Below are 288,358 nucleotides of genomic sequence, written 5' to 3'. Positions count from 1 at the left end.
GTAGTTAGCACCCTCTGAGAGAATTCAGGTCTCCAGCCGTGCCCCTACTCAGGCACCTGGAACTTCACACACTGCACTTCATGATTTTGTCACCCTAATAGTGTGGGTTGGTGAGTCCCAGGCCTGTCTCTTATCTCACCTAAGGGCCCAGACCCTCACCTGTCTTTGCCCAGGTGACACTCACCTTGGGGGCAGATGAATCCAGGTGGGCAGGGCTGGCAAGTCAGGGTATCCAGAGCAGGGCTGCGGTAGGTACCTGCCACACACAGGCGGCAGGAAGTCTCTGCAGAGACCCTAAGGCCACTCTTGTTCTGGGCCTCAGAGCCCCCAGGGCACCCAAGGGGATGAGTGCTGCCTTGAGGGCAGTAATAGGGGAACATGCACCTGCCCAGAAATAAGGCCCCAGACTCAGTCCACCTTGCCAACAAAGCCTCCAGCCCAGTTCCAGCATCCCCAGCCCCCACCCCCAAGACATGGGGTGGTCTGTGTCTGCTGGGCCTCTGCAGGCTGAATTACATTTGTGGAGAAGGCTGAGCCTAGGCAGGCAGGCCCAGAGCAATCTTTCTATACCTAGGTGGAGGGACATGTAATACAGCTGGGATAGCACTCCTAGACAGGAAGTTGGGATGATCTGATATGTGTTAACTGAAGTTTCCAGAAAAAAAAAAGTCACACCTATGTTAAAGACGGACTGATTTAAAAAAAACTCTGTGATTAAGGAGAGTTGGAATGTTGCAGAGCCAGAAGCAAATTATTTGGAGCTATCTTTTGCTCTCTTGCCATTCACTGGCCATCTCTGTGTCTCACCTGACGTACTTGTGACTGTTACATGAAACTGTTTGGTCCATGTTAACTTGACTTACATTAACACGGAAGCTGAGACTGTCGTTAGACAGGCTGCAGCGGATCCTGCATTGACATCGCCTGCCTGCCTCAGGTCTGCACCGACAAACTAAGTGCCTCGAGTTAGGACTTCCTTCTTGCTGGGACTCTAAAAACTCAATGAAACCATTTTACTTGAGACGTAGTATCTGGGGTAAGCTGAATCCATGTTTCCAGGCCCCCCAATAACCCACCCTTCTTATTCTTCTTCTCATGAGGAGAGCTGTACTTTTCAATGCTAGTTCTCAGGATTGATGATGAACACTAAGAATATTTTTGTTGTGGGTGTATCCTAGATTATCTCCCAGGCCATGTTTATAAGAAAAAAAAATGTTTTTCATCTAAAATTGAAATGCAACCAAGTGTCTCATATGTGGCTGCCCCACATAGGATGTTGCTGGAGGCTAAGAAGAGTGCCCTGATGGCATCTCTTGCTCACTGCTACCTTCCCAGAAGGGCTGGGTCCTACCTGGGAACCCAATTCCAAGGGTCACAAAATGCATGCCCATGGACCCTGTCACTTGAGAAGCTGAGAAACTGGGGACTGATTTGTACAATCTGGTCACTGAACAGTGGCTTTGACTTATAGGATGGAGGAGGCAATCCCTGGGGGTTCAGCTTCACAGGAGAGAGGGGCTCCCTGAGGGGGGCTCAGACTGATAAAGATGAGGAGAGACTTACCGCTGCCCAGGGCCAGTGTAGGTAGAAGAACCTGCAGGGCAGGCAAAGCCCCCGGGGCAAAGTGGAGGTACTCCAGTCCGGGGCCCACAGTAAGAACCGGCCCTGCAGGGAACCATGTCTACAGCACCTGAAGGAGATAATGCTGGAATGCAGGCAAGGAGAGCCCTGATGGGCCAGGTTTAGAGACATACTGAGTTTCTGTTGCCAGCTCATGGGATTCTGGGAAGGCCCTAGGCTGGGAGGAGAGCCAGGACGTCCCCAGGATCCCTAGTAGAGGTCTGAGTGGGAATACAGCTGTAGGGTGGGACATTGAGGCTTGTGAAGACTAGGGAGAGAGGAGAGGGCTCTGGCAATCATCACTGTGTGTAGTCAGAGAGGGAGACTCAAAGGGTTGGATCCCAGAAACAGAGAAAATCAAAGCAGAAGTGGGTCCCACCATGCTTTTGGATCTGGTTGGGGTATGTGCCCTGTGTGGAGGGTGATGGAGTGTCAACAGAGGAACCACTGAAGGACATTTTCCTTGCGCTCCAGACCCACACCCATGCTGACTCCTTCCTGTCTACCCAAGTAGCAGAGATCCCAGAGGATCTCGAGTGTGGGACACAAAACACCCTGCGTTCGACTTGCCGAGTCTAGCAAACTGCTAGTCAGACCCTCCCTGACCTAGTTAAATCAGGGACTCTACAGCATCTTGGTCTTGGGGAGAGGCTGGTGGAGTTTGGGTGGGTCTGGGGAGTTAGGGGGAGGTCCTGGAGTGAGTGGGTACCGCAGCTTGAGCTCAGTAAAGGGCTCTTTCCGTCTCCAGCCTGAGCCCCAAAGGTGAGAGCATGAAGGGCCGGTGACTCCAAAGGAAAGAGCCAGGCCAGGCTCGAAGGTCCTAGGGGCTCACCTGCTGGGCACTCTGACCCCGGCTGGCAGGGGATGGCAAACACATTGGCACGACCAGTCACCTGTGTGTCAGGGCAGTAGTAGCCAGAGGGGCAGAGCTCACAGTCTTGTGGTGAGGATGCCCCTGGCTCTGAACGGAAGGTGCCAGGTGGGCAGAGAAAAACACCCTGTGCACCTGGACACCAGTGGCCAGGGGGGCATGGGTGGTCTTCAAAAGAAGAGAGGCCTGGAGGGAAAACACCATGAAAAATAGGGTCTCCCTGAGGCCTTCCCGTGGCCTGTCCCCACTCATCCTCCAGATGTCCGTGTTAGCCTGAGAAAGGGCTCTTACCTGGCCATGGGCAGTGGTACCCAGTGGGGCAGGTGAGGCACTCAGCTGGGCTCTGGCCTCCTTCTGTGGCCAGGTAGGTATGCTCAGGACATGCCTGGGGGGCTCCTGGGTGGGATTCGCTCATTCCCGGGCAGTAGTGGCCAGCAGGGCAGGGTTTCCTGGCTTGGGTTTCTGCAGGGTGAGGGCTACACTCACCTTTCTGCCCAAGCGTGCCCTCCCAGGCCCTCTCCAGGTACAAACATCTTCTAGACTGTGACCTGTGTCACCTTGCCCTAAGACCTCACCTGCTCTGCACCACTGTCCTGCGGGACAGGGCCCACAGTCTTCTTTTTTCTGGGCTCCAGGGGTAGCCGCCAAGGTGTGAGGGGGACATGGGATGGGTTCTCCACTGCCCTCAGGGCAGTAAAATCCTAAAGTACAGAGTTTGCACTGTGTCTGATAGATAGTGGGAGCCAGGATAGAATGAGTCCAGAGGGCCCGAGTGATCATGCTGGTCAATATGGAAGGTATGGACATTCATCCTGTTACCCCCACAAGTGTGGTAGTCATACCTACCAGGCGCCATGTGCACTGCCTGGGACACATTTTCATATTCTATGCACATACGTGTTATATAGACAACTGGGTGGGTCCTGAACATCTCATACCTGCAGGCCAGAGGCAGGGTCTGTTACCTGGTGGGCACTGTTCTGCACACAGTTGTTTCTGGGTACACGGGGCCTGAGGTTTGCTGGGGTCTAACGTTATTTCAGAGGTTCCAGCTGAACAGAAGTAGCCAGCGGGACATCTTCCCCACACCTGTCCACGTCTAGTGGTCAAAGAGAGGGGTACAACAGTAAGAAGCAAGTGATGGAGGGTCTGCTCTGAGGCAGGAGGGAGAGCGCCCTCGCTAGAAGCTTTCTCTGGGAATCGCGGTGCGGTGGTCCTTCTTTGGAGCCCCCCGCAGATTGGATCAATGTGCCGCAGGCAAAGATAACACAGCGCAGCAGCATCATTAAGAGAGAGGAGGGTGGGGCTCACGCCCAGTGCAAGGTAGGCAGCTTCTCCTGCATGACCAGCAAGTGAGAGACCTGCACTAAATTGTGGGGCACAGTGGCTCAGGAGCAGGACTCAGGCTGCCATCAGCCCATGTCCTCCAGACAGCTCAGTCACCCTGAAACAGTTGCCTCTGGAAATGGGCACAGATGGAGCAAGCAAGTATTCTATCTGCTTCCTGTACTGACTGGGGTGCTTGCTGGGTCCCTGAGGGCTTGGGCCTGGACTCTGAGACATCCATCCATCTGATCCCTAGTTCTGCCACAGGGGAAGGCAGGCTCAACAAAAGGAAAGCCTTCTCAAACAGTGGGAGGGGGACAGTCCTCCCCCTAGAGCCTGAGGAATCTCAGCTGTTGCGTTTGAAGTGGGGAAAGATTTTCCTAGAAGCAGCGTCAAGTCTGCAGAGAGCCCGAGTGCTTGTGTCTTATCTGTATCCGTGGGGACACCAGGCCCGGGGGCCACCTAGAGAGAGACTTGAGCCTGGGCAGCAGGGCTCTCCACCCATGAAGACTGGACAGAGCAGGCAAAGAGCTGGGGATCACCGTAGTTGGACGGACCTGCAGTAGTGACCAGGGGGACAGATGGAGCAGTCGTTCTCTTCCTGAAGACCTGACACATCCTGAGGCGTGAAGGTCCCTGGGGGACACAGGCTTGGGGACCAAGTTCCTGGGAAAAAGAGAGAGAGAGAGAGAAGAAGTAGAGGAGGCACCCCACAGGGGCCAGGGCCACATCAGTTCAATGGGGCCCATAGCCTCCTCCCCTGAATTAACTCATGGCATGGGTATATCTGTTCTTCAGTTTTCCCTCTAGGAAGAGGACAAGCCAAATGACCGCCACCGTGGAATAACCCTGGAGGCTGCAAGATGGCTCCGTGGCCAAGAAGCTTGCTGCCAAGCCTGACAACTTGATTTCTAGGACCCATGCAGTGGAAGGAGAAAATGGGTTCCTCCCAACTTGTCCTCTGTTCTAGCACACATGTTCACACACACACACACACACACACACACACACACACACACACACACACACATGTAATAAAAATAAAAATGAAAAACAGAACAATACTGTTACAGGGTCTTTAAACAGTAGTGAAAAGTTGGGGTACGAGGCCGTGCCTCTAGCAAATGTTAGATGCCTTGAAATCCATTTTCCCCCTGCTTAAAACACAACAGCTGGGGGTAAGTCTGAACCTTTTCCACACCTGTGTGAGGATGGGGAGAGCATCCTCTCACCCTTTCTCCTCCTCTGTGGGGAGCAGGAGGTAACGGGACAGCAAGTGCCTTGGTGAGTTGCTAGGTCCCAAGCACACCAACTTCTGATCACAGCCATGGCCCTGGTTGACAGAGCGCTGACTCTGGCTCGGTCATCTCGGTACACAGGCGCTGTGTTTTAACATGTGCCAGAGTCAGCCTCCTCTACACAGGGATGCCCTTAATGCCCAGTAGACCCAGGTTGATGGTTTTGTACTGTGTGCCAGGTGATCACAAGGACCCTTTGGGAAGAGGTATAGGTACAGCATGGGATCGGAGGAAGAGAAGACCAGCAGAAGAATGGGAAAACAGACAGGAAGCTGGCCAGGGCAAGAAAGCAGGAGGCTGGATGTGCTCACGTCGGATCCTGGTACAGGTCGGCATGCTTGGGGGCTGGAATGAATGAGTGAAGGAAGGCAGGCAGATTGTGGGAGAATAGGACCTGTAAGGGTGTGAAGATGAGGTTCCTACACATACCAGCTTGGCAGTAAGCATGGGCTGGACAGGGCCTGGGTGTCTGAGTGCCAGGATATGGACAGTAGGAGCCTGGTGGACATGAAAGGCAGGTGTCTGAGCCCAGGGAGGACTGGTAGTGACCACGGTGGCACAGGACAGGCCATGCAGCTCCTGGCTGGCAGAAGTGACCCTGGAAGGTAGATTACAAACAGACATTTCTAAGTCTAGGACAGGAGTGGTTGAGTCGTCTCCATGGGTTGGCATGGTGTCTTTCTTTCCTTGGGTTTAGACCACAGTAAACTGCAGGGGAGAAGAGGCCAGGAGAAGTTGGGAAAAACTAAAGCTTGGAAGATGAAGGTATCAGAGTTCATCCCTTGTGACCCACTGCATTATATTGATGCCCACAGTCTGAGGGCAAAGCTTCACCACAAGCCAAGGCCGTATCTTCTGCCTCCTGGATCAGCAGACTGAGCTCCTTCCCATAAGGAGCTTGGGAGGTACCTGAGGGCATGGGACAGGTGTAGAGGTAGAGGCTCTGGTATCTAAGGAGCAGTCAGAGTCAACTGTGCAGGATCCATTAGCTGAGCCGAGGTCTAGGCTAGGACAGAAATATCCAGCTGGGCAGGGCCTGCAGCTCCCTTTAGAGGTGCCACCTGCAGAGAGGAGGTCATGAGACGGGGCTTTGTTATTCTGTGGGCTCAGCCATTCCACAGAGCCACAGTGGAGCCTGGTCCAAACTCTTCAATGGAACTGCCATTGGTTGAGTTTCCCAGGGCAACTTATGATGGGCTAGCCAATGGCACTGCCCGCATTGCCAGGATGTAGCCCGAGGGGTAGAAGAGTTAGGGAGCCTTAGCTGCATCTGATCATGGCATGGCACCCAGACACCCAGCCAGTAAGTTTCCTTTCCACTGCATTGCTGTTCACAGGGAGACCCATGCTCAGCTCTGATCTCCAAAGGGGAGAGTCCCTTTTGGTCCCCTGGGAGTAGAGGAGAGGACACAGGAAAGATGCTCACCCATGAGGTTCCTCGTTGTCCCCAAAGGGCAGGGCACTGGGAACACAGAACCCTGTGGGCAGTAGTGGCCTCGGGGGCAGGGTCCATTGAGAGGAGAGGTGATGTTTTCCTGTGGTGTGGGGCTGGCAGCACCCCCCTTACAGTAGTAACCAGCTGAGCACGGTCCTTGGGTAGAGAAATAAGTGGAATTTTAGCAGAGCTACAAAAGCTTAACAGCTTGTTTGAACCCTGTCTGTATTAAGAGAGGTCCCTATCATGCTCCTACCTGGTCCAACCACCAGCTGCTACTGTCCCTAACCCTAGAGCACCATGGAAAACAAAGTAAGAAGAAAAATGCTAAGGACACTGTACACCACTGAGCAACAGTGATGTCCTTCCAATGGGGTCTCTCATCAGTGCTAGAAAGGACCCCAGCCACATAAGGAGAAGTGTGTGAGTGTCAGGGAGTGCTGGGCTATCTCTAGCTGGGGAAAATCCCATTCTCCATAGCAGCCATGCAAGATGGTCCTCTTGTCATCCTCTGTCCCATGGAGAAGACAGCCCGATCGGTCAGCGATCTGTCCAGCATCACACTTGTATAAGGCACAGAGTCCGTTGATATCTGCCTGTAGCTACAAAGGCTGCTCTTGGCAGCAGACAGACCTCACAGAAAGAAAGAAAGGAAAAGGAAGTGGCAAGTATGATCCAGGCTGCACTCATGCCTGCTGAGGAGTGAACCTTAGGGCCCGAGAGCTTGGGGCAGGCACAAGCCTTGATTTTGGTTTTGGTTTTGATTTGGTTTTATATATATTAAAGAACCAGACAAGGAGTCACAGAAGTTGTGCCCAGTCTGTCTACTGTGAGAAGCCTGTGTAGCAGGGATACCCTTAGGCTGCCTATCTCTGCTGGCATGTCCATACCTACCTTCTGGCCATGTGTTGCCTTCCCCAGGGCAATAGCTCCCTGCAGGGCAGAGCTGGCAGGCCCTGGGAGATACAGCACTTTCCTGTGGGTTCAGGGTTCCTTTTGGGCAGGGATGAGCTGAGGGTGTCCCTGCTGGGCAGTAGTGACCTACAGGCAAAGCCAAAGTGATCAGGGGCTGTCCAGGAACCTGGCTATCCTCTAACATGTGGCTTCCCATTACAGTGACAGAGAAGTCAGAACAGCCTTGAGGGTTAGATGTCAGCCAGAGGGGAGGGCATGAGGGATACTAGGCAAGAAATGAGGCTTGTACAGCTAGACTTTAGACATAGACCTGTGTGTCATGGCAGGGAGATATGAGCACATGCTTGAGAGTATGTGAACCTAAGTGTGTAAAAGAAGCATGACTCTTAGTATATGTATGAACTTGTGTGTGTGTGAGAGAGAGAAAGAGAGAGTGAGAGGGAGACAGAGACACAGAGAGAGAGACAGAGAAGGGGGCTGAGTGTATGCATGAATGTGTGTGGTTTTGCTTTGTGTGTGTGTGTTGTGTTTGTGTGTGTGTGTGTGTGTGTGTGTGTGTGTGTGTGTGTGTGTGCGCGCGCGCGCACATGCACATGCATGAAGGAGGCTGAAAGCGTGCATGCCTACACAGGACCATCAGCCTCAGGATAGGGTTATCCTAGCGACAAGAATACCTGATGTAGGTAGCTCTGGCTTGTCAGACTGAAAAGGAAGAATTACTGATGTTGAAGACAGTACCCAGGTGTCATTAACCTAGGATTTTCCTAGAGTTCACAAGGGCCACAACAGGCAACCAGGTGATTGGGTGACTGAGTAGGGGAAACCTAGTCTTAAGGCAAGTATACAGCAGTGCCTTCTCTGAGACATTTTCTGAGAGGAGTCAGCCCAGAGCTCAAGGGTCCCCAAGACAACTTGAGACAAAGCAAATGCCCCATGTCCCAGGCTTGAGCTCTTTGTCAACTCATTCCTGGTTCCCAGGGGAGGGGCCTGGATGAACAGAACAGCGTGGCACAGGAGACCACCCACCACCGTAATATCTTTCTATTGGAGGAGGGTAGCATCCCCAAGGATTATAAAGGTGGGGAAGGTTCAAGAAGGGGTACAGACAGCTCTGGTTTAGTGAGAGGTGTCCCCTGAGGCCTCAGACCAGCAGTGGAGGGCTGTCTAGGCTCCCTTCATGATCTTTACCTCACACCCTCCCTCTGAAGTATAACCAGCCCACTGTATGGGTAGGTCTAGTCAGGGAAGCTGAGGTCCCATTGGACACCGGGTATGGAGGCCCTGGACATAACCAAGATGGCATCCAATTGCCCTACTGTGGAGAAGGAAGGCAAAGTCAGTCCCAGAGTTACCTTTTGGGCATGTGATAGGTTCCACAGTGGCTGCCTTGGGACAGTAGGTGCCTTGTGGGCAGGATAGGCAGGTGTCAGCCCCAGAGAGTGGGCTAAAGGTACCAGGCCTACAGGGTAGTTCATGGTGGGCCCCTGGAGGACAGTAGAATCCTGGAGGACATCTGTATCCATGGGTCCCATCAGTGGGTGAGGGGACAGTGCTTCCTCCAAGGCAGATGTATCTGAGGACACAGAAAGCCGTGGCTGAACCTCCTCCATCCTGCTGAGACAGGAATTCCCAGGTAGCCTTGGGAGCCCTGAGTCTCAGGTTTGCTCTGGAGCCAGAGCAATGTGACAGCCATGGCTGATGGCTCAGCTGGGTTCCTGGGACCAGAGCAGGTCACATACATAGGAGGAATTCCTCAACTCAAAACATGCCCTATGATGGAAACCAGAAGAAGAGCTCAGGGAGATGGCTCTTCAAAGGGTCGGCATCTTCCAGGTAAACTCCACTCCCTGCAAATACCCCTCCCAGTCCTCAGTGCCCCTAGGCAGATAGGGCCATTCATCCTTCAACATCTGAATGAAGCTCCTGGGGGCCATGATGTCTCTAGCCTGTTGAACAGTGAATAGAAAAAACACACTGTAGGTATCTCACACGCATATTGCTAGTGGCAGCTGACCAAGTCGGGAAAGACTCAGGCCTGCAAGTGTTAGGAAGTGCCTTGAACCTCACAAGGTTATCACTGGGAGGCCATGGGGGTATATACAGCAGTATCTAAAGGGTAGGATATCCCCAGCCCACATGCTTGGGGAAACAGTCCTTCGCCTGTGCTTTTCAGTGGAGTCAAGGAGAGAGGATGAGGATTAAGGATTAGTCTGTGTTTGGAGTTCTTTGCAGGCTCAGGTTGGGACTTAGACTCACTCCTCCTCTTCTCGAGGGTTCACTTACCCTGCATGGCAGAGATTAACCTCCAGGACTTGGGATAGTCCAGGCTGACCACAGTAGTGTCCTAAAGGACATGGCTGGCATTGATCCTTGCTGTTCAGACCATGAGCAGAAGAATAAAACCCAGGAGGGCATGGAATTGGAAAGCCTGTTCCCATGGGGCAAAAGAAGCCAGGGGGGCAGATGTCATTCCCAGAGAACCCTGGGCCCTCCACCTGTGTAGAGGAGAGAAGAAAGAGAAGATGTCCTGTTAGAGCTGGTGCACCTGCTACCCACACCACAGCTAGAGCTAAGTGTCAGGACTGGCGCCAGGGCTATCGCAGGATGCTGCACATTCCACTGTATCTTTCTCTCCTTTCTGCTTCCTGTTGTACTGAGCCCATGAGGCCTCTGGAGAGGAGTCACCAGGACCGCCATAAGGATTCTGAACTCTCAGATCTTAGGGTCTGCTAGCTGTCTCCTTCCTCACTCCTTCTGTTTCTCCTCCCCCCCTCCCCGCCCCCGCCGCCTCACTTGTATCCTGTACTATTTCCTTTCAAGTGCATTGATGTACAGTTCCCAGAAGAGTGGGCCCCTCCATTCTAAAAGGAAAATCTGCCCAAGAGAAGGCCAGGACCACACAAGTTACATGGCAGGTCAGTGATAAATCAGTAATTACTATCCACCTCTGTCTGCCCAGCCATCCTTAGTCTGTACCCATCACTCTATCCAACTCTTCTTACATTAGGTATAAGGATCTCCGTATGCATATGTCTGTTCCTATTGCCACATGTTATCAATCTAAGATGCTATCTAGTGGAAGACTCTTGTCATGACTGCCAGACACCTTAGCTGCTATTATGTTGCTAATTTATTCGTATTAAATATGAAACAGATGCACATCTTACAATCATGTGAGAAATGGTGGGCTCTGTACCCTGAGAGCCAGAAGGTCAGGGGGATCTGGCTTTCAGGGAGTTGCAGCCATGTAGGGAAGGAAAGGCTTCCTAGAAGTTTGGTGGCCCCAAGCCCATACACCCTGGACTTCTGAGGTCCAGTGTTACCTACTTTGTGTTGGATGGGAGTTGGGGACACAGCACCCCCTGTGCAGTAGTGGCCAGAGTGACAGAGTCCAGATGGCTGAGTCAGCCCTTGTGACACACAGAACATCCCTGGAAGGCGCAGAAAAAGCGTGTGACAGAGAGATTTATCTTCACCGCCCACATGTTCCAGCAGAGACCCTGCTCTTTCTGGTTGTGCCCGTCTGTACCTTGCCCTCCATCTGCACTCCCCCACTTCAGTCCTTCCCCCATCCTTCCTGGTCCTGCCCAGACAAGCACAAGATGAGATAGCAAGCAGAAAAGGGGGTGCAGTCCAGGAGGAGCTGGAGATTTGAGACTGCCCAGTCTCACTCCAGGAGTTCTGATCTCAGATGGGCACTCAAAGTTGTTCTTATCCCAAGTCTCAAAGGTAAACACGGGGGCAGGCAGGGTACAGGGGCTGAGGAAGCTCTAAGTACCCAGAGTGGGAGCTGCATGAGAGCCTACACTTCTCCTGCCCCCTCTTCCCTTCTCTTTCCACACTTCCCTCCCAGGCCACCTGACTGTCCGTAGTTGATGGAGAGTTCACAGACCTGCTGGACATGGCTCACAGTCCAGCTCTGTAGTAGCTCCTGGCCTGGGCCCAAATGTCCCCTGAGGGCACGGGCGGGCAGTGGCTGAGTGAGAGCCTGGGGAAAAGAAATAGTCTTGGATGCATAGGCTGGAGCCGTGGTTACAAGGTCTAGGAGGCAACGGCAGAGCCAGCTTGACTCAAAGTGAAACTCCTATGCTGATCTGCCTGGGTCAGAGACCAAGGACCCTAGCCCCTTGATCCAGGTGCTGACAGGGAGGGCCCCGCAGGGTTGATCATCTGGAGTGGAAGAACACGCACGCTCCAGGAAATCTGCCTTCCTTGAGAGGCCCGGGCCATTGAGCCTAACCATTGAGCCAGCCACCCTTTTCCACACCAGGCTATCACCCTTGGCACAGACTCAGTCTGGGTGCCACAGCCACTTGGGGAACTGAGTTAGACTTGACCAGCTAGGTCCTGGGGCTCAGGCTGTCCTTCCCTGTCTTTCACCTGTGTCTCCACTGTGCTCAGACCAAGGCTGGGCACTGCGGAGACGCAAAGCTATGAGTGACAGAGATTCTACCCTAGTTTAAGTCCCCAATACATTCCTGTTGCAACCTTGCCAGTTACAGCCCTTCCCACGCCAACTTCAGTTGTCAGAGCAGCTCACAGTGGCTGTGAGTCACAAAGTGGTCTGTACCTATAAAAACAGATCCATCAAGTCTCTGGGGATCAGCATACTGAGAGGTCACCTGCTAGCTCCTGGAACCTACCTGTGCTGGAGACCTCACAGTAGAACCCCATGGGGCAGAGCTCACAAGAGCCCTGAGCCTCCTGAGGCTGGAAGGTTCCATTTCCACAGGCCTTTGGCTGGGGTGACCCCTCAGGACAGTAGAAGCCTTGAGGGCACCGGAAGGACGTGGGGGTGGCTGAGGTCTGGCCAGGGGGACAGTAATATCCTGCTAAGCATGGCCCATCAGGGAAGCGTTTCCCAGTCCCTGTAGAGAGGGGTGGAGACAGTGTGGCTGGTTTCAAACAACAACAGGTGCCTGGGCCCAGCCTATGCTTGAAGGAGTCTATGCATGTCATGGAGTCTAAGACATGAGGCGTGGCAGCCATTTCTTTGTCTCTCTTCCTGGCTCCATGTTCCCTCCTGAATGTGTGACCTTTTCTGGAACTGTGTCTCCTTCTGGCTCTGGAACCTCTTGGAGTTCTGAGACCTCTCCTAGCTCCTAGCTTCTAGCACCCAGCTCTGCAGGCCCTCTTAGCTCTGCAGTCTCTCCCAGCCCTGTAGCTCAGTCCCTCTGTGCTTCCTCTCCTCCTCTCCTCCATGGGACTGTACCCAGCATAGGGAGTGAGCACTGCTATCAGAACTTGGATGTACAGGCCAGGCAATGGGGTTGCAGTGAACAGAGGTAGTGGGGGTGGGGGGGCTAGATGTAGGGGAAGGTTGGCATTCCATGTCCCTAGCCTAATTCTGGCATCACTCACCAGTGTTCTTTGGGGCTCCCTTCTTTTTGGGCTGCATCCACCTGCTACTTACCTTCTGACAGTACCTTGTGCCATGAAGTTTATTATATAGATGAGACAGACATCTAAGTGACAAATGCCCCTCTCAGACATCACCTTCCCTTCCACATGGCCACTACTGTGGCCTCCTGGCTTCAGGCTCATCCTAATCTGCGCTTCCTACACAGGCCACACCTCTGCTTCCTGCACTTTGGTGCCTTGCCTTTCCCAGTCCTACTTGTGAATTCCCTGGGTCACCTTTGAGTCCAGAGCAAATCCTCCACCAAGCCTTCCCCAATAGAGTAAGGTCAAAGTCACCTTTCTCAGAACACTGGAGTAGCCTTGCCCTGTCCACACCCTGCTGAAAGTGTTAGACTGAGCTCAGTACATGCCTCACCTTGGTCAAGATGTGGCCTCTTTTTCCTTTCAGTTCCTTCTCAGTCTAAGATCTCCTTACCTACTGCTAGTTTATCTAGGTCTCAAGAAGTGCTTGCTGTAGGGAGTAGAGAACATAGGACGCCCCCTGTAGGCAGGCCTGGGGCAACCGAAACAAGCAGATTGGATAATAACATGGCTAGCTCCCAGAGTGAGATGGATCACCCGAGTCAGCGCAGAATTGGCCTGCAGGGCAGGGTCTGCAGTCCTTGCTGCTTTGTGCTCCAGGCCTCTCTCGGAAAGTTCCCCCGGGACACGGGTGCTGGGCGGGGTGCTGGGTACCCAAAGGACAGTAGTAGCCAGCAGGACAGTCCACTGGTGTCACAGTTCTAGTTCCTGGCTCCAAAATCCCTGAAGGACAGAACCTGTAGAACACAATTGGTGTCGGGCATTAAAAAGTTGGTGTCATCTACATCACCAGGCTTTCTCAGAACTGGGGTTCTCCCAGGAGGAACCTGCTGGGACACAGAGGATGTGGGAAGACATAAAGTCACCATCAGCCCATCTAAAGACAGAGGTAACAAACACCAGATGGACAGCAGGCTTGTTTCTTGAGCTTTGTCCTTGGACCTGCAGCTTTCCAAGGCCATGCATGGCTTTGGGGTGTTTGGTGGTCATGGGGCTGCGGTCTTACGATTAATGGTCACTCTATGATATGGATTAGTCCCTCTATCCTCACGGAGTGTGTGGTAAGTCAGATGTAAACAGACAGAAAAGAAAGGTCCTGGGTGACAGCTCTTACTTCCCAGCAGGGCACATCTTGCAGAAGCTCTGTCCGGGTTCATCCTGATATTGCCCAGGGGGACAGGCTCGAGGCTCTAGGCTGCCAGCGGGGCAAGAGTGCCCCAGAGGGCAAATGGTATCTGGAAAAGCAAAGGGAGAGGGCTGTTCCTCTTGCAGGCTTCCACTTCATTCTAGCCACAGCTGTTCTTGCTCCCTCCATATCAGTGTGACTGTGTGGGCTGGGTAGGCATCTGAATTCCTCTTCCTGGACGAGGCTCCTTCATGGTCCTTCAAATTTGTTTAATTAATGACTACACCTTGGAATGCAGAACCAGTGTCTTCCAATGATGCATGTGGCCTTGGCTTCTGAGCCTTCTCAGCCTGTCTTCCCACTTTGTGTTGGCCTTATGTGGAGGACGCACCCTAACAGTTCTCAGGCTGCACCACACAGGTCCCGGGAACCACTGTGACCTTACTCCTTTCTCCTTTGTCGCGGGAGAGCAGGTCAGAGGGAGACTGAACAATATAGATAGGCCCAACTTTCAACTCATTCTCATTAAAAACAAAAACAAAAGGAACGCTAAAGAATTCTGTCATAATTATAGTCCTAATAGCTGATAACAGCCATTTCAAGTGAATAGAAGATGGAAGCCTACTAGCCCATGATCCTCCAGAACATCTGATTCTGCTGACTGCCCAATTTATGAATTAAATATCATCAAATAATCTTCACTAAACTTAATTTGTCTGGACTTTTCCTTTGAACAGTCCCCAGGAGACAGAATTGTGCAGACCTTGGAATCACATCTCTTCCCTTCTCTGCCTCGCTCATGTCTCACTAGAGCTGTTTTGTGTGATCCTAGGGTACTTTTATCCCCTTCCCTGAAGCACAGAATTCTCCATCTTTAACTGATTTTCTTTTAAGTACTTCTAGGATCCTCCATTTCCTTCCCTCATTCCAGGAATCCTCACCTCCATTTCCAAGCAGGGGCTACTGGGCTCTGAGGTTAGGAGCCTTGCTCACAAATGATCTTTTACAGTCCAGGAGCTGAGCTCAGGGGTACCCATAACACATCTCCCTCTAGAGCTCCATAGTATTCTTCCTTTTGAGAATAAGGAGGGTCTGCCCTTACCTGGACTGTGTCCAGAGACAGAGGCCTGAGGGCAGTACCAGCCCCCTTCACACAGGGCCTCTGGGGAGCTCAGGCCAGCCTGGGAGCAGAACCAGCCAGCTGGGCATGGTTGGCAGTCCTTCACAGAAGTAGCACCTGGCATGGTCAGGAGGAAGCCTGCAGGTGCACACTGGGAGTTGGAATGGGTGGTTTCCCAGATAGAGACCCACGATGGTCTATCTCATGACAGCTTTTCAGCTTCATTCACTCAGTCTCACAGAGAGTGCTCATGAACTTGAAAGCCATCACTCAGACTCAGATGATACCCTCCCTCATTCTCAGCAGTGTCTCTGTCTCACCTCTCTCTACCACCTTCATTCAGATGCTGGACCACGCTTTGGATCGCTTGAGGTATCCTTACAAACCACGTATTCCTCACTAGTCCTGTGTTGTCTAGATCCTGATTCCTAACGAGTTTCTTCTGTGTCCTTCCCCAGGAGACCTCCCAAGGCTGGGCCCCAGCTCCTCTTGTCTCAAAGGCCTAGAGCAGACCTCACTCATTGGAGACCTACCAGAGGCACATGGAACAGGATGGGGGCTTCCCTGGGGACAGAAGTGGCCTGCAGGACAGAGGTCTCCTGTAATCCCATCAGTGGGATTCGGGACAGATGCTCCACGATTGCAGTAGAACCCAGCACTACAGAGCCCTGATGGGGTAACCAACCCAGGCAGGAGACAGTAGGACCCTAGAGAGAACAACAGGATGGCCCTGAGATGGAGCTGAAGGGTTTGGGTATTTCCCTTCAGGGCCAATTTCCTAAGACACTCTTGGGCCTCATTGGAACCAGACCTGAGGCACAGACTCACTGGATAAGGGAGGGCATGGCTAAATGTGGTCAGGATAGCAAAGACAGACCTCTCGGAGTCTCTGACCCTTACCTGGTTCACAGGGGCTGCAGTCTGACCGATGGACTCCCCCTCTCTGTGGCTTGTACATGCCCTGGGGACAAGGGAACTGAGAGGCAAAAGTGGTGGAGGCTGGGCAGTAATGGCCAGCAGGACACTCATTCCCTGCCACAGAAGAGGTGTTGGCTGGGCAGAAGAAACTGCAGAGAGAAGGGAGGAAGGGTCAGAGGGCTGGGTGGCCCCTGCATCCTGATGGCAGCTGGAGGTCACCTGAGTCCTACACTATGGCCTTCCTGAGTCTGCATAGCCCATTGCTAAGGGTGTGGGGCTAGGGGGGAAAATGGCATAAATAAATGGCAAATAAACAGACTCGGATTTAAAGTGTGGGATAATGCATCGATGCTCAACAAAGTTATCAAAAGACACAGAGACTGATGGGGAGGGAGAGCACTGGGCTCGTCGGTGACTTCTTCCAGTTACAGAAGCCTCAAGTCGAAGGCCTAAGTACCAGCCCCAGCTTGGCCGCCTCCTGAAGCAGGGATGTAAATTGTATGTGCAGAGACTAGAAGGGCAGGGAACTGTCTCCAAACTCACCCCTGCGGGCAGGGTTCACAGTGGCCTTGAGCAACCAGGGCATTGCGGGTCCCAGCTGGGCATGGCTTTGGTGAGACAGTGCCTGATGGGCAAAAGTGTCCTGCATGGGAAGGAAATAGCACAGGTTAGAGCTCAGGACAGCCTGAGGCCCTGATCAGAGCAGCCTTAGTCATAACTCAGGCCTTGAAGTTGCCAGACACTGGTGTTATTGCCTAAGGCCTTGACCTCTGCTGGGTGACAGGCAGAGGGGGTGAACTCACATTTGACTTTGGAGAGTTCTCATTCCAACTTCCCCAGGTTTTTCCATTACCCATAGAGAGTACCTGCAGGACATGGGCCACTGGTCCCATCCTCCAGCGAGTTGTTGGGGACAAGGGCTCCCTGGAGGCAGAAGAAGCCTTCACTGCAGGGCCCAGAAGGGTGGGCCAGGCCCGCAGAGGCACAGTAATGGCCAGGCAGACATGGAGAGCAAGCAGCCTGCAGGAGAAGTTAGAAGTGATCCACTGATAACCAACAAAGATATCCAAAGACCGCAGATTCAGTAGAGTGGTGGACATTCTTCTGTGTCTTCTTCCAATCACGGAAGCCTCAGGGTGAAGGAGACTCATGACTCAATTTCTGCAGGACAGGGAACTAGAATCTCTTCAGGAAGGGTCTTAAGAATGCTTGTTGAGAGACCCAAGACCATCCTCCTTGCGTTCCTGCTCCTCACAGCCAACCTGCCTCCCAACAGATGTTCACAGCTCTCTGCCAGTACACTCTCAGGACAGATGCCCACCCCATCTCTGTGAGACCTCAACTGTCTACCTAACAAGCTCTTGGGTGGCCCAGAACGTACTCACTTACCCTCCAAACTGTTCAGTCAGCATTGTCCTTTCTCCCTCTCTCCCTTCCTTCTTCTTTACTTCCATGCCATTTTGTACTCTGACCAATAAGCATCAGGGGGTGCCCAGCTCCTCCTGTATCTCTGATGGCCTCCAGGACCCCCCACCCTCCCAAATCTCCTTGAAGGTTTCAGTCTCCAGCTCATAGCTGTGCCAAGTCAGGTACACACATGTTTTTTGGGGGGGTCACTCTGTGACTACAGCAGTGTGCAAGTCAGGCTCCCTGGATCTGTGGCCCTTACATTGTAGACAAGAAACAGGGTAACAGTCAGTAGAGGGGTAAATGAGGCTGCCGTGTGTTTACGGAGCCAGGACAAACTTCCTTGGGCAGTGACTTTGGTAATGAACCAAAGAAGGAAGGCGTCTTGCCACATGACTCAGAACTCCAGTGCCAGCTCTAATCTTTGGTTTGGGGGTCAGTGTGGTCTGATCAAACAGAGCCCACCCCACACCTGCCCTCTTGGCCCAGGTTATGGTTTCCCTACCTCCGAGCCAAGCTTAGTCCACGGTCCAAAGGTGCCAGGTGGGCAGGGCTGAGGCAGGGCTGAACCTCTAGGGCAGTAGTGTCCAGGGGGACAAGGACCAGCATTTTCTGGAACCAAGATGTGGGTTTAGCTATTGGGAAGGATATAAGAAGGCAGCCTAGTAGCTCCCCTGAGTTCCTGGTGGGAATGCTAGCCTATGGGATTGAGCTGCTGTTTCTGAGCACACTGAAGCACCCCTCCCCTAGGCTCCACCTTCTGCCTCCTGCACCACTTAAACTTCTGGCCACCTCAGGGAGGTCGGAGCTTACTTAATGATGGCCGAATTCTCTGCAAGGGACATTGTGAGTGGGACAGGGCTTTTCCTGGGAGGTTCAACTCTGGGAGCCTGGAGGCTTCACAGTGTCTGGTACTGATGCAGGAGCTCACTAGGTAACTGTCCATTCTTTTACCTGCTGTAGGGTCTGGGTAGGTATCCTGTGTAGGTCTGTATTCTACATTTCCCAGGGACTCTGGCAGAGCAGGACAGTTTCTAGCTACCTGGCTGCAATTTCTCCCTTGTCTTTCCTCCCCTTGCATGCGCCACGTGCCAAGAGGCCAGTGGGTGACTGATCTGAGGAACTGGCTACTTCTCAGCTTGTTCCTGCAGACCTTGCCTTCAGAGCTGGGGGATGAGCTATGCATGGAGAGAATGCCCCAGTGCTGCTACTGTCAGAAGTTTGGTGTGACCCTTGCAGGGGGAGGGGGGGTAAGTGGACCTTTGGAGTGACAGAAAGTTGCCCCAATTGGCCTATTTATCCAGCCTTGTATCTGCTTGTGTGCCACTGGGCATGGAGCTCTTTCTTTCTGGACCTCAGCCTCCTTGTCTGCAGAGAGCAGTTTAATGGGATAGAAGAGTTTGTCCTTTCTTCACCGAACCCCCGGGAAACTGAGTGTCTCACTGTGTTTTCTAGACACATGTCACATGGATTTCAAAGGACATGACCCCAGGAGATTCTGACTACTGCAGTGGTCCCTTGACTACACATGAGAAACACCTAAAGGCCCATCACAGTGACTGTCGCTCCAATTTAATGCCCTGTCCTGTTCTGAGCATGTGATTCAGAGTTCCTGGTGACTGAAGGTACAGTCTGGCTGAGAACTTCTAACCAACAACTCCCAAGGTAAGCTTCCTTTGGCCAGCCTTAGTTTACAACATAGAAGATCTTTGTAGCTCTGCCCAGGATTAGGCAGTTGGTGGCATGGCTACAAGCAAGACCCCTGTTCATCTCTGAGCCACAGTTTCATACCATCATGAAATGAGAATCTAAAAGCATCTCCTAGGACAACTAGACAGCTACACGGGAAAGAACAGAAGATTCAGTCTCTCTGAGTCAACCCAGCAGAAGGTAGGAGAATCTGAACACCCCAACTTCCTAATTGGGGTCTAGGAAGTCAGAATGTGTGGGATACCTTCAGTGCCAGCCTCTGGGTTTGGTCGTGTTGAGCCTCTGGTGCAGAAGAAGCCCTCCCAGCACTGCCCTCCAGCCTCTGTGGCATTGGCCCTGGGACAAAACCTGCCCCCATCGCAAGCCCGGCACTCTGCCAGGCTGTTCAGCCCTGGTTCATAGCCATAGGTGCCAGCGGGACAGGGTTGCCAATCCAGACCAGTGCCTTCAGAACAGTAGAAGCCTGTGGGTGGAGCAGAGGTAAAGGGTAGGCCCAGAAAGTTGCGGAGGGGAGGGGGGTGGGGGGGGAGAGGAAGGGATGCCCTGGTCGGGGAGGGGAGGCATGGACAGCAGGGGGGCTTGGTCTGTTATGAGTTTCTGCACAAGGCATGAGAGCACCTCAACTGCAGGGAACATGTGCTGTGATGGGAGCACACAGCCAAGCCCGTGGGTACCTTGAGACTCAAAGAAGGACTGATGGAAGTGAGTGGCCTAATGGGTGGGTAGCAATAGCCCATGGCCCCATCCTCTAGCCGAAAGACCCATGGACCAATTAGTAGGGCTGCGGGATGCTCACTAACCTCTGGGACACAGCTGTGGCCTCATCCCTGGAACACAGTAGCGACCACTTGGACAGATGAGACATTCTGTTGCAGCAGCATGGGAAGTGTAAGAGCCAGGAGGGCATGGAGGGATGTCTACCATTCCCCAAGGACAGAAGTGCCCAGGAAGGCAAGATCTTCCAGAAAGACTCTCCATGAGAATAGCAGGGGCAGTTCCCCCAGTGCAGGGGACACTGGACAAACGTGAGAAAATAAAAAGGCTTTAGTTAAAGGTACCACCTGAGCAACATGCAGCCTGAGGCAGAGGGTTGACTTTGAGTAGCGCTTAAGGGCCCAGATCAGGTCAGTAACTGGGACCTTCCTTTCTTGCTCTCTCTCTCTCTCTCTCTCTCTCTCTCTCTCTCTCTCTCTCTCTCTCTCTCTCTCTCTCTCTTTAAGAGCAAAGGATACTTTATTTTGGTTCACAGTTCAAGGTCACAGTCCATCATGGCAGAGAAATACAGCAGCAGAAGCTTGAGGCAACAGGCCATATTGCACACACAGTCAAGAAGCAGAGAGTGAGGAATGCTTGCACTTAGCTCAATTTCTCCTTTTCACGCAATCTAGTATCACGGGCCAGGATCTTAGGGAATGGTGCCACCCACAGTGGGCAAGTCTTCTCACTTCAATTAATCTAATCACCTTTCTTGCTCTCCTGTCCATCTCCCTGTCACGGTCTCTGACCTCAGACTGGCCTTACTGAGTCTGAAAGGAGGCAGCAATGTGGTCTGGGACCACAGTCTGTTCCCTGAAACCCTCAGTGACCTTGTCTGCAAGGCTTTGGGTCCTGGCATGGCTTAGGCAGTGGACAGCCTTCCTCAGATACACTGCATGGGGTTCTTCTTGCTCTCTGGCTGTCCCCAGGTGGAACAGACCCCTGCATATCTATAGATAACCCTCTCTAGACCTGGGAAGAGATGAGTATTGTGCCTACCCTAGGTAGCAGGGTGCTGGCCAGGTTGGTAGGAGGCCCCCAGGGCAGAGTTGTCCTACAGAGCATTGCTGGCATCCTTCTGGGGCTCTGGTTCCTTCTGAAGACCAAGTTCCAGGTGGGCACGGGGCTGGGACTGGAGCCCCTGCAGGATCAGGGACTCAGAGAAGTAGCCATGTTGCCCGCCAGGCTCCTGTGCCCTGGGATCTTCCCTCCCCACAAAAAAGGACAAGAATTCTTTCTCAGCAGCCAGAGGGGGGACACTTGAGTTGTGGAGTTTCTATTCACCATCCTTGAAGGAAAGTGGACAGTGAGAGGGCAGAAAAATGATATTCTATTCTATGGACTTGGTACAGGGAACTAAAAGGCTACATGCCATTTGCTGTCCAGACCAGAAGAGAAGGGACACCCAGACCTGGATAGTCCTCCTGGGTGGGAAGCAGCTGACACATGAGGAGACTGCTGAGGAGTAGTGTCACAGGGATGTTAATCCTTAGACAGGTTTCCTAAGTTTATTTCTGCAAGGGTTTGAGGCTGGCAGGGGTAGGTTTGGTGAGGGGTGGAGCTTGTGGCAAAATTCTATGCTCAACCGTTTAGCTCAGTCATGGCTACAAAGCAGAACTATTATAGCCTGTGTGAGGAGCAAGAAACAGCATCTGAGGGGAGCAGGGGGCTGACAATACAGGAACCTTCTCACCCTCCCAGAATAACTATGGTGCCCTTGGGGTGGGAGGTACCCTCAAGACAGTAGTGCCCTGGTGGGCAGCGGAGGCCGCCAGCTCCATCCGTGGGGTCCTTTCTGGAAGCTCCTGCTTTGCACCAGTGCCCTGCCGCGCAGACTCCTGGGAGAGAGGGTGTCTGGTCAGCATGGTCATCAAGCTCCTTGCTGGAGACCATGTTGGGATTAAGCTCAGCCTAAGTTTTCCCTGCAGCAAGGCCATGGGATATGGTGTCTCTGACCCGAGGTCAGTGTGGCATGGGCTTTGGGGATCCAGGCCTTCAAAGACCTTCTTCCTGAATTTGTTAGCACAGAAGTCCCATGGAAGCTATCCGGAGTCAGGTCCCAGTTTGAGAGGTGTCAGAGATGATCAGTGGCCAAGCCTGTGCTTCTCTCGTGGATCTGTTTTATACAGAAGCCACCTGCCTCCCAAATCAGCACACGAGGAGCGTGTGACAAAGAGTCTAAGGTCCTCAAGAAGAACGTGAAAGGGGGTGGAGAGTCCTCTGCAAGTGGACAGCTAGACGCTGCTCTGCCTCAGCGAAGGGCACCATGATGAGAACTTCCCAGTCTGGGTGATGTCAGAGCCCCTGAGAATCTTTCCAGAACCAGGCAGCGGCCTGAGCCCTGGGATGAGGATGGGACATTGTGCTGGCATCAGTCATTCCCAGTGTCTCTGGAAGAAGAGCATATAGACCCTCTCTGCCCCACACACCCTAGCTGCTCTGACTCAGCCAAATAGTTTATCTAAGAGACATGTTCTTACCACTTGTCCCCACTCAGGTCCACTTCTTCCCATGGCCTTCTGTGCCTACCTCCCCCCCCAAAAAAAACCCTGCTTTGTACCCGTGGGAGCTGTGATCCCAGCCAGTGAGCAGAATTTCCCAGCAGGACACAGCTGGCACTCGGTGATGCTTGTTAGACCTTTTTGGGGACCGTATGTGCCCACTGGGCAGCTGTGGTGCATGGCCTTGGCTGTGCCCACAGGGCAGTAATATCCTCGAGGACATGGGTACAAGTTGAAGTCCTGGACAGATCCAGAGCTGGAGTCACAGTAATAGCCTGGAAGAAGTGAGGACGGCTGATGAAGCACGGCCCCTCCCTCTATCTGAGACTCTCGGCCCTGGAGGTGTCTTCTACTGCCAGAAGCCCCTGGACCCATACCCAGAGAGTGGCCCTGGGCTCTCCCTGGCTTTTCTTTTCCCACTTGTCATTTCCCCTCTCCCCTTACCTGCTGGGCACCACCCACTGGGGGCGTGGAGACCTGCCTCCTTGCAGTAGAAGCCTGATGGACAGTTCCGGCATGTGGAGGATGCAGTCTGCTCTGGGAGGCTGGAGAAGGTGCCCGCAGGACAGGGTATAGGCTTGTGTGAGGCTGCAGCTGAGGGCACAGGGAAAATATGGGTCCAGGAACAAAGACTCCTCACAGGACCTCAGAGCATGGAATGACCTGTGACCCCACAGAGCTGCAGGACCTGCCACTGACCAATCTCTACCGGCCCAGCTCTCTGACCCCTCAGCAGCACATAGATATACCCAGGGCATTCCCCTATGGGCTACAGAACACTCACTAGTACTCACGCCACTGAGATCTGACCAGGGAGGGTCTAAGTGCAAGCTGGCCACTGTCATTGTTCTTAGCACTTCACACCAAATCACTCAAATCATACAGCACAGCCTCATGTGTCCTTTAAACATACCTCTCCATGACTTCTCCACCCTGGCCCAACCCCTGTTGAGAGCCTCTCTTCCTCTGGCTTCCTCCTCACATTCAGACAAACCCAATAATCAGGTTTATCAGCAGCCAAGGGATAGGGTCCTCGCTAGGGTCAAAATGGGGCCCCAGAGGACACTCACGGCAAAAGAATCCTGGGGGGCAAGGGCCCCCTGTCACCTCATCCTCTGGAGCTGGGGACTCAGAGCCTCCTATGCAGAAGTAGCCAGCCTGGCAGGACCCAGTGGGTGTAGAGAGACCTGGGGATGAGAAGAAGCTGGTATTGATTGGGCATCCTAAAAATGAAATTAGGAGCTAGTATAGTGGTGCATGTCTTAATCCTAGCACTCAAGAGTGGAGGATTGCATGTTTGAGGCTAACCAGGGTTGCACAGTGGGATCACACCTCAAAAATCAAACCAAACAATAAAACAAAACAAAATGAGGTTGGCCCAGGGGAGCCTACTAGAGTCCTTTGGGATTCAATCAGAGGACTGAAGACCTCAAGGCATATCTAAAATTCCCACCTGAGACTGACCATCACCCCACACTCTAAGATAAAACTACAGTCTTTGATGAATCTGAAGGGATCTGGTGCAAAGTCTGTGAATAGCTAGTATTATGGTTTGGATATGAAATGTTCCCCCGCCCACTGGTTTATCTGCTTGAATACTTGGTCCCTAGCTGGTGGCACTCTTGGGGGGTTCTGAAAACTTTACCTTTACAAGGTAAAGCCTACTAGCTGGAGGAAGTAGTTGGAAGAAGGACAGCCTCGAAGGCTACAGCCCAGACCTATGGCTTCAGCATCCCTTTATTTCCTGTTTGCTGATGTCATGGAATCAGCTGTCTGCTTTCACTAAATAGCTGTGATCTGGTCCTGATGCTATAATGGACAGTAGCTTCAGTGAGCCCAAATAAATCTCCCCTTGAGCCACTTTAGAAATCACAAATCACACACCTGTTTATTTCACTTATATCTATGCTTCAAATTAGCATACACATACAACCAGCACTGTAACTGTTAGGACACAAAATGATGTGGTCCCAATTTCCCAGCTTTCAGTGTTATTTTCTGACTGATTCTTGTCTTTGTAATTTAATATGAACTTCACAAAATCTGAGTGGCTAACTGAGAAATAGTAAAAAGTTTCGTATGAAAATTAGCTCAAGCCAGGCGGTGGTGGCGCATGCCTTTAATCCCAGCACTTGGGAGGCAGAGCCAGGCAGATCTCGGTGAGTTTGAGGCCAGCCTGGTCTACAGAGTGAGTTCCAGGAAAGGTGCAAAGCTACACAGAAAAACCCTGTCTCAAAAAACAAAAAAAAAGAAGGAAAATTAGCTCATTCTTAGAAGGTTTTGCTTTTGTTTTATTTTGGTTGACTTCAGGGATGGCGGTTGAGTCTCACTATGTAGCCCAGACTGGTCTATAGCTTAAAATCTTCTTGAGTGCTGGCATTAAGATAGCTGGTCATATCCAACCTATGTTTTTATATTCTTGAGAGATAAAACCCAATAATACAGATTTTCATCAGTGGTGAACACTGACTCCATATATCTGAGGATCCATCCATTGAAGTGGTTTTTTTCTTCACTTATTGTTACTCATTACCAGGTTCCATATTCAATATCTGCCCAGCCACCATCCTGCATCTTCATGCTATAAAAATGCTGTTTATAAGAATCAGTCATTTGGCAAATCTGAATTATCATCTCAAACATACATTAAGAATTCCATAACAACAGACATGGAAGAAATTCAGAGATTCCCAAGGACATACTTTAAAAACCTGTATTCCACCAAAGTGGATAATCCAAAATAAATGGACAATTTTCTCAATACATATCATTTACCAAAGTTAAATCAACATCAGATAAACAATTTAAATAGACTTATAACCCCTAGTGAAATAGCAGTTTCATTAAAAGTCTTCCAACCAAAAGAAGCCTAGGGCCAGATGGTTTTGGCACAGAATTCTGCCAGACTTTCAAAGAAGAGTTAATGCCAATACTCTTCAAATTATTCCACAAAATAGAAACAGAAGTAACATTGCCCAATTCATTTTATGAGGCCACAGTTACCCAAACCACATAAAGACTCAGCAAAGAGAGAGAATTACAGACCAATTTGCTTCATGAACATTGGTACAAAAATACTCAACACAATACGTGCAAACCAAATCCAATAATATATCAAAAATATCATCCACCATGATCAAGTAGGTTTCATCCCAGAAATGCAGGGGTGGTTCAATAAAGGAAAACCAGTAAATGTAATCCACCATATAAATAAATTGAAAGAAAAAAAAAACACATGATGATCTCATTAGATGCAGAAAAGCCCCTTGACAAAAATCCAACACCCCTTCATGATAAAAGTCCTGGAGAGATTGGAGATATAAGGGATATTCCTAAACATAACACAGACAGTTTACAGCAAGACTATAGCCACAATCAAATTAAATGGTGATAAACTCAAGGCAGTCCCACTAAAATCAGGAACAAGACAAAGCTGTCCACTTCATATCTATTCAATTTAGTACTTGAAGTTTTAGCTAAATCAATAAGACAATTGAAGGAGATAAAGGGGAAACAAATTGGAAAGGAAGAAGTCAAAGTTATTTGCAGGTGATATGATAGTATATATAAGTGACCTAAAAAATTCCATGAGGGAACTCCTACATCTGGTAAACACTTTTAGCAAAGTAGCTGGATAGAAGATCAGCTTACAAAAAAAATCAGTAGCCTCTGTGGTGGTTTGAAAGAAAATGGCCTCCAAAAAGAATGGCACTACTAAGTGGCTTTGTTGTTGGAGTAGATATATATGGCTTTTTGGAGGAAGTATGTCACTGTAGAGGTGGGATTTGAGGTCTAATATATGCTCAAGATACTGCCCAGTGTCTCAGGCCACTTCCTGATAACTGCCTCGCAAGATAAAGACTCTCAGCTCCAGCTCCATGTCTGCCTGCATGCAACATGTCACACCCTGATGATAATGGACTAAACTGAAAATGTAAACCACCCCAATTAAATGTTTTTCCTTTATAAGAGTTGCTATGGTCATGGTGTCTCTTCACAGCAAGAGAAACCCTAACTAAGACACCCTCCTATATACAAGTGACAAATGGACTAAGAAAGATATTAGAGAAATAACACCTTTCACAATACCATGTAATCATATAAAATATGTTGGAATAACTCTAACCAAGCAAGTAAAAGACTTGTATGATTAAAAACTTCAAGTCTTTGAAGAAAAAAATTGAATATTTCCCATGCTCATGGGTCGGTAGAATTAACATAGTAAAAATGACTATCCTACCAAAAGCAATGTACAGATTCAATGAAATCCCCATCAAAATTCCAACACAATTTTTTACAGACATTGAAAGGACAATTCTCACCTTTATATGGAAAAACAACAAGTCAGGATAGCTAAAATAATCTTGAACAATAAAAGAACTGCTGGAAGTCTTACCATTCCTGATTCTAAGTTGTACTACAGAGCTATAGTAATAAAAACATCATGGTATTGGCATAAAAGCAGACATGTTGATCAATAGAATTGAATTGAAGACCTAGAGATAAATCCACACACTTATGGACACCTGGTTCTGATAAAGAAGCCAGAAATACATAATGGGGAAAAAACAGCATCTTTGGCAAATGGTAATTATCAGACTGGATGTCTGTCTGTAGAAGAATGAAAATAGATCCATATTTATCACCCTGCACAAAACTCAACTCCAAATCGATCAAAGATCTCAACATAAAACCAGATACAGTGAATCTGATAAAAGAGAAAGTGGGAAATATGCTGAACTCATTGACACAGGAGGGGACTTTTTGAACAGAACATCATTATCACAGGCACTAAGATCAACAATTAATAAATGGGACTTCATGAAACTGAAAAGCTTCTGTAAGGCAAAGGGCGCCATCAATTGGACAAAGTAGCAGACTACAGAAAAGGAAAAGATGTTTATCAACCTTACATCTGACAGAGGACTAATTGTAGTGGGTATCCAAAATATATAAAGAACTCAAGAAAGTAGATATCAAAAAACCCACAAATAATCAAATTTAAAAACAGGGTACAGATCTAAACAGAATTCTCAAGTGAGGAATCTCGAATAGTTAAGTGAACAGGAAGTAGATCTGAGCTACAAAATGGCAAGGCCTGCGTCTAATGACCCACTTCCTCAAAAGACTCCATCTCCTAAAGGTTCTACAACCCTCCCAAACAGCACAACCCAGCTGCAAACCAAGAATTCAAACACGTAAGCCTTATGGGAGACATTTCGCATTCAAATAATTACTCCCAGAGAGTCTCAGTCTTGTGAATCCTCTCAGTCATGGAAGTGTGATCCTGTGAGTCACCGAGCTCACACTATATTTCATTGATTTATTTTAAATTTTATTTTATGAGTTTTCCTTGCAGCCAAGTTCAGCCTGATCACTTTGCTACTACTATGTGTGTGTGTGTGTGCGTGTGTGTGTGTGTGCGTGCGTGTATGTGTGCGCACGTGCGTGTGTGTGCGTGCGTGTATGTGTGCGCACGTGCGTGTGTGTGCGCGTGTGTGTGTGTGTGCATGCGTGTGTGTGTGCGTGTGTGCTTGCTCTGGAGAATGCTAGTAAGTTCCTCCAATATGCTCCTGTGTGAACTCCATGGTATACATCAACATGAGAGCCTTACCAAAAGGCCATCTACAATTACCGTATTTAAAGGGTTCTGTCCATCGTGGATTCTAAGTGTTTTTTCTCAGGTATTCAGTCACCATAATGAGAAAAGTAACTAACACACTTGACTTCAGCCCTGCTCTAAGTCTGCTGTGTTCCAGACTCCCTTCTTCTCATGGCAGAGCCTATGACATGGCTACTTGTTGTGGAATATTCCTTTACACTGTGTGAAGATATGTCACTGTGATCCGTTTAATAAAAAGCTAAAGAGTCGAAATCTAGGCAGGATTTTCAGGGCAGAAAAAATTGCTGGGAAGAAGAAGGGCAGAGAAGTCAGACAAATACAGAACAAGTCAGACACACAAAACGAGACTGAGGTAAAAGCCACGTGGTAGAATGTAGATTAATAAAAATACAGGTTAATTTAAGTTATAAGAGCTAGTTAGGAACAAGCCTAAGCTATAGGTCGAGCTTTCATAATAAATAAGAAGTCTCTGTGTGGTTATTTGAGAGCTGGCAGGCAGGACAGAAAAATCCACCTACAACTATTCTTCTGAGGCACACAGGGTCTGGGGTTCATGTCTAGTTAGTCACAGGGCTGAAACTGGGGATTAAGTTCAGTAGACTGAGGATGGAGTCTTGCCTCACTATGTCCTTGGGCCCCTCAGATGAGCTGAGACTCCCCCGGGTTAGGACAAGGTAACACACAACTGAGTCCTGTTGACAGGAAGTCTTCATCTAGCCATCCCATGAGTTCAGAGCTGGGAAAGGGGACTGTGGCACTTCTCTTACAGACAGTCTGGGCGGAGCATGATTGGTTCTTACCTGAGGTGGCACAGAAGGAGCCTGGTGGGCAAGGTGTGGGCTCTGGGCTGCCCTCAGGGCAGTAGGAGCCAGCTGGACACTTCCCCCCTGTGGCAGTGGCTGGGCATAGGCAGTTCGTGCTGGTGTAGTTGTCCAAGTCAAAGGGGCGAGCAGTCCATGCTGCTGACACGCAGTACCAGCCTAGGTGGCATTGGCAGAGTGGAGTGAACACTGTTCTGAGGGGGTCAAGGTCAACCTCAGCAAGTCGCAGGCTCCACCATCCCAATTGCTAATCTGGGTACTGGTTCTGGTGACCCCAAGCCTGGGGCACAGGCGTGAAGTACGGAGATGAAGAGGGGTTTATCAGGACCCACATGGGAAACACACCTGCATCACAGGCCCCTGACGGCTTTGTCAGATTCTCTTGACCACAGTAATGGCCCGGCGGGCAGGGCAAGCAGCTGTCCAAGCTGTGGGTTAGTGAGTCAGGGTTGTAGTAGCCCCGGGGGCAGGGGAATTGAGCGGCGTGCTTGGTACCTGAGAAGCAGAATTTAGGAATAGGGAGTGTCTCTGGGCTCCTGAAGGCACCCTACCCACAAGGCACTGGGGCAGAAAGTGCAGTGCTGTGAGCTGAGCCTAGAGGCCCTTTGCGGCCTCTCGCTGGCAGTCTGTTCCAGGGATCTGTGTCCTGTGCACCTACCTCGGGGGCAGTAGAAACCAGCAGGACATGGGTATCCACTGTAGCTGGTGATGTTCTCAGGGCAGTAATAGCCAGCCGGGCAGGGGAAGCAGGAAGCCTGGCCAGGCAGGGAGCTGTAGGAGCCAGCACGACAGGGCTGTGGAAGGCTGGTCCCACGGGGGCAGAAGTGCCCTTGGGGACAGGGCCCCCCATACCCCGAGAGGCCTGTTGGAGAAGGAGTATGTATGAGAGGTACAAGCCTTGATCACAACAGAACCTGAGGTGACTGTGTGGCACCAGGTCCCAGGGTAGACTCGGGTTCAGGTTAGAGGGCCTGAGGGTGGTTTTGAGGATAATAATACTAATAACCTGTATCTCTAAACCTCCTCACAGATCAAACAGCACATGTTCTCTGACACATTGTGTGTGAGAACCTCAGAGCATCTCTCCACGGCAGAGGCATGAGATAGTGATGGCCTTCCTTAGGATAGACGATGCCAGTCGGGCGCTAGCATCCCCTGAGCCCATCCGTGGCTCAGAGCCACGCTGAGTTTTCTCTGAGGTCACTTTTGGAGCTCTTCTTCACTTCTAGATACAGTCCAGAAGGACACCACCCTCACTTCGCATTCAGTTGTGCTGAACTGGGAGGCTGGTCCTGTTTTGGTTATCTTCCCGGGTCTGCAGCCTCACTGGGGACCAGCACTGCCCTCCTCCAGCTCCCTGCCCATGACTCCCAGAACTGTATTTTCTATCTGGAGCTGGAATTGCATCTTGAATGTTTTCTGACAATGGGCAAGTCAGATAGAAGGGCTCTGGCCCAGGTCCAGCTGCTCTCCCAAAGCTTAAGCTCAGCAATGTGTGCTCTGCCATGTTCTGAGGCTCCCCCTGCCACCTTCCCAAAGGAGACACTGTCAAAATCCGCTGCTTACCACCAAGGCTCAGGAAACACCACAGAGAAGGAGAGAGAGAGAGAGAAAGTAAGAGCTGGAGGATGGGAAAGAGTCCTGTGGGATGCTGCCTTCTGGACACAGGGTGGCTAATGCTACCCAGGATTGCATTAACTCACAGCTGTGGTTACTTGCACACGATCAAGTCATCCAAATTCCCAGCACAAACAGGGTAGATGACCCCAGGCCCCAGCCCCTGCTGGGGAGTTATTGGCAGTGCATAGTTGCTGAAGCAGGAAGAATCATTCTTTGTTGAGGATGCGGCCAGAGGTAGGTTTCTCATGCTACAATGAATGGCCCCACACCCACGTATGCATATATGGGCAACACTAACTAGATTTAGTGATCAAAAAAAAGGCATAAAGTTGGGAAGGCCTGTGTTAGAGAGATATGGGTAGATGAAGGAGGTTTGAGGAGGAAATGTGGGGCAAATATAAATATGTTTTATTGTGTGCATGTGTGAGATACTAAAAAATAAAGGGAAAAAAAGGAACCTTCTTCCAGAGTGGATTAACCTCTACTATGGGGAACCAGATAACTGGACATAGCCCTAGAGACCTGACCTTTTAACATACGCTGTACTTGGCAGGGACTTGTGGATGGTATGTGTCTGAATCTATGCCTTGGGTCCCATCTGCTCTCAAGGTACCCTCTGTGACCCCAATGTGGGTGGGGATGAATGTTCAGCTCAGCCTCTTACGTGCTCCACAGCTCGTCACCATGGTACTCACTGACCCGAAGACACCAGTTCTCTCTGCCTATCTTACAGTAAGTCTATAACTGAGCTGGTGGATCTGGGTGGGATGGGAGGAAGGGGGTGCTAGTGTGATGGGTGCAGAAAACATGAGCTATGCTGCTGATGCTGGATCTGGGTGGGGAGGGAAGAAGGGGGTCTCCAAGGATGCTAGTGTGATGAGTGCAGAGGAACAAGAGCCAGGCTGCTGTTGCTGGGGGCTAGGAAAGGTTATCCCCACTCATATCCCTTCTTTCCTCAAATTATCCAACATGCAGTTACCCCAATCTTGAGCCTCCCCCAGGGTTCTCCCACCATGAGGTGTCTTCTGTGTCAGAGCCACTTTAGACCCAAGGGGTTTCATACCTGTTGGGGTTGGGGAGGAGACTCCCGCTAAACAGAAGTAACCAGGGGCACAGGGTCCTGAGGGAGCAGAGAGGCCAGAGGCAGAACAGAAATGGCCAGGGGGGCACGGCAGACACTCAGAGGACATGGAGAGAAACATCCTAAGAGACAGAAAGAAACACAGGGGCAGAGAGGCATTAGGTATGGGAAAGTGGGCAACGGGGCCTGGTAGCCCTAAGGGTGAGTAGGTGCCATCCTGACAGGATAGGCTGTCTGGTTGGCCCCACTTCATCAGATCCCCTGGGATTCTGTTCCCTCCTCCAGTGGTGGATGGAGGTAATATCAGGAAGATGTCCAGGGAAGAAGGTTCATTGATTTCTCTGTCTCTCTCTCTGTCTGCCTCTCTATCTGTCTCTCTGTCTGTCTCTCTGTCTCTCTGTGTCTCTCTCTCTCTCTCTCTCTCTCTCTCTCTCTCTCTCTCTCTCTTAGATATGTAGTTGTCTTTTTTCTCTTAGTTCTCAATTCAAACTCAGATGATCGGTGGCCTCAGAATTCACTAGCATCTACAGTCAGAATGTCTATCAGCCACAGGCTACTAACTGCCCTTCTGCTTTGGGATGTCTACTCTTGGGGGCTAGAGTTTCCTACAGATGTAGATGTAGGGGGTCTGCTTTTGAATAAGGCACTGGCAAGGCATACAAATACTTTATGACTTTCTCTCTTGGGCATGGTATATCTCAAGCCCCTAAGAACCCATGGGATCCACGCTAGTCCGGCCAGTTCAATATCCACAACCTACCCAGGACATTTTTGGTCTCCTAGGCCAAGAGGAGCTGAGCTATCTGAGGCCAATACTCTTGGTTTCTGGAACAGATTGATTATCTGTGGGAAGCAGGGCTTAGAGGAAACCTGGGCCCACCCCAGGCCCAGGCAGTGGTACTCACCGATCTGAGAAGGTGCCTACAGGGCAGGGGAGGGGTATCCCCAGGCCCACTGGACAAAAGTGACCTACAGGGCAGGGAGCCCCTGCTGTCACGTGGACACCTTTATCAGGATGATCAGGATAAGCAGTCCCAGATCCTGCACGGAGAGAGAGGGATTGGTGAGAACAGAAAGCAGTCTCCCCTAACACCCCCTCTGTCACCTGTACCTCCCACAGCTCTGCATCTGTGTGTATCTGAAGGGAATCCAGTGCAGAGGTTAGAGTGACTGAACTCTTCAAGGCAAGGGTGTTGTGGGATGGTCTGTATGTCAAATGTGTTGCTGATTGGTCAATGAATAAATCACTGATTGGCCCGTGGCCAGGCAGGAAGTATAGGCGGGACAAGGAGGAGAATAGAGCTGGGAAGTGGAAGGCTGAGTCAGAGAGACACTGCCAGCCGCCATCAGGATAAGGAAGATGTAAAGTACCAGTAAGCCACAAGCCACGTGGCAAGGTATAGATTAATAGAAATGGATTAATTTAAGCTGTAAGAACAGTTAGCAAGAAGCCTGCCACGGCCATACAGTTTGTAACCAATATAAGTCTCTGTGTTTACTTGATTGGGTTTGAGCGGCTTGGGACTGGCGGGTGAGAGAGATTTGCCCTGACTGTGGGCCAGGCAGGAAAACTCTAGCTACAAATGGCGTCCAACGTGGTGGCAAGAGTTTCCACCTAAAACCTGAGAAAAAAGACTCTAAAACGGAGCTAAAAACAGCTTCCTAATTGTCTCTCTCAAATGAGCGACAGCTGCCGGTTTGAGCTACTGGCGGGTTGCTAGCTTGTGCGCTCGACCTGCCACCATATGGCGGGAATGAGGCCTCTGCAAGTGGCACATTAAGCTGCATTGTGGATTTAGCCTTTGCTAGTACAAAACAAAAAAAGAGGTTTCTGGGCTACACGCTGCTTGGATAAAAGCATAGACCCACGATAACTCCCAGAGCTGGCGGTAAGCATACTGCCGCCATGTTGGGAAGCTGAGGTGGGCGGAGCCAGCAGCCACAGCTGCTGCAGTTTAAAGCAACAGATTCACAATAAGACAGATTCAGATGTAATAGTTTAAAATGTGTGTAAAATATACGTAGGCTTGAAAGAGATTAAAAAGGTGAAATATACAGTTACAGAAACAAATACATAGTTTTAAAAAATAAAGTCTTTAAACAGACAGTAAAATTAATATAAAAAATAAGCCCCGTAAAGATGGATATCACACAGAGAATCTGGATTGTGTTGTCTTTGGGATTCTTAACTACAGAGAGATATTTGATTGTAAAGGAAGCTGAGTTAAACCAATATGCATATTTTAAAGGTACCTTGACTTCAAAATTTGGATATAAGGATATGTTACTTTGGAAAAGAGACTCTGCTTTTGTTTCCACAGAAAGCCATAGGCTATGGATTTGTTCCAGATTAAGACACATCAGGTTTGACCAGCCAAGACCACCTGAAAGGTCTCCGATGACACCATGGCCCAGATGATCCAACATCCAGAACCGTTTCAAGGCAACTGGCTCAGATGATACAGCCTCACAGACTACTCCATGATCCTAAAATTTTCTTTGTTTCCCCAGAAGATACAGCGCCCCCCTCCAGCAGGAAGTAGTAAGAGAAGCTACGCCCAAATTCCCAAATATACCAAGCTGACTTTGGAGATGTGTAAAGGTTAAAACCTTCCTTTTTAAGAAAAGAAAAGGGGAGGTGCTGTGGGATGGTCTGTATGTCAAATGTGTTGCTGATTGGTCAATGAATAAATCACTGATTGGCAGTGGCCAGGCAGGAAGTATAGGCGGGACAAGGAGGAGAATAGAGCTGGGAAGTGGAAGGCTGAGTCAGAGAGACATTGCCAGCCGCCATCAGGATAAGGAAGATGTAAAGTACCGGTAAGCCACAAGCCACGTGGCAAGGTATAGATTAATAGAAATGGATTAATTTAAGCTGTAAGAACAGTTAGCAAGAAGCCTGCCACGGCCATACAGTTTGTAGCCAATATAAGTCTCTGTGTTTACTTGATTGGGTTTGAGCGGCTTGGGACTGGCGGGTGAGAGAGATTTGTCCTAACTGTGGGCCAGGCAGGAAAACTCTAGCTACACAAGGGTGGACCTCGCATCAGGGAATCCTAGCCCACAGGAATAGGGCGTAGGAGCTCAGATGTGCCCCCTTCTTAGGAAGTTACTGACTCTGCCTGTTTGCCATGAAATTGGTGGAAGACAAGAATATTCCAGAATCTGCATTTCTTGGGAAGGGTATTTTAGGTGCTTTTGGCTATCTCAGGGCAGAGGGCAACTGGAAGGCCATATCTAGCTACAAAAGGCAGCATTGACTGAATTTGGCTTCTGGGCATGTTTGAAATCTGCTCTCATTTAATGATGTTCTATATCATCAGCTCATGCCCTGAAGGTTCACTCAGACCCTTTTGGACAGAGGGGAATCCACATAATTATTCTAACTCTTTTTTAATAAATAAATTTGTTTGTTTGTTTTTTTACATCCCGGCCACAGTTTCCTCTCCTTCCTCTCCTCCCAGTCCCTCCCTCTACTTCCCCTGTGTTCCCACCCTCTAATTCACTCCTCCTCCATTTCTGTTTAGAAAAAGACAGGTCTCCCATGAGTATCAACAAAACACGGCCTATCAAGCTGCAGTAAGACTAAGAACCTCCCCATGTATTAAGGCTGGACAAGGAGACCCAGTATGAGGAATAGGATCCCAAAAGCCAGTAAAAGAGTAGGAGACAGCCCCTGTTCCCACTGTTAGGAGTCCCACAAGAGGACTAAGCTACACAACTGTAACATCTATGCAGAGTGCCTAGGTCAGTCCCATGTAGGCTCCCTAGTTGTCAGTTCAGTCTCTGTGAGCCCCTATGAGCCCAGGTTAGTTGATTTTGTGATTTTTCTTGTGGTGTCCTTGACCCCTCTAGCTCCTACAATCCTTTCTCCCTTTCTTCTTCGGGATTCCCTGAGCTCTGTCTAATGTTTGACTGTGGGTCTGCATATGTTTCCATCAGTGGCTGGATGAAAACTCTCTGATGACAACTGAGCCACACCATTCTGATCACAGGAGATGGCCAGTTCAGGTTATGTATCTGCTATTGCTAGGAGTCTTAGCTGGGGTCATCCTTGTAGATTCCTGGGAGATTCCCCTGCACCAGTTTTTCTCTGACCCTGAAATGCCCCCCCCTTTCCGGTAGTCTCTTTCAGTGCCTCCCCTCCACAACCCCCCAACCTGATCACTCATATTCCCATCCCCACCCACCCTTAGTCCACTCACAAAGTCTCTTCTTTTTCCCCTTTCCAGGGAGATTCAGGCACCCCACTCCCATGAACCTTCCTTAAAAAAAAAAATCTCTAAGGTGAAAGGAGCTTTTGCATTTATAGGGAAAGATGGAGTCATATGATCCCACTTTTCTGACTGTCCCCAATGAAAGAAGAGTAAGTTTCTGTGTGTGTGTGTGTGTGTGTGTGTGTGTGTGTGTGTGTGTGTGTGTGTGTGTTGCAAATCAGTTCGTACAAGGTCACACTCCAGCATGGTAGGCTGAAATGCAGAGAAAATACAGTGAAGCACCTCCTCCTGCAACCTACAGCAAGCAGTCCTGCTTCATGAGCTCCACTGGGACAGGAATGGATGGACTGAGGTCAGGGGGTGGGGGAGATGGCAATCTTCTTCCTAGGTTATCCTTGGACCCTGATCCAGTACCACTTTCTAAGACAGAAACACTAGATGTCAGGGATCACAGGGCATCATCTGTCCCACAGTACAGTCCTCAGAGCTCCTATATGAACTTGTGGCGGCTCTGTTGACCCAGTTCAGTTTCAGATGGTACTGAGGTCATGCAGTCAGCTGAATTTGTATACCCATTCTGGGACCCTTCCAGAGCAAAAGGCCAGGACATCACAAAAGTGTCACAGGGACCTAGCTGGACTCCTCAGCTTTAGATATGCTCACACTGAAGTCTTGGTAAGTACTGACTTGAGCCTAGAGGGACATGAGTGTTCTGGCTGGAAGGGCCTTAATGAAGAGGACTGCCTGGATGTGGCCCTTGAAGAGGTCCTCCAAGGGATGTTGGGGCGAGTATCTCTCCTGACTGGTGAAATCTTAAAGGTGGGAGAAGCTACAGGCTGGGAATTTGGGGCCTGGAATCTCATTTTCCTCCCTGCTCAGGCTGGATGGTATCAAGCTGCAGGTCTCTCCCCAAAGAAAATCCTCACACATTTTCTTATCTGTGTGTGGCCATGGGAGGCCGAAGTGTGGGCAGCAGGACAATGGAGGTCCCACTGAGCCTATGGCCAACTACAGTGCCCGGGACCTCTGCCCTGGAGGCCCTTGGGGACCCTCGGGATATTCATCAGCATCTGGTTCAAGTGTGGTACTGGAACAGATTAGGGTCCCCTGCTTCAGCCTTGCTGGTGTCCCCATCCTCTTTTCATGAAGTGAAAGGCCTGGAGGCTGGGATATGCAAATGGATTGAGAAGTGACTGCAATACAAGACCCCATCCACACCCCAAACATCCCCCAGACTCCCTCCCCACCGTTTCTCAGCAGTCCAAGTCTGGCCAAGCTGATCTGGTCATACTGGATCTGGTTCTATCTAACATGCCTGTCCCTTAGGTCTTGAGGTCCCCAAGGCTGCTAGATCATTTTCTAAGTGCCCTCACCCGCACATGGGGCCTTGGGGGTGGCTTGGCCCACTACAGAACAGAACATCCCAGGTGGACAGGACAGGTACCAGCTCTGTTCCCAATACCTCTTCTCCACACTCCAGGTTTCAGCAGAGCAGAAGGGGCCTGGGCAACAGAGGTCACCAAAACGGACTCCCTCCTGGAAGAAGACAAAAGTTCATGGCTTTTAAAATCAGAGAGTAGAGGGTTTATCCTCACCAGATTCCTCCTGACTTCCCCTATATCCTTCTCAAAGTAAAAGAGGTGCTGCCTGCCCTGCCCATCCATCCTGGCTACCCCACTCATCTTTACCCAAGTGTACCTCTGGAAGCCATTCATGGATCTTAACTTTGAGAAAAATGTCCCATTATAGTACAAAATTTTCACTGTCAAATTGTTAAATAGCCTAAGTAATTCCTTCTCTACCTATTTGCTAACAGTACTGGCACATGGTTTTAATTGTGATGCGTTATATCTCTCTGCCTATCATTCATTTATTCTCTCTCATTAATTAAGCTGCCCACCTATCTCCTATCTTTATTTTATCATTAAATTTGTCAATATAACACCTATATTTTTTTAGTAGTAATCTATCACCTGCCAATATTTTAAAATCAGTCTATTATCTATCATCATCTACCTACCTACCTACCTACCTACCTACCTACCTATCTATCATCACCTGTTTGCCAGGGAAGAAAATCAATGTGGAGGCTCTTTGCTGCTGGACAATTAAGACTCAACAAGTGCCGTGTACACCAGACATCAAGCATATGCTCAGCTATACTTTCAAAGGGACTCGTCTGTACGTAGCCACACATCCATGGACAAATGCTGACTTGTGAAACTGCTGAACTGCAACTTTCTGGAGTGAAATTTTGTAACAACTTTGAAAACAGGTCCCTTTACCATCATCCACTCCCCCCCTCACCCGCCCGCCCCGACTATCAGGTGACTGAGACTGTGACCACCCCTTTCTTACAATTTCTATTGTACCAGTCATAATTCTTAATGAACAAGCGATGCAGTTAACACACACACACACACACACACACACACACACACACACACACACACACACCCTTGTAGTTTAAGCTGTGAAAGCAGCCAACAGTTTGTAAAACCTCAGACACAAAGCCATAGCAGCTTGAAATTGGCATCTGCAGGACAGGGCTATTAGTAGGATAGGATCCTAATAACTTCAAATAAATATGATTCTGCTCTGCTAGCCACTTGGGTTCTGGTTCACTTTGCTGTTGCTGTGATAAATCCATGAGCAAAAGCAATGTAGGAAGGGAAGGGTTTAGTGTGTTTTCTAGGTCATACTTCATCATGAAGGGAAGCCGGGGCAGGGGCTCAAGCAGGAAACTGGAGGCAGGGACTGAAGCAGATCCTGTGCAGAGACCCTGCTTCCTGACTTGCTCTCCATAGTTTTCTCCGCTTGTTTCATGCTACCACCACGGTCACCTGTCCAGGGAGGCACGGTCCACAGTGGGCTGGGCCCTCCCATATCAACAATCAATCAAGAAAACGCCCTCACAGGGCTCATAGGCCAATCTGACGGAGGTAGTTCTTCAGTTGAGGTTCCCTCTTCCAAGCTGACTCTAGTTTGTGTCAAGTTCACCAAAACTGACCAGCATAGCTTGGTTGACTTTGATCTCCATAGACAATATCTACCATTTACTTATATCACGTAATCAATGTATCTATCAATCATCTATAGCCACTTGTCAGTTAGCAAATCTATAGATCTACATATTTATCAGATAATCTGTACCACCTATCAAGCATCTGTTCATCAATATACCACCTATCATATACCAACAGCAGCCCCCCCACTTATTAAACAGTGCATTTATCTGTTATTACTAATAGTTTCCTATTAGGCTTCTACTGATTCGTCTAGGTATTTTCCTCTTCCTGTGATGTTCTGTTATTGTTTCAGCTTTGCTGTTATAATTTGTGGCACTTTGAATATGTTGACACATTGCTTTTCCTCCTTTCCATGTATTCCCCACATTGGGATTAATAGATCCAGGGCAGAAATTGCCTACAGACTTCCTTTCATATGTCTGGGAATTGAGCAAAGGGCCTAAGGAATGCCAGGAGACACTCTGCGCTACCTCTGACTCCTAATGTGAAGGAGCATCTTGCCTTGCCTGGGCTCTTCCTCCCCACTGGCTATGAAAGTTAATTACAGTCAGGAAGTCAGGAAGTGGGGATAACCATGTCTGCATGTCTAAGTAGAACTCTCTTAAGGTACCAAAGGCATGCTGTCACATTCTACGTGGAGCTTGTGTTTTGCATTCCTCTCCAGTAAGTGCATAGTTCTATAATAAAGTATTTTTCTTTTTAAAAAATCATGTGCATCTTTGTCTGTTTTGTGAGTATATGCCCCGTGTGTTGGGGTGCCTGTGGAGGTCAGAAGAGGGTATCCAGTCCTCAGGAGCTGGGGTCCCAGGTGGGTGGGAATGAATAGAAATAAACGCAGGTCCTCTCGAATAGCAGAAAGCCCTCTCAGCTACTGAGCCATTTCTCTAACTCCATAAAATATCTCTTTAATGCTCTTTAAGCTGCCGCAGTTCAGACAAAACACTCCCTTTATGCCTTTAAGAGCTTTGATTGCATATGCTCTTAGCTTACTATGACACGATTCTCGTTGTGGTGCTCTGCTGCTCTCCAGTTAATAGCTCTGTTCTTTGGAAACCCACTCTGAGTATTATTCAGATTGTGTTCTGAGTGTCCTGCCCGGCCACAGGTTGTTAGTGCCCGGATGATGAGACCTGGCCTGGTGGGGCCTGGAGTCCTTGGGGAGGACCCTATGTGAGTCAGAAGAGGTATTTTTATTATTATTATTATTATTATTATTATTATTATTATTATTTTATTTTTTGGTGGCTGGGACCATGGATAGGTTCCATGATAGGCTCTGCTTTCCCAGTCCTGAACATCTCCTCCTTCCGGTGTATGTGTGTGTGTGTGTGTGTGTGTGTGTGTGTGTGTGTGTGTGTGTGTCTGTGTGTCTGTGTGTGTGTCTGTGTGTGTTTGTGTCTGTGTGTGTCTATGTGTGTTTGTGTCTGTGTGTGTCTGTGTGTGTTTGTGTCTGTGTGTGTCTGTGTGTGTTTGTGTCTGTGTGTGTGTCTGTGTGTGTCTGTGTGTGTCTGTGTCTGTGTGTGTTTGTGTCTGTGTGTGTCTGTGTGTGTTTGTGTCTGTGTGTGTCTGTGTGTGTTTGTGTCTGTGTGTGTGTCTGTGTGTCTGTGTCTGTGTCTGTGTGTCTGTGTTTGTGTGTGTGTCTGTGTCTGTGTGTGTGTCTGTGTGTGTCTGTGTGGTGTGTGAGAGACCGTCCTGAGACAGCAGACATAGGAATGGGTAGGCCCTGGTACTGGTGCCCTGCTGGGTTTGCATCCCTGCTCTGTCGTCTATAGATCCGCTCATTCTGTGATCTAGAGAGTTCTCTTGGGCTTCTTCTACACATTGGAGTCTAAGGATTGCAAAGCATCAGCTACATAGGAGAGGTGAGGGTGGGGGCTTGGTGAGCACCTGGGGAAGATACTGTCTGCAATATCACAATCCAGATTCTGTGGGCAGCCAGGATTCCTGTTACCCTGCATGGAACCCTTGGCCACACTGGCTGAAGGGCACAGCCCACAACTTGTTCTTCATTTCCCTAGTGTCATTGACTACATGAGCTTAGGTCACTTCCTTGAATGATCCCACTCAGGAGACTTTACAGAGATGGCCATGTCTGACCAGGAGGGGTCTATCCAGTGCCAGCTTCTTCTCCACATGGATTTGTGATCATTGTCACCAGAATTATGCATGGCATATGAGTCCTCTGGTCTGGAAAGGAGCCAATAGGCTCTTGCTTATTGCTAATTTATGAGTGCACGGAGGACAGATGCCCTCAGCAGATGTAGTCTCTTGCCTTCTCTCCCTTCCTTTCCTTTCATTGGAATGCCGTATTTATCCACTGCTGATGTATGTCCCCTTCACAAAAGACAGAAAGCACCATGCTGGCCCAGGGATGAGAGCCCATGCCTGTCTCCTCTACTTCTCTTTTGCTCTAAAGAAAGAGGGTAGGTCCCACACAGCTAAGCTCGTGCACCAGTGTCTCCCTGGAACTGAGCCTGGGAGGTCCGTAGACAGGAGTGTTGCCAGGCTGCTTCTGAAACTAGCATCTGCCTTGCAGTCACTTACAGAGAAACTGCCAGCATCACAGTGCTGAGACCTGATGGTACCCCACTCAGGACAGTGGTAGCCTGCAGAGCATGAGACATGGGTCACCCACCACCTGCTTAGCACCTGAAACTGAAAGGCAGGTTCCTTCACAGGAGAGAATGCACTGAGGGCCCCAACCTTCTAGGAAGATCCCTGTTGCTTGACACCTCTGCTTTACAAGGAGAAATGCCTCCAGCCCTCCAGCTCTCCAGCCCTCCAGCTCCCCAGCCCTCCAGCTCTCACCATGAAGAGCCAGGGGAAGCCCTGGACCACCTCAACCCTCCAAATCAGGCTGCTTCTCAAAGTTCCTCCTTCTCTACTTGAGAAATCTCCCTGCTGCTTCTCTGCTTCTGTTTTGGTGTCTGTTTCTCTAGTTTTCATTGACCTGTAAAGGCTCATTATAAAACAAGGCAGTGAACAGAGGAATGCTTGGCCCACCTACCAGCACGGAAATATCCCTCCTTGGTTACCGGTTTTGTACTTTATTAGTGAAATGCTGTTTAGGCCCTTAGACTCCAGCCTGCTTTAGACCAGGCAGAGTGTGTTGTTTTTCTCCCCATCTCTTCCAGCTCAGAATGAATTATCTCTGGTTCCATGGCCCGGCCCTGGTCATGCTGCTTCCTGTGTCCTTGTGTCCTTGGCAGCTGAATCCTGTGACAGGCCTAGTCTGTCCTCCATGGAGACCTTAGCACCCAGCACAGCTCTGGGCTCTGGCAGGGATGTGATGCACAGTGGTAATGTGGTTTCTACATCACTGGCTCAGCCTCCTTTGGAAAGGGCATAGGCTTGGGAGCTCCTCTGAGGCAAAGGGACCTTGGGGGGCAAAATTCACATCTCTCCAGCTGGATTGTGGCTATCTGGGAGCTATGTATGCCCCTGGGCAGGGGAACTGGTTACCTCATTTGGTGTCTAGTTCAGAGAAGGAATGGGTGTGGGTTAGAGGAGGGAACGGGGACAGATCTGTGTCATCTTGTACAACAATTCCTCAGGTCCTCCTGGAATTTGGTCTCAATCCTCAGAGGCCTCTTCTGTCATGTCTGTCCTACAGATGACAAGCTGGCCCACAGAATTCCTTTCTAGAGTCCTTGACCAGTAGTGAACCAGAACCTGGCCAAATAGAGGCTGGTCCCCTTACCTGTGGGCAGTCATGCCTAGGCCTGAGTGCTCCTGAGGATTCCTGGGTTCTGCTGACACAGAACTGGCCTCGGGGACAAGGCACACAATCATCATTTATAGCCAGTGTGATCTAATTACTCCAGGTGCCTGGGGAGCACCAGAACTAAAGGGGTCACTTGGTGCCCAGAGGACAGTAATAGCCAGCTGGGCAGGGAGTAGAGGAGTAAACACAATCCTGGATGGAAGTGGGTGGGGGTGGGGAGTTACTACCCCTCTTTAGCTATGGCCTCTGGCAGAAGAAGAGGACAGACTGGGACCTGACATTAAGGTGTGAACTTTGTCAGTTAGCAACCTCCCAGGTGATCTTACCTGAGGCAGCGGGCTGAGCCCATCCTGTGGGTTCCATGTAGTTAGATGGACATTTTGTTTTGTGAGGAATGAATGGGTCCTGGGCCAGCATCTGCACTGCTGTCTTGTTGCCCTGAGTGGGGCTGGATCTTCCCCCCAAGACAGAGTTCTACAGATTTTGCCCCCTCTTCACTGACTCCCCGAAGAGGCTTCCTTGCCAGGCAAGGATCAGGCAGGTATTTGAGACTGTTGAAGGTCCCCAGATGGGCAAGCTCAGGATCACAGGGACTCTAGGAGTCCGACAACATACATGTGTCCAGGACAGCTATGGATAGGGGCTTGGTGCTCACCAGTTGGAGCCCAGTCTTCTGAGCATCACCGTGAGATATCACCACACTCTGGCCCTGCTGCACAACATTTCACAGACACCTGGTCTCCTTTCATCCATGTTCAAAGCCAGGGTATAGCTTTTGGCCATCTCCTAAGTGTGGAGATCTGAGGCATGGGTCAGCTCAGTGCTCTGGGAACAGGTCCTACATCCCCAGGCTAAATGAGGCCAAATCTTAATCTAGAGGTAGGGCCTTCACTGGTTTAGAAATGGGATGAGGTTTGGGGAAGTCTTGCCTTCACCTAGACCTCTGGCTCCCATGAGGTTTGGTCCATGAGAAATGGTAGCACTCACCCAGGTATGTCCTCTGCATCTGGTCGTGTCAGCCAAGCCTGGGTACTGGTCCTGCTTGCCAGAAGTGGAGTACAGCTTTTGGCTTCGTCTGGGTCTGAGTAGGGGCCAAACGTGCCTGACTGTTGCAGGATGGGGTGGGTGGCTTTGTGGAGTTGGAGGAGTCTGGCAGGGCACCACAGACACAGGCAGAACACTGGGGAGAGAGCAGTTATGTATCTGAAGAAAAGCAGCATGAAAAAGCAAGAGAGGATCCAGGCCCCAGCCCCTCATGATACTGCCTTGGACCTGAGGGACAAGGAGATGTATTTTCATCATCTACTAGGAAGGGCCTGAAGCACTAAACAGGCTTGACCTTGTGTTGTAAAACTACTGACTGTGCTATCTGGTCTTTCTACTCTGGGCTTGGTGGCCATGGCCTTCAGACTAGCCCCATGGCCTCCCTCAGTGCATAGCATGAGCAGTTATGACTAGAAATCCCTCCCACAACTTCTAACTGCTCCTTGGGTCTTCCCCTCTTTGAAATAAAGGTCCTGATGAAAGTCACTCCTAAAGGTGCTGCATTCAATATGCATGTCTCTGTACAGCACTGGGCACACTGCCTATCTCAGTGAGTAGCTCCGTCACCACCACTACACCTTAGGAGAGGGGCAACCTGGGCCTCCTGGGCCCACACCAGACCCATATTTCCCTTCCCTGAAGATCTGCACTTTGCCATTCATGCTGTGACCATGATGTCACAAGCAAGCAATGAGACAGTAGAGCCATGTTCAGGGGCTCGGGAAACAGCTGCTTTCCCCGGCCCTCCAGCAGTAGCCCTCAGTCCTTCATGGGGACTTACTATCTGACCTCCAGAGGGGCTACCAAGCCTAGGGACCCTTATTCTGAATGGACCCTCTACTCCTGCCAACTCAGCATTGTCCTTTCTGAGAGGCCCTGCCTCCAGGAACCGTCCTGGGTTCTTAGATAACAAACCTAAAATGTCCACAGCCTGATAGGCTACATGACTGCTCCCTTAGGAAATGTCTCCTGTGTACCTGGCAACACTCTCCTTCTTCACTCTAAACTGTTGGCTTCATTTACTCCCATCCTCCTCAACACTCGTGGTTCCCAGCCACATCACCCTTCTGTCTTTACCAACACCGTGTGTAAGCCAGGGCTGCCTTAGCCTTCTATGTAGAGTCCCCCACTCTTCCCAGCTGTGGCTAGAGAACCAAGTTCCCAGAGCTGAGCTTGAAGGGGTCTGGCTACACACCTAGACATGACTTTTATTTTCGTCTTTACCCCTCAGGGGTACCTGGCCAAGCTGTTGTCCTGTGGTTGGCACCCCAATGTCAGTCTCTGGAGCTATGCTGCCCTCTGGGCAGGTAGAAGGCAGAACCCAGCCCAGCCTCTCTGAGCAGGACCTGATGCTTCTCCCCTGTGCCCTAGGAGCTCCCAGACAGGTACAACCCAGAGGAAATATCTGGCCAAACAGAAGTAGCCTGTAAAGAAGACTCCAGGGCTTGGAGTCCTCAATCCTGAAAGAGCCTGCAGGCTGATGGAACATGGGCACTGATTCTAGGACCGGGGAGGGCCTTCTGAGGTGGTCTGCACCACCCAGGGTATGACAGGGACCCCTAAAGACCAAAAATGGCATCACAAAAGAGAAAAGGAGGTGGGTGATTCTCTGTTCTCTACATCTGCAAAAGCTGCTTCCTCTGCTTGGGGCTCCTTCAGCCTTGTGATGGCTGATGTCATCCCCACATCCACTCCTCCTAGAAGTCTCTTGGGTCCCTGGCTGAAGAGGTGTCCAGTGGTACCTTGGTCTGAGGTTCAAGGCCGGTCTTTACCTTAATTCAAGGTTTTGCACATGGCAGCTTGGGGACAGCTTCTCCCCTAGGCAGGGCACTCCAGGACTCTCAGTGTTCCTCTAGTCCCCAGCACACGATGAGATGTGCTTGGTGAGACTGTATCTCGGGAAGCACAGGTGCAGAGGGGCTGGCAGCGATGCCAGGCGTTGATTCCTGCTCCACACAGGCAGCGTTCCCCTGCCACTGCAGTAGGAATTGTAATACCCACAGAGGCAGCTGCACTTGGCTGAAGGTTTGCCTGCCTCCAGACACTTCTTACTGACGAGCACAGCCACTAAGACTCAACTGTCCCTCTTCTGTGGCTCCCTAACCCAGCCCTGTTCTCTGTTCAAGTCAAATCTTCCTTATAGCCTTGATGTCTGGTGCCGCCATCACACACCAAAGGGTGTGTAGTGGTTCGAATGAAAATGGTCCCCATAGGCCCAGAGGGAGGGAGTGGCACTGTTAGGTGGTGTGGCCTTTCTTGGAGTAGGTGTGGCCTTGTTGAAGGAAGTGTGTCACTGGGGATGGGCTTCGAGGTTTCAGATGCTCAAGCCAGGCCCAGTGTCGTGCTCTCTTCCTGTTGTCTGTGGATCTAGATGTAGAACTCTCAGCTACCTCTCCAGCACCATGTCTGCATGCATAACACCACGCTTCCTGCCATGATGATAATGGACTAAACCTCTGAACTGTAAGCCACCCCAATTAAATGTTTCCCTTTATAAGAGTTGCCGTGGTCATGCACAGCAGTAGAAACTAAGACAAGGTGTGTGGAAAAATGAGGAGCTGAGTGTCCTGAAGAAGAGGCAGTAATGTCTTGCAGAGGCAGAGGGAATGATAGAGGCAATACTTCTGCTTCCCTAAATAAGGACAAATTAAAACTAAAAATAGATGAAAGAAAGAACATAAACACCCAGAGAAATAGAAAAATAACTGAGAACCCATGAAACCAAAAGTTGTTCTTTGAAAACAGAAGCATCATTGATAATACTCCATGCAGACTGGCCAAGAAATAGAGAATGTGAAGTACCCCTGGCAGAGTGGGAGAGCAGGAGAATAATCCCACTTCAGCATCAAGCGTGCAAGATGAGCAGCTCTGTGGCCATCTGTCTCCACGCCTGAGATGATGTGGACAGATTTCTTAAGGCACAGACAGTAGCACATTAGCACAGTAGCAAACTGCTACAGGCGAATAAAAAATATGGAGAGCCTTAAATGTTTCAGTGTCTTACAGAAGCTGAATTTGTACTTAAGGACCTTCCCACCAGTACCCTGTGGCTCTATTGAGGTCTATGCCCTACTGGAGAGAACTCACATCAGATCATCATGAGCTCAGCTACAAATACAGATGTGGACACTACCGTGTAATTGATTTCGTGAGCCTAGCATTACTTTGGTACCAAAACCAGAGAAGAAAACTATATACAACTATTTCTCATAAAGGCAAATCCAAACATTCTTACAAATTAGTAAAAAAAAATAAAAAGATAATAGCAAATCAAATTCAATGTGTGGAAATGACAAAACATGACTGTACAGAGCCACAAAGTTGGCTTAACATCTAAAACATGATGCCCAGTGTCTTATCAGAATGAGAATGATTGTATCTGTATGCTAATCTCAATAGATACAGAAGACCCAGGAGAAATTCTCATCCATGATAAGAGCTCTCAGCAAGGCAGAAATAGGAGGGAACTTCTTCCACCTGACTAGACCTTCTGTAACAAACTGCACTAAACATCGCAAACTGTGACAGCTGACAAAACATTCTGCTAGAATCAAACAGGGTTGTCTGCAGTTGAGAGTCGTGCTAGAGGTTGTAACAGTGTAGTGAGCAAGAAAAAGTAATGAGAAATATGTGATTGAAGTGGTGCAAACTATACCATATTTATCCACAGATAATGTGATTGCGTGCAATGAAATCTACACAAAATTATTATTTAAAAAAATCAATAAAGAAGGCAGGGATGATAGCCATAGATCAATACTAGTACTGAGTCATTGGGAGTTGAAATAGAATGTACAACTCCATTTGCATCAACTCATGTGATACTCGAGGGTAGAATTTAATAAGACCAATGCAGAGGTTACACACTGAGAATTGAGAGCTGCCATGCTCTGCCAAGGTCACACAGGCGGAAAAGATCAGAAGAAACAGCATTCAGGGTCTCACTCACCCTTGAGGCAGAGGCAGGGCTGATGGCTTCTGTCCATTGAGAAGTAGTCCAGAAGGCAGGTGGCACAGCTGGGCCGCTTGACCCTTGACTCCTGTTCAGATAAGCACTTCTGGGGGATGAGAAGCCCCAGGATGAAGGGCACAGCTGGGCCATGCCCATCATGTACACCCTGCTGCTACTGCTGCTGCTGCTGCTGCTGCTGCTGCTGCTGCTGCTGCTGCTGCTGCTGCTGCTATGACTTGGAGCCTCAGCTCAAGCCCTCCACTGTGCTGAACATCTTTGACAGTCCCTAAACTTTGTGTTCCTTAGTTTCCTCATTCATAGAATACAACCTTTGTGCATCAAGGAAGGTAGAATTCATTCCTGTGATCTACTAAGGGGACAAAGGGAAGTTTTCCCTTCATTCTTAGTTGCTATAGGGATCTACAGGTCCAGCCTTTGTAGGTGTTGCCAGACTCCATCTTTGAGAGAGGGCCGGACCCAGGGGTCACAGGCCTGACTACCCCTGCTGTGTACATAGCACTCTACAACAGTGTGGGGGCAAGCTGTGGGTCTGTGAGAGCACAGCTTCACTATGCGGTGGCCTCCCTGAATGCTGGCATCTCTGTTTCCCTAGACTTGGTGGCTTCTCCATTCACTGTGTCATATTGGAACAGAGGCCCTGAACCTCTCAACACCTGCATGGACATCGTCTCATTGATTGCGCAACAGCCCTTCAGGTGAGTTAGACTGGCTTCAGCATCATTGTGACTGAGCACTCCATGGGGACCGAGGGGTAGGGTGGGAAGGGCATTCATAACAAGGAAGGGTTTGTGAGCTGTTCCCTAAGAAGACTGTCAGCTTATGTGAATCGGAGAGGATGTGGCTTGGACGTGATCCCTGGATGTTTATCTGTTCTGGGTTCTTCCCAACACCCACCTCCCCTAAGAAGCAATGAGAGAAACAGTCGGCCTCTGTTGTCTGTATGTGCTGATCTGGGCAGTTTTGATTTGGGGATGGCTGTGGAGCTGCTCTGCTGTTTCGGCAACTGCAAGGCCCAAGGAAGCCAATAGACTAAACCATCAAGGCTGCTAGCTGGTGGTGGCTGTGCCTTGACTGGAGTACTGAGTGAGATGTCACCTGGCCCACTTCCTGCTGTCCCTGCTGGGATGAGTGGCTAACTCAGAGATGACGATCGTTACAAAGAGGCCTGGGAACAGGGTGGTCCCACTTAGGCTATAAGGCAGTCCTGCTTTGGAGTGTGTGTTTGTTGGTTTGTTTGTTGGTTGGTTGGTTGGTTGGTTGGTTGGTTGAGAAAGGGTCTTACTATATAGCACTGGCTAGCCTGGAACTTACTTTGTATACTAGACTGGCCTTGAACTCAAAGAGATCCACCTCTTTCTGCCTCCTGAGTACTGGGATTAATAGTGTGTGATGCCACTTTAGAATGTTGATAAAGGTTCTCTATATCAGACTATCTATTTGGAGCTCATCTTAGGGATCCAGGGAGAAGGGGTTGGAGCTGTGGATGTCCTAGGCTGGGATGTGGTCTGATATGAGGAGGGACCCCAGTAGCAGGAGTCCATGTTTGTGAGTATGGCAAAGGAATCCCTTGGGAGGAGTATATCTGATGACCAGGCCCACTTTCCAGGTAGAGGACTCAGTTAGGCCACAGGGCAGGTGAGAGATAAAGCATCGTTTCTTGATGTTACCCTCCCCTAATTCTGTCCAGCCTGAACTTACAGGGGCTGTGTCCTGGATCACTGTGGCCTCAGGGCACCAGACTCTTGGCATTTAGGGCTGCTCTGATGGCACTCATCTCCCTGGGAGCCCACCACACTTGAAACTATCAATGAGAGCACCCCAGGCTCTCCAAGCATTCCCCTCTGCCTTTCTGGGTCCAGGTGTCTGTTCCTTATTACAAGCCTACAGGGCTGTAGGCAGACCATGGCCACAGTGTTTAGGCCTCGTGGGAAAAGAGAAAGGAGATATGGAAGCAGTCTGCCATACTGCAAGTGGAGAAGATGGTGAGCTTTGCAGAGAGCAAAGGATTAGCATGAATGCCCCGCTTTCTCTTTCTCTGCAGAGGCCTATAAGCTGGTTACTGTATTAGAAACTGGAGTCGCACAAGTCTCCACTGAAGACGTGGGCTGTGGGAGAAATGCTGTGGATGGCTCTTCTGGACACAGTGCCACTAGACAGAGGAAGGAGAAATGCTCAGAGTTCATGTAATCAGGGCCAGCATCAGCTGAGAGGCCCAGAACCCTGGGAACCTGAGACTGAGGAAGTCACAATGGCCTTGCCTCCCCACCCCCACCCCACCACTTCTAGAATTTCTAAAAGCTCAAAGTCTTGCAGTCAGCACCAAGGAGGACCTCAGCTGACATCTCATCGAATGGCTTGTCAGTCTTCTCATTTTACAAGTGGCAGAGCTGAGGCCAGAGAGGTCACAGGACAGGCAAAGCCACCCAGAGCTCCCCAGTGAGAAGGGTGCACAGTGGGGTGTAAGGTCCATCAGCCCAGGTGCTCTGTAGTTCAGGAGCCCTGAAGTGTGTCCTCTCCTGCTACAATCCCCGTTGTGAGTGACTGTCCTCCGAGCCAAGCAAGGGGAGTTCAACTGTTCTCCTTGCAAAAGAATTATCCCAGCTGGGCTTGTTGACTGTCTACATCCGCTCACAGATGGGAGTCGGGGGGACATGAGATCCTAACATGAGTATTCTGCCCTCACTCTGTACCACATTTATATACAACTCTGCCTTAATCACGTATGGTCTCATGGAGGGGCTAGATTATAGAGGGCAGGGAAGACTGGTGAGGAAGGCTCCCTTTATATAGCTGCAAGGAAGCCCTCATCTCTGCTGGGCAAACGTTTTCCAGGTATGGCCTGTTGAGGAGGAATACCCATAACCCCATAGTAACCTCTCGTCCATGCTCTGTTAGGAAGCCCAATAAACATCAGTTCCTCAGAGTGAACTTGATCAGAATTGTACCTCTGTTTGTCACTGGAAACTTAGGAAAAGGGGTAGACATTGCTTATGGGAAGGAATTCCCTAGGAAGGAATTTTAGCTACAACTAATACAGTTTATAGCCTACTCTTGGGCAGGAAGTCAAGAACGAGTGACTGGGCATTGCCCTCAAAGCTCTCAGCAAGTTCCCACAGTGCCTAGGGATCTCCTGATCCCAGTGGGGAGGCAGCAGGCTTTAGGGCAGTGGATCTCAACCAGTGGGTCATGACCCCTATAGGAGTCATGTATCAGATAATCTGCATATCAGATATTTACATTACAATTCATAACAGCAGCAAAATTATAGTTACGAAGTAGCAACAGAATAAGTTTATGGTTGGGGGGTCACCACAACGTGATGAACTGTATTAAAGGGTCTCAGCATCAGGTAAGTTGAGAACCACCGCTTTAGGGGCAGACACACTTGGCTCATGTGCACCCTCTTCCAGTGTTTTGAGGGTAGCCTGGGGCACATTAGTGACTCTTTTCATCTCCATCTTATCAAGTATAAACAGTTTCCCTGCTGAAAATATTTTGCTAATGACAATTTTCAGGGGAATCTTAACCTTCATTGACTACGGTACCTTCAAAGATCAACTGTGACTCTGGCCCCCAGAGAAGGTGCAGAACAGAAGAAAGTGTGGCTGGATGTGGGGTGGGGGGATGATAGGAATGGAGATTGGGGAGGAACAGGGACCTGGAGAGGGAGGAGGAAGCCTGTGTCTGAGGGGTGTGAGATGCCTATAGAACAGGAACACAGTATGCATTAGAGAAATCCAGAACAGATGATCAGGGCTGCCCTTCCCCTTGCCTGGAGTACCACCTGGTAGCCCTGAAGGTCACAGCTACTTCTTACCCAGCCCTTACACTTGTTGCCAACATGCCTTTGAACATGTAATTTACAGCTTCAGACAGAGGAATGCACAGAGCTGACCAGAAATTGGTAGAAGCTGTTCGGTCTACAATGGGACTGTATCCCTCTCCTGCAATGATGCATACGTCCAGATGCGGAGGCAGGAATTCCACTGACCTTATCTTTGACTCACCTGTGCTGATGGTTACAAGAAGTAGGACCAAGGACACCCAGAACCCAGGCTGTGACATGCTGGGGTGGCTGCAAGGAAAGGCTGAGCCAGAGAATGTGCCAGATCCTTGACCTGTTGATAAAGGAGCTTACAATACATGCTGTGTAACCTGAACCAGACTTTCTATTCCCCTCTCCTGCTGCGGGGGAGGGAGGATGTGGCCTCCCAGAGAGCATCACAGCAGGAGGAGCAGGGCCTGATCTGTCCTCCTAGAAGAACGGGCTAGCATCCAGGCTCCATCCCCTGGGGATGTGTTGGCTGGGGGATTCTAGGGAAGTCTTTCTCTTTTCTATATAAATTTCCTGTATGAGAAGAGAGGTGAGGGAAGAGCCAACTCAACAGACTGTGGGAGAGTTCTGCAGAGCAAGTACCTGCTTTCTCAAGAGAAACCCACATTCATTCTTCATCGCCTTGTATACCAACTTCAAAAGTTAAACAGAAACATCTGTAGCAAATGGAGACCATTACAGAGATCAAAGCACAGAGAACAACTGGCCGCAGGGCGTCCATCCCCACATGATATCTACAATGCAACCCCTACACCCAAGACTCAGGGAACATTGTGGAAGAAGGGGAGGAAAGATTGTGTAAGGGGTCAGCCAGGACATCTGCTGTAAGATGGTGTCTTCTGGGACAGGTCCAGATGGGCAAGGTCCAGCAGCTAGTGTGGTCTTGGTCTTTCTTTGACTTCTAAGGAGCCCGGGGTGGGTGTGTTAATCCTATTCCTGAGTTGGAAGGGTCCAAAAGAGGACTACTTAAGTCACATTTTTTTGGGGTGTCACTTTTATTGTCAGGCTAAGAGGAAATGAGTTGAAGTAATTGTTGAGGGGATTTCAAGGAGGCCGAGTAGAGACAGCCAATACTGACTTCTTCCAGAAAGAAGCAGCCAAGCAACAGATGAATGCTACGGAGTGAGGCAATGCCCACTGTGAGCAATGCCCACTGTGAGGTAATGTCCAAGGCAGAACACTGGAAATCAGTAGGAGACAAGGGAACCCCTGGGAGAGTCAGGGCCCTACAACAATAGTGTAAGAAAACATCTGCAATCCCAGTTCACATCTGGGAGAGAAGGGGTAAGGGAAAGGGGAAAGTCCCAGCAAAGCCTGTCAGGGTGAAAGCTGGTGGTCCTGGCTGTTGGAAAGTTCCACAGCTCTGGTCACAGACTTACAGTCTCCATGTGTGACTAGCCAGATCTCTGCATGGTAGAAAGGCTTTAGCAAGAGAGTTCGCATCACTCTCCAGGGCTCCCACTGGGTGTGTAGCCATCTTGAGAAGGGAGCCGTTGTCTGAACTGCACAGCTCCTGGAGTCAGGAACTTGCACCTTGTGATTACTAAGGTCCACAGACGACTCACTGTACCGGCTCAACAGGGAGCTGCCTCCTGAACCAAACTTGGTAGAAGAGTGAGTCTGACTCACTCTGCTAGGTTCCTTGCACTGTATGGGATGGGCCTTGTGACCAAGGGAACTATAGTGTGAAACCTTCAAAAACAGGGCAATCTGAAGCCTTCCCTTCATGACCTGACTGTGACCGGTATTGTGTGGATGCATATCCGGGCCTGCTGGTGCAGATAGAGGCAAAACTTCAAACTAACACTATCACTAGATACAGTCTCATTAGTGGACTCTTTTTTTTTTTTTTTGTAGTTGTACCTAACATCCACCTGACCTTGCAGTTGTCTCCATATGAATATTTACCTTATTTTAGGAAACTAGTGAGTGGTCTGGAATGTTTATCTGTCTGAAGTCTGTCCTTAGAATTGAAAATTATCTCAAATAAAATGCTTTTGTCTGGAGATGGCCCTGGCACTGGATGCTTGCTAATGAACATAATTACAGAAGGCAGATATCTGACTCTAATGCTAAAAAGGGAGGACAAAAGCCTGGAATAAGGAAGTCTTGCCTGTGTGACTGTTGTCAATACAGTTGGGGGAAGTATCAAAATACCTTAATTGTATGGGGAAAAATTTGAGAAACTATAATAGCACACATGAAATTCATTACAGGAAACAGCTGATATATATAAAAACCAAATAATACCAAGACTCCTCTGGAAAAACATCCTTGATTCTTCCAGGTAATAGCTTTGTCATAGTCAGCTGAATTTCTACTTCATATTTCTGTGGCTCGAAACAGAGTTAGATATGAAGAAAGAAATTCTTTTTTAAAAAAGATTTATTTATTATGTATACAGTGTTCTGTCTGCATATACACCTGCAGGTCAGAAGAGAGCACCAGATCTCATTATAGATGGTTGTGAGCCACCATGTGGTTGCTGGGAATTGAACTCAGGACCTCTGGAAGAGCAATCAGTGCTCTTAACTTCTGAGCCGTCTCTCCAGCCTGAAAGAAATTCTTTATTGGGTATGCATGTCAGTTATTGCTGTGTCTGTGCATCTTTCCTATATGACAATAAAGGCAGAATATCTAAAGAGCATATATGAGGTTGTATACCCAAATATTTTCATTTTTAATACATGTGAGATTGAGGGGTCCCACAGAGACTCCATAGTGTGGCCTTATTCCATCTTAACTCAAGGTCAGAGAGTCTGAGCTTACTTTGCCCTACAGGCTGCATAATAGGATGTTTTGGCCAAAGGTGTGGTTACCAGGTGCCTTATACTTCAAGGCTTAATTACAGGATGTTTTGCCATAAAGCGTGGCTACTAGATGTTTTGAGATTCAAGGGAGTGTTTACACTTGTCTGACTTTGTACCTTGAACCATAGTGTCCTTGAGAGGGGGAGGTCTTTTACCTCTCCCCTTGTTAGTGTATAAAAAGCCCATGAGAAATAAGCTTGGGGTAACTGTGGTGTTGACCCAGAGCCCTCCCAATGCTATTCTGTGTCTCTGTCTTTTTCTTTTACATCTACATCTCTATTTTTCATATCTGTTATTTCTTAATCCTCACTCCTCCATTCAAGACTGTTCAATAGTCAGGCAGGACCCAGCATGAGAGGGTTGGTTTTAAACATTAACTTGCCACAACTGAGAATCATGTGAAAAGGGAACTTCAGCTGAGGAATTATGTATATCAAGTTGGACCATTGGTGGGGTATTCTCTTAACTGCCTTAACTGACATGGGAAAGCCTACCCTAAATGTGGGTGGCACCTTTTAGTAAAAGCCCAGATGACAAAAGATATGCGAGAAGGAAGAGTATTTGCTGTTTGTTTGGCTTTTCCTCTTGCTTCAGAATTCATTTACACTGTTGCTGTAATAAACCAGCCTGCCTCCATCTTAGGCTTGAAAGCCATCTTATAGTAAAGACAAACTAGGGTCATTCCTGTTTATAATTAAATTTGTTTCTCAAGGATTGGATTTTGTCCCACATATAATCTTAACTACAAATGGTTCGCTAGTGTCTGCTCCAGGAAACAGCAACTATGTCCTTGTTTCAAAAGGTTATTTTGACCACCTATGACCACCTTGTTACGACGATCTGTTATTATGACTACCTTGCGACCACATCTTGTTTCAAGAGGTCTTTATGACTAACTTGCTACGTTACGTTTTGCTCCAGTAACCCTGCCTATTTTGCCCACCCAATCCCCCATTTGGAAACCCCTTATACTTGAGCTATAAAAAACTTGTCTACCTTACATCCAATCCTGACCTCCCTTACTCCACCTTAAGGGAGGCAGCCCATGTACATGAATAAAAAGGTTTGCTTTAATTAATTGCTCACTTTAATTAATTTGGCCATGAATATTTGAGTCTGTCATCTTTCTCCTTGGGTCTTTGGGATTAATACCTACCATACCAGTAAGGTTGGCAGGGAAGAAAGACAGACAAGGGATCAAGCCTTTATTGCAGGGGACTGTTGTTAGGGGGACTGGCAGAGGCAGTTTCTGGTGTAAGAATAAGAGCCTGTTGTCTGCTTATTGACTGGGGTAGTTATAGGGCAGAAAAATTAAGGGAGGAAGAAGAGAAAAGTTTATTTTTTCAGTCCACAGTTGGCTGTTGCTAAGGGTAACCAATGAACACTCAGTTAAAGAATGTCAGGTGATCAATAGTCATCCTGACTGGGCATTGACAGGGTGGGCCAGGACAAGAATCTAGAAAAACAAGTTCCTTTAGTTCTAGGAACCAAAGTGCTTTTAGTAATTGTTACTGTTTAGTCAAAATGCAGGAGTTTTACAGATGGTGTGGCATGGCTGGCAATATCATTTCTCAATGAGCCTGAATGAAAGTTCTTGGAAAGGAGCTGCAGCTTCCACTGAAGATTCTACAAGGCTGATTAACCTACTAGAACCCCAGTGACTGTGGAGTTTGAAATGTTATAAGTCCAGAAACAAATTCTTTTGGGTGGTCTTTAGACCTTTTACTAGTCCCCTCTGCATGTGAGCTAACATCAATTGTTAATCCTTTGGAACATACAAACACCTAGCCTTCACCAGTGAACAAAAGAGACCCCAAAGCCCACTCCCACAGTAACACACTTCCTCTAACAAGGCCATACCTCCTAATAGTGCCACTCCTGTTGGGGGGCATTTTCTTTCAAACTACCACAGGGTCCTGTGACTCTTCTTTCTCTTCTATTGAGGAGAGACAACAGCATCATCATGGTTACCGTAGACCTAGCTACCTCTGTATTATTCTGCTCAATTAGTTGCCATGGTTAACAGGTAAGAGCATCATCAGATAGCATCTGAGACCTATAGAGATTTCCTCTCTGTTTTACCCACCTACCTAATGTTTCTACCAATGTATTATACATGTCTTCATTTATGACTTTCTTTGTTGTCACAATAAAAGTGCCACTAAACTGCTTTCACATTGGAACATAGAATTTAGGATGACCTGAATCTGTGTTCCTGGGCCATGGTCAGTCAGGCTTGAGTCCTGAATAAGCCAGCTCTTTATTCCATTGAGGTGAGAGTTCTTTCTTTTGTCCATAGTTCTCACATTCATTTTTCCTGGTAAATTAAGAACAAATGCTTATTTATCTCAGGGAATCAACTATAGACCAAAGTAATGATTGTAGTGCAATCTTAACTTAGTTAATCAGTGAATTTATTAGTCTTACTTATAGAACATGGTGAAAGTTTACTTACATGGCCATGGTTGATCCCAGAAGAGCTGCATCTCCATGTAGGCTCATCATCGAGGATGATGACTTCATGGAAACCACATCAAGGACTCCTTCAGTTGGCTGTCCATTAAGTTGAACAGGCGTTCTGCCTGACCTTCAGGAGCCAAAAAATTAGGCCAATTATTCCCGAAGTTTCCCAAAAGTCCACTCTCCAACTTTAGGGGGCTTTCCGAATCGGGTTGGGAAAGCATCCCAGGGTCTGGGAGCTGCAAGGTAACTGTACCTCATAGCGCCTGCCATGGGCACTTGCAGGACTCCACAAGCTCCTGAGGCACCCTGTCTGCCTTTCCTGGCTCTGTGGAGGTTGCTTGGGGGCGGTGATTCCGGCTGCTTTGAAATCAGGTCTCCCCTCCACCAGTGCCTGTGTTCTACACCAGGGCCCTGCTCTATCCCTGCATCCGGGTTCAACCCTTGCTCCACAGCAGGGGTTCTCAACCTTGCTAATGCTGCGACCCTTTAATACAGTCCCTCGTGTTGTTGTGTCCACAACCATAAAGTTATTTTCGTTGCTACTTCATAACTGTAATTTTACTACTGTTGTGAATCATAATGGAAGTATCTGTGTTTTCCGATGGTCTTAGGTGACCCCTTGTGAAAGGGTCGTTCTACCCCTCCCCCCAAAGGGGGTCACCATAGGTTGAGAACCGCTGCTCTACAGCTAGTTGGGTGATGGAAGCATTGCTTTCCCCCATCCCTTGCGCCATGCCTCTCACCCACTCTTAGAGTAGGCCATGCTCCTCCACGCTAGGTTCTGGTGCCTGAGTCCTGTGCCTGCATCCTTCCCTGCACCTGCATCCCTCCCTGCACCTGCATCCCTCCCTGCACTGCCCGCACCAGCTAGCTCCTGTTCTTGCGGCCACTCCTATCCATGAGCATTGTGGGACAGGAATCGAAGGACCCTGAAAACAGGGACTGGGTGCGCCGACCCGCTGAGCTCTGTCTGTTGTAGGCTGAGTCCCTGTGCAGCCACCTGGGATGCATAGCCCTGCTCTGAGATGCCCTGGCCAGAGTCCAGGCTCCGCCTGGTGGGCCAGGACAGGGAGCCAGCAGGAGAGCCCAGGAGAGGACCACCATAAGCATCAGGCTAACAGATAGCAGCCCCTTCTGTTACACACAGCTTGGCATTAGGATTCATGTTTGTTTTCAAATAACTTGTTCTAATGCATTTGAGACCTGACCTGACCTGAAGCAACAGAAATTGTTTCCCTGAGGAACCACTAGTTGGGGACCAGAAGGCAGAGGGCATTTAATAAATAATGGTTGGCTGAAGTTTTGGTCTTCAGTCATTTTGCCGTCCCCATGGAGAAGCTTCCCTTGTCTTATTATAGTTTGGGTCTACTTGGATTAGCAGTCTGCTCGCCCCCCAAAAAAGAATTCACTTCTGTTCAGGTCTGAATTTAACTCATTCCCAAGAGAAAGCAAGTTGTAAAGACACACGAAGCATCTCTCCTCTGGAGGTCGGAGCTGCACATATGCACTCCGTCCTGGTTGTGTAAACTTGAAGTTTCTGTCTTTTTGTTTAAGGCAGTCTCACGGGTCCCAGTCTGGCTTTGATGTCCGGATCCTCCCCGTCCACATCCCCTGGGTGTTGTGATTACAGGCCTGTACCACCCTGTCTGACGTAGTTCTCAAGTTGAGAAATGTTACTCTGGAAGGTTTTAAGGACTTTAGTGTCTTTCTGTAGTTTTTATTCTCCTAAATAAAACTCGGGAATAGTTTCTGCTTCTTCATCACAGAATCACTGAACTGTGGTTTCTGGGACAAACTCCATTATTGCATTCTATTGGTAAAATGGAAATACATCATAACATAGCATGATGGTTAACAACTTTTTGTTAACAGTAGATTTAAAACATGTAATGCCAACGAATGTTTGTGCACTCATCATGCTTACTGCATTTTTTAATGACCAAAGGTGGAAGCAAGGCGTCCCTGGATGCAAACAGATGGACAAAAATGCAATCCATACGTACAACGGAATATTATTTGGCTTTAAAAAGGAACAAAAATGTCCAAAGAGGAGATGCTGAGTGAAATAAGGCAGATGAGACAATAACAAACACCACATGATTCAAATTATTAGCAGTGCTTGAAATTGTCAAATTAAAGGCAGATACCGTGGTGCGTGTCTGTAAAAACAGCACTTGAGGAGCAGAGGCAGAAGGACTGCTGAGATTTGGAGGCAATTTGGGGCTCCACCGTAAGACTATGAGTAAGGGAAGAAAAAAAGAAAGAGAGAGAGAGAAAGAAAGAAAGAAAGAGAGAGAGAAAGAAAGAAAGGAAGGAAGGGAGAGAGAGAGAGAGAGAGAGAGAGAGAGAGAGAGAGAAAGAAAGAAAGAAAGAAAGAAAGAAAGAAAGAAAGAAAGAAAGAAAGAAAGAAAGAAAGCAAGCAGGGCAGGGGGTGACCTGAACCAGCAGGTCATTCTTCAATGACAGGGTCCTAAGTGGGAGATGGCCAGGAGATGAGAAAGATAAAAGTTTTATCCTCTGCTGATAGAGAGGATTAAAATTGGTGTGGGGGTGGGGCTAGGGGTCAGAAGGTCTTGTACACACTTATGCCAAGCAAACTTATTAAGGACAGCGTCTCATATACTATTTCCAGGGGATCAATGGGACAGAGTCAGTGGAATTTGTCATACAATGGGACAAAGTCCACAGGAGGCTAGTCAAGCAATGTCACACTGATGGAACACAGGACATCTCAAGAACACTACAGACTGAGCGCACAGTAGCCTTGGACTTAACTATAACCCTCATATAGTGGGAAGAGTCGGTTTCCCAGGATCAGAAGCCACAACTCCCCCAGGCCATCCCCTGTTCTGCCAAAGCATATTTCTGATTTTAGAAAAGAAGCCATATTCTTTCTCCATACTTTAGGGCCTCAGAGAGCCTTGAATCAGCCCATGCCTGGTACATGCCTGTAATCCCATTTGGGAAATGGAGGCAGGAAGATTAGGAGTTCAAGGCCAGCCTGGGCTACCAGAGACCTTGTCTTAAAAAAACAAACAGAGCCGGGCGGTGGTGGCGCACGCCTTTAATCCCAGCACTCGGGAGGCAGAGGCAGGCGGATCTCTGTGAGTTCGAGGCCAGCCTGGTCTCCAAAGCGAGTTCCAGGAAAGGCGCAAGCTACACAGAGAAACCCTGTCTCGAAAAACCAAAAAAAAAAAAAAAAAAAAAAAAAAAAAAAAAAAAAAAAAAAAAAACAGAAAAAAGAAGTTAAATTCATAGAAACAGAAAATAAATTTTTGTTGCCAGTGTCTGAGGGAGTTGAGAAGGGGGAGCTATTAGTGTTACAGAATTTCAGTTTGGGAACAAGAATTCTAGAAACTGATGCAGTGGCAGGGATACAGCAGTGTGGATGTACGGAAGGCTACAGGAGCTGTGTTCTTGAGATGATTAAAATGATTGTGTTACATATATTTTATACTGTAGACATTAATAATGATATTATGCAAAGAACAGCACGACTAAGGGGACAATGGCTCCTTACACCTGTCATAGTATACATTTGCTAAGTGACAACTGTGCTGGGTAGTTTTATGTCAACTTGACAGAAGCTATAGTCACGGGAGAGGAGGGAACCTCAACTGAGAAAATGCCTCCAACAATCTGTTTGCGGGTAAGCAAGTCGGTTACACATTTCTTAATTAGTGATTGATATGGGAGAGCACAGTCCATTGTGAGTAGGGTCATCTCTGGGCTGGTAGTTCTAGGTTCTATAAGAAAGCAGGCTGAGCAAGCCATTAGGAGAAGGCCAGTAAGCAGCACCCCTCCATAACCTCTGCATCAGCTCCTGCCTCCGGGTTCCTGTTTGTGTTCCTGTCATGACTTCCTTCCATGCTCAACAGTGATACAGAAGTATAAGCCAAATAAACCCTTTCCTCCCCACATTGCATCGGTCATCACGGTGTTTCATCACAGCGATAATGATCCTAACTAGTACAACAACTAAGACAGTAACCATGTGGTTTAATTTTTAGTTGTAAAAGTTTGGTTCTCATTTGATTTTAAGAAAAGTTGTATTTAGACAGAAGAGTAAATAGATACGTATGCACACAAACCCAGAAACCAAACGGACTAGACAGGAATTCACAGTTGGGTCACATTTCTACATTCTAGTAACATTTCCAGTACAGGAGCTGTGCAGTGAAGAAGCACGGTGAGGCTGAGAACCACTTCTGGAAGAAGGCTCCCCAACCCAACAAAGAGCACTGAGCAGGCCCTGCGAAGCCTTCCCAGGCTTTCCTTCCTCATTCTCCCTTTCCCATGGGGCTGGTTTCCAACCGTGGCTCAAGTTTGTCACCAGAGTATGAGACAGAAGTCAAGTAAGGAAAAATAAATCACTCATGGCCCCAGGGCAGCTGCATACCTGGACTGTAGGAAAAAGTTTGAAAATGGATATTTAGGCATGTGACAGAAAATGCATGTTTATTCTCAAACAGCAGAAAGCCAGGCACCAGACTTGTCTGACTATAAAATAAAGAGTTTTAGTTGAGGCAAATCCAGCTGATATGTGTGAAAATATGCTTCAAGAAATACTATTTTATGAACTAGAATCTTCCTTCCTTTTTTGCTGGGCTGGAGAATTGGATCAAAGGCCTCTCTACCACTGAGCTGTACCCCTAGCCCATAAAGCAGAAATTTTAAGATTTTCTGTATATATAATAAAGAGTAATATAAAGGTATTAATCATAATAATGGCATCTAAGAAATGAATAAAACCCAGACGTTCTCCTGTGGAAGACTATTTTCATCACTTTCTACTGGACGATTATTCCAGGGAGTAAAAATCCAACTCTAAACTTAGCCACTCCCTATTTCTCACCCTTGTAGGATTTCAGTACATATGTATCATCTGTAATATATATGTGTGCTGTGGGATGTTCTGTATGGCAAATGTGTTGCTGATTAGTCAATAAAACACTGATTGGCCATTGGCTAGGCAGGAAGTATAAACGGGACAAGGAGGAGAATAAAGCTGGGAAGTGGAAGGCTGAGTCAGAGAGACACTGCCAGCCGCCATGATGACAAACAGCATGTGAAGATGCCGGTAAGCCACGAGCCATGTGGCAAGGTATAGATTAATGGAAATGGATTAATTTAAGCTGTAAGAACAGTTAGCAAGAAGCCTGCCACGGCCATACAGTTTGTAACCAATATAACTCTCTGTGTTTACTTGGTTGAGTTTGAGCGGCTGTGGGACTGGCAGGTGAGAGAGATTTGTCCTGACTGTGGGCCAGGCAGGAAAACTTTAGCTACATATGTGTGTGCTGCATGTATAAAAATCTATACAGTAGCCAGGTGGTGGTGGCACACACCTTTAATCTCAGCACTCGGGAGGCAGAGGTAGGTGGATCTCTGTAAGTTTGATGCCACCTGGTCTACAGAGTGAGTTCCAAGACAGCCAGGACTGTTTCACAGAGAAACCCTGTCTCAAAAAACCAAAAAAAAAAAAAATCTATAGAGTAAATCACATCTTTGTCTGTATGTCTTACTTTGCTGATTGACTCTTACCCAGATCATATATATATACCAGTAATTCTTTTTTAAAAATGTTTATAATCTAAACATTTCAGGAGACTTTGACCTACAAAATGGCAGATCTCACATTTATAAACTGTTTCTCTTCCCCCTGGTGCCTTAAATACAGGCAGGACATTATGTCGGCATTCATTAGGAGCAAAGAAGAGAAGCAGCAACCTGGCTTGCTAAGGTGGGGACTGGGATTGGAATGGCCTTTTCCAGAAGAGGATAGTACCTCATCAAGCTGAGGTTTCTGCCCTCAAAGAGCAAGGCCATCAAGATCCAAGGAAGATGTAGTTTGGTACCTTTTCCCAAAGCACACAAATACCATGTCATCCTTTGTCATCCTTACCTGAAATACAGCTGGGCTCCCATAGTGCTTGGGATAAATTAAAACCCCAGGTTTTCAAAGGAAAATGAAGGTTGGCTTCGTATTTACAATGAACTGCTCCCATAGAATTCTACATGATCATATATTGTCCCAGAAAAAAAAAAACAGAAGAGCATTTATAAATTTTTTTATCTCCACATGTTTTAAGAATTTTGACTATTTCATAAAGAGAGATGGGTTTGTAAGTAAGAAAGAATGGTGAGGACCTCGATTGACCAGGGTGTGGATGTGGACAAAGTGGGTTTCCAGGAAGTTTAGTTTACCACTTAGCACCATCTACAGAAATATTTCAGAGTGAGATGAGTAAAATATGTGTTACTTTTTGTCTAGCAATTTCAGAATTCTTGGAGGAAAAGACAAATAAGAAATATGAAAGAAGTATGATAATACGTTAATGATAATATAATCCTAGGCATGACAGCTCATTTCTCTTAAATGCCTCTCTTTGGCATAGTTGACTTTTTGAGCGCATTTTAATAATGCTGATAATTCAGTATTGTTTTGTTTGTTTTGTTGTGAATTGCCTGGGGGTGGCTGGGGGAAGGCTAATGATTCTAATTGCATTGTCACATAGGTTAGCCAGTCAGCCCAGTCTTCTAGGACATTTACAAAGCAATTTCAATATTTACAGCAGATCTAATTGGTTGTAGAGTAAACATAGTGAGTAATAGTTTATTCTGATAGCAGTGCGTGTGCTGAAGACAGCGTTTGAGTTTGGAGCTACCCAGCAACCCTCAAGTTTGCCCTGCTTTGTGTTTGTCCTTCTTCAAGCTCTGAAAATAGGTGTGATAAGCCCAGGAGGGAAACAGAAGAATTTGTCTAAAGTATATTATCTTAAACCTCTCCCTGGAGAGAAGGGTTTTCCCAATTATTAGAGGAACTTTGTATACTCAAAATGCATTTGTTCTTGTTGCATTTATTTTGAAACGTTATAAACAATTACATGAAAGCCAACTGTGTATTAGCCAAATATTCTTTATATTCTGAATTGAGGAGGATGGTTATGATTCTGATTTTGACTGTCGAAGCCAACATGGTCTTTGTAGGGTGTGAGTCTAATGTAGGTTGTGAATTCTTAATTTCCCATGTCCTCAGGGAAAGGGTTAAGAAAATAAATCATTCCCAGGCATTGCTGCTTGGGGAGAATGCAGTAGGATCTGCTTCTCTCCACTTACTGCAGATCAGTTCTTCTGTTCTCTGTCTGTCTGTCTGTCTCTCCATCTCTGTCTCTCTCTGTCTCTCTGTCTCTCCATCTCTCTCTCTGTCTCTCTCTGTCTCTGTCTCTCTGTCTCTCCATCTCTCTCTCTCTCTCTCTCTCTCTCTCTCTCTCTCTCTCTCTCTCTCTCTCACACACACACACACACACACACACACACACACACACACACACACCTTACTATAAATTAGCATCTATCTCCAAGCTGTCTATTTTCCTCAAGCTGTTAGTCTTTAGGGTAACACTGAATATCAATATAATTTCAATAGAAAGCTGACTCACAAGAACATGGGAGCAATTATTCCATAGGACAACCCCATCTGTTGAGTCAAGATCATTGGTCACATTTATTGTGTACTTAGGAATCTTCTTTTAAAAGTCTTACACCTTGTATTCTCATCAGATCCCAGATGTTGGTATTACTTGTTTTATGTGTAAGTAGTGAGTTACAGGACAGTTAAGTGGTATGTACCTAGTCAAGCATCATGGAAATCCCTGAGGGAAGGCTGACCCTCAGTGAACTACTTCTGAAGCCCCCATCATCACCAGAAGAGTTGGTCAATTCCCCTTGGAACACACTCTATGAAACCAAACAGCCAAAAAGCCGTATCACTCAACACACTTTACGTTATTCTTTAGATATACAGAAAAGGTATTTATTGGATATTGCTTAAAGTCGTGTTTCTCCTTTAGGTTGATGCCTAAAATTCCACAGTTGCAACTTGGGTCCTTAAGGGTTGTATGATGAAAGAAAAGATATCTCTGAAAAGGGTTAACATTTCTAGTTCAGTTTTTGCATAATTTTGCAAAAGGCTTACCTGTTGGTGCTGATAGGGGCAGTGAGTACCTGGGAACCATGAGCCTTTCAGAATGATGACGGTGAGGTGTTAGGTAGAGGCTGAGGACCAGAACACATGTGACAGCATCTTTGCCTTATCCTTCTACCCCAACCCACATAGAAACTATGCAGATTGTCTTCTCAGTCCTTGAAACAAGTGACTCAGCCTCCCACTGTCTTCTCCCCTTATTCAGCTAGTGTTTTCTACATGGTCCTGAACAGACAGAGTCCCATCCCACCATTGAGAAGATTGCAAACTGACTGAGGAGGACAAGCAACACGGTAGCTTAGAAATCCCTTTTTATAGACTGATTTCATTCCTTTCAGATGAATACTCAAATGTAAGATTATTAAACCATCTGTCTTAAGGGAAAAAAAACTTTCATATTGTTTTGCATAATGCTTTGAATACTTAACCTCATCCAATCATTTCAAAATTCTGCAAACTATTCATTAATGTAATGTCAGCATAATGGATTATATTCTGTTGATAGACAATCATAATTCACAATTACTAAAGGTTCCTACCACACTATACTTACTACATTAAAATATTATAAACATATTGCAGAGTTGTTCTCATTAAAGTTTGGGGTGATAGAACTTTTAGACTGACCTGTTACTTCAAATCCATTAAGCAGATCAACTCAAAACCAGCCTTGCTTCAGGTGGTGGAAATATTAATATACTGAAGAACTGTGGGGGAAGAGCAAGAAAGGAAGAATACACTGACCCTGCTTTGAATTTATTGTTTTAATGTGTGTATATATGCTTGTATGTGTTTGCACATGTGTGTTCACGAATGTGTGTGCAGACCGACACACAAATGACTGCTGTGTGGTTGTACGTGGCATGTCACATGTATGGAGGTCAGAGTACAATGTTGTGGAGTTGGTCCATTCCTCTCCTTCATGCTATGTGGGTTCCTCTGGGGATCAAACTCAGGTCTCTGGGCCTGCACAGCTAGTGCTTTAACTGCTGAGCCTTTTTACTGATGACCACTTACCTTGCAGACACAAAATCTTGAGCAATATCAAGATTAATTTATTGGAAACAGGAAATGGATTAATAACAGAAAAGCCATGTCAGTTTTTCAGATTGTGTATGCATGTGTGTGTTTGTGTGTGTATGTGTGTGTGTGTGTGTGTGTGTGTGTGTGTGTAAACTCTGAAACTTCCCTGTGTCTTTATTAAAACTTCCACTGAAAACGCATAGATAATTTTGTAAATTTGCAAATTTTCATAATGAGCTGAATATGTGACTATATGTGGAAGCCTTTCAAATGGGCAGACTGCGTGGATTGGTTAACTTCGGGCAAGGTATTGACTGTGTGAAAGATAAACTCTACGTTCCTTTCAACTTGAATTCTATCATTATAATGAACTTCAAAGCGAAGCCTGAAAATATTTTCTCTCCCAGGTCGGAAAACAGGGTGGGATACAGACATCAGAAGAGTCTGCTGTTGCCCTTGCCCCCAATTTCAATGCTGTTCCCAATCTTTGGCAGATAAAGGCATAAGATTCACAGGCAAAACGCAGCCCCTTCTTCAAAATGGTAGTGAAGAGGCAATCAAAGTGTCTCTGTTGCATTTAAGACAATTTGGTCATTTTATTATCAATTTGTATATTTTTATTGTCTGTCTAAAGCAGTAGATACAGAAGGAAGAGGAGGGGAGGAGTGGGAAAGAGGAGGAGAAAATATCTGAGACCTGTGAGTGATCCCTCTCAACCCCTTACCAGAAATTACAGTGGAGACAAGACTGTTTGGACACGCATTTCCTAAAGCAGTCTTCAAGGGTGCTTTCCCACGTCTCTTACACCCAAAGATTCTTCTGGGATCCTCCCTGTCTTCACTGAGTATTCCATTCTAAGCTTTAAGCATTGAACGCTACAAGGGTAAAATCGCAGGCAGCAAACTGTATGGTGGAGGCTGAGGAGGTTTCTTTGCATTAATACCCTCAGTCCCATCCACAAGAAGGAACGGCAAATACCTTTCCTGTTATAAAGACTAGCACTACTGTGTCCTTGCTCTGAACCCAGTCATCAGTGAGTGAGTTAAACAAAATAATCTTAGAGTCTCTCTCCTCATTTCTATTTTATTTGTATTTCATTCATGGGAAAAGAAATACTGAGACTTTTGTTTGTGTGTGTGTGTGTGTGTGTGTGTGTGTGTGTGTGTGTGTGTGTGTGTGTACTTTGCCATGGGCAACAGAATAGTTAACAAATATGTATAATTTATTATTGATCAGAAAATTCCATAATGCTGATTTTCTTACCATAACCTATTTGTATATTTTTTATGTTCTAATATTTTTAGTTAGCCTCTAAAACATGTAATATTAGCAACATTTCAAAGAAATACAAAACATGCCGAAGACTTAAGTCCTGGCACTGAAGTCACAGCTGAGATGGGAACGGTGCAGAATTCATGTTCTTCTCGGCAGCAAGCTCTCTCTTCAGAAGGTTGCATTGTGAACTTAAAAGGAGAGCACCACTGTGGTTCCACTTTAGAAGGCAGAAGTAACCAAGGAAAGCGGGACCAACATGGGGAAGGTCTGTAGGAATAAAGGTCTCCCTTTGAAATTGCTGCTCCAAGACCACACAGGTGGCACACACACATCCTTCTTAAATTGCAGCTAGTCCCTGGAAAGGCTGTGACCCCAGTTCCATGTTTCTGAGTTCTTCTACGTTTTCTGAATTCTCGTCGAGTGTAGTAAGGCAGTGGAAACGTCAGAAACAAGGAAAGTAATGAGCTTAATAAAGAAGTAATTATCAGAAGGCAGTGGCTGGGGTTTTGCCCTTCACCTGGTTCTAGAGCCATGGAATATCCTACCTGAGGCTCGTGCTAATCCACAGCCAGAAGGTTTTCTATTTTATCTTTGATTGAAGAGATTCTAAAACCCTTTTGGAAAATCAATTTTCTCAGAGGATTCCCTGACAGCACCACATTTTTTAAGCCTACAGAGCCAAGCAGTCCCTTTCTGAAAAGATGTTCCTTTTGAACATATTCTGGTTATGAGTAGCCTCTCTGGATTGAAACTCACAGTCTGCTCCCTGAACCTGGGTCCCCTGGAAACTTGCATGGAGCTCTACTGCCATCATCTGGTAAGGTGAAGTTAAAGGCCCCTGACTGCCTGCTGCCTCAATTAGGAATTCTTAGAAAGAGGGGCTGGGGCTTAGTAAAGACAGGAGAGTACAGATCAGCATGTGACTGGAAGAAAGGATTCTACTATGAGGGACGTGAAAGATTTGACAGTGTGGGAAACAAGTCACATGAGTTATACTGCCTGGTTTTGGGTCAACTTGACACAAGCTGGAGTCATCAGAGGAAAGAGACTTGGTTGAGGAAATACCTTCATCAGATTCAGCTGTAAGGCATTTTCCTAACTAGTGATTGATGGGGGAGGGCCCAGCTCATGGTGAGTGGTGCTATCCCTGGACTGGGGGTCCTGGGTTCTGTAAAAAAGAAGGCTGAGCAAGACAGGGGAGGCAAGCCAGTAAGCAGTACTCCTCCATGGCCTCTGCATCAGCTCCTGTCTCCAGGATCCTGCCCTGTTTGAGTTCCTGTCCTGACTTCCTTCAGTGGTGATCAGCAATGTGGAAAAGTAAGTCAAATAAACCCTTTCCTCCGCAACTTGCTTTTGGTCATGGTGTTTCCTTGAAGCAATAGAAACCCTAACTAAAACATGAGTCTATCAAGTTTTGCAAATGAAGACCATTTCAATATACAAGAAGGCAATTCCCCCTATGAAGAGGAAGCAGTGTGGGACCAGCAGCTATTCCTTCATCTTCTTGGAGTGACAGGTAGACATTAGAATAAAATGAGGACATAAAGTAGTGGGAGGGCTGGCATGGAGCTTAGGCAGTAGAGTGCTTGCCTGGCATGCAGGGAGCCCTGGCTTCCGTTCCCAGCACCACATAAACTGAGTGTGGTGGTCCTCTCCTGTAGTTCCCAGCACCTGGGCAGTGGAGACAGGAGGATCAGAAATTAGAGGTCATCCTTGCCTATACAGTAACATCAAGGCCAGGCTGGGCTATGTGAAACCCTGCCTCAAAATTAAAAGAAAAATAAAGGTAATGGGAGTTGGTATTAGATAGGATTAAGCCTGAGGAGAGAGAGAGAGTCGAGTCCTGTGTTGGTTGTTTGTGCCACAGGCCCAATGGTAAGGAAGCCATAGGAAGGGGAGAGAAGATGTGTATACATTTCCTGAGAAAGTCACTGGCCTTGGTACATCTTCTGAATAACAATGAGGAAGCCGTTCCACGGGGAACTGACTCCACAGACCAAGACCTGTGGTGCAGGTCCAAGACGCAGAGAAACAGGAGTGGAAGCCACATATCAAATTGCTGGAGACAAGCTGAAGCCATCAGCGGAGGGCAGGAGGCTTAGGTGAGCCGTGATCTGGAACTCGGAGAGGAGTGAAGACATCAGCAGGCTCTGGAGGAGCAACTGAAAGGCAACCTGAGCAAGGCTGTGCATGTATCTGTTGCTAGCTGCTTGGAAAGCTCAGGCAGGAGAGTCACTGGGGCCCAGGAATCTGACCGACACAATGAAACCCTCTTTCATTTATTTATTTTTAAAGAAGAAACCAGAAATTCCAAAAGAAAACAATGGACAACAGTTCACATGTGCCAGAGAAGAAAAATAATAATTGTATTAAAATATCATTTAGAGTCACAGTGAATTTTCTATTTTGAGACAAGGTAGCCCTGGCTGGCCAGGGACTTGCTCATGAGACAGGCTGCCAGAGGTCAATGTGTCTGTTGCTTCCTCCAGAGTCTTGCAATGAAGGTGTTCACCGCCACACCTGGTAACAATGCTGAGCAAGATGAAATTCGAAAAAGTAGTGGAAATATTCAACTTAATTATGCAAAGAAATAACTCATGTCAACACACAGGGTTCACAATAAAGAAGAAACAAATAATACACCGCCCAGTATCAAACACAGGAAAAAGCATATAGTGTGGCTTCAGGCATGTGCAGAGTGCTGGATATTTAGATTCCCCAGGACAGCCTGCTCACAGATAGACCAGTGATGAGTATTTGCAACTGCAGCCTCTTCCTGCCCCAAGAGGTCAGTGACTACAGAGATTCCAACCACCGCTGCACAGTTATTTTCCAGTCCCACCCCAAATGACTTACAATGCAGGCTTCATATGCAGCCTATGGCCATCTTATCTGGGTCATGCTCCATCACTGTGCCCACAGAGGTGGCCTGTTACTAAAACACTGCCAGAGAGATAGACATTTGGGGTAGATAAAAGTAACAGCCACTGCAAGTAATTGTTTAAAACATAGTATAAAGATGGTGTTTCAAATCATGGGCATTATTGACAGAATGTATGTGCTTTTCCTAAATTTGCAGGTTGACGTCCTAAATGCTAATGAGATGCCACCCAACACAGGAGATAAAGTAGAAATTAGGACCACATGAAATCATAGTTCAAGGCCCTAGATCAGCAGTAGTGCTTGCCTTATAAAAGGGGCTAGTGGGGCTTTCTACCTCATTAATACAATGGAAAGGCCATATGAAGACACAGCTAAATAGTGTCTGCCTGAACCCAGAAAGGAGTTAGCAAAACCAGACTTTACTTGTGTCTTTGTCTTGGATTTCCCACATCAAACTGGGGTGCAGCTAAGTGTTAGATCATGGTCTGATGTATGCAAAGCCGTAGGATCAAGTCCCACCACTATTAAGACAATTAAAGCCTGGCATGGCAACAATGCCTAAAACATCAGAACTTGAGAGGCAGAGGCAGTGGGGTCAAGATCAGCCACAGCTACACAGAGAGTTCTAGGCTAGCCTACAGATGCTGCTACATGAGACCCTGTGTCCAAAAAAAAGCTGATAAAAATTGATCTAAGCCATGTAGATTGGATATATCACTCTGTTTCCTACTAATCATGTAACACCACAGACTAGTTTCATTATAAGGAGTTTACTTTAACCCATAGTTCTGGGGTTGCAAGATTCAGGAGGTAAATCTAGCAGTGGCCTTCTTGCTGGCAGACTAGGGTAGGACAGCACATTATATGATTCAGGGAGTGTGTGTGTGTGTGTGTGTGTGTGTGTGTGTGTGTGTGTGTGTGATGATTTCTCTCCATCTTCCTAATAAGTTACTATGATTCAATCATCTAATTGTAATCACTTCCCAAAGGCCCTACCCAGTATCATAATATATCAAATGACGATAAGTTCAGGTCATCAAATCTTGGGTTGTGCAACCAAACTGTATCCTAATTATACCACAATGGTATTTTGTTATGGAGGAATGAGCAAAACAAGAGAATGTGTGAGGAGAAAACCACACCATGTTATATTACAAAAGAATTATATTTCATTATATTAAGAAAGTGGCCGTGGATGACAGCAAGGTCCTCCACCCACACAGAATGCAGCTGAGCAACACCAGGCAGATTTTGGTGAACATCTCAACCACGTACACTTTAAATGGGTTAAATGTCAGGAAGATAAGAAAGGATGCTATGCTAGGTCATAGAAGAACAATGTCCTATGTGTATTGAAAGTATCGCTATACAAAGTAATCACACTGGTTTTGAACATCAGTATAACTACTTCTAGTGTTTGGAGATCCCTAGTGTGCAATTATTGCCATCCTTGCAGAAAGATATGAAAAGAAGTAATGCCACCTTGCACATACTATGTAGTATTTCTGAAGTGAATAAACTTTATAAAATTAACATTATTTTGGCCCCTGAGATTTGGCCTTGATCAGCAGAATATGGGACAGGTGCAGTCTTGTGACTCAATCACGTAGTTATTTAGGGTAATCTTAGAACAATGGAGGGAGACCCTGTACCGCAGACAATTCGGAAGAAGGAACCAGTTGTATCTGCCTCTGCAGAAAGGATATCCTGAGCAGCCACCTGTTGTGGGGGAAGATGTGTTACATTTGTTTATGATGCAGAATATTATTTGAACTGTGTTAAGGTATATTGCTTTTTTGTTTATGCTGTTTTGTTAGTGATGTAAGGATGTGTGCTTAACTATGTACAGGTATGTTGCATATGTTTCACCTTGCCTGCCTAAGGCACCTGATTGGTCTAATGAAAAGCTGAATGGCCAATAGCTAGGCAGGAGAAGGATAGGTGGGGCTGCCAGGCAGAAAGAATAAATAGGAAGAGAAATCTGGGCTCCAAAAGGAAGAATGAGAGAAGGAGGAAAGACTGGGGGACAGACCTGGGGCAAGAAGCCAGATAGATATAGAAAAGCAGTGAAAGGCCAGGCAGTGGTGGTGCACACCTTTAATCCCAGCACTCAGGAGGCAGAGGCAGGCAGATCTCTGTGAGTTCGAGGCCAGCCTGGTCTACAGAGTGAGATCCAGGACAGGCTTCAAAGCTACACAGAGAAACACTGTCTCAAAAAAAGAAAGAAAAGTTAAAAAAAAAAAAAAAGCAGTGAAAGTAAGATATACAGAAAAAAACAAAGTAAAAAAAACTGAGGCAAAAGATAGATGAAGAGAAACAGTTCAGACAATCTGCAGGACACACACACACACAAAAAAACAACTGCTGAACTTAGTCAAAATGAGGCAAGACAGTCCTCATTCTTGCTTCATAGAAAAGTCTGCCAGATATTCTAGACCTGTAGGCTGAAGATGGATGCCCCAACGTTCTAGAGGAGTCTTGGGTGACTGTCCAGGAAGCCAGGTGTCTTGTCATTTCTATAGTTTTAGAAGTGGCTTTGCACTGCACTTCCTGTTTACTCAGGTAATAAGTTCTTCTGATGGTGTTTGATGTAGTTGAAGACTAGATAGCTACAGTTTTCCTTGGTTATGATAGAAGGTAAATTAGGTACAAAACTTTGGACTCACCACGATAGGGTTAATAATAGTGATTTCTCCAAGTTTGCCAAATGTAAATGGACTGGATGTTGTAAATGTAAATCTTACTTGATAATTGTTCTTGTTATGTATAGTCTTACTATGTTAAATTAAAACTTTTCATTTATACAAAAAAGGGGGAAATGATGTGGAATATTATTTTAAATGGGCGAAGATGTGTTACCCTTGTTTATGCTGCAGAATATTACCTGAACTGTGTAAAGTTGTGTTACTTTTGTTTATGCTGCATCTGTCAAACAATGTAAGGATGTGTGTCTAATTATGTAAAGATGTGTTGCATCTGTTTCACCTTGCCTGCCTAAGGCACCTGATTGGTCTAATCAAAAACTGAATGGCCGATAGCGAGGCAGGAGAGGGATGGGCAGGACTGCCAGGCAGAGAAAATAAATAGGAGAAATCTAGGCTCAAGAAAGAAGAATGGGAGGAATGAGAGAAGGAGGAGGAGAGAATGATGGAGACACCAGGGGCCAGCCATGGAATAAGAAAGACAAATAGAATAAAAAGAAAGATAAAAAGCCCAGAGACAAAATGTAGAAGAGAATCCGGATAATTTAAGTTAAAAGAGCTAGCCATAAATAAGCTAAACTAAAGTCAGGCATTTGTAACTAAGAATAAGTCTCATCCATGTCTTTATTTGGGAGCTGGATGGAACCCCGCCCCCCCCTCCAAAAAAAAGTAAAAGAAAGTCTAGTACAGTGGCCAACCAAAAGCCAGAAACAAACAAAACCCCAGCTGGTTCAGCCAAGCATTCTGAAGGGGAAGAAAACCTTCTGGACCAAATGTAAGTCAAATTGCTAAACAGTCTTATAAATAAAAGGCCCAGAGCCAGATATTGGGGTAAAATCTGAGAGATCAGAAAAGCAGAAAGAAGAAGCCAGCCATGTTCTTACCACTTGGAAATCCTCTGCCAAAGAGACCTACTTCCTGAATACTCATGCCTATATGCCTTTCTGTTCTGTATCTCACTTCCTCTCTCTGCCCAGCTACATCATTTCCTGTCTGTCTGTACAGACCTCCAGATCTCTATGGTTAGTGCTGGGATTAAAGGTGTGTCTCACCATGCCTGGCTCTGTTCCCCAGTGTGGCCTTGAACTCACAGAGATCAGATGGATCTCCGCCTCCTGAATGCTGGGATTAAAGGCCTATGCTACCATTGCCTGACTTCTATGTTTAATATAGTAGGTGGCTTTTTCCTCTGATCTTCAGATAAGCTTTATTGGGGTGCACAAATAAAATATCACCACAACCAAATGATTTTAAAAGCTGTGTTCCCTACTGAGCTTTCAAATGAGAACAACCCAGGCTGACCCTTCCATGCAACCTTCTGGGCATTTTGATCAGAGGACCCAACCAAGCCATTCCAGACGCTGGACCTTCAGGTATTAATACAGTCGATACATTTTATTATCAGCTGGTAGGTTGGTGGCTATTTATTGTAAAACACTAGAAACCTAATAACTCACAGAAAATATCTCCAAGGAAGAGCAACACCTGGGTGGGCCAGTTTATTTGTTCTTTATATCATCCTTCATATATCCTTCTGGCCTGCTGCTCTCAGGCTCTATATCTGGAAGTCACAATATGAAATTGCAGGACATGTCAACAAGTTCCAGTATCCTCCAATAGAAGGAGCATCTTTCCAGTTCTGGTTTTCTTTATGAAGACTTTCTCAGGTATGCCATGGAACCCTATTATATTCCTGAACAGAGAACTGCTGAAGAGAGTATTGGCCAAACTAATCCCAAAATTCTCAACCAAAATAAATCCTTGAGGGGAGTGTGTGTGTGTGTCTGTGTGTGTGTGCTAGAGTACTTGCCTAGTGTGTACAAGGCCCAGAGTTCAATACACTACATTGCAAGACTTGAATAAACATTGTCCTGGTGCAGGTCTCAACAAAACAAATCCTTGGATCACTCTATATAGAGGTAGATTTAACAACACCCACCCCCTAAAAAAAGAAGAAAGAAAATAAAAGAAATTAATGGGTTGCGAGTTTAGCTCAGTGGCCGATAACTTGCCTAATCGAAAGAAGAAGAAAAAGAAACATAATTACAAAAAAAATTTAATTTGTAAAAAAACAAAAAACAAAACAAAACAAAAAACAAACCTTAAAGATAGCTGTTGTGATGTGAAGCCTGGCAGTGGTGGTGCATGCCTTTAATCCCAGCACTCTGGAGTCAAAGACAGGTGGATCTCTGAATTCAAGGCCAGCCTGGTCTACAGAGTGAGTTCTGGGACAGCCAGAGCTACACAGAAAAACCCTATCTTGAAACAAACAAACAAAAAGGATGGTTGTTAAGTAAGGTTGCTTGAGACTCTCTTCCAAGTCTATACTTCTGTCACTCATGTCATTCGGCCACTATCCCCATTGTGACTACAGACTACATGATATTTTCTTTTTGAGACAGGGTTAAAAGAAGGAGGGAGGAAGGGAAGGAGAAAAGATACGGAAGCTCCAAGATGCTGAAGGAGAAAAGCTATGTACACAACTCATTTTGTGAGGTTTGAACATACAGCCCATATCGCCTTGTTGGAAGCAAACCTTGGTTTCATATTCAAAACACTGCTTCTCAGTTTGATCTTGTCATCGTGACACCTGTGCATTATTCTTCCACAATACGACAGTCATCAGGGTTCTCTCCAGTCTAAGTCCCATCAGGCTCACAGGAGAGACATGTATCCCAGCACATATTAAACTCCTGGAGTTTCATTCCTGAATGATACCCATTATTTATAATCAAATTTAAACCGTAGTTTGAGCTCAAACAAAACTTTCCTAATTCCACACAGTCTTTAGTTAATATGATGACGGTAGTGAACACAGCGCATCACAAGTGTCTGTCTTCACTTGGCTCACACTGGTGTCAATTATGTCCTCCCTGATGTCTAAATAGAGTGGCAAAAGCTGTATCTACAAGCCGCTGCTTATGGGATGCTTACCAATATGCAAGCAAAGTTCTTCCTACCCTAACTGTCTACAATTTCATAAAAATCATGAGTGTTTGTAGGTAACATGATTTTTCTTCTACCAAAAAGATTATAAATAATACAACTTTCTAGTATTGAATTGCTTTTTTTCTTGTTCCTCTAACTTACAATTCCATGAAAACAAATGACTTGGAGTAGTAACCTTATCAGCATTCATTGATATTCCAATAAATATCTTGATGGATATAAAACAAAATCCTAAAGTGAACTACAAAGTATTTATGGAGTAGTAAAAGACTCATAATTGCCAATGCTTGGGGCTAAAGTGATGGTTCAGCAGTTAAGGGCACTGGCTGCTCTTCCAGAGGACCCAGGTTCAATTCCCATCACCCACATCATGGCTCATAACCATCTGCAACTCCAGTCCCAGGGATTATGATGCCCTCTTCAGACCTCCAATGGCACTAGGCATGTATGAGGTGCATTAACATACAGGCAGTCAAAATCCCCATACACATATTTTTTTTAATTGCCAAAGCTTCTATTTTCAGTAGATGGCAATTAAAACAGGGTCACAACTGGTCAAGACACAGAGAAAAGAGACTGTGGAATTCTCAGTCTGAAATAGGACATCTATCTCATACCCCTTCTCCCAAGGCTCAGGGCTCATTGCAGAAGAGGGGATGGAAAGAGTGTAAGAAGAGCCAGAGGCAGTTGATGACTGCAAGGAAACCCTGTGTTCTGGGCACAGCGAGGCAGCTGCGCGTGTGAACCCACAGTCAATGTGACAGCATGCACAAGACCTGTGCAAGCTCAAGCCAGATCGAATCCCATCCTGGGGAGAGGAAATGGGCACAAAGTCCCACCCCTAGCTGAAGAGGCCATGTGATATCTGTGGTCCATGTTACCACTGAAGGCCATGTTAATGTCGATAGAAGCTGCAGTGTGACACAATAAGTCACGCAGTAAACATCTTTGTTCACATATCTTTACTTGCAAGTGTTCATTGCAAAGAGTCATTGGTCAGGTTCTAGGCCTCCGGTTTCTACTACACTATTGATGCTGGGGCCCCCACTAGGACTTTTCTTAGATATCCTATTGTTGCCCTGTGTTGTGGAGATCTTGCAACTTTGGGTCTGTGGGTCAGGTTCCTTCATGTGCTCTAGCAGATCATAGATGGGATGGATGTTGGGGTGGGTTAAGTCATAACCCTGGGTCTGTGCCTGGGCAGCTGTAAGAAGGTTGATCTGCCAGATGATAAATGGGGACAGCTTTCCCATGCTTACAACTTCAGGGCTGGCTCACCCACACTTGCACTAACAGGGTTGGCTCTCCTGCTCTTATGACCACAGGGCCAGCTCTCCCAACTGCCCCAAGTGTTGATGGGTATGTGTGTGTGTAGGGGGGGAGCTCTCTCTACCACTCATGCCACCACAAGACAGAGTACTCTTAATATGGACTCCTCTGTACAGGCTTTTTCTTTTTGGCCACCAACCAGCTCCCAAATAATGACACAGAGACTTAATAGTTTTGAATGCTTGGCCTAGCTTAGGCACGTTTCTGGCTAGCTCCTTTAACTTAAATTAACCTGTTTCTCTTTATCTACCTTTTGCCTTGGGGCTCATTACCTTTCTTCTGTGTATCTTACTTTCACTGCTTCTCTATGTCTATCTGTCTGACATCTGTCTGGCTTCTTGCCCTGGGTGTGTCCCTCATTCTTTCTTCCTTCTCTCATTCTTTTTCTTCTTTTCTTGCCTAGATTTCTCCTCCTATTTATTTTCTCTGCCCGCCAGCTCCACCTATCCTTTCTCCTGCCTAGCTATTGCCCATATTCAGCCCTTTATTAGACCAACCAGGTGCCTTAGGCAGGCAAGGTGAAACAAGTGCAACACATCTTTTCATAATCAAGCAAATGCATCATAAACAAAAGTAGCACACCTTTACACAGTTAAATTTACATTCTGCAGCAAAAACAAATGTAACACGTCTTTACATAGTTACAATAATATCCTACAACACCCTTCCCTGTGAAATATCCCCAAATTGAAGGAGAAGTTAACATTCCCTAAATGCCAAAGTTAGATAATGGTTCACCCAAAGTACAAACACCCAGTAAACTAGGAATGGATGGGAACAGCCTCAATAAATGTGACACCCAAAATGTCCATAGCTAACATTACACTCAGTGGTGAAACTAACTTTCCTCTGTGGTGGAGAACAAAATGAGGATGCCTGCCCTTAGCAGTTCTGTTTAGCATAGTACTGGATGTCCAGGTAGAGCAATTAGAGGAGAAAAGAATCCACAGGAAGTCATGAAAGAAAGCCATAAAATCACTATGTTCAAAGTCTAAGGCAGGCAAAAACCCTAAGCATTCAACAAAACATAAATGACTGAACACGAGATACACAGATTCAGAAGAACATAGAGCTAACTGGCAAATTTTTGAAATAACTGATATTTACAACATTTAATGTAGAGCATTTGCCAATATTGATCACATTTTGAGCCACAGAGCAGCTTGAAAACATAAACTTCATAAAATATGTTCTTTGGCCGGGCGGTGGTGGTGCACGCCTTTAATCCCAGCACTCGGAAGGCAGAGGCAGGCGGATCTCTGTGAGTTCGAGGCCAGCCTGGTCTACAGAGTGAGTTCCAGAAAAGGCGCAAAGCTACAAAGAAACCCTGTCTTGAAAAACCAAAAAAAAAAAAAAAATGTTCTTTGAACAGAAAGCCATTTAAGAAAGAAAAACAGGGGCTGGAGAGATGGCTCAGAGGTTAAGAGTTCTTCCAAAGGTCCTGAGTTCAATTCCCAGCAACCACATGGTGGCTCACAACCATCTGTGATGAGATCTGGTGCCCTCTTCTGGCCTGCAGGGATACGTGCAGACAGAACACTGTATACATAATAAATAAATAAATCTTTAAAAAAAAAAAAAAGAAAGAAAGAAAAACAAAAGTACAAACAGGAGTTTAGAAAACCTCTGTCCTTGAAAATTAAATTCTATGCTTTGAAATAACTTGTTAGTCACAAAGGAAACTGGAATGTGTCTTCACAAGTAACAATGGTGTTCTGGAAGATTATATGGGACTGCAACTTCTTTCCAATTCCTTCCTTTGTGTTGGAACCTTCCTTTGTGTTGGAAAATAACTCCTTGTGGAACTTGCCCAGCTTGAGTGGCATATTATCCAACAGAATATGACAAAGGTGCACTTAGGATCCTCAGAGGTGCAGCTGTAAGAGGTAATGCAGCTTTCCTAGTATCTTCTGTGGTAGTCTAAATTAGAGTTGCCCCGCCCCCAATAGCTTTATAAATAATTTCTGGAGCCACCCTCCTAGATTCTTGTGACCTTGATTTACTTTTCCTGATTCAGGGTGGGGATCATATGGAATCTTAAGACCTTCCTTTTAGCCAAGTCCCAAAGCTTGATCAGGTCTGCACTGGGGTGGAGAATAATTTTAGAGCTCAGAACAAACTTTCCAACATATTTTGATCATGATAGGAATACGTTTATTTTGAGTCCCAGGAAAGATACTAACTAAGGCACAAACGAAATAAGTTTCACAACACAACTTTTGCTACATGTGATATGCTGACATTCTGTGTTCTGTTATTACCTATTCAGTTGCATGAAAGAAAAAGTGACATTGCATGATGTCACGGTCTAGTAATGGGCAGAGGCCACACGGGAACCTTGCAGGATGAGCTTCATCTCAGGGACCCTGTAACAGAGAGAATAGTGATGGCCCTCTCTCACCATGTCCACACCTGGGAGTATGCGTCAGTTATAAGAAGGCATGAGGTTAATAGCCATTTTCTAAAATATGCAGAAGAAAGCTCAAAGGAGAGGCCTTTGTTTCTGTATCTATGATATTCTACAATCATCTGGAAGGTTCCTCACAGTGACCTTTTCTAGGCAGCACAGGGCTGTCCCTCTAAGAGGAGAATCCCAAGGATGTCTTGTGAGTGCTCCCAAATGCTTTGCGTCATTCCCAGGACTTCAGTGGGCATTCTTGGAGAAGGAAGATGATGAATTGGTTCTGTGATAAAATGGGGAAAGAAAATGCTGAGTGTAGCATTTTCTCAGCATCTGATTGGGCTGTCCTGTGACAGGTAGTGGTGATGCAGGGCTACTGAATGTACCATATTTCACCACAGAGCCCTTGTGTTAATAAGCCCTGAAGTTCTGGAGAAGTCAGCTGCCGGAGATACTTTCCTAAGAGACGGCTCTCTGCTTCCTCACTAGCTGGAAGCAGACACAGGCGATGCAGTGCTTCATACCAGCATGTGCTAAGCCCGGGGCCAGGGAGGGAGGGAAGCTTACCTCTGTTAATATGATGAAAAAGTAATGGAACCTACCATCTCAAGACCCCACTAGCTTAACTGTCCTTTACAGTTGTAACTGTTCAAAAGGAGCCACAGTGGTCTATGGTATGAAGTCATTTAGACCCCCGCTGAGGCTGCCTAAACTTTGACCTGGGAGCAGAGCCACTGAATCAATGAGCGACCTGAGCTATCTCTCCAGTTCTGAATCCTTCTGTAGGGCGCCATTCACACACAATCCCTGTGTGGGCCAGGCCAGAGGACCTCTACAAATATGTTTATGTTGTAAAGCATACACTTTTAAAGATGTATTTTCATTTTAGTGTGTGTATGTGTGTGTGTACAGGTGCCAAGGAGGTTACAAATGGGAGTAGGCATTAGATCCCCTAGTGCCAGAATTACAGGCTGTTAGCTGCTCCATGTGGGTGCTGGGGCCAGCTTTAGAATTCTTAACCACAACTCTGAAAATCACTTTAAAATGTGACTTACACGGCTGGAGAAATGGCCTAGTGAATAAATGTACATACTGTTCTTTCAAAGGACCCAAGCTGGGATCCCAGCACCCAGTGCCCCAAGTTTGAGCCCTGGATCTCACACAATGGAAGAACAACAACTCAAGATGTCCTCTGCCTCCACATACAGGCTGAGGCATAGGTGCACTCTCCCTAGCAGTGAATTGAAAACATACATTCAAAAAGAATTTTCAATGCATTGCTTTTCATCCACTGACTTTTACTTTGCAGTAAGCACTGGACCTCAGTGGGCAAGAAAATCAGAACCAGACTCAAATCGAGCCACAGAGCTCCTGTGTGGTAAGTCCAAGACCCAGCTCCATCACCAGTGAGACAGCTTGGGTTTGGAAAGGTGAGCTGCCATACACTATGAAGAGTAGTTCTAAAACGTTGCGCCTAAACTATCTGATTCACTTCCAAGCTAGAGAAAGGCAAGACCCCTGAACATGGGCACCTAGCTGGAAATTGTAGTTGCTTCTAAAAATGTCTGCACCCTTATATGGGAATGAAATTAATTTACAGGACCCAGATGCATCGTTTTCTTGCCTTCTATCATATACTACATTTATATCCCAAATAATAAAAATACACCCTCCCCGGTCTCAGAGGTGATGGCTTTTAAACAGCATCTCTCTGTGACAGACACTTAACTACAAAAGGAGCAACCAAGTTCCTAGAGAAGAGAGAACAAATGAGGAACTACTAGATGTTCCTGCCGCCCCAACACGCTGAGTGAGGTGGAATCCCAGAATGCGAAAGTGAGCATAGATGAGGGAAACAAACTAAAAAGACTGATCATTGCTCTTCATACCTTGTTTTAAACACACAACAAAACGTGCTGGCCATTTCTTCACCAACTTGTAAAATTTCAAACACTCATTGTGCAGTTCTTCTTAACACCACCTCCGTCATCTTCAGATCTTCAGTTTTCTTATAGACCTGTGTCTGTCAAGTCCCAGAACTGCTTTTGTGTGATGGTGAGGGCATCGTCTTTGGGGAGCCAGCAGTATCCTCCGGATTCCTCCCTGTGTTTCCACTTCTAATCCTCCACCCCGGCTCCCCAGCCTGAGCTGTCTTGCCAGAAGCTGTTTCCAGATAGCTGTTCTGTACTTCTTGGAAATGAGATTGGAGAGGATGGGGTTGTTGAATGCGCTCAGAGAGAAAAGCTACAGAGCGACAATAGTAACGTATTGAGAGAAGCGCATCATCCGGGACTCTTCAGTGTTCATGTAAGTGATTCTGCCAATATGGAAAGGCAACTAGCAAGCTATGAACCACCGCCACTGTAAAACAAGACACAGGCACCGGACTTGGCAAACTCATTCAAATAAAATAAAGCCCCACTCGTCCCCTGCACCTGTAACAACAAAATGAGTTAGAATCTTTACTTAAACAGATCCTCATGCTAGCCACTCCCTTCCCCCGGAAAAAAAAAAATCAGGTCGTGAATTGCAATGATGTTTGCTTTCTAACTACACTAGGATCACAATTCCACACCAGAAGGGGCCCCACTCCAAACAAGTGGTTTTGGCTTCTGCTTCTGCTTCAGAAATACGTTCTGGTTTTCGCTGGAAATGATTTGCAACAGGTCTGCAGAGTTTTAGTTATTTAACTTGGTTCGCTTTAGCCTCTAGACTAACTTAAAAGAATAGACTCTTCAGCGATCAACTTCATCTTCTTCTCAAGGGAACTGGGAGTATCGCCAATTACGAACCTAACAGAGACTGAGCGAGCTCCCAGTTACCCATCCTGGATCTCAGCGACTTTGGAAAACCTTCGCTGTCTCCGGGTCGTCCCCCTCCCGCCTCCCCGGGGGCTCAACGTGACCCCCTACTTGTATTGGGAAACAAATTTACAGGTGGACATGAGCAGAGCTGCTGGGCCCAACACGGAGTTTGGAGAGGGAGCTGTATCACTTACTCAGGACAAGGACCCTTTTCCTTCGCGCCTTAGTCCGGCCTCCCCCAGCCCCCGGGGTGGGAAGGGGGGACTCGGTTTTTCCACAGCTCGCATCCAATGAGCCCTTAGAGGATGCTGAGGCACAGGAAAGGCACGAAGAAGTTGGCAGTGGTGACCCACAACATGATGCTCAGCGCCTCGAGCTGCGCGGGGCTTGGATCGCACTCACAGCTGAACAGCGCTGCAGCCTCCTTTCCGAAAGATGGCAGGGACCGCACTGGTGTCCACGAGGACCCGAGGGCCGGCGGGACCCGGATCGAGGGGTTGACCTGCGGAGAGGCCGGGGAGGACATCTTGCTGGACGCCCACCAGAAAGAAGAAGGGCCCTGCTGAGACGAATGCCACTACCCAAAGCGCGGCGATGAGCGGCTCTGGGTGACAAGGACCCGCGCTTGCAGCAGGCGGCTGATTGCCAGGTAGCACTCATCACTGAGTGCCTGTCGCGTGCAGCAGCGTGGCGTAGGTGCAGCCCTCGCCCAAGTAGAGAGACAGGCGCCAGAGAAGAGTCCCGAACACCCAGGGCCTCGAGCGCCACAGATGGCACAGGTTGAAAGGGGGCCCAAGCAGGATGAGCAGATAGGACACCGCCGTGCCGCCCAGGTACAGGTTAGTGGTGGTCCGCACGTCGCGGTAGCGCCCAATCAGCAAGCAGCACGGTCACCAAGTTGCCGCTCACACCCAGGACGAACAGGTTGAGGCACAGCGAGGTCACTGGCACCCGCGCCCCCAGGGGGAATGCCAAGCAGCAGCGGCGCTCATCACAAGACTGCTGCGCGCCCCACAGCGGTTCCCCCGCGCCCTAGGACGGTCGCTGACATTTCAGGGCATGGCTGTGGGTTGCCTAAGAGGAGACCCCACGCTCAGCAGCAGCAAATGCGCCTGGACGTCTGATGGTGCATTCATGGCCCTCACCACAACGCCGGGTCCCTGGGAGTGCAGTGAGATGCGGGGAGCCTCCGCCTCCGCACGTGGCCAGCCCCCAGCTCCAGCCTGGACACTGTCTCCCAGTCCCTAGGTTTTGCAGGCGTTCCCTCGCGACGCTGACCGCATCTCAGGAGCCCTGAATGGTCTTCTGGGGGGCTAAGCCCAGGTACTACGTCCTAAAGGTGGGAGAGGGCACCTGCTATCAGGAAGCCGCCATCCTAACTAGAAAGAGAGCAGTCCAGGCAGGCATTGGAGCCCTTTCTGGGTCTAGTATTGGTTCTGTGACAGTGCTGCTGCCTGACCTTGAAATCATATTGTCTCACATCTGGTCCCTGCACAGTCCTTACACCTCTGTAAGTTTACAAGTGAAGGTAGAGGGCGTGGTGCATCAAATTACGGATCCCTCAAATCTACAAACAAGATCATTAAAAACAACAACAACAACAATCAACAACAAAAACTTATCCCTAAGAAGCTGGGTTTGTGTACACTTACATGCTTTCACACTCTATGTGTTTTTAAATTAAAAAAAAAAAAAGCAAAAGACTATGCCAAACATTTGAAAGAACAAAAATTTAGGAAAAGGTGAAAAACCGATGTGTTATGAGTCCGCTTCTTGTAGTCTCTGACTATAGCTGAGGCTTCCGACTCATCCGGCTCTGTGTTTTCAACCTAGTCCTTGTGCGCATGTACCAAGCAGTGTTCAAATATTTAAGGTCCACTAGAACTTGGATGGCCCACTCAACTCCACTCCCTATCTCCCTCTCCATCACCCTCTCCTAACCCTGGCCTTTCTCAACAGCCCTTCCGCCAAAGCCTTTATCTTCTGTGAACAAACTGGAGTCTAGCAAAGCTTTTCATTCATTCTGTTGTGATTTAAATTTTCAATCTTGGACTGGTGAGATGCTCAGGGAGTAAGGACCTTTGCTGCCAGGCGTGGAGATCTGAGTTCCATCCCCCACGCAGAAGAAGAGAACACTCTTGCAAGTTGTCTTCTGGCATCCACATGCATTGTTGTGACACACAGGTGTGTACATATTCAAAAGTCAATGTAAGAAAGGTTAAAAAAAAGTTAAGTCACTGTTTCCTCAATAAATAAAAAAAAATAAAATAAAAAAATTCAACCTCTCATCCCTAAGTTCTTTCTTCTCTTTTAGACCTGAAATTCGGGACAAATGCCTTCTGCCCTTGCTTGCCTTGTATATTCAAGAAGCATGGGCCTTATGAGGGGTGCTTTCCATCATTGCTTTCTTGCTGTTCTAAAGCCTGCCTCCACCAAACTGCACCAGAACACCCTTCTCCAGCCCTCATTGCTCACTTTTGTTCCCTGAGGCTCAGCTGCCTCCCTATCTCCAGGAAGCAAAGCAACGGGACAAATCACACCTCCCCAATGACCTTGGCCTCTTGGACTGCTGACTTCATTTCTATCAATGGCCAACCATGTCCCTTACCCCAACTCCAGTGGACTGAACTTATTCCTATCCTAAGGATTCGGGAGCCCACCTCTACCTTGCCAACTGTTCATCCCTGTTTTTGCCTGGCTCTTTGCAGCTCACTTTCCCTCATGGGTATTCCAGTAATTCTTTACCCTGTTTGGGTCTTCTGTCTTTTCCTTATCTTTCACCTGCCTCAGGTCTTCACTTTCTTCCCTTTCCCAACTTAAATTCCATGAGCAGTGACACCCTCAGTGTCCTTGCCTTTATCTGCATCATCACACAATTCCATCCAGAGCACAGCCACCTCTCTGGTTAAGCTGCGCTCTGCCTACGCCATGCATGCTCCCACTTTCCTGCCATTCACTGAAAATGCATAGCTTAAGCAGGACTTAGCTCAGTGGTTCTAAACTTGTGAGCTGTGACCCCTTTGGGGGTGGGATTAAACAATCCTTTCACAGGGATCATATGTTTACATTACAATTCATTCACTCTTTTTTTTTTTTTTTTTTTTTTTTCGAGACAGGGTTTCTCTGTGTAGCTTCGCGCCTTTCCTGGAACTCCAGGCTAGCCTGGAACTCACAGAGATCCACCTGCCTCTGCCTCCCGAGTGCTGGGATTAAAGGCATGTGCCACCACTGCCCAGCTACATTATAATTCATCACAGCAGCAATCTTAGTTATGAAGTAGCAATGAAATAATTTCATGGTTGGGGATCACCACAACGTGAGGAACTGTATTAAGGGGTCCCAGCACTAGGAAGGTTGAGAAACACCGCCTTAGCTTCTCCCCAGCATTCACCACCGGAATACTTACCCTTCCCTACCTCATTTACTCCCTCACTCTTCAGACTCCTGCCCTGCATCTTCCTCTCCATTAACCCTCAATTCCTCTCCCTCTCACTCTGGGATGGTGGTCTTGCATCCAATTTCTCTGACAAAACAGAAGTGATGGGAAGGAAATGTCTATATTGTCCCACCACCACACCACCCTGCCCTCCTTCCTCCGCTAGACAAATGAATAAGCCTTGTAGCTGGAGTCAGCTTGACCTCTTCTTTAAGCATCCCATCACCTCCTGGACATCACTTAATCAATTCCCTTCCTCTCCTACATCGTATTTTTTTTTCTTCTGAATCATTTCCACATCTTCAATAAAGTTCAAGAGTTTATTTTCAAGTCTCCACTCCCCTCCCTCCTTCCCAGGCTTTCGAAGAGACAATGTAGTGTCTTCATCTATAATTGATGTTTTCCCCTGAGCTTTCAGCGGCAGGGCAGCAAGATGAAGCAGCTAGAGCACTGCAAGGTGCAGCTTGGGCAAATGAACAGAAGGTCCGGTAAGTGTTGTTTTCTTGGGTTGCCTTTGAGTATCCAGGCGTTGCGGGGTAGGACAGGTGGCTAAAGGTCTTTGTGTAGTTAGAAGACAAGGGTACCTAACTTATTCTTGGTGGCATGGACTGGCACTTGCTAGACTGTATTTCCATGTCCCCTTCTCCCTTGTCATGAATTGTCTCTGGCCTTTCCTGGACTCAGAACACTTGGGCTGCATGGACTGCCAGTCTCTGAGTCTCTCATTTCTTCCACTCTGCTCTGCAGCTTGGAAGGCTAGCCCTGCTTCTGCTGAACTCAAGACAGTCAGGGATTTTATTCCTCCTGGGCATATTTTTTATTTTCTTTAGAGAGTCTTGCTATGTTGCCCAGTGTGGCATTTAACTCCTAGGCTGAGATGATCCTCCTGCCTCAGCCTCTCAAGTAGATGGGATTAGAATTTTCCTTTTTCTTTCCAATGAGTTTATACCAGAGTCAGCTTTTATTTTTTATGTAAAGCATAGAAGACATGTAAGGAATCGTACAAGGTGAATTCATTAGGACAAAGCTTCTAAACTTTTCTTTTGAGGCAGGGTCTCACTACTTAGCCCTGGCTGGTCTGGATCTCACAGACCCACTTGCATCTGCCTCCTGAGCACTGGGGTAAAGCTTCTAATGTCATTCTTGAGTCTACTGGACTCTTACTTGAATAATTAGTCTGTGTCCCCTCAGGCTGAAGCTCAGATACTATGGGGAAAACTGTTGGAAGTCCCTCGGAGGGAGGAGATATTTCACTTTCTTACACAGGCAACAAATGATGAACTGTGTATGAACACAAAAACATATCTCAAAAAAGAATGATACAACTTTTATTTTCCATGGATTTTACAGATACTTTTGCTACATATTTATGTATTCTTATGAGATTATATTTTCCACTTGTATGAAGCTCAACCTTATACAATTTTCAGGTGATATGTTTGGTAGTGTGTTCTAGTCTTTAAAAAGTTGAGTTTTTGGAATGTATAGTGTGTGAGGTAAAATCAAGATTACATTAAAAACTGTTCTCTCCCCTGCACCAGCTTTGCAGCGAGGCTCAAATGGCGAGGACACCATTAAATGACATTTACTATCAAAAATAGGAGTTCATTTGAATTACTATGAAAAACATAAGCCACTGTGTGGCACATTTTACCATTTCAGACAGTCAACTATATAGAAATCTCTGGGCTCTTACACTCAAGACTCATTTGTACTGCCAAATGTGGCACTTTGAAGAAGTTTCTAGAAAACAATCGTAATCGCAGTTGTTTGGGGGACAAGTCATCACCCTATTCATAAGAGATTAAATAAAATGTAAACATATAGTATATTATAATGACAGAGTTTTCTTACCACTTGGAGAGGCCAAGTTTATCCATTTCTTTTTTTGAACAAAGGTTAATGTTTTTTCTACAGCGCAGATCATTTGACATAAAACAATTACAATACATGCCCATTCTATTACAAGGGAAATTCTTCAGAGATCTTCAAAGCACAAAACATACATTTCTTTTTGACAGACAGAAGTGCTTAATAATCATTAAAATGCAAACCTCAGCAACTAAAAATTAGTGATTCTCTATTCTAAAATTCAAATAATAAATTAAAGAAGCTAGTTACAGGTTTCTACAGATAACAGATGCGATAAAACAAAAATTTCATATAAATTCACTGCAGACTGTATTATTACTGGCAGTCATTGACATCGAGGCGAGATGTACAATGTGATACAACAAAATTCAATCTGATCATCCAACAACTCACAAATGCAAGCTCACAAGACATTAATGAACTATGCAATTTGCAAAGTGCTCTAATGCAACGGTACCCACATGCAATCAACAATTTGGAACAGTATCCAAAACAGACATTATACATTAAACATTAGTTTCTCAAGAAAGCAGCTTGAAGTTTACTGGTGCAAATTAATTTTGTCTTCAGATTTGGTACCCCAAACAAAAAGGTTGAGTTTGATTAGAAATTCTGATGGCAACGGCAGTAGTTATAGGAGATGCTGCAAAAACCATTGGGAGTCCTTCAAAGTCAGCCTCCACCAGGTGATGAGTGTGGACACGTGTCTCCTTACCTGACAGTCTGCACACAGCCCTTATGGACATGTATGCACTTATACACATACACAGTTTAAAGGCCCAGAAAACAGTAAGTTACTATTTAAAAGTTCTCTGTTCTTAAATCCCAAGAAGAGGTACTGTTTAAGTAAAGATCAATATTTCTGGGTCTGTGCTTTCTTGGACTCACTTGTGAATCACGTGTATGTGTAAGGAGAACTCCACACTCACCAAACAGGAGGCTTCTTTTTCTCACTCAGATTCCTTCATCCAGTTCTTGTTTGCAAAGCCCTCCAGTTATTCATCAAAATCTCACTTACCAAACAATTAAGACAAATGAGGAGGTAGAAATATAGCACTAGATTGCTTTCACAGCATCGGACTTGAACAAGTTTCGTAGAGCATGTGAGTGTAAATTCTGGTCAATTTGAAATTTTCACATGGCAATCATTATCGGACCAAAAAGATGTGGTTATCACTGTTACACTCATGCTAACTGGTCAAAACAATCATAAATGCTGCCTTTTAGAAAGTTTGTCCTACTACAAGGCATATTCAAGGGGGGCGGGGAGGATTAAAAAAAGGAAAAAGGGGGGTAAAAAAAGTCCCAACCAAAGAACAAAACAAAAAGCCCTCCCCAGACTGATGTTCCTGTGGCTGAATTCTCATGAAGTGCCAGCCTTTGCCTAAGAACATAAGCACTGAAAATGCCAAAACCATGTTTCAATATATAGTCTCAATGCCAGTGCTAAATGCCACCATTTTGTAAAAGCAATACAGAAATAATTTTAGTACATGACAAAATAAAATGTAATACAGTGTTAAAAATAAAGATATATTTTCACTTGATTACAAAGTACTGAATGATAAAGGCAATCAGAATGGAGAAGAAAGCAAACAACACCAGAATGACGGCGGCACACTGCTCGTCACTGAGAGTGCGCCGGGTCCGCACGCTGCCGTCCACGGCGTCTTTGTTGGCGCTGGCCAGCGGCTCTGTCCTCTGGGAGATGAAGAGCACTGTGGTGCTGTAGGGACCTACCAGGTCCTGGTGCCCCACAGGGTCTTGGCATTGGCGAATGGCACACACTCGAAATCGATATTCACAGTTCAGCTGAAGGCTGGAATACCGGAATGAAGTATCAGGGCCCTTGTAAATCTATTAAGGAAATATTGGAAAAAGAATGGAGGATGAAGCCTGATCAGAAAATATTAGCACAGCCATGTTCTAGAATTATTTTAGATGCCGAAAGCTTCTGGGTATCACTGATTTCATCTTTGTGGATGTGTGGTGTGTGGACACTTGCATATGCAGACCAGCAGGCAACACTGTGTCTTACCGTCTTCAGTCACTCCCTACTTATTCATTAACATTTTTGAGAGTCTCTCAGTGAACTTGTAGCTAGCTTGGTGGTTCTCCTGTGTCCACCTCCCAAGCACCGGGATTTCAGGCACATGCTGCTGCACCTGGCTGAAATGTGGAAGCTAGGGCTCACACTCAAGGCCTCAGCTTGCATGGTAAGCACTTCCCCAACCGAGCCACCTTTTAGCCTCATTCTGTCTTTTAAATGACATTTTAAAACACCCATCCATTAAAGTACTTGCCTGTGTGCTGCAAACGTGAGGATGTGAGATCTGTCCTCACAGTTTACAAGTTACAGAGTAATCAAATACAGAAATAAATTCCTGCTGGAGTGTCAATTAATTAATTAATTCTTTTTACTTTGCCCCACCCCCGCCCCCATTTTATCTTCAACTGAGTATGATAATATGGCTAGAGAAGAAAAATCCTCAACAAATGGCTTGAGGGTGACAAGTGACAAGGAGTAGCAGAGAGAGAGAGAGAGAGAGAGAGAGAGAGAGAGAGAGAGAGAGGAGAATGAGAATAAGAATACATACATTAATTGAACTAATTAGAAACTTTTTTTTTGTTTTTTCGAGACAGGGTTTCTCTAGTGTAGCCCTAGCTGTCCTGGAACTCAGAGATCTGCCTGCCTCTGTCTCCCAGTGTCAGGATTAAAGGCAATGCACCACCATGACTGACCCTAAATTTAGGTATTTTTAACTCAAAGAGTCCACCTTAGTAGCTGTGGCATTAAAAGTGTTTAAGGAATTCTCGCCATGAAATTGTGTAAAGGACTGTAAAAGGAGTTGGGCTCTTGCTGTAAAATAGGGTTGCACATGTTTCTTAATTAGAAAGTAAATACAGTCAAATCTTCTACTGAAAATAAAAACTAGAGGTTAAAACTATGTACATATAAAATGGTATCTTGACACATACCTGTTTGAATTCCGAATCTTTTCCCACCATAACTTGAAGATTATAAATAACTGGGTCACCTTTCATTGGCTGTAAATATTCCCATGTAATTTCACAAACGTGATCATTTATTTTCTCTATTTTGGGCGCTAGATGGAACAAACATAAGACCAGCTTCATTTGATTAATTTGGCACATTACACAGATACTTGTTTTGTTCAAAATCAACAAATTTCTAAAACCAAGTTATAAACTTAGTCAATTTTTACAACAGGCATATGAAGTAATTTAAAAGAACAACGACAATCTTTATGACTTCATGAGACACTAATTTGGATAAGGGAGAGTAGACAAATTTCTAAACGGTATTATTAAATAAAAAACATGGAGCCAGATAGAGGGGTTAAAGCCTGAGAGCAATCAGAGGAATAGAAACAGCCACGAGCTAACCTCACCTCACTAACTCTGCGGCTTCCGGCTTCCAAATGAGAGTTACTTCCTGTCTACCCATGCCTATATGCCTTGCTGTTCTGCCATCTGATTTGCTCTCTCTGTTCAGCTACATCACTTCCTCTTCCTGCCAGCTCTGTCACTTCCTGTATGTCTGTACAGACCTCCAGACCTCCATGGTTAACTAGTGTTGGAATTTAAGGCGTGTACCACCACACCTGGCTCTGTTTCCAGTGTGGCCTTGAACTCACAAAGATCCAGACTGATCCCTGCCTGCCAAGTGATAGGATTAAAAGTGTGTGCTAACATTGCATGGCTTCTGTGTTGTGGCTGGCCTTTTCCTCTGACCTCCAGTCAAGCTTTAATTTACTACAGCATAAATAAAACATCACCACATTTCAGTACAGATAAAGTATCACCCCAAGGGAGCACGTGAACAGTGCAGTGAAACTCATCAACACCAGACAGGCTGGCTCCAAACAGTTGTGCTAGCCGGTCTGCTTAACAGACCACTCCCAGTGCCTGCTGCAGGACACTGTCCCAGCGGGCTCTATCACTGGTTCTCAGACTGCAATGACTTTTCATCTCTTTAGATAAAACACAAAGTACAATAATTTTAAAACGAGAGCTACTGCAAAGTTAAAATATGTGTACAGTGTGTATGTACATGAGTACATGCTTCTGTGTGTGAAGCCAAGCTATATAAACATTTGTCTTTCTTAGAGGGAGACCTGGCTCCCACAATCTGAAACATTTAAATGACCAGCAATTGTGATATTTATTCTTTAAATAACAAAAGAAGAAATGGCAAATGAACCTAATTAGAAACACAACTTATTTATTCAATTTAGTATTTTATGCCAGATCATTAAAAAGATCAGGGACTTTTCTGACTGTCAGTGTAACACATAAAACAGTTTGGATGACTGAGTGGAACTCTTGGCATGTGCTTTGTCTATGCTTTTATATAACTGACGGGGAGACACTGGATGCTAAACTTTAATCAGAATAAAGCACTTCATTAAAGAAGGTAACTTCAGGGGATATAAATTACCTTTCAAGGCATAGGGGACAGATTTTGGTGTGGTGAAAACATACTCTTGGGAGAGAGGGCCTTCCCCAGCTTCATTACAAGCTTGTATGCAGAACTTGTAGGATGTGGACTCACTGAGTCTCTGCACTTTGTACGTATGACAAGGCCCTCTGTACAGCGAGACAAACCTGAAACAGAAGTATCAACTTTACAACACCACATAAGAATGTTTGAAAACACACTACAAGTGTACAACTGGGCACATTATTTAGGAACAAGTGACTCCAAAACCTCACCCTCAGAAGTAACTGACAATTAGGTTTTCCATCAGAAAATGGACACCACAGATGGAGCTCTCCCAATCTGACTTGATTTACAGAAAAATGTTTCCCTCATCTAATGTCCAGCCACCCTAAGTTTCTTCTCAGGCTCTGGTACAGCTGTGCCTCTGCCTGCCGCCTTTCCTCTTTACACTTTAAAGGCATCAGAACAACATGAAGGCACTGCTTTTATTATGAGTTATTTCTAACCAAGTCATAATCATACAGTTTGTTATCTACAGCATGAACTTGAGCTATGAGATAACCTGCACTTAAATTTCTCTTGTTTTTATTTGAAAAAAAGGGGGGGATTCTTAATTCACAGGTATAATTTTAGCAAGTTTAGTAACATTTAGAGATTTAGATAGTACTATGAAAGACTACATAATTTTAAGTAAATTATCCATGAACTATTAGGTAGATGTTATAATTATACATATTTTCCCTAATATATTACTTATATATTGAATGTTTCTCAGTATTTTTAATGGGTAGTTTTAAAAAGTTTTGGAAACTGAGGAATGAGTAATGAATGCCCAGACAATGTTAACCGCCTGGAAACTCTAGTCAGGTTAGGAATAAGAAATAGTTTATGACCTGAAGCAAATATATTTGCAATAAGCAGTAACTAGAAAAGCCTGGCCTCCGAATCTCTGAAATTCACTTTCTTTACATTAGAAAGGAGAGAGATAGGTAATAACCACAGTTGAAAATAGCTGAAAATTACAAAACTCTGTCTTCTGATGCTACCATACAGCAAATGTTATCTATAAAAACAAAAAGAGCAGAGAGGTGCTGGAGAGATGCTTAGTGGTTAAGAGCACTGGCTGCTCTTGCACAGGATCCTAGTTTGGCCCCCAGCATGTACATGGTGCCTCACAACCATATATAACTCCAGTTCCAGGGCATCCAACATCATCTGCTGACCTCCGAGAGTACTAGGCATGCATGTGGTATGTCCACATACATGTAAGCAAAACAGTCATACATATAAACTAAAATTAAAAAATCTAAAAAAAGGACAGAGAAATCAAAGATATTACGTTGCTTAATTTATTAAACTTATGTAAAAGGTCTTGATTTTCATTTTCCCTAGCCACATTTATACCCCAGAAATTCTTCAGATGCTAAATGAATGTGAATGAAAACTTTGCAGTATTATATTTCACATTTAACAGAAGCTTTTGTCCAAGCACTAATTAGGATGATCTCTGCCAAACCTTTCTACATTATCCCAAATGCAAATGTAAACTGGAGCAAAACTTAGTCAATTCACCTAGTGCTAGTAATGTATGCAAAGAATAAATGGTTCTTCAAAACCTGTGGCCTTAGCTGAGCACTAAGTTATAACTGCTTCTAGCAAGCCTTCTTGCACTTCACCTGAGTGCAAAGAATCTAACAAGAATGAGAAGAATTTAAACAATTCACCCAGCATAGTTCATAATAAAGATAAATGGCTAACCACAAATCTGTGGCATGGCAAAGAACCTTCTAGAAAAAAGGATACATACAATTCTGCCATAAGAAAAGACACAAACATTAAAAACACACAGTTTTTTAATATATATAATGTTGCTAAAAGTGATTAAAATCAATGTAAACCTTGGGAAAACTGTCATTAGTATTTTAAACCCAGCAGTTGGGCAGATTTTTAATTAAGTGAGGAATATAAAATTCGAAATCCTAAATTATGACAGAGTAACAGCATAGTAGGCACATGGTAATGTTTAGATGGAATTCAGGGTGAATAACCAGTCCTCTGTTGGTATTTAAACAATGTTAAAATAATCTGAACAACACACTGTAACTGAAATACAGGATTAAGAATAAATCACAGAACCCACTCAGGGCCTGTTGGTGAGGAGGTGACTGAACTGCTACTGATTCAGCATGCAGGCCTTGCATCAGGAGTGTGGGGCAGTGAGTCATACATAACCTTCCTGTCCAGAACCTCAGAGACCTTGAGCAAATCACAAGCACTTTCTGCAAATTGTACCCAACTGGCAATCAATACTGCAGCATTACTTCACAGCTAAGGTTAGAGTTCATGGGGCAGAGCTCAGGAATAGCCCACGTACTCAAGTTCCCTGAGCATCACTGGAGTTAAACAGGACAGCCACGGCGACCTTCTGAGATTTTGAAAACATACACTTAAAGTTACTTAAGACAGTTTTGATAAAAACTTTTATTACACTTTAATTAAGTTAGTGTGTGTGTGTGTGTCTGTGACATACATGCCGTGGTGTATGCATGGAGGTCGGACAACAGCTTGCAGAAGGTGGTTCTCTCCTTCCAGCACGTGGGCCTCAGTGACTGATCTGAAGCTGTGAGACTTGGCAGCTGGTGTCTTACCTACTGAATGACCTAGTTGGCCCCTATGACTGTATTTACAATGTTCTAGTAAATCAGTTACACTATAAACATGTACATATATTAACCCCCAAAATATACACATGAAAAGGAAGTAAAACCCACCTTCCATTCTTATCCTCCATCTGAAGGTGGTACTGAACAGCATCTGTTGATAACGTCTTTGGGGTTCCTTCTCCCCATTTAAGCTTAAGGTTCTGGTGGTTAAAGGCAACACATTCCAGCCGAGGTGGATCAGGAGGGAGGGGCTTAGTTTTTAATTTAATGGTATGGCTGAAGGGACCAGCTCCAAGGCTATTCAAGGCTTGAATTCGTATTCTAAATGACATACAAAAAGTAAGTTTAGCTTACAATTATTTTATTTAATCACTTTTCTGGCTTAGGCCAACATGAACACAGGTTTGGGGGCGTACCTGTATGTTGTGTCTGGCTGCAAACTGTCTATGATATAGCTTGTCGTCTTTCCCACTGTCAAGGGCTGCTTATCTCCGAGGTCTATGCTGTAGGCAAGGATTTCTGAACCATGGTCGTAAGGCTCTTCCCAGCTAATTGCAAGGCAGGTAGAAGGTGAGTAATGGGGATTTTCTATATCATCATCACTGATTTCTTGAAGACAAGTCACAATGGCAGGAACTGATGGTGGAGTCACACAGGCTACAACTTCACTGAAAGGACCTGCACCCACAGCACTCATAGCCTACAATGAACAGAGAAAAGTTAACGAAGACAGGACTGTGACAGTGGCCTCCAAACCGAAGACTCTGGACAGTGTGTGCCGAGGCACAGGTCACCTACCTGGACTCTGCAGTAATAGGTAGTAGCTGGGGAAAGTCCTTTTAATTCACAACTGAGGCCAGGCCCACAGTAACACATCTGCATACTTCCTTCAACTCCTCCCCATTCCAGCCGGTACTCAGTGACATCAGTTCCATTACTCAAAGGAATCTTCAAGAAAAGGATACAGTCTTCTTAGTCTTGTTATTAAATGGCTTTGGAGCAAAAATGTTCTTTCCTCTAACATATTAAAAATGGGATTGCTTTTGAATTTATTTAAAACATCTAAACACAATCAACAGTGCTAAACACAATCAACAGTGTATAATTTTACATTTTTATTCATTAAAATTATCTGAATGGTCAAAAAAATAACTGCCTCATACCAGAAGGAAGGAGTCAGAGTAGCTTAGGTAAACAAACTTCAAAATAATTTGCAGACAGAATGTTAACTTATACAAATATTTTCATGATTAAATTTCAAAGGAAACTGAAATTATGATAATCATTACTGATCAATTACAGTACAAAGTAAATACACTGGCAATAATGAATTTGAGACTGTAGTAGTATACCAAATCGTATGAATGTTTGCCAAAGTTCACTGGTGGGTAGAATATTTCAGTAAGGAAACAGTCTTTTAATAAAACACAAAATACAACAAGAGAATAATTACTTAAGAGGCAAACACACCTTATTCATACACTCAACTCACTTTTACCATGCGAATTAATCTAGGACTTATTTTTCACATAATAACTGAAGGAACAAAAAGGGAGACTGACTACCTTTATTCTTTTGCATGCACTACTCCAATCACTTTGGAAAATTATCTAAGTTAGTGGAAAACACAGTACCTCCCAATTCACGTGTGCACAAGTTGCAGATCTGCACGTCACTTGAGGGGGTCTGCACTGGTTGGGTGGCCCAGGAGCTGTAGTGATATCATATTTTTCTGAAAATGGTCCAAACTAGAAAAACAAGCAGAACACATTATTTTCCTTTTTCATCCTTAAATTTTCACTGAACAGAATTCTGTATTTAAAGAGCCAACAGAAATGAAGATCTTCAAAATTACTTTGGTAATAAATCTACAGGCATTCACTGAGAGTAAAAAGACTTAACAACTGTGGAAGTAGATACAGAATTTTAAGTTTTGTTTACTATACTTTCTCTCCCCAACTCCCTTATTCCCTTCATGAACTGCTTTTTGCAAAAAGAGCAGGGCATCAGTAAATTAGGTAGGTGGGATAAGAAGAAATTATGTGAGGAATGAAGATGGGTACCAAGTAAAGGCATGGGAGATGGCAGGCATCAATTTTATCTTAAAATCTCAAGTAGCAAGAGTCAAAATGGGGATCAAGTAGAAATAGACAAAGTAAATATCTAAAGTCATTGTGACAAACTAGTAAAACTCGGTAAATAAAAAAGAAGACTTAGTACTGAATCTGCGACCTGGGAACTGCAGCCCTGTGAGGTCACTGAGTGCACACAGAGGACTGTTTAAATAAGACTGCCGCAGGCTACACAATTACAATGTTTAAGTGTGCTCACAAATAAAAATAGAGTGCAGCTAGAGACAGGGTATGAAGCAAAACACAGCTTCCTGAAGTCTGCAATATTGTGTTAAAGAGACCTGTCAGCTTAAATTTGAAGAAAAAAATGGAATAGTTAAAAAATATGTGCCACACGCCTAAGCAACTATTTTATCTTAGGGAATCCACCTTAATGAGGAGGTGAGGGCATTGGCAGCTGTGTGGAGGCACTCTCTCTGAGCCCCAGTGTCACCAGCTGCAAAGTGGGGTTATCACCGCTTTTGTTCTTTTTATGGAATTATCTATATATACATACAGTACTTTTACAATAACTTAGATAAGCCAGAAATGCTTAAATATTAGCATTAGAATGAATCCCATCTGGTCTGCAATGGGGAGTAAATGCTCCATAAACCAGTTTAGTGATTATGCAAACAGGTTTTTCAACACTCCCTGAAGGAAATAACAACTCTTTTCAAGTGCCACAAACTCTAACTGAGGCCTGAAAGTACAGACGACAAGGCAAGTTTTAGGGCACACCATTTCTTATTTATCACTAGAAACTTATTGAAACAAAATGGCTTGGTAATTGGTGTGATGAAACATGCTTGAGTAATAATTCAGGTAGCAGTTCCCTCACCCCCATTCTGTTTGCTGCACGGAGTCTGAAGCTGTATGTCTTTCCAGGAAGAAGGTTGCTCACTGTGCATTCCACTTCAGAACCTTGGTAAACATCTCTAGGCTCATCTTTTTCTGCAGGACTCATTTCCACTGCATAACAGGAAATGGGTGATCCACCATCAACTAGAGGAGGTCCTAAGGGCAGACAGAGTTAGGTCTTTTAACAGGAAGAATACTGTTGGTTCTAACTTAATTATAATTCGTTGCCAAAATGGAAATTACCCCATCGTAACTGTATTTCTTTTGCTTTGGGTCTACCCTGTGACCTGGGAGGGAGGCACGGGCCGGGAGGCACAGCGGGGGTCTGTACAAGTAAAGATTCAGAGACCTGCCAAAACAAAAGCAAATCAGAACAAAGATGCCCTCAACAGTCAGATTGCTTTGATAACGGGCATTAATACAACACAAAGACCGTACAGACAGCGTGAAATTCTACTTTACAACTGAATGAAATAAGGTTCGGAATAGAATCAAGCCTTATTAACACATTACAACATATAATTTTATAGACAAAAAAGACACACTATAACTACAATTTAAAAAACAAATTGGAAAAAGAATCAATCTTTTTAATAACTAGGAAACAAAACGAATGAAATATCAAAGACAAAGGACTACTGATTCTTGCTAAAACAAGTATGGTTATGGCTTTATCAAAAGGCATCTTTTGAGGCCAGGACAATATGGCACCATCCCTGAAGTGGCCTTTGCAATTCAGAAAAGGTACAGTGCCCTTTTCTTCGAAGGCAGCTGAACAGGCAGTAGGCCAATGGCTTCTGATGTGCAATGGAACAGCAGCTGAAACAGTTATTCTTGAAGAGTAACTAAGCTCACGCCTCTCAATAGTAGACTGGCATTTGATAGAGGGATGTAGAGAAGAACGGGATGCTGAGATGAAGTCATATATACACAGCCAAGAAGAATGGACAGCTGAATTAAAAAACCATCAACAATTTCCAGAATTTAAAATCCTGAATCACAACATGACACTAGTGGAATTCAGGTGTTTCTGGTACATGGACTGCTCTCACTCAATGTGAGGTTGAACTGTTGACCTTCTGTACAACCTACTTCACAAATGAGTCTGTCAAATACGCTAAGCCTATAGGCTGAAGATGATGCCCCAGCACTGCAGAGAAACCTCAGGTGACTGTCCAGGCAGCTGGCTGTTTCTGTCAACTCACAAATTTTTTGGAAGTTGCTTGCATGCACTTCCTGTTTTATTTTTGTTAGCTAATATTTCCTTCTTGGGTCTCTGAGGGAGTTGAAGATTAGTTAGTTATAGTTGAAGATTACTTAGTTATAGTTGAAGGTTAGTTAGTTATAGTTGAAGATTAATTAGGATAGAAAGTGAATTAGATACATTTTGGACTTACCAAAATAGGATAGATAATGAAATTACTTTCTCTGAATTTGTCAAATACAAATGGACTAGACATTGTTTAGGCATTTATTACTTGTATATATTGTATACAGTTATTGTACTTTGTATATAGTTTTTTTGTTAGTTATAACCTTTTTCTTTTTTTTCTTTTTATTAAAATAGAAAAGGGGAAATATGGTGGTATTTTATTTGCACTGAAATGTGATTTTAATTATATGTTAATAAATAAAGTTGCCTGGGGGTCAGAGCTATTAGAGCCATAGCAAGAGCGTGGTGGTGGTGGTGGCGCACGCCTTTAATTCCAGCACTTGGTAGACAGAGCTAGGTAGATCTCTGTGTGTTCAAGGATACAGCCAGCATTGGAGACACACGCCTTTAATCTCAATACCAACCACAGAAGACCTGGAAGTCTCTACAGAGGCAGTCATGTATTTGGGTTTACAACCAATGAGAAGGCAGTACAGCTAGACTATATAAAGACATACACACAGGAAGTAGGTCCTTTTCGGAGAGCTCTCTTGGCTGAAGAGGATCGCTGAAGCAGGAAGGTTGAGGCTCTTAGCTCTGACCTCTTGGCTTTCTTCTCTGAATCGGCTCTGTGTTTCTTATTTAATAAGACGGTTGGTTACATCTACATCTAAAAAGGTTCTGTCCAAAGGGATCCACAAATCTCTTAGGTTGTTTTGACACTATAAATGCTGTCCACCTTATTGTTTTTGGCGGTGAAGACTCACAGTTTTTGTTTGTTTTAACTGTATTTTGACCTAAAAGTCAACTTATGTTATTCCTCTAGAAACAATTCTACAATCAGACAAGTTTCTCTAATATTCAATATCTTTCTATTCAGTACTGCTTTTGCTTCCTACTTTAAAGTCTTTTCATTTATGTTCTTATGGGACACAGCTTGAACCCAGGGCCTTACAAATGCCAGGAAAGCACCTTACTGTGAAAAGCTATAAGCCCCAGCCACGATTTTACTTTCAAGATTAACTGCCATATTTCTAATCTGTATACATTCTTTTTAAAGACAAACTATTTGTTCAGCATTTTTTTCAGACCGGCATTCTATGTAAGATTCTTTGATGATGCACTAGAAAAGAATTGTAGAGCCGGAGAGATGGCTCTGAGGTTAAGAGTACTAGCTGCTTTTCCAGAGGTCCTGAGTTCAATTCCCAGCAACCACATGGTAGCTCACAACCATCTATAAGAAGATCTGGTGCCCTCTTCTGGTGTGCAGGCATACATGCAGACAGAACACTGTATATATAATAAATCTTAAAAAAAAAAAAAAAACCCAAGAATTGTAGATGCTTATGTTTGTTGTTCTTAAATGCAGGGAGATTTTCTTCATTCTCGGGGTGGTTCTGGGGACTCAGATAGGTCTCTTCTACAGAAGGAAAATGTTCTAGCACCAAGTTATACGTTTCCTACCATGGAGCTTTCTCTATGGCTAAAATAGAACGCCATACAAGCCTGCAGGGCAGGACTCACACTCAGTTCCACAATATTTGCATGTCTAACAAGAAGTTTAAACGCCATTTTTTTTACAAGAGTATTTTTATTATGTAAAATTCCATTTGAAAAATATTATTATGAATGTTCCAATAAGTGATTCTTGATTAAATTCATTAAAAATACAGCAGGCACCTGGAGTATGTTGCCTGCCCAGGAGTGAAGAACAGGAAGGTGTGAGTGAGCAGAGGCACTTTGTGTGCTATCCAAATCCATGAGGAGGATCTGCCTCATCCTGGTACACTTAGCTTAGCTACTGGGGTTGCTTGTGGTATATGCCTGGGCCAGGGACCCAGGATGCTCCCCTAAAACTCAACAAGAAAGAAACAGAGACGGGAGTGGGGAGTGGTTTGAAATGACTGAAGGATGGGAAGGGAGAGTCTGCAATGTTCTCATGCTGCCGTTCTGGCTATAAGCAGATTCAGAGAAGGAACCCTGAGTGCTTACACAGGGGGAGTACTGTGTGGTCAGCCCAAATGGGCAGTCAGAGCATCTGATGAAGACACTTTCACTTAATTACTGACCCACGAAAAATGTTGGGATTGAATGAGTTTATTTGAAGATGCTGGATGTACTCAAATTGAACCAGGCTCTAGAACTGTCCTCAGAATTGGGACAGGATCAATATAACTGATGAAGTTACTAGTCACTTTAGTTACAGAGTGAGTCTCTCTCTCTCTTTTTTTGCTTTTTCCTAAGACAAAGTTTCTCCATATAGTACTGGCTGTCCTGGTACTTGCTCTGTAGACCAGGCTGGCTTCGAACTCAGGGACCCACCTGCCTCTGCCTCCCAAGTGCTGGGATTAAACTCCTGGCTACTGAGTCTCTTAACAATCATACAATATGGCTAGCTTTTCTGAAATACTCAAATATTATATCTGTGTTCAAAGAGTTTATGGTTTCTCCTGACACATAATTTACAGAGCAGGAAACAGTATTTCAATTTCTGCTGGATACGGTTATCAAATATCGCCCTAAAATTACCTATATATGTATGTACTAGAAGTGAAATATCCTGTTAGAATATTCTGGTAACAGTAACACTAGCCACTCAGGTTACAGGAATTATCTTTCCACATCTGTACACAAAGTTTAACAACGAGGGCAGGAAATGCTGATCCTGTCCCATTTGGTCCAAATGAAAACAAAAACTAGTCTACATATAAGCATACCGCACTCTGCCCTCCATCACTGATGCAGTAAACCCTTAAGCGGTAGCAGCAGCCTGGATTCAGCCGGTCACAAAGATGCTCCCTGGTAGTGCCACTGTAGATCATATCCCACTTGTTTCCTGAAAGTGCAGAATCGTGTGCAATCAGGTACGAGTAATGCTTAACGTTTTGGCATCATGGACAGGGCAGGTATCTCAGGCTTCACTAAGTAAGTGTTTATGCAATTTATCAGAAACATTTTAAGCCTGACTTGAGTTTCCTGGAAATGATTTAGTTTTCTTTATGCATGAAGCCTTCCAGACAAATCTGTATGGCTTTGTTGAACTGAAATATCTCTGTACAGCCTTTGGCTTCGATTGATAATTTGCTTTTCATTAAGCATATTAAATGCATTTACTGGTCTAGTAATATTATATAAAGAGCATAAAGAATCAGTATTATAGCATATTTAATCATACTTAATAAGACCTTTCTTTTCAGTTAACAGGCCATTTTATAGAAATAAAAACTGATGTACAGGTGACTCAAGCATAAAGTTTTTATGTCATAAAAACCTTAATTGGAGCTAACTTTTAGAGAATAATTTTTCTCTAGTACATGTAGGTATGAACCTAATTTAATAAACTACTCCAGTTAAAAACACTAAATTAATAGTATCTAAGTATCAGTCTGGACATGCTAGGATTGCACAATATAAACAAATGAAAAAAGAAAAAACTGTAAGTATAATACTAGAGGCAGATAACAGACATCTGACCCACTGTATTTCCAGAGGTCAGGATCTGAAGTGCATTATACTGGGCATAATCAGTTGCTACAAACACCATCATCACCATCACCACCAAACCAGGCAAAACCATTTGTACAGCAGCAAACATTGTAAAGCCTGGAAGAGTCAAGGCTCATTCACTAGAACAAATCTACCACCTTCACCAGCTCTGCTTACCATTAGAACCTTCCGCCATCTCCACTACGTACTTATTGATGGGTGCCCCTCCATTGTCTTTTGGTGGATCTATTGAAAACACAGAAAACCCCAATAAAGAGAACACCACGGCAGGATTGTGAAGGGGAAGGAATCACCCAGAACACTGTAACCACCACCTTGTCTGCACTGGGGTCAGCACTTCTCAATTAATACACCTCGTCTCCACATTTATAAAGTCAGCTCTTCAATAACTGAGTGGCTGCACAACAGTCCATTCACTTTAGATTCAAACGGAGTTTGAAATGTGTAGATATTTGTAACATGGTGACTTTTGTAAACTTTGTCTCCAGGCCATGATCAAGTTTGCACACTCTCTGCTGTCCCATTGATCTGGTGTGTAGGCAGATGTTCAGCAAATGTTTAAGCGAATAACTGGTTTTTGTTGTTTTTATTTATTTATTTATTGAGAGCTAAGAGGACTCCGGTGCTGCTGGCTCCAAGGTCAGCAGTCTTTCTTTTCACACAAACCTGACCCTGTTCATCCTCTTACAGTGGATCCCCAGTTCTTTTAGTGCCAAACCTGGTTAGGCTCTCTGAGAAGCTTTCCACAGATGGATCCTCAATGGAGGACACATTTCTTATCAGACTACCCTGAGTTAGTAAGTTCACCCAAGCATAATACAATGTTATTGAAAAACTGGCATCAACAGCCTGCTGTACACTTCATGAGAAACCAAACAGCATCTTCACATTAACCTGCTAGATTGAAATTACTGAACTTGGGCTTTCCGTGAGAAACACGAATTCAGGGAATTGTGTCCATCAACAGTATCTCTGTCTTCTGACCGACTTCCTGTGAGTCTGGCCATTCATCTCATAGGCTGGACAACAGCTAACAATCTATACGAAGAGCCACTGTTTGAGCATGGCTGGATGTAACAATAATTTATTCACTTGGACATTTACACCCATAAAAAAGGAACATGGAAATTTAAACTAGCTGCTTATATCTTTTCTTCCTCTCTTCTAAGGATGAATGTAGTAAATTTCTAGCAAAAGGCACCCTGATACTTTTACAAGGGTGGTCTATACTGCTCTTAAATCTTAACAAAGAAAAAATTCATATTTAAATTATTTTAATCAAACACAAAAAAAGCAGGCACATCTTACCCCAAGTAATTTTAAAGCCATGTGAGTGTATCTTCCCTTTAACGGAGGGCTTCACAGGTACTCCTGGTTTATCAGGGCAGGTACTGAATTCCACGACTTCACTTGGGTTGCTTTTACCTTCTGAGTTATAAGCAATGACCTGTGGTGAGAACACAGATTTAATGTTTCTGTGGTGGTTTGAAAGAAAATGCCCCCAAAGGGAGTGGCACTATTAGGAAGTGTGTCACTGTGGGGGCAGGCTTTGAGGTCTCTTTTGTTCAAGCTTCCCTCAATGTGTCTGCCAGTTGACTTCATGTTGCCTGCAAGATGTAGGACTCTCAGCTATTCCTCCAGCACAACGTCTGCCACGCTCCCTGCCATGATGACAATGGCCATGGTCATGGTGTCTCTTCATAGCAATAAAAACCCAAACTAAGACAGTTTGCTACCCAAGTATAACTTACCAAGCGAGGAGCAAATCACAAGCTCAGAGAAATGACTAAACGCTTTCAGACTGAAATGCTCTCTCTGCTGGAGAACTGCCTGTCTTCATGAGAAGACGTATGAGTGCACAGGGAGTACTAAGTGTGTTTCTGCTCTACAGCCCTAAGTTACACTTACAGAATGTAGCAGAAATTCCCTATAATATGGGAAAGCCGGGTAGTGAAATCTGAAGGCCCAGGGAATAACCACCTGAGTGAACATGGAAATAACACCTTCAAAATGATTCCACTTCAGAAGACTATAAATCAGAACCATGGTTCCTAGATTCCTGACCAGAAGAAGCCATGAGATAACGAACAGTTATTTCAAGGTATAAAAGAAGGGGATGGGTTTTTAACCCAGAAATAGAAAAAAATATAATCCAATCTGGGTATCATTTTATTTGATTTTAGAAATTATACCTACATTTTTACCCTGCCATGAGTTAAGTAATTCTGAATGAGAATTTTAGGAACTAGAGCATTCTAAATAACAACTAATTAATTACAAATTAGTAAAAATTAATCCAACTGTTCTGTTTTCCTAGGGTCTCCTCACTGCTCTTACCCATCCAGGTAACTTTCAAGCAAATGAAGCCTAGAAGCAAGAAGGTGTAGCCATTTTCATATCAAAATAGACATCACACCAAAACAATTCAGAAGAAACAGGGAAGAACACTCCATACTCATTAAAGGGAAAATCTACCAAGAGGATATTAAAGTTCTAAACACTTATGCATATCAAACACAAGGGCATCCAATTTCATAAAAGAACCCCTACTACATATAAAATCACATATTGAACCTAAGACAGTGAAAAGTGAGACTTCAATAACCCAGTCTTGCAAACAGACAGATTATCCAGATAAAAATCAGAGAAATTTGAAGTTAAATAACATCATAAATCAAATGGACCTAACCAATATCTACAAAACATTCCACCCAAACACTAAAAAGTAGGCTTTCTTCTCAGTAGCCCAAATGGAACCTTCTCCAAAGCTGGCCACCTATTAGGACACAGCAAAAGTCTCAATAGATGAAAGAACATTAAAACAGCATCCTGAATCTTAACTGACCACCATGGATTAAAATAAAGATGGATATCAACAATAGAAATAATAGAAAGTATACAAACTCATGGAAGCTAAGTAACTCACTACTGAATAAAAATTTTGTCAAGACAAAATCAAGAAAGAAATGAAAATCCTTTAAGAAAAGAATGAAAATGAAAACACAACATACCCAAACCTATGGACACAATGGAAGCAGTTCTAAAAGGCAAGTCTGTAATACTAACTACCTACGTAAGAAAAAAGAGGAGGGATCACATATTAATATCTTGACAGCATACTTGAAAGCATGAGAAAAGCAAGATGAAACAATACAAAAAAAGTGTACAGGGGAAGAAAAAAAATCAAACTCAGGGCTGCAACAGACAAAAAACCAGCAACAATAACAACAAAAATCAATGAAATGAAGAGCTGGTTCTTTAAGAAAATTATTAAGCATGACAAACTTTTAGCCAAAGTAACCAAAAGATACACAGAGAAGATCCGAACTAAAAATATTAGAACTGAAAAGGGATATACATATAAATGTAATTCACCATATAAACAGACTGAAAGACAAAGACCCCATGATCATCTCTTTATATGAGAAAAGTCCTTTGACAAAAGCCAACCCCCCTTCAAGATGAAAGTCCTGAGGAGACTAGGCATACAAGGGACATACTTTAACATAATAAAGGCAATTTACAACAAGCCCACTGGCAACATTACCCTAACCAGAGAGAAACTTAAAGCATTTCCACTAAAAAGCAGGAACAAGACAAGGGTGTTCACTTTCTCTATATCTACTCAATTCAGTACTCCAAGTCTTAACTCGAAGTCAAGACAACTGAAGGAGATCAAAGGGATACAAATAGAAAAAAAAAGAAATGAAAGTATCTTTATTTGCAGATGACACGATAGTATACAAAAGGGACCCTAAAAACTCCACTCCGGAACTTCTGCAGATGACCAGCACCTTCTTCAAAGTGTCAATATACAAAATTAACACACAAAAATCAGTAGCCCTCCTATTTACAAATGGCAAATGGACTGAGAAAGAAATCAGGGAAACAACACCCTTCACAATAGCCTCAAATAATATAAAATATCTTGGGGTAACTCTAACCAAGCTAGTGAAAGACTTGTATAATAAAAACTTGTATAATAAAAACTTTAAGACACTGAAGAAAGATATTGAAGAAAATATCAGAAGATGGAAAGATCTCCCATGCTCATGGGTCTGTAGGATTAATATAGTAAAACTGGCCATCTTACCTAAAGAAACACAAAACATCCAAGATACCTAAAACAATCCTGACTAATGAAAGAACTGCTGGAGGTATCACCATTTCAGATTTCAAGTTCCTTTACACAGTTATTGTACAAAGAGAATGGTATTAGCATAAAAACAGACACATTTATTAGTGGAATTGAACTAGAGACCCACACATAATTTCACAGACCTATAGACACCTGACTTTTTATGAAAAGCCACAAACAACAAACAACAACAAAACAAAAACAAAAAAGTTGTAAAAAACTATTTCACAAACAACAAAACAGAAACAAAAATGCTGTAAAAACTATTTCACAACAAGCAGCTGCTACAGCAGAGGTGTCTGAGGCTCTGGTTCAAAGCGCTCACTACTGGAGAAACTATTTTCCAGAAATTCAGTTTTCTAGAAGCCTGGTTGAAAAGCCTCTGAAGCCTTTTTTGTTTGTTTGTTTTGTTTCAATCCTCTATTTTAAAAGATGCAGATTCAAAGCAATTTTGTTTTCAGTCTTAACTGCCTATTTCTACTGTAAATGTCCCAGGACTATCCTCAGGGCCAAGTTCTGGCATTTTATGTTAAGCATGCTCTTACTGCTTCCTATGACAATATGTGATATAATCAGTGCCTGCAGGAGTGTATTTAAAAATATTTCTGTAATACACTCAATATTCCAGGATTTTAAAAGTAAGTAATAAGATTTTATTTTGACAGGTTTCTTGAAAGAAGAGCTTGCAGTATCAAGCTATAAAAGGGGAGACAGACAAAGGGGGATTTAATGATTCAGATCTCCTTGGCAGGTTCCCTATCACTCGGCAGATTAAAAATACATGCCGAGTAACTAGAACTTCACGTAGGGGTCATTTTGCATTTCTTAGTGTTTTCCGCTTGCTTCTAGGTAAGTGTACCCCACATGTCAGCACTGAGAACTGCTGGACAGCTAGCTACAACAGACTGTCAGGCCTCACCTTGGAAGTTCTTCATTTAGCAGAGGGAGAGGGCAAAGTCTCAGATGATACTGAATGTCTGGTGAGCTTTGATGGCATATCCCTACTTAACATGTCACTTGTTAAGAAGCCCACACATAACCTCCTATGACCCAGTGATGTTTATGTGTAAAAGAGGTGACTTGGGAATATGTTTTCCATCCCAAGCCTGTCATGTGGATAGCCAAATAGACAAAATTTTGATTGTGTAGCTCCTCTTCCTTGCTGTTTGAAAGTAAATGGTACAGTGGAAAAGTTTTAAATATAAATTTGATTTGCATACTGAACCAGTAAAGAATTCAACGCACATCTGTGTGTGTCTGCATATGTATTCAGTGGCAATTACAGAATAGTTAGAAGTTTCAGAATGTTAATAAACTTAGGAAATGATAAAAAGTATTGGTAACTTCCTCCTTAGAAAACCTGTTGGTATAATCATTACTGAGACCCAAACTGCAATCTAACATCACTATAGAAACTGGGCTCAAAGTGCACGTTTTCTTGGTATTTTGTAAATCTTAAAAATATAAAAACTGTATTTGGAAAATGAAATGACCCAGAGTCACCAGGTTTTTAAATGAAACTTTATAAAATAAGGCAAAACAAGTAACATTATTATAAACTATATAAATCAAATTTCCTATTATTAAGGCTCTATTTTTTGAAACATTTTCCAGGAGCACCAAAATTTATGTTTGCTTTTTAATAATGAAAACTATATATAATGCCCTCTATCCTTTATCTGAAATGATTTGATTACATGAGCTCCGATAGGAATATATCAATGTTTAATTTATCAACTAATAAGCATTCTGTTATAATTTTAGGTTTCTATTAACTGTAATTATTAAATAATTTAAGAGCTGAGCAAGTTAAAGAGCCAAAATATATCCCAGAGTGACACCAGAGGAGGACAGATAAATTCCCGAAGTTTCCATAGAGAAATTTTCAGTCTGTCATGGCCTCAAGCGAGCGAGTGACACAGGGAGGGACGAAACACCACGGAAACACCGCCAGTTAGCACTGTCAGTCACACCAGGAACAGGCTGAGTCACCAATGGGCATCAAAATGAGTATGAAACCCCGGTAAGGAATACAATGTTTACATGTGACACAGTAGTCACAAAATGCTTATTACCAGCAAAAGGGCAAAGAATAACTATGCAACTGAGAAACTGGTGGTTACCACCTCCTTTGAGGGATTACCACTAAGAGTATATAATGAGTCTGTTCGGCATGCCATGACGCCAAAAATATAATAAAGCTGTCTGGTATGATATGATGCCAAAAAATTATATCGAGTATGTTTTAACATACATATTTTAATATGTGTATCACATTACACAAGAGTCCCACAAAATGTTAAAACTGGTTTTCAATGCAAATACATGAAGCTTGAGAATGAGAAGTATTATCATAACACAAAAGTTAAAAAACAAAAATGCCCATTAGAAAAGACAGAATTACTTAAAATTTAAAACCAAAGGAATGGTTTGGAAGGAATACACAATGAAAGTATGTACTTGCTTTTAACTTAAGAAGAACAATAAAAATAAGAAATACATCTCTTAATGGACTTTCAAAACTTACCTTAAATTTATACTTTGTACTACGTCTCAGATTTTTCACTGTGTAAGAAAGATCTTCTCCATCATATTTAGGTTTAAAACCATACCCCTGGAAAGGGAAACACAGTTTTCATTAAACATCTAGTTGTAGAACTATGAGGAGTAACAGATACATGAAGCCCTGGGTGGCTCTTCACCTCTGACTGTGTGAATGTAATTCTCACCTTGATTTCTTTGACCTCGAGTGACGAACACGCTACAGAACCTTTTGTAGAAGAACTGAAATTACTTAGTCTCAGTAAATTGAAGGGCCAAGAGAGGTCTTTGTGTTGAGGGAGGAGCTGGAGCCAATGGCAATTTCATCATCAACAAAGAAATTTCAAGAACCAAATTTCCTAGGGATGTCCCAAGACTTAACCATACATAAGTATTTAACACCTTTACTTTGCCCGGAATGCACAGTTGTGTTTAAGTGAAGAAATAGATGGTTGATTGTACTGGGAGATAAGGTACAACTTGGGTCTAATATAGCTATTTACAGTCCCAGTGACAATATTTCACTACTGTATTAGCTTCCATGCTGGAAGTTATTAAAAGTGGAGAAATAATTGAAAACATAGTACAATTCACCATTTAAACGTATAGAATGTAAAGATTGATAGTATACTCATAAGACTGTGCCACTCTGACCTATCCTAATTCAAAACAAAGCTCTGTCTGTTTTTTTTGTTACAGGGAAGCAGAGGCAGATAACTAGATTCAGGATGTATACACAGTCTCCATGTGACTCTCATTCTTCTGTGGTATGTTGAGAAGCAGTACTGAACCAAGTGGAGAAGGGTAACAGAACTTACTTTGAAACTGCTCCATGCAGAAGGCTGAAGGCTGTGGTGACATTCCCTTTTCTTTCTTTCTTTCTAAGTCAGTAATCTATGCCTGATTCTCTCGCTGGAAGATGCAAGGTACCCTGGCTGCTAGGTAAATGCTCTACCACTGAGCTACACATCCAGCTCTCAAATGAAAAGTGTGGGTATAGACTTCAAAACCCCCCAAACCTCTTACATACACCAAGAAAACAAGAATTTGAGACCTCCCTACCACTCTTGCTTAGGCAGTAACAAATCAAGCTCTGACATGACTTGGAGAAAGAGCTAACTCCCATGGTGATGTTTACTTTATTAGGATTAAACCTGCACCAAAATGACCTCAACTCTTATTTAAACTACAGATTCATACTTACTGATGTTTCCTCCTCCATCTCTAAAATGTAAGAAATTCCTTCATCTGATGGTGTTCCTGAGGGCTTACTCCACTGAAGGGATAGCCAAGTAACTCCAGCCTTGGCCAGTACAGGACTTGCAGGTACAGAGGGTGCACAGCCGGAAGTGTAGTATAAGACCTCTTCACTAAAATCACTGTTGGAACAAGAGATTTTTAAAAAGGAGTCAAGATTATTTTATTGGTAAAAAGCCTCCCAACCCCTTCACTAATGGTAAAAATTTTAATCCTTGTTGTGATGCGGCTCAAACTGAGACCCTTGATTTGAACATGCTAAGTCAGAGCCCTACCACTGAGCTACAGTCTCAGCTCTGGAAAATCAAAACTGAATGGATTTGAAGTGTTTTAAAGGTACCAGGTCAGACACCAAAAGGTTGGCATTCTTTCAAATGCATAAGTTATGTTCATATTTTTTAAGCTTTGATAAGTGAATTATTTAGTCAGTGAAAAAAAATACACAGTGGTCTGTAGGAAAGAGAACACAGTAAAACCCACCCCCCTGTACACTTCTATCACATTTCTATATGCCATCTACAGGAAGAAAAGACAGTTCTCATAAATGCCATTTTATATGGTAGAAAATGTAAATTGTGTAATTAAACCTGCCAACTCCCATAAAGGTGAGCAGGGAATGCTCTAAACTAAAGGGAATGCTCTAAACTAAAACAAAGTAGAAATAACTCCAATAGGACTCTCCAAAGATCCGGGCTTGTCTGAGCTACAGAGAGAGCCTTTAAGAAACAGAGAAAACCGAACTCCAGATATGATCATTTCTAATGAATACTGACAATCCACCTAAGTAAGAATCACATTAATCCAACCAAGCCTGTTTACCAGTTTTGACCCTAAATATGATTTGATTATTTCATTCACAAATAAACCATAGAAATTCGGGCCTTTCAAGATAAAATGGGGAGGGGGCACTTTCTATTTGTAGCAAGCACTGAGGATATGGAACCTACCAGATTCTAAACAAAACCATGAAAGCACACACACTGACAATTAAAAAAAAAAAGACAAAAAAACCTCGAGTGATGTGTAAAGATTTAATTTATACTTAAGGCTAGAAAAATTGTCAAATTCAATCTTTCCTGTCACCCCTATGTCACCAAGAGTCACTCCTATGTCACTAAAACACTCTCTTCTGGCCTTTGCTAGACCATAATGATATCAATAAAATAAAGCAAATTTGTCAATGGGTAACCTGACTCAATAGTCATACATATGAAGTTGACTAGATGATCTAAAATATACATACTTTTACAAAATGTCTTACCTTATACCATAGTCATTTTTGGCTGACAATCTAAATTTACAACCCATTGCTGGTGACAGTTTGGTAATTTTAAATTGCTTCTGTGAGCCCATGTAACACTGACAGAATTCTCCATTTCCTTTCCCCTAGGAGAAATGGCTAGTTATTATATTTCATATGCACCACTAGGAGACAAATGCACATCAGTTCCTTTAGGATATTTATTATCTGGTACAGTATACATTAACAGCACTCTGATATAAGTATCATGGATCTTAAGAGAAGGCTGAGATACTGGGCATCTTATGTATGGTTGACTTCAGGTGCAGCAGTAGCTCTCCAAGTAGCCTTGCACAGCTTCTTGAATTAAATATGGTATTTCAGCCAATGCTAAATTTCTGGCCATAATAAGTTATGGACCTTATAATCTCCATGGGAGACAAGTAGTTATGGCGACAGGCTGATCTCTGAGACAGACAAGTGACTACTTTTCCTTAACTCATGAAAAGTTCTTTGTGGACAGTTTTGAAGCCTGTCCCCAAACCTCCTCCTAGACACTGCTACATGTCTTTAAGAGGTTTGGAGCAGTGGCTGCTTACATTTAACACTGAAGGATTCTAGCAGAGTGAACAGCCAAATTACCCAACAGAGAGAGGAAAGCTAGGCTACCTCAGGACAACAGGATTTTTGAAATGTTGAGTGTGAAATAGAATGGGCAAGCTCCTCTTTTCCCACCTCTTTTCCATTCTTGTACCTCGGTCAAGGGCAGCTGGGGCTGCCTCGGTTCCTCTGAAGGACTGCATCTGGCTGTTAAGCTGAACCATCTTATTCTTTTTAATGGTATTTAGCGGAGTCTACTGTGAGGTCTAAGCACATGATCCCACATTTTGAAGAATGATGAATTTTGTTCTCGAGTTGGGGCACTATGACTGTATCCTCAGCTTAAAATCATTAAGTGAATTACAATTTCTTGAATAATATAACATGGTATATCATGATATGAAGTGACATCTTTGGCTAGTTTTTATCAGAAATGCCTTGTTGGATAATGGTATAAAATTACTGAACAGTGAATTAACTTTCTATTCCTGTTGTGCTTTATCAGGTCCCCTCCCATCATTTATCAAGAGGATATGGTTTATCTTCTGTGATCAATCAAAAGCAATCTTATTCTGAATTCTCTTAGCATTTCTGGAACAAAACCTTCTTAGTTATGCTTTATTATTCATTTAACATGCTGTCAAATCCCCACATTAGCAATAGAATTTCCTCCCTCTGGTCCCTTCTCTTTGCTTGCTGTAAGCAATAGGATAAGAGAGAATGGGATGACAGACAAGAAAGTATCACACTGAACTGTGCAGCCCACTGGGCTTGCCCTGACTGCCAACGATGCCCAGAACCTAATCCCTCGGCCCTGAATGTTACCTTATATGGCGGTAGGACTGAAAAGGGTGGCTAGATTAAGGGTCTTGAGAAAGGGTTACCCTTGACTATCTGGATGAGCCACCAAGGCAAGCACAAATAGCCTCCTGAGACAGGCAGGCAGGAGGAAGACAGAAGAGTAAGTATGGTGACAAGGCCACAGACCAGAGGAAACTGGCTAGGGCAAGGAACAACTCTGTTGCCCAGTGAAAATTGGATCATATTTAACATGTTGCTTAAGTCATCAAGTTTATGGTAATCTGATCTATAAACCATAGGGAATGAATAATGGTGTGAACAGGGTCCATGAAGGAAGCTATGTGAGACGATTTCTGAGAGCTTGTGAGAAAACTCCAAGTGAACAAGACAAGACTCTTTCTTGTAATCTCTGTTCCTCACAACATGGGCTGTTCTTGGTTGTGCTTTTGTGCCCCTCTCAGGTGGGGCGGAGAGAGTGAGTTCACTTCAGATTATTCATTACAATTCTCCTTCATAGGGAAGTTCAGTTAACTACATTTTCTAAGAACACTTAACCATCTACTTACCCTTCACATAAAATACTGTTTCTTAAAAAAAAAATAAAATAAAATAAATAACTAAAATAGATAAAAACATTTTATCTGAAGGTACCCCTGTAAATTTAACTACTAAAATGATTCAATGTACTTACCTCATCCCATTCTAAAATAAAGCTTTGGATTTTAGAACCATTGTCACTGGGTGCCTGAAACAATAGGAAAAAAAAAAAGGAGGAAAAGAAATTAGTCATCATAAATAACAAGAAACCTACTTTATGTCACAAATGTTCTCTGTGACTTAACCTTTAAAATGGCCATAGAGGGGCTGAGGGCTGACTCAGTGGTTAAGAGCAATTGGTGCTCTTAAAGATGACACAGGTTTCGTTCCTGGGACCCACATGGTGGCTCACAACCATCCCTAATTCCAGTTCCAGGGGACCCGATGCCCTCCTCTGGCCTTAAGGGACACCAAACATGCACACACTGAACATAAAAGGAAAGCAGGCAAATACTCATACACATAAAAACAGAAACATAAAGAAGGCAAGAGGTCACCTACATTTTCTGAATACTCTATAATCTCCTTTAACAAGGAATATTCTAACTTTCGTAATTCTTAGAAAAATTCAGTTTGCCCTTAAGATTTCATCATTTTTGCTACAACTCACCTCACAATGTAAATGGAATACTTTGTAATATCCCAAAGAACAGAAAGCTAGGCTGCAGGAGGGAAGACAAGACAGGGTCATGCTGGGATCCCTGCTGCTAGACACGATGTGCCTGTCACCCCAGAATGCTGCTCAGTAACCTGTTCAGCTTTGGGGGGACCCCTTAGCACTTCACTGTGCCTTTACCCATTCTTGAAATGAGAATTCCACTCTTCTTCCTAACAGCTTTCCTCCTACAGTTTCAACCCACTTTGGTAGAACAAATGATCCTGACTTTCTACAACTTTGGATCTGGAGAAACTTGACTCTGAGACTCCTAACATGTTACACTGAAAACATTTTAAATACTGTGAGTCAGAGTAGTTACAACTGATTGACACAGCAACTGCAGTTCAAGGGGAATATAATGAGAAGAGAGGAATGAAAAGATCTTAGAAATCAACTCTTCCATAACAGAGGAAGAGACTCCGAAGACAGAGACTTCAAGTAGGGAGGTAAACATCCATTTCCCAAGAGTTCATCATTCTAGATTGCTTTAGTCTAGCTGCTAAAGCCTCATGTTTACTTTTCCTTAAAAAAGATTCTTTTTTTGGATGAAGATATATTGGCCACATTCAACAACCTGAGGCTCACCTTCCCATTTTCCTCCAAGTTGGAGGAAACTATTATGTGTAAAGAACTTTACCATAACTCATTGAATTATCATATTACCTTTATGCTATATCTTTACTCAAATTATACAAAGAGGAAACTGAGGCTTTCAAAGTAATTCCACCTACTAAGACGACAGAGACAGGAGGACAGCAAGTCTAAAAAAAGAGGGAGGGGTACTGGGGATGGAAGTCAGTTGTAATATTTGCCTAATACATGGAAGGCTCTACCATCGACCCTCAAACCCCCAGTATGGGAGTGAACATCTCCTAGTCAGTTTAAGCTGTTTACTTAATATAGTCCAGGTTATCTGAGAGAGAATCGATTTGGGAGACACCCCCCCCCCCCATGAGACTGGCCTCCATGTGTCTCTGAGGCAGTTTCTTGATTGCTAGTTGACGTAGGATACCGTCCCTAGGCAGCTGGGACTGGGAACAAGCCAGTAAGCAGTGCCCCTCCATGGTTTCTGCCCTGACCTCCTCCGATGACAAGAGTGTGACCTCTAGGATGAATACACTCTCCTCCCACAAGCTGGTTCTGGGCAGTGACAACACAGCAGCAGAGACTGAGCTATCTGAACGCCTAAGGCGCCTATTTCAGTGCACAACGAGAAGAGTAAGTTACTTAACTGAACACTCATTTGGTTAAATGCCAACTGGCATTTAACACAAGGTGGGGAAGGAAAAAAGAAGCAGTGTCTCGTTAGAAATAGTCTACAGAATATTCTTACCTTCCACTGCAAGGTGAGCGAGTTTTTGGTCCGATTGGCTATCCTTGGTGAATTGGGTGTATCAGGTTCACAGCTCAAGGTAGTAAAGCTTTCGGCTTCTGAGGGAATTCCCTTTATTGAATTAGACTCTGCCTGCACTCTATGGGATAAAGTAGTTTTATTCGGTTTACTTTCAACAGTATCAACTTTACATATATGCAAGTAGTAAGGTAACTTTCAAATAGTCTACCAAGAAAATTAAAGTATTATCCAGAAGTAAAGAGTGTCCCTTAAAAACAGTATAAACCAGGGGTTTTATTTTATTCTAAGTCCAAAGTAAGAAAGACACTTTAAAATTGCGAAATGACATGTCTCTGTATACATACACACACACACACACACACACACACACACACACACTTCCCAAAGTAACAATTTTCCATAAAAGTATTCTTAATATGCCGATACTTCTATTCTATTTCATTGATTTAAAAAATACTGACTATTACCCACACAATTCATGACTCAATATTGGTGTCAATCCAGCTTGAACTATATTAGGTTGGACAATGTTTTGAGTGGAAGTACAGAAAACTTACTTACAGTGTTAATGTGTAATAAGAACATTGCCAACTATAAATGTTCTTTAAAAAATAGGGTGACTCCAATTGGGCCCCTGATGGGGAGAGCACAGAGTAAAAGCTTCAGGGAATATACTGGAAAACCATACGGCATTATCTGAATTGCTTCTATGAAATGCTGTGCAATCCCGAGTCTTAATATCCCATGTTCTTTCCAAGATATGATGTAGATTAATAAACACAAAAGCAAACAGGTCTTGTTTATCATTCTGTGTATAAATACCCCAGAAGCCAGGGCAAGTGCTCTTGACAACAACAGAAGCAAAGCCCAAGCCTCTGTTGTGCCCATCAGCAAGACAGTTCTTACTTTGCATGGTAATCTGTGGCTGGTTTCAGGTCATTCAAAGTGACACTTGTTTCTTCTCCTCTGGGGTAGGGAAAAAGAAGAGAACAGCACAATTAGCTATACATCCTTTATCACACTCCATTAACCCACAGAACAGGGAAGAGCAGGAGCACAAAACACCTACACATAAACACTTCTGTATTTCCCTTCCTTCCCAGTGCTCGACACCAGGATTTCGTAACTGCAGAGCTCTGGTACAGTTGTCTCATTCACTTCGCCATTAATGAAACTGGAAGGAGGTGACCAGGTAAGCAGGACCGTCCTTGCTTGAATGTCTGAGGCCTGCGAAGGAAATACCAACAGGTGAAAGCGCTCTGAAGCCAATGTGTGTGCACGATGAGCAGTGGACTATCTGATGGGCTCAGAACCATGCACAAAGCAGCAGCAGTCCAAACCTACACAATACAGCTCATGGCAGGATGCTCCATGTACAGATGAGACAGATGTGTAGTGAAGAAAAAGGGCAGACAAAACATAAAGACCAATGTGGCCTATGCAAGACTGTACAGCAACAAAAGAAAAAGACGGGAGAAGGGTAATTTTTAAACTAATTTGAGAGTTCATTTCTCAACTTACCCAGGGTTATTTAATACAAAAGAAACAAAATGAATTAAGAGAAAAATGAATGGGCATGAACATTTCAAAGAAACAAACACAAATGCAGCACATGTTCAAGAGTGTAGGTGCACACACTATTTCCAAGGCAGCTGTTAGCACACTACTTTAACTACCAGACAGACAGTAAAAAGCTAAGGATTAGTGTGGTGGTATTGTGTTCCCCAAAATATTGTGCACCCTAATAAACTTATCCGGGGTTAGAGAACAGAAAAGTCACTAGATACAGAGGCTAGAAAATGGTGGCACTCACATCTTTAATCCTAGCCTTCTGGAGGCTTGGATCTTTGTGAGTTCAAGGCCACACTGGAAATAGCCAGGCATGGTGACTCACGCCTTTAATCCCAGGGAGTGATGGCAGGAAGCAGAAAAGTATATAAGGTGTGAAAACCAGGAACTAGCTTGGTTAAGTTTTTAGGCTTTTGAGCAGCAGTTCAGCTGAGATCCATTTAGATGAGGACTCAGAGGCTTCCAGTCTGAGGAAACAGGATCAGCTGAGGAATTGGCAAGGTGAGGTGGCTGTGGCTTGTTCTGCTTCTCTCATCTTCCAGCATTCACCCCAATATCTGCCTCCAGGTTTGTTTTTATTAATAAGACCTTCTAACAATTCATGCTACAGATTAGAGTGCTGAGGGCCAGAGAAATGGGACTCTAGAATGAGGCTGGGTGCTGCTGCAGGCCTTGCTCCGGGCCAGTTAGGAAACATGCATTCACTTTTCTTTTGGTCAGGTCTCACAATATAGGCCAGACTAAACGAGAACTTGAGTTCCTCCTGCCTCAGCTTCCTGAATCCTGGGATTACAAACCTGTATACTACCATGCCAGGCTGTATTTACTTTTGGACTTAAGAACTTCATTTTAATTTTTCTTCTCCCTTAGGATACTATCCTATCAATTTGCAAAAGTGTGTAAGTACACCCACTTCAAGATGTTCACTGCAGCGTGAGTGACGACAGAAAGCTGGAAACATGGGTACTGACTTCTAAGAATGGTGCAGCCTCTTCAAACATTCCTATTCATGTTTTAAAAAGAACAAAAAAAGCCATGTTTGTCCTCAAAATAAACCTTTCATTAATATACCGGTGAGATCCAAGAGCAGGGGAAAGGTAAGCTGGGTCTTAGATTACAGCAGCTTGTTAAACATTTTCCCTTTTTACGTGCTCTTGAAATGGACTGTTATAAGCAAATTAACTGTTGCTTTTTGAGAACTTTTTGTACACATGTGGTGAGATACAAGAGGAGTTGTAAGAGGAAAAAAACAAGGTTTTAATTGTTTTATACACATCTGTTCTTATTGGAATAATTCTGTGTATATGTTCCTTTTGTAGCAAGGCCTAATAAAGAGAAAAAATGGTACAGGGATTAGAATAATTTAAAGATTAGCATAGAGATTGGTCTGGCGAGATGGCTGCAAGGGTAAAGATACTTGCTATTCAAGCCTTGTGACCTGAGTTTGGTTCCCAGAACCTACATGAAGGTGGAAGGAGAGGACCGACTTCACAAAGTGTCTTCCGACTTCCACACGAGTGCCATGGCACAAACGCTCAAGCACATACACAATAAATACAATTTAAAAGATCATATATACATTCCTTTCTAAAAATCTGTTTGCATTTTATGTACATTGGTGTTTTGCCTGCATGTATGTTCCAGTGAGGGCAGTTGTGAGCTGCCATGTGGGCACTGGGAATCGAACCCCTGTCTTCTCCAAGAGCAACAGCTGCTCTTTTCCTCTGAGTCATCTCTTCAGCCCCGCTCCCACACTTAATAATTTTACATTTACCACACAATGATGATTCTACTAAAGGAAGCTGTAGGGACAGAGGCCACACTTTGCTTTCCAGTCAATCTCTAGTTCCAAGCACACACAGCAAATGGCATTTTGTATAGGGTCAAATACTTATGGAGTGAATACATTTAATTTGGTGACCTCAATAAAACAGAGCATGCAAAACTACACACAAAAATTACCAAAAATCCTGGTCTGTTCTTTCCAACTCAAAAATTATTAAAGAGGCACCATCACTCAAACATTAAATATAAACTAAAACAAAACACTGCAGTTACCTTTTTTTAATGTTATTAATCAAGGCTCACTATTTTACTAAATTGCCTCTTTTGATAATGCCAGGTAAACAATTTTAAGATGATTTAAATTTCACTTTCTGTGCCCACTTTTAACACTATCTAAGAAAACTGGCATCAGCTGTTACATCACCCTAACACAAATCTTATCAGGACCACTAACTTCCTTTTCTTCTCCTTTTCGGTTCTGTTTTACGTAGAGTTTACAACAGCAAGAGGGGAAGGTTTGACACAGCAACCGTGGGCACCTGTTTGGTATGGGGCACTCTCCTGTACACGTCACGTTTTCCGCATCCTCAGCGCACAGGATTTACACAAAAGCACTGTGCTCAGCGATCCAGTGTCTCAGGAGGCTGAAGCAGCTGTGTTACAGCTCTCTGGGTTAGTATACAGATTCTCCAGGGGAATGGACTGAGCTTTTGAACTGGCAGGAAGAAGGCAACTCAACACTGCCAATGCTGCTGAAAGCCCCCGGTTTAGTGCCCAGCTCCATCCCTTCCTAACAAGCATGGCACAGTGACAGCAGGTAGAGGTAGACAGAACTCTGCAGCACCCACAGCTCTCCTCAGCTCACTACACAGACTCTAGAACTAAACATGCAACTTGTAAGTTGCTTTTATTTTTAAGGCTGAGGTATTTGATGCTGCCCATAAACTCACTTACGTTTCTATTCTAACCTGTGCCACAGCAAAAATAGTGCTTTCGTTATTCAGCTACCTTTTATAACCATGGCAAAACCACCCAAGAGGAGTCATGGAGGGCTTGAGATGGACAGGGCCCTACTCTAAGTCTTCTTAAATGTGATGCCTTTACATCACTTCACACACATAAGCTGCTGCACAACCATTTCTCGAAGAAACCATTCCTGAAACACAGGAGAGATCACCCGCAGAAGGCATCTCAGGCTGACGGTGAACACTGTCACAACATGACAGCCAGGCCGTGGGTCCTAGCTTCCTTTTCAAGTGAACCCAGTGAGAAGCACCAGGACAGGCTGGAGACTGCCCAGACTCCAACCTTGGCTCTCACCACTACTTACTACTTCAGTTCCTATCTGTAAAATGGGGGAAACAGTACATCATGAGGTTTTGTAAGAATTAACTAACACATGCACATCTGAAGTACTCTGAACAGAGATTGACACCAGCAAATGTTAGTGACTGTTATTATGAAATAAAATGTTACTTTTACATTTATTCCATCTATAGGCTCCATTCTTAAGAGAACAAGTTAGAATGAGAAAAAAAATTGAGCAGTGTCATAGCACTTAAAAAGCAGAGAAGAAAAGCATTAATCAGAACAAGTATTGTGATATTTTGATGTTTTCAGTACTTTGCAGAAAGTTTTTTCTAAGACAATTTTATTGATTTATTTATAATTATGATGTCCAAATAATTTGGTTCCTAGTACCCCCAACTTTCGTGAAAAGTATCTTTGCCTATTTCTTCCTTCATATTTTGTTGAGTATAAATATCATAATTTATGCATTTTTCGTTCCACTTTCTGTGACTATTAATGCTGCAGCGGACATTTTTGTTTGTGTACTTCTTAATTATTGCTGCAGTGGACATTTTTGTTTGTGTACTTCTTAAATGGGAAATGGGACCCACACTACACTGCTTTGATTATTTTCATTATCAGTGGAGAACTTGCTATGCTTAATGGGTTTAAACTTTTTCACTTAGTATGAATACTTAATCTTTTGTCTTAGCCAAGGGAAATTTCCTCCCAGCAGGTCACAGCTTTTATATGAGCCATTGGGATGCCTACAGAACTTTGGATGTAAGCCTTTTCTGTTCTCATACCAACTTTCCTAACTTCTTTGGTTGTACTCAGTGTTCTGAGGACCTGGGACACACTCATGTCCCCTCGTCTCAGTGCTTCACCGAGGAAGGGTCCCTCTTCTAGGCCACGCACACCATGATGACTCACTATTGTCCTCACATTTCTATGAAGTTCAAATGAAAGTCTGGATGAAAATGACAATATTCTACATGAATATACTGAATAGCAAGAAAAATACATGAGATACTTACCACTGGTTTGACAATGTTGGAAAGAAATGCTTCAAATGCTTTAGTTTCTTCATCTTTTTCTTTAAAAAAAAAATTAAAAAAAAAAACCTTAAATGCAAAATTCTCTTTCTCTCCTCTAGTTGTTTTCTATTTTATCCTTATTCACAGACAGGAATCTGTAGTCCTTCACCATTCATCTGCTTCAATTTCTATTTTAACTGTTCCTGCCCCTTACAATACCATGTACGTGCACATGTGCTACATGCCTGTAAGTATGCATGTATGTGTGCTGTATGCCTGTAAGTATGCGTGTATGTGTGCTATATGCCTGTAAGGATGCGTGTATGTGTGCTGTATGCCTGTAAGGATGTGTGTATGTGTGCTGTATGCCTGTAAGGATGCACACACACACAGCCACCCGAATAGTGGCTTTTCTTAAACAAAGTGTGCTCTCATTCATGATGGAAAAATATCCCCTCTCCTCTGGAAAGTTCCTGTTTGCCATTCTCACACCACTGTTTTTCAATTTTTTGGGGTCTCAGTGTATAGTATAAAATGGCCTGAAACTTACAAGTCTCCTGCCTCAGCCTCCCAAGTGCTGGGATTACAGGCATGCACCTAGCTTTAATTGATGAATGAAGTATTTTAACCATGGTTTCCTAGATAGAAGTAATCTGCTGTAACTCAATAGCAACCACAGACATAAACAAAACTTTAGCCCCTCTTTTGAGACATCAGTGCAGAAAAGGATATTCAGACAGTCTCAAAAACTGGAGAACAGTTTAGTAAATGTTAACACACAAGCCACGAAGCCATTAAAGCACTGTTTAAAATGTGAGGAATGAAAATGTTAAGGAAGATGAAGGTGAATACAATAATTTTGATATTGCTCCCATGGCTGGAAGCATTCTAGTTGCCGTCACATTAATCAGCTACATCATAACTCAACACAGTAAGATAGGAGTATCACTTTAGATAAGTACCTTCAAGGATTGAGAGAATTACGGTGTTAGTGTTTGTGAAAAGGCATGTTAGTCTGCCTCACTGGCATATTTGACGAAACTTAAAATACAGTATGGTCTACCTTTAGAAGTTAAAACAGGCAACAGTATCAAGGAAATCTATGGAAATTAAGATAGACATCAGTAAGAGGCTTAGCATTATAGTCCAAATACCCGGGCAAGAACCTCACACTCTAAACACATGGAAGACAGGCTATTGTTAACCTAGAGTGTATTTACCTTACAGAGAGTTGAGTCTAATACACGTTAAAAGGTAGTGTTCAGAGTTCATATGGTGACAGCCACACGTTAGGGGAGGGGCCCAAAGAAAGAATAAACCTTTTGAAGCAAAGAGAAGGAGATTACTCTATTCTAACTCTGGAACATGCAGAGAGGATTGGTTAATGACATACTAGTTATCATGTATTCATAAATAAAGAGGCTGAGAAAATAAAGCTTTGGTAAAAGGCAAGACAGCCTTATCAAAGGACCAGAAACAGAAGAAATGGAATTTCTTTATGAAATGAAACTTTTCAACTAGTAACATTTATAATTATGTGAAATTATTTGAGATTTCCCAAATGTGAAAGCAGCTGTCTAGCAATCGTTTAGAGTCTAAAACATTTCTCACAGTTAGAGAAGTGCTAGTCTATGAATTTATGTGGTCCAGGATGAGACAGCTGAAAGGTGAGGTATAATTTTAGCAGTTAAAATGATGAAAAATATCAGAGACACATCAAGAGTACCTTCTACTTCCGAATCAACTTGTGTACAACCTCTCCCTCGCCCAGATTTGTTTCTTGCCGATCCGGTGTTCGTACCACTGGCATTCTGTCCTTTTATGAGTCCGTTGTGTTCACTAATGGGAGAAGGGCATTTCTGGGGTGATGGGGGTGGGCTGCTCATTTTATCTTTCTGTGTTCCTTGGCGATCCTTTAATTTTTTCTGCAAACGCTCATATGTTTTACTAGATCTTTCATCTCTAAAGTTGGACCTGCCATGTGTAGAGTGGGCATCTAGAAGAAGTAAAACACAGTGTTAAAAATGACACTTTCTCTAAATGAATCCATGGCACAGTAACAGGCAGTAAGCCTATCATATCATATATAATTTATTATAAGATATGAGCAGTGACTTTGCATAACAAAGCTATTTCTATGTCTCCACTACTAGAATCAAGCTTCATGACTTGGTTACAACTCTATGAACGTGAACACAGACATTTCTTTACCATTTTCCCAACCATCACTCTGCAGAGAAACAGAGTGGTGGTCTGCTGTGTCGGCGAGGAATGAGATCAGGCCGACTTGGTCACAGCTCTTCTTTCACTATCTGTAAGCTATTACTTCCCAATCGTCTTTTAATCTCAGTCATATAAAACAGGCAAAAAAAAGACATCACCAATCTAAATTTCCTTAAGACTTCCTTCTAAAAAAGAAAACCACCACTAAAAATGCTGTAGGAGTTAGCAGACAGAAACTAAGTGGATTATAAAATTTATCTTTTAATTTTTTTTGAAATATAAAATTTATATTTTATACTGAGGAAAATATTTAAGAGAAGAGCCTAACAAGTCCCACTGTAAAGAAAACAATTATAATTTAGCAGTGCTTTATGAAAATTAGCATAGTATTCTTGAAATGAATATTATAAGGATATACAGAATAAAATTAGATATTAAAAACAGGAGTTTGGATATGTACACATAAAAGAGTAAATTTAGGTCTTTACATTACACTACATATGAATCAAATACCCCAAGGTGTAGCTGAAACTACAAAACTCTCAGAAGAAACAATGGGGTATATGTCTGCATGACCTTGGATTTGGTAGTACTTCTTAGATAAGACATGAAAAGCACAAACAAAGCAAAACAAACAGGACCTGCTCGAAATCAGGACCTTTTCTCTACCAAGGGATACCACCAGGAAAGTGGAAAGGCAGTGTGGGGGAAATACCTGCAAACCATGGATCTGATGAAGGACTTGTATCCAGACTATACAAAACATACAACGTAAGAATAAAATGACAATTCTATTAAAGAATGACTATGCAAATGGTCAATAAGCATCAAAAAAAAAAAAGGAAAATAAATCAAAACAAAAATGGGATAAAACAGGCAACAGGACGGTTATGAAGGACAGTAGATATGGAAAAACTGGAACCCACATACACTGCTGGTAGGGATAGTAAATGATGAGATCTGTCAACAAATAGCCTAGCAGTCACTATTCACACATACCCTGGCCCTATTCACACATGCCCCAGCCCTTGTACTCAAAAGTGTGAAATGCACCAAGTGTGAAAAGTGTAGACACTTGTATACAATGTTCTCAATAGCATCACTCATAAACAAACAGTGAAAGTCTCAACTGTCTGAGTGGTAGCTGGGTTGGTCAGCCTGTCAGTTTTCCCTCATTGTCACTACCTCCATGCAGCCTGCAGCAATGAACAGGGCCAGTTCTCCTGCTCTCAGGTCCTCAGATCTCAGACACTGACACTCACATCACGGGGTGGGGGAGGGGTGCCAGCTCTCCTGCTCTCAAGACTCAGGGTAGGCTCATCTCCACCCACCAGACCTAGAACCAGGGCTATGAGCTTGCCCACCACAATATCCACTAAATCTGTGAACTGTTGGAGCATGTGAAGAGGACAAATCTACAGAGCGAGAACAGCAGGATCTCCATGACACAGGACAGTAAGAGGATATTCAAGAGGAGCTCCAGTGAGAGCCCATTATCAATGGTGCAGCAGAAACCTGAGGACTCAAGCCAGACCAATGACTCTTGGCAACGAATACTTGCAACTAAAGATGAATGGACTAAAGGGTCAACTGTGACTCAACAGGCCACACTACAGCCTCCACAACAAGATTCTTCTTTCTTTGTTTTTGTTTGGTTTGGGTTTGAGTTTTTCTTTTAAATTTGGTTTTGATTTTGAGGGGAGGTCGCAAGTGCAGAGGGCAGACAAGAAGGGACAGGGAAATAAGTGGATCAGAATGCATGATGTGAAATCCACAAAGATTCAATAAAAGTTACAAAATAAATAAACATCTTAAATTTTTTCAAGAGCTTATGTCTTCCTGAATCCTTAAATGAGTGATACTACTTATAATTAATAATGTCATCAAAAGATGTATGTAAAACATATTAATGTGTGTATGTATTTACAATATACAATATATACATGTATTAATGTATATATATATGTATATACACATAATGCACATGGGTTTTTGTTTTTGTTTTGCTTAATTTCACAAATAAATATGTATATTTGCTTGGAAAAAGTGTCAAATGTCACCAACTAATGAATGCATGAACAAAGTGTAGTATGCATCCAAGTCTCAAATTCAACCCAAAGTGGATGTCACAACAAAGATGAACCATAAGTTAAAAACCCAGGCAGAAAAGATCACATCTCACAAGAACATTTGAAATGCTGTAAATACACTGCTATACATGTGTCCATGCAAAGTCTAGAACAGGCAGCAACACAGAGACAGAAAGTAGATTAAGGGTTGGGGGCACAAGAAGAAATCAGGACAGACTGCTGACTGCTAGGTGAAGGTTTCTTTGGGGATGGCAGAAATGGCTCAGAATTATTTATCCCTAATCTACTAAGCTGAAATCTGAAATGCTCCAAACTCTGGAATTTTGATAGGAAACTCCACACCTGAATGGTGATGGGTTGTGCAAAATCACTACATATAATATGAAAATTATCATTAGGATATACATGTATAAATGAAGTTTGTGTTGCAACCCCTTAGATCCCATTCCTAAGATACCTGTGTGTGAGAGTACATGTAAAATATCTAAATTTGAAAACATTTCAGATAAAAGATAATCAGTAGAGAAAATATAAGAAAAAAAATTCCACTAATTGTTACAACACAGTAAACAGAAAAATCCACTGAAACCTAAGAACCATTAGTCCCCATTTTTAAAATGTAGTTTGGTTACTCAGATGCTTTTATATTTTATCTGTTATTCAAGATAAAATAACAGGAGTAACCACGGAGAAAATAAAGAGTATGTCATAACAGAGTAGATCTGAGAGAATGAAAACCCCAGTAGCTAACAATGTGACATTGTAGAGACCAATTGTTCTGCAGTTCAGCTCCTTCTCCTGTAATTTGGGAATATTTCTGAGGATGACATGAACTAATGCATTCATAAGAACAGCATACAGTGAAGTTCAAGTTCGATAATGGTATGGCTAACAATGAAGTGCGTCACTAGGTCCCACTCGGGGAAGCCATACAACAATGTGAATGTGGAAAGGAAGCCTCTACTGACTAGAAACCAGCACTCTTAGCTCCTCAGACCTAGTGTCACATTCCCTAACAAAGAACCTCAAATGTCATACAATTCTTGTCCTCCACCACCCCTTAGCTGGTTTGTGCATTTATGCCCTTTACAACACTGTGAATTATAACTATGCACAATTATTTAGAGACTGTGCTTCATAGTCTTTATTGAAATTAGGGCTGATGTTAGATATATTCTGGCAACAGAACAGGAAGGAGTATCAAAAAGCCAGAAAGAGATACAAGTCTGGAGCTAAAAGAAGATTCTCATAGAAGATAGAAAATCTGAGCTACAAGTCTGTAGGTGCTGTTTAGAGCTACGGCAAAGAATAAGATTATTACTGAGGTTTGTTTGTTTGTTTGTTTTTTGTTTTTTTTGTTTTGTGTGTGTGTGTGTGTGTGTGTGTGTGTGTGTGTGTGTGTGTGTGTGTTAGTCTTCAGCAATTTATTAACTGAAGGCAGAGGTTATAGCTCACTTAGGGCATCTCAATCCCTCATAGAACCCAGCAACTTAAGGTTCATCACAGTCTTTAAGTTTTTTTTTAAAAAAGCAGTTATTTCTTGCTAAGAATTTCCTCAGAGGAGACCTGTTGTCTACCAGGACCCCACTAAATACTCTGTCTAATGGAAGATACCACTTCTCTGATTTTTTTGGTCTACTTTATTCCTAGAAACCTGCTGCATTATGAAGACCAAGTTGCTGAACAGTACTTAGGTAAAAGAAAACCACAGTGCTCTCATTATCATGTGTATTTCCTTTATATGGCACGCAGAGAGCATCTTTTATATCCAAGTCAGGGAGAGAATTCAACAAGGCAGGGGTGTTTGGAGATCTCTTACCTACATCTGCATATACTTGTGAAGACTGATACTGTGGCATATACTGTGTTGCCATGTCGCCAGCTCCAGTCACTGGTGAGTACATATGGCGTGGTGGAGGGGGCATCATGGTTGGGACAGGAATGAAACCAGGCAGAGGAGGATGTGGGGAACGGTGGATAACTGTGTGGCCACCAGGATGAAACTCCGGTGACTGCGGAACCACAACGACTCTTCGAACACCATTGTCCTCAATAACCTACAAAATGAACATCAGGTTACAAGTGTCTTCTGAAGGAAGTAAACAACTCTTCAAAAGTATAGAGTAAGAACTTGTATACTATTAGGATTCAAAAGCCCCAGAGTCATCATGAAAAAAATTTACTCAACACATTAGGCACCAAATCAGCATTGAACAACAAAGTAGTCCTTCTGTATAATACAAACGTTATCCAATGTAGACCTTAAAATACTGATGGGAGTGGCTACATGATGAATGGACATGTATTACATGCATTAACGGTTAGGCATAATGGGGTCAGGAATTTCCTTTTCTATATCATGGCTGAGGGTAGATCAAAAACAAGTTGCAGGAAGACCAAAGAGCACCAGATATCTTAGGCCCCGTTAAGAAAAGCATCTGTGACACTGGGGCTTAAAAATTATCCTTTCCTTTCTCTGGAACATAGCAGGGTGTGGTGCCACATACTTGAAAGCCAAGTACCCAGAGGCTGAGGCAAAAGGATCCTAGAGTTCCAGATCAGCCCGGTCTACACATTGATATCCGGTCTGAAGAACCAACAAACACTGCCACATTCCAAAAGGATTACAACTCTGAGAACCAACTTTCAAGAAAATAATAAATTCCCTGGATCTCACAGGACCTTTAAAGACACACAGGAATGCCTAAAAGGTATAGGATTTTAATCTCAAAATTAGTAATCCTCCCCCCGCCCCTGCAAATACCCAGCATTTCAGGAAAACAGAAAAATTACTATACCAAAGTGCTAATTTAAAGACAAATCTGCTTATATTTAAGGATATCAAGTTTTAATACCTAAGTATTTGTTTGGTAGGTATAGCGTTTCTTTGCGTACTCATCAACCTATGTTTCAGAGCCTTAATGGGGTTAAAGATTTATCTAGTCTAAGTGTGATATGATTCATCTAGGATACTAGAGTAGAATCCCAAATGAATTCATTGTTCGTATGTAATATATTTAGCACAATACACATTATTTATTTATTTATTTATTTTTTATTTATTTATTTATTTATTTATACCTACCTACCTACCTACCTAATGTACATGAGTGTTCTATCTGCACATATGCCTTTATGCCATAAGGGGGCATCAGCTCCCACTAGAGAGCCACCATGTAGCTGCTGGGAATTCAACTCAGGACCACTAGAAGAACAGCCAGTGCTCTTAACCTCCGAGCCATTTCTCTAACCCCTAGAGGGTTTTTTGTTGTTGTTGTTGTTGTTTTTTAAAGACAATGTTTCTCTGTGTATCCCTGGCTGTCCTGGATCTCGCTCTGTAGACCAGACTGGCCTCGAACTCATAGAGATCCTTTGCCTCCTGAGTGCTGGGATTAAAGGCATGCAGCCACTGTTTAATACGTGTTATTTCTTTGTGCTGCTGGGTCTGCACCAATATCCTGCTTCCAGTGAAATGAATGCCTCAAATCTGCCTTTTTTCTATTTAACTCAGTTCTGAATTGAAATCTCCGGCAAATGCACATCATGTACAGCACAAATGGAAACTGAGCTGTATCTGGAACCTGACTTGAAGGGAGTCTGGAATGCTGTACAGCTTTTTCAGCCTCAAATCTAGAAGAAGGCACATTAGAGAGAGCTTGAAAGAGATTCTGAGTGAACTGAACCCCAGAATCTGCCACAAAGCACCTTTACCTTCACTGTTCTCAGATTTGTAATTCCTAGAAGACAAGTAGCTCTCAGTACTGTTCCAATCACCTCTGCCTCCCTTCATGTGTTTGTGTGGTCTGTATGTATGCATGTTCTCATAGGTGGGGGTGCATGTGTGTGTCCCTGTGGAGGCCTGAGGTTAATGTCAGGGGTCTTTGTTCTCCCACTTTATTATTTTGAGGCAGGATCTCTTAGTCAAATGTAAAGCTTGCTGACCACCTCATCTTATTACGCAGCTTCCCTTGCTTCTGCATTCCCAGGCATTTACATGGTGTGGTTTCAATTCTCCTGCTTCCGTGGCAAGCGCTTTTAACCAGTGAGCCATCTCCACAGCCTTCAACTTTCCTAATCATACTTTTCTTCTTCACCAAATCCTGAACCTTTAACTTAAGTCAGGATGTTCTTGACAATGACTTATATGACTCTGTATCTTATACTCCTGCTGAGATTATTTTCCTCTTCAGTTTGTTTCCTCTTAATCTATAAACATGGGAATCCTATCTATCCATCCAAATCCAGATATAACATTACCTCTTTCATTCATTAAAAAACAGTTTTTGAGAGAAACAAAGAAATGGATAATTTAGGAGAATCTTATACAGCAGATCTAATCCAGAGTCCACGCTGTCCTCTAGAGTACATCTGGTTGTGTCTGGAGACATTTTAGGGTCTTAGTGGGGTACAGAGGCCAGGGATGCTGGACTGTCTTATAACACAGGGGACAACTGCCGTGTAAAAATCACCCAGAGAAAACGTCTACAGAGAAGCAGGTCTAGGACTCTTGACGCAAGCCTCTCTTTCATAGGATTCCTTTGGCTGCTGAACTGAGATAGAGACGTGAAGGAGAAAAGCCGGGAAACTTCTGAAAGCCACCACTGTCACCAGACAAAAGCTGGTGGCGGGTCACGGTGGGCTACAGGGGGCTGGCCCAGGGTGGAAGCAGGAGGGGGGCTAGAAGTGACCCTCATTTGCAGATTTAAAGGCAAATTAGCTGAGGATTCCACGTGGGATAAGACTGTGTTCCACTGACTGTGATGAGCAAGGCTCAGGAACAGAGAAAGTGAGTTTTTATGGAGTTTTTAGAGTTTTAGGATTCAGAGATGAGAGTTTTGTAAATTTCTAAGACATCTAAGTGGAAATAGTTAGTAGACCAATAAGAACCAGTTTGTAGTTCCAGAAAGAACTAAGGGCAGCCTGTGCATCAGGAGGAAACTATAATTCCTGTGTAGAGTTTGGAAGTTTTGTGTAATGTGCCAAGGGGGAAGGCTCAAGTGTGTCAAAAGCTAATGGGGCAGGTACACGGAAAATAAGAACTGGCCACTGATTTAGCTAATGGGTTATAACTGTGACCCCATGAAAACAGTCTTGGGATAATCAGAAGCAAAACTAGCTGGAGTGGTCTTAAAAGGGAAAGTAAAGAGAAGGATATGAGCTAACAGTACAGTTTTGGAAAGTCTTGCAAAGGGAAATACAGAAATAGGGTTGTGGCTGATAATGCTGTAGATGCAGACATTTGGTTTTCGCTGTGAAAACATCAACATACTGACATACTAGTTACGTATGGTCCAGCAGAGTAGGATACTGATACGACACAGAAGGGAAACGCTAGAACAGCACCTTTGAAGAGCTGAAGGGGGTGGACTCTAGTGCTCCAGCAGATGCTAGGTTCATCTCTGTTATAAACGGACATCATGGACAAGAGCACATGTGGGACTGGGAGAGTTTGCTTGATTCCCTGACTTCCTCTCCAGGGACCCTTTCCAGGTTACCACAGTCTTAGTGTCTCTCCTTCCTATAGTTTCTATTCCACTGATTCTAAGTCTCCTCTTCAATATTCATCACATCACAGATTTGTTCATTTTTCCCATGAATGTTTTACTGAAGGTAATCCAAAGTTTTTCAAGGGAACAATACAAATTATTTAATTCTCATAACAATACTATAAATGAGATACCAGTATCTCTATTTTCTGATGGAAAAAATCGAGGCACAGATATGTTAAATAAATTATCCAGGGCCACACAGATAGCAGTGTGCAAGAGCTATTGTTAGAAGTCAAGCAGTTTGGCTCCTAATATCATGTTCTCATTAAAGTAGAGGATAAGCTAGGAGGAGAGTGGGGAGTTATTACTAAATAGGTTCACAGCTTTAATCAACATGAAGAGTTCTGTGGATGGATGATGGAATGTGAATGTATTCAGTGCCACTGAGTCATATACGTAAAAATGGTTAAGTTGGTATAAATATATGCTATGTGTATTTTGCCACAATTAAAAAACAAAATGCCAAAAATGCCACTGAGAAAAACAAACCAAACCAAATCAAACAAAAAACTGGACCAGAACCAAAAGAACATAGAGCACTTCAGCACTTCAATGAATGATTTAGGCAGCTGTAACTTCTGAGCGAGGCCCGGAGACCTCAAAACCGCCTCAAGTCTCTGGAGGCCTAAGCAGAAGCCAGTATTCAGATGCTGAATTCACATCAGCTGGTGCTCTGGCCATGAGAGTACAGAAAAAGCAGTTAAGTTAGTCTGTTAATAAAAATTAAAACACAGATACATATCATCACAGTGCACCTTAACCACAGATACGATCTTAATTAGGGAAAGCCCTGTTTCCTCTATTGAAGACAGAAAGGTTGTGTTCAGTATTTGATATTTTATACTGGATATGTGCCTTCCTGGCCACAACAGAAGTCTAAGGTAAATCTGTTTTGCTTTTTCCCCCACTTAGTACCTGGAATAGCACTGGATTTTTTAAAGAAATGATATGATTAGAAATATAAACATTTAATTCAACTAGAAAATTGACTTCTCTCCTCATCACCACACTGGACTCTTAGGGTAACTTCCTCAAATCCTCGCTTCCTCTTCATGCTTGGTAACCAAGCTCCTTGAAGTTCTTAAATAACAGGACTAGTATCTGAGCATTCTATCAAGAAATCCTTACTTTACATACCAAATACACATATACATGTCAGCAAGTGAGCACAGCCCGTCCTCTCGTTCTCATCTAGAACCTCTAAGTTCTAGTCTTCCCAGACCCCGCTCTTCGATCTGGCTGTTTTCCAAAGACAGCACCAGGATCAGCTAGGCTGTAGCAGCTTGGAAGAATGGACTGACTCACCGCTGGCTGCTGACACAATACAAACCGAAACAGCAAGCACAGCTAAAGGAGTAACTTGAAACTTCTAATTAAGCTAACGTGGGTCTTTCCCCACTTCACAAAATCTACAAGTCCCTCCCAAAGGAGCCCTCTCGTCTGAACCACCACCACCACACCATTAAAACAAACCAAAGCATTAGCAGTTAAGAGAGGTCTGCTTTATATCCCAGGCTAGCTTTGAGCATGGCCGTCTTGCCTCTACCCCTCAAGCCCTGAATTAGTTATGAGCCACAATGTCTGGCTCAAGAAGACCGTATGCACATGGAGGCCAGTGATTGACATTAGAGGGCTTCCTGAACAGACAGATGCCCATTTTGCAATGCAAGGTTCTTAAGGAATAAGTTCATGTTTGCCAGTGAACTGCAGTTTCTTGTGTTCTTGTTGCCATTGGCTTTCTGTGTATAATCTACTTTGTTAAACTTTACAATTCTTTTACTTTATTCCCCATTTGCTATCTTAACTTAGTTGGCAATATTTCTGCCTCTAAGATATATGCCAGTCTCTTACAACTTTCCCTTTCCTGTTAAGGAGCATTAACAGCTTATTACACCTAACAGAGGGGCAGGCTCCAGAAACAGCTACACCCATCAAGGAGAAAGGTACGAAGTCTTGACTTACTAACCACAAAGCATCTTTCCTAATGCTGTTCTGGTCCAAGGCTTTCTTCCTGCTTTTTAAGGACAAACATACTAGGAATCTAACAACTGAGGTTGCTCAGAGTATAACATGCTAAAAGGAGACCAGACAGTGGTTATTAATGTGTGTGCCACTTCATTTCTGCCAAACCACACAAGCTGCATTTTCGTATAGCCACACTATGTGTGAAGTGTTTAACTGTGAGTACAAGGTAGATCTCAATAATGTTTTCTAGTATTAGAAATTATGTGTCACAGAAAATGCAGGTATGTTAACAGAGAGAAGAGAACCCGGGAATACAGTCTTACTATATACTTACAATATTTCAAAAGACTGAATTTTTGTTTTTGGAATACTTCATATACTTCAAACTGATAAATTCCCTACAGATAATCTTGATTTTTAAATTAAGATCATAGTAGTGATAAATTCACTAGCTTCCTACAATCCTTCCAAAAAAGACTATGATTAAAATTCATCAATTTATTTGACAAATACTTATGGAACATCTACTATATCTAAGTACAAGAATATGAAATTAATTAAAAGGTAGCTCCTATCTCCAAGGAACCTAAGACCTCATGGGAATAACAGTAGAAAAAAAATAGTACAAATAACATGATCTAGGGCTTGAAAGACAGTCAAAACTTTCTAAAATGGGGGAATTAATATTCTCTAAATAAGAGTTTTAGTAAAATCATGGAGGAAGAAAAACAGTAAGTACCAGAGGTCATGAAAAAGTGGAGTTCTGTTGGAGGTATCAAAGGAACATGGGTTCAAGGCAAACCACATCAAGAAATTTTTACTTCGCTCAGTGGACAAGCCCATGCACAGGCTTTTATAGCAAAGAAGCAAAAAGACCAAGGAGGTGCCCTAAGGAGTCATCGTAGTTTCTCACTCTAGATGATGGACTGATCTCTAAGTAGTTATGGTACGCGTTCGGTACTGAGGGTATAATGACTAGAGTGCCTACAGATCTAGTTCACTTTGACCTCACTATTTTTATTCAGCTCTACTAGCCTCCTCACTGCTCCTACGCATGGGATATATCGCATTTTATGTTATCAGCAACAGCAGTTTCTGTTCCTAGAATCCTTTTTCAACAGATAAAAGCAAGGCAAATGCCTACCTTTTCTTAGACTCAGCTTAAATAACACCTTCTCTGTGTGGCTTGCTCCATCACACTATTTTAAAATACAACCAGCTTGACACTATTTTCACTTTGCCCTTGCTCTCCTTTTAATATACTAATTTGCCCACTGTCTATGCTTTTTGTTTGCTTTTCCCTACAACAATTTTGTAAACTTCAGAGGGAGGTAGAGTCTTGCCTCTTTCATTCTCAAGAGTGGCTGATGTGTATCACTACTCTGGAGAACACAGATGTATATAAGAACTGCTAAACCTCATCATCTTCCTAAGAAAGAAAATTAATTAACAAACTGTGATAAACGATATCCAGGAGAGGCCAGTAAAGGTTTGGAAAATCTGTTTCTATACTCATGATTGAGTGAAATGAGAAGGTTGTGGGTTTGTCATAAAAACAAGCAAGTATTGTAAGGTGAGCGCATAGGCCTACCACAGTGATTCATTCCAGTACTAGGGAGGCAGAGGCAAGGGGATCACGAATTTAAGGCCAGTCTAGGCTATAGAGTGAAACCTTGTCTCAATAATAAGTCAAAACCAAACCCCAAATAACAACCACTACCACCACCAACAAATACAAACAACAACCACCTCTATAAGAATACCTCACAACTGGAACCACTGTTTTGGCAATACTATCACTTAGTAAATGTTTGAAGTGAATGATGATAGAGAACAGTTTCTGTATAAGTGAACAAATTTCTGAGGGAGAGCAACAGAGCAGAAGAAACAGATGTTATATCAACACAATCTGGAGTAAATCACGTCAATGCTGTCTAATTTTCAAAGGTCCCAGAGATCAGGCAGGAAAAAAAGCCTTTAGGTCTAGAACGAAGCGTGAGAATGTTAGTTAAACCTGTATGTAGAATGCAGACTCTAATAAATGAAGGGCTCAGTGCATGAAACTAAAGTAGTCATAGTAATCAGAGGCTATTCTAGAAAGACTACAGGATACTTTTAAATACATGATCTCATGTGTCTTCACTTTATTACAAGAAGGGCACTGAGAGTCAAGAAAGCTGATATGCCCAAAACCCAACAGCCAGCAAAGGTCTGAGATTAAAGAATCCAGCTTTTCTGACTCTCAATTCCAGGCAACTTCTACCCTCCCCATACTAATTTCTGCTATCATACAGAGGCATGCTTCATAAAGTAAGCAAGAATCCACCAAAATATCCTCCCAATATTCTGCTATAGCCAGGGAGGGAGTAAGAGAGGGTTTGAAGAGTACTAAGTGCAAATTTGGTTCTTAGAAGACAGTATGAGTATTCCCTAGTAGGGATTTGATGCAATGAGCACAAACCACAAAGAAACTCAGTAGTGGAAGACACTGTGGTGGTTTAAATGAAAATGTACCCCACGCCATAGGAAGTGGCACTATTAGGAGGTGTGGCCTTTTGGAGTGGGCGTGGCCTTGTTGGAAGAAATGTGTGTGTGTTGTGGGGGGAGGGGATTGGAAGTTGAGGTATCAAATGTACAAACCAGGCCTAGTGCCTCTCTCTTCCTGCTGCCCGAGGCTCTGGATATACAACTCTAAATGACTTCTCCAGCACCATGTCTGCCTGCATGCCATCATGTTTCCCTCCATGACGACAATGGTCTAAACCTCTGAACTGTAAGCCAGCCCCAATTAAATGCTTCCCTTTATAAGAGTTGCTGTGGTCATGGTATCTCTTCATAGAATAAAAATCTTAACCAAGACAACACTGAACACTTCAGTTCCACAACTGAATTCCATTTGCCTGTATAGCTATACTTCATTCTTTAAGTCAGAGCTTGGCAATTCATGTGAGGCTATGGTGTGGATGGGCAGTGATCTCCTCAGTCTCAGGGATGAAGACTTAAGTGCTCGTCTATGAGAGGCAAGTATAGTGTTATGCACCTGCAATCCATCTCTCAGGAGGCCGGCCTAGACTATGCAAGGGGACATGACAACAAATTCTGTTCACCACAGCATGTCCATAGGATTACTGGCAGTACCCGAAATCCTTCTCATGGAACAAGGCTGGAAGCACTATCCTGGCTTTCTTTAAAGTCAATGATCTAGAGAGCTCTGTGCAGGCAACTTAACTTGGTTACACAAATTGTATACACATTTAATGACCAAAGGCAACTCTGAGTGGTGAGTACTATCACTGTATTTTCCCTCTTTTCCAAATGTAATAAAATATTTTAAATGGATTTACAGAAGATACTGAACTGGATAATGTCGAGAACTTTAACAGCATATTTTCACCAGAGTCAATGTCAAAGAGAATAACATTATCATTAGATACATATATAAAGAAATATAACACAAAAAGCATACCTGTGGGGCATATCCAGGAGGCACATAAATAGGAGGCACGGAACCATTTGGGGACATCATTGGAACCTGAGCAGGACCTGAATGGGTTAGAGAAATGATACAATAATGCACTGCTGCTTATCAAGGTGGAGAACAACAGGACTGCTTCACCTACACTGCACATCAAGCCAACAGTGCTGTAATACTATACCACAGAAAGAAATTAAGAGTACTGAATTTTTACATAACATTTACTTTATATTTTTATCCAACTTTTTCTATAACTAAGGTAGTATATGTAATGAAGTTTTTATGTAACGTTTACTTTATAAAGTGTACAGATTATCTTTCAAGTACATCTACATTTCTCAAACTTGCCCAGTGCTTACACTAACCTGGGTAACACTTAAAACCTAAGATTTACAGGCTCTCCAATAGAAAGGCTCAGTTGGTTTATAATCTCAAATCATTGTATTTACTGTACAAATACCCCATGGGACTCTCATGATTGGAAGTAGGAAAATCAAATTGAACTTTGTATTTTAAAAAAATCAATTAGAAATACAAAAGGACCCCCCCAACACACACACACACACACACACACACACACACACACACACACACACACACATCAACAAAACAGGCAGAAGGGGGAGTAGCCAGAGGAAGGACAGTAAGGCTCTTTGCAAGGTTCTGAGCAGTGCAGCCTGGTCCTGTCTGTGGGGCTGAGAACAAGTCCTCACATGTGTGCTTGTCCACCATGGGAGGAATAGCCATGTGCATTTCCTCAGAGGCAAGTCTAGTCTCTCCAAACACAGAGACATTGTAAACAAGAAACCGGAACTTCACTTGCGCTCTGCCTTTTACTCTTATGGAGTTACCTTTCCAGACAACATTTATAAGTTTGGAAGGTTTTGTTCTTTCTAGAACAAAAATCTTACTTGCTTTAAATAGTGTTTTAGAAAATCCCTCATCTTTAGCTCTTTTCCCCCAGTAACTTTAGATGGCAGTGTCCCATACACACCAGTTTTTAATCATTTGAAAGGAACAGTTTTCATCTTTTTTACAAAAAGAGAGAAATAGAGAGGGAGGGAGGGAGAGAGGGAGGGAGGGAGAGAGAGAGAGAGAGAGAGAGAGAGAGAGAGAGAGAGAGAGAGAGAGAGAGAAATTACTCCTCCTAAGAAAATAACCTGTCAGATCTGGTTAAAAAAAAAAAAAAGCCTTGTGGGGTGGGGGGTGCTTTCCCTTTTATATGCAAAATTTAAATCAGCGGGGGAGGTGAATGTTTCCACTGGTCAGGTCACCAGGACTGAAGAACAGGTTCCAGCAAATCCAGATGGATTCCAGCCTTTCTTGGGAGGGGGAGGGGTAAGGACAGAGCAGCGAAGGGTGATGGGGTGGGGGTGGGGGGAGTGAAGAAAGAAAGAGAGAGGTAAAGAAAATGGACGTTGAGAAGAAAAAAACTAAGTCATGGCAAATGAAGAGAAAGGGGTGGGAAAGGAGAAGGAGCAGAGGACAAGAGATAAGCAGGAAGGGAGGAAACATGAACCGGAGCCCAGGAGGGACAGTAGGAGGAGAGCAAAGAAAAGGGATGGAAGAGCAGGAAGGGAGAGTGAGGACTGTATGGTTACTAGAGAGCAAGCAGAGGGAATGCAGACTTGTGCAGTACACCACGTGTGTCTGTACAGAGAACATCAATAACACACTGGCCCCCAGAGGAAGCCCAGCAAATGCCTGGAGCTAGAGTGCTCAGGGCCTGGCCAGCCAAGTGTTCTACCACCAAGAACATCATAGCTCCAAAACACATGACGTTCTTCTGAATGTTATCTCCTAAATGAATCTATTCACTTATTTAAAGTGTGTGTGTGTGTGTGTGTGTGTGTGTGTGTGTGTGTGTGTGTGTGTGGCCCACATGTATGCTTGTCCACCATGTGCATGTCTGGTGCCTGTGAAGGTCAGAAGAGGGTGTTGGATCCCCTGGAACTGGAATTATGGATGGTTGTGAGCCACCATATGGATGCTGGAAACTGAACTCAGGTCCTCTGTAAAGCAACAAATGCTCTTAACCCCTGAGCCATCTCTCCAGCCTCCTCTAAATATTATTTTAATCACAAATTGTAAACACTAACACTATAAGCCAGGTCTTTAGTGATTTTTTTCTCTTTATAATCATTTAATCAAGCAACTACTTTTATTATAACCCATTTTCCAGGCAGAAAATGAGAGGGAATTTAAGCCTGCCCAAGTGGTAGAGCGGGAATTAAAAACACTAACAGTTTCGTTTCTCATGAACACTGCAACGCTACTCACTGCTGGTAACTAGTCTGAGACATTAGGTCTCGCCTCTAAAGGGTTTTGTTTTGATTTCCTTGAAAAGCACAAGTGAAAGCAGGAACACATTATATATATTAGTTTACTCAATAACACTTGTGAGAGCCTCTTTACATCTCTATGCAGAAAGGCTTCATTCAAAACACACTTTACTACTTTCTGGAGAAATGGGAACAGTTGTTCACTAATGTTCCTTTTTATTCATTAACTAATTTACATAAGCCAGTAAACTAGCCTTCCAAATTCTAAGAACTGACTTAGATATTATTTATAAAATGTGAGACTTGGTTGGAAAACAAAGAATGTATTGAAAATTGTATTTGTACTCTTAATAAAAGAAATTATCGCTTGCTGAGCTCTCTGGACTAAGCTTAGACCTCAGGCCCTTTGTACCCACTGCAAAGTTTAATCTTGTGCCAAGTCATTACTGTTAGACAGGAACTGATGAAGGTAATGTGGAAATAAAGCAGACAGGCATCTTCAGAAGCATGCCTGCTCTTTACTCAGAACCATTAAACCTTTTTGGTTTTGTTTCTGTTTAGCTGTTAGACTAGTAACTCCCAGCTGCTAACACTTACAGTTAGTTGCAGCACACAGCTGCTGTGGGGCTCCTCCTCCTCCTAGAAATCAGACTAACTATATAAAACACTGCAGTTACAATTCAAAGGGCACTGTGTTGTGTGCTGTTTGTTGTTTCTTCTGAGTCAGGGTCTTCCCAAGTAGCCCAGGCTGGCCTCAAATTCACCATCCTCCTGCCTCAGCCTCCAGAATGCTACTATTACAGGCATTTATCTCCATACTCAGTTCACATTTTACTTGGATAGCTGTTAAAATAACTCATCATTTAGTTGCAAAACAAGTAGCACAAAAACTTCCTTATGATGTGATCATTTAACTACTCAAGTAAATTTTCTAATCAGGAGGCAGAAATGCCACATGGCTAGATTTTTTTAAAGGCAATTTATCAGTACCATATACATTATCTAAAATATTGGTGGGATATATTCAACATTGAGCACAAACCTGCCACACCCCCAATTCATAAACAGTAAACACACCACTGATATTCAGATCCAAATGCTAACAGCACCATATTGCCTGTCCTATGTCCACAGTAACAAAACTCTAAACCTCTGCACACTTATTAACACAAACGCCTGATTATCTCCTAAGTTCAACATTACTTTGTAATTCAGGAAGTTCTAGAAGATTAACCACAAACTGTCCTAAATTTGTATGCAGCAAAGCAGGCTGTGTCGAGGGAAGTCCAACCTGCCTGTAAGGGAGTACATAAAATGTACACTCGGCATAAAAAAGCTTCAACAACTGTGACTATACCTATCAGCTCCTTCAGAATTTACAAGCTGTGGGCAAAATCTACCCCAAAGCACTGAATGCTTTCATTATTGTTTAAGGGCCTGTTTCTTACTTTAAAAACCTGCAAAAGAGAGTACAATTCTATTATCATTTGCCTTCAATGTGAGAAACTCCCCACCCCAATTCTTAAAAGTGCCATTAATATCTTAATGCCTAATTCATTTTACCTAGCATAAACTAATTGTTTCCTTGTTAATCTACATTCATATTTAGGTAATTCCATTTTTATGAGAAAAAAAGCTACAGATTTGTCCAAGCATTTAAAATTAAATATGCAACGGGCTGCTTACTGCTGGCGTGCACAATGGCTTCCAAATTATCTGATGCCAATTTTCAGATCAGTGTTTAAAAAAAGAAAACCCGAATAAAATCAAGAGGCCAGAATAGGGCATGCTGTGAAATATAAAATCAGTCTAGCACATATAGTGTACCGTTTTCATAACCTCATAACAATTTAGAGTGTTTTTATAGCGAACATATTCGGCATCTATTAAAAACCACACAACACGGCTTTAGGATAATACAAAGCTTGCTATGTTTTAAAATAAAAGCGAATGCTCAAAAACAGCAAATCTTACCACTCATTTTGTTTCTACAGGAGCAACAGCGAACAAGAAAACCCAACAAGGAAACGGCGTAGTACACGTTTGCAGCTTTAATTGGAGAACAGTTTCGGTTTTTTTTTTTTTTTCAACGCTGGTAAGAGGAAAAGATCCTTTGACCGAGTCACGTGACAGTTATCACATGACCTACACTGAACCGGGAAAGACCAGCAGAGGAAACAGTGCAAAGGGTCCTTCTTGGGAGCTACTGAAACCAAACCATTAAAAGGCTTCTCCAGCTGCTTCCCTGAATGCACCGCGTTCCGCCTTCCTTAAGAACCAATGTAAACGCTCCTCAAAATAAACCTTACCGAGACGTATTCGATGGAAAACCACGCCCTTTTGTGTTTACCGGTTTATTCACCCATCCTGTTGCTGTCTTTCACCTACAAAGTTTGGGGTAAAATTAATTTCAAAGCCTTGATCCCAAATGTGAGTGTATAATTATCGGCATTTCATGCTTAATCCTTAGAAATGTCTATAATACACAAAGAACTGCCCACACAATAGGCATAGATGACAAGTTCCTTAAAGGTAGAATAAATTACATGCTATTTTTTTTTTCCCTCGAAAGCTGATGAGGGCTTCTGCTTTTATTATCGGTTTACTTTCTTTTTTATGATTTTAAAAAATAAATACTTAATAAGACTTACTCTGGGCATTAAAGAAAGATACTTAGAGGATAGTATTCTTGTTCATATTTATAAAATAAGGCACTCATGCAAAAACAGATACCAAGAAAATGACCTATACTCAGTTACAAGCTGGAAAAAATTATGATTTTTTTTTGGAAAGGTCTTTTCATTACTTATGATGCCATGTTAATTCAGATTATCAGCTGCTTACACACACATATAAGTAGTAATGGCTGGGATCTGTGACATGTAGCACCGTGGGGAAACTGGATTTGGTATTAAACAATACTGAATGTTAAAATCAGTAAGCTCCAATATTTATTAGCATGGCAATTTACCACTATTCTTTGAATCTGTCTCCTGTGGAAAGGTTCAACTGATCAGTCTCATAGCATTGTTGGGAGAATGGAGTTAGATAAACCAGAGCATGAAATACACTGGTTGGTGCTGCTCAATAACTGATAGTTATCCTAAGTAAAACTATAATCCTGGACTTTCAAAACTAATGATTACCCAGCACAGAGGGACCATTTGGAGGATCCTGCGTGTTAACCTGAGTAGAGGCATCATTACTAGAGAAGCAGAAGCGAGTGCAGCTAAGTCACGGGCCAAGCACACACAGGCAAAGGCAGGGCTGCCTCACAGGATAATTACATTTTAAAGTGCAGGCCCTGGTTTAAAGGCCCAGTGTGTCCCCCAAAGATAAAAATAAAGAAAGAAAGAAACCTGGCAAGACACAGCCCTGGGCAGCAGGTTAGTGTGGTTTTAAATTTCGAATTTTCAATTTTACCAACACTGTCAGAATTGCTCAGAAGCCTACTAATAGTCAAAGTTTGCCCTGTATTTTCTAATGATTATAGAGCTGCTCTGTACTCACTGGCGGAAGTCGCCATCCCACATCAGATCTCTCAACATGAACTGGAACTCTATCAACACTTGACTAAGGTTTCTTACCCATGTACCTGTGCTCAGAAGCATACCCCATCACCAGCTCACTCTCTACACTTCCCTTGATCTGACCCTCCACTGGGACTCTCCTTCACTGCTCATTTCTCTCACCCTTTACATTTTCACCTTCTGCTCAGCCACTGAAACCATTCCTTTTGCAACGAGCCCCCCCCCCCCCCCCACACACACACAGTAAAAATGAAACAAACATTCTATGTGCTCCTTGCCACCATCCAGCCACCACTATTCACAGGTAATCTTTTCTTCCTTTTTTTTTTTTTTGTTGTTGTTGTTGTTCTTCAAGACAGGGTTTCTCTGTGTAGCCTTGGAGGTTCTGGAACTCACTCTGTAGACCAGGCTGGCCTCAAACTCACAGAGATCAGCCTGCCTCTGCCTCCCAAGTGCTGGGATTAAAGGCATGCACCACAACCGCCTGGCTTTGACTTCATTCCTTTCTAGGTGAGGAGTGTAGTAATGGTAGAGTGATTAGCTAGCTAACCTAACAATGTACAAGGTCCAGGGTCAGGTTCCAATATCATGAAAAAAATCTAAAAGAAAAAAACAATCCTATGTCTAACCAATTTAATTTGCTTAATTTTGAGGCTTATAAAATTAGATAGTATTATCTTCTGTAACTTTATCTGCCACATGCTGTCTAAGGCATTTGGTATAGATCAGTAAATGAAAATGGATAAATCTCCTTACACTGGAAGAGAATCCTCAGCAGGTAAAGGTGTTTGCTGTTAGTACTTGACAACCTGAATCTAATACCCAGGATCCATATGGTGGAAGAACAGAGCTGGACTCCTCCAAATCATCCTCTGACCCCATATGCATGCCTTGGCATGTATGCCCCACCTCGTTTTTAAAAATCTTAATAAATACATGATAAATAAATCAGATTGTGGTAAATCATATGTTTGGAGGTAGTATGTTTGCAAGTGTGTATGCAGAAAACATGTCTGAAGGTAAAAAATGATGATATAAGAAAGAAATAAAGCAGGGTAAGATGGATGGCTGGGTAAAGTCCGGTGCTGCTTGGCAGGGCTAGTTAAGAATTGAAATTCTAATCCCAGCACTCGGGAGGCAGAGGCAGGCGGATCTCTGTGAGTTCGAGGCCAGCCTGGTCTCCAAAGCGAGTACCAGGAAAGGCGCAAAGCTACACAGAGAAACCCTGTCTCGAAAAACCAAAAAAAAAAAAAAAAAAAAAAAAAAAGAATTGAAATTCAAAATAGAGTCAGGCTCTGTTTCTCTGAGAAGGTAACTTTTGAGCAAAGATTTAAGTGTGGGAATGAGTCACATGCGTTTCTGAGGAAAGATCATTTTTCATAGAGAGATCAACCAGCACAAAGTCCCCAAAGGAGGGGCATGACATGCATGCTCAGTTGCAAGAATACTAGAATTACCAGTGTTAACATTCTGATCCTGCCCCGTGGCGCCACCCTACGCCCTGACATAGAATCCTATTCTTAAGGGAAAACTCCGCCCCTTCCTCTCTCTGCTCTCTCTTCCGCTTTCCTCCCATGAGGTGTGCACCTCTGGAAACCTGTGCCTCCCTCTCTTCATCCCTCTCTCTTTCTCTCTGGTCCCCCAACAACCAGAACGTGGCCAGAGAGGTGGAGGGGGAGACAGGGAAATAAGATTCCCTTGGGCCTTGTAGGACACTGTCAGATCTTTCTTTGGCTTTTACCATAAGTGAAATGGGTAGACATTGCTGGATTTAAGACATTATCTGAATTATATCTCTAAAGAATTCATGCACCAGCCTGGGCTACCAAGCAAGTTCCAGGAAAGGCGCAAAGCTACACAGAGAAACCCTGTCTCGAAAAACCAAAAAAATAAATAAATAAATAAAAAGAATTCATGCACTTCGCCAGGCGGTGGTGGCGCACACCTTTAATCCCAGCACTCGGGAGGCAGAGGCAGGCTGATCTCTGTGAGTTCGAGGCCAGCCTGGTCTACAAAGCGAGTTCCAGGAAAGGTGCAAAGCTACACAGAGAAACCCTGTCTCAAAAAACCAAAAACAAACAAACAAAAAAAAGAATTCATCCAACTCATACACATTGCTTGTGGGACTATGGGACAACACTTGAGAAAACCAAAGTTCAGCATTTTTGTTCAGCCCATGACCCAGAGTGGAAACCACCAAAGGATCTAGATTATCTATAGCAGGCATTTGCATCAGCACCCAGTGGATGAAATAGGCCTGGGCACAACCAGACGCCCAGGTTTGGATAGGCTACATGTAAGATGTTTAAGAGGCATCAGGACAGATGCCTCATGTAAGAGACCACTGGCTTAACTACTCTGGGATTCAAAGACATACTTAGTCTGAGAGATAAATTCTGTTGTCTCCGATAAATGGGCATCTAATCCATGAGACTTGCTAACATCACCAAAGGAGAAGTGGAGATAGAATAGACTCTAAAGGGGAGATTTCTGTAGGTCTCATGGCCCACATCTTTCTTTAACAGATCCTACTATACCCAGAAAGAGAAATTCTGGATTTAGGATTATGTAATTGTTATTTTTTCAAGGGCAGTACGAAATCCTTTCCTGATGTATTAACTTACATTGCTTTCATCAAGCACTGCATTAGAGGCTCTATCAGTTCAGTAGCACTACTACTTGGAATGTGGATTTTAAAATTTGAACAATATTATTCTTATTGTGCATTACTTAGTCGGTTTCTTCATCTTTCACTGTGTACCCCAATATAATGTGTACCCTAATAAACTTGTCTGGGGATCAGAGGACAGAGCCAGGCACTAGATTAGACATAGAGGCAAGAGAGTGGTGGCACACTCCCTTAATCCTATCACTTGGGAGGCAGAGATTCATCTGGATCTCTGTGAGTTCAAGGCCATAATGGAAACAGAGCCAGGCGTGGTAGTACACGCCTTTAATCCCAACATTTGGGATCTCATGCCTTTGCTACTTTGGGAAGTATTTGGGAAGCACACATGCCTTTAATCCCAGCACTAGGAAGGAAGGAAGATGGCAGAGCACAGAAAGGTATATAAGGCGTGAGTAAACAGGAAGTCTCAATCTAGAGGCTGAGGAGTTGGTAAGGTGAGGTTGGCCGTGTTTTGTTCTGTTTCTCTGATCTTTCAGCGTTCACCACAATATCTGGCTCCTGGATTTCTATTAATAAGAACACATCAAATAGAATTATTTTCTATTAATAAGAACACAATCATGTTACCTTTTTATTTCTATATGGGTTGCCTTTTAAAAATAGATTAGTAAAATTTGAGTTTTCTAGGTACTTACTCCTTTGAGTTGAACTGTCTATAATTATCTCCTTGGTTTATGACTTTTCATATATTTTAATGAAAATGTACAAAAGTTTCTAATTGAATTGGAGTGAAACATTGTTTGACAGCACTGTGTATGTGTGTGTCTAAAGCCAGCTCCACTCCACAGTTATAAAATTAATTTCCCTCATTATTTTTGTGTTTATCCTTACTCAAGAATGAGACTTTTAGGTATAGTATGAAAAGGTGGTGTGATTCCATTAATCCAAATGGCTAGCTAATGGTCCAGCAATTGTCTCCTGTTTTCTACCCCACAAGGCAAACCTCCTCTTGTAAGCACATAAAGCCAACAAAATCATTTTAGGGAAAACCTTATTTTAGAGGAGAATGGTTTTTCAAGGATTCAAACAAAAACAGAAGGCTTCAAAAATCACACTTTACCCAACCACAATCAAACTTTTCCCTCAGACCACTCTACTGAGATTATACTGGGGACAGTCTCTTGACAAATCTAATTAACACTGCTGAGGAATCCCTGCTTCTCCTTCACATACAATCCTTGATCTTTGTTCTCCTGCAGGCCTTTCAAGTGCTTACTGGCTTGTGTTCTGTTCTTTCAGGCGTTGTTTTCCTGGAGGTTTGTTCTTGGCCGCCTTTTGCTATTCCACATCATCTCTCAGGATGGCCTTACTTACACTCATAAAAGCTTGCAATTCTGTGCCTCAAGAGATCTTTCTTCTGAGCTCTGGGTCTATACTATGAAATTCATATGAAATTCAAATCAGTCATTTTCCCATCAATGCACACTCTACGGTCTGTATTTTCCATGGAAATTTAAGGCTCCATTTTAAAAGAAACTTGACAGTAACGCTGGATTTTATTTTTCCCCACTTATCTCACATCATTAACTGATGAAGTTCTGATGGTTTTATCCCTCAAATTATCTCTCAAACCCAACTTCTCTCCTTCTGTAAACTGCTACAGGAATAACAGGCTTAAACTATCCCAGTGTTCTCCTGGTGGGTCTCCATACTACTGCTAACATGAATTTAAAAACAAACCAGCTTGTCTTTTCCTCTGCTTAAAAATCCTTTACTGTTTATGATATCAAGTCTAAGTGATTGCACTTAAGCTGCTGAAATACAACTCCATTCTGGTCAATATTGAGTGAACTATATTGTTTGCCACTTTACGAAAATATTTTCAAATGGACTTTGGCATTATTTGATATTTTAATTTGACTATCTCTATATCCTAAACAATAGCGGTAGCATGTGGCAGACTTTTGTTGGGGGACAGATGATGTCCTGAATGAATGTGTCTTACAGGAGCATGACCATGCCAAGGACCCCAACACCTCAGACTTCTAAGAATGGCAAGGCCTTCCTGGTCAGGCTTAGGGGACAGCAGAGCCTTCTAGGGTTGAGCACTGACTCCATGAACCACAGACTGTCAGCCTAAACCAGAGTGTGCAGGGAAGTGTCAAGTGCAGATACCTCCCCAGGGAGGACTGCTACCTGACAGTCCCTACAGAACCCTCTACTGAGGTTTGCTAAACCAGCTCTCCCTCCCACCCTGGTGCCACAGGATACTGATAAACAAGCTGAGATTCCAGCAGAACACACAGGGAATCCCAGCACTTCTGTGTGTGTGTCTGTCCTTCCTTCATTCCCCTTCACCTTAGCTAGGTCAATTCCTAAGCCATGTAGGCCATGGCAGACTCTGGAGCTGTCCCATTGAACTCTTACAGCTTTAAGACCTGAAAAGTTAGTTTTATATCTTAGTTTCTTCAGATATAAAATAGAGATAACTGTTATTCTACTTTATGTGGATATAATGAGGGTTAAATTAAATTCATACCTGCAAAGCACAGCAATGCTTGGTACACATATAGTATATAAGCCATGATAGCATAAATAGTTGTGTTAGCCTTGACAAATCTACCTGAAAAAAATGCTAGTGGTGTGTCAACATGTTGTGATAAGTCTAAAGAAGTGGTACAGTGGGCTATGCTGTTAAATAAAAATAACTGTGCAAAATAGCTGAGGCTATCTGAAAATAAAAAGCTGGTATGTTTGTAAGTTTGTTACACTTGTCACAATCAGACAAAGATGAGGAAAATTTATGCACAGTGATGCAAAGTATATTGTATAAACTATAATGCTCTCAATGAGTCTCCTGTTTTTATATATCTATAAGAAAAGTATTTGATTTAGATTACCAGCCTAACAAAGGTTTTAGGAAACACATATACATCTATATTTTCCTATTATAGCTGAAAGATTATTCAAAACAGGGACCATATCACTAACGCTGAGCCTTTTAACTAATGGTAATTCTGAAGACAGGAAGGGTTCAGTATAGCATCAAATCCTGTTGGCAGAAGTCAGTAACACCTACTGCATACAAAAAAAGAAAACAAAAGGTCTTATTTGCTCAGGATCATTAATATATACAAAAGGAAAGCTGGGCATGGTGTTGTATTCAGGAGGCAGAGAAAGGCAGATGTCTATGAATTCCAGGCCATCTTGGTCTCCATAGCCAGTTCCAGGCTAACCAAGGCTACACTGGAAGACCTCTCAACAAATAAACAAAATATGTCCCCTAAAAACATTAATGATATAAAAGGGCAAGGATGCAATTCAATGAACTTTTCTTTAAAATTAATTTTTTTAATCTCCTGAGAATTTCATACATCAATACATTGTATTTATTTACATCATTTTTGTCCCCTCACTTCCAACTCTTCCTGTGGTGGTCTGAAAGAAAATTGCCCCCAAAGGGAGTGACACAAATGGGAAGTGTGGCATTGTTGGAGTAGGTGTGGTCTTGTTAAAGGAAGTGTGTCACTGTGGAGGTGAGTTTTGAGGTCTCATATATGCTCCTCATGCCCCATGAGACAGTACACTTCCTGTTGCCTACCAAGATGGAGAACTCTCGGTTACCTCTCCAGCACCATGTCTGCCTGTATGCTGCCATGTCCTACCATGATGATAACGGACTAAACCTCTGAACTGTAGCAAGTCACCCAATTAAATGCTTTCTTTTATAAGAGCTGCTGTGGTCATGGTGTCTCTTCACAGCAATAGAAACACTAAGACAATTCCCATCCTGAATTCATGACCCCTTCTATAATCACACACACACACACACACACACACACACACACACACACACACACACACACACACAGATTCCAACTAATGCTCCCTATATGTACATGTGTTTAGGGCTAACCACTACAGCTCTTCATTTAGGGTTGGAGCCTCCTTAAACTTTTCATCTGCTCTAGCATGTGGATTGGTTAGTGGTGTGCACATCTTGTGCAGACACCTATTTTATTGAAAGTTAGGGGGTGCAGCATTCCTGTCATGTCTACTACTCACATGGTGGCTTACAACCATCTGTAACTCTAATTCCAGAGGATCTGATGCCATCTTCTGGCCTCCACATACACCAAGCACATATGTAGTAGACATGCACACATGCAGGCAACCACTCATACATATAAATAAAAAAAATCTTTTTTAAAAAGAAGCTTCTTTGATGAGGAGTGAGAATTGCATTTACCTGTAGGTATAAGGATACATATTCAGAGCACCGTTGGAAGCCACATTAATTTATGAAAATGGCAGCAGTTGAATGTCCTTTAGGGTCTTTGACCCCTCTAGCCACAGGTTCTTGACTAGGTTTACAGACCAGGCATGAGTTTCTTCCTACTGAGAGGGCCTTAACTCCAATTAGACAGCTGTGGGTTACACCCAAGCTCTAAGTGTCACTATTGCACCAGTGGGGATATTGTGCTGGGTTAATCATTGTTGTGGTTCGCAGGATTTACAGCTGAGTAGGACTGTTGATTACTTTTCTCTTGGCAGCTTGCATAGATAGCTGTTGTGAATAGCGTGGCAATGAACACAGCTTAGCAAGATCTCTGTAGTAAGTTACTTAGTCATCTGTGTACATTCCAAAAAGTGATAGAAATGGGTCATATGGCAGATCTGATTTTAGTTTATAAGGTTTCTCCACACTGATTTCCAGAATGGCTGCACCAGTCTGCAATCCCACCAACAGTGAATGAAAGCTCCCCTTTCCCTGAATCATCCCAGCATTTCTCAATTGTTTTCTTGATCTTAGCTATTCTGACTGGAGTCCGATAAAAGCTCAGAGTAGTTTTAATTTGCATTTCTATAATTGCTAAGTGAACATTTTTATGTTTTTAGGTCATTTTTATTTCTTTTGAGAACTCTGTTCAGGTTGATAGTCCATTCTTTAATTGGGCCATTTGCTTTCTTGACTGTTTTTTTTTTTTTTTTGAGTTCTTTATATATTCTGAGAATTAAACCTCTACTAGATATATACCTAGCAAGACTGTCTCCCACTCTGTATGCTTCCTAATCACTCAGTTGATCATTTCCTTTGCTCTATGAAACCTTTTTAGTTTTATGAGGTCCCATTTATTAGTTCCTTAATTCCTGGGCAAACAGAGTCCTACTCAGAAACTCCTTTCTTGCGCCTATATGTTGGAAGTACTGCCTATGTTTTTTTTCTAGCAGTTTTAGTATTTCGGGTTTCACATTGAGGTCTTTGATCCACCTGGAATTGATTTTTGTGCAGGGTGATAGATATGTGTCTAATGCATTCTTTCCCATGCGGACATTCAGTTTTCCTTGCATCATTTATTAAAGATACTATCTTTCCTCCCACATTTATTTTTGGCATCTTTGTCAAATAGCAAATGGATGCAATTAGGTGCCCTTGAATTTGAATTCCACTGATCTATGTGTATGTTCTGTGGCAGCACCATGCTGTCTTCATTACCCTAGCTCTTCAATACAACTTGAAATCTGGCGTGGTGATCCCTCTAAACATTGTTCTTTCTGTTCAGGGCTGCATTGGCTGTCTGCAGTCTTTTTTACATCCATATGAACTTTAGAATCTTCTTTTCTATTTCTGTGAAGAATATCATGGAATTTTTATTGGGATTGTATGGAATCTGTAATATTCTTAAGATGGTCATTTTTACAATATTATTTGTACCAATCCATAAGTATGGGAGGTCTTTCCATTTTCTAGTGTCTTCAATTTATTTCATCAGAGAGATAGTTATATTTTGCATTATAGATGTCCTTCATCTCCTTGGTTAGGTTTATTCCTAGACTTGTGGGAGGGCACTGATGTGAATGAGTGTTCTCATTATCTTTGTCAACATGTTTGTTACTGATATATTGAAAAACTACTATTTCGAAGTTAATTTTGTATCCTGCTACTTTGTTGAAAGTTGCTTATTCCTAGAAAATTTCTAGAAATTTTGGTGGAATTTTGGGGAGATATTGTATATATATATATATGTGTGTGTGTGTGTGTGTGTGTGTGTGTATATATATATATATATACACACATATATATATATATATCATCTGCAAATGAAAATTATTTTTTTCCCATTTGTATCCCCTTTATTTCCTCCTCTTATGAGCTCTAGCTAGTGCTTCAAGTACTATATTGAAAACGTGTGGAGAATGGACAGTTCTAGCTTGTTCCTGTTTCTGGCAAGATTGCTTCAAGTTTTCTCTATTTAGGATGATGTTGTCTGTGGGTGTGTCACATACAACCTTCATTATGTTGATGTGTGTTCCCTCCAGTCTTATTCTCTGCGCACATATGTTTTTACTTTTTTGCCTTACAAGGATGTCAGTCACTTTGCAGGTCAGGTCACACAGTTAACATTTTCTTTCTCTGTCATTTTCTCATATTATTACTAAGTTATAAACTTTAAAAATCTTTATATTTTTGATACAGACCAATAGGAATAACTAAGTCTGATGTATTCTGGATTAACTGGGGATGGGGGTAAAAGAGCTAGGTCAAGTGAAAAGAGTAGATATTAACCGCTGTCAATACACAACTCTGTATTTTAATGCACCAGTTCTGAGGCAGCTGAATGGATGCCAGTGATCCGAAAATGAATTCTGGGGACTGATAATCAGCTATTTATTAACCAAGTAAACTCATGGAAAGGAAGAGCACACAGAAACACTCTACTCTATGTTAGCACGTCACTGGAAAGGATATTCAAAGATGGAGGAATTTAACTTCAGAATTAAAAAGACATTGGGGGGTTGCAGAGATGGCTCAGCAGTTAAGAGCACTAGCTGTTCTTCCAGAAGCCCTGGGTTCAATTCCCAGAAACCATATGGAAGTTTATAACTGTCTGTAACTGTAGTCCCATGGGATACCATTGCCTTTTCTGATGTGCCTACATACATGTAAAAAAAGCACCCATATACATAAAATAAAAAATAAATCTTTATTTAGAAAAGACCTTTTAGTAAACCAAGCTTAATGAAAAACCATTGTATCATCCTTATTTTTTCCATCTCTTAGACTTAAAATTTTTTCTTCAAACTTGTGACCCAATACTGGGGGGAAAACTTCTTAAAGGTACAAGAGACAAGCTTTCTCTCTCTAGGTTGGCTGACATTCAGTGACGAGAATGGGGCCAAATCCCAGGGCAGGGTAACTGTCACTATCATATTATCAGGGTTACTTCTGAAAGTGAAACAGGGAAGTAAAACAAATCATCAAAACCATGTCATTTTAAGCTGAGTGTAGTGGCATACTACTTTAATCCCAGCATTTAGGAGGCAGAGGTGGGCGAAGCTCTGTGAGTTCAAGACCAGTCTGTTGGTCTACATAGTGAGTTCTAGGACTGCCAGGTCTAGTCTCAAAATCCTGTCTCAAAAAATAAAATAAGGTAAAATAAAACTCAAAACCATCAACAACAAAAGAGTATGTAATTTAAGCTACCGGTTAATTTTTGTCTTATTAAGGGACACAAAAATAAATTATATTGAAAACACATTTTAAAATAAAGCAAGATAGAATAAGGAAGGTAGCATATGCCTGTAATGCTAACACTTGGGACTGAGGTAGAACAAGTTCAAGACCAACCTAGCCTATGGAAGGAAACCTTATTTAAAAAACCAAAATATGTGCAAGCATTATACACCATTAGCCAAGCTATGGAATCAGCCTAGGTGTCAATCAACAGGAAAGAGAAGTACAATACATATATACACAATATAATTTTATTTAACAAGACTGAAACTTGGCCATTTGTTGGGAAACTGTTGCAAGTGAAGGTCACCCTTTAAGCACAATTAGCCAGACTCAGAACAACAGATACTGCTTCTTTTCTATCATTTGTGTATCCTAGATTTTACATAGATACAGAAAACATGTGTGCATGTATATAAATCCTTTTATATCAAACCTGAAATTGCTTTTGTTAGACTATCACAGCAACTGTGTGTATGTGTGTGTGCGCGTGCGCGCACGCACACACACACACACACACACACACACACACACACACACACACACACACACACACACACCCAACAGGAGATTGGGGGAACAACAAAGGAAGCTGATGGGGAAGGGAGAAAGACAAAGGTATAAGGGTGAATATGGTCAGAAACTGTCTTTTGAAAACCCAACACTAACACTCAACCACTGCTGGTGGGATTGCACTATGGAAAGCAGTTCCTCGGGATGCTAGGAAAGATCTACCTCAACATCCAGCTACACCACTCTTGGGCATACACCAAAACCCCTCTACATCCTACTACAGAGACACTTGCATATCCACATTCTACTGGAAGAGCTGCTCTACTCAAAATAGCTAGAAACAGCCTACATGTCAATCAACACATGAATAAAGAAAATGTGGTACATTTACACAGCAGAATATTGCTCAGCTGTTAAAAAATGGGATCATGAAAGTCACAGGTAAATGGATGGAGCTAAAAAAAAAAAATCATCCTTAGTGAGGTAACCCAAACCTCAAAAGACAAATATGGTGTGCACTCACTTATATGTGGACGTTAGTTGTTAGTCTTTGATAAGCATCCATATAACCACAGAAATTAGGTATAAAGAAAGGGATGGGGGAGGGAAAGATCTCCCTAGGAAGGGGAAATTCAATAGGTAGCTACATATGGATGAGGGTAGGGAGCTGAAATGGGAGGATCAAACACAGAAGGGAAAGGAAGGAGGGAGTAAGGGAGGGAGTATGGAGAGGGCTTTACAGGGGAGACAAAGACCCAACTAGTCATCTCTTGCCGCCACTGAAATCTCCAGTGCCAGGAATGGGTAACATCTAATTGAGTTGTTGGTCAAAGAAGCCCCTTAGAAACCCCCAAACAACCCAGGTTTTTTATTGCCAAGGCTATTGGTGGCTTTCCACAAACATACAATAAGGCTCTATTGCTGAAGACAGCACCTATATAACTCACTGAACACGATGAAGTTGAGTTGGTGGCTACCTAGAACCTTCACCTCTACTGACTAGTGTTCACGGTACTGGAAGGACTATGCACACTACCAGAGGAGAAAGGCAAACATCAACCCAGCTACAAGCCATGTGACCCACAATGGTGACCTGCTTACAATAGTGACACAAAAGTTGTGAGAGCAACCATCCAGTACCTGAGTGGGTTTAGGGCTCATTCCATTAGATGGAACCCATGCCCAACACCGCCAGGGTGGCTAAGAGCCTGAATCTAGTAGGCCACGGTCCTAGGGGAAAACCAAAGGCTACTCCTTTGCTAAAAGAATGTAGCAATAAAATGACTCCTAAAATGACTCTGCTGTCCTCACTGTTTAGTACCTTGCTCAGCCACCATCAGAGAAACTTCCTCCTGAAGTAGATGGGAACAAATACAGAGACCTACAACTGGACAATGTGTTAGAGTTAGAGACCTTGAAACACTCAGTGCTAAATAGTATGTCTCCATCAAATCCCTTCTCTCAAGGCTCAGAGAACTCTGCAGAAGAGGAGGCAGAAAGAATATAGAGAGGAGATGGAGGATACCAAGAAAATAAGGCCTTCTAGACACAACTCACAGAGACCAAGGCAGCATGCATAGGGCCTGCACAAGTCTAAGCCACATGGGGTCCCAGGGCTGAGAGGGGGAGTGGACCCAAGCCCCTATCCCTAACCCAGAAGCTATCTGCAATTGATACCTACTCTCAAAGGAAAAATTATGTTTCCTCCAATGAAGTCACAATGGGTATAAAAACCACACTAAAGAAAAGGCCCCATGGCCAGCAATAGATGGCCAATACAAAACAAACTTAATGATATTTTTGAAGGTATTTTTATGTCTCACAATGTTTTTGCTGGGCATTCTTTTCTTTACTTTTTCTTTTTTACCTTACAGATCTTTTACTTCTATATTATGGTTGCCAATTTTGTTTTTTTTAGGTTTTCTATGTGTGTGTGTCTGCAGCTGTATGTTTTTCCTGTACTTTTATTTTGGCTCCTTTTTTCTGTTTGTTGGTTTTGCCCTATTCTGGTTTGTTTTCATTTTATATTTGTTATTATTATTATTATTTTATTTATTATCACTATATGCCCATTTGTACTCTAATGGGAGAGAATGAAGGGTGTGGATTGAGTGGGTAGGGAAGTTGGAAGGATCTATGAGGAGCTGGAGGAATGGAAAAGTAATCAGAATATACTGTATGAAGAAAAAATCTATTTTCAATAAAAAAAGAGAAAACTCAGCACTATGTATAATGAATACAGTCCCTTCAAAATATATGTGAGTATATTAGACAACATTTAAAGGACTCCTGTATTGTATCTGCATAGTAAAGAGTTATATAAGATGAAACTGTTACTTCTTGCATACATACCTGCCGTGCAGCAGTTACTTCCTCTGAAGTGAAACCCCTGGATGAAGGAAGAAGTCTGAGCTAACAAAACGTACAAGGCTCAAGGAAGTGCAGAAAGTTACAAGAGTCCCTAGCCTCTTCATCCAAGTTATATAAGCAACTGAATAGTTATCAGGGAAGAGAAGGCTCTCTGAGGGACTACAAACAAGCTGTGCAGTGAGCTCCAGGGATGGAGGTTCCATGAACTGTCAACCATGCTGGGGTGGGCTTTTCAGGGACTCACTGCTTTGAGTCACCTGTGCTTTCAAAAGCAACCCAAATAAACCCGCTGGTTCACCAAACTAGACTTGAGTAAAATCACGTCTTTATCTGTTGGGGGTACCTAAGTCTGGAGTGAATAGATAACTGTTCACATCTTCTCAGGAAAAGTCAAAGCATGCCCCAACAAGGACTGACAAATCCAAAGATCATTAGGGAACAACAGCTGCATGGCCAGGAGATGAGGATGTTGTACATTTTTCTCCCTTACAAAAATGTATATTGGGGGTAGAGTATGTTTACTCAGTCTAGTGGCCATGTGTGACCCACAGAAACAGAGCCATTGAGCTGGCCAGGAATGTGTCCAAACCAGGCAATAGCTCCAGAGGCAGATAAAGCAGGGCTAGAATGTGGCCCTGCTCCCCCTTGGGCCTGAGTCCAGACAAGCAGTATAAGCTCACCTCACAGTCTGCTGAAGGTGGAGAGGCTTGCAGTGACCCTGTAGCATCTCAGGATGAGGAGGCCAGAAGGCTAATAGAAAGAGACTGCATTATGAAGGGCTAGATGGCATATCTCCCTTCCATGCCTGTGATGGTTAATCTCAACTGTCAACTTGATGAGATGTAGGATTACTTGGGAGACAGTCCGCTGGACATTCCTAGATTAAGTTAACTGAGCTGAGAAGATCTGCCTACTATGCTGGAACCATTCTTTGGGTGAGGGTCCTGGACTGTATACACTGGACAAAATGAGTTGCACACAAGCATTCATGGCTCCCTGTTTCTTGACTGTGGATACAAAGCATTCAGCTACCTCAAGCCTCTGATGCTGTGACTTTCCTGCCATGATGGACAGTGTGGTGGATGAAAGAAAATGGAAGTGGCACTATTAGGAGTGTGGACTTGTTGGAGGAAGTGTGTCACTGTGGGGGTGGGCTTTGAGGTAGGTCTCTTTTGCTCAAGCTTCCCTCATTGTGACAGTCAGCCGACTTCCTGTTGCCTACAAGATGTAGGACTCTCAGCTCCAGCACCATGTCTGCCGGCATGCCGCCATGCTCCCTACCATGATGATAATGGACTGAACCTCTGAACTGTAAGCAAGCCACCTCAATTAAATGCTTTCCTTATAAGAGTTGCTGTGGTCTCAGTGTTTCTTAATAGCAACAAAAACCCAAACCAAGACAGACAGTAACCTTGAACTATGAATAAAATAAACCTTTTCTTTCTTAAGTTGCTTTTGTCAGAGTATTTCCTCATAGCAACAGGAAGAGAAACTACGATAATGCCTTTGTACACAACATTATTCTTTTCCAGAAACATATGATACAAGTGGTGAATCTTTTCATGCTTTATTGGATTTTATTAACATTTCTTTTCAATATTCTCTTAGCTATCCAAGATCCACCAGAACTAGCTTAGAGCAAACAGCAATAGGCCTTCAAAGATCCTTCCCTCCCTCTGTAAGAAAGGTTTCATTATGTTGTGCTAACCTTTGAGTCTCTTACAGAGCTGAAAAGGCATATGGAAAAACAGAAAGCAGCAATTAAAGAGTTTAAACATACACAACACCCTACACCAGGCAGAGAAAGGGCATTCCTAGAAGCCATAAGGTTGTTGGATATTTCTTAGTGCCAAAGGTGAGCTCCTCCCTTGGAGCTTTTGGCCAGGGAGACTTCTGAGACCCATGAACTATGACTACTGCCACTGGTGTTGGCTGCACACTAGAGCTAGATGGCAAGACCCGGGTGCCGATGGTACCACATGCTGTGGCCTACATGGGAAATCAGGCTTGGACAGAGCTGACTGGCTTTCATAGTCCTAAAGGCTTGGCACAGTCTGTTCAGTAGAATTACAAGTGACAGTCCTGCTTAGTATAGGACTTTTCATGCTGCACACATAAACGAGTCTGGCAAAATGTACCCATCAGTGTAATAGTGGCAAGACAATAGTTATGATTGCAACTGTTTTCCTTTTATTTAAGAGCTGCCCCACAGCAGTGAACCCTCATCTGGTACTCTCAGTCAGGGCAAAGTCTATGACTAAGCAAGTCATAGGTCCCAGACAGAAGGTCCTGCTACTGTTTGTTAAATGGATGTTATGAGCCTGTCAAATGCCTTCTAAATGTTTAAGCCTACAAACTACTGCTGCTGTCAAGCTCAGTTACTCATGGAGGCAAACCTCTTTTTTTACAGTAGGTTTATTACAGAGACACCAGTCAAGCTCCTACAAATCAGTAACTGTTGCTGTGGCACTGTGGCCCAGGCTCAGCCAAACGCAGAGAAAATGATGAGATTACATCATTCCCAGCAAGGCTCAGGGAACATCATCAAAGAGGAGTGAAAAAAACTAAGTGCCAGAAAAAGGGGTAGAGTGCTACTGAGTTATTTCCTCCTAAGTGAAACACTTCTTCCATGGAAGGAGGAAGGAGGCCCCTCCCCCAGCTTATGATGTCAGTGAAGAGGGCAGCAGAGGAATGCAGCTTTCATGAACTACTGACTAGGGTGTGCTTTCTGGTGACATAGCTGTGTTTGAGCCACCCATGCTCCTGTAGGCCCCCCAAAGCCAGAACTGTGTGGAATCATTTCTTTAATGTTAGCAGTATCCCACCTGGAGCAAACAAATACATGCTCCCTTATCACGTGGGTAGAGGGTAGGGAGGTAGGGGGTAGGGGGGTGTAATCAAACAACCTTATCTATGTCTCTTCATACTTTACTCTCTATCCATTTAATCCCTTAGTATTTAACTAGAAAAATTCTTTCAGTATAGTCTTGTATTTTCACATAAAGCTGCTGCTGAATGCTGCATCATACACTGATAAATATAATGTTGCTAAAATCTTCAACAGGCTCTTTTTTTATAACAGTTTTAAGATTATGTTCATATTACAAAAACTGTTTCTGAGGTATTGCCTGATAAGGCTGGAATAAATTCTGCTTTCTGGAGAACATTTCCATTTTATCTTACTGAAATAAATAAATATTGGTCTGTTTCCCCACCACCACCACAAGTACTATGACATCTTCAGATATTTTTACAAACATGTTTCACTGAATTTTCCTCAGTTATAATTCTTGTGAAGGTTTCACTAATTTAGACTTCATTTTCTTAGTTCATAGGTGCTATAAAATGATTATAAAAAAATCATTGCCAAATGACAAAGTTATATATAGAGTTATGCAAAAAAAAATCTTACTTTTAAAAATATAAACTGCAGCAAGACTATTTAGATTTTTATTGCCTGCATGTAATGTACAGTCAGTCACTTGTGTCCCTAACTTCCTCCAAGTGGTGGCCTGGTGACATCAAGTGGCTCACAGAAGCAACAGCACTGGACAGTCTGACCACCAGGAAAAACTTATTTCCTAGCCTGTTGTATCTAAGTGCTTTCATTTGAAAGTGCTCCCCAAACACAAGTTAGCAACTTAATCCCCCAGCTATGCCCATGCAGATAACATCTGGAGGTGGGCCTGGATGAGGTAACTGAGACAAGGTCAGCAGGGCAAGGGAGTTGCTTTACAGACAGACAGAGAGCCATGGGCTAAGCTAGCATGCCTCTTGCCTCTTTCTATGTGATGCCCTCTTCCAAATTCTGATGGAGCAAGAGGCCTTCATCAGATGTACTCAACAACTAAGAAATACGCTTCTTGATAAACTCCTCAGTCTAACACAGTATGTTAGAAACACAATACAGACTAACGACATCAAGAATAATTGATGTTTTTTGACTTTCTGTTTCAGATTTAAAAACAAAAACTCCAGAGATGGAGAACTACTTGCTAATGGAGATCAAGTAAGAAACTGGAACTGCAAAATGGTCAGTCACATTACACTGCTAAAAATAATAAATCTGAGACAAATGTCAAGCCAATTAGATAGCAAAATGGCACAAACCTGGAATGTCTAGACAAACTGGGGTCCAGGACTACCTTATTAGTAATAGGAAATATGTACTTATTAAGATTATAGAACACCTGGCAACACTCATTCATGAAATGGGCAATTAGCACTGCTGATGGCCTAGGAATTTCACAAGTTGGTGATTAAAACTTAGGAAGGGATGAAGCAGGAAGTTACAGAAGAGAATGAAGAGATCAAGGTTATTACTTACACTTCAATTTTTAGAGGCTTTTATCTTCCCTGGAAACTTACCCATTTTAAAATTTAGATAATATAAAATACATAAATTAGTGTATTATTTATTAATGTATGTATGATTCAGATTTATGGATAATTTCATTTATCTATGTACAAGTAACTGAAAACATCTATGATTAGATTTTTCTATGCACCCAGACACAACTGCATTATTTAAATAGAATAAACATGAAGGATAACCATATACAGCTCCAGAGCTTGGCAAGATCAGTGGCCTTCCCTCCGAAGAGTTAACCTTGGCCTACGGTCATGGCAATAAAATAAGCAAACCAATACAGGAACAGTTGGGTCTATGGCGGTGGTATGCTCTATGGAAGCTGTTAATATATTCCCTGAAGCTGGAGAGGGAAGGTCAGCAGACCACAGCTTGGGAGTTCACCCCACTCCCACCTGGAAGTAGTCCTGGGAGGGAGGTTGAGGGAACTCTAGAATGTATAGGATCTGAAAGGCCAACTGAAAGTGGGAGTGCTATTAAGCAGCTTCCTGGAGCTCACCACCTGTGATGGGACTTCTCAGTGATGCCACTTTCTGTAAATCACCCTGCTCCTGGTAGGTAACCCCTGACCACGCACGCTCCTTTGGTAAGCCAAATAAACACACTGTTTTCCAAAGCTGTACTAGTATGAAGTTGTCATTTTGATCTATTATTAGTGCCCTATCTAGGGTAATAGGCATTCAACTCTCCTCTGGAAAAGTAATTCAACAAATATAATTAGACTCTAACTTTAGCACTAAATTGAACTACATATACATAGAAAACCTGAATCAGGCTATGTGTTTACCAAGCAACTGTCTCTAAATAAGAAGTTATTTCTAGTGTTCCTGTCAAAAATCTGCAGATACTGCTATCAATATAAGCATGCAGTAGGCCGTGAACACACTACTTATAGTATCAGTCTAATTTCAACAATGATGAATCATTCTAACGGCGCTTAAGATTTACCGAAGTACATTAGGTTAACTGTGTCTCAAGAACTCAACACCCACACACCGGCATCACACACAACTGATATGGATCAATGATGTAAATCCTGTCAGGATCTAACATTAAGGCCACAGAAGTTTGGAAAGGAAAGGATACACGGGGCAGAGCAGACTAGGCATCTGCCACTTGACTGTACCAGATCAGTGCTGCAGTGATGAAAATGACTGTGCTGGGTTAAGCTTTTCATTTTAGTTGCAGATTTCCCATGCAGTGGCCTCTAATTTAAATTTCCTTGGAGCTTCTAAGGTTTGAGGTCTAGATCTTTCAAAACATCTTAAGGGACTATCAGTCAAATGAGCTACACGAAAAATGGCCTTTGCAACCTGGCAATTTAGACCAGTCTTATGCAGATTTTACCTAACAGGTTCTGCTTGACAAATCTCACTCAGATGCAGATTTTGAACATGACACCAGGACCTCACAATTTACTACCATCTCAGGGTCTTCTTCCCACTCTTATTATCTTTTTTCCTGCAATGTTTTTAGTTTTCTTATTATTTTTAGATGTAAAAATGTTAATATTTTATGGTTACTGCAGGATTAGAGAAGATGATTTATTATGAGTAGTCAGACTGCAAAGTTTTAAAATAGCTTCTCAAATGAAATGCACGCTCAGAGAATTGAAATGTCTTCTGAACAGGAATGGAAACTCCTGGAAGCTTGACACAAAGTGTTTGTTTGCATCCTGGTATAGGCCTCTGGGAAAGGAATGAGTCATGTTCACCCCAGCATTATCTTTTCCTCAGCTTATGTTCTTCTCCAACAGCATCCTCCCAGGAGGATGAGGAAGTCAGGAGACATGAGCTGCAGGCATCTAGAAACCTTGTGCTTTATCATCATCAATGTGACGCAGACTGACTTGAAGAGCCGAGGACCGTTGCCCACACCGGCAGCTCATCATTGTGGGGGCACTTCTTTAGCCTGTGTTGTTTCTTACTGGGATTTTCTAGAGCGGAGGGTGCAGGATGCACGAGGCCAGGAGTTAAAAGGGGCTGGTGAGATGGCAGGCCTCCACCAGCACACTCATGCAGACGGACAAAATATTCATACACAGAGAATAAAGATATATTCATCTTTTTTGAAAAGTAAAAAAAAAAAGCTTCCTTAGTTCTAAGTTTGTTTTTGTTTTTGTTTGTTTGTTTGTTTTAATAAGATCTGCAAACAAAACTCCTGTGGTGGCTGTCTGCACATCCTTCTTGAGGATGTCAGACATGCTGAGAACAGCACTCTGCTTCCATTCATATCAGCTTTCACTGGGGGAATCTAAGCTAGAAAGTCTTTTGTCTTTTTATGTAATTTGGATCTCAATTTCTTCAAGCTATCAGGACCATAACATGAAAAAGTGGATTAAAACCTCCAGATGTTTATGGTATACTAAAGACTGAGAAGAGGTAGCTCAAGATCTTACAATGGAAAGAAGAGGGAGGCGCTTCATGTCCCTTTCACTGCCTCTAGGTTCAAATGTCACCCGTCTGGGAAGCCTTGTTTATATGGACCATTTATGATGAAATTGAACAGAGAAAGTTAACTGGTCAGGAAACACATTTATAATCTTGTCCCCTAGAACATATATGTTTTCTCTTTCCACATTCATACACATATGTGTCTGTGTATATGTACACATGTGTGTATCAACTATGTGTATGTATGTGATCTCCAAAGAAAAGCACTTTTTTAGATTAAAAAAATTATGTATATATGTGTTTGCTGTGTGACTCTGTACCACATGTGTGTGGCTGCCCATGGAGACCAGAAGAAGTCATCAGATTCCCTGAAGCTGGAACTACAGCTTGTCATGAGCCACGATGCAGGCCTCGGAACTGAACCCAGGTCCTCTGCAAGGCAGCCAGTGCTCTTACCTGCCGAGACATCTCTCCAGCCCTCAGAAATCCTTACACTTATAAATCTTCTCAGAGACATTCTACACATATTATAGCAATAATGTATTCTCTAAAAACTATATAGTGTCTGCACCTTAACAGCCTTAGAGCTCTTTTCCTGGCCATACAGAGATGGCTCAATTTCTATAGTTCACTTGACAATTCATCCATTGATACATCTTCACAGCATTCTATCTACAAGATAAACAACCAGATGTGGAACTGCTGGATGAAACAGAAGTCATGGTTCTGACATTACCAAATGAGCTCAGTGTTGATACTCAGACATATTCTCATCAACATACTCTACTCAGTTCCTAACTTCTTGATATTTGCCAATCTGAAAGATGAAAATGTATTTCACTGTAGTGCTGTTTTCATTTTCTTTTCAGTCACAATGAAACAGCTACACATTTAAGAGCGAGTTATTTTTTACTATATTGATAAATGTCGCTATTTTTCTATTTTATTTATAGGGGCATTATAAAACTAAGAAGGTAGCTCTTTGTGGTAAGATACAAATACTTACTTCTCTTATCTTTCTGTATGCTACATTTGTATTTTCTTGTGGTCCTGGGAAATTGGACCCATGGCCTTGAGCATGGCAGGCAAGTGCCCCACTTGTGGTAAATCCCTAGCTTTCTGTCTTTTACCTCTCTTACACTGTTATTTTCCTCCACTCCCTAAAGTCACAGGATAAGATAAAGGAGGCCTGTATCTTCGCCTAAATGTAATCTTCCTTTCTTTTCTTTTCCCTATCCCCTAGATGTTAAGGCGTTCATGGTCTCAACTTCTTTCTTATCCTTTATTTTTTCTTGTCGAGCTCATTTGTATCTCGTGGCTTCAAATCACTCAATGACAAATTTGTATTTCTCTTCTGAGACCTTCTGAGAAAAGGTAGAAAAATCAAAAGACACTCTGAACCTAGTATGTTCCGAAATGAACTTTGTTATCTCATTTTGCTCTCTTACATTCTTCAACATAGAAATGAAAGGCAGTGCCATCTACCTGTCAAAGTAACTGTACAAGCTGTCAGCAACCCTAGCTTCATCCTGCCCCACAGAGCCTTCAGCCCACTCTTCTTACTACTGCTTTGGCTACTTCTCCACTTAAAATTCTTCAGTGATCACCCTCTTCCTTCAGGGTAACATCTGAAATACTAAGCATTTTTAACTGTTTTGTTTCCTGCAGTACTGAGGTAACGCCGGGCCATGTGCATGCTAGGCAAGTATTACACCAATAAGCTACGGGCCTAGCCTTGATGTTTAGTGGGGAACTGAACCCAGATTCTATCAGCCCTCTAACTGGCAAAGCCTTGAGGGGGACATATGATGTGGCACATACGGGGAGGTCGAGGACAACCTTGAGTAGTTTGTTCTCTCTTCCACCTTTACATGGGGTCCAAGGACGGAGCAAGGTTTCCAAACTTATGCAGCAAGTGCTCTTACTTGCTTGGCCATCTTGCTGGCCTGACAAAAATTTAAAATTTTCCACTGTGGGGAAAGAAAAGGCCAAGTGCAGGACTCACCTAGTGAGTGTCCTTAGGAAGCATGCCATAGCCCCTGGCTTTGTTTGTAGGCTCCTGTCATGCATGCTAAATATGCACTCTACCACTGAGCTACCTGCCCCGCTGCTCTAACTATGAAGAGTTTTGTATGGCTGTAATGGCATTCGTAATATAAGTTGTACATAAGTTGTAGTCTAGTTTTCAGTCATCATCCCTTGAACTTGGTTCTCATAATACCTTTCTTGCCTTCTCTCATCTGGGTATGTTCCACCTTTAGAAGGAATATGCTATTCCTTCTGCCTCAGAGATATTTATCTACTTTTAATCCCCTTGTGACTGCTAACACTTCTTTAAGCATCATCTTTTCCAAAAGCACTCAATTACTTCCCCATGCTCGTTTGAGCCTTCTGAGTGTATCTGGGCATACCTAATTCCACAGCAGTGCTAGGCTCTGAAGCAGGGCCTAAGTCTCTCAAGAATGAGTTTCCTATCCTTCAGGACAGCAAAGAGACTTATGGCAAATTTTATATCCACAGGAAAGAATGCATATTTAGCAGAAATGTTTTATGTGTCCTGGCAAGTGCCTGATGATTGGAGACTGGATATAAAAGGTGAACAATTGCAACAAACTGTGACTAAAGATGTTTAAGTACTAAAAACAGCTGACATTTCACTGGAACAACAAAGGGATTTTCTAAACATGTTGCAGGATATGACAGAATGAACCAGAAGGGAATGTCAAAATTTTAAAGAACTTTATCTTTAAAAATAAAAAATAAAAACTGAGTGTGATTACAATTGAAGTTTCTAAAAGTCAATCAGCATCTTCAACTGTCATTGGAAGGTTGGGATGAGAGGATTCTGTGAATGCCATGAGTCTAGCATAGAGTTACTCTTCTAGGAGCCATAGAGAACACATTACACTCTTATCTACACCATCATAACTGGATTATTTTGTCATTTTTTAGGGTACTAGTGGCTGAATGACATTTATGTTGTCTTAACTCTAGAGTCATGGGGCACAAATCATATTTCTCTAGACACAGGTATAGGCTTGAGATGAAAGCACACATATTGTTTCTGACATGGTTAAAGGGAAATGAAAATAATTAATATGAATCCTAAACTGGATTCATATTCATATCATGAGGTGACTCATGCCTATAATACCAGCATTGGGAGACAGAGGCAAGAGGATTGATGTGAATTTAGGGCCAGTCTGGGTTACCTAGTGAGTCCTAGACCAGACTGTGCTACAGAATGAGGCCCTGACTCAAAGCACACAGATTTCAAAAGGATGAATCCTAAGTCAGCTGTGGAGAGATTTTTTTTTTCTATCTTCATGCATGTAGGAAGTTCAAAAAACAAACAACAAAAACCCAACATCCCATCAAGTGTTGCTGTACAAAGGAAGAAATCAAGAGTGATCATTTCTGCTTCCTGGAACAGTCTCTTTAAGTGATACAGGGGATAAGATTCAGATTATAAAAACTCAGGGTCATTCCGGGGGCTTTGGTGATGGCTCAGTGGATGCTTACTGTGGCCTTGGGTTCAGAGTCCAGCACTCATGTAAAAAAAAAAAAAAAAGCCGGGCGGTGGTGGCGCACGCCTTTAATCCCAGCACTCGGGAGGCAGAGCCAGGTGGATCTCTGTGAGTTCGAGGCCAGCCTGGGCTACCAAGTGAGTTCCAGGAAAGGCGCAAAGCTATACAAAGAAACCCTGTCTCGAAAAACCAAAAATATATATATATATATATATATATATATATATATATATATATATATATATATATATATTTCCAGTGCTGCAAGGCAGAGACAGGAGGATCCCTGGAGCTTATGAGCCAGCCAACATAGCCCAATCAGTGAGTTCTAGGTTCCATGAAATAGACTGTCTCACAAAGTAGGTGGAGAGCAGCTAAGGAAAATACCAGTGTAGACCTCTGGCCTCCACACCAGCAAGCACATAATTCATGACAGTTCTTTTCTACTTCTACATGGATATTCTCTACACAACCTAGTCTTAACCCAGTGTCTTGGTTAGGGTTACTATTGCTGTGATGAAACACTGTGACCAAAAGCTACTTGGAGAGGAAAGGATTTTTTTGACTTACACTTCCAGAACGCTGTTCATCATCAAAGGAAGTCTGGACAGGAACTCAAACAGGGCAGGAACCTGAAGGCAGGAGCTGATGCAGAGGCCATGGAGGGGTGCTGTTTACTTGCTCCCCATGGCTTGCTCAGCCTGCTTTCTTACAGAACCTAGGACCAGCAGCCCAGGGATGGCACCACCCACAATGGACTGGGCCCTCCCCCATTTTCTAAGAAAATGCCCTATAGGCTTGGGTACAGCCTGATCTTTTGGAGGCATTTTCTCAACTGAGGTTCTCTCTTCTCAAATGAATTTAGCTTGTATCAAGTTGACACAAAACTATCCAGTATACCCAGATACGTTTTTGTGAACAAACAGAAAGGTTTATCTTTCTTCTTGAATGCCAAGTAGTACTTTCGAGAGTCAAAAAATTTGGTAGAAGTTACCATTATATGTCAAGCTAAAGGAAATCTTTGTATTTACGATACAGTGTTTTTCTGAGCAGGAGATTCTCCTAATATGGCCAACTTTGGAAAGTGTGGTTTTTAGTTTTAGTAAGAAAGATGATCTCTCTAGATATTCTTTCATAAGGATAAAAACACACAAAAAGCATAAAATAAGTTTATAACAAATATTATTCCCTTAGCATTCCTTCAAAGAATGGCCTGAGTAAGTAGAGAAAATCCGATGACGATGATGATGATGATGATGATTTTTTAAAATTCCCCTTTCATCAATACAGCCAGGTTCACCCTCAAACTTTTCCAGGTTGAGAAAAATCCTTAATAACTAAAGTTTGTGGCTTTAGGGTTCTTATCTGCCTTTCTCATTTGCCAGAATTATTTAAGCTGGTTCTATAAAATATAAAATTGACACTTTTCCTTCCCACTTTGACTTACAGAAAATGGACAGACTACTGTCACAAACTTATAAACTTGCTGCTATGTTTCTCTTTTTCTTCCTTTTTTCTTTAGATGCACTAGTCATTAGTTTTCTCTGCACTCAAAATACCATATGGTCAACCATTTTTCTGAGTAAGTATAGAGTCTTAATTTCAAAGGAAAAAAGTTTAAACACTTGAACAGTCTATTTAAACAGTTACATTAAATAGCTTGTGATTTATATCAAATTTGCCAAAATTATCAAACTATGTAGAAAATAAGAAAACCTGCAAAATTAGAAGCAAAGATGCCCAATTATTTTCTGTGCATCTATGTTAATCAAAAGCAATGCTTTCTCAGAGCTCATCAAGAGTTAATTCTGCTTATAACCTTAATAATTTAAAATCATTCTAACCTCAATTAAACCAAGACTCCAACAAAAGTTTGTAACCTTCTATTTTTTAGATGGAAAGGGTAGAGGACAGGACTCGGGCTGTGATTTCCTCTAGGAAGTACATCATGTCCTAGAGCCCCTGGTCTGCTTGAGATGCTCTTGGTATAGCATGCACAGCTCCCTTCCTGCTTTCTCAAGCACAGCACTATTTTGCTGTAGGATGGTCTGTATGCCAAATGTGTTGCTCTAATTGGTCAATAAATAAAACAATGATTGGCCAGTAGCCTGGCAGGAAGTATCGGCAGAACTAACAGAGAGGAGAATTGAGAGAACAGGAAGGCAGAGGGAGACACTGCCAGCCTCCGCCATGACAAGCAACATGTGAAGATGCTGGTAGGCCACGAGCCACGTGGAAAGGTAAAGATTTATAGAAATGGATTAATTTAAGATGTAAGAACTAGATAGCTAGAAGCCTGAGCCATTAGGCCAAACAGTTTAAATAATATAAGCGTCTGTGTTTTTATTTTATAAGTGGGCTGTTGGACTGTTGGGGCTTGGCGGGACCAGGAGAGAAAACTCTCCAGCTACACTATTTCATGTAATTCCTTAATTTTCTTTTTATTAGAAGACCATAAACTCCATGGGGGCATGGAGATGAATTCTATGCTGGTGTTCACCAGAGTTTTAGAAAGTGACTACACATACTTAGTAATAAGTTATTTAAATTAAATAGATTTTTAAAAAGGCATCTCTAGGTCATATTTCTAGACTTACTAATTTATTCAATTCAGTCTTTCATGTAACCTACAACAAGAATACAATGCAATCAGTACTTATGGCCCTTGGAAGACTAAATTATTTAGAGTATGTTCTCTTTACCATGGCTGAATTTAAAGGTTATTTTCTAAATGTTTTCAGTTGGAAAAGAAGGCTTTATGGCTGGCAGTTAAAGAGAAAGGTGTTTTATAAGTATACCCCATCACAGACTGTACAAATGGAGGAGGAGAGCCGAGCACCAATGTGGATGAGGTGCTCATTCCTCTGTTTCCTGACTGTGGACATGGTCAAACTCCACTGCTTGGCTTCCCTGGATGCTGAACTAAAATAAACTCTGCTTCAAGTTGCTGTTGTCAAAGCATTTTATCACAACAGGGAAAGAAACTCAGACCAGTCACTACTCACAGTTCAGCAACAGTTGACTTGAATGATATGTTTTCTATTGAAATATTTCTCAAAAATCATTCAAGACTGTATTTAGTTTCAAAACTAAAGTATCCTCTTCTTTCTGAACAGCTGAAACCAACTGCTGTGAATTAAAACCTCTAGGCACTGATTCCGCACTGAACCCCAACATGACTTGGTTATGTTAACTACAGCCAATGAAAGAGGATGAGGATCTTACATGTCTTCCTCTTCTCTTGTCCTTTTCCATTCTGTGTGGGATGTGGACAAGGTAGTGTGCCGTCTTGGACCATGCAGACTAGGGCAATCTTCTAAGGTGGCAGTGTAACCGAGGTCACCTTAATGGTCCAGAGCAGAAAGACTCTGAGTACTGCCTATCTCTGGGCCAATCTTTGTGAGAGAGAAAAAAAAAAAAGAAGTCCATACTACTTGTCTTGGTTTTCTATTGTTATGTCACAATGACCACGAACATTTTTTTTTTAAAGACATTAATTAGCTCACAGTTGTGAAATTCAGAATCTGACCTAGTGTGACTGGTTTCTCTGGCTAAGGCCCCCACAACGTGAAAACAAAGGTGTTAGATAGGTTGTATTCTCATCTGGAAATCGATGGACTCTTCCAAATTTACATGGCATGGAGACACCCAGTCTTAGAATTGTACACACGAGGGAGCCACTTCTTTCTGGTTATCATCTGAGGGCCACAGTAAGCTCCTCAAACTCACTCAAAGTCCTTTTCTGGTCCACAATTCCATCTTCAAGGCCAGCAGATAAACTCTTGGTCTGGTTGCAAGCCTTGTGGACTTCTGATGTCCTTCTCTAAGAAGAGGTTTGTTCTCTTAAAAAGCTCAAATGATTAGGTAAGAGTCATCCTGATCTCTTAAAAGTCAACTGTACACAGAGCATAACCCAATCAGAGAAGTGAAATTCATCAAGTTCAGTTTTGAAGATTATAGGGTTTATATAAAAGGGAACAATGACCTTGGGCCATCTTTGAATTCTATAACATTACTTCAGCTCTCTGCTACTTTAAAAGTTTTTTTTTAAAAGAAATTAAATTAACTTTGTAATTCTTGCACATATACATATATAAAATTTGTATTTTAACATCTGCAGTTGTTTAGTATTAAATGCATTTACACTGGTATGTATCTACCATCTCTAACCATCTTTAGAACTAAAACTATGTGCTCACTAAATAACAACGCGTTATTCTCGCTTCTCTAGGCCCTAGCAACCAGCATTGCACATGATGTCTCTATGAATATGACTACTCTTAATAACTCAAATAAGTTGAATCATTTGGTATCTGTCCTTTTGTGTCTGGCTTATTTAATTTAACTGCTATATTCCTTTGAACCTGAATGTTAATATATATCAAAATGACTGAGGTTTGCCAGTGTGGTAGGAAAAAATAGAGAAAAATATATAAGATATTAACATTACTTATTAAGAATAACTGATGAATATAGCCAATTCAGCTTGCCTATATTTTGCTTTTAAATATAAATGTTGCAATGTTACCCTAACTCAGTCGTATACAAAATAGTTTCTTTTGAAATGTAACATTCAAATAGCTTTTGGGGAGAATGAGGACTATTTCAGAATGTACTCCAGGTGAGTTACAGTCACTCAGTAGAAAAAAGTGGGGCTACATTTATGAGTGGATAATCTGCTTAATTCATTTCATATACAAGACTATGTTTTAAAACTAGTATCCTGAGCCACTCTAATAGTAGTGATGTTTTCCTCAATAAGAGTAATACAACAGGTAAATGTTTTAATATAATTAGGTGACCTCCAATGGCTATATTTTAAGGCATTTCCCAGGACAGTTAAGATTTTCTAAGCAATGCATGAAGAATGAAACTCCAGAGTTTACTTTGGCTAATAAAGTTATTAATGCCTATCCATGTAGGAATGAGAATCTACTACATATTGCTTTAACCCATGTTATTTATTTGTGTAGAACTTAAAACCTTTTAGTAAGGGTCAGATTTGTAGTAATGAAGTCACTGGACCAGTTGGTGGTCTTATAAAAAATTTAAAGCTGGAGGTAGTGACTAACATCTAATCCCAGCACTTTGGAGCCTGAAGCAGAAGGACTGCTAAAAATTCTAGGCCAGCTTGGGTTACACTGTAAGATCCCATCAGAGAGAGAGAGAAAGAGATTCAGACAGACAGACAGGCAGGCAGGCAGGCAGATAGGCAAGCAGGAAGACAATAAAACCTCCACAAAGCTGGGTATATTGAACATGCCTGTAATTCTAGCATTTGGATGTGGAGGCAGAAGGATAAGGAGTTTAAGGTCATCCCTGGCTATATATCAAATTCAACTTGGGCTACAGGCAATCCTGGGCCTACCCCTAATTTAGAATATTGATACCTATGTTATTAAAATAAATTTAAGATATGATCAATTAGCACAATTATGAATATATAAAGTGTTAAGACTTGGTAGGAACTATTCAATCTAATCAACTGGCTCATCATTTTACATAAAGTAAAATTATGGTCAGAATTGATTAATTTTCCAAGCCAATAGAATTCCAACATTTTAAACTTGTGAAAAGCTTTAAGGCATCAATTCCAAACACTCACTCAAAAGAAACTGAACATAAGCATGGTGGCTCATGGATGTAATCTTGGCACCTGGGTGGCAGAAGCAGGAGAACTGCTGGGAGTATTGAGGCTAGCCTGTGCTATACAGTGAGGTCTAGGCCAGTCTGCTATACAGTGAGGTCTAGGCCAGCCTGGGATACAGAGTATGATCTTGCCTCAAAACAAAACAAGCAAAAAACCCCACAGGAGACCCAAAATGTTCAGGTAGATGAGAAACTCCCAGGTGACCAGCCCCTTTATACAAACAGTGCTACAGAGACAGAAGGACACAGAACTGACTACTCCTCACCTTCCGAAAGTTTCAACTACAGTTCTTTATTTGGGGATCAAATCTGTTTTCTTTCTTAGGCTTCTCACTTGCTTGTTTTCAAGCACAGGCCAACTTGCTCTCAGACCTGTGCCTTTAACACATCATGAAATCTTTCACAAAATCTGTTGTTGGAGTTTTACTGTTGTGAATTTAGGAAAGTTACAGTTTATGCTTCTAGCTATAGTAACTGCACAAAAAGTTGTGACTACAATATACAATGGACAGTTGACTGATGATAAATGTCAGGGGTATTTTAAATAGCAAAGCCATAATATCCCTAACCATAAGATGATACAGGGATCCAAGAAAATCAGAGTAATCCACCATAAGTCCTACCTGCACAACAGCTCTCCAGTCCTTTCCCCTTCCTCACTAAGCTATGCTGGGAGGAGAAAGCTTTAAGCAGGTCTTAAAGAGATACGTATGAGGATTCAGTCTAGAACATGAGTAGGAGCCCCAAGATCTACAGATGAAAGGACTCACTCTGAGGAACAGATTAAAGGAATAGAGCCCTTCCAAGCACATAACCCAACACTGAATTTCAGATCTCAGAGGTCAGTTTGCTCAGTCTGGGAGACTTGTAAATATGTTCTGCAAAGGAGATGGCCAAATATAAAAGAGTCAGCTAACTGGGAGAAAGGATGGCTATGTGCTTATTCCTTGGAACATACAGCAGGGGGAAAATAGCACTTGGTTCAGACAAATCTCTTCTCTTCAAAACCCACTGTCATGGAAGAAGACTCAGGATCTGCTACTGGAATAAGGAGGGCATGAACAGAAAAGTACTGATAACAGAAACAGCAAAAAAGAGAGGAAAAATAGGCACAGTAAGGTTGCCGACAATGGCCATATGGGAACAACAGCTATGTTAATTTCTTGAGGTGACCAAGTAACCCCCCACTGGAGAACAGGAAGGCACATCAGCCACAGTGCTGTTCAGTAATTGCTGGTCAAGTCATTGGGAATGGTTTAATGCCACTGAACTGCTGGGTAAGACTCAGGACCCTGGTCAGGAAGCCAAGGCAGAGGATGGTGGGAAAGCCAGTCTGGGTTACACAGCAAGACATGGTTGCAAAAGCAAAGCACCACGGTCTGGGTGATCATGGCTCTCGGCTTCCCTGAGTAAGAAGAGCTGGAGGACTCAAAGGTGATACCACTCAACAAACCTGCGCTGACCTCAACAGTTTTCTATACACGGAAGATGATCTGTAAGAAAATAGCCATTTTAAATGCTCTATATCCAGGTAATATCTACAGCCCACCATTTACATACTTAAATGAACATTTTCACACACAATCTGAACTGGTACTCCTACGAAGATACCAAGGCTCTCAAATACTCCCAAGTATAACAAGTACATTTTTGAGATGCAATGATTAGCAAAGCAAACAAGTACAGTAGTATACTTAAAGGTGGTTTAGCAAGGACTGCAGAGATGGCTCAGCAGTCAAGGGCACTTGCTGCTCCTCCAAAGGATCCAAGTTCAGTTCCCAGCACTGTATCTGCTGACTCACAACCATTGTTAGCTCCAGCTCCAGGGGATATTACACTCTTCTGGCCTCCACAGGCACCTGTACACATGTAGTACACACACACACACACACACACACACACACACACACACACACACACACACTAAATAGATAGATAGATAGATAAATCTTAAGAAATGTTTTCAAAGTTAATTTAATCTATCAACAGAATACTACGGAAAAGGGTTTTTTGTCATTTTTTTCTTAATCAGATAATCAGACAAAGGGATAATATCTTTTTTTTTTTTTTTCAAGACAGAGTTTTTCTGTGTAACAGCCCTGGCTGTTCTGGAACTTGATTTGCAGACAAGCTGGAACTCACTTGCCTGCCTCTACTGCCTCTTGAGTGCTAGGATTAAAGGTGTGCACTACCATGCCCAGCTGATAATTTCTATTTTTAAGCAAAATGGAAGATAGCATTTCTTGGACTCCTGAGGTAAGAAAGATTTTACATGCTGATAAAGCCAGCATGGTTGTCTGTGTCCCTGTAAGATTCAGACATCTTAGTGGACGTTTCTCTCTTGCATGCTTATTAATGGATGGTCAGTGTTAGTAAGTTATTTAACTCACAGTCTGCTTATGGGTGTTCTATGAGCAATAACCATTTGCCAGCTCAGGGACTTTGAAAATATGGCTTCACACAGTATACTGTTGAATTTAAGATTCTCATTCAGAGTACACATTCCCGTAATTAAGTAAAGAGGTCTCAGTCTAATTAAAGAGTTTATTCTGGAATCAAAGAATCTTTAGTTATGATAAACACAAGAATCCATCTAATCAAACTTGCTTCTCTTCCTTCCTTCCTTCCTTCCTTTCTTTCTTCTTCTTCTTTTTTTTTTTTTCTTTTTTTTTTTTTTGGTTTTTCGAGACAGGGTTTCTCTGTGTAGCTTTGCGCCTGTCCTGGAACTCACTTGGTAGCCCAGGCTGGCCTCGAACTCACAGAGATCCGCCTGGCTCTGCCTCCCGAGTGCTGGGATTAAAGGCGTGCGCCACCACCGCCCGGCCTTTTTTTTGGTTTTTTGATACAAGGTTTCTCTGTGTAGTTTTGGGCCTGTCCTGGATCTCTCTCTGTAGACCAGGCTGGCCTCGAACTCAGAGCGATCCACGTGCCTCTGCCTCCTGTGTGCTGGGATTAAAGGGATGTGCCACCACTGCCTGGCCAAACTTGCTTTTCTTGCAAGAACTGCTTTTATAGTATCATCCAAGCAGAACACAAACACAAAAAACAGGGAGGATCCGGTGTAACTGTAATGAATGACTCCATTTACAAGCAGCCGGAATGGCTGGACAGTCTTCCCTGAGTCAAAAATCTACCTCCTTACACCAGCTCGTCTCTCACAAGGTACAGAAAACAGTGTATTCAAAGTCGGTTCTCTTCTCTAGTTTTCATGAGTCTCTACAGTCTAATAAAAATTATTTCATGTTCGTATGTTCTCCTGGCTTAAGTTTCTTAGGAAAATCCCAATTTGTTAATACTTTTTTTCAAATATGTTAACATGACACTATTTAACCTGCATAGATCATCTGTCTTGAATTTACATTTCTATTTTTGTACTCTAAGACTTCATTCATTTTTCTTTTGAAAATGAGATGAATAAGATGACTCATTTCATTCTAGCCCCGCTAAAATAAGCAATTTCTATTTATAAAGTTAAGTCTTCCTCTCTCGCACTAGAGTAGACACTGTCAAGTGCTGTGTTGCCAATGTCTCTCAAGCTCCTCTGTGTATGTGAGTCATCTCGGTGTGATGCAGAGCTTCCCTCCTACACACGTTGATAATCTAGTAGGCGCTGGTGAGCAGTAGCCCGACTCTGGCTGCAGAAGTGATGTCTGCACTAAAGCAAACATGTACTGGGTTTAGTAGAGAAGGGTCAAGAGTACAATTATGGCCTTAAGAAGAGGACTTCCTACCTCACTGTGTGCCTTTGAAAGTCATCACACTAGGTCCTCATTATCGACCTTGGGACAGCTCTTGCACATGGACAGTCTAAGCCTGCTGGGCTGTCTTCAATCCATGTTAGGCTACTCAACTACATAAATAGTCTCCCCACTCTTGGAGCTCTGGTTTGTCACCCTCCATAGTGTTAATGGTGCTTTCATCATGCTCAGGGCTCGCCCCCCCTCCACCCAAACACTGTTTAAGAATTTCACAACAGAATACAAGAAATTGTAGTCAAATCTGGGCCCCACTCCCTTCCCCCCAACTCCTCCTAGTACCCCTCCCATCACTTTTCCTTCTCAACTTCATGTACTATTGCTCAAATACAGTGAGTTCACTGGGTGCTGCCAATACACATGTGGATGTAGGGCTGCCCATCAGAACATGAGCAGCCTGACATGGGTTGCCTGTTAGAGGAAAATGACTCTACCCTCCCCTCAGCCTGAGCTCGAGGTGTGACTCCAGTAGCCCTTTCCCCACCCATGCTCAGATGCTGGCTGACTTGATCTTGTGCTAATCTTGTGCATACAGTCATAGCTGCTGCAAGTGCATGTGTGCATTGGCCCTGCCAGGTCCGGGAAACAGTTTCACAGCAGTATTCTACCCTCTCTAGCTCTTACTGTGTTTCTGCTCTCCCAGTGTTTCTTGAGAGCTGCACTAATACATGGGTACTGGTTTAAGGATACATATTTATGAAGCAATTTAATAATATGTTCACTTAGCAGAATAATAGTAGATTCTCCCATAGGGCCTATAAACTACCTAGCCATTAATGGCCCAGTTAACACGATTACGCATGCAGTCCATCTTGTCAAGTGGTTCTTCAGTCCAATCAAGAAGAAGCTGGTTACTCTGGTAACAGTCATGCTAGTATTGCATCAATAGTCATATCTTGTTTACAGGGTTCACATCTGGGTAAGAGTATTGATTAACATCCCTCCCCTCCCCTCCCCCATGCATCACACTTTCTGGCACTATGAAAGTCAGCCAGTCGAATGAAGCTTCCAGGTAAGTATCAGCTTCATTTCTTCATGTCCTATGACTTAAGTATATGGTGTCTTCAGGGTCTTACCATCAATTTCTGGAAAGTAACCAAACTTCTCAGGTTGAAACACCACAAACTATTCTACCTCTTTCCTAAGGGTACCCTCCTCACCTCTGTAGACTCTGACTGTAGGAGACAGCCTTCCTGTGTGAACTCCCTCCTCACTCTGCTGGGACTCTGACTTCCTGCATTTGGCTAATAGCCTGTGTGATGTGTTCCTTACTAAACCTACATTCTGACCCTCATACTATAGCTACCACCACCCTATCCCTCCCAACAGTGCTGTCTGTTACTGTTTGGCCAGACAGCCTTGAACTGTTAGGAAGAACAGGAAATCTTAAATCCCTTTTTGATTAGCAGACAGACAAGTTAGCTTAAAAAAGAGTCTTAAGTAACATATTCCTTTATAGTTCACTTAACTTAAAATATCAAATGGTAGAACTTAATCATTGGTTAAATTTTATCCTGTTATTTTTTAATTTCTCTCTTCAATATGATTACTTTTTAAATCTTAACATTTATTTAATGCCATGAATTATCTTTTCAGATTTCTGACATTTAAAAATTTCAAAAATATGTCCTTTATTTTTGCCAAAGCTATTAATTTAAAATTAGAGAGAGGGCACCAAAATACTTTTGGGTAACACACATGACAAAAAATTGTGTAATGACAATAATCTGGTAACTTTTATTTTACTTTCCCAGAAATATGCATAAAGATCCATTAAAAACACTTAAGGAACTAAAGAGCTCTTGCTTACTTATCTTTGTCTTTTACTAAATAGTGAAAGAAAGAATGAAAAAAATAAATTTTGAATGAAATGAAATTAGGGCACCCAAGTGTGTGTGTGTGTGTGTATGTATATTCTATGTATGCTTCTGTATATTTATATAATGATAGAATAATTAAATCTGGTTAATCTAGGATTAACATAACTAGGAATAATACCTAGTCTAGATCTTGACTTTAGTAGTTCCATAGCATACCCAAAGAGATATGGCCCACTGAAAAAGTTATGGAGGAAATTAAAAATTCCAAGAATCAAATAAAAATGATAGTACAACTAACAGAGAGTTATATTAATATCACTGCTGATGAAGGAAAAGGTCTTTGACAACATCCTAAAAAAGCAAGCATGGGAAGGAACACAGCTCAACATAGTAAAGGTTAGCTACAATGAACCCTGTTCTAGTCTGCCTTCTGCTGTGATAAACACCATGACCAAAAGCAACCTGGAAAGGAAATGGTTTATTTTATTTCAGCTTACAGTCCATCATGAAGTCAGTGCAGAACTCGAGGCAGGAACCTAGAGGCAGGAACTGAAGCAGAGACCATGGAAAAGTGATGCTTTCTGGCTTGCTCCCCTATGGCTTGCTCAGTCTGCTTTCTTATACCACCCAGGACCATATACCAAGGACCATGGTCAACACTGGGCTAGGCCCTCCTTCCACATCAATCATTAAACAAGAAAATACCCTGCAGACTCACTTACATACAATCTGGTGGAAGCAGTTTCCCAATGACACTCCTAGGTAACTCTAGCTTGTGTGAAGTTGACAAAAAAAAACTAAGTAGTGCAGTCAACATTTCATCAAATGGGAGAAAGCTAAAAGAATGTCTTCTAAAGGAGAGAGGAGTGCCCCTCCCCTTAATATACTGTTCAACATCTTCACTAGGGTAAATAGAAGGTATACAAAGAGGAAAGGAAGTAACCAAAGTACCTCTATTTGCAAACATGATCCTCTACTCAAAAGACCCTAAAGATCTGATAAACACTTTCAGGAAAGTAGTGAGGTAACAATCAACATCCAAAACCCGGTATCTAAGGTATATGCTAGCAATGACACAGCAGAAAATAAAGAGTATCTCATGATTATGCCAATTATGACACAGCAGAAAATAAGGAGAAAATAGATTCATCAAGGGGTGAATGCTATCTACAAGAATGAATTTTAAATACTGAAGACAGAAACAGAGGAAGACACTAAAAGAAAGATGCTCTGTTGTGGTCTGAATGAGGAATGTCCTCCACAGGCTCCTGTATTTACACATTTTATCACCAGCAGATTCAGCTGTCTTGAAAGGTTCTCTGCTTCCTGTGTACACGTGAAATGTGATCAGCTAGCTCCCTGTTCTGCCACCATCTCTCCCTGACTCTTGTTATGTCTTCTCCATCATGATGGGCTCATCCTCTGGAACTGGAAGCCAAATTAGCCTGTTGCTCTCTAACATACTTTTGTCAGGATGTTCTTCTATCCCAGAGACAATAAAGTACCTACCGCAGAAACTGGTACCAAGAAGTGGGGTTGCTGTCTAATAAATCTGACAATGTGGCTTTTATGTCTTTGGGCTACTCCGGAGAAGTATTTGAAACTCTGGGATGGAAAAGCACTGAGAGCTATGGGCACAGCTTAAAGCCCAGCTCATGATGTTCCAGAGGGGATCAAGACCTGCACAAGAGGCCATTTGTGAGATGCTTTAGCTAAAGCAAAAATCTAGCTGTACTCTATCCATGTCCTGAGAATTTGTGTGAGGGTGAATTAAAAAGCAATAGACTAAACTGACAGAAGAAGTTCCCAGACAGCATAACATTGAGCCTGTGGCATGGTTATTACTGGTTATTCTTGTGCAAAATAAAATAAAGCAAAAAAAAAAAATGGGACAAAAATAAATTTAAAATGTGCAGTCTGGAGAGGAAAAGAGCACTAGGAAGTTTAAGATTACAGACAAATTATGAGCTAGAAGAAGTAGTAATCCTAAAGTGACTGGTGCCAGGACAGAGCAGCCTCTGGCTCTGTACTAGAATAGGATGGCACCCTGAGGGCAACGCCCCACACAGCTGAACCACCACTGTGTGGAAGGAAAGAACCAAACAACTTTTCTGCTCTTAGAAAGCAAATGCCTAATGGAGATTTAAATCACTTTCAGCTTACAAAAGCTGCGGTAACTGAGCTCCAAAGGGGCTGAATTTTAAAGACAAGCAAGATGTAAGATTGAGGGGATTATGGGTTCTTCCTCCAGAGAGTTGCAGAGGTGTGACAACATGTGACTGGGTCTGAGTCCAGGCAAGGAGTCCCTGAAAGGAGGCCTTCAGAGGCCACTGGTTTAAGTTACATAAACAAAGTCTGGGTTGTGATGGATACTCTAGAATGTTAAAGGTAGCAGAGCCATGAGAAGTCTCCCAAGGAGGGCTGAACACAGGGAGTGGAAAGAGCCCAAGAGAGCTGGAGGGGCAGAGCCACCTAAACTCTTTGAAACTGAAGCCCTAGATATTGGACATCAAACTACAGGATTTAGTGTCCCTATTATGTATGTCCTCAGTATCTCCCTATTCCTCCCTTTGGGAACAGGAATGTTTATTTTGTGCCACTGTATGTCAGAAGTATATAACTGACATTTTGTTTGATATTTTGTTTGCTTGATAGTTTTGGGTTTTTTTTTCAAATTTTATGGGAGGGGGCTGTGTCACAGTTAACAGATTACTTTGACTCTTAGAGGAGATCCTACACTTTGTACTTTTGAACAGTGTCTGGACTGTCAAAAGAATATGACAGCTTTTGAAGTTGGACCCAATATATTTTGCATCATATGATGGCCATGAGCCTATGGGGGCTCAAGTGTAGTAAGAATTAACACTGTGAAAATGGCTACATGACCAAAGAAATGTACAGCCTCAATGCATTCCCCATCAAAATTTCAATGACATTCTGGGAAAGGTGTTGCTGTGCAAGCCTGGGCCTGGTGGTGACCTGAGTTAAACTCCTGTAATGCCCTAGAACTGACTCTACAAAATTGTCCTTTGATCCCCATACTATATACTGCGGAACATGTGCATACTGCACACATAATAAAAATTTTAAAAATTCCAACGACATTTTTCAGAGAACTAGGGAATTCACATGGAAACACAAAAGGAACCAAATATCCAAAACAATCCTTAGCAGAGAGAGCAATGTTAAAGATACAATACCACCCAATCCTAAATCTTATCACAGAGCCATAAGAACAAGAATAGCATAAAACAGACATGTAGACCAAGAGACTAGAATAGAGGACCCAGATATAAACCCATTCAGTTACAGCTACCTACTTCTGAACAAAAGTTTTCAAAAATGTAAATTGTAGAAAGACAGCTCCTTTAGTAAAAATTGAGCCGGGCGGTGGTGGCGCACGCCTTTAGTCCCAGCACTCGGGAGGCAGAGGCAGGCGGATCTCTGTGAGTTCGAGGCCAGCCTGGGCTGCCAAGTGAGTTCCAGGAAAGGCGCAAAGCTACACAGAGAAACCCTGTCTCGAAAAACCAAAAAAAAAAAAATTGAATTTCCTCATGTACAAGAATGAAACTAGACCCATCTTCCAACTTCTGTAAAAATTAGTTCATGATGGATCAAAGGGGTGTGTAGATAGAGTAGCAGTGAAGAGAACTTTTGCTCTTCCAGAGGATCCAGGTTCAGTTCCCAGCACTCACATGGAATGGCTCACAACAACCTGTACTTCCAGCTCCAAGGGATCCAGTAGCATCTTTTGGTGTCCACAAGCACATGGCATACAGGCAAACAGACACATACACATAAAAAAAATAAAAACTTTAATGAAACTGCTAGAAGAAAGCATGCAAAGCAGTTTAAAACATAGTTATAGATAAAGAAGTTCTAAAAAGGACTCTGGGCTGCCTAGTTTTATGTCAACTTGACACAAGCTAGAGTCACCTGAGAGATAGGAGCCTCAAATGAAAAAAGGGGGAAAAAAAGCCTCCACAGGATCCTGCTGTAGGCATGCCTATAGAGCATTTTCTTAAGTAGTGATTGATGTGAGAGGCTCCATGGTGGAGGGTACCATCCCTGGGCTGGTGGTCCTGGGTTCTATAAGAAAGCAGGCTCAGCAAGCCATGGGGAACAAGCCAGTAAGCAGCACCCCTCCATGGCCTCTGCATCAGTTCCTGCTCCAAGTTCCTGCCCTGTTTCCTGTCTTGATTTTTTTTCAATGATGGATTATGATGTGAAATTGCAAGCCAAATAAATCCTTTCCTCCCCAAGTTGTTTTTGGTCATGGTGTTGCATCACAGCAATAGTGACCCTGACTATAAGACAGACTTCAATAGCAAATCACAGGAATTGACAATGGGACTGCATGAAGCTAAAAAGAATGGGAGAAAATTTTTTCCAAGTACGGTGAATAAAGATCTCTAAAAGGGAACAATACACACACACACACACACACACACACACACACACACACACACACACCACCACCACCACCACCAACAACAACAACAACAACAATAAAAGAACAGAACAACATAAAATGCAATCAGTAAATTGGCTAATGAACTGAAGAGAGGGCTCTCCAAAGAAGAAATACAACTAGTCACTGAGTATTTTCATCAGGAGTATGCTAATCAAAACTTCTTTAAGACTCCATCTTACCACAGGTGAACAGTTATCACCAAGAAAACAAAGAGCAAGAAGTGCTGAGGGTTGTGCAGAAGAAGACCCCTTACACATTACTGCTGGGAAGGCAAGCAGGCACATCTGCTGTAGCAGTCAGTATAGAGGACACCTGAGAACTAAAATTGAGGGCTGCTGAGACAGTTCAGCAAGCAAAGGTACTTACAACACTTGATAACACGACTTTGGTTGACAGAACCCACACGGTGGAAGGAGAGAACACTCCTTCAAGCTGTCTTCTGACTTCCACATGTGTGTTGTGGCACACTCATAGTTACCCACATACAACACACACACACACACACACACAAATAAACAAATAATTTTAAAACCCTAAACTTAGAAATACTCTATGGTCTAACTCACACCATTCCTGATTATGCTCAAAAGATTCTAAATTATCACACCAAAGATACAACTGCATATTGGTATTTATCACTACTGTAATTTTGCTATTGTTATGAATCCTAATGTTGTGATGACCTCACCCATAAAATTATTTTCGTTGCTACTTCATAACTGTAATTTTGCTACTGTTATGAAATGTAAATATTTTTGGAGATAGAGGTTTGCCTATGAAGTAGCAACGAAAATAATTTTATGGTTGGGAGTGAGTACAATATGGGGAACTGTATTAAAGGGTCACAGCACTAGGAAGGTTGGGAACCAGTGATCTAAGCCAATGCAGCACAGGTCCAATCAGGGAGTATAAGTAAAGCCAACCAATAAGCAGAAGGATAAACTGGAGAGCAGTCATCAGGGACTGCCTTTGCCTGAGGATCAAAGGGACAGCAGCATCAGGAAACCCAGGAGAGTGCTCAGAAAGCTCAGCATGAGCTACCTGTACATGCACTTGTAATCCCAGAACTGGCAGCTGAGGCAGGACAAGCAGATTGTCTCCAGCTTTCCAACATTAACTCCCCCCGAGGGTTTGGCCACATCCTCGCAATGAAGTTCAAGTTCTCAGCATGATGTATGAGCCATTTCAAGAACCATCGCATTTCAGCTTCATCTCCAGTTGTACTCCCCTGTACACAACATTTTGGCAATTCTAGTCTCCGTGGTTACTCAAATAATTCAAGTCACTCTTTCCTTCTACTGTTTTTAAATACTGCTGCCTCTGTGTCTAAAATACCTCAAAGGCTCTTTGTCTGTCTTGCCAACTGCTAGTTTTCTTAAAGACAGCTCATGTGTCTGGGAAGAACGTTCTCTGTTCCTAACTGTCACAGGACTCCTGTCGTATGTTCTTGTAACACCACATGCACTAAATGGGCTCGCTATCTATACTGATAGAACTGTTCACTTTTTCTTTCCTTAACTAATAAACTGGTTTGTTTTGTTTTCAGTGCTGGGGTCCAACTCAGGGCCTTGTTGGGCAAATGCTCTACCACTAAGCTACATCCCTAGCTTTATTACATTATGGTCTTAAAAGATAATAACTGTGTCTTGATTTTCCCCAACTTCCTAGGAACTAGCACAGTACACTTGAGAAGATTTAATAAACTCACAAGGAAAATATGATTAGTTATTTTTCCCTCCACGGAAATGTCCTATGGTAGAAATAGTACCGCATTAAGCTCTCTCCATAACTATCTCACAGATTATGAACCTTCAAATCAAAGCTGGTGATAATTTAGATCTGCACAGTTCTTTCTATGAATTCTTGTTAGGTAGTACACTTCCTAAGGAAGTGATTCAAACACTTACTCATTTACGCTAGATCTACCTCATTCCTTACATGCTCCTAGAGATTTGCTATTGTGAGAACAGTAAAGGCCACAATGATCTGTTTTTCCTCTAAGCTTCACTGTCCTCATTCTCCTTCCTTGAGACTTTCTCTTGGTGCTGTTCTTTCTCCTATCTATAGGCCAGTCCAGGAAGGGTCTGGCCAAATGACAGAGCCTTCTCTGATGGTTAGATGGGAGGAGATGAGATCGAGTACCCATTAAGCTTTTCTTCCTGTGGTCATCTCCGCAAACCAGTCTTCGCTCTCTACTATTCCTTTTACTTATATATCTAATGTCTTGGTTACCATTCTATTGCTGCGGTGAAACACTGTGACCAGAAGCAAGTTGAAGAGGAATGGGTTTATTTGGCTTAAGCTTCCCAAACACTGCTCATCACTGAAGGAAGTCAGGACAAGAACTCAAAAAGGGCAGGAACCTGGAGGCAGGAGCTGATTCAGAGACCAAGGAAGATGTGGCTTACTGACTTGCTCAGCCTGTATTTTATATAGAACCCAGGACCACCAGCTCAGGGGTAGCTCCACCCACAACAGGCTCGCCCCTTCCACATCAATCACTAATTAGAAAAATGCCCTACAGCTGGATCTTATGGAGCCATTTCCTCAATTGAAGTTCCCTCCTTTCAGACAACTTTGGCTTGTGTCAAGTTGACATAAAACTAGCCAGCAAGCCTGCTAATTCTGGATAGATGAAAACATACAAAAAGGAGAGAGCTTTTACTGTCTGGTTCTCTTTATTCTTTTTCCCTCATTAAGAAAAAATCTACCCAGCAATTTTAAAACAAAGTTTCCATTTTTATTACCTATGATATAGAGAAAGGACTGTTTTCCAGGGAGGGAAGCACAGAAATGCGTCCTTGTACAGAATGCTCATGTGGGAGTTAGCTCCCATCAGGGTCTGGTGATCACTGAGGCAGACTGTACACAGCTCTTCTGGACCTGCAGGACGGTGTCACTGCGAGATATTAAAATCAACTGAAATGAGTTAAGAAGAGACAACTTACAGGTTGCAGTCACAAACTAACTCTTAAAATATAACCTGTTTATCATTCAGGGTCTGGCTATAACTGGGATTAGCAGTCCTTGTGTTTTAAAATATAATAAAATAATCGATCTTCATCTGCTAATGTATTGGGGAAATCAATGCCATGTTCATTAAAATGCTTCCTTGATAAATAATATTACAGACAATAATTTGAAAGGCATACAAGTAAGCTAAGATGTGCGATCAGAAATTTATATTCAATGTGGGTCATAGTGAAAACATAAAATTCTATTAAAGAAAAGTTAGTAAAGAAGGCAACCCCCCTCTCTCTCTGTTTATATATTCTCTTGCCTAGATCCTTTTAAGAGCATATCTTCTTAATTGTGCATCAGCTGCTTCAATTGTTTAAACTGACTTAGAAAATTTCTAACACATGTAAGCTTTCAAGTTTTATTTGTGACTACTGGGTTAGTTATTTTTCTAAAGAGAGTTTTCAAAGATTTAACAGCAGAGCCAGGCTAAGGAGAATGAAAGGAGAGGGGCACTGAGAATCCTGGTTTGCCTGTTGCAACCATGGTTGATACTAATCAGTGTGTGCACAAGTCCTTCACCCTCAAAGGTATTCCATTTGGATGATGACCAAGTATGTGGTGACTCACCTCCATGGATTCTTTAAATTAAAGCCATGACTATTAGAAGTCCAAGAACCAAAAGGGATACAAAGAAATGTAAAAAATACATATCCAAAGTGTTCAGGTCTTAGTTGAAAAGACAGAATAAGCATTTTCAAATTAAACATAAGCATACATAATTTCAAACACAACTGAAAAAAAATGTTGCACACAGGTGGTACTTGGTAAGTCAGTTTCTCAACAGTTAACAGTTACACTACAGCACTCACTACCTCCACTTACTGAGTACCTTAGAGGTACCAGGTCCAGTTTAAAGTATAACATATGCTTACTAGTTAATGTGGTGGTTTGAATGAAAAAGGCCCCCACAGGCCCATAGGGAGTGGCACTTATAAGCCTTGGAGTAGATGAGGCCTTGTTGGAGAAAGTGTGTTACTGGAGATGGGCTTTGAGGTCTCAGATGCTTAAGCCACATCCAGTGTCTCACTCTCTTCCTGCTGCCTGCTGATCTGGATATAGAACTCTCAGCTACCTCTCCAGCACCATGTCTCCTGCCATGCTAATAATGACTAAATTTCTGAACGGTAAGCCAGCCCCAGTCAAAGAGTTACCGTGGTTCTTCCCAGCAACAGAAACCCTAAACTAAGAACAGTTAACTCAAAAGTTCCTACTATTGATGGTGACAAGAGCTACACTGATAAGAAATGTACTTACTGAGCTTAGATAACCTGTAGCACCTTGTAACAAGCTACTAAGAAACAGCCAATGTTTAACTCAGCTTCTCTAATTCCAAAGACAGCGACTTTTTGTCTGTTTGCCTGGCTTGTAACAACAGAAACTTACTATCTCAGGCCGAGTACTGAGCGAAGCACTGAGTTGCTGGCTCGGTTGGCTTGTTCTGGTGAATAAAGGGGACATCTGTCCCACGACTCTCTGCTTGTCTCTGGCTTTGGTGGCCATCTTCAGCTACTGAATTTAAACAAGTCAAAGACCTGAGTCTTCATATGGCATCCATCCCAACCCTTTTTGTACAAATCTCCCCTTTTTATGATACTAGTGACACTGACTGAAAGGGCCACCTTAACCAGTAACTTTTCTATTGCCCTCATTTTCATATATAAACACAATTCTCATCAACTGGAGGTGGTTTTGTTCCTCATAGAGTATTTGGTGATGTCTATCTGTCATATATCACCAAAGGTAAGAAGAAATGCTAGCAGGTAGAAGACAAGGACTCTTACCAAACCCACTGCAATTCATGGGATGGCCCCCAACAGCTGAGAAAAGTGCTAAGGTGATATCCAGTAAAGAAAGATTACAGCAAATCTGGCAGAACATCTGAGCTGAGTTTACAGCAGGCAGTTTGAGCAGCCTTGAGTGTGGGGACAGGTGGTAACTTCTAGATACGGGAACTCCTGCTGACAGGACAAGACAGGTTTAAGATGTAGTTAACAAGAAGACTTAGAAAGTCTGGGTGCAGGTGGGTGGGGGGTGGGGGTGGTAATATTGTGTTTCTGGGTAGTGATGGCACACGCCTTTCATCTCAGCACTCAGGAGGCAGAGACAGGTGGATCTCTATGAATTCAAGGCCAGTCTGGTCTGCAGTGTAAGTCAAGGACAGTTAGGGCTAGCCAAAAAAGATAAAAAGAGAAAAAAAAAAAAAAAACTGAAGGAATCAACCCTGAAGGGGAGTAAAAATAAGATCAGAAAGCAGAACTGAACTTTTCAAGACTGAAGGACCTGGCTAGATTCACTTACACTTTTTGATTTAAAAAAAAATGAACACAAAAGAATTTTATAGTCAGACCAATCAGGAAATAAGAAAGAGGAAGGGCGTAATTCGAGTTCTACTGCAATTGTTACATGACTGAGGACTCGGAGTTTGTGAAGGAGACAAAGGGAAAAACCGCAAGCATATGCAGTACCTACCAGACAAGGAAACTGTGCACTTGCTTTTTGTTATACAATGTAGCAAATTCCTCTTCTTACCTGTGATGCACTGAAACTGCCCATCTTCTCTTCTTATTGTAAATGCTTCCCCTGGGTTAACCTGGACCAGGATAACCTTGAAACAATGGAAAAAGAATTAACTAAAACTATAAAGGAGCAAATCGGTATATAAAACTATGGAGCTAGTAAGCAAGCAGATGTGAGCTATTTAACCTTTGAAAATTACAGATGATACATGTTTTACCTTTCAAGGGGTCACAATCAGGCCAGAAAGAAAAAAACCAGAAAAATAAGCTAATGGCAAATTTACTCAGTCACAAAGATGGAGTCAGACCTCACAGTTGTGGATTACACATTGGGGTGTATAATACTTAGCACAGCACAGTACTTAGGAGTTGATAAACTGATGAGCAGATCATGAGCAGAACATACTTGAATCAGGATGAAATCTTAACATATGTGAAAGTGTAAATTTAATTCCTCCATTTATAAGTAAAATATATACTACTTTTATGACATTTGAATCTTGATAAAACAAAAAACTGGAAAAATGAAGTCTACAGTCCAAAATACAATCAGGATTATGATAAAATTCTTAGTCTTGCTATCTGACTGATAGCAAAGACTGATTTATCTCCTAAATTCTACCCAAGACAGTGTAAGATTCTAAAAGAGTTTCATGTTTTACTACTCAACTATCCAAACAAGTGACTGCCTCATTATGTCACCAGTTACTTAGCCTTCCCTTAGACGAGGAAGTCTGGTAGTCCTCAATTTTCCCATTACTGTAGACAGTAGAGAAGTGAGCACCTCATGTATGTGGTCTCTTCCTCTCTGGTTAGCTTTATTTCCTTATGACAGAGACCTAGAAAACAAATTCTACTGCCTGCTATCCTATTACCTTTAAAGGACTTTCTCTAACAGTCTGTAAGAACATCCTTTCACTGCATTCTGAGACTCCTAAAGATCATAGTTTTATAAACTCTGATGCCTTGACAGACTTCAATTTGCATGTTTTCAGTGCCAGAAAGAAACAAAGGCTTTTGCACACGATGGACAAGCAATCTACCACTGAATAACATGCCCTCAGTGAAAACTTCACTTCTTTGATTATCATGCCTGTGTTTTATACTAACTCTTTTGTAAAATGCCTGGTTATATCACCTTAACATTTACTTTCCGGGCTTTCAAGTGTTCCTAGAAATTTGTATAAATGCTTTGCATATTAAGACTATTATATCTTACTATATTATGTTGTAAACATGTTCTCACCTTGTGTTCTCCTTTTACCTTAGTAGAATTATTCTCCTATCCCCACTGTTGTCTTTTTCCTTTGTGATATTTAATCTAATTTAAAACTTTCCTCGTTTCCATATTTAATTTCTCTTATGGTTGTGTGGTCTAGTGACACATTAGCACCACTAGCCAGATGCAGTTATCAAGCACTTAAAATGTGCTTTTATATAGGTGTGCTAGAGGTAAAATATATACTAGATTTCAAAAGCAGCTAGTATATATATATATAAACTAACAGTGTAATACATCATTAGCAGCTTTTATGTTTATTTCACATTGACAAAGTATTCAGGACAGACTGTGCAAAAATACTACAATTAATTTTGCCTGTTTGAATTTCTAAGGTGGCTATTAAATTTTTTTTACATGGGTTGCATTGTAATTCCACTGGACAATCTTTCCAGAGGATGTATAAATACTAGTTTCTAGTGCAATTAGACTAGCTGCTTCATGTTCCTGTCATAATAGGCTGTGTCCATTCAATGTGTAATTGTCCAGAGGACATTTGTGTGATAGTCTGGCAAAGAATCTGCCTTCATTGTTCCCATATCCTGGGATCTTAAGTAAGGCTGAATTAAAAAGTAATGGACTGATTTATTTGACAGGAAAGTTTCAAGGCAGACTAGCATTCAGGCTGCTCTCTGCTCTTACCCAGGCCTATAACAAGAAAGGGCAAAAAGATGAAAACTGAAGTTTGGAGAAGAAATGGGTGTGGTCAAGTCTATGCTGCACACAAACATCTGTAACTGTTAGAGACTAGTACCACTGCAGGGGACCCCGACCTACTGAAGGGCTTGTGAAAATACAAACTGATTTTAAATGAGTGAACTTAGACTGAGAATGGCACTGAATGGGGTCCCCTGCTCACAAAAAGCACCCTAGGTATTCCCAAGGTTCAGCAAACAGAGGTTGCTGCAGTTGTGGTCCAAGGGGAGCAGGTAACAGCTCCAGCTAACAACAGAAATGGCAACAATGTCCACAAGGTGCTGGTTTTGCAGGCACAAAAGATGCAAAGGGTCCTGGAGGTTTTAGACAAGGTTTCAGAAACCCACCAGACCAAACAATGTGTAGCAGAGCTACATTTTCTGTAAGGAGACCACAAGAGGCCACTGCATGAAGAAAGGAAAATGAAGCCCAAGTTCAGTTAAGTCCAGGACTTTGGATATGCCAGGACCATAGGATGCTTGCCAAGGAAAGTTGCAAGGCATGGAGCAAGCTGACTGCATGTGCTGCAGGTACCAGAGAGAGAGGGCTAGGGTTAGGGTTACGAAGCCCTTAGAATCAACCCCAAGATGATTCTATCATAGCTTCAGGTGCCTACCATGAACTTACAGGGTTCAGTTTCTGCTCTACTAGGTTTCAGTTTTCGCCTAATCCAGCAGTTCCCAATCTACGGGTCATTACCCCTTTGGGGTCAAGTAACTCTTTCACAGAGGTTGCCTAAGACCATCAGAAAACATAGATATTTACATTACAATTCATAACAGTAGTAAAATTAGTTATGAAGTAGCAACAAAAAAAACTTGATAGTTGGGGTCACTACAACTCAAGGGACTGTATTAAAGAGTCCCAGCATTGGGAAGGTCGAGAACCACTGATTTAATCTGTGCTAGCGATGCCTCCCTTTCTTCCTTTTAAAATAGAAAGGTTTGCTCTATGCCACTGTATACTGGAAGTATGTAACTGTTTATCTTAGGAGCTCACAGCTAAGAGACTGCTCCAGTGTTAGAAAAGACCCTGAACTTTTGAACTGTATTGGGATTATTAAAGAATTTGGAGACTTTTAACAATGGACTAAAAGCAAGTTGCTTTATGAGATGAACATTAGACTTTAGGAACTAGAGGTGGAATGTTATGATATAAAGTTGTCAACTTGTGATGGTAATCTATGATCTGATCATCAACTTGGTAAGATTTAGAATCACATGGGCACTCCCCTCTAGTTTTGTGCCTAACAGTTTCCAGAAAGGATTAACTGAGGATGGTGGACCCACCCTGAATGTGGGTGGCACCATCCTCTCAGTGCATACCTTACACAGGTGCACTAGCATCTCTCCCTGGGGAAACAATGTGACCAGATGTTTAACACTTCTGCTATAACTTCCCTACCATGATACAATAAACCCTCAAGTGTCAGCCAAATGGATCATTTCCTCCTTAAATTGCCTTTGCTGGGTATACTGTCACACAAACAAGAACAGTAACAAATACACTGGCATTAGCCAAGGAACCAAACAGGCAAGAGGAGAACCAGAGAACTTAAAGTAGTCTAAAACTACTGTTTGCTTCCCACATTGTTTTGAACGTTAATTCAGAGTCACAAATGAATATTATAGCTACTGTATTTTATTGTGTCTAGCTTAAAAATATCACGTAGAACCAGAATTTGGCTACAAATGATGCTGTTTTAATAACCTAAAAAATGAATATTTTATATGATTTCCAAATAACCTGGCATTTTCCTACTTATGTGCACAGGCCTGCAACTCTGAACTACGAGTCCTCTTAGGACAAAGAATGGTGTCACTAGGACACTTAGCACACCACACTGCTGAGCACAGTGGCACACTCTTATGATCTCAGCATTCAGGAGGCTGAGGCAGGCTGTGTGCTCAAGGCTAGCCTGAGCTGCAGAGTAAGCCACTTGGTGAAGGCACATCACAAAGAAAAGAAAAACCCACTTATCTATAAGTTAGGACACAGCGAGAACACATACTATAAATGAAGTACCTACCCCTTACCTTCTTTCAAGTTTAATTCCTGGTTAATAGTACTGTTATGTTTATTAGATACACAGAAATACTTGCTGCTGCTTCTACTACAAATCATTTTTTAGCATAAGCTAGCTAGATCTTACTGTACTTTATTCATTCAACAAAAATTTACTATTCCAAAAGTGAAATTTATCTTATTCTAGAGGGATATAAACATGGGGAAAAAACAAAAACAAAAACAAAAAAACAGGATGAATCCATAGTGGAATTACTACTCTAGAGGGAGATACTGGCAACGACAACAACAACCCCCCAAACCCCTACCACCACCACCAACAACAACAACAACAAAACAGCTATGTATAGGAATATGAAGAAGTGTGGTTATATTGGTGGTCTCCAATGAAGCGCACCTGTTAGTATTACACCCTGTGTAGTCTTCAGGATCAAATCCGGGCTTGGTCATGTTATCATAAACATGTAGACACTGGGCTTTTAGCCTACTGAAAAATTCCTTTGTCTGAAGACCCAAAAGTAAGAAAGAGAGTGCCTGACTACCCCACTGCAGATTTCCAGCCCAATATAGGTCTCTAAGGTGACTGCAGGCCTAGGATACCTCTAGGAGGAAGCAGCAGAGAAACTGTCCTGCTGATCCCTGAACAGGAAGCAGATATGGGAACAAAGAAATGGTTGTTGATTTGAGACATCTAATTAGGAGTTGGCTTACTACACATTCAAGGACAACTGAATGTACACTTGAAAAGAATGATGACTTTTTTAGTTATCTTTCACAGCAGCATGCACATCCACTTATTTTTATGAACGTATTTCTGTATGTTTATCAAAAATTTCTAGTTCTTCTTCCATAAACTACTTCTTACTGCCCTTTGCCTGTCTTTCAGATGGGTCACTGGGTATTTTCTAGTGCTTGGCAAGAGCTCACTGTTTGGCAATGAAATTTATTTTCTTTGGGTTTTTAAAATAAAAACAATTTTTCTTAATATACTAGAGTTTTATATGTTTCTGTAAAGAAATTATCATAGCATATTTTTCTCTGTATAGCTGCTGGGTTTCCTTTTGTGCTGTGAAAGATTTTCTATTGCATAAATATTTTTAAGAAATCCATGATTTTTAGTACATCTATGGTTTCTTCTCTTTTAAAAAATATTTAAAATTCTGCCCAAATCAAATTAAACATTTGAATTTAATGTGAGAAAACATCAGCTAATTATGTGAACAACCTGGCAAAATAATCATTCTATTTCCCATAATGCCTAAAAATGTAAGTGTATTATTGAACAATAAGTGTTCATAGTTATCTCCAGTTCTGCCTGGGCTGGCAGCTGCTCAGACCCAAGTAAACACACAGAGAATTATATTACTTAAAAACTGGGCCCCAGACCCCATCCCTGGGCACCAGCCACTCCAGGGAAGACCTGCCCAACTTGGCCCTAGGTTCTGGCCACCAGGCAGGTTCCCTGCTAGCCGCACCGGGAAGGATCCCCTTCTCCAAGACCCCTGGCAGACCCTGCAGTCTCCACGCCCTGCCCCCACGCCCATCCGCCTGAGCCCCAAGCCTCTTCCTGAGACTTAGAGGCCGGCCCCCAGCTCCCATCTTGCTCCGGACGTCCCTTTTGGAACACTCGTGAGTACCCTTCCTTGCCCCAGACCCCATCCCTGGGCACCAGCCACTCCAGGGAAGACCTGCCCAACTCGGCCCCAGGTTCTGGCCACCGGGCAGGTTCCCTGCTAGCCCCACCGGGAAGGATCCCCTTCTCCAAGACCCCTGGCAGACCCTGCAGTCTCCACGCCCTGCCCCCACGCCCATCCGCCTGAGCCCCAAGCCTCTTCCTGAGACTCAGAGGCCGGCCCCCAGCTCCCATCTTGCTCCGGACTTCCCTTTTGGAATACTGGTGAGTACCCTTCCTTGCCCCAGACCCCATCCCTGGGCACCAGCCACTCCAGGGAAGACCTGCCCAACTTGGCCCTAGGTTCTGGCCACCAGGCAGGTTCCCTGCTAGCCGCACCGGGAAGGATCCCCTTCTCCAAGACCCCTGGCAGACCCTGCAGTCTCCACGCCCTGCCCCCACGCCCATCTGCCTGAGCCCCAAGCCTCTTCCTGAGACTTAGAGGCCGGCCCCCAGCTCCCATCTTGCTCCGGACGTCCCTTTTGGAACACTCTGTGCGGATAAGGCCAAGAACGAACCACAAGGAGATGGGCAGACGTCAAGGCAGAAATATATACAACAAAATGAATAGCAATACAGCATCACCTGGCCCTAGCCCTCCTCCAACACCTAGACCTGAACATCAGAAATTGGAAGAAGCAGAAGAAAACAGCCTTATGAATGACATCATGAAGAAGCTAGAGGCTTGCGTAGAGGAAAAGACAAAAAAATGTGAAGAACGCTGTAAACAACTAGAGGAAAGGGCAAACAAATTAGAAGAAATCAATAAAGTCCTGGAAGAAAACAATAAAATACTGAGAGAAAATCAAGAAAAATCAATGAAACAAATGAAGGAAACAGTCCAAGACCTGAAAAGGGAAATAGAAAAAATGAAGAAGACACAAACAGAGGGAATGCTGGAAATAGAAAATCTGAGAAAACGATTGGGAACTTCAGATGCAAGTATAATCAACAGAATGCAAGAGATGGAAGAGAGGATCTCTAGCGTTGAAGATACAGTAGAAGAAATACATTCATCAGTCAAAGAAAACACTAAAGCCAACAAAGTCATGAACCAAAATGTCCAAGAAATTTGGGACACCATGAAAAGACCAAACCTAAGAATAATAGGGGTCGAAGAAGGAGAAGAATACCAACTCAAGGGCACAGAAAATATATTCAACAAGATCATAGAAGAAAACTTTCCCAACTTAAAGAAGGAAATGCCTATGAAGATACAAGAAGCTTATAGAACACCAAACAGACTAGACCCCCAAAAAAAGTCCCCTCGCCACATAATAGTTAAACAACTAAACGTACAGAATAAAGAAAGAATATTAAGAGCAGCAAAGGAAAAAGGCCAAGTGACATATAAAGGCAAACCCATCAGAATAACACCCGATTTCTCAATGGAGACTTTGAAAGCCAGAAGAACCTGGACAGATGTAATGCAGACACTAAGAGACCATGGATGTCAACCTAGACTAATATACCCAGCAAAACTTTCAATCACCATAGATGGAGTGAACAAGACATTCCATGACAAAGCCAGATTTAAACAATACTTATCCACAAACCCAGCCCTACAGAAAGCACTAGAAGGAAAATTCCAACCTAAGGAAGTCAGATACACCCTCGAAAACACAGGCAACAGATAAAGCCACAGCAGTAAACCCCAACGTATAGAAGTACCCACACATCACCACCAAAAAATAACAGGAATGAACAATCACTGGTCATTAATTTCCCTCAATATCAATGGACTTAATTCACCTATAAAAAGACATAGGCTTACAGAATGGATACGAAAGCAGGACCCATCTTTCTGCTGCATACAAGAAACACATCTCAAATTCAAAGATAGACACTACCTAAAAATAAAAGGCTGGGAAAAGACTTTCCAATCAAACGGTCTTAAGAAACAAGCGGGTGTAGCCATCCTGATATCCAGCAAAATAGACTTCAAACTAAAATCAATCAAAAGAGATCAAGAAGGGCATTACATACTCATCACAGGAAAGATCCACCAAGATGAAGTCTCAATTCTGAATATTTATGCCCCAAACACAAGGGCACCCACATATGTAAAAGAAACATTACTAAAGCTTAAATCACATATAAAACCCCACACATTAATAGTGGGAGACCTCAACACCCCACTTTCACCACTGGACAGATCTCCCAAATTGAAACTTAACAGAGAAATAAAGGACTTAACTGATGTCATGACTCAAATGGACTTAATCGATATCTACAGAACATTCCATCCTAACAAAAAAGAATATACCTTCTTCTCAGCACCCCATGGAACCTTCTCTAAAATTGACCACATACTTGGCCACAAAACAAATCTAAACAGATACAAAAGAATTGGAATAACCTCCTGTGTTCTATCAGACCACCATGGTCTAAAGTTGGATTTCAACAACAACAAAAACTACAGAAAACCTGCAATCTCATGGAAACTGAATAATACCCAACTGAATCACCAATGGGTTAAGGAAGAAATAAAGAAAGAAATTAAAGACTTCTTAGAGATCAATGAAAATGAAGACACCACATATCCAAATTTATGGGACACTATGAAAGCAGTACTAAGAGGGAAATTCATAGCACTAAATGCCCACATAAATAAGTTGGAGAAATCTCACACTAGAGACTTAATAGCATACCTGAAAGCTCTAGAACAAGAAGAAGCACAGTCTCCCAGGAAAAATAGACGCCAGGAAATTATCAAAGTGAGAGCTGAAATCAATAAAATAGAAACAAAGAGAACAATACAAAAAATTAATGAAACAAAGAGTTGGTTCTTTGAGAAAATCAACAAGATAGACAAGCCCTTATCCAAACTAACCAAAAGACAGAGAGAGAGCATCCAAATCAACAAAATCAGAAATGAAAAGGGGGACATAACAACAGACATTGAGGAAATCCAGAGAATTATCAGGTCATACTTCAAAAACCTCTATTCGACAAAACTGGAAAACCTAAAAGAAATGGATAACTTTCTGGATAGGTACCACATACCTAAGTTAAATCAAGACCAGATAAACTATTTAAATAGTCCAATAACCCCTAACGAAATAGAAACAGTCATTAAAAGTCTCCCAACCAAAAAAAGCCCAGGACCAGATGGTTTCAGCGCAGAATTCTACCAGATCTTCAAAGAAGAGTTAATACCAATACTCTCTAAATTGTTCCACACAATAGAAACAGAAGGAACATTACCAAACTCCTTCTACGAGGCTACAATTACCCTAATTCCTAAACCAAACAAGGATACAACAAAGAAAGAGAACTACAGACCGATCTCCCTCATGAACATTGATGCAAAAATACTCAATAAAATACTGGCAAACAGACTCCAAGAACACATCAAAACAATTATCCACCATGATCAAGTAGGATTCATTCCAGGGATGCAAGGGTGGTTCAACATACGAAAGTCCGTCAATGTAATACACCATATAAACAAACTCAAAGAAAAAAACCATATGATCATCTCACTGGATGCAGAAAAGGCATTTGACAAAATCCAGCACCCCTTCATGATAAAGGTATTGGAGCGATCAGGAATACAGGGAACATACCTAAACATAATAAAGGCAATTTACAGCAAGCCAACAGCCAACATCAAATTAAACGGAGAGAAACTCAAAGCAATTCCACTAAAATCAGGAACGAGGCAAGGCTGTCCGCTCTCCCCATACTTATTCAATATAGTACTTGAAGTTCTAGCCAGAGCAATAAGACAACATAAGGAGATTAAGGGGATACAAATTGGAAAGGAAGAAGTCAAGCTTTCCCTATTTGCAGATGACATGATAGTATACTTGAGCGACCCCAAAGATTCCACCAAGGAACTGATACAGCTTATAAACACCTTCAGCAACATAGCAGGATACAAGATCAACTCAAAAAAATCAGTAGCCCTCCTATATACAATGGACAAAGAAGCGGAGAAGGAAATCAGAGATACATCACCCTTTACTATAGCCACAAATGACATAAAATACCTTGGGGTAACACTAACCAAGCAAGTGAAGGACCTATATGACAAGAACTTTAAGTCCCTGAAAAAAGAAATTGAAGAAGATGTCAGAAAATGGAAAGATCTCCCATGCTCATGGATAGGCAGGACTAACATAGTAAAAATGGCAATCCTACCAAAAGCAATCTACAGATTCAATGCAATCCCCATCAAAATACCAACACAATTCTTCACAGACCTGGAAAAAATAATACTCAACTTCATATGGAAAAACAAAAAACCCAGGATAGCCAAAGGAATCCTGTACAATAACACAACTTCTGGAGGCATCACGATCCCTGACTTCAAGCTCTACTATAGAGCTACAGTAATAAAAACAGCTTGGTACTGGCATAAAAACCGACATGTGGACCAATGGAATCGAATTGAAGACCCTGACATTAATCCACACACCTATGAACATATAATTTTTGACAAAGAAGCCAAAAGTGCACAATGGAAAAAAGAAAGCATCTTCAACAAATGGTGCTGGCAAAACTGGATATCAACATGTAGAAGGCTGCAAATAGATCCATATCTATCACCGTGCACAAAACTTAAGTCCAAGTGGATCAAGGACCTCAACATAAATCCAGCTACTCTGAACCTGCTAGAAGAGAAAGTAGGAAGTAGTCTTGAACGCATTGGCATAGGAGACTACTTCCTAAATAGAACACCAGTAGCACAGACTCTGAGACAAACAATCAATCAATGGGACCTCTTGAAACTGAGAAGCTTTTGTAGAGCAAAGGATACGGTCAACAAGGCAAAGCGACAGCCTACAGAATGGGAAAAGATCTTCACCAACCCCACATCTGACAGAGGCCTGATATCCAGAATATATAAGGAATTCAAGAAATTAGACATCAAAATGCCCAACAGTCCAATTAAGAAATGGGCTATAGAACTAAACAGAGAATTCTCAACAGAGGAAACTCAAATGGCCGAAAGACATTTAAGGAACTGCTCAACATCCCTAATCATCAGGGAAATGCAAATCAAAACAACTCTGAGATACCACCTTACGCCTGTCAGAATGGCTAAGATCAAAAACACTGAAGACACCTTATGCTGGAGAGGATGTGGAGCTAGGGGAACTCTCCTCCACTGCTGGTGGGAATGCAAGCTTGTACAACCACTTTGGAAATCAATATGGCGCTTTCTTAGAAAATTGGGAATCAATCTCCCCCAAGATCCAGCTATACCACTCTTGGGCATATACCCAAGAAATGCTCAACCACACCATAAGAGCACTTGTTCAGTTATGTTCATATCAGCATTGTTTGTAATAGCCAGAACATGGAAACAACCCAGATGCCCTTCAACTGAAGAATGGATAAACAAAATGTGGTACATATACACAATGGAATACTACTCAGCAGAGAAAAACAATGGCATCATGAGGTTTACAGACAAATGGATGGATCTAGAAAAAATCATCCTGAGTGAGGTAACCCAGACTCAGAAAGACAAACATGGTATGTACTCACTCATAGCAAGATACTAGACATGAAATAAGGATGACTTGTCTGCTACTCACATCACCAGGGAGGCTACCTGGAAAACAGGACCCCAAGAAAGACACAGGGATCACCCAATGACAGAGAAATGGAATGAGATCTACATGAACAGCCTGGACATGAGTGGGGGTAATGAAAGGCGAGGGTTGAGGGAAAGAGAGCTTGGGGGAGCGGGAGATCCCAGCTGGATCAACAACAGAGAGGGAGAACAAGGAATAGGAGACCATGGTAAATAAAGACCACATGAGACTAGGAAGAAGCAAAGTGCTAGAGAGGCCCACAGAAATCCACAAAGATACCCACACAACAGACTGCTGGCAGTGGTCGAGAGACAGCCCGAACTGACCTACTCTGGTGATGGGATGGCCAAACACCCTAATTGTTGTGCTAGAAACCTCATCCAACTACTGAGGGATCTGGATGCAGAGATCCATGACTAGGCCCCGGGTGGATCTCTGGGAGTCCAATTAGCGAGAATGAGGAGGGTTTATATGAGCGAGAATTGTTGAGACCAAGGTTGGATAAAGCACAGGGACAAAGAGCCAAATGAATGGAAACACATGAACTATGAACCAATGGCTGAGGGGTCCCCACTGGATCAGGCCCTCTGAATGGATGAGACAGTTGATTGGCTTGATCTGTTTGGGAGGCATCCAGGCAGTGGGACCAGATCTTGTGCTCATTGCATGAGTTGGCTGTTTGAAACCTGGGGCCTATGCAGGATTGTCTGGCTCGGCCTGGGAGGAGGGGACTAGACCTACCTGGACTGAGTCTACCAGGTTGACCTCAGTCTGTGGGGAAGGCTTTGCCCTGGAGGAGATGGGAATGGGGGGGGGGGTCGGGGTGAAGGTGAGGGGGACGGGAGGGGGGAGAACAAGGGAATCCGTGGCTGATATGTAGAACTGAATTGTATTGCAAAATAAATTAATAAAAAAAAAAAAAAAAAAAAAAAAAAAAAAAAAAAAAAAACTGTATGGCCATGGCAGGCTTCTTGCTATCTAGTTCTTATATCTTAAATTAATCCATTTCTATTAATCTATAAGTTGCCACATGGCTTGTGGCTTACCAGTACTTTACATCTTGCTTCTCATGGTGGCGGCTGGCAGCATCTCCTGACTCAGCCTTCCACTTCCCAGAATTCTCCTCTCTTCTTGTCCTACCTATACTTCCTGCCTGGCTACTGGCCAATCAGCACTTTATTTATTAACCAATTAGAGCAACACATTCACAGCATATAGAAAGACATCCCCAACACATACTAAAGCAAACTGTGTTTATTATCTATGATATATTGATTATATTGTGGGGTTTTATAAAATATGAGTAGTTTCTATACTACACTTATTCACCACAAAACTAACAAAGAGAAATAAAACTAAGAAAATCAAACATGACACACCGGAATTAATGACATCCTAATAATAATAAAAAGAGAAAAAATCCTATTAGAAATTCTAACACAAAAACAAGGAAGTAAAGTTTGTTTATTTAAAAACCAATTATTAAAGAGCTACTCTATGGCATGTTGTGGGATATGTGTGCATGTTGTACACTGTGTGAAGGTATATTGCTGTGATTGGTGTAATAAAAAGCTGAATAGCCAATAGCCAGACAGGAGGTATAGGCGGGACTCTGGGCAGAAAGAGAAAGGAGGAGGAGGAGGAATCTAGGCACAGAGATGCAAGAAGACATGGAAGAAGCAGGATGGGTGGTACATGACAGAACATATGTTAATAGAAATGGGTTAATTTAAGTTGTAATAGCTAGTTAAAAACAAGCCTAAGCTAAGGCCAAGCCTTCATAATTAATAAGTCTCCATGTCATTATTGTAGGCTGGCAGTCCCGACAAAAAAGTACTGTTATAGTGGCACACACTCTTGTGCGTACTATGAACAAGAAAAAACAAATCCCAGACCAAGGCTCTGAGGAGTTCACTGTCTGTAAAGGAGAGAAGTAAGTACTTGGCCACCCAACTTTGAGGTATGAGTGAGAGAACAGGGATCTGAACAATGTGTAGTAGGTAACCATACAACCCAGGACAATCATTACAGGATGTCAGGGAAGATCCTTAGAGGAAGTGATTAAAACAATTTGGAGAGTCACGTAGGCATTACCCTAGAAACCAGTACACAATCTGAGTCTGTGAATAGTTACAGTTTTCTTCTAAAAGTTTTTATAGTTTGAGCTATTTGGGATGCTTTCAGGAGAGAAAACACTTAAGACTATGGAGGTTATAATAGTGAAGAAAGCATGACAAGGAAAAGTAACATGGCAGCTACTGTTGAAGCTAGGAGAAGAGCAATAAGAAGAGATAATATAAAAGAGGCAGGAACTGGGTTAGGAGACTCCCTTAGTATCAGGCTAAGCACAATCAATTAATCTTTAGGTAAAGCTATCAAATAGGGGAAGCTCATAACCAAACTTCATCTTTACCCTATTTCAAAACTTACAACACTCCAGAAAAACATACAAAAATAGTTTGTTGAACACCTGTGCTTTTTTCATCTAGCTTTGTCAAGGATTAACTCAGTTGTTGTTGTTGTTGTTTTTTTTCTAGACTTCTATGGAGTTACTGAATGATGTTGGGTTGCTTGGCTTTAAGATGGTATCCGCCTGAATAGGTATGGATCTATAGACTCATGTGTTTGAATGCTTGATCAATAGGGAGTGGCACTGTTAGGAGGTAGGGCCTTGTTGGAGGAAATGTGTCTCTGTGGAGGCAGACTTTCAGGTCTCATATATGCTCAAGCCATGCCCAGTATGATATGCACTTCCTGTTGCCTGTGGATCAAGATGTAGAACTCTCAGCCCCCTCTCCAGCACCATGTCTGCCTGCATTCCACCATGTCCCTCAATGATGACAATGGACTAAACTTCTGAAAGGGAAAGCCACCCCAATTAAATGTTTTCCTTTATAAGAGTTGCTCTGGTCATGGTGTCTCTTCATAGCAATAGAAATCCTAACTAAAATAACTTTTATGCTAATATTTATTTGTATAAATATAGCATAATTTATTTAAATCCTTGTTTGGACTGTATCCACCTTTTAGCTATTGAGAACAGTGCTGTTGTTTACTTGAGTATGTACCTATGTAGCAAGCTTTCTTGTCAACCTATCTTTGGACCGCCAGCCCACAAATAATGACCTGGAGACTTACTATTACTTATGAAAGCTTGGCCTTAGTTTAGGCTTTTTCCCAACTAGCTGTTATAACTTAATTAACCCATACTTTTTAATCTACATTCTACCATGTGGCTCAGTTACCTCTTCTTAATTTGGCACATCTGACTTGCTCCAAGTCTGCTGGGGAAACTGCACTCCTAGATTCCTCCTCCAAGTTTCTCTCTCTTTGCTGGAAGTCCCACATACAGCTCTGGCCTCGCTGTTGGCCATTTAGTTTTTTATTACACCAGTCAGAGCAATACACCTCCACACAGTGTACAGATATCCCACATTTCCCCTTTTGTCTAAATAAAAAGGAAAGGGTTTCTCTCTAACACAGTGAAGCTATATATAATAAGAACAATTATCAAGAAAGAATTTCATTTACAATGTCCAGTATTTGGCAATTTTGGAGAAATACTCTATTATTTATCCTATCTTGATGAATCTAAAGTTTTACACTTAAACCACTTTCTACCAAAACTTGTATTACCATCTGAAAAATCTTTTTAGACCTCAAAACATTTTCTTAGATAAACAACTTAAGCTTTCATGTCTCTTTACCTTAAACACTTTGCATCTCTTTTGTGAGTTTCTTTTCTGAATTTGGTTAACAACAACAATAACAAAAAACAGTATAACTATCTAGTCTTCAACCCCCATCAGAGACCCAAGAAAGATAAAATATTACTAGAATAAACCAAAGGACAGAGCAAACAACTTCCCAAACTAAAGAAATGGCAGAAACAGCTGGCTGCCTAGACAGTCACCAAAGGTTCCTCTGCAATGCTGGGGCATCCATCTTTGGCTTGCAGGCCTAGAATACCTGACAGACTTTTTTGTGACCCAGGAAATTTTGAAGGACTGTCCTACCTTGTCTTGGCAAAGTTCAGCAGTCACCCTCTTATGTGTCCTACTTGTCCAATTTTGATAGCATACTATCAGCAGCTGAGGCAAGGGCAGCGTCTAGCTTTACCACAATGAAAGCAAACTCCACATGGAGGTTCTTTGATGCCCATCTGTGGTAATATATTGTTTACCCTAACAAAATTTTCCTGAAGATCAGAGGACAGAACAAGCCACTAGATTAAACATAGAGGCCAGTCAGTGGTGGCACACACCTTTAATCCTAGCACTTGGGAGGCAGAGATCTGTCTGGATCTCTGTGAATTCAAAGCCCCCCTGGACTACATGAGATTGACTCAGTCTTGGAGAAAAAACAGAGCCAGGCAGTGGTAGCACACACCTTTAATCCCAGTACTGGGAGGCACATACATCTTTAATGCCAGGAAGTGATGGCTGGGCAGAAAAAGGTATACAAGGCGTGAGGAGACAGGAACTAAAGGCTTTTCAGCAGAAGTGTTCCTTTCAGCTAGAGACTTTTTTAGCCCGGTGGTGGTGGTGCACGCCTTTAATCCCAGCACAGGCAGAGGCAGGTGGATCTCTGTGAGTTCGAGGCCAGCCTGGACTATAGAGTGAGTTCCAGGAAAGGCGCAAAGCTACACAGAGAAACCCTGTCTCAAAAAACAAACAAACAAACAAAAAGGAAAAAAGAAAAAAGAATTAATTATATTAATTATGAGCCAACCACAATGGCACACACCTAAGGTAGGAAAATCGTTAAGTTTGAAGGTAGCACTGGCTACAGAATGACTTCCAAGCCATCCAGGGATATACTGTGAGACACTGTCCCAAAACACAAGCAAACAAACATTAGAGTATTTATTTCTACCTCCAACATAAAAAAATAAGCTCCAGTGCTTTGACCTATGCAAAAGTCATTCCCCAAAATTCAAGACCACTGAACTGCCTTCAGTGGATATAAGAATTAAATGAGTATGATTAACTACAAAATTTAGGAACACCATGAAAAGAAAAAAAGTACTTGTTAGTTCATGGCCATCAATGTCAAAATACATGGCAAAAGCAAATACTACTGTTTAGGGAGAGATGCACACTTCAACCAGGCTACTAAGAATTCTCCCAGATAAAAGTTCATGTAATTATGAACACACAGAATCTCTAAATACAAACCATAAAAATTGGTCCACCATAAATAAACAAGCAAAATACACAGGAGGTTTTGATCCCAAAGAAATTAGGTAACAAAGTTTCCAAATAGGAAGAAAAAATGAAAATGTTTCAAGTTCTTTCATTTCAGCGGGACTTTGTGGCACAGGTATATCATCCAGGGCAGAAGGATGACGATGCCAATGCTCGACTGAACAACTTGGTGAAACCTTATTTCAAAAAGTATTAAAATGGTGTAGGGTCCTGGGAACACGGGCACTTGCCTAATAATGTGTGTGAGGCCCTAGGTTCACTCTCCAATACTGCAAAAGCAGGGGTAAGAACTTTAAATGTGTGATGGCATTACAGGTAAGAATCCAAATACGAGCAAATAAAAATGACAAAGAAATATATTTAAAAAAAAACCAACAAACTGGGCAGCGGTGGCACACATGTCTTTAATCCCAGCACTCAGGAGGCAGAGCCAGGCGGATCTCTGCGAGTCCGAGGCCAGCCTGGTCTACAGAGCGAGATCCAGGACAGGCACCAAAACTACACAGAGAAACTGTCTCAAAAACCAAAAAAAAAAAAAAAAAAAAAAAAACCAACTAGAAATCCTTGAAATGAAAAAATATGCCATTGAAATCAAACAAAACAACAGATGAATTAAAAACATAACAAATTCTGGTTGAAAACAGCTGAACTGTAAAAAAAATACAAAACAAAATAAAAACATTTTTTAATATTTAAAATTCTATTTAAAAACTAAAGATGTAAACTATAAAAGGAAGTAAGGCGATACAAAAGACAGAATGGGAAAGTTCTAAATAAAATTTAACAGGAATTACAAGAGCAAAGAAAACAGAACAAGAGGAAAGCAACCTTTAAAGGACTAAATTCTAAGAATTTTCCACAGTGCCTAGTGGCACTAATTCTCTGGGTTTTAAAAATCATTCTATACAGTCATGTATGTGCATGTGTGGGGGCATGCTCACACCATGGTATTCATGTGGAAGTCAGTGGACAGCTTGCAGGAGTTGGATCTCTCCTACCGTGTTGGTGCTGAACAGTGAACTCAGGTCATTAGGTCTGGTGGCATGTCTGTTTACCTGCTGAGCTATTGCCAACACTCACATATACTGTAATTCTCAAAACTGAGAAACCTAAGTCTCTAGATGAGGTTTTTAAAAAATATCCATTCCTAGACATACAAGGGCACAACTGTACACCACCAAAAAACTATGAGAAAACCATGCAAGCACCAGAAGGAATTTCACCTGTCACTTTAAAAGGACAATAACATATGAGGCACTAATATCTGCAGGCTAATAGAAAATACTGACTGAGAAATTTAGACCCATTTCTATACTAACATTCAAAACAACAAAATGAAAAAGATTTGATGCGAAAGTTGAGAGTTTAGTACTAAACACTGTTAAGGACAAACAAGTCAAATAAGGATAAAAATCCAGCACAGAAAAGCCAGGTAAATAGAAAAGCAAAACTACTACAGCTGAAATGCAGCAGTGAAAAGCAAACAGATCAGATTGTATGCTTACAAATAGACTGAGATCAAATTTTTTTAAATTGCCCATTCTGGTATGTGTTTTTGTTTGCTAGCTGAAGAATGAAGGCAAGTTCTCATGTATGGAATCAGGGATTCTCTCACTGAGCTATACTATCGGCCCTATGGTAAATATCTCAATACTTGATTAGTGAATCAAGCAGACAAAAAATATCAAGTAAATACAGTGTGATAGCTATTCTTGGTTGTCAACTTGACTGCATCTGGAATTAGCTAAAACTCAAGTGGTTGGGTATATACCTGTAAGGGAATTTTTTCTTACTTAAGTCATTTGAAGCAAGAAGAACCATTTTTAATCCAGATTCTCTGAGGTACAAAGACATATCTTTAAACCAGATATTTTGAGGTGGGAAGATCCACCTTTAATCTGGGCCACACTTTCTGCTGTTAGCCTATATAAAGGACATAGAAGAAGGAAGCTTGCTCTCTTTGCCTGCTTGATCTTGCCTTGCAAGCAAGTCCATTCCCTCACTGGCATTGAAGTCTACTTCTTTAGGATTCTAGCTGTCCTGATGACCAGCTGAGACTTCAGTCTCATGGAATGAACAACTACTAGATTCATAGACCTTTCCTTAATAGACATCCATTGTTGGATTTGCTGAAACACAGCCTGTAAGGCATTCTAATAAATCCCCTTTATATATAAATTCATTCTATAAGTTCTGCTCCTCTAGAGAACCCTGACTAACACATATAATATCTAAGTAATACTATTAATGAACTTGATTTAAGATCATGGCAGGAGTATTACAATAATTTATGGAATTATCCTGGAACCTCCCTGGAATTTTTATTAAAAGTAGGATGCAGAAAAAACTGTATTATCAAAAGATACTTCAAGAATGATGGGAAACTAATACATTATGTGTCCAACTCATAATTAAGCCAAAGAAAGTAAAAATAAGGAACAAAATAAGAGCGGAAATAATGAATGAGGAAAGAGAAAAAATGGACAGTTATGACATTAGGAAAGGTACCAAAAGTAATAAGATATCCAAGAAGGGGAAACTGCAAGCAGAAAAGTCGATTGTTCTACCTGGCAATTTCTATTTCCAAGATGCTCAATACATACATTTACGAAAATGTCAGAATGAAACCATTTATTATATATAATTAATATATGCTAATAAAAATTTTAAGAGAATATTCATAACCCTTGGAGGATTTTAGTCATGTAGATGGTTTTTAAAATAAGAACTTTAAGACTTTTTTCATCAAAGTTTTATTTACTGGAATATTAAATAATGGCTCTTCCAACATCTTCCCAAGACTGGCTCCTGTATTCTGTAAACAGTGTCTCCTCAGAGAGATCATATCTGATCACCAAACTGTAGGACACACTACCCTTCACATTCTTATTATCATACTGATTCTTCGTTTTTTACCTAGTACTCTTCATTATCTGAAATAATTTCCACAATCTTTTTGTTAATTTTACACTTTATCATTTCTACAGTTATTAGAATGATTTGTTTATAAACTCTGCACCTGACTCACAATATGTTAACAGATCTTTGTGCAATGAACAAAAGAGTGAACCATGAGTCCTAGGAAGTATACATAACTCATTCATTCACTAATTTACTAACTCTAATTCAAGTCAAGTTCTGTTCTAAAGAATAGGTCAGAGCAGTAAGCACAAGAGACAAAAACACTGTCTTCATAATACGGTAAAGTAAGCTATAGGATTCAAGTTATTCCAGTCAGTAATACCAATCAGATATTATGTTTAAAAATAATTTGAATATATATAAAGTAAGTTAATACATAGATGTATGTGTGACTGAGAATCATCTTCACTTTTGCTACCACTGAAGATCAAATGAGGACTACAGTGGACAGGGTTCCTGCCTACACACTAAGCCTACACAGAGGTTCCTGCCTACACACTAAGCCTACACAGAGGTTCCTGCCTACACACTTAGCCTACACAGAGGTTCCTGCCTACACAGTAAGCCTACACAGAGGTTCCTGCCTACATACTTAGCCTACACAGAGGTTCCTGCCAACACACTAAGCCTACACAGAGGTTCCTGCCTACACACTAAGCCTACACAGCGGTCCTACCTACACACTAAGCCTACACAGAGGTTCCTGCCTACACACTAAGCCTACACAGAGGTTCCTGCCTACACACTAAGCCTACACAGAGGTTCCTGCCTATACACTAAGCCTACATATAGGTCCTACCTACACACTAAGCCTACACAGAGGTTCCAGCCTACACACTAGGCCTACACATAGGTTTCTGGTAAATAATCGAAAGATTTTTGACAAGTCCCAAAATACAGTATTTATCTATCTTCAAATTATCTTTTTCACATTCCATTTTACATGGACTTTTCACAAACAGAATAGAATTTTCCATGATCTCATTATAAATAATAGCATTTGGTAAGCAGAGAGGGGGAAAAGAATGAAAAGAGATACAAGTGAAAGACCAGTTATTTTATCTAGTCATTTTCTATCATTTTAAAAATTCAGAAAAAATATGTCCTGAAAACTATTTTCAGCATATTCATAAATAACACAGCATCTTAATACATATTATGTAATCTTTCACAGTCCATAAAAATATTCCATTAAACGGAACAAAAACAAGGGTCAGATTGATAGGGCTATAAATCTGGCCACTGCATACATTAATGGAAAAAAGGCACACACCATATATATGTATACTACATATACATTAATTCAGAAAAATATTTCTAAGGTCTAATGCTCTTTAACTTCCTTAATACATAATAAAGATGCCTATTACAGCTTGCAAGACTCATGTAAGAGAACAGATTAAGAGAAGGAAATGAGCGTAACAAAATAAAAAGGCAGAATACCAGAAAAAGATGCTGAGTGATGAAGAAACCATAAAAGGAAGAAGCACCAATACTATAGATCAGTAAACTGGAAACAGCACACAGCTGGGGAGGGTAGGAGCTAAGTGACCCAGGAGAGCTGCTAACCCAATACAGACTGCTTCTTAGCATAAACGGAAGGGATTATTATACTATTCAAAAGATAATTTTTCATTATATGAAACCATCCAACAGTTTTCTTGGATAGTAAATTCCAACTTTTTCATTCAATGTAAAAACTATTTTTAATCAGACACTTAAATGAGATAAACCATAATGGATCTTTATTGTGAAAAGTATTGGATGAGATGCCACCTTGGAATCTGAACTAATGAACAAAAGCTGAGATATCTGCACTTTGTCTATATAAACTTTAGTCAAACACCTATAAGGTATACTCATTTATTAACAACACTTGCATACATCTGATATCAACTGCCACTAAGCAGCAACTGGTGTAACTATGAAAATATTAATTTACATCCCAGCAGTAATTTTTCTTTTTTTAAGAAAATTTTTTATTCATTTTACACACCAACCACAAATCCCCTTCTCATCCCTCCTCCCACTCCCTGCTAGCCTTCTCCCCTCTCCCCTAGCCCCCATTCCCTCCTCCAAAAGAGTAAGGACTCCCATGGGGAGTCAGCAAAGCCTGGTACATTCAGTTGAGGCAGGACCAAGCCCCTCCCTGCTGCATCAAGGCTGAGCAAGGTGTCCCAAAATAGGTAATGGGCTCCAAAAAGCCAGCTCATGCACCAGGGATGATCCTATCTAGATCCTGATCCCACTGCCAGGGGCCCCCCAAACAGATCATAACTGTTTCCCGTATGCAGAGGGCCTTGTCCAGTCCAATGTAGGTTCCACAGCTGTCAGTCTAAAGTTTTTGAGTTCCTATGAGTTTGGTTCAGTTATCTCTGTAGATTTCCCCATCATGATCTTGACTCCCACCTTCCCAGCTCATATAATTCCTGTTTCCTCTCTTTGTCTGGACTCCCCAGCCTGATGCTTGGCTGTGGATCTCTGCATCTGCTTCCATCAGTTCCTGGATGAAGGCTCTAGCTTCTCTGAAGCTGTGGGTTGTAGTCTGATTATCCTTTGCTTTATATCTAGTATCCACTTATGAGTGAGTACATACCATGTTTTATCCTTCTGAGTCTGGGTTACCTCACTCAGGATGATATTTTCTAGTTCCATCTATTTGCCTGCAAATTTCATGATATCATTGTTTTGTTGTTGTTTTTTACAGCTGAGTAATACTCCATTGTGTATAGGTACAACATTTTCTTTATCCATTCTTTGGTTGAGGGTATCTAGGTTGTTTCCGGGTTCTGGCTATTACAAATAATGCTGTTATGAACATAGTTGAACATGTGTCCTTGTGGTATGATTGAGCATCCCTTGGGTATATGCCCAGGAGTGGTATCTTTGGGTCTTGAGGTAGATTGATTCCAATTTTCTGAGAAGTTACCATACTGATTTCCAAAGTGGCTGTACAAGTTTACACTCCCACCAACAGTGGAGGAGTGTTCCCCTTGTTACACATCCTCTCCAACATAAAATGTCATCAGTGTTTTTTATCTTAGCCATTCTGACAAGTCTGAGATGGTATCTCAGAGTCATTTTGATGTGCAGTTCCCTGATGACTAAGGATGTTGAAGAATTCCTTGAATATCTTTCGGCCATTTGAGATTCTTCTGTTGAGAATTCTCTGTTTAGCTCTGTATCCCATTTTTTAATTGGATTGTTTGGTATTTTGATGTCTAGTTTCTTGAGTTCTTTATGTATTTTGGAGATCAGCCCTCTATCAGATGTGGGGTTGGTGAAGATATTTCCCACTCTGTAGGCTGTTGTTTTATCTTATTTACCATGTCCTTTGCCTTACAGAAACTCCTCAGTTTCAGGGGGTTCCATTTATTAATTGTTGCTCTCAGTGTCTGTACTACTGGTGTTATATTTAGGAAGTTGTCTCCTGTGCCAATGCATTCAAGGCTACTTCCCACTTTCTCTTCTATCAGGTTCAGTGTAACTGGATTTATGTTGAGATCTTTGATTCACTTGGACTTGAGTCCTATGCATGGTGATACATATGGATCTATTTGCAATCTTCTACATGCTGACATCCAGTTATTGAGCAGTAATTTTTCTTACTGCTTTAATTACACCTAATCCTATAGGTGTAAAAGGAGAATGAGAAGCATAAACACTTCACACCTTCCCCACTCTGTCACAGGGAAGGTAAGTGACCTTAAAGCCATGCCCAGTCTCGTTAATAATGTGTAGAGACTGAAGTCACTCTGCAGGGTGAGAAGCATGGCATTGTCTCCTGTCTGAACCCCAGGGAACAGTCTTCCGGTTATAAATGTAATCACTGGAGAGTTAGTAGGTGGCAATTAGAAAACCACACTAGATTTGTTACATAGAAGGCAAGGTATAACTAACTTCTCATCCTAAGAGTCAATAACTGGTCCAGAGCACAAACACAAATATTTTAAATTCTCTAAAGGAGAAATTTGGGGGCAAAACAAAAGCCTTTAAAAATGCTTTTGAAGGTCTTACTATAGCACAGCCTGGCTTCAAACAGCAATCCTCCTCACTCAGCCTAAATGCTGGGATTACTGGTATGTTTCACATCCTATTTTTAAAAAGTCCTTTGAAGTAATTTGTTTTGTATGGTTAACAAAAATGAAGTTCTGAATTTAGGAAGTAGTTTTAAGGTCCATATCTCTATACTCTAGTAACTGAAATTATTTATTTTGAGTGGTAGCTACATAACTGTAAAATATTCAATGATTCATTAACTCCGTAAGAATGTCTGTGATATTTTTGTTTTAAAAAAATCTATAAACTTAAATTATTGAAAAAAATTTTAGTGCTTCTAGATGGCATAAATTATGAAGGTATAACTTAGTTTTCTTCTCTCCACTTCAAGGAGTTCATGATTTGCATTCTTCACAGACATTAAGTTAGGTCTGAGGAGAATTAAACAGTTTACATTTCTTATTTGAAACTCAGTAGGAAATTTAGTAAATAAGGCAAGAAAGTTGGTTCAGAATCAAAACATACATATCAATTTCTAGCCTTAAAATGCACTTTCTTGGAGGCTCTGCTAGTCTGTTAGGGCCGTTGGATCGAAGACCACAAGGGATCTTGTCCCAGTCTGGAGGCCAGAAGCCTGAGATCAAAGTGAAGGTGGAGTTGTTCTGTTCTGGGGCTCTGCCTGCTCCCCGCTCTGTATGTAGCTGGGTCTTAATTCCCTCCTTCCTACAAGGAAACCAACCAAACTGCTTTAAGTCTCACCCCAGTGACATTATTCTTAACTTAATCACCTGTTTAAAGAGCTTGTCGGTCCTCTAGTTTTTTAGCTATCCATCTTAATTCTTTTCAATATGGTATTCCGGTAAGCAATAGCCTCGCTTTCATACCCTGGCCCATGAATTATTTATATACGATTCTCTAGCACAAACATTTAAGATCTGACTTTTGCTTACACTTTCCTGAATGGGGTGCTGAATGAGGACTTAGCTTTCTCCAAGAAAGCCCACTTGTCTATCAAGACTCAGACATCCGAAGCCAGATATTAATTAGCCCCCTGAGGGACACTTTACATTGTATGCTGTTCCTCTGTAACAGTTGACACACCCAGCTGTTTACACACTGCCATCCCAGTACAACGGACACTTCATAAACTTGTATTGTTTCCTTTTACAGTCAGAGGACTGCAGGGACAGAGCGAAGCAGAGAGAAGCACTTCCTAACAGTAGTCCAGCTTCAAATAGCTAGTCGTGTCCTTTGACTGCAACACCAGTTACACCAGAGCTTCCAAGACAGAAACGTCCTTCGTTTGTGGGCCTGTCTACTGTGGCTACAGAGCACTTGAAATGAGTTAGTAAAAACGAGGAACTGAATTCTGGCCTTCCTAACATCAAAATTTTGTTTCTGACAGTTTTCTAGATTTACTCACCTGAAAAAACTACAATTTTACTATATCTAAATTTGAACTTATTATCTGAATTCTCTGAGAAATCAAGTTTGTGTACATTTGTTACACAAACTATACTGTCAACTCACAAACAAGTCTGAATTATTTATACATTATTTATACTATTATATATTATTAGTGACTTATATAAGTCATTACACTGACTTGGTCAGAGGAACTCTGAATTAGGCTTTATTGCATTTATCTAGATCCTATTATTCTGTACATGGGCTAGATAATGTAATGTTTCATGTAAGTTCACAGACTAAGGTTTAAAAAAATTAAGGAAAATTATCAAACTAATATAGTCTAAGGTGGATTTCAGTCCTATGAAAAATGGTAACTTGACTTCAAAAGGTATGTTTGACAACAGTATTCAACAAGTAAGAGCGTAAACAGTACACACAAACTCAACTGTCAACAAATAATTTATGAGCCCACCAGATTATAAACCATCTAAGTAGGCATGGACATAAACTGCTGCATACGCACACAAACAGATGTATGGAGTACATACACGTACAATCATAGGCTTGTACACGTCATCTATTTGTTGTAATATATACAATGTGCTTTCAACTATTGCCCAAAGCTGAATTATTTCACCCTGTCTAGGTGACTGACTAGGATTCTCTCTTTGTTGGGCTGGAGTTTTAATATTTAATATTTTGAGAACATATTCAAGTTTTGTATTTCAGACACAGAACTTAATCCTTAAAAAAAAAAAGCCTCATACTTCTGATTTCCTAATATGGCTTCTTAAAAACTTTCACTCTCACAATTTCATACAGTGTAGCTAAACTCATCATTCTTAATGATCATAAGTTCTGATTCATATGACATATACCAGGAAAACAGCAGCTATAAAGATTCTAAAAACCTTAATCTAATAAAATGCTGCAATATATGATTATCTTAGCAAGAAACATAAGCTATGTTCTGGGTAGTTTTTAATGTCAACTTGACACAAACTAGAGTCATCTGAGAGGAGGGAACATCAATTGAGAAAAAGCCTCCATAAACTAGATAGCTATTGACTATAGACAAGTGGACAATGGGAAGAGACAGACTCTGGAACAGCCAGTCCTAAATGGGATGTCTTCCTCCAACCCAGAGCTCAGGGAGCTTTGCAGAAGAGGAGACAGAAAGACTGTAGTAGGCAGATGTGATGGATGACAGCAGTGAAGCCATGTCTTCTAGACACAAGACTGATGCACATATGCACTCAGAACAACTGTGGCAGCATGCACAGGCCCTGCACAGGTTCAAGCAGGATGGGGGTCTCAGTGCTGAGACAGGGAAACGAACAAGAGCTCCTATCTCTAATCAAGAAGCTATCTCCATCTAACACCCACTTGCAGGGAAAAATTAGTTTTCTGCAACAGAGTCTCACTGGATATGTTAACATCACTTAAGGGCACGCCCCATGACCAGCAGATGATGGCCAATACAAAATGAACTCAATGATATTTTTGTAGACAATTTATCTCATATTGCTTTGTTTGGGCATTTTTTTTTTTTATCTTACAGGTCTTTTACTTGTATATTATGGTTTTCGATTTTGTGGGTTTGGGGTGTGTGTGTGTGTGTTTCTTGTGCTTTCTCTTTGTTATTATTTTTTTTTATTCTGGTTTGTTTGCCTGTTTAGTTTTCCAGAGAAAGAGAAAAGGTAGGTGTAGAATTGGTTGGGTGGAGAGGTGGGGAGGACTGGGAGGACTTGGGGAAGGGGAAATCATGATCAGAATATGATGTATGGAAAAAATATTTTCTATTAAAAAGGAAAAAAGATTGGGCTATTGGCAAGCCTGTAGGGCATTTTTTAAATTAGTGATTGATGGGGGAGGGCCCAGCCCATTGTAGGTGATGTCACCCCTGGGCTGGTGGTCCTGGGTTCTCTAAGAAAGCAGGCTGATCAAGCCATGGGGAGCAAGCCAGTGAGCAGCATCCCTCCATGGTCTCTGTATCAGCTCCTGCCTCCAGGTTCCTGGTATGAGTTCCTGCCTTGGCTTCCCTCAATGGACTGTGATTCTGGAAATTTAAGCAAAAATAACCCCTTTCCTCCCTAACTTGCTTTTAGTCATGGTGATTGGTCACAGCAGCAAAAACTCTAATACAAGCTATAAGCTAAAATAACCTCAGTGATAAATAACTTATATATTTAAATATTAGTATCCTAATTATACTTCTGAAAACTTGCTTTCACCATTTTTTCATTTAAAACCATAGTATTCTTTCAAATAAAGATAACTAGAGATTTAATAAAATTATTTACAGTTTTTAAAAAGGTCACTAATGCTAAATTAAACTTAAAACTGGGAAGTGTAATTTTTATTTCCTGAGCCTATATTTTTAGACAGTTCATGATCCCTAGTCTATATTCCCTAATCTGTAAGTACGTAAGATTCAGATAAAAATCATGAAGTTGGACTGAAGTGTTAGTCACAGACACGTAGCAAAGCCCTTCCGGCCACCACAGCACTTTACTTACTGTTGCATGCATTTTCTTTGACGTCTTCATTCACCTGCTGCTACCATAGCTGTCAGCAGCTGCTAGGAAATGCAACAGCTTCTGCTCCAGAGTTGTGTGTTCCGATTTACTAAACATAGTTCTCATCGACAAAATGGACTTCAGACTGTCCTTGTGCTTAGACTAAAAAGGTAAACCTATACAACTCTATTCTAACAACATTTCACATAATTTTAGAACTACCTAGTATAACGAACGTATATAGAGGTAGAATGGCAAAGATATAATCATTTATGAATTACACTCATCCATATCCACCTCCAACCATTATCAAATTAGCAATGTACAGGAAGCTTCCCATTGTACATGAATGTATCCGGTTACCATAGCAACTAAATCAACAAAGAACTGTAGTAGCATCTGGCTCTGACAGAATTTAAGAGTATGCTATTTCTAAATTTACTTTGTTTTTAAAGTTATAGTTAGTTCATTTGTATTTCTGATTTTGGAGAATGCCAGTCTATTCACTTACACACACAGAATGGAGATACACGTGTAATGAAGTGAATGGTGTCTGTGTGCAAGGTACTTGGCATATACCTGGAAATCACCATCTATCCATGGTATAAATTTAAAAATGGCTCCACAACTTTAATCCATTTGTAAAAGAAAGATGTAAACTTGGGGTAACAGTTATCACTAACAATCATATTTAAATTATATAAATATAAAAGTTAGATGGGCTTTAAAGTGTTTGACTAAGATATAGTCCATATACTATAACATTTGTCCTATAAGATGTAGAATTCAGTAGTTTTTAGAATACAGAGTTATAAAAGCAACCATCATCATAGCCAGTAAATTATTCTTAGAGCTGGGGATCCATACATGCAGGGCAAGTGCGCTACCACCAAGCTACTTTCCCATTACCAAAGTAAATTTTAGAATGCCTTCTTCTAACTCGGAACTTTTGTAGGTTTTCATGACTGGTTTCTTTCATTGGAAATGCTTTCTAGGTCCATCCTGGTGTAGCAGGTACTTAAGTACTTGGTATTAGTTTGTGCCTGAATAATATTGAATGGATACAAACATCTTGTTTATCCATTTGTCTGTTGGTGGACATTTAAAATACTTTCATCTTATCTGTTGTAAATGATGGCTGTACAATTTTTAACATAGACATATCAGACCATTTTATAAGTGGATTTACCAGATCACACTCCTACTAGTAACACATAAAGAGTCCAACTTGTACATGTTTGCCAACATTTGTTACCATATACATCTATGTCTTGACCCTAATCTGAGGGGGAGTGTATTCAGTTTTTCAGCATTAAGTATAAAGTTAATGTGAGTTTTGTAATATGTACCCTTTTGAGTGGAAGAAGCTCCTCTATACCACTTTCCAACTGAATGGATGCTGTTTTGTTTTCATCAGAAAGGAGAACTGAATTCACTCAGATACTTTGGAGCCTTTTGACATAACCATGTAGCTCTTGTCCTTTTCTACAGCACTAGATGGAGACACCTCTGAGCTGTCCTGTAAACATCTTAGATGTTGCTAGACCGGATTTGCTAAGATTCTGCGCCTATATTCATACAGAGCATTGGCCTATTATGACTCTATGTATGTATTTTAGGTATGATGTTAATCCTGCCTTGAACATTTGGTACAATTCGCCAGAGAAGTCACCTGAGTCTGGGAGTCCCTTTGTGAACGTTTAAATTTGTATGTATGTCTGCATGCATACATTCACACAGATTCTCTTTACTTGGCATTGCTATATTTAGACTGAGATTTTGTTGTTGTTGTTGTTGTTGTTTTGATTCATTTTTATTTCCTTTACATCCTTCTAGATATTGGTCTAGTTCATGTAGGACACAATTTGTTGGCATGCAATTGTGAAAGCCAAATATCCTTTTTCTTTCTGTAAGACCTTACAGTCTTGGTTTCAGTCATGTAAGACTTATTGTGTTGTGAACCTAACCTGTTAGATATCTGGTTATCTTTGCAAAATCTTTAATTTGGTTTCATTGGCTATCCTTTCTTTCAATTCTGTCATCATTTTGGGTGTTTGGGGAATTTCTTTTTTTTTTTAATGCTTTTTCGAGACAAGGTTTCTCTGCGAATTTTTGGAGCCAGCCTGTCCTGGAATTCGCTCTGTAGACCAGGCTGGCCTCAAACTCACAAAGATCCGCCTGCCTCTGCCTCCTGAGTGCTGGGATTAAAGGCATGCACCAACACCACCCAGCTGAGGAGTTCTACTGTTACATGCAGACTGGCCTTTTTTTTTTTTTTTAAAGATTTTTTTATTTAAAATTATGTAGATACATGTATGTCTGTATGGGGGTATGTATATGTGAGTGCAGTTTCCCCGTGAAGACCAGCAGGGGGCATTGTATGCCCTGGAGTGCAAGGTACAGGCAACACTAAGCAGTCCAATGTGGGTGCTGGGAACCAAACTCAAGTCCTCTGCAAAAGCAGAACAAGCTCTTAACCACTGACCCATCTCTACAAGCCTTAGTCCCTCCTATTATAAAACTGATACTACTTCAAGTAACCTTTCTTTAAATTAAAGGCTATATAGAGTTTTCTTAAACAGAATGCCATTTCTGTTCTGGTTATAGTTTGCATAACCTATGTCCCATCTTTTTAATCTCAATATTTAAATTACATATATATTTTAGCATGCAGTTAGTAAAGAATGCTGAGATTCTTAACCAATCCAATAAACTGAAAATAAAAATTTGATGGTTCTGTATTTATTTGGAACTGAAGAAGTACTGTGAACTCAGAACAACAAATCAGTGTTCCAAGAAAGCATACAAACTTTCAATATAGCTAAGCACTATGTACTGGGGGCTGGCAGAACCGGAGGATGCTCTAGAAAGAGGTTCTAGTAGCTGCACCTTCCAGTGTCCCTGCAACTGACTATGTGGGAAGAATCATTCTTGTGATAGAATTGGCATGCCATCCCCTCTTCTATATAAACTTTCACAGCTCTCCTATAGAAAATCCAATAAAAGCAGAATCATTTGTGATTACTGAAGCATACACTTGAGAGAACAGCACAAAGGCTAGTCTCCTTGCATCTTGTGTTGCTATCACCAGTTGGACCAGACCATCTCACATCACTGGTTTGGATCCCAGGGAAATCTTTCGGCCAGATTCTTTGTTAAGTTCTCCCCAAGTTCAGAATTTGCAGAAGTTAAATTGCAGATTCTAATGTAGAATATTATTTTGTTTAGCTTTTTCTGAGATAGGATATTGCTATGCAGCCCAAGCTGGCCTCAAACTCAAGACAATCCTCCTGCCTCAGCCTCCTAAGTGTTAGGAGTACAAATATGCATTATGGTCTGTCTTAGCAAGTGCTACTCTTTTACAAAAAAAAAACTTTGTTCACATTTTTCATGTGGTTGGTGCAAACAGGCAGCTAACCACTCATAGGGGACAGCAACCCCACCAGGAGCCTCAGGATCATGGTTCACACATAATCCAGCAGCTTTCTAAATCTGATGGCACTGACTGCTGTCACTGCATCCTCATCTCTAAAGCTGATGGCACTGGCCACTGTCACTGCATCCTCCTCTCTAAAGCTGATGGCACTGGCCACTGTCACTGCATCTTCCTCTAAAGCTGATGGCACTGGCCACTGTCACTGCATCCTCCTCTCTAAAGCTGATGGCACTGGCCACTGTCACTGCATCTTCCTCTAAAGCTGATAGCACTGGCTGCTGTCACTGCATCCTCCTCTCTAAAGCTGATGGCACTGGCCACTGTCACTGCATCTTCCTCTAAAGCTGATGGCACTGGCCACTGTCACTGCATCTTCCTCTAAAGCTGATAGCACTGGCTGCTGTCACTGCATCTTCCTCTCAAGCTGATGGCACTGGCCACTGTCACTGCATCTTTCTGGGTCTTTCCTTATGATTACTCCTAAGCCAAAATAATTCAAGGATTTTTCTCATTTCACTTATCTATTTTTGAAACATTATTGACTGTCTATTGGTTATTAGCTCAAATCTAAAAGTCAAAATATAACATTTAAAACCTTTATCAACTATCTTAAAATATATAATCTCATATCTTTGTATTTTGTATTTCAAATAAATGGAAAAGTAGAAAGTATTATATTCATTACTTGTAAGCATCAACCAGAATTTTAATATTGATCAATGATACTCCTTTGATAAGTGTAAGTTTAGAGGTTGTGTGCATGGTTGTGTGAGTGTGTGACTGTGTATGAATCTGGAGTATATCTTTTCATCTTTAATAGTCTTCACCTACATCCTTGTATATTTCTTTGGTTTTTGTTGTTGTGGTGGTGGTGGTAGTTTATGTAGTCTTTTTAGCTCAACACTATACCCATACAACATGCCTTTAGAATAACAGTAAGCATTATTCAAGCATGAATCCTCTTCATGAATTTTCTAAAATCTATCCCTATTTCCCTACTATGGATCATTTATACCACTTCCAATAATTCAGGCAAAAAAAAAAAAAAAAGGCAATGAACAGTTTTGTGCATGTGCCCTTACATACATGTATAAGATTTTCTTGGCACAGTAGTACACACCTTTCCTAGCACTTGGGAAGTGAAGCTAGGAGATGAATCAGTTCAAGGCCAACTTCTAATATTTAGCAAGTTTGACACCATTATTGGCTTGCAGCTTCTGATAACTCCATCAAAACAGACAGCCAGCAGTGAATAAGAGATTCCACTGATCCACAAGCCTTTCACTGTGAGGCTGGTTAATACTTACTTTCTTTTTAAGTTTTGTTTTGTTTTGTGGTTCTGGAGACCACACTCAGGGCCTCATTGAGGTTTTAATTTGCATTTTCTTCCTTTAAAGCATAATTCCAACCTCCCTTCTTTCCTCAAACCTTGAATTCATCCTATGACTCACTCCTGGAGAAGAGGTTTAGTATACAGACAATCTGTGGCTCTGCTTTCACTAAACATAAATTGCTTTCTGGGAACAAAAGGCATTCATTAATGTGCTCATTAAGATTACTAGCCAGTTTAGATTTACAATAAGTTTCTGAGTTACACTGGTGAAAAAATTATTAAGGGTCCGCAACATGTTTAAAGATACATATGGATCCCTGGGACTGATGCTTGCTAGCTAAAGAATGAGGGTGTTATTCATGCACCATCCCCAAAAGGGAGGCATAAAAGATACATGTTAAAATCTTGGGATAAGAAAATTATTTTTTCTAGTATTACCAAGTATTAAAGCAGTTTTGGCATTCAATCGAATATGCTGATTTGTAATTTTGTGGGGTTGGGGCATCATTATTTAGAAATTTATTTTTAGCTCACAATTTTTTGTTTGTTTGTTTTGGTGCCTGTCCTGGATCTCGCTCTATAGACCAGGCCGGCCTCGAACTCACAGAGATCTGCCTGTCTCTGCCTCTCGAGTGCTGGGATTAAAGGCGTGCGCCACCACCACCAGTAGAAATTTATTTTTATTCAGGATCCTTATACATTACCTAATAGTAGTAACCTCTGTACATGCTTCTGAAATTGACTTGTGCATCAATTCCTGACAAAGCAATACTATTTTAAGAAACACTTTTCCTGACTACACTGTAATTCAACCTAACTACAAGTCAACTTTTATTACCTATTAGGACAAGAATCAACATCATATTTTACACAGAGATAGTACTTAAATATGCATGCAGCTAATGTTTTAGGGAGGAGCACAACTGAACCTTTACTATAAAGTGAAGCTTTTCAGACAAGGTTTATAAAAATAATATTAGTAGATCTAGTCTGAACATGTGGATATGGTTTCTTATGTATAAAAAGGTTAATTTAAAAAGAAAAGTGGTTTCTGAGTACTGAACTTAAGTCCTCATGATTTCTCCTCACATCTGACAATGGAGTTCATTTTTGTTTGTTTGTTTTGTTTTTAAAGGTATTTTATTTTCTCATGAAGCACTATGGAAGGCAGCATGGTGTAGATATGGAAAGAAATAAACCAATGGAAAGTAGGGTCCTGCTTTACTGCTTAAATTCTAACTTTCCTAGAGCTTCTAAGCAAGGCTTTAGCAACGAGCTATTTTAAGCTACAAAGCAAGGAGAAGACAAGTTGAGCTGCTGTGAAACTGTGACCCAAGGTCTGCATTAGGTAGGGTTCTGCTGCACAAATATGTGAGCTGTTCCTTTAATGTCTCAGAAATCTGAATGCCAAGGTTCAATAAATGGGTGTAGCTTGGCACATAAGTACTTGTTTTGAAAGTGCATAACTTAATTTATATCTTTTTAAAATTAAGTCTGATCACTTTCTAAATTTCCCACATCTGAATTTCCATTACTAGTAAACCTTATTTCCCATTTAACTACACATAACCTCCACAGAGATAAAATAGCAACAGTACATGCTCATCTCAGAAATGCAACTTTTAGGTTTGTTTAAGTGGTGTAGAGGGGGAAGAAGGAAACATCCCTACTTGTCTTCACTGCTGTTTTTGATTTCCTCTGCTCAAGGAAACAGGTGGATCCTGGAGGAACAGTGGGCTTTGAACTACTCAAGCCATACTCTCCTCTCCTCCCTATTCTCAGCCTTGAAAACTAAGTCTTAAAGCCACAGTGGCAACTGAAGGTCAGAACGATAGAGCTCCATAGATGTTCATCTCCAAAGAACTGTCGTTATCGGACTCAGCTAGTGGTTCCCTGGAAACCACGGTCACAGGGCCAGTGCTCTGTTACTGCATGTTTGCCTAATTCGGGGCCAGATGGTTGACACTGCAGTTCCCCATGGTGGGAACAGCTGAAAAAGCAAGAAGTCCACCGAAGTCCATGAAAAAAAAAAAAAAAAAAAAAACAAAAGCCAAGGAACATGATGCCATAGGCAGCTTCAAACAGCTCCACTGAATCCAAACAGTCACAGACCTGCTAATTTGGGAGCTGTATTACTAATTACTAACATTTCCCCTACGTGCACGCCAAAATAAGCTCCTTTATTACAAATAATCTCACATATTCCTATGGCTTTACTACCTCTAATATGTCAGTAATTTTAGATCTCTGACTCCAATGTGATCTTTTATGAGTCTAGACTATTAAGCTAATTTTTCTGGCAATTAAAACTATGCTACGTGACTAGGAACCTTACAGAGTCAGTTTGATCCCGGTCTCTCCTTTTAGAAGCTACTGATAAAATCTAGTAACATACAACTAAACATCACTGTAATTCGTAGTTTCTAAAAAGATGGAAATCTTCATGCTTTCTGAGACTGTGGTAAGAATGAAGGAAACAATGCACAGACAGGGGTTGGCTCAGCATGACACATGGCAAGGGCTTGGATGGTGACTGCTCTCATTTCCTCTGCTAACACATCCCCAAAGACCTAAAAATCATTTGAAGTTTTCTCATATTCCTTTCCCTTAAATCCTAAACCCGTTGATACCTCTGTTCTCTCTGGTGTAGAGGACTTTTTTTCCAAATGCATACTACCTTGCCCTAAAGGAAGATTAACCCAGCCCACTGGTGGCCAGTGAGATGTGAATGGAGGACAGCATGGATTTGAATGTTACTAGCAACAACCTACAAAGAGAAGATAATGCGGGCAGAGTCGCAGTTAACCTCTGATGGACATATAGTGTGAGCAAGAAAACTTTTGACTTACTGTTTAAAAGGACATTTCACCATAAAATTCTATTACTTCTCCTGACTGCTGGGGCTTGCCTGTCTTAGTGAGTGTTCTTGCCATCCCCATACAGATATTCAAATGGAATGCCTGGGAGATTATCCTCTCACTTTGTCCTGACTTGTTTAGTAATTCTACCTATTTGATACTTCACAAAGTATCACTAATTTGACCTTAACTCAGGTTCTCTTTATGTTCAGTCTTTCCCATGCTTTATGCCCCTTAAACATTTTCATCTACATGAAACAGTCTGCCTTTCAAAGAGATAGCCCATTCTCAGGGATGATAAAGAGCATGGTCAAGAACACCCCTTATTATACCAAACGAACCAGTCCCAACTTTACAGCCTCAACCACCTTATCTAATGCGTATACATCAAGCCAGTATTTCCCCTTTTCTAAATCATGGGGGCGGGGGGGGGGGGGGGTACCAAGCAACTAAGAAATGCCCCACTGCTCAAAGCCCACTGGCATTATCACAACTAGCCAATCCCAGCTGGGCAGTGGTGTCGCATGCCTTTAATCCCAGCACTCAGAGGCAGAGGTAGGCGGATCTCTGTGAGTTCAAGGCCAGCCTGAACTACAGAGTGAGATTCAGGAAAGGCGCAAAGCTACACAGAGAAATTCTGTCTCAAAAAAAAAAAAAAAACTAGCCAATCCCATTTGTCCTGCCTTGCCTTTCATGGACCCTCTTCCAGCAAAACTCTCAGTGGAGGCTTCCTTATAGCCCATGCTGCTATCTCACACCTGTCAGCTTTCTTTGGAAAATGCAAATAATAAAAAGCTTCAGATAATGTTATCAGCATCTCTCTGTTCTCTTGGTCTCCAACATAAAGCAAAAGCCTGTGGAGACACATCAGATGGGACACTTACAAAACAATAAAAGATACTAAATGGAAATAATTATGATTAAGACTCTCCACAGGACTTGATGAGTAGTTCTGCTTCTAAGTGGTAGTGCTGGGGGTCATATCAGGGCCTACCATGGGCTAAGCATATGCTCTATCACCAAACTACATGCTAGTCCAGCCCAAGATTATCTTCACCAACATCTTAAGTATATTCAATCTGTTCAGAAGAAGAATGCATAGAAGCTAAAGAAGTTAAATTTAAATTAGAAAACTGTTGAGCTACATGAGAAACCAAAATATCTGACTGTCTCTGATGGTGGCAACATGCACAGAGCCGAGCATCCCACTTGTGAAACTCACGTTCCCTGAAACTGAGCAAATGTGGAGTTTCCAACAGCATGAGTCATTCCAACATTCTTATTTCCTCTAGCACTGAGGGTATCTCAGATCAAACCTAAAACCACACACTTTAGAAGACAGTTGGGGGGGCCACGGCCGTCGGACTGAGGGGCTCGGCAGGTCGGCCAGGCTGCGTTCGGTGTCTCAACCCGCAAGCTACACTCCTTAAGAATCAGCTACCCTTGCTTCCTTGTCCATCGTCTCCGCCAATCATGCTGGAACATCTGAGTTCGCTGCCCACCCAGATGGATTACAAGGGCCAGAAGCTAGCTGAACAGATGTTTCAGGGAATTATTCTTTCTTCTGCAGTAGTTGGGTTTATCTACGGGTACGTGGCTGAACAGTTTGCGTGGACTGTCTACATAGTTATGGCCGGATTTGCCTTCTCGTGTTTGCTGACACTTCCTCCATGGCCTATCTATCGCCGACATCCCCTGAAGTGGTTACCTGTTCAAGACTCAGGCCCAGAAGACAAGAAATCATCGGGGGACAGAAAAATGAAGAGACATGCCAAAAATAATTGATCGGCGCTTTCACGATTCAAGTCATATTTTAACTTATAACTGTTTTATACCATCTCTTCATAATCTTGTTATGGAGAACAGGAATATAAGTATGCAATGCTTCTTTCAGGTGTACATGATGAATAAACACCTCATAACTGCTAAAAAAAAAAAAAAAAAAAAAAAAAAAGAAGACAGTTGGGCAGTTTCCTACAAAACTAAACACTGCTTTATAACGTGACCCAACAGTCATTCTCTTACTATGTACACCCTTAGCTAAAGCTGAGATTCACCCTGAACTCTGCACCAGAATGTTAAATACACACATAAGTGTCCAAAACTCAAGGTACATGAGGTAGGTTTCAAAAGAAAACTAGACAAATGATCTGATCTAGAACAAGCACACAATGTTTATTACACAATAATAAAACAGGAAGGGCCAATTAAACCCTGAGAAGAAACTGTCCAGACCATTTTGTGAAGTCAGAGTAACCAACTGGAAAAGGCTACACTGTGAATTCAATTACACGGCATTCCAGGAAAGATAGAAGTACATCAGACAGCAAGAAAACCTTAGTGACTCCCAACCTCAGGGACAGTGAAGGAGAGATGACCAGGGAAACACAGGACTTCTTGGAGTTGGAAAGCTACTCTGTATATGATAATTTAAGTATATTGTATCCACATGTCAAAACTCATAGAACTACAGAACACGGAGCATGAACCTTAACACTGACATTCACCAAATAATGATGTTTTGGTGGCTGAGAGACTGCATATATTGTCTAGTGATGTCATTTGGGTTGTATTTTATATGTTAATATTTAACACTAATGTGTTAACAGAGGGAACCACTGAGGAGGTGATATATTAGAACTCTCCATATAGTCACTCAATTTTTCTTACAAGCCTAAAATTGCATAAAAACTAAATAAACCTCTCGTCAAAGAAAGTTCTTTTTGTAACAGAGACTTCCAGAAAAGCACAACAGATCAAACTGCAGAGAACAAGAGATCATGTGGTGCCCAGTTCCAACTGACGAATCTACAGCACAACTCCTGAACCTAAGGCTCAGGGATCATTACAGAAGAGAGGCTGGGTTTTAAGAGCCGGAGGCATAGGAAGGTTATTGCGTGGTTGTGTCTCCTAGAAATGCAAGAAAGGCTACACTCAACAAGTCTCATCAACATGGCTGCCTAAAAAAGACCTGAACAATGACACCAAGGAAATGATAATGCAGCAGAGGAAAACTTGAGGGCCCTCAACCTAGCCAAAGAACTATGGGCAAGAACAGGGAATGCTTTGAGTAGGAGAATAGTCTTCCCCAGGAAGAATCCCTACAAATGGTTATCTAGAATCAAGTGGTCAGCCCTGAGATCACACATATACAGGTAACATGATACAGATTGGGCAGTGTGTGTGTGTGTGTGTGTGTGTGTGTGTGTGTGTGTGTGTGTGTGTGTTGGTGGTATGTGCACAACATGGGAGAGTTAGGGGGAGGAAAGGGAAGGAGGAAATGATGTAACTAGGTTACAATTTCAAATAAATAAAATTATTATTAGAAAAACAAAAATCTATTACTAACAGTGTTGGTGATGTACGCCTTTAATTCCAGCACTTGGGAAGCAGAGGCTGGGAGAGCTCTGTGAATCTGAAGACACTCTGGTCTACATAGCAAGTTCCAGGCCACTCAGAGCTACACAGTGAGACCCTGTCTCAAAAAAAAAAAAATCTACTAGTAAGAAGACAAAGCCAAAACAGACTCAGCTGTGTTAGTCAAAAGAGAGGATGCCTATCACTGTTTCCCTAAAAGCAGCACTAGATGTCAGAAGAGTCCTGCTATAATCCACAAGCCAAACCCACTATAGCTAATACATTAGTAGATATAAGTAGTGAATAAAAACAAAGTATTCTTGAGGGGATAGGTAATCTTAATAGCCAAATATAAGGAAGTTAATTTGATCCCAAGAGATACAGGAGAAAGCATCCCACTGAGAAAGTCCAGACAACAGATGAAAGTATCTATCTGTTGCTGTGGAATTCCCATACCATTCTGGCACACGCTTTGCGCTGCCTGCAGAAGCATAGTTTGCTGTTTTTCCCAGGCTCCGGATGATGTCACAACTCGCAGGGGAGCTCTGACTTAGCTTATTAGTCAGTTCTTGAACCAATATTAAGAACATCCACTGTCGCTAGACAGTGGTGGCATATGCCTTTAATCCCAGCACTTGGGAGGCAAAGAAAACTGGATCTTTGAATTTGAGGCCAGCCAAGTCTACACAGTGAGTTCTAGGACAGCCAGAACTGTTACTCAGAGAAACCCTATCTCAAATAAATAAATAAATAAATAAATAAATAAAATATCCACTGTCAAGTTTATTACCTGCCTACCGCCAATTTTTGTCTGCTATACAGTTTTTAAAAGATACCTTTTAATGTTATGTGTATGACTGTTTTGCCTGTGTATATGTAAGTGCACTGTGTGTATGTCTAGTGTCCCCAGAGGCCAGAAGTTGACACTGGATGTCTTGGAACTGAAGTTAAAGACAGTTGTAAACCATGTGGGATGGTAGGAACTCAACCTGGGTCCTCTGCAAGAAAAACGTGTGCACTTAACTACTGAGCCGCTTTTCCAGCTGTACTTCGGTGTGGTTTTTATATACAGCCAGTCCTACAGCTACCGGACCACTCCCCCATACTTCTGCTTTAGTGTGTACTATTCCTGACACCATTTACACCACTACTCCTACTTCACAGCCTCAGTGCCCTCAGGTTTTAAGGAATTTTTACCAATGGATTCTCCTTTTTTGAGAGAAGAGAAACAAGGCATAGGCCACTGGGGTGATATGTCAGCCTGGTACTGTGTCTTCCCCTCAGCAGAATACACAGCTACAGCGACCAGGGCAGTGTACTGTGATTAACTACTTAATAGTCACACTGAAGCCAGTGACTGGTCTCAAGCAACAAATGTTAACAGAAATCTGTCAGAGACTCATAAAAGTACATGAGTATCTGCCACATCTGTGAGTACTGTGGGAGGGGAAACCTTAAGAGACTCCCATCTGACCCTGAAAAGCAAGTTAGCAAAAGAAGGTGATGCTAAGAAAGTGTGTGAGCACACGTGAAGACAAAAACCAAGACAAACACTTTCCTTGCCATGTTCGCAGAGGATAGAAAAATCTAGAACGCAAGTCTATTACTACTGGTTATTCAACAGCAAAGAAAGTAGCACCTTAGCTATAAGAAAACAACAATAATAAGACACAAGGTAACATACACTTCCATTTCCTTACCTGTTGTGTTCCATCTGCACTTACAATGGGGGCAGACAGAAGAGAGATGTCGCTACTTAAAATCTGAGCTGTGTCTAGCAACGGTGGGTGTTCTGCCATTATCAATAAGGCATTGATACACCGGATAGCCCTCCAACTCTGCAAAACAAAAAGACGAGACACTGATGTGTATACATCCAGAGAACACATTAAAATGCACTCAGGAATTGCCTCACTAACAGACATACTGTCCAAGGAAATCCAAAACGACCTCCTGACTACTTTTTTTCAAACAACTCTTTGAGAAAATGTATTCCTTAAACCAACCAAGGTAACTATTAGTACATTATATATACTAACCCTAACACTAATACCAGAACCTCTCTTAAAATTCATGTCTGTTTCTCCACCCTTCCATCCCAGATAGTGGTTATTTAATTCAACCATCACAGTTTCATCTACACTCTATGAGAGGTATCAAAGCACAATGGCTGAATGAGGCAACTCTACCTCTGACATGTTTCTTTGAGCAGACAAGGGAATTACAAAGAGCCAATCTCTCTGTCATCTTGTTTGCCTTGAGGCACTACACAAAAAGAATTATGATTTCTCACTGAATACTGATACAAAGTAAAACAGTTTTGTTTTTTTTTTTAAAGAACTTACTGAGGATTAGGATAAGAACCTTCAAGTTTTAAGTTTTAAGCTCTTACATTATTCATTCATCTCTTTCATTATTCTTTTATAAGTGAGAACAACTTACTTTTTGTTAATGAAAGGATGTTTGCATGCATTTAGAAACCTTTAATGGCAGATGCACTAGCACTCATATAGCAAGGTGGGATGGCAGAGGATTAGTCTATACAGCATGAACCAATAAAACATCAGCAACCAAGCAAACTGAACATAGTCATACATGTTACTAAGTCTAGGCTGAGCTGTAAAATAAACATTTTTGAATGTTTTCAGCATTCACCAATTCAATGCTAAGGGGCAAAACATTCAACTTCCATAGATGAAATTTACTTTTTTTTAAATTTTAAACTGTTGACTCTCCCAGAAACTCTTAAAGAAGTTGATTCAACTTGAAAACGATTATCTGTATTAGAAACTGCTCTGAGACTTTACAAACTGCATTCAACACAGGTACTTATTGATGATTTCATACTGAAAACCCTAACAGGGAACGTCTTACATCATTAGCTGCCTTATAAAAAGGTATGCCACTTAACAGTGTTTATACTACATACATACACACAAGAACAAACTAACTTCTGGCATAACATGCACTACTAAATTACTTAGAGACTGATAAACCCCAACACTCTGAGTCACATCAAATAATTTCTGTGGAATTTACAAATAACTATAAGGTGGCAAAGAGTCACTGTGATATTTTGACACATTTGTTAAGTCTAATAATTTTATTATATAAGAGAAAAAACATTTCCAGCAAGTAAGCTCACAAAGAGAGCTTCTGTAAGTACTTCATTTCTGTTCCTCCCTTCCTCTTTCGTTTTCTTCCTCCGCCTCCTTGCTACATTGGCAAAGAATCAACAGATGGACTCTTACTTCAACCCTCCTCCTGGATAGCAGGATAGCAGCGTATCCTGCTATGGTAACCTGGATACCTGGGGCCACAAGTATTTGCCTTCCTCCTTCTCCCTGCACTCATTTTTCTTTATTCTTTTCGTGTGTGTGTGTGTGTGTGTGTGTGTGTGTGTGTGTGTGTGTGTGTGTGTGTAGTTTATGTGAGTGTGGGTATTATGTACATGCAATGGCACAGTATGGAAACAAAAGTCAACTTTCAGTTGTTGGTTCTAGCCTTTCCACTACATTTGAGACAGGATCTCTTGTTCATCACTGCATATACCAGGCCAGCTAGCCCCTGAGCTTCTAGGTATTCTTTTGTCTCCACCTTCCATTTCCCCACAGGGTTTCTTTGTGCAACAGTCCTGACTGTCCTGGAACTCGCTTTGTAGATCAGGCTGGTCTTGAACTCAGCATTCCACCTGCCTCTGCCTCCTGAGTGCTGGGATTAAAGGCATGTGCCACTGCCTGGCTGTTAGGTTTTGGTTTTTTGAGGTAGTCTCACTCTGTAGCCCAGACTGACCTCAAACTTGAGGTGATCTTCCTGTCTCAGGCTAGAGTGCTGAGATTATAGGAATGAGGGGGATATCATGCATCACCTCCAGAATTTTCTTTTTTTTTCTTTTTTTTTTTTTTTTTGTATTTTGCGATTACTTGGCATTTCTGTTTTGCTATTTTGTCCTGGCTATATACCTGAGTATGTCATCAAATTCATGACAATCCTTTTCTCTCTGGTTCTCAGCGATTACAGTCATGCATCACTAAACCTAACTTCATCTTTCTTAGTAAGAATGTTTGGAGAGATGGCTAAATGATTAAGTCCACTGGCTCTTCCAGAGGACCAGGGTTCAGTTCCTAACACCCACATGGTGACTCACAACTATACCTCTAGTCTCACAACATACCAAAGCTTTATTTATGAACTTGTTTCCTTTAGGGCCATAAGTAACCATCACACGTAAGGATGATGGTTACTTAAGTTTATAAATTTTAGCCCTGCAACTCAAATACTGCATTTGATAGCCTATACTCTTTGTGCAGAAATAGTCAACTTCATTCAATCTATTCTAATTTTGCTACTAATATTCTACATCCTTATCTTGTCTAAGGAACCAAACCAGCTCTCTGTTATAGTTACACATCTCTTTTCCCGTCTTATAATGTAATATCTGATATACGCAAACAAAGTAGGACTGGTGTATGGTGCTTGTTAATGTTCCTGGAGTAAACAGCCCACCTGTTTTCAAGCTGAAAGTACATGAGCTTGCTCTATGCTCTAACTCACAATGTAGAACACACACTGGCTAAAAAGTATCCTACAAAAATCTGTGAAGTGTTAATACTATCTGTATAAAAGTAAAGGTGACTCCAGTATACCACTGCCAAAATTAATTCTAAAACGTAACACAGTTGAGTATGTTCATAGATATGGCAAAGAAAAAGATTTCTCAAATAAGGTATAAAATATACTTCTCAAATCACAAAGGAAAATAATATTCAGATTTCATTAAGAACTACATTTAAAAATGTCTTTAATGGAATGAAATGTAAGCTGCAGACTGAGGAGATAGTTACAACACAGACAACTGAAGGAATCCAAGGTGCCAATAAACAAAATGTTCAAAATCATTTATTGGTTGGAAAAGTAAATAAATCTAGAGTGGCATGACACACAACTGGGTAGGTTCCTTTAGGATGAGAATAGAATGGCATGACATACAACTGGATAGGTTCCTTCAGGATGAGAATAGAATGGCATGACACACGACTGGGTAGGTTCCTTTAGGATGAAAACAGAATGGCATGACATATGACTAGTAGGTTCCTTTAGGATGCGCCTCTATAAGACTGACAATGGCAAGTAGCAGTGACACTGGAGTAACCAACAAAGTCCTAAGGTCATCCTGAAAAAAACTCCAGTATCTACCAAAGTCCGTTTCTTTCTGGTGCTAGGGTTTGAAGGCAGGTCCTTGCCCAAGCTAGGCAGGCATACTACCACTTAGATCTACAGTCCTATCTACCAAAGCTGGACAGATGCAGGTAGTTGATGCTCAGTTTATGATCTGATTACGAAGACTCAGCAAATGCCCAAAAGTAATGTATGCACATGTGGACCAACACACAAGTACAAGAGCTTGTAGCAACATGATTTGTCAGTAGTCTTTTAAAACCATATACAATCTAAACAGCCCTTAGAAATCATCCAATCTATTCAATAACTATATAAACCAAGGAAAGTGATTCAGAAAATATGAATAAAATTTCACAAATAGAATGTGAGTGAAAAATAAAGAGAATATACTCTTCAACTTCGTAGGAAGTTCAAAAATAGAGTCGATCTAGTGTTAAAAATCAGCACACCAGTTGCCTTTGAGGAGTTAAGATGGGAGGTGGGAGGCAGTTGCTGGGATACTGACTCTGTTCTGTGTCTTGATCCAGGGGCTATTACATGGGTCATAACCACTGAATTTTAAGCACTGCACAAGCACTGTTCTACATGTGGTATTTTTCAAGAAATTAATGTTTGAAAGTTAAAATGGCCACATGATCATCTCAAATCTTCCAGTAAAAGCATTTGATAAATAGTCACTAATAAAAAATAAAAACTGGGAACACAAGAATAAAAATAAATAAATAAAAGGCTACACATGAAAACCCACAGGGAAGATTATACTTTTTTTTTGGTTTTTCAAGACAGGGTTTCTCTATGAAGCCTTGGCTGTCCTGGAACTCACTCTGTAGACCAGGCTGGCCTTGAACTCATAGAGATCTGCCTGCTTCTGCCTCCCAAGTGGTAATTCAGAATACTTATTTCAAATAGTATTTCACTTATTATACTGCTACTATATATTTATTGCATGTTTTCGGCTTCATAAAGACAACTTCCTTCAAGTTATTTCATTTGACTCTATTTATCCTCTATACTATCTCCCCGAAAGCTCCCCTCTTTCCCACAGACGCTCATCCTCTTCCTCCCCCAGTGTCTCTTCTGCTTTCATGTCATTCACTCACATTCATATATCTGTGTACATTTACATAGTATATACATAATATAACATGTGTAATAAATAATAGAAATGCTTTTGTGTCTCTATATAAAGTCTAGATCCAAAAGTGAAAGGAAACGTAATATTTGTCTTTCACCGTCTGGCTTATATTGCTTAACATGCTGAACGTCCAACTGTTTCATCACTGTAATATTTTTTGCTTCTATTTCATAATTTCTGCCCTAATCTTTACTATCTTTCCATTCAGCCTCTGGCTCCCAGTTGCATACTCATGAGCAAGTGCACCTGCACACACATGCACACCCACCCCACCACCACACATTCTCAAAGAAATGCTTTCATTGTACTCCATAGTTTCTCGTATCTTGTGATTTTGTTTCCATTCAAATTCTAGAATTATTTTCTAATGTCCCTCATTTTTTAATGATCCATTCAATACTGTTGTTCCATGATTTTTCTCTTGCTGCTAATTTCTAGTTTTATTAAAATGTGATCATTTAGAATATAAGAAAGTATTTCAGTTTTCTTGTACTCTTTAAACTTGCTTTGTGTTCTAAAATATGGTCCTTTTCAAAGAAAGTTCCATGGGCTTCTGAGGGAAAAAAAAAGGTACTCTACAATGTTTGGATACAATATTCTGTTGATGTCTGTTAAGTCCATTTGATCTATAATATCACTTAACTTTATTGATTTTTTGTTTTTGCATGACTGGTCTACTGATGAGAGTAGGATACTTATTTTACCTACTACCATAGATTGAGGTCAACCTGTGTCTTTCTATCCACTGCTATTTATCTTACGAAATAGGATACATCCATATGCAGCACCTGTACATTTAGAATTGAAATACCTTCTTGAGGGATTGTTCCCTTAAACAGTATGATTGTCTATCTCTATCATAATTTTAGTTTGAAGTCTTTGTCTGGTATTAGTATTTCCTACACCCACTAGCTTTCTAGCTCTATTTACTTGGACTATCTTTTCTACCCTTTTACCCTAAGGCTGTGTTTACCTTTGACAGCTACATTTGCTTCCGGTAGACAATACACAGATGGCTCTGGGCTTCCTTGCTGCTTTGCTGTTGCTTGAAACAGGGTGTAGCACTGGCTGTCCTGGAACTCAGAGATCCACCTGCCTCTGCCTCCTGAGGACTGGGAATAAAAGCGTGCGCCACCATGTTCTTGGGTCTGGTGTTTTAATCCAACCTACTAGTCGTTCATTTTCTTCTAAGTAGAGAACTGACACTATGGACACTTAGTGTTGAAAACTATGCATATGTTTTTGTAATATCTGGTACTTTCCTAACCATTTGCTAACCTAGTGAGTATAGCCTTTCCTGTGGGTTCACAAGTTTATCTCTCTATTCAGTGTGGAAAATCCCTTCAAGTATCTTTCCTGGTGCTTATGTAGTAGCCATAAATGCCGTTATCATGGAAACTTTTCCTTCTTCAGTTATTAAGGATACCCTGCTAGGTATAGTACATCTGGCTGATATATCTTGTTCTTTATGCTCACGGCTTCTAGAGCCTCTGTTGCGAAGTCCACTGTTCTAGTTTTCTTTCTGTTGCTGTCATAAAACACTGACAAAAAGCAACTTTCAGAAAGAAAGGATTTGACATACACTTCCAGGTCACTGAGGGGAATCAGGGCACAAACTGAGCAGGAACTTCAGGGCAGGCCTGCTTGCTATTCCATGTAGCATTACCTCTAACCAGGACACTCACTCACAGCCAAGGAAATACACAGAAATTACGGAGAAATGCTGCTTGCTGGCTCATTTGCTTGCTTATTCTTATGCTCATGCAGAACTTGTTTCCTTGTATGGTCCAGAACCAACTGCCTAGGGAATGATGCCATCCACTGTGGGCTGGGCCATCCTATGTCAATTAGCAAATCAAGAAAATTTCCCCAAGATATCCCAAGGACCAATCTGATCTAAGGAATGCCTCAACTGAGACTCTTTTCAGGTGAATTCTAGGTTGTGTCATTTGACAATTAAAGCTAACAAGGACATCCACTGTCATCTTGATGGATCTGCCTTTCTTTATATGTATCTGGTGCTTCTGACAGCTCTCAACATTGTTCTGTATGCTTAGTGTTTTAAGCATAGTATAATGTGACAGATTCTTCTTTTGACCCTATTCATTTGTTTCTCTAAATGCCTCGTGTATCTTATAGCAACCTCTTTTGGATGAAAAATACTTTGGAAATTTTCTGCTATGATTTTCTTGAATACATCATCTCAGCCTTTTGTTCCTTGTTGTTGTCCTACACCAATGATTTATAAATATGGTCTTATAATTGTGTCCCATAGATCTCCCACGTTGTTTATGCTGTCCTATTTATTTCCTATTTATTTGTAATTGTCTGAGTAATTCTAATTCATTTAGCTTCTCATTAAGCTCTGGCATTATCTTCCATTTAATTTATTACTGGTAAGGCTTCCTACTGAACTTTTTATTTCATTTATTGAGATTTTAATTTCCAAATTTCAACTTTTTTTCAATATTTCTACCTCTACTTAGTTCCTCTTTCATGTTCTGAATTGAGTTCCCTATTTCATCCAGCTGTTTGTGTTCACTTTGAATATGTCAAGAAATTTATTCATATCCTCTTGGATTTCATTCAACATTCTTACAATTATTCTTTTGAATACTTTGTTGGGATTTTCATTTAATTCTCTCTCACTGGAGTCAATTACTATGGAATTAGTAATTTTAAGCAGTCCTGTTGCTTTGACTTTTCATATTTCTTGTGTTTCGGTTTTGGGACTTGTCTGGGATTAGGTTGGTTGAAATTTTTTCAATCACATCTTTTCTTTTGGTAAGGATTTACAATGTTCAAATGAGACTAGATTGTGGTAGGATTGAGATTTTATTTTCCCCATGATGACACCAATTTTTGACACCCATATTCAATGCAGTTACAGAAGAACAGCTATGTAACAAAGAAAAAAGGCATTTAAATTAGAAAGAAAGAAGTACAATGATCTGTGTTATCTGTAGAAAATGTAAGGACTTCACAAAAGCTAATAAAAATTACCAAAATTCTAGGATATAGAATAAATGTAGAAAAATGAGTTGTTACTATATTACTAACAATGGATAATCTGAGAAAGAAATCAAGAAGACTTAATGTGCACTAGCCCCAAAAAGAATACAGATGGGCCAGAGACATAGCTCCTCAGGGGAAAGCACAAGCCTTGTGGGCCTGACACCCCAACTTCAATCTCCAGAAGTGTGTAAAAAGCTAGAAGGACAGCAGCACACATCTGTACCCCAGCACTCTTCTGTCGAAATGGGAGGCAGAGGCAAGAATCACTTGGGAGCTCTTAGGCCAGCTGGCCTGGAATATGGAGCACAACCCACCTGCAGAAACAAGACAGAGTTGTCCTCTGACCTCCACACTTACACTCTGGCATGTGCACATGCATGCACACATGCACAAACATGCACAATAAGTAAGTAAATAAATAAATACTTAAAGAAATTTTGCCAAGGAAGTAAGACTTGTACTCTGAAACTACAATATAACACTGAAAAGGGGAAAGATACAAGTAAGAAGAAAATACCCTATGTTCATTTATATAAAGATTTATTTTGAAGATCTTCAAACTCTTCAAGTGATCTGCAGATTCACTGACACAACAATTTTCAAAGATGTCTCCTCTTATAAGAACATTAATTTCATCGGGGGAGCTCCACCTTTATGAACTCATCTCATCTCGTTATCTTCCCAAAGCCCTGCCTCGTGGCATCATCACACTGAGGGTTAAGACACTCAAATAATAACTTTAGAGATACACAGTCAAAACTTAACCGCCATTACCTCTTTTCTAAATTCATGTCTTTTTCATTCTGTCCCAATGGTCCCAAAAGTCTTAATCTGTTCTAGTATTAATTCTAAAATTGAAAATTTCATCAACATCAACTACATCAAAAATTGGGAAAAACTCATGATTTATCCCAAGGCAATTCTTTTCCTTTGAACTTGTGAACCCATTTAAATTGTGTGCTTACAAAATATAATGGTGGGATATACACGGGATAGATGCCCTGCACCCCCCCCAAAAAAAAGCAGCCTAAAACCAAGCACTACAAATACCATTAGCTCTAAAGGCTTGAGGATAATTATCTTTGGTTTAATGCTGTTTTCCTGACCTACTAGGATCCCCCACCCACACAGCCCGACAAGGTGGCCCATCCCTTCTAACTAGGGAAGCCTGACTTATGCAGCTGTTGGGGCCCTGACAATAAGGCTCTGCCATGTGGCAGTCCTTTAAGTCCCACATGGGCTATGCATAGTAAATGACACAATCTCACTACCTGGGAGGCTAACACAGGAAGATCACCATGAGTTTCAGGCTACCCTGGGTTATATACACAGTGAGTTCCAGACCATCCTCAGCCTCAGAATGGGTCTCAAAAAATTAAAATTCTTCTAAGTAAATACCAAACTGTATTTGTGAAAACTATGTTTATAAAAATATCAAAGCATAAATACAATCCAGCCAAGTATGTTGCCCTTTTACAACAAGGATCACCTTTTCTGCACTGCCCAATAACATGTTTCTCAATTTCTCCCAAGACTTCCTCAGCGTGACCTTTACCAACCACATTTCTATGAAAATTCTGCCTAGGGTGGGGTGTCCTCTAAGAAGAAGGGCATTTTCTCTCCCCACTCTCCCCCCTCCTCTCTTTTCTTCTCTCTCTCTCTCTCTCTCTCTCTCTCTCTCTCTCTCTCTCTCTCCCCCCCTCTTTTGTGAGTCTTCACTAGAATTACCCACAGCAACACTTCAGCTTTTCCAGTCTCTACTTTCTGCCATTGATAGTCACTTCTGTATTTCTAGGTATTTGCTACAACAATACCCCATTTCTTGGTACCAATTACTGTCTTACTCTGCAGCTTCTACTGCAAAATACCACTGTCTAGGAGGCTCAAAAACAGACATTATTTCAAACAGTCCAGAAGTCTAAACACTCCAAAACCGTATTATGATGACCAAGTCCTCCAGGACAATCTGAAGACTAAATTTCAGAAAATATATAAAATAATACCCTGTTTTTAACATTGAGTAAAGTCAATGATGTATTTTGTTAGGTTTCTTTATTAATTCATTTACTGTGTGTACCCACATGCGATCACATGCATGTGGAGGCCAGACTACAACTCCTGTGAGTTGATCCTCTGGAAAAACAGCAAGTATTCTTACCCAATGACCCATCTGTCCAGCCCCAATAACACTGTTAATTTTAGCCCAGAAAAATTTTCCACTGAACATGTTCAATTATGTAAGAGCCATGTTCTTATTAGAAGAGCCATAAATGTTTCAATAACTATTAATTCATCACCTGTGTTATCTCTGGTCGTAGTCAACTGATTCTTCTTCTAAGTGTGGTTTGTAATTTTCTGCTTCTTTACAGTTTTAGTACTTTTGATTAACAGTGTTGGGTGATTTTTCCTGGGGAAATGTGAATAAATGCCTATTTATTCCTGACATCCATGTCAGGCAGGGAAATGCTACCACACAAATCTAGCCTGGTGAATTAGTGAGTTTATTTGGGTTATTTACAGTAGTAAGGGAGAGTGGGGAGTTAGTTATAGGAGCATGGATGACTCAAGAGCAGCTGCATCACCAAAGCACCACCCCAGCATAAGTGATAATTTACAATCAGAGAGTCTCCTCTCACTAGTAACTGTTATTGTTTACATAGCCTGGTGAATCGTGTCAGTTTCAGGAACCTCCTGAGACTTATGAAGCTCTTCAAGGTCTGAATCTTCAAAGTTTTGTTTGCTTCCTAAGTCTTAGTGAGCCTTTCCAGGATGGAAGTTTTAATTTGGAAGACACTGCTATACAGTCAAGTATTGTAAATTTTACCTTGATTTGCTGCTGGATATTATATGGTTTCACAATTATTTAGCTTTGTTCTGAAATGTAGTTAAATGAATAGGAAATAATTTGAGCATTTGGGATCTTGCTTATATAGGTCCAGATTTGCTTTCAGTCTAGAGTTAATTTCTCTGACCTCTGAGGCAAGCCCCACTAAACCCCCAGTAGCCTACTGCCTTCTAAACGATGAAGCTCTCTTCTCAGGGCAGCTGTTTTTCCTGGCCCAGCATGAGCTTAGATATTTGATAAGATCATTCTAGGTGTCTCCTTTCTTGATAAATGCAAATGTGCTCATTTATCACTACTCTAGCTAACTAATCAAGGGTAATTATTTCAAGATTTCTGAAGTTCATTTTCTATGCAGTTCTTCCATCCTACGTCTCTGGCCTGCAAATTATAATCTTCTTTAGTTTTCTAGACTGACAGCTTAATCTCAAATCAGAGTGTGCGAGACAGACATGGGTTATGTGCATGGTAACCTCCTCCAGGAAACTCAACCAATCATAGGCTGGCTTTGTTTTCCCTCTTTTGTCTGATGTCTAATTTTTCAAGCTCTGCTGTTTCAGACATTTTATCTAGTTTTTAGTTGTTTCAAGAAAAAAGGCAAATCCAATCCTTTTTTCTGTATCATGAAAAGGGACCAACATTTGTGACTCCTTTTTAGTGTGCCCAATAGCCAGAAGAATGGTAAACAGATTTACTAGGACATACTATAAATTATGACTATTTTTTAAGAGTACGCTTCAGGTATCACTACTTGGAAGCCAGCATGCCCTTGATATGTCCTTACCTACCTACAAGAAAAACTGAAGTAATTTATTTACTTACTTCGAGTAAATGACACACAATTCCTTGGTTTTTATTTCAGTCTAAGACTTAGGGTTATTAGCAACCTCCAGAATGAGTTTTGTTCAAATGTGTCATCCTTGAGCCACAGTGAATACAATTCTGGGGTTACCTGGGGCCTGCAATTCAGGATTCTAAGACACCTGGCTGCATGCAACAGGCAGGTAAGTACAAATCGTAGGGAAGAACACTTGGCCATCTATAGAGCTATTGTCAGTGCTCTCTAATTGGGCTTGGGGTTTGGGGTTCTAAAATCGGTCAAAGTTTTCAACTTTAAAAGATTTTATTTTAAATTACTGTACATTTCATTTAATTTTATTGTACTCATCTGTTACTTTGAGAAAAAAGTTGTTCAATTAATTGTGCGTATACAATGAAGCACATATGCAGTAACAGTATTTCCTGCTTACTATTATTGTTGTTGTTGTTGTCACACTGTCAAGTCCACATTAGCACCGAGCTCATATTCCTCCTGGTTCAGCCTCCTGAGTGCTGGGATTACAGGTGTATGCCACCACACCCAATACCCTTGTTAGTAAACTATCTGTGCTCATAAATGTGCTAATTTGACTTGCATGATGACATTCCATGAGCTATGTGCTATGAATTTATGCTATATCAATAACATTTATTTTCACAATGAGATAACATTTTCACGTGTATGGCAGTAATTATAACCACAGTTTAGTAAGTTAAACCTTATGATATTGCCATTTAAAGTAAAAAACCTATAAAATATCAATTATATCATAAAGCATATACTCATTCTTACCAGGGAAACTACAATCTACATTGACTGCAGCACATTTCTTATAACTTATTTACCACATTCATCTTCACTTCCTTGTCTACTGGAAAGGAAAAATGGGGTACAACAGGTAAAGTGGGTGGGCCTTATCCCCAAAGGAACAGAAGTTTGGAGGCAGTGTTGAAAGTCACTATTATTACTTTCCTTAGTCAGACTCATCAAATAGAATATAATTACACATTCAGGAAACACAGTCAGTCCCCATTCCCCCATAACAAAAACCACACTTAACTGCTATGATGAAATCTGGATTCTGAATGAAGTTAATTCATAAAGAATGCTTGATTAAAAAAAGACATTGCAGAGACATTTCCCACCCATGTAAACTGAGCATGATGGCACACTGTAATCCCAGTGTTCAGGAGACAGGCAGTAAGATCACTGCAAGATGGAGGATATCCTAAGCAACACAGTAAATTCCTAGCTAACCTAGGCTACACAGCAAGACCCTGTCTCAAAAATAAAGAAATAAATAAATAAAAACAAGCAAAAGAAATATGGGACATGAGAAACGAGCTATGGAAATGAGAACAAGTCCAACCCATTAAAGGACTGAGAATGGACACTATTTTAAAAGTAGTATTATCTTAAATCCTGTATATAGCCCTAAGTGTAGGGGGGGGGGGGCATTTGAGGCACTTTTAGAGTCAAAAGGTATTCTATTCTCACCTACAGACATTTTACTGGCCTCTGTAAAAATATTACTTTTTACATTACAGATCATTCACTTTCTTCTTGCAGAATTTCAAATTCCCAACCATGTCTTATCCAAGTGAATTTGGTCTTGCAACTAAAGCAGCGTAGCCTTTCTGGTCACATTAATTCCATAGCAGTTAAATCCACAGTAGAACAGCTTGACTTCTACATGAATGCTGCACTGTTGGGGTAACTTGACATGCTTAACATGGTTAACATGAAAAATCATTCCAAAGAGCGAATTTTATCACAAGAAAATCTTGATTTGATGTTCTGTTAGACAGCGCCTTTCTCAGTCGAACACAGTTAACAATGCAGTGCTTTCCAAAAAATCCAAGTTCTGTTATAAACCTCTAACTATGTCTGGGCTAAAAGCTATTTTCTCTAAGCACATCACTTCTCTCCATCTTGATCATTAAAAAGTCTTGTCTTTAGTGTTGACACAGTTCTAACATCAGCTGTCTCTAGAGGTCTAAGGTGGGCTCAGTGGTGCAGCACTCGCCTTTCCTGCCTGTGTCCCTTGACCTGGTCCCCAGCACCAGGAAAGGGAGGAGGAAGGAGCTTTGAAAACTAAAGGGGAGGTTAGACTCACAGGAAAGATGAAGGCATATGAAAGACAGAAAATATTCACAATCATCATCTGTGTGCGGTTAGGGACTGGACACAGGGCTTCCTTCACACCGGCCACACAAGCTCTCTGACAGTGAGCTACAGCTGCAATGCCGCAATTAATACTTTTACATCTAAAAAAGTAAAGCGAGGCGGGAGACAAAGTACTTGCTGCACAGGCATGAGGCCCAGATTCCCAGCACCCATGCAAAAAAGCTTCACAGGGCTCTCACCCAAGCAATTCCAGCACTTCCAGGGGCAAACACAGGAGGACTGTAGGACTTACTGGCCAGTCACCTAGCCTCTGGTTACCCAGTCTAGCCTCACACTCAATGAGAGATTGTGCCTCAAAGGAATAAGGTGGAGAATGACAGAGCAGAACACTCACAATCCTCCTCTGGCCTCTCTCTACACATGTACTGGCATGTATATGCATGCATATACTACACACATGTACAAATAAAGGTAATAATATTGACTTGGGTGTCAGTTAATTTATAAAAGTTAAGAATCATTAGTACAATTCTTACTTCTTTAAACGCATCTTATCACAGCTTCAGACACACCATTACACTGAAATTATTTCCTTTGACATTTTGGTTATGAGTCTTAGCCTTTAATGGCTGAGCAATACCTCTAGCCCTGTTATTTCTTATTCTTATAAAGACAGAGTGTATGTGTCCATTGATGAGGAAACTGGATACTTCCCCACTAAGTTTAAGACAAGGGTGTCTAGTCTCATCACTTCTTTTCTAATTCTGTTTTGTCACTGCTGTGGTCAAGGTGGTGGTAATGGTGATGGGGCTACTGGGGATAGAACCTATGACATCAACTATATAGGCAAATGTTCTACAGCTGAGTCACAGCCAGCCCTATTTTGTATTTTCTAAGTGTGCAACCATATCAATTATAAATAATAATAGTGCTATTCTCCTATTACTTACAGGTTAGTTTTCTTGTTTCTTAATGTATCAGCTATGAGTTATGGACCAATATTAATGTTCTTACCTTTTAATGGAAGTGCTTCTAATATTTCACTATGACATTCAATATAAGTTCCTGCTAGAATATTTTTATAAGGTTATTTCTTGTTGACTATAAGTTATTAGAACTGGTAACTGAATTTAAGAAAACAAATTTTAGCACCAAAGAGATAATTATAGTTGCCCCTAAAATCCATAAATATGGTAAATTAGATTAGTATTTCTTAATAGTGAATCATTATACACCTGGGATTCAACACCAAAGAGATAATTATAGTTGTTCCTTAAATCTGTGAATATAGTAAATTGCATTAATATGTTTCCTAAGACTGAAACATTCCTGGGACTCAACACATTGGAGCGGGTATTAACAAAAAGCCCAGGTTCTGTCATCATTTGGGTTCAGAGCCCCTATCTTCACTGAACAGCTCTATGATCTTGGGCTAACCGTGTTCCAGTTCCCTCGTTTTGAAATGGTGGCAATGATATCTAACTCAGTTGGTTTGAGAACTAAATAAGCAGCTATGTGTGAAGTTTGGAAGCACATTTAGCCCACAAGAGGCACTTATTAGTTATTATTATACCAGTAATCTTGTACTAACCAAGAACAAAGTAGTCTGTAGCCCTCTAGGGTCAGCAAACTAAAACCTGTGAGTCAATCCTGGCCTGCTGCCTGTTTTTGTAAATAAAGTTGAATTAGAAGAGACCCACACTCATTTTTGATATTGTATCTGGCTGGTTTCTGCTCCTGCTGTAGCTTGGCTTCCGAAGGTATACAGAGTCTTTGCCATCAACGATGCCTGAAATACTGATTCTCTGCCCCTTTGGTTCAAAACTGTTAGCAGCAGCTGTGCTGTTCATAGTCCAATAGTTGAACAGACAACCTAATTACAGAATGATTGTGTGTGTGTGTGTGTGTGTGTGTGTGTGTGTGTGTACACAATGTATACAATCAATACCCTGCAGGAAATAGGCCTATTTGGGACAAAAAGCAGAAAAGAATCACACAGGTAAACAGAAGCAAAAGAAGACCCATTTTATTTAATTATTTTAAGATATGTATTTATTTACATGACTTTATCTCTCATCCTAGTCTGTGAACCCAGAAAGAAGAAAGCATGACATTCATTTTATGACAATTGTATCGCAGGCATCTGAGACATATTAATTCAACAAATGATAGATATGTAAATAATGAAAATAAGAATAGGAAACGTGCAAGGCATAATTAGACACATCTATCACAGTTGCAGATATAAATATACTACGGCACTCATTCTATTTACCACAGGAATAGGTTAACTAATAGTCTAAGTCTATTAGTACTCCATTGTAAATGGAGGAATTGAGGTCACTGGGGCAACAGGCATGTTCCTATACAGCCAGTAGACAACCAACAGACAGCCCCTGCCTTCAGGAAACATGCCCTTACCTCACAGTACAAAGCTGGAAAGTGATGACACACAATGCGGTAATCACAAGCTATCAACAGAGTATGCATTTGTAGAGAAAAGAGATTATAGTTGACACAAGAGAAAGTTTGGTGTAGCTTTAAAATGAGGGGTGATTTCAATAAATTCATCATTTTGAAATATTAGTCTGGATGTGATGGAAAAAGCAGTTTAAGATGGACAGAGCAGCTCCGACATATTCTCCTAGGGCTACTCAACCATGCGAACCAATCGAACCAAGGTTCAAGTAATATTTATATAAATAAAGCATTGCCTAGTACGATATTTTTTAATTTTAAATATTTTTAAAATATCTTTAAAAAATACTGCTCTAAAGTAGTAGATATACTTGTTCACAACAATATACAAAGAAACAGAAAGGTACTTAATAAACCATCATTCTAAAATATAAATAGTATATACACAATACATTACATATGAAAATACTACACAGGGAAAAAAATTAAGTCTTAAAAACAAAACCATAATTGAGAATGGCTATATTAAGAAAGCCAAAAAGAAATCCAGAAAATGTGAACAAAATGACATCATGAATTTTTTATTTAAGCAAATATTAAAACAGGCTGATTTTGAAGTGCATGAAATAAGTACACCTTCAACCAAAGCAGTCGGTGTGTGTGTATTAACTACTTCTCTCAAAGCACACAATATACAGGCTGAATGTTCCTTCATCAAAAAGCTTAGAAGCAGGAGTGTTTCTAGTTCAGACTCTGGAATATCTGTACACACCATAGTTGGGAATGGGAACTAAATCTAAACACAAAATCCACTTGTGTTTTACATACACATACACACACACACACACACACACACACACACACACACACACACACACACACACACACCAGGTCTGAGGTTGCTATATATAGTGTTTAGTTCACCTACATCTTAACTGTAGCCCATCACTCCAGGTAAGGTGAAGACTTGGCATTTGCGGCACCGTGGTGGCAATCAAGAGTTTCACATTTTGGAGCATCTTGAATTTGGGGTTTGGGGCACTCATTTTGCAATTACACTTTAAGAAAATCTTACATGTGCTGCAAAGTGTACTTAAGAAACATATGCTTAAAATCTGCAGCGAAGTAGGAGGACTCCCTCCCCTCGAATTACTGAAGAAGACTAACACACATAAATCAATGAAACTAACTCACTGGGGAAGGAGAAAGTTGCTTTAAAAATATAAATCTTAATACACAAGTATATATTAAGATGTGGGTTCCGGGTCAGGTGGTCATGGCACACATCTTTAATCCCAGCACTCGGGAGGCAGAGGCAGGTGGATCTCTGTGAGTTTGAGGCCAGTCTGGTCTACAGAGTGAGTTCCAGGACAGCCAGGCTATATAGAGAAACCCTGTCTTGAAAAACAAACAAAAAGATGTAGGTTCTGAGAAAGGAAGACAAAAAAACAAAACAATACTTTTCAACATTGCTATAGTCTGATTCATACAATAATCTGTCAAATGCACTTAACTTTCTTATCTAAGTTGATGACAAAATACACAATATACTGTGTATTTCTACCAACTAGCACCTAAGCCATCTCAAGAAGTAAGGGAGAAAGAAAGAAGTCACTCTCACATAGAATTTCACTTGTAAAATGAGAGAACAATAGTGTATCTGTCCAGCTTATGCAGGATTTTAAAAATAACCGAGCATAGGCCCTAAAATCCAATGCAACCCAACAGGTATTTCTCAGTATTGTAAAGAAGTTGTCTTCCACTTAAAAAGGAGCTAGTTCACTCATTTTATTCATTCCATCCCACTATGGATAGAACAGCTAAGGCTGTATGGTACAGAAGGTCAGCATTCCCTTGCAAAGAGGGACAGAGGCAGAGTGGAGCAGGGACTGATCTGAAAGATTAATGAGTGGAAATTTTTTATATGTATTTTATTTCCAAAGAAAACAGTTATGACTTTCTAGTATACTGAACCTTCTTGCAAATGCTGTTTATAGAAATTTGCAGAATAAAACTTGAACTCAAAAGTTCTGGCCACATTAGAAAAAACAAGCTATTGAGCAGCTTCCAGTATGTACGAGCATTGATGTAAGCACATACATGGCACCTTAACATTTTCATGTTTCACCCGTCTCACTGAGCCCTTACAGTATGTGTGATGAAAACAAGGCAGATATTCTCAATGTTAAGGATTAGAAAACCAAGACTGGAAAAGAAAACTGAAATCACGATCACTAATGAGGAGTGAACATGGAATGAAGATCTGCCCCATCTGCACCATCCAAGGCACTTGATCCCCTCCTTCAGCAAGGAAGCCAGCCTAGAGGAGGTCGGAAAGCAGTGGTCAATTACTAGTTACTCCTGCCCCCTTCTTTTTCAAGACAGGGTCTCAAGTGTGAAGCTCTGGCTGGCCTGCCCTGGAACTCACAATGCAGGTCAGGCTGGCTGCTAACTCAGAGGTCCTCCTGCCTCTGCCTCCAGAATGCTGAGATTAAAGGCATGTGCCACCATGCCTTAGCTATTAGTTTCTCATTAAAGCAAAATATTAATAAGTCAAATTGTACAAGGCAGTAATTGAGAAAGGCCAAAACCTAGTGTTGGCTTATGTTGCCTTTAGCTTGAAGACAGTAAATACATTTATAAAGGAAGGTACAGTTATAGTCATAAAAGCATAAAAGATTAATTTTTCATTTGGTTTTAATGTTTTTAACAGTAAAATAAAGGGGAAAAACAGTAGTGATTCTGTCCAGTCAGTGTCTCAGCTACTTTTTCCAACACCTAAAACTGACCACATACAAAGCCTATTATAATGCCTGCAATGAAAAAGAATGTTCTTATGCTATATTTTAATCTCCTAGTACACAACCATGTAGCAACCCTCACCAATTGATCCATAAGGCTATAACCTCAGGCACCACAGGTCACCTGGTCACAACACAAGAAACACAGTGGGAAAGGATTTGAAATAGTGTTATCTTAGACGTTCATGTCATGAATTTAGAAATTTCAAAGAGATATTTAATATACATGAAGTTTCGAAACAACCAGTATTTACCCTTGAAAATTACCATAATCATCTTAAAATCTTTTTGTTGTTGTTCTTGTTGAAACAGGGTTTCTCTGTGTAACAGTCCTGGCTGTCTTGGAACTGACTCTGTTGACCAGGTTGACCTCAACTCACAGAGATCTGCCTGCCTTTGCCTACCCAGTCCTGGGATTAAAGGTGTGCACCACCACACCTGGCTTTAAAATCATTTTAATAGAAATATTTTTTAGAGATTTCTGGATCTTCCTTCCCTCCTTTAATCTACATGGTATGACATTTTTCTAGATGACTCCAGCTTATCCATCTAATTACCAATTATTCCATAACAGTGACTCTTCTTGGAGTTACCGCAGGATTTCTAAATGTGTAGAACTCACCTTAAGCCACCTTTAAAAAACAGGTTATTGTTCCCCTGCCATCTCCAACAGACCAGCAGCACCCTAGCCAAGGTTTCTGAGTGCCAGCTGTACTGTTTTAAAACTGTAAACCCAGCATAGAGGTGATACGCTTTACCTTATATTTTCAAATCCAGTCACTGGGTAGCTGCTTCACTGCCATAAGGCCCAGCTCGAAGACTTCTTTTTACTTCCTAGTTCTGAGACCTAGACTAAGCTCTTACTAGAACTTTAGGCACAAAGTAATAATTATAGTAATAGTTATTTTAGCATATTTTCTTTATTTTCATATACCACAAAAAAAGATAGGTACATCACTTCAAACAAACATTAGGAAAATACTTCACAATATGTGCTATATGGACAGTTAGCCAGACAGGACTCAGTGAACTAGGCCAGATGGCTAACTCCAGCCTGAAGACATGGTTTTTACATTTTAAAAAGATTCTTTTAAACAAGCAAACAAACAATCACATTCAACAGAGACTATAAATAGCTTGCAAGATATTATCAAGCACTATATAAAATAGCTGTCTACCCTTATCTAAGTTATATAGACATATAGAATCTACCTACTAAGAAATCTGAAACTAGAGACCAAAATGCTAAGCGAAACAAAACAGAGTAAGAAAGACAAACACCATATTTTCTCTCACATACAGAATTTTTATATATTTTTGTCTGTCTGTATATGGCATAAAAGAGGAAGTGCAACTATTGAGGTACTAAGGGAGAGGAGGTGGAAACAAGGGAGGGTAATGGGAAGACATATTTTCTCTCATATACAGAGATACACACACACATACACACTACACACACACACACACACACACACACACACGAAATAAAAACAGAAGAGGCATTTGGGAGGAAACACAGATCCGCAAGAAGCAGGAGAGAGGGTACAAAGATGGTAGCAGGGAAGAAAATGAGCCCAGTATAATGATACACAGGATGAGAATGTCGTACCGAAATCCATTATTTCATATGCCAACTAAAAACAATAAAAGCAAAACAATGTTTTGATGTGAGGTTCTTTATTACTTTCAGAGATAGATTCCTACTGATAAGCAGGACTTTCTTCTGCAGGGCTTCCTACGCTATTCTTCATACCTGGTGGGGCCTAGCTCCAGTCTTTACCGATTCTCTTTTTCCTAACGCTTGTCCTTGGATGCTCCCAAAGGATCCTTCCCACTGCTAGCTCCAACTCTGCCTGTCACTCTATTTTGGAGTTTTCCTTTGATAAATAAACCCTTCCTAAATTTCAAGTTGGACTTCCTCCAAATGCCAAGAACATTCTAGCAGTCCCTCACAGAGCTTTCAGTCACAGTGGGTGGGTACCACACACTTTAACAATATCATGCTATAGTTTTTGCTAATGGTCTCCTTTGTTAGTGTACAATTCTCAAATAATTTGTAAATGACTTTGAAGGTACACATCCTACTGCTTCTGTATCCCTTACTCTGATAATAGCTCATCATCCTCTGAGTCCATGCTATGTCCTCCCAAACACACTATCTTGTAGTAGCTATCTTGTGGAGAAAAGTAGCCTAAGGCCTGGATATGGTTGATAGAACATTGGGAACATCATAAATGAAACCCACAGAGAACTTAACGGACACCCAGAGGCTGCACAGCAAACTTACTGTATATTAAAGACAAACAAAACCCAACGAGTAGGAGAAAAGGTTAAGGACTATGACATAAAAAGAACTCACTGAACAATATTGTGAAAAAAAGTCTAAAGTATTAAAAAGGATAAACACTCACAATACATGTAAAAGAACAAAATGTACCCTTAACACTTCTGGTTATCAATTTCTTTATGATAATGAGCTCTTGACACTGATACACATTTGTTGTACCAAAGTGATCAACAAAAGTACTACAGGACTCAATGGACATGTTCAGAATTCTAAATCTGACTTTGTTAAAACATTCAGAACTTATTTGAAGTAGTAGTTCTTGTTTTAGAGATTACATTTAACAACAACCACCAATTGCTTATCATAACCAGGCTAATAAATTTGGAAATCATATGCACATCCTTATATCATGTTCCAAGACATAATTAAAACTCATTTTCATGAAAAAAAATGCACCAAGAATGTTTTGCTTCAAAAAAAACTATTTTGGTTACATTAACAGTATAGACAAAATACAAGATTAATAAGCCTTAAATATATAAACAACAAAAATATAAATATTTTCAAGGCAAGCAGAAATATATCCTATGAGTCTAAACTAAAGATGAGCAAATCATAAATGTCTATTTCCTAAGTCAAGCTAAAAGACAATATTCATTTCCTCTTTTTTTTTCTCCTGTGTTTTATAGTCTCTCAGTTTTCATCTCACTAGACCTGGAAGGTAGACAATTTTTTAATTTGTAATAAAATAAGCTGAAATTGATAGAAGTATTATATAAAAATGAATCACTGGATGTATGGGGAAAAAAATCAGCTCTCAATTACACAGAGAGAGGAAGTAATGACACGTGACACCAAAAATCTGTTTTCTTGAATGTACAACATTAATTTGGGAGAAGAAAATTCCCCTTACAAATGTGACTGAGCACTGGGGCCAGTGTTAAGCAAGAGTTTCTTTTTCCTGATCACTCAGTGATGAGGGGATTCAGACAAACGGGGAGAGGAAGGAGTTAAGGCAGACGCGTACAGGTGGCTAGAGGTAACCAGCCTCAGATAAAAATTTTCCACTTAATCTAGAGAGAACTGGAAGATGATCTATGAAGACAAGGAAGAAAATACAGGGAAATGTAATATGAGAATGCTAAAATTTTTAAATATAAGCAAGATTTTCCCCCTATCACCTCATCATCCCTCCTTCTCTTTAAAGGGTGTTATTAGTGGCAGCAAGAATTACAAGTGGGCTAAAATGCGAAAAACAAACTCTCATATTTATATTTTACAAAAACCATGTTTTAAAAAATCCTTATCATTGCTTTCTACTAGGCCCACCCACCGGTCTCCGCGGGTAATTTACATCATTAGTTGAGAAAAATCAATTCAAACAAGAAAATGAGTTAAGAAGGCAGAGGGCTCATCCCCCTGGAACATTTTTACGTGACTCAAACAAAACTTAGGAGATGGCAAGAATTACATACTTCACAAGTACACAAAAACTAAATATTTATCTAAACATGGGATTTGAGCCAGAAATCCCAATTTGTTTCTGTCTGACATATGGCTCAGTCTTGAGTGGCATATGTTTAGCACTAATGCTGGTAAAAGCATAGTGATTAAAATATTACAGAAAAGCTTCAACTGTTATTTCATTCTTAGCCAAAAGGCAGAGAAGGGATGCGATTTGTTTCTTATGACACAGAAAAACACGCACAAATTTGGGTTTCAAGAACTAAAACAGACCACCATACGAAGCAGCAAAATCAATATGTGGCTCAGTTGTTGTTTTTTGTTGTTTTTTTTTTTTTAAGTCTACCGTGAACACATAAAGATTAAACTATAAAAGGAGGAAAATCCTGTCAGCCAGCTATTCTCAGGAATAGATGGACAGACAAGAAGGTGCCCAAAGGAACTTACAGTCTCACAAGAAAGAGAAAAAAAAAAAATTCTAGCTCACCATCCCTACCACCCCCCAGCAATCAGTATACACACACACACACACACACACACACACACACACACACACACACACACACACACACGCCAAATATCCCAAGGCTTTTTATTAAAAAGGTGGTAGTTTTCATTAAAAAAAAAAATACGATTACCTATCCCACTCTTGAGAACAGCAGCGCTCGCGATCTGACGTCGAAATTATTGGCTCGTTTTTCCTTCCCCTAGCGCACGACGCCCTTTTCCAGAGTCGTGTCAAAAGTTCCCCCACGCAGGCTGCTGCTGAGCAGGGCGAGGACCGCAGCCTCCTCCGTCCTCCTCCCGACCGACCGACCGACCGACCGAACAGGTGGTTAACTTACCTGGGGAAGAGGAGCCGCCAGGCGCTGGCAGCGGCAGCCCGCCCGCCCGCCCGCCCGCCCGGGGCGCAGACCCGAAGGGCGTGTTTTCGAGGATTTAACCCCCAGGTGAGCGGGCAGCGCTCCGCCGCCGCCGCCGCCGCCCGCCGCCGCCGAGCCCCGGCAGGTGCCGCGCACGTCGCCCCGGCAGGCGTCCCGGACCCGCCGCCCCACGGACAGCGCTCCCCCCCCTCCCACGCGGGGGTGTGTGGGAGGGGGGGACGTCGCCCGCCCGCCCGCCCGCCCCCCTCGACGGGCTCAGCCCCCCCGGCGCCGCGGCCCCGCAGCCCCAGCCTAACGGTTTCCCCGACGCGGGCTCCGGCGTCCCCCGGCCGGCTCTCACCTCCGAGTCCCGCCGCTCCGAGGCGGAGGAAGGCGGCTCCCCTGGCGTGGCTTCTGCGGGGCTCCGGCTCGTCCTCTCACTACCTTGACGGTGGGCCCGGCTCCCCGTGGCCGCCGCTGCGCTGACTGTGGGGCTGGTTTCCCGGCAGTGACGGCGCCGCCTCAGCCCCGCTCTTCGCTCCCTCTCCGCGTAGCTCCCGCTTTCTGTTCTCACCCGAGGGACCGCGAACGCCGCCGCCGCCATGATTACTACGGAGCCGGGAGGAGGAGGAGCCCGGAGTCGGCGCGCCCCAGTGCGGCTGCGCGAGCCCCGCCGACGGCGCCCCCGGCCGCGGGGACCCGGAGCCCCCGCGCGTGCCCGTCGCCCCGCGGCCAGGCTTCGCGGGCGGCCAGGCGTGTGGCGGTATCGATCCCCCGAGCCGCTCTCTAAGCCCGGCCAGTGCCCGGGGAACTGTGCCGATGATTGACACATCTGGGGCCACACGCGCCATTCCAAATGCGTTTTAGAAAGGCGCTCCCCACCCTCCACCCCCCGGAGACGAACCGTGTCAGCCCCTCTCGGAAAGCCCCACAACTTAGAATGCGGGGCAGGTGCTTTGGGCTCAAACGTCTCCACTCCTGAACGTGTTGCGCCCCGGTATTTTATAGCACCCACAAAACAGATTGACTTCGTTCAGAAACGCAGTGGTTAATTTAGTGGTCTCAGACCAGCCAAATCTAGTGGAAACCCCGTTACCTTGATTTCTCCAACCGCGGAGACCGAAGCGAAGGCAGCAGCAATTTCGTTAAGCCTCAAGCAGTGGGAGACGCTGCAGTAATGCCTGAGGGCTGGCCGGGACTGCTTACTTTTGCAGTTTCACCGGAAGCCTTGGGGAGAGGGTCGTCTTGGGGAACCAAAGTCCTACCATGTCCTTCCAAAACAGGTGACTTGATGGAACCGGGCTCCCCGTCTGACTTGTATTTAGGTTTATTAATTGTGCTGCGTTTTAAGATAGCAATCTTTGTTCGCCATTTGACAGAAATCTCTTGAAGATGTACGTATTTCTTACATTCTTAAAGAAAACCATGGATAACGAAATTCTTAGTGGATCATTGAGTATCAAATGTAATTAATTACTCAGACCGTATACCTAAGTCCCAAGGGCTTGCAGAGCATATAGAGTTCCCACTTTTGGTGCCGGGTTTTTCTTTATTTTTCCCCTGGTGTTCTCCTTATTTTTGTGGAAGACCCCTCACTTGGCATAGGTCCATCTGCCTCTGTATCCTCTATAACCCTTTCTATTTTCCTCCGCTGGTGGTGGTGGTGTCTTTTAAGCCCCCTTTCTGCTTTTTCTCCTACTTTCCTCTTTGGCTGCAAGCAATAATTGATCCGATGTTTATATCCACAGCCAACTAATGAGAGGTTCTTTCTCTTCCCTTCAGTAAGTAGGACAGGGACTCTAACAAATGGTATCTTGAGATGAGATTTTTTTTTCCCTCTCTTCAAGAACCAAAAGTCCTTTCCCTGAGAGAAATGTTTCATTTTCTTAACTTCCAGCTTTGGCCCTCTTCCAGACAAAATTGCTGGAAAGCTGATCTTGGAATAACAGAAGTATAACTGCTCATTGTTTGACAACATGAGAGTTTATATCAGAGTGTGGAGGAGTTGTGTGGCTTCTCCGTACTGCTGCCCAACTGTTGTTCGGCTTGAGGCTAAACTAGTGGTCTCCAAATTTAACTCAAAGCTAGTATTTTCCAGAGCTTTGTGCTTGTGAATGTTGTAAATAGGCAGAATCCTACAATCTGCCCCCTCAAGATTCTGGTCCCTTGATTCGGTGGTAGACAAACAAGTAGATTTTAAAATAAACCTGCATTTTTAAAAGTATATGTAAAGCCTATCTACATGCCATAAGCAGAGCAAGAAATAATAGCTCCATTGAAGGAGAGGGGGCCATGTAATCCAAGACGTCATTGAAGAAGAACGAGACACTTTGATATGATACACAATGCTGTGAGATGGAGTTGGCTAAAAACTGGGGATTTATATCCTGTGGCGAGAAAGAAACATACACATAAATCACCCTAGCCAGAGAGGCACAAGAAACTATGTTGGCTTTGAACAGGCCTTAATTTTTCTTATCAGGAAAAACCATTTTCAACCCTCATCCTTCTTGAGCTCCAGACAAGAGTCAACACTTTATTTTATTTCTTTATTTTTATTTTACTTATTATTTATTATTATTTTTATTATTTATTGTTATTTTATTTATTTATTTAGCACCCATTTTCTTCATTTTCCTCCCATTTTTCTGGGCACAGTTTCTCCAGTCCTTTTGCATATTCCCATTCTTCTCCCTGCCTCTTACACCCGTGTGGGCTCAGGGTTTAAGAACAAGTACTGCTCTTGCAGAGGACATGAAGTCAGTTCCCAACACCTACACTGGGTGGCTCACAACCATATATAACCCCACCTCCAGGAGTTCCAATACCCTCTTCTGGCCTCCAACCAGCACTTGTACTCATGTGCATATGCTCAACACACACACACACACACACACACACACACACACACACACACACACACACCAACAAACAGTCTTTCCCTGATAATTGGCATTTCCTTCATGGAGATGTTTCCACTGACCATCATTCTTCTCACACCCCCTTTGCCACTATTTTGCCTTGGTCCTTTACTCTAGCAAGAGCCATCTCCATAGTTTAAGAATGGTTGGGCTTTCTGTATGTTGATGTCACCAGTGCAGGCTCTCATTTCCCGGTTGCCAGGTCCAAGTCCAAGTCTCCTAAGGAGCCTGAAAGCGCTTTAGAACCTGAGGAAGCTCTTCTTGGGAGGACTGGGCTTGGAAACCACCCATGAGAGTCCGAGGAGTCATTTTGAGCAATGGAGAACACTCACCGACTGACCGTGTGGTAATGAGAGATCCAACCGCCCAGTGCTCCAGGCGGGGGCTTTGTCAGGTTTACCTCTGTGGAGAAAGTGGATGTGGCTATGGATGCAAGGCCATACAGAGTGGATGGAAGAGTAATGGTGCCAGAGAGAGCTGGGTCAAGAGAAGATCCTCACAAGATCTTTGTTAGTGGTGTTAAAGAAGACACTGAAGAATATTACATGTGAGATTATTTTGAACAGTATGGGAAAATTTAAGTTATTGAAATCATGACTGACAGAGGCAGAAAAAAATGGGGGCTTTGCTTTGTTGCATGTGCTGGCTAATTTTATGTCAGCTTGACACAAGTTAGAGTTATCTGGAAGGAAGGAACCTCAATTGAGAAAGTGTTTCCAGAAGATCTGGCTGTAGGGCATTTTCTTAATTAGTTATTGATGTGGGAGGGACCAGCCCTTGGTGGGTGGAGCCATCCCTGTGCTAGTGGCCCTGGGTTCTATAGGAAAACAGACTGAGCAAGCAAACCACGATGAGCAAGCCAGGAAGAAGCATTCCTCCACGGTCTCTATATTAGCTCCTACCTCCAGGTCCTTGCCCTGCTTGAGTTCCTGTCCTGACTTTCTCCAATGATGAGCAGTGATATGGAAATAAACCCATCCTTCTCCACGTTGCTTTGGGTTGTGGTGGTTTATCACAGCAATAGTAACCCTAACTAGGACATTGCCTTTGACTACCATGACTCCACGGATACCATGACTGTCATTCAGAAATACTATACTGTGAATTGCCACAACTGTGAAGTAAGAAAAGCCCTGTGGAAGCAAGAGATGACTAGTGCTTCACCCAGCCAAAGAGGTCCAAGTGGCTCCGGAAACTTTGGTGGTGGGGGGTGGGAGGTGGTTTTGGTGGCAACGACAACTTTGGTTCTGGAGGAAACTTCATGGTGGCTTTGGTGGCAGCCATGATGGTAGTGAATATGGCAGCCGTGGATAGATATAATGAATCTCACGAGGGAAGCAATACTGAAAGTGGTAGAAGCTACAATGACTTTTCAACTACAGCGATCAGTGTCTTCAATTTGGGGACCAATGAAGGGAGGAAACTTTGGAGGCAGAAGCTCTGGTCCTCGTGGTGGTGGCGGAGGCCAGTGCTTTGCTAAAGGGCGAGACCAAGGCGACTGTGGTCGTTCCAGCAGCAGCAGTGGCTATGGCAGTGGCAAGAGGTTCTAATTACTGCCAGGAAACAAAGATTAACAGGAGAGAAGGGCCAGGAACGTGACAGGGAAGCTACAGGTTGTAGCAGATTTGTGAACTCAGACACAGTGGTGGCAGGGCCTAGCCGCTACAAAGAAGACATGTTTTAGACAATACTCCTGTGTGTGGGCAAAACACCCCCAGGACTGTGTTTGTGACTAATTATATACCAGGTTATTTTACTTTCTATTCTGTGGGACAGTGTAAAACATTCCAACAAAGGGTTTTAATGTAGACATTTCTTCACCCATTCTGTTGATTGCTAAATGCAACAGTCTGAACATAACCCTGAGAAACCCCTAAATCCTTGTTGTTATTATTATTCAAAGCAATTTTGTTTTCTGTTTCTGCTTCTATCCAAAATAACCTTGGAAACCTTAGCTTTGTTTCAAAGACAAGAAAGTCTGCTAAAGTGTTTTCCTAAGGCTGAAAAGGAACCTCAGGGATAGAGCCTAGCATATGTGAAATGCTGGATTTGATTTTCAACACACACACACACACACACACACACACACAAATAATAAAATAAAAACCAGAATAAACACACTCACACAAATCATTAAGCTGAGTAGTAACTGTCCTAGAGAAGAAGTTCTTAAGTGTTGCCAAAAACAAAAATCTGCTGGGATGCTTATTTAAGATCTAGTAATTTGGACTGTAGAAATGGCTCAATGGTTATGCTCACTCATCCTGAGTACCTGAGTTCAATTCCCAGTACCCACATCAGGCTGCTCACAATTGCCTGTAACTCCAGCTCCAGGAAGATCTGAGGTCTCAGGCCTCTTCAAGCACAGGCACTAAGGTACACACACACACACACACACACACACACACACACACACACACACACACGATAGTTAAAGTAAATCTTTTAAAAAGATATATGATATGTACATATGTGATAGAACATTTCCGTTCCATTCTTCCTCCCTATCCCAAGTGTCTACATTTTATAAGCACACCAAGGGCTTCCAAAGAGGGTCATTCACAGACCACACTTTAAGCAACTTAGAGCAATATAAACAACAGTTAGCTTTCACAAGGATTTTTTTCCCTCTGTGACATAGTATTAACTTGGATTAATGGAATGGTTTAAAAATTGCTCTTATCTATGGTTCAAGTTTTTATATGGTTTCTTCTTTATAGAGAAGCTAAGAAGGACTAAGAGATAAATGATAATCCTAATAGCCCAAATTTGTTGGTGTAAATGATTCAAAGCATACTACAGAGGACAGGTATCCCTTCCCACAAGGGAAAAGACTTACACACTTACCTTACTGAGTAAGTTTTCCCATATGAAAGGGCTATACAATCATAGAACAGACTATAAGGATTTTTCTCTTGGTTGAAAAAATAGTTTCTATATCTGTTCTTGGATCTGTCAACAGCTCTTTGATGCCATGTACAGATTCAGGAGCGTCTGATATCTGCCTTGGGTTTGAGCACACCATTATCATTATCCAGCACAACCAGATGACATATGAATCCATTTTAGAGACAGAAGAGAAAGATAGCCATCTGTGAGGAAAATGAGACAGAAGATGACTTGGGAGTTTTAAAACTTTCCTCAAATGACTTGGCTTCTCCACTCCCAACCCCCAAGCCCCCCCAAAAGGAGAAAAAAACAAACTTCAAACCAGAGCAATGTTTTCTTTCCCAAGATAACAATGAGGTTCTAATCTGGAAAAAAAATACATGAGTTTAGAAAAATGAAAATCCATATATTCTAAATTCACTTGTAATTTGCCAAACTTAAATTCCTTCTCAAACTTCTAAACTAAACATTTACACAAAATTGCATTTTACAACAACCAGACAAATCAACTATTCGTGGTAGTGGGCATATCTTTACACAATCATTTGTCTTTATTATAATATTTTAAACTGTACTATGAAATGAAAGGGACAGTGCTTGAATTTAGACAAACTTGTATAAAATGTAGAAAAACTAGCAAAGTATTGATATATTTAAGGGGTTTTGGTTTTTTGGGGGTTTGTGTGTGTGTGTGTGTGTGTGTGTGTGTGTGTGTGTGTGTGTGTGTTTTGTTTTGATACAAGGTCTTGCCATGTAGACCTGGTTAGCTTGGAACTCATAGATCCTCTGGCCTCTGAGGCCTGAGTGCTGGGATTAGAAGTGTGTGCTACCACACTGGCTCAAGGAAGTCTTGACAAAGCATTTAATTGCATAGTAGTGGTATGAATTTGGTTTGCCTTCTCAAAACTTACACTGGAGGTTCATTCTCACCAGGGGAATTAAAAAGTTGGAAACTTAATCTGCCCGTGTATTTAGAGACAAGGCATTGAGAAGGGATTAGGATGAGATGAGCTCATCAGGATGGATCCCCAGTGAATGAATTCCTGTGGCTTTATGAGATTCGAAGCAACACATGTTTATGCATACTCCCATCTCTTAATGAGTGATGCCCTGTACCACATCAGGAGTCTGTTAGAAGGTTATCACTAGAAGCAGCCTTTTACTTTGCATCTCCAGGACAATGGACCAAAATAAGCCTTTTTGCTGTAGAACTGACTCCATCTTGCTGTTATTGTGCTATTAGTAACAGAAGGCAGACTAATGCAATATTATAATCTGATTGAAACTGTAGGTCTCAGGGGTAAGCTCACAGAATAGACAACATTACCCATTAAGTCTTTACCACTACCATGAGGCAAACAACCTCAAAACAAACTTTTCATATCTCTATTAAGTTTTTTTTTCCTCTCTGTAAATAAGCCTACTCTATTATCTCTATTGACATGCTCAAACATGCTTAAGTCCTAAGGCTAAAATATCTAAGCTTAAGTTGTAACTCTAGCTACAAAAACAATTAAGTACTTTAAGTGAGGGATATGGTCATTAATGAAATGACTTGTTATATTAATTTTCTTAATAACAGTATCTATTGAAACAGATATGAGACTAGTTATCTTACTCAAGGACAAACTCCCTTCTAGCAAAAGTCCCATTTAAATTGACAATCTAAATTTGCTTCAGAAGGGGTCTATTGCAAAGGAGAAAATCATTCAACAGTCAAGAATCATTTGCAGAATTCCTTTTATGGAAAAGATTCTGTACAAAGAACAAGCGCCTTGACCTTGACAGATTTCCTTTTCACACTGAGCATTTGTTTACGATTTGCTCTTAACTCCAAATCCACCCTGTCTGTCATTTTATGTGTATATGTATATGAGCATGTGTGTGCTGCCATGTTCATGTCTTAATCATTTCTCCACCTTTTTTTTCTCTTTTTTTGAGACAGGGTCTCTCATTGAACCTGGAACTTAATTGCTTTGGTTAGACTAGCTGGCCAGTGAGATCTCAGGGTCTGCCTGTCTCTACCCTCTAGCTCTGGAGTTACATGCATACATACCTTTTTTTAAAATTTTTTTAAGGTCCCCATAGTTGTGCAGTGCTAAGATCAAGAAATGCCCTACTCTCCATTATTTATTGTTATGTAAAATAGTGCTTTTTTTCAGGATGTGCTTTGCCTTGGGAGACTTTTTTTTTTTAATTTATTTTAATTTATTTTGCAATACAATTCAGTTCTACATATCAGCCACGGATTCCCTTGTTCTCCCCCCTCCCGTCCCCCTCACCTTCCCCCCAACGCCCCCCCCCATTCCCATCTCCTCCAGGGCAAAGCCTTCCCCACAGACTGAGGTCAACCTGGTAGACTCAGTCCAGATAGGTCTAGTCCCCTCCTCCCAGGCCGAGCCAAACAATCCTGCATAGGCCCCAGGTTTCAAACAGCCAACTCATGCAATGAGCACAAGATCTGGTCCCACTGCCTGGATGCCTCCCAAACAGATCAAGCCAATCAACTGTCTCACCCATTCGGAGGGCCTGATCCAGTGGGGACCCCTCAGCCATTGGTTCATAGTTCATGTGTTTCCATTCATTTGGCTATTTGTCCCTGTGCTTTATCCAACCTTGGTCTCAACAATTCTCGCTCATATAAACCCTCCTCATTCTCGCTAATTGGACTCCCAGAGATCCATCCGGGGCCTAGTCATGGATCTCTGCATCCAGATCCCTCAGTAGTTGGATGAGTTTTCTAGTACAACAATTAGGGTGTTTGGCCATCCCATCACCAGAGTAGGTCAGATCGGGCTGTCTCTCGACCATTGCCAGCAGTCTGTTGTGTGGGTATCTTTGTGGATTTCTGTGGGCCTCTCTAGCACTTTGCTTCTTCCTATTCTCATGTGGTCTTCATTTACCATGGTCTCCTATTCCTTGTTCTCCCTCTCTGTTGTTGATCCAGCTGGGATCTCCCGCTCCCCCAAGCTCTCTTTCCCTCAACCCTCGCCTTTCATTACCCCCACTCATGTCCAGGCTGTTCATGTAGATCTCCTTCCATTTCTCTGTCATTGGGCGATCCCCGTGTCTTTCTTGGGGTTCTGTTTTCCAGGTAGCCTCCCTGGTGATGTGAGTAGCAGACAAGTCATCCTTGTTTCATGTCTAGTATCCTGCTATGAGTGAGTACATACCATGTTTGTCTTTCTGAGTCTGGGTTACCTCACTCAGGATGATTTTTTCTAGATCCATCCATTTGTCTGCAAACCTCATGATGCCATTGTTTTTCTCTGCTGAGTAGTATTCCATTGTGTATATGTACCACATTTTGTTTATCCATTCTTCAGTTGAAGGGCATCTGGGTTGTTTCCATGTTCTGGCTATTACAAACAATGCTGATATGAACATAGCTGAACAAGTGCTCTTATGGTGTGGTTGAGCATTTCTTGGGTATATGCCCAAGAGTGGTATAGCTGGATCTTGGGGGAGATTGATTCCCAATTTTCTAAGAAAGCGCCATATTGATTTCCAAAGTGGTTGTACAAGCTTGCATTCCCACCAGCAGTGGAGGAGAGTTCCCCTAGCTCCACATCCTCTCCAGCATAAGGTGTCTTCAGTGTTTTTGATCTTAGCCATTCTGACAGGTGTAAGGTGGTATCTCAGAGTTGTTTTGATTTGCATTTCCCTGATGATTAGGGATGTTGAGCAATTCCTTAAATGTCTTTCGGCCATTTGAGTTTCCTCTGTTGAGAATTCTCTGTTTAGTTCTATAGCCCATTTCTTAATTGGACTGTTGGGCATTTTGATGTCTAGTTTCTTGAATTCCTTATATATTCTGGATATCAGGCCTCTGTCAGATGTGGGGTTGGTGAAGATCTTTTCCCATTCTGTAGGCTGTCGCTTTGCCTTGTTGACCGTATCCTTTGCTCTACAAAAGCTTCTCAGTTTCAAGAGGTCCCATTGATTGATTGTTTCTCTCAGAGTCTGTGCTACTGGTGTTCTATTTAGGAAGTAGTCTCCTATGCCAATGCGTTCAAGACTACTTCCTACTTTCTCTTCTAGCAGGTTCAGAGTAGCTGGATTTATGTTGAGGTCCTTGATCCACTTGGACTTAAGTTTTGTGCACGGTGATAGATATGGATCTATTTGCAGTCTTCTACATGTTGATATCCAGTTTTGCCAGCACCATTTGTTGAAGATGCTTTCTTTTTTCCATTGTGCACTTTTGGCTTCTTTGTCAAAAATTATATGTTCATAGGTGTGCGGATTAATGTCAGGGTCTTCAATTCGATTCCATTGGTCCACATGTCGGTTTTTATGCCAGTAGCCTTGGGAGACTTTTATAAGCAGCTTTTGATTCAATTATGAGGGTGGAGAATGATGGTGCTCTAGGGTGGACCAGCAAACAACACTATCTTGCCAGTACCACCCATGTATTACTGACTGATAAATGACTGATTCCTGAGCATAAAAATGATATGGCCCTTTACTTATTAGGGTGAATTGAGGCTTAGGGCCACATGGGCGTATTAAAACTATATCAAGAAAAACCACGCCCAAGACCTTATCAGATGTTCCAGACTGAGAAATGGGTGTAACTCCTTCTCCTGGACCTATAAGGTGCCAGACACCTAGCACTGTGATGTAACAGCCTCAAACTGACCTGTCATCTGATAATTGGGAAATTCCTTAAGGAACAACAGACAAAGAATTCTCAACAATCTCTGGGGCTTCAGCTCAGTTTGGTCACCCACTATTGACCATGACTATTGGACTGCTATCTGCCTGTCCACCTGAAAACCCTTCTGGACCTGGATCTGCCATTCCTGTCCCAACCTGGTGGCTCTGTCCTTTCACATTGAAACTGGACTCAACTACACCTGGAGGTCAACCCTGTCTCTCTCTCTCTCTTTCAGCCTACTCCTGAAACCTCTCAGATTCTGCTGTAGCCTCTTTAACTTGCATTTATTCTGTAAACTAGATAGATAGATAGATAGATAGATAGATAGATAGATAGATGATAGATAGATAGATAGATAGACAGATTTACTGCATGATATGTGATATGAGTTAATATTAATAATAAGACTGAATAAAAGACCTGAATTTGCCTCTGCCAGATCCAAGGAGGTGGGGATTATCTGGCAAAGTGAAAGACCTGCACTCTTTGAATTTATCGAATACATTTATTCAATAAATTTATGTTTATTTATTTATTCAATAAATTCTGACATTGTGGAAGGACATGAGCATGTGTGTCTGTTTCTGACATAGCATGGCACATTCCCAACACAAAGCAAATACTTTACCCATTTGACCGTCTACCCAGTCCCAAGCCCACCCGCGGTTTATGCTCTACTTTGGAATGCCGGTGCCAATAGGAAGCTCTAGTAACTAAAGAGTGTTTGGAAGGATGAGCAAAAGAGAGGTCTTGCTTCCTATTGTGATGACTATCAGTGTAGTTCCTTCAAAAGATGTCAGCTATGATTCTCTATTTAGCCCCTTGACTTCTGTGGACCTGCAGACCTATAGATGTTCATTACTTCCTTTACCCATCTCCACTTGCTCTTTCTATTATTGTCTGCTTAGTTTTGTTTTGTTTTTTCAACATCTGTATGACTAGTTGCTCAGGCATGAATCTGTCCGAAATACTTATCATGGGTTCTTGATTTCTGAAGCCTTAATTTAGAGTTTGACTGATAGATTTTTACCAGACTGATTCAAAACACTTGGGGAACTCAAAATATACTCATGCAAAAAAAAAAAAAAAAAAGTCAGAGATATAAAAAAAGAATAGCCGGGATGACAGTTGCTATAGAGTTCAAAAGAACAAGATGACTAGTCGCTGTGGGATGCTCAAAGACCAGCATCATACTTTGAAATTTTAGAATGTAATCTTCAAAACAACACTGTGATCAAAGTACTATGAATTCCACTCCATACATGAGAAAGGTAGCTGTGAGGGGTTCAACTTAGTTGCCCAGGCACATAGCTAAGACAGTGGCAGGGCTGAGATTCAACCCTCTGTAGTCCTCAGCATCCTCGTTCCATTAGTTCATAAATCTTCAGAAAGCGTGGAATTTGAGGGAATCCTGAAGAATAGAATTCAAATGGAATGATGCTTATAGAATGTTACAAAGGCAGTCAAGTGAGAAAATATCAAGTATTCCTAGGGTTAAGAATCCAGGACAAGCCGGGCGGTGGTGGCGCATGCCTTTAATCCCAGCACTCTGGGAGGCAAAGCCAGGCAGATCTCTGTGAGTTCGAGGCCAGCCTGGGCTACCAAGTGAGTTCCAGGAAAGGCGCAAAGCTACACAGAGAAACCCTGTCTCGAAAAACCAAAAAAAATAAATAAAAAAGAATCCAGGACAAAAATCCATGATGGGAAGTGTGGAGATGCTGAAGAAATGTGTGGAAGCCAAGTTCAGGATGATTTTAATGGAACATGAAGAATTTTTAAACCATTTAATTTTGTGAAGGGTCAAGAAAGTGAATGAGCAAAGGACACATGCTCAACTATGTTCATAGCAGCATTATTCGTAATAGCCAGAACCTGGAAACAACTTAGATGCCCCTCAACGAAGAATGGATTAAGAAAATGTGGTACATATACACAATGGAGTACTACTCAGCAGAGAAAAACAATGACACCATGAAATTTGCAGGCAATTGGATGGAACTAGAAAATATCATCCTGAGTGAGGTAACCCAGACTCAGAAGGATAAACATGGTATGTACTCACTCAGAAGTGGATACTAGATGTAAAGCAAAGGATAACCAGACAACCCACAGCTCCAGAGAAGCTAGCTAACAAGGAGGACCCAAAGAGGGAAGCATGGATTGCCCTGGGAAGGAGAAATAGATGAGATCTCCATGAGTAAACTGGGGATGAGGTGGGACAATGCAGGGTAGGGGATGGGGGGTGAGGACATAAGGGAACAGGATGGCCCAGCTGGAACAAGGACAGAGTGGAAGAGCAATGAAAGAGATACCCTGATAGAGGGAGACATTATGGAAATAAGGAGAAGTGGGTGCTAGGGAAGTTCCCAGGAATCCACAAGGATGACCCCAGCTTAGACCACTAGCAATAGTGGAGAAGGTGCCTGAACTGGCTTAGCGCAGTAATCAGATAGGTGAATACCCTAACTGTCATCATAGAGCCTTCATCCAGTAACTGATGGAAGCAGATGCAGAGATCCATAGCCCAACAAAAGGCCGAGCTGCAGGAGTCCAGTCAAGGAGAGAAGAGGGATTCTATGAGCAAGGGCATCAAGATCATGATAGTGAAACCTACAGAGACAACCAAACCAAACGAGTGGGAACTTAGAAAATTTAGATCAACACCTGTGGAGCCTCCATAGGACTGGACTAGGTCCTCTGCCTAAGCAAGACAGTTGTGTAACTTGATTTGCTTAGGGGGCCCCCTGGCAGTAGGATCAAGAGCCATCCCTGGTGCATGAGCTAGCTTTTTGGAGGCCACTACCTATGGTGGGACACCTTGCACAGCCTTGAGACAGGGGGAGGGGCTTGAACCTGTCTCTACTGAATGTACCAGGCTCTGCTGACTCCCTATGGGAAGCCTTACCTTCTTGTAGGGGGGAATGGGGAGGGCTGGAAGGGTGGTAAGAGGGAAGAAGGGGATCTGTGATTGGTATGTAAAATGAATAATAAATTTCTTAATAAAAAAAAGTGAATGAGCAAAAGTGAAAAAGCTATTTGGTAACACAGATTAATGGCCTTCATTGATATTTGTCAAGTCATTGTAGTTGTCAAAAGTTTTTAAAATAACTAACACATTAAAACAAAATATAACAACATTATGGGTTACTTCCATTACATCAAATGTTCTAGTTATTTTTGTGATTGCCGTGATAAAACATTGACCAAAAGCAACTTGAGAGGAAAAGGTTTATTTGGCCTATGCATACTGGCCACAGTCCATCACTGGAAGAAGCCAAAGTAGGAAATCAAGCAAGACAGGAACCTGGAGGCAGGAACTGAAGCAGAGATCATGGAGGAACAGGAACACAGCTTGTTCTCTATGGCTTGCTCAGCCTGCTGTCTTATATAACCCATGCCATGCCCAGCTGCCCAAGGATGGCACCACCTACAGCGGACGAGGTCTTCCACACCAATCATTAATCCAGAAAGTGCCCCCCACAGACTTGCCCACAAGCCAATTTGATGAAGGCATTTTTTTTTCAATTAAGTTTTCCTCTTCCTAGATCAGTGGTTCTCAGCCTTTCTAATGTTGCAACCCTTTAATACAGTTCCTCATGTTGTGGTGACCCCCATTTTATCGCTACTATAATTTTGCTACTGTTATAAATTGTAATGTAAATATCTGATATGCAGGATATCTGATATGTGACCCCAAAGGAGTTGTGACCCACAGGTTGAAAACCACTGTCTTTGATGATCCTAGCTGTGTCAAGTTGATTTTAAAAAAATAAAGGAAAAAAATAACCAGCATACCAAGTGATAAGAAAAGAATTTTAAGTTAAAAGAATTTCAAAAAGGAAAAAAAAACTAATATGCCTTTAAAATATACAGTGAAGAAATAGCAGCATTTCTTTGACAAACTGAAACATTAACACGAGATTCTGATCAAATGGGTCGCCAATTCGCCCACCAATGGAATGTTATGTTCTGCTACAAACCTATACTGGAAACAACTGGCTTCAGACATATTATGGGTGAGATCAACTTTTGAGAGCTAGCTTAAGCATTCAACTGTCTTTTATAACTTTACTTCCATGAAAAAATGCTTTTGAAACTTCTAAATAGCAGACTTTTGAATCAACTTTTGGAATATAACTTATTTGCAACTTGGAGGCTCTCTGTACTTCGAATGTAGATCATCTGTTATAACCAGTGCTTCAACACCACTGAATCTCAGGAGATTTCAAATTAGTGTATTTCTTTCCAATCCAATACCTCATTTTAGAATGAAGAATTTTAAAATAATAACTCATTTGGTATGAGCAAGAGGCAAATCCAATGACTTTTCACTATCAGAGACCTGGTGATAAGGGAGCAAACATTCTGTGTATATAAGCATTAAAACACATGTGATTAGTAGTTTTTATCTCCACAACGCAAAGGTAAGGAAACATCAAGAATTGAGTTGATTATCCTTGAAATGCCTGCCTAGTATTCTTCTTCATAGTAACATTTAGAAATTGTAGGGAATATCTTTTATCGCTTGATTAGAACTGTAAAGATTGTTGTAGTAACTTTCTAGTACACAGTACATAAAAAGTTGCAGGCTCAGATTGACAAGTGATAACTTGTATGAGGAAAACTGGCCTCTTTTCCAGGAAGTGAAATGTTGATCAAGAAAAGGCTATGAAACACATGATTGTATTTCTAGGTCATTTTACTCTTTCGAGTAATTCCTTGCTTCCACTTAAACAATAGAGCCATTGTAGTGGATACAGAATATCAAGAAATATCTCTCTTCTTCCAGCCCATATTCTCTAAAGACGTTAATCATGCTCATTAAATTCAGAGCTCATAAGCTGAAGACACGATTTATATCAATAAACTTCTGTACATCCTCTAGCAGGACCGTGGTATTCTTAATGAAGGCTCACGTGGTATTTTTACCCTAGGAGTCTTTGGGGGGTTGTTTTTGTTTTTGTTTGTTTGTGTTTCGCTTATTTTATGAACCAGATTTATTTCTGGTTCATTTATCATATAGGCGACTATTGATGAAATTAATAAGGCAACTCCACGTAGTTAAAAGGGAGGTTTATTTTGTGGGGTGACTCACAAGTGAAGGGATTGGTTACAGAGTCTGGGAAAGGTGTAGAGCAGTCCAACACTGCTCGGTCTACCTCCAACATCCAGGGTCCAGGAACCAGGAGAGCTGGAGCATCCAGATCTCGGGTCTTCAGGGTCCTCTCCCGGCCCCGCATGACAGTTACTGAAGCCTCAATGGGGGTTGGAACTTCCAGATCAAAGCTGGAATGGCTACCCACTACAGGTGACAAAAATTATATCATGTATATATTTTAAAAAGTTCAAAATCTTAAAAACGTTTGCTTAGCATCATATACCTGACGGATTGTAAGTGTTACATTTGCTTGGAGTCTAGCTATTCCTTTATTTTATACCATGTCTTTTAAATACCCCATTGTGGCAATCCTCTTGACAGTAAAGGTGTTAGACTAGAATTCAAGACCCCGGGATGACTAAGTCCTCATTCAAAAGAACTGCCTCAAGTCCAGGTATGCCCATTGTCATTTAGTTCCAATAGAATTTTAATTTCCATAATTTCTCTTAACACCTCTTGGGGTTATTTGGAAGTATTTCTTTTTTCTTTTCAAACATTTTAAAAACATGTTTTATTCTTTTTTAGAAGAATGTGTAGAGAACAGTACATAGCTTGTTTCCATTATACTTTTTAAACTTTTAAAATCACTTTATTGCAAATGTTTCACATATGAGAAGTTGGACAAATTTTGTGTATGTAATGTGGTAAGCTTGAAGAGAAGTATACACCTGTGAGACCATTATCACAGTCTATGCTATAAAACTATCAATTAACTTTGAAAGTTTCACTTTTTCTCCCCTTGAATTCTAATTTTTCAAAAACTCTGGGCCGAGAACATGTTGTATACAATAGCTGTTTTTTGATGTTGTTAAACTCTCTATTATAACAATATGTGAACTAAAAATATTTGCCTGAGAAAACTATATTTCCCTGTTCCTGCAAAATTCTTCATATCTACTTAATTTGTTAGTGTTGCTGTTTAATTTTTCATTTTTCTTGTTAATCACTTTGTTTCTGTTCTGAGTTTTAAAAATAAATTCTCACTGAGGTTATCAGTTTGTTTTCTTAGTAATTTAGTTACAAATGGCTTTACATCTTTAGGACTGTATTTTTAAATACACGTTGAAAATAGTATATTTTCTTCGTGGTCACTACTCAGTATTATTCAATGTGTCTCTTTGTAGACTAAAATTCTCTTGGCCTCTTATTCTGGGTGTTACTGTTTTTTTTCACGTGTGTGTGTGTGTGTGTGTGTGTGTGTGTGTGTGTGTGTGTGTGTGTGTGTGTGTTTGAATCAAATTTGCATCCCTGGGATGAAACCAATTTGGTCTTATGTGTTTCTTATGATTTTTTAAATGTGTTTTTAGAATTCAATCTCCAGGTATTTTCCTGAGAAGGGACTTTGGTCTGTAGGTTTGCTTGGTTTGTACCTTTATTTGGTTTTGTGTCAGGGTGACATTGACTTCGTAGGATGCATTTGGTAATGTCCCTCCCTTTCTAAGCTGTGGAGCAGTTTGAGAAGAGCTAGTTGGCTCCCCCTCAACAGTGTGGTAAAATTCAGAAGAGAATCCCTACAACCCCAGGCCCCCTTTTTGGGGAGAGGGGAGATTCTAATGATTTCTCAGTCTCATTGCCTACTGTGGGGTCATTTTAACTGTCTGTGCCTTCTGGGTTTAATTTGGGTGGGTTTTATTCATTAGAAACTTATCTTTCTCCTAGGTTTTCCAGATCTTGAAATACAGACTTTCAAAGGATTCCCTAATGATCTTTTGGGAGGACTGCTGTTCTCATATGTAATCTTGTTGATTTGGGTCCCCCTCCATCTCTCTCTCTCTCTCTCTCTCTCTCTCTCTCTCTCTCTCTCTCTCTCTCTCTCTCTCTCTCTCTCTCTCTGTCTCTCTCTCTCTCTGTCTCTCTCTGTCTCTCTCTGTCTCTCTCTCTGTCTCTCTCTCTCTCTGTCTCTCTCTCTCTCTGTCTCTCTCTCTGTCTCTCTCTCTCTCTGTCTCTCTCTCTCTCTCTCTCTCTCTCTCTCTCTCTCTCTCTCTCTCTCAGTAGATTATGTATGGTCTGTCACTCTTGCTCAGTTTTTCAAATAGAACAAATTCTTAGGAGGACCCTAAATATTGTTCTTTTTTTCCTGTTTCATTCATTTCTTCTCCAGTCTTCATTTCTTGCTATCTACAGCTTTGGGGTTCACATCCCCACCCCCAGATCTTTAGGTGCATCACCACATTATTTGTTTGTGAACTCTCTGGCTTTAAAAATCAGATATCTATAAAGTTCTTACAAGTGTCTTGGCTGTGTCCCAAAGGTTCTAGTAGGTTGTTTAGGTATTTTGATATGACTCTATGAATTTTACATTTTTCTCACTGATTTCTTCAAAGACCACTGTTCATTCAAAGGTGTAATGTTAAGTCTCCAAGTACCTGTGTAGTTTGTGAGGGTTCTCTTGCTACTGATTTTTAAATTTTATTTCACTATGGTCTGATGTTCAAAGGGGTTTTCCCTTCCTCTCTTTCTTTATATGTATTCCCTGTCTGTTGGGTAGACTACTCTATAGACAGCTATTAAACTCAATTGGTCTATGGTGTAATTTAGCCCTGAAGTTTCTTTGATGACTTTCAATTTGGAAAATACGTGGGTAAAGTCTCCCACTGTTGTATCAGGACATCTGTGATGTTTTAGTGTTTGTTTTATGAAACCAGGAGCTCAAATATTTGGTGCATAAATATTAACAACCGTTATATCGTCTTGGTGAATTGTGTCCTTTATCGGTATGTAGTAGCCCTCCTTTTCTTTTCTAACTAGTTTTGTTTTGAAGTTTACTTTATCAGATATGAGAATTACTCTCCCAGCTGCCTACAGCATCCATTAGTTGGTAGGTTGATTCTCAATCTTTTAGGTTTTGGTGTCTTTGTTAGTTACATGAGTATCTTGAAGACAGAGCATACTTGGATTTTTTTTATAGGACAAGTCTTACTATGAAGGCCTAGAAGTCAATATATATATTGACTTGCCTTGCACGCTCAGAGATTCACTTGTGTCTGACTTCTAAGTGCTGGGAATAAAAGTATGCACCAGCACCCTGGCCTAGATTTTGTTGTTGTTGTTATTGTTTTGGTTTTTTTTTTTTAATTCAGTCAGCTAATGTGTGCCTTTTAATTGGTGAGTTAAGTCGATTTGCGATTAAGGTATTGTTGAGAGGGATTTACTATTGACTATGATTTTGTTAGTTGTTGGTTTAGTTGGTTGGGTTATTGCTGGTTCTTTTCTTCTTCCTTCAATGTTAGTATAAGTACATTGTTGTATTTCCCAATTGGATATGATTGAGTCCTTACTAACCCTCCTGTATTACTTTGTTTGTCTCATGAAATGTGTTAATTCCTGTGTTCTCATGGGTGAAATTCCATTCTTCATCCTCTGTACAGAGTATTTTCTGAAGGGCTGGCTTTCATTATCAGGAGTGGCCCTAAGTTGTGTTTGTCTCGGAATAATTCTTTTTTTTTTCTACATCTATTTTAAGAGATAGCTTTTCTGGATATAGGAATCTTGGTTGACAGTTATTCACCTTCATATATCCTTGAAATGTATCTTTCCATGATTTCCTGGCTTTGGGAGTTGCTCACGAAAGGTGTGATATTATTCTGATAGTTCTACCATTGTATGGGAGCTGATGTTTTTCCCTTACAGCTTTTAGTATTTGCTTTGCGTTTTTAAAAATTAATACATTTCCTTGACTATTTTCTGCATGTGTCTGGGTATGAACTTGCCATGGAGCATGTTTGAGGGGCAGAAGACAATTCGTAGAAGTCAGTTCTCTCCTATCATGTAGGTCTTGCAGATTGAACACAGGTTGTCAGGATTGGGGGCAAGAGCATTTACCAGCTGAGCCACCTTGCTGGTCCTTATTTTTGACATCTTGACTATGACATAATGCAGAGTTCTTCTCTTGTCATGCCTCTTTGGGCCTCTAAATGCCTTGTGTGTTTGGATTTATTGAGGTTTGGAATTTCTCAGCTATAATTTCATTGAAGACATTTTCTAAGCTTTAAGGCTGGATCTTAGCACCTTCTATCCATTAGATTTTTAGGTTTGATCTCTTGAACATATCCTAGAGTTTTGGGGATTTTTGTTCATATTCATTAATAGTTTTCTTTGAATGTATCTGTATATACTATTTCTTGGCCTTGGCCTTAGTTCTTCTGCCTGGTCTGGTCTGGTGGGGATGATCCCTGTTGTGTTTTTTCATTTGATTTGTTGTTCCTTTCATTTCCAGAATTTCTATTTGGTTCATTTGGGCACTATAATTTCCCTTTTTACCCTCCATTTCAACATTTTCTCTTCGAATTTATGTACTTACTTTATGTGCACATGTACATATATGTGTTTGGGAACATGCCATGTGGAGTGTGTGGAGATCAAAGGATAACTGTTGAGAGTTGGTTCCCAGCTTCTACTCCCGTGGCTTCCACAGATCCAACTGATGTGATCAGTTTGATGGCAAGTGTCTTATCCACTAAGCTATTCTGCCAGCCCCTCCTCCCTGTTTTTTCAATTTTTTTCTTCCATATTGCTGTTTCATCTGCTTTATTTTCTAATCTAGATCCTGAAATTGATTTTCTTACTTCCTTCATCTGCTTAATTTAGTCCTACATATGGCTATCAATTCTTTCTAAAGTAGGACCCTCCAGTCTTTTCCTGGCATTTCAAATCTAATTATCTTTGTTTCCCAGCATTAAGAAGTTACCAGCTTGTGGGGATGTCATGATGAAATGCTGTCTCATGATGTCCGTGTTTCTTGGTGTCTGTTGGGATGTAAGTCCTCTGGTTTATGTTTCTTCCCCTTTCTCTTCACTTTTTTTGGTTGTTTTGTTTTATGAGAGTTCTTTTGATGAGTCCTCTTCACTTGGGTTTATGCTTAGAGGAGAGCCAACTGCAGGGACAGATGTAGCAGTGTGACAGAAGTCCTGGTGGGAATGGTAGGTGGAGGTGCTTGTGAACTCATCTCTGTCCCCCACGAGGCTCAGAGAGAGTGGCACTGGGCTACTGGTTTGGGAAACTACAGGTTATAGGGTACTGTTATCGTTGTTTTAGGGTATTAGTATCAATATTTAGGTAGTGAAGTAAGGAGGGAATAGAAAAAGAAGAAGGAAGGGGGGAAAAGGAATAAGAAAGTAGAGGTATCCAGAGCAATAGGAAAGTACTGTATATTAGGTTTGGAGAAAGGGATGACTGATATAAAAAAGCCTTTCAATCAGAAGTAAGTTACAGCACAGCAAATGAATAATTAAAGTACAAATACTAATATCTAAGTGATAAAAATGAAAATTAAAGATTAACATAATAAAAATAAAAATGGGCAGTACAGTGAAATAAAAGAAATTTCAATTCCAGACTGATTTAGATTTTTATATCCTGGTTGGGGAGGTATGGTTTTTCCTGTCTTCTCCTTGTATTGTCATTGTTATTGTTATTGTTATTATTATTATTATTTTATTAATTTAAAAAACTATGCCGGGCTGTGGTGGTGCATGCCTTTAATCCCAGCACTTGGGAGGCAGAGCCAGGGGGATCTCTGTGAGTTCGATGCCAGCCTGGTCTCCAAAGCAAATTCCAGGAAAGGCGCAAAGCTACACAGAGAAACCTTGTCTCAAAAAACCAAAAAAAAAAATAAAAATAAAAAAAAAAACTATATAACATAAATGGGGAGGAGGGTTGCTAGTCTCAGTATTCCAGACAAATACGTGTGTCCTTCCAGGGAGAGGTGTTTCTTGGTCAAAGACCACTTTCTACCCATCTTCACCCATCTGATTTCCCCAGGTTGCAAACTACAACTCTATCTTTTGCTTTTCAGACAGATATGGCAAAGCGTTCTGTGTCTGGCCGGCCAACCTGTGTTTACCTTTGATCAATCTGTCCTGAAGGGCGGCAAGCTCCACCACAAACTTCTATAATCCATCCATATAACTCCTTGTGGCTATGGCTGGGGTAGAGGGAGTGGGGGGTCAGAGGGTGGGTCATGGGAGGATTGAGTGTTTCTCGGCTTTAAACTCTACTAGCGCGCATTTGGCTACATTGTCCACAGCCTATGCTGCTTGGGGTGTCTATGGTTCCATGTTCCAGGTTCCTCTACGTTTTTTGCGCTTTCCACACATTTTGATCCCATGTTCCTTTTTCTGAGTTCAGTTCCCAAGTTCAGGACTCTTTGCTCCTCTGGGAAATGGTGCCGTGTGAGAAAAGGTAGGTGTTGAGAATCTTTCAACTTCAGGCTCCCACACCCCTTTTCTGGCCTCGTGCCTGCAGCTGGCTGTGTTCTCCCTATCTCTTTGAGCATGCTGAATCCAGACTTAGTTTTGACTTTCTAGAGATAGAACTGTCTCTCTCCCCACTCTCAGAGCACACTTGCCTGGTGGGTCCCAGCTCCGTGAGAAGCTTGGTGTGGCTGGGAGACATGGCTCACTTCTTTACCAAGAAAAATCTCTGTTTTCCGTGGCCTTTCTCTTGTTTATCTACTGCTGACTTTTTAATCTTGACTTTCTTCCAATCTCAGTATCTCTCTTAGCTGTGTTTTTAATATAATTACACCTTTGTATGTTACTTTATGCATTTGACAAATTATTATTGGAATTCGGTGGATAGGTTTTATTAGAATTCCAAAGAAGCCTATCACACAAAAACAATATAAAATTTCATCCCTAGGACTTCAGGATCCTTGTATTGTTCTTTCCACATTTTGATCCTAGAGATAGTGTTAACTTCAGAGAATGAAAACTAGGACATCAGTGAGGGAGTTCCTTAAGGGAGCATCTCCCAAAGAGTGAGTCATCGTCATAACTAAGAAATACAGCGTGGTTATCTTTATGTAGAAGTCTAGTTACACTGAAACAAGACAGTCAAAAAAGAATGTTGTGAGGACAGAGGGTATGATCTCTTTGGCTCATTCATTCTTCTACCAGGCTAGACCCTAGATTCTCAAACCATGGTGAATTCTGGAGGTTTTGTTGTGACATAACTACTCATTTGGCTGAGGCAGCATTATGGGAAGTATTGAACTTGAGATGCCCACGATACAGACAGACAAAACTGAAGGACCTGGACTACTATGGTAGCATTTTGCAGCATTTTTCAGGGACCTGCCAGTAACTGAGATGCATTGTATTTCACTGCTATTCTATCTGAAAGGGCCAGTCATTTCATCTTCTTGGTACACTTTGGATTATTGATTAGGCCTATAGCATGTGTAGGTCCTTTACATTTATTTCTTATTAATCCCTTTCCTTCCTCACATAGTCCTTGATACATTTTGCAATGCAATAGGGATTCTTGGTACTGTATTTAAGTTATTTGTTCAAGCATCTATGTGACTAGACTGAGATCCATGAGATTAAGAGCTAATTTTAGTCATCATGATTTTTTACCTGTATCACATCTTTAGATATTTGTCTTTTATTGGGAATTCTCATAGATTTGTTTTTTTTCTAAGAAAAAAATTCTAATAGGTTCAGACTTGTCTATATAAATAAATGTGCTGTGGGATGTTCTGTATGGCAAATGTGTTGCTGATTAGTCAATAAATAAAACACTGATTGGCCTTTGGATAGGCAGGAAGTGTAGGTGGGACAAGGAGGAGAATAAAGCTGGGAAGTGGAAGGCTGAGTCAGGAGACACTGCCAGCTGCCAGGATGAGAAACAGCGTGTGAAGATGCCGGTAAGCCACGAGCCACATGGCAAGGTATAGATTTATAGAGATGGATTAATTTGAGCTGTAGGAACAGTTAGCAAAAAGCCTGACATGGCCATACAGTTTGTAACCAATATAAATCTCTGTGTTTACTTGGTCGGGTTTGAGCGACTGTGGGACTGGTGGGTGAAAGAGATTTATCCTGACTGTGGGCCAGGCAGGAAAACTCGAGCTACAAATGGCGTCCAACATGGTGGCAAGAGTTTCCACCTAAAAACTAAGAAAAAAGATTCTAAAACGGAACTAAAAACAGTTCCTAATTGTCTCTCTCAAATGAGCGGCAGCTGCTGGTTTGAGCTACGGGCGGGTTCCTGGTGTGCGCACTCAACCTGCCGTATGGCAGGAATGAGGCCTCTGCAAGTGGCACATTAAACTGCATGGTGGATTTAGACTTTGCTAGTACAAAACAAAACAAAAAGAAGAGGTTTCTGGGCTACACGCTGCTTGGCTAAAAGCATAGACCCCCGATAGCTCCCAGAGCTGGTGGTAAACCACCGCCATGCTGGGAAGCTGAGATGGGTGGAGCCAGCAGCCACAGCTGCTGCAGTTTAAAGCAATAGATTCACAATAAGACAGATTCAGGTGTAATAGTTTGCAATGTGTGTAAAAATGTACGTAGGCTTGAAAGAGAAAGAAAAAGGAATATATACAGTTATATAAAGAAATAAATAGTTTTTAAAAATAAAGTCTTTAAAGAGACAGTAAAGGTAGTATAAAAATTCATGTAAAAATGAATATTACACAGAGAATCTGGATTGTGTTGTCTTTGGGATTTTTAACTGCAGAAAAACATTTGATTGTAAAAGCTGTTGAGTTGTGCCAAAATGTATATTTTAAAGATACCTTGACTTCAAAATTTGGATATAAGGATATGTTGCTTTGGAAAAGAGTCTCTTTTGTTCCCACAGAAAGCCAGAGGCTATGGATTTGTTCCAGATTAAGATACATCAGGTTTGACCAGCCAAGACCTCCTGAAGGTCTCTGATGACACCATGGCCCAGATGATCCAGAACGATTTGAAGGCAACTGGCTCAGATGATATACCCTCATGGACTATTCCATAATCCTAAAATTTTCTTTGTATCCCCATAAGATACAGCGCCCCCCTCCAGCAGGAAGTAGTAAGAGAAGCTACGCCCAAATTCCCAAATTATATGTAATTTTACTTTGTTAAGGTTAAAACCTTCCTTTTTGAAAAAAAAAGGGGGAAGTGCTGTGGGATGTCCTGTATGGCAAATGTGTTGCTGATTAGTCAATAAATAAAACACTGATTGGCCATTGGCTAGGCAGGAACTGTAGGCGGGACAAGGAGGAGAATAAAGCTGGGAAGTGGAAGGCTGAGTCAGGAGACACTGCCAGCTGCCAGGATGAGAAACAGCGTGTGAAGATGCCGGTAAGCCACGAGCCATGTGGCAAGGTATAGATTTATGGAAATGGATTAATTTAAGCTGTAGGAACAGTTAGCAAGAAGCCTGCCATGGCCATACAGTTTGTAACCAATATAAATCTCTGTGTTTACTTGGTCGGGTTTGAGCGGCTGTGGGGCTGGTGGGTGAAAGAGATTTATCCTGACTGTGGGCCAGGCAGGAAAACTCTATCTACATAAATGTTTTACTTTTTGTGATGGTTTGAATGAAAATGGCCCCCATAGACTCATAGGGAGTGGCACTATTGGAGGTGTGGTCTTGTTGGAGTAGGTGTAGCTTTGTTGGAGGAAGTGGGGTGTGGCCTTTGGGGTTTCAGAAGCTCAAGCCAGGGCCAGTGTCACTCTCTTCCTGCTGCCTGCTGATCCAGATGAAGAACTCTCAGCTACCTTTTCAGCACCATGTCTGCCTGCACGCCACCATGCTTCCTGCCATGACAATAATAGGCTAAGCCTCTGAAACTGTAAGCCAGCACCAATTAAATGTTTTCCTTTATAAGAATTGCTGTGGTCATGGTGTCTCTTCACAGCAATAGAACACTGACTAAGACACTTTTTCTCACTTTGAGTTCATGCTTTCTTTGGAGTACATACCAATACATACATCTACATCTATAAAGACTTCATTGTTAATGATTGGGGCCAAGATAGTTAACTAACTAATGTTCATTCTCCCTATCCTATATACAAATGAAAAAAAAACAGAAATAAATAAAACATCTGAAACAAAAATCTGTATTCCCAAGCCTTTCTTAAGGATAAAGGCAATGATGTTAGCCCATTCTGAACTGTGAACAGATATTACTGGGTAAGACTTCTACGAAAACCCTTTACAAGGAGTACAGATTTAGGTGGGTTAAAGGTTATCCTTTGAGCTTTTCTCTATCTTTCTTGCTATCAGAACAAGACACATTGGGAGATTGAACAGGGCTGCATTACTGTACCTTGGAAGGATACTGCATTACAACTTTTGTCAGGGACAGAGTTATGGTAACTCCCTGAAGTGGCATAACAGGGGCTTGGGAGACAGGGAAAATGTAATGAAATATAAGGGAGAAAGCTTTCTTTGGAAGCAGTGATGTTCTAGCTTGGGAGAAAAAGTCTATTCAGACAGCAGGGTGACCAACCAGACTTCTGTCTTTTAGGCACATCTTATATTATGTACAGTACATACAGAAAGTGAACATACCAGAGGATTAGAAGATGGGAGCTAGATACTATAGGTTAGCATGAGCCATCTAGAAAGTTCCTGGGGAGGATGATTTCCCTTTGGTCCTAACAAGGGAGATGTTTTCCCTGCTTCAATGGCATTCATTAGAATTTCTTTACCTGTTACACATTTTACAATATTACCCCTACCCCATTATTTAGTGTTTCTCTTAGCAGCAAAATCTGTATGAAGTATTATATGTGAGGTAATTAACTCTTCAAAAGAGTACAAAAAATTCAAGAAGTCTGAAAAACAAATGTACAAATTGACTTGATCTGGAACCTGTTGTGAAATGTCACATTTATAATGAATTTGAAGAACAACAACAACAAAAAAAATAGCCAAAACACAGTTAACATTTCTTAGTGAATATTTGTGCTACTAAAATTCAAACCAAATCATCTTGCTTAAGAGTAGATGGATGTAGGCCAGGAGCAGTGGCCTGTGTCTATAATCCTGGCACTCAGGAGGCAAAGGCAGAAGAACTGTCTCAACACATGCTGCTACCCAGAGCAAGTTCCCGCCAGCCAGGGCTGCACAGCAAGATGTGGTCTCAGCAAAACAAAACAAATAAAGGATAGCTTTAATGTTTTTTACATCGAATTGCAGGATGTAAATACATCTCGCTACTTCTTAGGCTCGCTGTACTTCTCTCATTATGCCTGAACAACTCTCAGTCATAAAACTCCAGTATCCTTCCTATGCCTCACTGCACTTCTTACAAACAAAGAATTGATAAGGTTAATGAGTTCACCTATGAAACGGATTAATTCACTGATTTTCTTGTCTATATTTATTAAGGCTTTAAAAAAAAACCACGATGAACACAGATTCCTTTTTAATAAGGGAAAAAGAATACAAAATATTATTGAAAAATATGGTCAATCTTAAAGGACATAAAAGGGCCCAGGAATTTTACCAGACACTGTATGTGGTTCAGGACAATTATGGACAAATTATCCCCCCTGCCCCCATTTCACTGTCACCACACTTTAACACTGGATGTTGAACAGTTTAGCTGGAGTTGAGGTAAAGGATGCCCCTGCCCAGGTAGGCACAGATTCTAATAGGTAGTTACTCTATTTAAAACTCTTTGAAGGAGAAAGGTATTATTTAGGTATTAAGCATTGTTATGAACATCCTGCCTTTCAGAAGCTCAAAGGGAAAGACAAAGGATTTGTCTTTATTGGTATTTCAAAGGAGACTGTGAAGGATGACTTATTACCAAACCATCTGTCCTAGTTTACATTCTATTGCTGTGCCAATCACCATGACCTAGAGCAACTTGGGGAGAAAAGGGTTTATTTCATCTTATAATTTACTGTCCATCATGAAAGCAAACCAGCAAGCAATGTTTCTTCATGGCCTATCTAATCTTTCCCATGTCTTCCACTCCTAGATATGGTTTTAGTCAAATATATGCTAAGAAGAGATCTATGAGTACAACTTCTTATTTTTCTTTTAATTAGAATTAATGCCTTAACAACAGGGTTTCCCTGTATTAGTTAGAGTTTTTATTGCTATGATAAAACACCATAACCAAAAGCAACTTAGGGAAGAAAGAGCTTTTTTCATTTTACAGTTTGTAGTTGATCACTGAGAAAAGTCAGAGCAGGAACTCAAACAAGGCAGGAACCTGGAGGCAGGAGCTGATGCAGAGGGCATGGAAGGGTGCTGCTTACTGGCTTGCTCATCATGGCTTGCTCAGCCTGCTTTCTTATAGAACCCAGGACCACCAGCCCAGGGGTGGAACCACCTACCGTGAGCTGTGCCCTTCCACATTAATCATCAATCAGGAAATTGCACCACAGCTTGCCCACGGGCCAGTCTGGTGGGGAATTTTCTCAATTGACTCTAGCTTGTGTCAAGTTGACATAAAACTAACCATCACATCCAGCATGCTTGCTTGTGCACAAATTAGTTTGCCTTTGCAAAGAAAGCCTAAATTATCCTCACGAGCAGTTCTACCTGCCCCCTGAAATGAGTAGGTAGCACAAAGGCCTGTGACTTTTTAGTTTGGGAGCTATGAAACATTGTGCCAACTCCTTTAACTGGGAGGGTCATCAAATAACTGTAGAGATTAGTTATTGGGAACTTATTTGCCCCATTCTGGAGAATCAGCAACAGTCTTAACACAGTCACCAGTTAAATGAATAGAATTATCAGACTCTTTGAGTGAAGTCAATTTTTATGACTTGGTGTTTATTGGGACTCAGCCAACTCACATAGCTTTTCAACTTCCTTAGTTAGAATTCCAATGTCATCCAGCCTGAAGCTGGCCAAAGAGCTCATGATTTGATATAATTGGCAGATTGAGGGGTACAAATTGAATTTCCAAATGATTTTAAGAATTTGCAAATAACAACTTTGAATATCTCTCAAGATGATTGAAAAAAGAGTATGTCTAAACAGATTAGGGACTGTACTTAGATCATCATCAATTTAGACTGGATAATTAGAGGATATGATTTTTGGCCCAGTGGAATGTGTTTTGAATTCAACACCAGTTATTTTTAGTAGAAGAAAAAGTCTGAATATTTTAGATGAAATGGCACTGTGTTAAGTTACCCATTCTAAAGTGAGGAACCTCATTCTCTTTGTGACATTACCTATTATTAGAAGTATGATGAGATAAATTAAAAGTTACACTGTAGTAAATTGAAAGTATGAAATCTCATCTTTAATTACTTAAAGAATTAAAGGTTTGTAAACCCATGGTGACTCAGAGTGCTGTTTTTGTATCTATGTACATAAATGTGTTGATTTTTGTAAAGACCAAGCTTCTCGCTTCATTACAAGGATAGAGTTACAATTCAAAATGCATTATATTCTCAAATCATGGGGTAAAATGTATGAATTTAAATTAAAAGTCCATACTCATTGTAGGTGACTCTTCTGCAGTTTTAACAAAAGCCTCAAATTAAGTGTTCTCTGTGTCCCCCCAAGGAAGGATGATTCAGAACTTGATGAGATCATTTGGGCCATCTAGGGAGATTGTGACATTAAGTTACTGTCACCTGAGTGCCCTATTACAATGATTAGAACAACAATCTTGAGTCATCAAACTTAGTTTATTGATTACGCACTGGAAATCCAGGTTATGTAGAAGGGCCTCTGTGGTTGTGGGAGAAGTCTAGTCTTAAACTCAGGAGCTAAGACTACCTAATACAAATAGACACACCCTCATTTTACCCTCAGACACTGGCTTCCTCCAGAAATTTCTCATCAGGAATAACATCTCCATCTCCCAGCTACTGGCCACATTGGCTGCTGTCTGCTTACACTGTTTTGGAGTGGAACTTGTCCTCTGCCACAGATTATTGCCTTGACCAAAGAACCACCTCAACTAAGAAACATCTTGTGGCCAATGACTGATAAAAATGACTGGGATAAAAGGTCTGGCCCTTTCTTCAGTTTGCAACAACACTCAGGGGTCATCCTCACTCATTACAATTGATTCCTCCATTGCAAGAGCTTTGCCAGGCAGCTCCTCTGCTCCCCGGTGCTCTTGACCAAACTGCTTTTGAAGGTGCGTCTCTTAAGAGCACTTTCCTGGGTCCTCTGTAGTTATTGTCTCCTCTATTGCAACAAGACCTAATGTGTCCTTACTGTTAAGGAATCTAGTTTAAGAAAGCTCAGCCTAGGGCATTGGGAGAGCATGGCTTTATTGCTTGGACTTCTGGTCAAAGTTATTATTACCACCCCCTTGCCTAAGCTGATGTTTAGTATGACCATGATTAAACCATTGCTTTGTGTTGGTCTAGGAAGTATTAAGAGTAGAAAAAGTTTATACCTGCAATTAGTATGTGAGTTTCTCCGTAGAAAACAAGACACTCAAGTTGATAGTCTATAAAACTGAATGAGCTCCAGGAATAACAGGGGGTGGGAAGGACCATATGTGACTTGACTTAGAGAAATTTGTAGTGGAGATTCCCTGAGCCAAGTGGTATGATATTTGTATACTGAAGGAGAAATGATGCAAGACAGCATCCGGACAGTGGGAACCTGGAGCCAGAGATGGTGAAATGGAGGCTTTGGGCTGGAGCTACTTGACATTTTTACTTAATGTGGGAGACTTAAAATGATGCTTCCCTGGACAATTACTGCCCACATAGATAATTTTCCTAAAGTCCTTTTCTCACTCATTTTGGAGCTAACTTTTATTTCATCATATAGTCTTATGCTATTTAAATATTTAATATAGGAATGCCTTTTCTCACCCTTCTTTTAAATGCCTTATATCATTGGGAAGATTAAATGAATAAAGGAGTGGATAGATGATTAGGCAAACATAATATGACAAGAATACCATGTTAAAAAAGAAAAACAGCATTGGCAAGCTAAGGCCCTGCATTCATGGCCACCAAACCATTTAAAACATGGACTATAACATTATTTTACAGGAAGAAAAGGGTAGATATAATTTTCGGTTTGACTAAATCCAAATGATGTTTCCAAGATGGCATTTATAATCTCAACTTGTTAATGACCTACGCCTCTTGTTATAAGACTCGGCATTTCCTTAACTCCATGTAATTATAGTCACAATCTAGTGAGAGCAAAGAGACCTACCTAAAGATTACATGAGTGTGCTAACATGAGCCATGAAAGGTTTCTTTTTGTTCAGAGAGTTGTCACAGAAGGCTCCTCCTCCTGTTGAACACAGGGTTCTGCCTTGTCCTAGAGAACAAAGCTGCAGACTACAGATCACTTCTGTGTCTGGGGCCTAAATGGCTGTAAAATGATTCCGTTTCCAGATGAAAGAGGAGCCTCAGATTTCTCTTGTACAAAATCTTGGTACATTCCTTTCTTTCCCTTAATCCCACTAGCCAAAATACTCAGGTAAAACATTTCTAGGAATGGTATGAAATGCAGATAATAATCATTTCCTTTAACCATATTCTACTTTTCCAGGAAAAGCACTTTCATCTTTTATTGATGCTTATTAAAGACCATTTCACAGTCACTTCTTCCTCCAAATAAAAAATATAAAAGTATTAAAATCATTCTACATGTAGCCATAAAGCAAAATCCATGGGCTTAATCTTTTAGCACGTGATTGCTTAAAACCGATGTGGATGTAATTGGGTGTAATACTGAACCAAATAATGACCCCTTTCTAAAGGTTAAAGTATGCGTATTTGTAGCTCTCTCCCAGCTTTGGTCTCACTATAACCCTTAAGGTGGTCTGCAGTGAATGATTCATTTGAAATAGGACAAGCTCTTTTTAAGCAGGCATATTCAAAGTCACATTCAATAAATGGATTCTAGTCTGAAAATCTATTAGCTATTTATAGAAAAAAATAGGTGTTTAATTACTGTGAAACATTAGTTACCCTGAAGTGCATTTAATGCAATAGGTGCTTGGAAAAACAGGCAAGTCACAGAGAAATTGGAGATGATAGTGACTTACTATTAGAAGCAACTTCCAGGGAAAAGAAGATTCCATATGAAAGGTTATATCCTTTTGGCCCATGAACAAAAATATTATTTAATGTCCAATGTTCTTCCTCATTCAGCATGTTTGAAATGAACTTGGTCAAATAAAACCTCCCATGCAATATACATTTAAGCAATATATCTGTCTGGTGAACTAACAATATAGTTCAAGTCAACAAACTGAACTAGGAAACATGAGCCAGCTATCTTTTGGAGGACATATTTTAAAGGGAGAACTGCTGTCCTGTCTTTAGTTGTGTATCTACTGCTGAGCCCACCAAGCTCCAATGGACACCTTCAAACTGAAGGGCCACAGATGACCCTGGTTCATTTCACTAAGTTGTAAAACAAGAGGGATAGACATGAACACAGGAGAGAAATTTGTGGGTACTCAGGAGGGCAGACCGCAGTGGTAATGAGATATAGGGGATCGTAAAACAGGTCACTATGCATGGAGTAGCTGTGCGCAATGGTAAAAATATATAATTGAATAAGGTGAACACACACACACACACACACACACACACACACACACACACACACACCTCTAATGAAGCCATTTGCCCACTGAAGATCATTAGGTAAGAGGAACATTTAAGTAAAATAAAAACAATAAAGCAAAAATGGAATAGCATATTTAGCAATGGAAGATTGTCTTTTCTTACTGTATGGAGATAGATAGATAGATAGATAGATAGATAGATAGATAGATAGATAGATAGATGATAGATAGATAGATAGATAGATAGATAGATAGATAGATAGATAGAAGCCATGCATTCAAATAATTGATAGATTTGAGCTTTAGAGGGAATAGAGAACTTCTGTTTGATGACTGAATAGACCACGTCTGTATCCTTATCTATAAGGCTAGACTGTGATGGTGACGGTGGTAGAGAGAAAGTATGTGGTGCAGTGCACAAATTAGCACAGCTCTGAATGGCTCTGTGTGACTGCAGTCTTTAGCATGCACATCAATTAACTTTAAAATTTAAAGCAAATGAGCAATTAGATGGCTCTGTCCTCGAACTGAACTCTTCATTTGCCAAAGTGTCTCAACTGTTGCTTATGTGACTGCTGAAACTATGCTACTTTAGTAAGTCAATAAGTCCTTCATTATAATTTACAAAAATGCCTTCACTAGTTGTTAGTTACTCCCTTAGAATATTTTAATTCTCTGTGTGGCTCTCTATTTTTTTCTGTATTTAATTTATTGTGATGGCCAGCTGCTGTGATGTGAGGCACTGTGGGAATGTATAGAGGAATTTCCAAAGACGTAAAGGCATACCTTTTAGGAAAATGCTAAGTGGACATGATGCCAAACTTCCTCTAAATTTGTTTCTCTTTACTCATGGATAGGTACAGTTCTCAGACCTCTTCAGAAAAATTTCTTTGTTCAGTGGGCTGTGGTTAATGAAGACACTCACAACTAGTCAAAATATATAGAGTTAAGTGCCAGTGCTTAGCCACAAAAGAGACATCTATATCACACCCTCCAATCAAGGCTCAGGAACCATCAGGGAAGGGGAGGTAGAAAGAGTATAAAAGCTAGATATCAGGGAGGACCAGATTGAAATAGTGCTTTTGGAGAGGACATGAATCATAACATCTGTGGTTGCCTACCCAGGACTTGTGCAAGATCAAGCCAGTCAACCCTGTAGCATGGCAGAGAGAGGGTCTCATGAGGCCCTACCTCTAGTTGAGGAGTTATTGACAGTGATACAATCAGTCTTCTGTAAAAGTGTGGCCACTGGTAAGTTGACCATACTCCAGTGGATGGCTCCACACTCATTGAGTATCTGGACCACACAAATTGGACTCAGTGAGTTATTAAAAAGGAAAACAAAACTAAATAGAAGACATGAAGTTGGGAGGTAAGCCTGAAAGGAATTAGGGGGAAGAATGAGGGTGAATCAAAATACACTGTAAGAAATTCTCAAAGAATTAATAAAAATATTATATTAAAATTGGTAATCTTGTTTTATTTATTTTTTCCTTAAAAGTTTTAATTAACATATTAATTATACATATAAATTAATGTACATTTCAGCACACATAATGCACACTAATCAATTCCAGCCTCCTTTTATCATTGCTATCTGTTTCCAGCCTTTAGTCATCACTATTCTGTATTCAAGTTGACTTAAAAAAACAAAAACAAAAAACTGGGACTGGGCTGTAGCTTAGTTAGTAGAGTGTTTGGCTAGCATCTATGAAGTCCTGGGTTTCCTCCTCAGCACATCATAAAGCAGGTGTACTGGCATACATCTATCTATAATCCCAATACTCTGGAAGTGGCTGCCGAAGGATAAGGAGCTCAAGATAACCCAAGATTACATAATAAGTTAGAGAGCAGCCTCTGATATATTACATTGGCGGTTCTCAACCTGTGGGTCACAAAACCCCCACAGGGATTGCATATCAGATATCCTGCATATCAGATATTTACATCATGATTCATAACAATAGCAAAATTACAGTTATGACACAGCAACAGAATAATTTAATGGCTGGGGGTCACCACAATGTGAGGAACTGTATTAAAGGGTCACGGCATTAGGAAAGTTGAAAACCACTGTATTAGAGTGCCTTCAAAACATGAAACAAATAAACAACCTTCTACATATGAAAATGATTGTCTAGTATTTTCCTTTCCGTGTTTGGCTTATTTCCGTTTACATAATGACCTCCAGTTCTATCCATTTTTTTAGAAAATAACAAGATTTCATTCTTCTTTGTGGCTAATATTTATATACACCTATATATTTAGCATTTCTTTATGCATCTCCTGATAAGTTGATCCCATGTCTTGACTATTATGAATAGCGCTGAACTATGGGCATGCAGATACTTCTTTGCTGTGCTGATTTTAATTGAAAAGCATGATCTCAGTGCTCTCCTTCAACCCCCATTTTATGTGTCAATTTGCTAGCCTTGCTTCCTAACTGATGTTATAAAAAGAAAAGATTTGTCTGCAAGGCCAATAGCTAGGTCTAAGAAGGGAAAACTCTATCCCTTAAGAGAGGCAAAACAACACCTCAAACATGTTATGCTGAACTCATAAACTTACAAATTCTTAGCAGAACTCTTCCAACTCCATCAATTCTTCATTTGAAACTGAAGATTTTAAGGTACTAAAAGTCAGGCAATAAAAGACCTTTATTTCCCCAATCCTCTATTTTTTTTTTCAGAAAGAAAACTATATACATTGTAAAACCTCACCATTAACTTCTCCAAAATGTTTTCCTCCCATTATCTCTATTCAGACAATGACATCAGAATCACTTAATACCAAGTTGCCACCCTTGTGTTGTACTGGGTCTCATTTTAAACTTTTCTTAGTTGTAAAAAATAATGGGTTTCATTACATGTTCATGCATGTGTATGATAGTCTTTGCTTACATTTATTCCCCTTGTATTTTATTAAACCTCAGCCCTTTCTTTTTTCTTAATAGTTTCCCTTCTGTTTTCATATGGTTGTTGTTGCTTTTCTCCTAAATCCCACATTCGAGAGAGTACAAGTGATACTTGCCTTTTTGAGTTTGGCTTTTCTCACTTAACGTGATACTGTTGGGTCTTTCTACCATTGCTGTCATCACGGTGGTTCAGGTCATTATCATCTCTGTCCTGGGCTACTACATGAATTCAGGATCTCCTAACTGGCCCATTGGCCTCCAGCACTTTCCCCTTTCAGCCCAGTTTGAGAAAGCAGAGATGATCATGGGCATTTCCTGGTGTAGATCCTTCATTGAGTCCTCACTGATCATCACCTGTCACCAGCCCATCTCATTCTGCCTTTCTAGCCTTATTTCCCCCTTGTATTAGCGCGCTCAGGCCAGATGACACTGCTATGCTTCGCAGTCTTTCATTTACAAATCTGTTTGCACAGAATGCATTTCGCCTTACTCCACTTTAAGACATTGTTTAAATATTCCATCCTCTAGTTATATTGTTTCCAATGGGCAGAGCACATTTCACACTTTTTTTTGTTTATTTCTGGGATACTTTGTATACCTCTTTAATTTAACCAACATGATATTTGTGGGAGTGTGGGAGTGCATGTATATGTGGTGTGTATGTGTATGTGTGTGTGTGTGTGCGTGTGCCTTGTGCATGCCTGTGGGGGTGGGCAAAGGAGAGTGTTGGGTGTCCTGCTCTATCACTCTCTACCATGTTTCCTTGGGACAGGATCCCTTATTAAACTAAGGTCTAGGCTGGCAGCCAGCAAACCCCAGAAATCCTCCTCTCTCTTCCTACCCCACAGTGTTGGGGTTGCAGTTGCTCAGGAAGCCATTTATACACATAGCCATCTCTCCAGCCTCAGCAACATAGTACCTTTTAACTGTTTGGAGTTAGATAGAAAAGCCTAGACAGAAAGCCACGAAAAGGTGGGGGCTATCCTATTTACCACTGAGTCTCCAGGCTCACCTCATTGACTGACTCAGAGTTGCCATTCAATAGATGCTTGGCAAAAAGTCAGAGTTGACATTATTCCTATTGCTTGTTTATTAGGTTTGCATAGGATACAGTCCCAACTACAACATACTGATTATGCACAATGCTGATAGCAATAACAAAACCAGAATGATCTTAGTACGTTGAACTCCATAGAGGAAAGCCACAGATAGACCTCTGATTTGCCTGGATTCTGCAGATGAAGTTGTCTAATTTCCCCAAATCCTGAGTGAGAAAAACTGTACATTGCTCAAGAGAACAGCGTGTTCTTTGACACCAACTGTGAAAGCTTTCACAACAAAAATGCAATTTTTCTTTGCCTCTAGGCTGTTTTCACTAGTCTTTTTCCTTTATGACCTCGCTTTTTTCTAAAACACAACGTTTTTAGAGTATTCTGCTGTTAGGAAGCATTCAGCAACCTCTAGTCAACCTATTCCGATTTCAGCATTCTTATCTGTATGAGGAGGCTAATGGTGCTAAGCTGTTCTCCCAGGGATGCGTGATTAAATATGTGTCTTGACACTGCACAGGCCCTGCATACATCAGCAAGGATTTTCAAAATAAAATGCTCTATATGCCCAGAAAATGGTTCCATTTGGCATTGTTTGAAGAGCAAGCATATTTCCACAAGGGAACACTTGCACCATCAGCAAACATTCCAAAATAGATCTGAGGTTAAAAAAAAATTGTTATAACTGCCGTGAATGTTTTATTTGGGGTTGATAAGACAGGCAAGTATGTCAAAACATCTCCACCCATAATTTTTAATGGGGAGACCAAGCTTTAGTAGAATGTGGGATTTCTGTTTTGTGTTCTGTATCCTTGCTGTTACAAGAAGATGTTATAATATTCTCACTCAAGACAGACTTATATTGCATTGGACTTGCCCAGAGTGTCTTCCTCGTTACTCCAAGTGGGACCCGAGCCCAGAATTCCTGTGGTAATGCCCTGCCCAGCATATTTTCCTGTCATTGAATGTGGCAACTGGGGCTGCACTGCTCTACCCCACAGGCCTGGCCGAGGTGAATATTCTCTTTTCCCATAACTCTCATTTTCCTACCATTCTAATGGCTCATTTATTTGTCCCACTTCTTATATAAAAGCTGCAAGTTTCCTTCCCAGTCACGGATAGGCCCTGAGAGACAGAGGGGAGGAGATACTAGAGAAGGGAGACAATGACTGGAAACCACAGGGAAAGCAGATGCCAATACACCTTGAATTACTGAGAAGTAATTCTGAGAAGTAGTAGGATGAGTTTAGATTTATCAGAAAACAAAACGTGCGACAATATAGTGACGTCTACCCTCCTCTCACCTTGTCTCAAACTAAGTGTCGTGAGAGGTGGTTAAGCCAATGCTTGTTTCTGTGCATGTGTGTAAGAGTAACAGCAGTCCAAATAGGGGAAACAGCGCATGCAAAGGTCTCAGGACTGGGTGGAATCAAGCTCTGCTCCAGTCTTCCCCTGCATTCTAACATGGTGTGCAACGGAATCACCTGGAAACACTCTTTACCTGAAAAACACCTTTTATGCAAGCATAGCACACACAGAGAAGACAATGCCTTACGAGCATTGCAAGTCAGATGAACCCTGTGATTTTCACCAACCAAACATACTCATGAACCAGCACCATTTCAGAGAGACACTTCTGTTTGCATTTGCTTTTATAGTTTAGTTTTCAGGGACCATCCTCTGATTTACTGAGTCAGGAACTCAAGAGCAGGAAGTCCAGGAGTTAAAATAAGTTTCCCTGGAAAAGTCCTTTGCAGCTAGCCAGGCACCAAGTTGCATTTATGAACTCTGCCAAGTTAACAGACTTGTGACTTGGGTAGAGAAGTACTAGGGCAAGTCCTGAGCCTGGGAGAAAGGTAGACTAAGGGATTCCCCTGATTGGAGATGTGTTCTAATAGTGGCTTGAGATGGAACAGATGGCAGTCCCCCTCCAGTTGCCTTCTATTATTCATTTGTTTTTTTATTACTTTATTACTTGGTAATAGAGCCTCAATTTCAGTGAAGTAAAGAGTCACCAAGCATAAACACAAAGGCTATTATGGCCTCACTTGAGGCTCAATGTGGCTGTGTAACCAATTTTTAGCCACTAGGCTGTCTGTGGAAAAGTCGCATGTGGGTTGGAAAAGTAGTAAAAGGGGTGAGGTGCACTCTTCCTTATCTGCCCCATCTTGCTGTCCCATGGAGGATGATCATGTCCAGAACTAAAGAAACCATCTTGATTCAGATGGAGGAGGGCCATCCATCACGGGTGGGAGAGCAGAAAGCAGGAAGAAATGTAGATTCCTTGGGAAACTTTTAAGAATTCCACCCTGTTTCTATAATGCTAACTGTGAATTGTTAGCAGAAAACCATTTATATTTTAGCTATTATTAACCTGAGTTTTATAATATTACGTACAAGCATCAATGCATCTAACTGAGACAGTGACATTCTCTTCTA

At 42.0% G+C, this 288,358-nt stretch overlaps 3 protein-coding genes and 1 pseudogene across 7 annotated transcripts; 2 read left to right on the top strand and 2 right to left on the bottom strand.

The window, feature by feature from the left end:
* Window positions 1–81,226: 81,226 nt before the first annotated feature.
* On the bottom strand, window positions 81,227–83,174 carry Mlnr (motilin receptor). The gene is given in 7 exon segments (XM_052734230.1): window positions 81,227–81,621; window positions 82,246–82,462; window positions 82,500–82,636; window positions 82,639–82,708; window positions 82,710–82,922; window positions 82,924–83,070; window positions 83,130–83,174. Coding segments are annotated over 7 exon segments (1,224 nt in total).
* A 3,606-nt stretch (window positions 83,175–86,780) lies between these two features.
* Window positions 86,781–251,273, bottom strand: Fndc3a (fibronectin type III domain containing 3A). 5 transcript variants are annotated; one of them, XM_052732785.1, is made up of 27 exons: window positions 250,435–250,539; window positions 249,849–250,055; window positions 226,821–226,958; window positions 186,872–186,947; window positions 136,486–136,562; window positions 127,325–127,562; window positions 122,919–123,188; window positions 121,193–121,251; window positions 116,581–116,738; window positions 116,418–116,477; window positions 115,491–115,629; window positions 113,594–113,647; window positions 111,523–111,647; window positions 110,209–110,383; window positions 108,991–109,077; window positions 103,634–103,772; window positions 102,482–102,550; window positions 101,536–101,654; window positions 97,690–97,795; window positions 97,427–97,602; window positions 96,109–96,222; window positions 95,273–95,422; window positions 94,891–95,174; window positions 94,583–94,795; window positions 91,809–91,975; window positions 90,326–90,453; window positions 86,781–89,203 (listed from the first exon to the last, which is right to left on the bottom strand). In XM_052732785.1, exons 3-27 carry the CDS (start codon window positions 226,917–226,919, stop codon window positions 88,886–88,888), a joined length of 3,600 nt encoding a protein of 1,199 aa, XP_052588745.1. In that variant the 5' UTR covers window positions 226,920–226,958; window positions 249,849–250,055; window positions 250,435–250,539; the 3' UTR covers window positions 86,781–88,885. The 5 variants fall into 5 exon arrangements, with proteins under 5 accessions (XP_052588745.1, XP_052588746.1, XP_052588744.1 ...); XM_052732786.1 differs by lacking the exons at window positions 249,849–250,055; window positions 250,435–250,539 and adding an exon at window positions 251,170–251,273; XM_052732784.1 differs by lacking the exon at window positions 249,849–250,055 and having other exon boundaries at window positions 250,435–250,699.
* On the top strand, window positions 223,117–223,685 carry LOC128107184 (signal peptidase complex subunit 1). Its single transcript, XM_052732789.1, has one exon. It carries the CDS (start codon window positions 223,237–223,239, stop codon window positions 223,546–223,548), a length of 312 nt encoding a protein of 103 aa, XP_052588749.1. The 5' UTR covers window positions 223,117–223,236; the 3' UTR covers window positions 223,549–223,685.
* On the top strand, window positions 250,930–254,981 carry LOC128107886 (heterogeneous nuclear ribonucleoprotein A1-like; annotated as a pseudogene).
* Window positions 254,982–288,358: the final 33,377 nt, after the last annotated feature.

This window comes from Peromyscus californicus, unplaced genomic scaffold (genome assembly GCF_007827085.1).
Source record: "Peromyscus californicus insignis strain IS unplaced genomic scaffold, ASM782708v3 Scaffold_12__1_contigs__length_115047231, whole genome shotgun sequence".
NCBI classification, from domain to species: domain Eukaryota; kingdom Metazoa; phylum Chordata; class Mammalia; order Rodentia; family Cricetidae; genus Peromyscus; species Peromyscus californicus.
Note: the sequence above shows the minus strand (reverse complement) of the source record. Positions and strands in the feature narration are given on the sequence as shown.

Bases quoted from the DNA above. Each gene is read 5' to 3' on its own strand.
- Fndc3a (XM_052732784.1), bottom strand. From the start codon at position 250,677: ATGGCGGCGGCGGCGTTCGCGGTCCCTCGGGTGAGAACAGAAAGCGGG. The intron at 127,563-136,485 runs GTATGCTTTTTG...TTCATTTTGTAG, and splicing joins CTCCTGGATATGCCCCACAG to GTTATTGAGGACAATGGTGT. The intron at 97,796-101,535 runs GTATGCTTATAT...TTGTTTTGGCAG, and splicing joins GTGATGGAGGGCAGAGTGCG to GTCTCTGAATCTTTACTTGT.
- LOC128107184 (XM_052732789.1), top strand. From the start codon at position 223,237: ATGCTGGAACATCTGAGTTCGCTGCCCACCCAGATGGATTACAAGGGC.